Here is a 288,358-nt window from a genome sequence, read left to right on the forward strand (position 1 = left end):
ACTTAGAAAGAAAAACTAATCTCAAAATACCACGTAATGCAACAGTGTCCCGTTGAAAACACAGGAACAGAAACACTCGCAATTCCTCTACTGGTGCCTTCACATTTGTAGCTGTACTGAGAATTTGATAAGAAACACTTAAAAAAGAGGCCGACATTGCTTACCTAGTTTATAAGCCAGTGCCTGATGGATCCAATTTCCAGAATTACCAAGGGTCAGTCGCATTTGCAAATTTTCAACAAAAATGTGATGTTTCTCCTCCACCAGGGTACGACCATCTGCTCTTTTCCGGAGGCATCAGACACGATGGAAGGATCTTAGAACAGTCGTTTCCGTGCTGAAAACCAAGTAGGCACTGGCTTCCTGAAACCTTAAAACCACAATTAATGCTGTGTGAAGCTGAGACCTAAAATGCAGTTCCAGATACGCCACCCTTTGAACACTTTTTCCCCCTGTACCTTTTTCTGTCCATGTGTTAATGAACCTAAATACATTATATTTTAGCTTGAGCATCTCAGGTGTGTTTCGGGTATATGCAACATTCCACCAATGGGCTAACTCGTGAGCTTCCGGGGCGGGAGGGGGCGTGCCCTGCCTTCTTTGGGAGATAATCGTTACGTAGGTTACTTGAACGTACCATCGCAATAATTTTGTATCACGTTAAAACCTTGTCAACTTTGCAGCACTTATTAGATTTATCAGATGAACTCAGCTGCTTATTTCCGCTTGTGGGCTGTCTGTGAAAATCATATTCGTGTTGATATGAATTTGAATTTTTTTTTCTGGGTGTCTTTGAAGGTGGAAATGCCCAATTTTAATATTGGTAGCTGTTAAATAGAATATACTCCTAACACATGAATTCTGCTTGGAGTAGCTTGTATTCTACACTAAATTGAACCTCATTCTTGATGACATCACCCCAAGTTGCTCCGCAAAGTCTGCTGACTTAGGAATTTGCTTCCGCGTTCTAAAGGATGTGGATGGTTGGAAGTAAGCCTTGCCATATAGCGATAGCAATAGAAGACCACAGTTTACGTTTGTGAGACGTTTTGTGCCAGATACTGTCTCATCACCCCTCAGTGCCGCTTCCCATTCGTCTCCATCCTGTGCCGTGCCTTCAGCTCCAATTTGACTTGGCTAACCAAAAGCACAAGCAGATGATGGGACCGGAGCTGGAGGCGAGTGAAGCCTAGTCTGCAGGCTTCTTTGAGAACAGCCTCAAGCAGATTGCACTTCTCAGCCAAAGGACACAGTTTTAATTAAACTCCTCTCTCCTACAGTCCCTCGTTCTGTGACTTTCTTCCAGAGTGGTCCCGAGACTTTGCAGCATTTATTTGACTGTCCACTCTGTTTTTGTTAGACCCTAAGAACATCCTCTTGTTTATAACTGTCCATGGTTTTAGAAGGAATACCTTCAGTTACTCTATTTTTGTGTACTTTGTTTTCTGTCAAACTATTAAACGATACGAAGGATTAGCTTTTGAATTTGTCTTAGAAGTTATCTTAGAAATGAAAAATAGTTCAGTATGAATGTGATCGACTTATTTCTTTACTCTCATTTTTGCATTAGATATTCCACTAAACATAAACAGTGTCCCCTATTTGTTTATACATCCATAAAAATACACTCAGGTATTTTTCAAAAGGAAGCAAAAGATGGGTAGTAGGGATAGATGAGAAAGCATAACCCAAATGATCAAAAGGCAGGAATATAAACAGATGCTAACACATTGTCTCTGAAAAAACCCAGTAAGCATGACGGACAGTCACCAGCATTTAGCAGAAAGCCTGCTATATGCTAGTCTCTGTTGTGAACAACTGATGTATTCCATGCTGCTCCCGTCTTAGACACAGGACAGGGCTGCTCTCCTTGCTTACATGACGAATCCAGCACAGAACAGGGACGCAAACCCCACTGGCCATGGATAGCCCACTTGCCTAGCCAGCTGTGCTGTTCCAGAAGTGGTTTTGCAAATAAGACTTCCATTATAATAGACACAAATCATGTGAATGGATAAGCTTGCATAGTGACGTAATAGAAAACATTGGGTTTGGGTGTGTTAGATTTGATCCCTAAAAGTCAGTTTAAATTACCCCCCCCCCATATGCCTGGTTTTCTTCTTGATACATTCTATAAGTTTTGCACATGATTTGTTAATTTGTATTATATTGTATTTTAATTGAGAATGTGCATTTTTCTACAGGTTTCTGATCTGTAACTATGCCGGTTCACAAGTCACCTGTGATCAATAAGTTTGGAGTAATATCTTCCACTTATCATGAAGAACTCTTGAAATCTAATTCTGAAAGTGCTAACAGAAAGAAGAGTCACAAGCCAAGGTAAGTTTGAGATTTTATGCTATTTTATGTTGGGCTTCTAATTTATTATAGATAACTTTGAAAGTTTAAAAACTGTGAAATTTGCCCCCCCCCCCTTTTTTTCTTTTCTGGTCTTGTTTGGTTCTATCCCAGGTCTCTGGGCCATCAGTCTCTGGTTCCTGATGCTCCCGGCAGTGTCAGGAGTGATATTTATGAACATGAAGCTTGGTCGTCTTGTGAGACTCCTAATAGTGGGAGCAGGGGCTGTCTCTGACTCTTTGGCCTGCTTTTGAGACTCTTTTCCTCCTGCTGGGCTGCCTCATCTAGCCTTAATACATTGAGAGGTACCTATTTTTTATTTTTTTATTATTTTTATTGAGCTGTCTATTTTTCTCTGCTCCCCTTCCTTCCCCCCCACTCCCTTTCTACTCTTTCTCGTGATCTCCATGCTTCCAATTTACTCAGGAGATCTTGTCTTTTTCTACTTCCCATGTAGATTAGATGGAGAGGTACTTCTTCTTCTTCTTCTTCTTCTTCTTCTTCTTCTTCTTCTTCTTCTTCTTCTTCTTCTTCTTCTTCTTCTTCTTCTTCTTCTTCTTCTTCTTCTCTTCCTCCTCCTCCTCCTCCTCCTCCTCCTCCTCCTCCTCCTCGTCGTCGTCATCATCATCATCATCATTATTATATCTTGAGATGCCTTGCTTGGCTGATATCCCCTGGAGGCCTGCCTTTTTCTGAAGGGAAGTGGAGAAGGACTGGATGTTGGAGGAGGAGGTATGGGGAAGGGACTGGCAGGAGAGGAGGAAGAGAAACCTTCAGTCAGGATGTGATAGATGAGAAGAGAATAATTAAAAAATTGTGAAATTATAAAAAAACCAAACCCCACAGATTTGTAACTTGAGATAAAAATGTGAAAGATTAATATTTTCCAATTAGTTTCATGTATTAAGCTAGCATATATTGCAAAAAGTTATGAATTATACATATTTTATTTGAAATAAACATTTTCTGCATTTTCATATAATTTAAATTGCTGCCAGATTCATGAAATGCTCGAGCAAAAACTTTTAATAATGACAATTTTAGTTACCTTTAGTCTTTTGCTTTTAAATTTAGACAGAATAGAATTTTCCAATTTAAAAAATTATTGGGATAACGTTTCTGAAGTGAATGCAAGTGCAGTCTAGGAAAGAGCTGTTGCTAAGACTTTATAATCATAAGAAGTGACTTTTTCCTATGTTTATTTAATTTTTTTCAGTTGTTGTGGTTCTGGTTTTGTTCTAAAATCATACTAATCTGTATAAAAATGAGGGGAGGTTTATCTATCAAAACACCATAGTGATATAGTCAATATTGTACCAATACACCAGATAAGTAAGTAAAAATGATTGGTGTATCTCAACCATCAAAGGCACTGGAAACGGAAACAATAGGCCCGAGTGATGCTGACTTAGCAATCTTTTTACTCTTAGAAACCCAGCCAGCAGAGGAAAAGTCATTTGTATGAAGATGATTACATTTAAAACTGCAAGTTTTCCAGAGCTTAATATAGTAATGGCCAAATAAATAAAGTACATATAACAACAGAATATATTGGAAATAGTTGTAAGACAAAAAATAAATTTATTTTGTCATATTTAAAGGAGGTTCACAAGAGACTGGATGTTTCTAACTTAATATGTATCTCACTAACTTGTTTTTATACATCTCATGCATGTCTAGTTTACTGGTGACTATAATTAACTTCAGATAACGTAAGGTCTCAGTAAGTGTGCAGCACCAATCGTACCTAGTTAATACAATTTGAAACGGCTATTCTTTAGCTTTTCTCCAGATCTGAGATACTCTCTTGTAGTCTCATCTTCTCACAAATCCATATCCCCAACACATTCAGAAAATCATTAAACTTTTCAGCTGTAGAAGCAAGCACATTGTGTCCCAGTTTTCCCTTTCTACTCTTACCAAATTGACATCGTCAAGATCACAGAGGCGTGCTAGGGGAGGGTCTAACATCTGCCTTGATGGTGATACAGTTGGAAATTAGCCTTACGTAGCAAAAACGATAATCTGAGAACGGATCATGCTGGTGACAAAATGGCAGGATCTCCTACTCAACTTATGCTAGTGGCTCCTCACCGAGACCCGTTTCCCCATTTGCTCACATTAATAAAATTTTCGTAGGATACACAGTGAAGCATTAAAGCACGCATCTCTCAGATCTCCTTGCTGTTAACGTGACTGTGGATGTGATCCCCAGAAGTGCCATGTTAGGAGGAGTTTTGTTATCGTTTAAGTAGAAACTTTTTTTGTCACTTCCTTTAAGTGGAAATTAGAACGTGACTGGGGCAGCTAGAGCCACAGAACGGAAAATGTGTATTGAGGACAACAAAGTGTGGACCTCCTGCACAGACACTCCGACCTAGATGGCATAGCTGGGGTCTCCTATCTGAAAAATGAATGTTTGTCTTGATTACAATAGTTTTGCCTCTTTCTATCAGTTAAACTCCTGCCTTTGCAAATGTGTTTCTAGGTTGTTTGCAACATTAATGTCTCTGTAACAAAGCCCCTAGCAACGCTTTACAGTCTCAGTTCATCTTTCTTCTCTTTCCAGATGACTTACTGATTACTTGACTGAATAAGACATTCACTTTTGGGCTTTGCACCAGTTGAATTAGTAGAGAATATTTACCTCTTACAGCCTTTTTTTTTCTGGGTTCTTACACATTCAAATGTATAGAAAAGAGACGTTTATATGCATTACTGACAAATAGTATACTCTGACTTATCCCCTGTTCCTAACACCTGGTTTTCTATTTGAACGGTCTAAATTTTGGTGTTCTCTAGCATAATGCCTTCTGATAGAAAGAAAATTAGAAAGCCCCTTGTCTTATTGCATTTTCTCCTTGGATGTTATTTCCATTATGCTTCTGTGAGTTTATTCCTGAGAAGTGATATTCTTGATCTCATCAGATAGTTCCTTGTGGCATCAGATTACCTCATGTGCAATGGAAAAGTCACATGTATTTAATATTTAAATTTTGCTTTAATTGATATTTTATACATATTACATATTGTGATAGTTTTATACTTGTGAAGCGCAAGTAATGTTCAAATCTGAATTCTCATCTTTGTTTTGTGCAGAAAGCTCTTAAATCCTTCATGATAGTTCTGAGGTACATAATTTTTAAAGCTATACTTACCTTACTATCCCGTAATGCATTAGAATTTATTCCTATCTCTGTGTTGATTGGTACCTGATAGTATCTTTCCCTATTCCCTTCCTTTCCCCCATTATAGACTTGATGGTCACTCTCAAATTCAAGGAGACAAACTATGTTAGCGTCTACATATAGCTGAAAATATACTTCAAAGTATATTTATAAAGCATATAAATTTATAAAGTATAAAATATTACTCCAATTAGCAGAATGTCCCTTAGCTACATCGTGTTGCTGAAAACAACAGGATTTTATTCTTTTAATGGCAGATTAACATTCCACTGTGTGCTTATATCACATTTCCTTTATTCAGTTATTCTAAAGTGGGTCTTCCTTTGGCTCCTGAAACTGCTGAGTTACTGGATAGTTCTGGATAGTTCTATTTTTAGCTTAGTTCTCTCTTGTTTCTTTGTTTCTAAGAATATTGACACTATTTCAATAATGACTATTCCAGTTTCTACTTTCACCCACAGTGAAAACAGTTTACTTTTCTTCATATTTCACTGATTTTTTATTTTGCCCCCCAAATCCCCTTTTTGTCAGGCTAAAGTGGCATATTGTTATGGTTGGGATTTCTGTTTCCCTGATTATTAGTGATGCTGAGAATTCTTTCTTCAAATTTGTTGGCTATTTATGTTTCTTCTTTTATTAAAAAATGAATATCTATCCAGATTATCTCTCCATCTTGTTGTTATGTTGCCTATACATATTGAAAAATATATTGAAGTATATTTTTCAACTATTGTTGAGCTGTTTGTGTTCCTTACACATTGCACATATCCGCTCTGGTCAAATGTCTCTTTTGCAAATATCTTATCCCTGTCTCCTGGCTCTGTTTTCAGCTTCTAATTCTTTTCTTTGTTGTTTCAAGTTGTAATCACTTCACCTCTATTGCTTTTGTTGTCTGTGTTTTGGGGATGTTATCCAAAAAAGTCTTTGTGTATACCAGTGTTTCCTTCGTATTTTCTCCCAGTATCTCATAAAGTACTACATTTAGTTCTTTGATCTATTTTGATTTTAGTTCTGTGTTTGTAGTCAACTTTTATCTTTGGCATATGGGTGTCCAGTTTCCCCAGTACTATTTATGGAGATTCTGTCTTTCCTTCAATATATGTTTTGGTATCTTTGTGAAAAATCATTTGACTGTAAGCACATGAAGATATTTCTGGGTTCTCTGTCCTGTGGATATGTGTATCAGTAGTTTTGAAAAATCATATGCATATGAATCTGTCATGTCATTTTGCTTTCAGTGAATAATGGGAGAAATGAAAAGGATGAAATATATGGGTGTCTTTTCTTTTTTAATTAAATATATCATTATTTATATATGTATATAATATATTTAGATCCAGCCTACCCCCCAATCCCTCTCCTCAATTCCTTCCCTATCCCTGATTCCTCTACTTTTCCCTGAAGGTCTGTCCTTTCTTAAGCAAAACATTTCAAGCAAAGTTTGTCTTTGTTATTTAAATACAGTTAATGAATTCAAATACAGTTACCCATTTAACTAAATCTCTTTGAGATCAATAGTAACATTTGAGGATAGATGATATTAAACTTCAGAAGTTTGGGTGTTTTAAACTGTGCTTTAGAGGAACAACCTTGAGAATCCTGTACTGTTACTAAAGTCAGAGGAGAAAGTTTGTAAATTCAAGAGCAAACATTTGAAAAGGAAAGCATTCTGAATATTCTTCTAAATGTCTTTTTGCTCAAAATTCAGTTTGTATTAACAACCTTTCCTTCCCATGTCGGCTTAGAATTCCATTTACTAGTCGCTGTTAAGTTGGAGGACCTACACTGTTAAAATGTTTACTAAGACTGCATTGTGATGTGGGAGGGTCTCCTATCTGATGATTTCATTGGTTAATTAATAAAGAAACTGCTTGGCCTGATAGGTCAGAACATAGGTGGGTGGAGTAGACAGAACAGGATGCTGGGAGTGAGGCAGATACCTCGGGCCATCACCATGCCTCTCCTCTCTGGGACAGTCTCCATGAAGCCAGCCACCAGGTCAGACGTGCTGAATCCTTCCTGGTAAGACACCACCACCTTGTGGTGCTACACAGATTATTAGAAATGGGTTGATCAAAATGTGAGAGTTAGCCAGTAAGGAGGCTAGAAACTAATGGGCCAGACAGTGTTTAAAAGAATACAATTGGTGTGTTGTTATTTCGGGGTATAAGCTAGCCAGACGGCCGGGAGCCGGATGGGAATGCAGTCTGCTGCTCCCCTCACTACAGCATTGTGAATTTAAAATCTAAAGACATGTCAAAATGGAATTAAAGGCGAGTCCTTTTTGTTCTGGTTTTGTACCATAAAGCCCGTTGGACACACACAGTGTGAAGATGCTGCAGTCACTTGCACAAGTCAAGTGTGACAGAAGGTATTTCCAGTGTCTGATTTCAGAAGTCCAGGCTAAGATCAGTGAGTCAAGCGTGACCAATTCAGGGGAGTTCTGTGTTCACACTGCTGTGCACTCCATATCACTGACTCGACTACTTATTTATCCTCTTCAAGTTAATCAATCTGTCCCAGAGATCCTGCTGCACCTACATGCATCATGGCTGCAGCAAGGGGCAGACCTCTTTTATCCCATGGGCACTTATGATTTTTAGGAGAAGCAGTATTCAATAATTTGAAATTGCTATCTGAGGTAGTTTGCATGTAATTGCCCCCATTGTTGATGTGGGATGCCCCTCTGTGTGTTGTGAATATATTTTATTACCATTGGTTAATACAGAAGCTGCTTTGGCCTGTGGCAGGGTAGAATATAGCTAGGTAGGAAATCCAAGCAGAGAAACGGGGAGGGGAGGGAAACTAGCAGCTGCTGGAGGAGTAAGCGCCAGAGCATTACCAGTAAGCCATGGGGCACATGGTGATGTGCAGACTATTAGAAATGTGTTGATTGATATATAGAGCTAGCCAGTAAGAAGCCTGAGCCATTGGTCAAATAATTATAATTAATATTAAGCCTCCAAATGATTATTTTATAAGTGGCTGTGAGAACTGGTGGGCAGGAGAGAAATCAGTTCAGCAAAACCAGACAGGACAGAATGAAAGTCTCCAGCTACATTTGGTGCCCAGTGTGGTACATGAACCCATGACCCTGAGATTAAGAGTCTCATGCTATACAGACTGAGCATGGTCTCCATGTTTAAAGTTTCTTCTTCCCAGAGATGGTCCTTCAGGGTTCCTGCTTCATGATAAAGTCCATCAGACCATCTTACCTTTAGGAAAGTTCAGCAGTCATTTTTCTGTGGGTCCTGAATATCCAGTTCACACACACACACACACAAAAACTCAAAAAGTCCAGGCAAGAGCAGTTTCTTGCCCAAATGGCTAGTAAACTCCATAAGGTACCTCTTTGATGCCCATCTTCCTCTTGAAGTAATTGATGCTGCTAGAAGCAGACATGTCTCATTGTTGAGAAAAGTCTAAGTTCTTAAAACATTTTAAGTGCCATATTCTATAGGTCTTTGAAAGGTTTGAAGAATATTTATCTATCTGAAATATATCTCTGTATATCTAGAAAGCCTAACAAGCATGACTATAAGTTTGACTATTATAGATGGATATCTATTAATATGTAATTTTAATTATACATTACATTTTTAAATGAGCTATATAAACATAATACCTTAAACAAGAGTAGAAATATACATATAAGAAAATTGACCTTAAATTTGTATCAATGAACCAAAGTCCATACCAATGTAATGTTGCGGGAGCTCCTTCTGCTCCTTTAGCCAATAGCTGCTGAGATACCAGCCCATTGAGGTGTGGTCTCTCCTTTAAAAAAGCAGCAACTGCCCTCTGCTTGCTCTCTGGCTTCTGGCTCCGCTTCAGGTGACTAGGCTCCCTTCCTGATTGCACAGAGGGCTGTTGTCTGGGATGGTGATCTGTAAGTTTTTCCCTTTTAAATAAATAACCATTCTATTAATCCTAATTCTAAACTGGTGTGGGATTGTTTATGATTTATGCCTTCATACCCAAATGTTTGATTTTAGGATACCCCCCCTTGGCTGCCTGCCGCCAGCTCAGCTTGGCACCAGCCCTCCCTCAGCTGCGGCCTGTGCCTTGTGCGTGGAGATAGAGTTTAATATAAATTATCATGCAGTGGCTTTTCTTGCTGTAATTATATATATATATTTTTTTTTAAAATATATTTAATTATATATATATATGTTTTTTCGAGACAGGGTTTCCCTGTAGTTTCTAGAGCCTGTCCTGGAACTAGCTCTTGTAGACCAGGCTGGCCTCGAACTCAGAGATCCGCCTGCCTCTGCCTCCCGAGTGCTGGGATTAAAGGCGTGCGCCACCACCACCCGGCTTTCTGAGTCATTTTTAAATCTCTTTTGCAAGCACGGTGCTTGGAGAAACTCTGTCACGTGGTGGCCATACAGGGCTTCTGGGTTGCTCTTCACTACCCCTGAATTCTGGGTTTCTGGTTCCACGTATGGAATTGATTTAATTACATTTACTTTGTTGAGCAACTCACATTTCCCAGTTTTTAACAAATACTAAGGCGGACACTGAAACAGGACCCCGTTTTCGTCACCTTTGCAGCCGTTCTAGTCGCAACTTGGCAACAGCGCCACCTGCTGGATAATAGGTAATATATCCGTTTTTGTTTCCAATGTAAATTTTACTGCTTTGTTTACTAATACAACGGATTATATCATGCAAGGTTTATATGATTATGGGGATACCTTAATTTACTTGTTACTAGGTTTAAGTTTTATTTTCCATATTCTATCATTAGGGAAGAATATGGCACTTGTAAGAACGATACAATCTCTACGGACTAATAATGAACAACTAGTTGAAAGGATTAAAATTATTGAAAATCAGAGGTTATTTGAACAAGTGGATCCTATGATAGACAAAATTGACTCCATATCCAAGGGTACTAGGAAGTTACCTGAAAGTGTTCAGGCTGTTGAATTTGAGGTTCAGACGTTATCACAAAGTTTTGATAAAGTAACAGTCAGAATGTACCTCCAAGATAGGAATTGTACATGAATATACAAGAAAAGTTTAAGGACATGTTATCTTTGAAGGAAAAAATTAAAACTTTGGAAACACAGGTACAGAATGGGGACCAAAAATTGATACCTTAGTGAAATCACTAGAAACACACACAGGTCAGGAGATTCAGGATTTAAGAGAGACAATGATAAAAAGATTTGAAAAGATGGAAGAAATTATTGGAGCTGGTGAACAGAGTAAGGAGGCACAAGGACAGGATACAATGCCACCACCAGCTATTAGAACTGGCTTACCCAGGGTTTTAGTGACATACCCTGTAATTTATTCTGACAAAGTGTTAACTTCTAAAGGCTCAAAGGGAGTCAAAGAAGCTAGATGGAAGCCAATAGAACTGAATGATCTAAAAGAAATTAAGCAAGCTGTCATTAATTATGGCTTACACTCTGCATTTGTTAAGGAAATGATAAGGACTTGGGCTTCTAATGTCAGAGCTACTCCCATGATTTCTTTCAGTTAATGTCTGCAGTTTTAGATGATGGACCTTCCTTGATGTTTGGAATTTATTTCAGAGAAGAATCCAAACATATGGAACAGCAAGGAAGAGCAAAAGGTGTGGAGGTTTCCCAAGATCAAACTCTTGGTATAGGAGCATATGCTGATCCACAGGTCCAAGCTCTTTACGATGAAGAAGTATTATGTCTATGTCACCAAGCAGCCTTAAATGCTTGGAATAGGATACAAGATCCAGCAAAAAGGATCGAATCATATACGAGGATTAGGCAGGTACAGAGATAACCCTTTATTGACTTTTTGCAAAGATTAATTAAGGCTCTGGACATAGGGGTAACAGACCCAGAAGCTAGACAAATACTTTTTGAATCTCTAGCTGTTGAAAATGCAAACATAGATTGCAAAAAGATAATTGGGCCTTTAAAGTCTAGATCAGCACCTATGGATGAATGGATTCAGCATATGATGAATGTTGAGACATTTAGCTATAATGATGAATCTTGGGTAGGAGAAGCAATTTCCAAAGCAATGAGGAGACATCAAACTGCCAGGTGTTTTAATTGTGGTAAATTATGACATCTGAAAAGGGATTGCAGGCAATGAACTTCTAGCAATAATATCTCCTCTGGGAATGACAAAAATAGGAGACCTTGGCCTTCGGGTATATGTAGGAGATGCAGTAAAGGCTGACATTGGTCCAATGAATGCAGGTCAACAACAGACAGACAAGGCAATCAAATACCATCGGGAAACCCCTTGAGGGGCCTCTCAAAGGCCACCAAGCCAACAGTGGCCCAGTCATTCCCAGTCACAATGAAGAACATGCCTCACCAAGAAAATTAAAAGCTCCAATTTCTGCTGTAAAAAGTAATACTGGTCTAAATGATGAATTACATGTGGAGGACGAGTCAAAAAATCCAGTAGGACAGAGTAAACTTATATTTTGGCAGACTTCTATTAATGATCAAAGACCAAAGGTAAGAGTTTGTATAAATGGCATTTTTATTGAAGGCTTATTAGACACAGGTGTGGATGTAAGTATCATTACTCCAGAATCTTGGCATCTGAATTGGCCTCTTCAAGAGGTAGATGTTCACTTCCTGGGAATTGGAACCCTATCTCATGTAAAACAAAGCACAAGATGGGTTGGATGCATAGGGACTGAAGGGCAAATAGGAAGACTAAGGCCATTTATAACCAATATTGTAATAAATTTATGGGGCTGTGACCTGCTACAGCAATGGAATACCCAGATTAACATTCCTGTACTTCCAGGAACTCATAATTCTGGGAAGGATATGATGAGGTATTATGCAAAAAGGTCACCAGCCATTCAGGCTGTACAAGAACATACAGCAAATAGCAAACCTCTAGAGGTACCAACAGCCCTACCTTTAAAATGGCTAACTGAGAAGCCAATATGGATCAAACAGTGGCCGCTAGCTGAAGATAAATTACAGGCTTTAGAACAGCTGGTACAAGAGCAACTAGATGCTCACCATATTGAGGAATCAACCAGCCCTTGGAATTCTCCTGTGTTTGTTGTAAAAAAGAAATCTGGTAAATGGAGAATGGTGACAGATCTAAGAGCTGTCAACAAGGTAATTCAACCTGTGGGCCCACTACAATATGGAATTCCTTTGCCTTCTCTATTACCAGAAGGATGGCTTCTTATAGTTATTGTTTGAAAGACTGTTTTTTCACTATACCTTTACAAGAAAAGAATAGAGAAAAATTTGCCTTTACAGTGCCTACTTATAATAATTCTCAGCCTACTAGGAGATACCAATGGACTGTCCTTCCACAGGGGATGCTTAATAGTCCCACATTGTGCCAATATTTTGTAAGCCATTGGAAATAATTCGTAAGCAATTTCCAAAGTCCATAATTTATTATTACATGGAGGACATTTTGTTATCTGATTCAAATAAAGATACTTTAGAAAGGATATTTGAAGAAGTAAAGAAAGTCTTGCCTAAATGGGGATTACAAATTGCCCCTGAAAAAATTCAAAGAGGAAATTCTATTAATTACCTAGGTTACAGAATAGGGTTAGAGAAAATTAAACGCAAAAGGCACAAATTAGGAGAGACTGGTTATAGACTCTTAATGACTTCCAAAGATTGTTAGGAGACATTTCCAGTCTAGATGGTGATAAAGATTTGAATAGTCCCAGAAAACTGACAGCTAAAGCAGAAAAGGAACTGACAATGATTGAGGAAAAATTACAGGAGGCACATGTGGATAGGGTGAACCCAAATCTTAGCTGCATCCTAGTCATATTGCCTTCCAGAATTTCTCCTACAGGGATTTTAATGCAGAGGGAAGATATTATTTTAGAGTGGATATTTATACCTAATAAACCAAGTAAAAAATTAAAAACTTATGTGGAAAAAGTCTCTGAATTAATTATAAAAGGTAAGCTGAGACTTCGTCAACTAACAGGTATAGACCTAGCAGAAATTATAGTGCCTTTTACTACTGAGGAAATAAAAAAGTTATGGGAAGAAAATGAACCATGGCAAAGAGCTTGTGCTATTTTTTTTGGAGAAATTAATAGCAACTATCCCAAAAGTGATAGATTTAACTTCATAAAGAGAACTTCTTGGATTCTTCCTAGAACTGTACATGATGCTCCAATAACTGGAGCCCATATGTTTTATACTGATGCAAATAAATCAGGGAAAGCAGGTTACAAATTGGAAGAATTGAGTAAGGTGGAACAAAGCCCTTATAATTCTGTCCAGAAGGCAGAATTATATGCCATTCTTATGGTGCTAAGGGACTTTAAAGAACCTCTTAATATAGTTACAGATTCACATTATGCAGAAAGAGTTATCTTGCATATTGAAACTGCTGAATTTATTCCAGATGACACAGAGTTGACTTCATTGTTTATCCAGGTACAAGACATAATTAGGAATAGGCTTTGTCCAATGTACATAACACACATCCGGTCCCATACGGGTCTGCCTGTTCCTCTAGCACAAAGTAACGCTGAAATTGACCAATTATTGATTGGAAGTGTGTTGCAGGCCTCAGAATTTCATAAAAAACATCACGTCAATAGAAAAGGCTTAAAGAAAGAGTTTTTCATTACATGGCAACAAGCTAAGGACGTTATAAAGAGATGTCCTACTTGTTCTTTCTATAATCAAACACCATTGCCTGCAGGAAGTAACCCAAAGGGTACTCAAAGGAATGAAATTTGGCAGATGGATGTGTTTCACTTTATGGAATTTGGTAAATTAAAATATGTACACCCCACCACAGACACATATTCAGGTTTTCGATGGGCTACTGCCCTGAGCTCAGAAAAGGCTGATTCAGTAATCACACATTTATTGGAAGTTATGGCCATCATGGGTATACCTGCACAAATAAAGACAATGGTTCAGCATATGTATCTAAGAAAATGAAACGCTTTTTTTATTATTATATAAAACACATTACAGGTATACCAAATAACCCTACAGGTCATGCAGTCATAGAAAGATCAAATTGTACTATAAAGGATATGCTGAACAAACAGAAAGGTACAGAAAATACCCTCAGAAATAGATTGCATAATTTTTTATTAACCTTGAATTTTCTTAATGCTAATGAGAAAGGAACAACAGTGGCAGAAAGACATTGGATAATGGAAAAGTCTGCTGAACTAAATCAACCGATTTATTTCAAAGATGTGCTGACCTCTCAATGGAAGCCAGGAGATGTGCTACGTTGGGGAAGGGGTTTTGCTCTTGTTTCCACAGGAGAAGAGAAATTGTGGATACCATCCAAATTAATGAAGGTTCGATTTGAAGAGGAGAAACCTCTTGGAAAGGTGAAATGACAGCTCATCCACAATAATGCTATTCATACAGGTGGTAAGAAAAACATATAAAATGGGGGCAGGGTTCTGTTCTTATCTCCACAGGAAAACATTCATCTTTGAAAAATTCAAGGGATCCTGGATGTTTGAATACTGACAGATGGAAAAATAACTGCCCAATAGGGACTATCAAGAAAACTGAATAGGTTCCGTAAGTAAAATATACTAAATCATATTTCTAAATTTATAGAGCTGGTTTTGGAGTTGGACTCTGGCTCAGTCCCTCTCTAATTCCAAGCCTGTTGTTAAGAGAAAAACCCAGAGTTTCTGGAGTTTCTGTCTCATGTCAAGAGCCATGATATGGAACAGAAAGAAATATGAGTTTAGAAAACATCTTTGCTTTTCTTCATATCTCTCATACTTTTCATTGAATATATCTATCATGCCTTTCATTGAATATATGTATGTCTGTATATGCCTATATGATTAATGTTTAAGTTTTCCACAATGAACAATGAGTTTTTCCTGCAGTGACATTTGAAGTTTCCAGGAAGAAGATGGGGCCCCATAACAACAACTCCACCTGGTTGATATGACGTCATGATACTGATAGCGCTACTACAAGACCTGTTTTGGGTACCAGCTGCACAAGACGGTTCCAACTTGGTTAGCTGAAATGGTGTACATCTTGTACAACATTCTGGCCAGACCTGCACAAAATACTCAGAGACTATTTTCAATTTTAAAAGACATTGATCTTGAAATTTAACTGTTGCGGGAGCTCCTTCCGCTCCTTCAGCCAATAGCTGCTGAGATACCAGCCCATTGAGGCGTGGTCTCTCCTTCTTTAAAAAAGCAGCAACTGCCCTCCGCTTGCTCTCTGGCTTCCGCTCCGCTTCTGGCGACTAGGCTCCCTTCCTGATTGTGCAGAGAGGGCTGTTGTCTGGGACGGTGATCTGTAAGTTTTTCCCCTTTAAATAAATAACCATTCTATTAATCGTAATTCCAAACTGGTGTAGGATTGTTTGTGATTTATGCCTTCATTTAACCATCATTTTACTTTCACAGGATCCCCCAGAAAGAACGTCGCCCCCATGACAGCTGGAAGTAATTCTAGAGAATGATGTCCCCTCTCCCAGTAAAGTTTGTCCTTGGGTTTAGGGACATTATTTAAGGGTTGATTATAATTAGTATACGGTTGAGGGCAGGGGCGTTGGGGGAGGAATTTTATAAGCTCAGGGATCTTTTCGAAAAAAAAAAGAATAAAAGGGATAATTGGATGATGGGATAATAGATTTATAATTGTGAGTTACTGTTTTTAGACAAATATATTGGTATCGATTCTTGTATATTGATACAAAGTTAAATTATATTGACTATTGTATGCATGCATGCTTCTTTCTACCTCTGTTTAAAAATTTTTTAATGTATTGATATATATATGTATATATATAGTATTGATATATGTATATTTACCATATTGCAGTATACACTTCTACCTCTGATTAAGATACTTAGATATTGTTTATGTATTGCTATATATTTACCATATTGCAATGCATATTTGTACATTGTTTATATTTGGAGGGTATATTGTCCTCATTTACTGCACAGTTGTTTATTGTCTTAGTCTTTAAGTTAGATAGGTATTGAGAATTATACAGATCAATAGTCATCTATGTTTGTCATTTATAATTAGACTAATCAGGCTCATTAGATACATAGAGATTATATTCAGTATAGATAGATAATCTTCAACCTCTTCAAAGAGCTGTAGAAAATGGCCTTTAATTTAACTCAGGGTTCCGTGGTAGTGAGACACAATTGCTCCTGGCAACACTGATCTATTCCTGAGAGAATGTTGAGCACCAAAGACACTCCATGTGGAATCTTTCTTCTTGGCAGAACTGGCCTTTGGGCAAAGAAATGCCCATACCTCAACCACTGACAGATACAGAGTATCCATAAATGGATAAAACAGGAGTGTCATATCCTGCGAAGACAGGGTAAGATAGTTTTGAAAAGTTTCTTGCCCTTGAAAATGGTATGTCAGTTACGATAGGCCTTAGCCAAAGTTGGTTGCTTCAACGCTGCAAATGTGACTTTGGGTGATTGTCCAGGTAGCTAGTTGTCTCTGTAATTTGTTGCATGTTTTGGAAGTTGTTTGAGTGCACTTCCTAATTACTCAGGTAACATTATTTCCCTTCTGAGATCTTCGATGGGGTTGAAGACTATATAAATGTAGTTACTTTCCTCTCATGACTTGGCCAAGTTATTTATTATACAAGACTTAAGCTAGTTAGAATAGGGTATTTGCACTTATTGTATATAATTTCGTAGTAGGTTTATAACTCTCTTACTTAAACAAAAGGGGGAGGTGTTGCGGGAGCTCCTTCTGCTCCTTCAGCCAATAGCTGCTGAGATACCAGCCCTTTGAGGCATGGTCTCTCCTTCTTTAAAAAAGCAGCAACTGCCCTCTGCTCACTCTCTGGCTTCTGGCTTCTGGCGACTAGGCTCCCTTCCTGATTGCACAGAGGGCTGTTGTCTGGGACGGTGATCTGTAAGTTTTTCCCCTTTAAATAAATAACCATTCTATTAATCATAATTCCAAACTGGTGTGGGATTGTTTATGATTTACGCCTTCAATGTAAAGTATTCATTTCCATATCATATCCCCCCTGCTTTTTTAGAAAGAGATTTAGTGTGACTATTAACCACTTCTAGTTAACCCCCTTTATGTTTAAAAACCACCTATGAGTGACTATATGTGATAATTGTCTTTCTGGGTCTGGGTTACCTCACTCAAAATAATGTTTTCTAGATCCATCCATTAGTCTGCACAATTCAAGATGTCATTTTTTCTGCTATGTAGTACTCCATTGTGTAAATGTACCACATTTTTTTTCCCATTCTTAGATCAAGGGGCATTTAGGTTGTTTCCAGGTTCTGGCTATGACAAACAAAGCTGCTATGAACATAGTTGAGCACATGTCCTTGTGGCACGATTGAGCATCCTTTGGATATATACCCAAAAGTGGTATTACTGGGTCTTGAGGAAGGGTGTTTCCTAATTTTCTGGGAAATCGCCACACTGACATCCAAAGGGGCTGTACCAGCTTGCATTCCCACCAGCAATATAGAAGTGTTCCCTTTCCCCCAGAACCTCTGCAGCATAAGTTGTCATCAGTGTTTTTGATCTTGGCCATTCTTACAGGTGTAAAATGGAGTCTCAGAGTTGCTTTAATTTGTATTTCTCTGATGACTAAGGATATTGAATATTTCCTTAAGTTTCTTTCAGCCATTTTAGATTCCTAAATCTCTGTTTAGGTCTGTACTCCATTTTTTTTTATTGGTTTATGTGTTCTTTTGGTGACCAATTTCTTGAGTTCTTTGTATATTCTGGAGATCAGCCCTCTGTCTGATGTGGGGTTAGTGAAGATCTTTTCCCATTCTGTAGGCTGTTGTTTTGTCTTGTTGACCATATCCTTTGCTTTCTAGAAGCTTTTCAGTTTCAGGAGGTCCCATTTATTAATTGTTTCTCTCAGTGTCTGGCTGCTGGGGTTATATTTAGGAAGTGGTCTCCTGTGCCAATGCATTCAAGTGTACTTCCCACTTTCTCTCCTCTGAGGTTCAGTGTGGCTGGCTTTATGTTGAGGTCTTTGATCCATTTGGACTTGAGTTTTGTGCATGGTGATAGATATGAGTCTATTTTCATTCTTCTACATGTTGATATCCAGTTATACCAGCACCATTTGTTAAATATGCTCTCTTTTTTTCCATTTGATATTTTTTGAAGAAGCTGTATCTTTTTATAGATGATGGACTGACTAGAATTCCAGTTCTGAGTAGGGGTCGGAATGTTGCAGGTGTGAAGGCTACTTACTGTATCTTAGCCTAGTTCTTGCCTCACGACAGCTGTGCTTGGTTCACCTCTGTGTCACAGTCTCCTGTGACTAGAAGAATGGTGGAATCTTAGAACTCAGCAGACCCTTAGCTTCTACCAACCCCAAAGCTCAGAGAACATCTTGGGCCCATAGAAAAGCTCCCCCATCTCCCTCTACTTGTTAGTGCACCACCAATGTATTTTAAATTTGTCTTGATTAATATGCTTTCTCACTTTTGTAAAACTATCAAACTTCATATGAAACTATTTCCACATCAGAACATGGGATTTGGGGTAACCTAAATCTGTGTTCATCCACGCATTTAAAATTGCTGGAGAAAGGATTTGACTGGGCCAGTTCAAGTCAGATTTATTCAGCAGTGGCCAGAGGGCACAGACATATGGGCCAAATATGGAACACCAGTCAGCAGGCATTTTGAATAACAGTTTTCTCTGTCAATTTACATATGCCTTGAATCCTACTTGTTAGTCTCCTAGATAGCTTTTTGTCATTTTTATTCTATTTTTTTTCCTCTCTTGGATTCATTCACACATCTCCTCTTGGCTTTTGTTTTCCTCTTAGGAATTTTCTACTTGAAACGTCTTGGCTTTAACTATCACTGACGCAGAGGGGAAATTAGATTTTTACTCGCGGGTTTTATCTCCTTTTCAATGCCTGCCTCATGAATATAATGTATGGCTGTCTCATAGGAACAAAACAAACCAGGCACATCTTGAGTAGTATAAATAACCTGCCTAAGTTCTTCCTGCCTGGTTCTCATGATGTTCTCATCCCATGCAGGCTTAAAATCTCGAGCCCATCTGCGTGCGCAGCTCACAATCTCCTTTCCCCCATTAGTCCTCAAGGCTTTTGGGTTTAGCTTTCTAGATTTTAGCTTGATTTCGCATGGCTTTCATTGGCTTCTGCCCAATCCCTCAACGCTGTGTGACTCTGAACCAAAAGTAGCAGAGAAAGGGCCGGGACTGGATAGTGTCCACTCTGCTGCCCTCCAGATCCCGTCCCTCTACTGTGGGTGTGCAAGTTCAAGCACCAGGCTTTTCCTGAATTGTCGATGGAAAACAGTCAGGTTTATAACTTACCCAGCACCAGGTTTATGCCAGCAAACAGGCAGGTGTTCTGGGCGACTGCGTTTTAAATTCCCGAGAGAGACGGTCTCTGTTTCAATAGATGGGAAACTGCAGCTCACCTATAGTGGGTCACTAGAGGGTGATAAATTCTCCACGGCATTTCGCTTCTCTTTCCTAGTATATCTCGTTAAGTGAAATGTTGCGGTGCGGTGCCGTGGTTCGAATGCTAACGGCCCGCACCGGCGCGCAGATCTGAGTGCTTGGTCCCTGGTTGGTAGAATTATTTTGTGAAGGGTTAGGTGTAGCCCCGTGGAAGGAGGGGTGTCGTTCGGGGTGCGCTTTAGATTTCAAAAGCCCACACTGTTCTCTGTTAACCTTCTGTCATGCGCCTGTGGGTCAGCACCATGCCTGCCGGCCTGCCGCCACATTCCCTGCCATGACGGTCACGGAGTCCAGCCCTCTGACACTGTAAACAAGCCCTCAAATAAATGATTTTTCTTATAAGAGTTGCCACGGTCATGGTGTCTCGTCCAGCGACAGAACAGTTAGAGCATATCAAGCACCATGTTTCTTTCCCAGACTGCCAGCTTCCCGACGCTGGTTCTCATTCTTCAGCTAGCTCTCCTTGGAGCTAGCATAATCTTCATTACGTTCTTATGAATGAACTGAATTGCTGTTGATATAAATAGTCAGCTTGGATTAGGTATCCATGCAACCAGGAGACTTTAGTGTGTTTGCTTTCTGTGTAAAATTTAAACGATGGTCTTTGTGGGCTGCCTGTTAAACAAGATTGTACGTTTCATTCCTGGAATAGATTGTGAAATCCTTCGATATTTTGAAGAAATTGGGATGTAGGAAGCTAAATTATATTTTATTTTTTAAATGCCTGTACTAATCTTTTACCATTCCTCTTGTGGCTTATTATATGTTATATTGCTTATATGATATATTACAAGTAGAAGGGTTAATTTGTTCTATTTTCAATGGGAAAGAAATAGTTAAAAATAGCTGTATTTATCACCTGTTTAATATTTATTAACATGATCTGTGGGAGATCAATTAAGGCATTCAATATCTGTACTGAAAGTAAGAAATTATTAACTTTGCATATTCCCAATGGAGCATTACAGGCCACAACCTGCACTGAAAAATAATGGACAAAAATAAAATTGTTTATAAGATGTTCTAAGCTCATGAATTTGAATTAGCTGTTATTTTAATCCCAGGCCTTCCTTTTGCTTTAGAAAGAAATGCATCTCTGAGTTTATGAGGAAGTCAAGGTAACATATTTAATTTCAGAAAATAAAATTTAAATTTATATTTAAAACCCTGGATAGTATGTTTATAGGTATACTTAGGGGTGCCCATGTTTGTTATGAGGGAAATCTTTTCAAGTTCATTAATATTGTTTTATTATGAGGAGATATATGTTGCAAACTTGTACAGATGATTCTGACTGATACTACAAAAAGAGCTTCAGGATCTTGAGGTGCAACTTATTTATTTATTTAATTAATACATTGACTAACTAATTAATTTTTTGGTTTTTTGAGACAGGGTTTCACTGTGTTGTGTAGCCCTGGCCTGTCTTGAAACTCTTTCTGTAGACCAGGCTGGCCTCGAATTCATTCATAGAGATCTTCCTGCCTCTGCCTTCTGAGTGCTGGGATTAAAGGCGTGCACCACCACTGCCTGGCTGAGTTGCAGCTTGTTTTAAATATTGGTTTTTTTTTTTTTTACTTTGAAACATATGCACTTCAGTGTGATATTTAAGCCTTCTTTTTCTTTTTATAATACAATGTACACTCTGCACATTTTAATCAGCATATATAAAGTAAATACCAGATGTTCATTAGGCAAATTTATATATGTTAATCTATGTTTAATTAATGACAATGGATAATATATATTAATAACGTACACATCCATCCATCCATCCATCCATCCATCCATAACAATATAGAGAAACTCAAGCTACAGCCATGAATGTTAGATAGCTGCATCAATATTAAAACACGGAGCATATTTCTGTGGTCTTACAGCTAGACCTTCGATGAGTTCTTGGGGCTTTGTAATTACACATTTCCAAGTACATTCTCGTCGTCTCTGCTGCTGTCATCACTTGTCCCTTCGAGTTGGCCTCATCTAATTCCTGTCGTTGTGCCCAGCCTCCCACTGCTCCCTGTTTCTACACTCACCCACTTGTTCTCTGAACAGCAGCCTCAGAGTTCCTTTTAGGCAGATGTCATCTTTTCACGCTCTAATTTAAACTCCGTACTCCCTTCCAATCACATCAGAAATAAAATTCTAACACTGCCTCACAATCTAAACACCTCCCAAGATTCCAGGCTACCTTCTGTCTAAGAGAAAATTCTTAAACAATAAAAAAAAACCATAATCGTGTATACACAGGAAAATTTAATGTGTGTCCACACTCAGTATAGCAGTGAAAAAAAATGTTACGTTAAGACAAACATACCTGCAAAGAATGTATAGATATTCAGTGTGTATGTTCCCCTCCTTACCTTTTTAAGAAGGATTGGTTTATGTATCAGAGCATCCATGTTTTATTTATTCTCATTTTTATTAGCTCTTTGAGAATTTCCTACAGTGTGCTTGGAGCATACTCACCCTCCTCGAACTCTCCCCAGGACCAGTCTTTCTCACCACCCACCCAACTTCGTGCTCTCTCTCTTTCTTCAGACTCATTAGATCCCGCTGGTGCTGCCCATCTATTCTCGGCTGTGTGGTCTTCTAGTGCAGCACAGGGAGCCTGCCAGGGGCTGCTTGCTCACAGAAACCCGACTTTCCCTCTTCCAGCAGCCACCCTTGTTAGTGACTCCTCACTAGCGCTGGGACTTCATGCCCACTCCTCTTCTCTGAGCTGGGGTTTGGTGTGGCGTGAGTTTGCACAGATCTTGTGGGTGTTGTCACTGTCATTGTGTTTGACTGTCTTGCTCTGTCCAGAAAACATCATTCCCCCGCAGTCACCCACTACCCCGACCCCCTCTTACACAGTGATCCCTGAGCCTTTGATGGGGTTGTGATATTGATGGTTCACTGAGGGCTGAACATTCTGCAATCATTTATTCCCTACACCTTGATGGGTTGTGGGACTTTGTATTCATCACCATCTACTGCTAAAAGAAGCCTTTCTGATGATGGCTGAGAAAATAAATGCATTATCATGTAGGTATAGTGGTACAACATCAGTTGGCTTAATAGCAGTAGCATCACCCCTAGATCCTATGGCCTGTCCAGCTACAGGCCCTTGACCCAACAATAGTGTAAGATCTGGTTTTTATCTTATGGATTAGTGATTAAATCTGACTAGGAAGTGGTGGACTTCTCCTATGATGTTCATGCAACTATTGCACCAGTGGGCGTGCCTTGCCAGGCTGTCATTGTTACAGCTGGATGGGTTCACAGTTGGGTAAGAGTCATAGTGAGCTCACCCCCCTAGGAGCCTGCAGTGCACCTGCCAGCACCGTGAAAGCTCGCCAAGAGGGCTAAAACTTTCAGGCGAGCACCAGCTTGGTTTCTCCATGTTCTGTGACTTTGGCACATGGTGCTTTCAGTAACAGTGCTTGCCAGACTTTTTCTTTTTCTTTCTTTTTGATGATTAAATTAATTCTTGATAATTTCTTACATGTATATAATGCATTCTGTTTTCTCTGCCCCCAAAGCCTTCTCTTATTACCCTCTCATCCCTACAACCTCCTCCCTGTCCTTTTCCCAGATTCATGGTTTCTGGTTTTGTTGTGTGACTCATTGGCTTTCAATGGGGTCATTTCTGTCATGATTTGATTGAAATTATACACTGGAGCTGGGAGGAATCACTAGTCAATACACAACTGCATACAATGACTCTTCCTTGCCCTGAATCTATCCGTAGAAAATAGGTTAGCAGCAAAGGATAGCCCTCTTCCTAATATCTAGGCTGCTTCCAATTCCTGGCTTATGAAAAGATCGTCAGTGAACACAGATGAGGAAGTATCTCTGGTAGTTGGGTAAATGTTCAAGAGTGGTGTAGCTGGATCTTGAGGTAGATCCATTGAATTGCTACACTGATTTCCACTGTGGCTATACAGTTTGGACTCTCATAACTTATGAAATGTGTTTCTCTTTTCCTACATCAACACTAGTGTTAGCTCTCATTTTTTAAAAAATATTTATTTTTTATTTTGACCATTCTGACTGGAGTAAGATGAAATCGCAAAGTAGTTTTAATTTACATTTCCTTGAAGGCTAAGGATATTGACCATTTCTTTGTCAGCTATTTGTATTTCATCGTTTGAGAACTTTCTTAGTTTTGTACTCCCCTTTTAAAACTGGGTTATTCGTTTAATTGATAGTACGTGTTTTAGCTCTTTGTATATTTTAGATAACTGTCTATTGGAGGTATAATTAGTTAGGATCTTTTCTCATTCTGTGATCTGCTGCTTTGCTGGAATAATAGTGTCCTTTCCCATGCAGAAGCCCGTCAGCTTCATGAGGTCCCAGTTATTAATTGTTGGTGTTAGCACTGTGGTCTATTCAGAAAGTCCTTTCCTGTGCCAGTGAGTTCAAGGCTATTCCCCACTTTCACGTCTATCAGGTTCAGAATATCTAGTTTTATGTTGAAGTCCTCAATCCATTTGAAGTTGAGTTTTGCGCAAGGTGACAAGTATGGATCTATTTGCATTTTTCTATGCCTAGCCATTCTATTTGTCTAATATAATTTTTTTGAAGGTGGAGTGCAATCTTCTGTAGTGTGATTTGAGATTAGGGATGGTGATACCTCCAGCAATTCTTTTATTATTCAAGATTGTTTTAGCTATACTTTTTTTGTATTTTTATATGAAGTTGAGATAGTTTTTTTCCCCAATATCTTGAAGAACTATGTTAGAATTGCATTGAACCTGTAGATTGCTTTTGTTAGAATGGCCATTTTCACTATATTAATGCTTCTACCGAGACCACCATCCAAAGACTTAGAGAATGCCTTATCTACCATTAGGGTAGTCCACACAGTATTGCTTCTGACCAAGGGAAGTCACTTCACAGCCAGAAAAGTGCGACTCAGGGCCCCCAATCATAGCTTCATTCATTTTACTATTACCACATTCTCCACCATCCTGAAGCAGCTAGCCGGACAGAACAATAATTCCAGTACCTATCAAGTGACAGTAGCCTGGAGGGTTGGGACAGGGTTTTCCAGAAGACAATATGTTCTCTGAATCAAAATCTAATATATGGTATGGTTTCTCCTATAACTAGATTCACAGGTTGGGTAGGAAAGGGACTAGTTCCACTCACTATCACCCACAGCCTCCTTCAGTTCCCTAGACTTCATCAGTGAGGCACTCATTGTCTTTTACACGACCTCAACTTTTTCCTCCTACTTCTCTTTAAAACAATTCTTATCTTTCTGTACGAGCCTGGGCATTGACATGTAGTAGGCCTTTCTTGTCAGGCTTTCTTTGGCTCACCAGCACCCACATAATGACATGGAGACTTAACTACAAAAGCTTGGCCTTTAGCTTTAGGCTTGCTCCCACTAGCTTTTATAACTTAAACAAACCTGTTTCTAGTCATCTGCATCCTGCCGTGTGGCTCTTCACCTGTCCTCCATTCTGTATGTCCCACATCTCCTTGGTGAAATCCTGCTCTGTAGGATTCTAACCCTCAGTTCCCCTCTCTGCCCGGAAGTCCCGCCTACTCTCTCCTGCCCAGCTATTGGCCATTCAGCTCTTTATTAAACCAATCAGAAGGTATCTTAGGCAGGTGAGGCAAAACACTTCTTCACACAGGGTAAACAAATATCCCACCACGTTGATGTGTATTGACAATGTAAAATAGACACATCTGACTTGAGTCTTCATCCTGTAACTGAAGTTTCTATACCCAGATGCTTACTCTCCCATCTCCATTTGTCTGACTGCTGTCATCTTAACAACTGTCCTATTCTGAACTTATTCTCTACCCTTATGTCAAATATGTACTCCTAGCAGATTTCATCACTTCAGTAAATATTAATTCTGTCCTTTCAGTGAGTCAGTTTAATCATGACTCCTTTCTTAAGCTGTAGTGGGGAGCAGCGGGCCGCTTCCCGCAGCCCGGCTCCTGGCCTCCTGGCTAGCTTTACCCGAAATAACAACACACAAATTGTATTCTTTTAAATACTGCCTGGCCCATTATTTTCAGCCTCTTACTCACATCTTGACTAACCCATATCTAATAATGTATGTAATACCATGAGTGGTGTCTTACCGGGAAAGATTCAGCATGTCTGACCATGTGGCTGGCTTCATCGCATCTCGCTCACTGAGGAGAGGCAGGGCAGTCTGACTAACTTAGGAGAGGTGTGGCATCTGACTGAGCCATCTACCTCACTTCCTTCTTCCTGTTCTGTCTACTCCACCCACCTAAGGGCTGGCCAAGGCAGTTACTTTATTAATTAACCAATGAAGTCATCAGATAGATAGAAGACACACCTACATCATTAAGCCTAGAGGGTAACTCTTTGGTCAGCCCAAAGTTAGGTGTTTACATTATACAATCTGTTCTCTTTCCTTCCATCACTGCGGTCCTGGTCGGAACCATCATTATCTCTTGTCTAACCACATGGGTGACTATCGCTGTAGATGTGCCCCACTTCCTCCTCTCCAGCTCTCAGCTGGTCATGAGAGCAGCCTTGGGAAGGGCCCTAAGGCCTGCCGTTCTCTTGAAGAAGCCCTGCGATGGTATCTCCCTCATACATCGTCACTGTGGTTACTCCAGCTGGTTTTGCTCCATGTACCTTTTCTCCCTTCACACTTCCCTGTAGCCACAGTTGTAATGAACCCACATGGAGGGAATACAGAGTTAGCTTAAATGGGACCAACACTGATTGATGTGAGGATATAAATCAGCCTTCAGCATAACTGAAGCTGTGCTCGACTTTACCAGTGAAGAGGAAATATCCAAAAGATTGCTGGCAACCATTTCAGAAATGTTGTTTTTTATTTTTTTCACAAGACAAATGCCTTCGAAAATGAGAATTTGTTTCTCAGTAAATCTGGGGGATGTGCTCGGGGATCTTTGATGTTACTGATCTTGTTTGTATGTGAAACATTATAATTAAAAATGGTAAAGTACTTTTCCTAGAACAGCTTACCCGCTAGAGGATGATTAATTAAAATTTGAAAACAGCAGCTATAATTATTGCTTTTCTGCCCAGACCATCATTTTCAATCACCAAAGAGTTCATATTGAAATTCAACCACACACGGAATCCAGTAGAGCAGGAAGAATTGCTGGAACAAGCTAGAAGACTCCTTGTCAGGTGTAAGGTAAGGGTCGGTCTCATGGTTTCTCCGCAAGTAAACTTTGTTTTGTAGTTGGTCCATGTTACGTAATTCTGTGTAATATTGAAAGAAAAAATAAGGCTGTGGGTACAGACAGCTACCTTTGACTGTATATAGGCAAAGCTAAAATATTAATGTCAATTAAATTTAAAGTTTTTAACCCAAATAGTTTTGATGAGGAGGTTCTCCTTAAGAGAAAAATACAGAGCTTTCTCTAATTGCAGTCACAAGATATTGGTGTGGAAGAATGGCTTTCAGAGTATAAAAAAGAGACAATAAAGCAAACCAACAAAGGAATACACATTTTCATTTATTGTTTTCTTCATTTGCTTTTCCATCACAGAGGAAGTTGGGTCTCAAGACGCTGGGCACCGGGAAGCATGTGCACCTTCCGACTGCTTGGGCAGAGGTCATCTACCTGGCTCAGTGCAAAGGGGAGATCCAGGATGGTATGTGCGTGTGCCGACCCAATTGCAGATGCTCCCCAAGTGTTTGTAGAGCCACAAAGAGAAAAGGAGATGATTTGAGAATCTGAAGAAATTTTTTAGTAAATTTGAAGCATGTTTTCTAAATTCTCCATCAGAATATCTCATGATGTGTCATTATGAAAGTTCCTCGGAATTCTGAACATATGACTTTGACTGTTAAACTTTTAAATTACAAAATGGCTTTTAAAAGCTCGTTCTCAGTATAGTCTTTATATCTTTCCCCTAAAATTGGCAATTCACTTAAAAGTCACTGTACACTATCTTTGAATAAGTCCACCAAGGCCTGGCGCCTAGATAAGGGAGTTTTTGCACTTTATATTCTTACTTATGAAACATAAATCAAATGGCATTGACTTGGCTTTATTTCTTTCTGCTTTAGAGCAGGAAGTGTTGCTCATAACCTTTTCATTTGTTACTCCTCACTTATATGGCTCCTTTCGAGCAACCTCTACCCAATCTAAAAAGGAAATTAAGTAGCATTACTTTTAAGGGGATATAATTCCTTCTGTCGTTAAACTAAATGCTATGTGTACGCCTTCTAAAATGAGCTTGGGGATGTTAACTGCTAAGGTCAGAGGATATTTCCCATGGAAATGGGGATTTGTAATGCTGCCTGAGAGCTCACTTAGCTTGTTTTTATGGTCCCGCATTCCGGCACTGCCACCTCTGTTGGACGTTTACCAGATTTTGTGGGAGGGAGGTCTTGTGGTCTACCACAGCCAGCAGCCTCATGGGTGTCTGTGAGAAAGGGAAGGGCAGAGAGGGGAAGAGGAAGGTGGGGGAGGGGTGGGGGGTGGAGGGTTAGGTAGAGGCTATGTTTCTTTTGGGGCTTTGGCCTTGGAAGTCACCCATTGCCATTTCTTCTGGGTTCTATTGATTGACGCAGTCACTAGGCCTGTTGAGGTTTGGGGTTCCTCTCCTTGGGAAGGGTGTAAAGCATTTATGGGGGCAGCAGAATCCCAGAATCTGAAGGACAAAGAATGAATTGTAAGCTGTAAGTATAATGAACAGGAAGGGACGATTAACTTTTCCGTGACAAAATTTCACGTTGTTGACTTTCCAGAAGCTTTAAATATGCTCCACGCCTCCTTGGACCACGTTCCTTTCGATTACGATCAGCTTCCTGCCCTGTTTTTCCTGGCAGAATCAGTTCTATATCGACTCTGTTGTGATGCATTCATGAAGGGATTTTTATATTCCGTTGAAATAAAGCTGGTGAAGGTATGTTTTTAATTTGAGAAAGTGTTTTAATTGTTCTAAACGCAAGCAGTAGGAAACTATGGTGCTATCTGCCTCTGGAGCAGTCAGGGCACTGGCATATCCGAGGATAACATCCTATCTTTGAGAGGGGCCGGTAAAGTGCTGTTGACAGCCTAGCTGAAATAGAGAAAACAGAATTTCACTAATTGTATAAGAATATAATTAGTTAAAAATCGTCGTGCTGTTCTTCTAAGTATGTATAGATTTTTAAGGGTTAAAAAGAAAAGATTTATTTACTTTTATTTTAAGTATATAGGTCTTTTGCTTGTACATACGTGTGTGCCTGCATATGTGTGTGTGTGTGTGTGTGTGTGTGTGTGTGTGTATGTGTGTAGACTCTAGTTGTGAGCTTCCATGTAGGTGATGGGAACTGAACCCAACTCCTCTACAAGAGCAACATAAGCTCAGCCACTGAACTATCTCTCTAGCCCTTTCTTTCAGGGATTTTCAATGCTATGTCCTTTATTTAAAACTTCTGAGAAATAACCTTGATCTTTCGGTTTGAGGTGAGTGATCTTGTCAGCAGAGCCACCATCATATGGGTTATGCTTTGTAAAGCCCCTCATCAAATGCTTCCAGTGTTTGTAATAGCTACAGTTTACCTGGGAAAAATTTATTATAGAAATAAATTTAAGAATAACTAGTGATTTTATTGCAAGGTGGTCAGATTAGCAGGTAGTAATAGAAATCTTCGGGGGAGACAGTCTGTGTACAAATAAAAAAAGGTTGCTTTAATTAATTGCTGAAATTAATTTGGTCATGATGGTTTGGGTCAGTGTTTTTTTCCTTGAATCTTTGGTATTAACAGACATACACATTATCCCATAGGGTTAATTGTTCCTCCGATTTCTTCAACATGACTTACGGTGAGCTTGCCTTCCTGAGGGGTTGTCCCTTCCTTGACCAAATGATTGGGCATCCCAATGACACCAGATCTTAAGGGACGAGGCAGTGGCCTGCCACCACTCAGAGGCAGATTCTTTTGACTGGAAAGCAGCTTTCCCAAGTTGGTCTTCAATGCTACTGCAGTAGTATCGCTGGAAGCAGGTCCTATCTCCATCCTTTCCATTTTGTTCCTCATTTAGTGGAATAATTAAAGCTTGATTAAATAAGTAATATATGATTCCAGAACATTGCCTCAATTTCAAATTGTGTGCATAGTCTTTCCTTTTTTCTATTTCCTAAATGTGGTGTCTTAATTTTTGAAGCACTCCTCTGAAATTGTAGAGAATAATATGTAAAAAAAAACCCTACTAGTTCAACATATGTGAGCTACAAATAAAAATTTTGTTTTAAGCTTCCATATAAATATGAAAATACAAAACAAGATAGCCTTGGTGTTGGGTTTATCTCACAGTCAGATAGAGGTGTCCAGGAAAAGAGAGGATAGGTAGAAAGAAGAGCGGGGAAGAATCAAGGGTTAAGGAAGGAGAGACAAAGACATTTTGGGGGCAGAGCCTGAGTTGTCAGACTACAGAGAGGAAGTGTATAGTATGTAGAGGAGTCCCCAGAATCCTGGGAGATAGGGAAAGGGACAATTTTCAATAAAAAAGGCCTTTAGAGCATTAGAAATGTGTTTTTTTTTTTCCTCCAGCTGCTGTAGTAACTAGGGACACCTTCTGGTCAGGCAACACTGACTATGAAATTAAAGTATAATACAGCATGAGTATACTTTATTAATTTTTTCAATATAGTCGTCAATCCTTTTAAAAATCCTAAGCAATTTCCCCCTGACTAGCATTTTAGCTTCCATCTATAATTATGGGAGCTTGTGCCTGTGAGAGCTTCATTGGACATACCGCTGTATGTCACGTGGCCTGCGAGAGCTTCATTGGACATACCGCTGTATGTCACGTGACCCTGCGAGAGCTTCATTGGACATACTGCTGTATGTCACGTGACCCATGAGAGCTTCATTGGACATACTGCTGTATGTCACGTGGCCTGTGAGAAGTCCATTGGACACACTGCTGTATGTCACGTGACCTGCGAGAGCTTCATTGGACATACTCCTGTATGTCACCTGACCTGTGAGAGTTCATTGGACATACTCCTGTATGTCACATGACCTGTGAGAGTTCATTGGACATACCGCTGTATGTCACGTGACCCATGAGAGCTTCATTGGGCATACTGCTGTATGTCACGTGACCTGCGAGAGCTTCATTGGACACACTCCTGTATGTCACCTGACCTGTGAGAGTTCATTGGACACACTGCTATATGTCATGTGGCCCCTAGGTTTTCACTTCTTGTCCTTTAACCTTATGTTCTTAGAGTCAGCTGCACAAAGAGACCACGGTGCACACCGCAGACACTTTGTTTTCATGTGTGAGTCTAAAAGGCTGGTGTTCATAAATTTTAGAAGAAATTTTAAATACCAAGCGCTGTTTATCAAATTAATTTTAGTAATAAAGGCTTCTGGTAAAAATAAAAGAGCTAGCTGAGATTCAGTGATTTCTTGAGAGTGAAGTGGATTTTGGGAAAGAGCATCCTAGCTTCACATTCCTGTAATAGCCTTTATTTTTCTTATTTCCTTAACAGTGATGGGTGAAGCGTTTGGGACTTGGCCAGACTCACCTATTTGGCTGTATTTTAATGTATATCAAGTTAATATTTGGCATCACCGTTAAAGAATTTGGCTTCTCTCACATGCAAACTGGATAGTGGATTGTTTTACAGGGCTCTGTGATTTAGTAACTCACACGGAATGCAGTCTATTTGTTTTGAAAATTTATGTTTTTTTCATATTATTATATGAAATATCATGTATAGTATGTTTCTACAGATAGTTCACTTTCTGTAGCTTATGTAAAACTGCCCATTTTTAGCTATAGATGCAGTTTTTTGGTCATAGAAGTGTTTGCAATGTTTACTGTGTGACATGATAAAGTTTTTTTTTCTTTATTGGAGATGGGAGCGGTATACTATGAAGGGCAGAATATTTCTCAGCATTTTCCAAGTCTGTATTTCAAACTGTTTCACTGAAGAGTAGGAAGAAATATATAACCCACTGTGATCTATACATACACAATGTACGGACTCCAATATACTGAAATAAAGGGAACTGGGAAATACATCATGATACTTTCTCTTATCATGGATTTTATTTTTATATAAAACCCTGTAAATTCATTTCATGAGCTACTTAAGGACTATGATCTACAATTTGGAAAAGCAATGTTGCTCTGAAGGATAGAGTATGGATCTGCACCCAATGCGGGCCATTCGAGAAAGTGTGGAGATGATCCATCCAAGTTCTTTTGGTTGAACCAGCATTGCAATCTTGACATAAACGTTTTAAAGTTATTTCAAAAGCACATAATATCAACTGAGTTTGAAATTGTTTTATCCAAAAGTAAATGTAATAATAAAGTGGTTCATCTTTCTCTATGGTTTTTAAGCATTTATTGGGGCGATACAAACAATGTTTTTCTCTTTTTCTCTCTTGACAGATTGGCTATTTGATCTTCTTACGGCTTTTTGTATTTTTCCTGCATGGCCACTTAGAAAGTTTTAAACAACATTTACTTAGGCTGCAGCCATATTTATACGGTAGAATATCTTTTATTTTATACTTATAAATGTTTTACGCTACATTTTAAGATGACTGTCACTATAAAGAGCAGAGCTGTTTTATGTTTCATGAAGAGTAACACCTGCAATGATGGCCCCTGGGCCAGGCAGCCTTTCTTCCGTGTTTGTTTTCCCTTAGAAACTTAGAATTTCTTGTGGCGAGAACATTTAAAAATCCAGCATCTTCGGAATCCGAATGAACTCAGAATTCTTATGAAACTGTCGTCACGGCCCGGGCCACAGATGTCCAGGATCTAACCTCATGTTCTTTGGCCACCACCTTGCTTTTCCCATTCTTCTCCTCACCCTCCTCCAGCCTCCTGGGAGCAGCTCTTTTGTTTTCTTCCCAAGTGTATGGTTATGACCGAGACTCAGTTTTCTCACTTGTGATCACAGCTGTCAAACCAAACTAGAAAGCAACGAAGATAAATTCTAAAGTGCGTCTGTTGGCGCTGCTGATGCTGAACTGGAATAGGGAGAGAAGAGGGTTCTGGACCATCTGAGTAAGGTTGCACGACGGAATATTTTAGCCGTACATAAAGCAGAGCAGTGTCTTTTCAATTGTTTTGATTGACACTCAAAGGAAGAAATGCCCTTTGCCCTGCAATTCAACACATTATGACCTGCATCCACTTACACGCTGGAAAGAAGGAACTGTGGAGGAGTGGATATTGAAAATGGAAATGATTCCAATGGGGATATCATGGGGCAAAGTGGCTAATTTTAGTTAACTGGTTCTAGGTTGCGTCTGTAGGAAAGTGTGGAATCAGGAAGAAGTGATGCTTTTATATTGACTAATGTGGTCAAGATTTGGAAAAATGCAACAGTGAACTTGACCATCACAAACAGGAGAGGAGTAAGATTTAGGTGACCTACAAAGCTAAGAACACCCGAGGGTGTGCTGGGGTGTCACAACCCACCTAAAATCCCAATGTTGCTCATATCTAAATATGTTTAGGGCTGACCACCTGAGACTGGATAATCTATCAGAGAGCTCATCCCTGGAGAAAACTGAGTAGTAGCCATATGTATGCATTAATATATACCACATGCAACAAATAGTTGTATGTTATAATATGTAACATGCATAATATGTTAAATCATATACATGTTTTAATTAAACATTTTTAAGAATTTTGTAGATGAGAACTATACTTATACCATTTCACCCCTTTCCTCCCCTCCAATACTCTAGACCCCTTTTCAAATTAATGACCTCTTCTCCTTTAATTACATCCGTGTGCCTATGGATCAGTAGAGAATGATGAACCCATTTAGTGTTGCTCAAGTGTGTATGTTTTGGGCTGACCACTGGGGAAATCTCACAAAGTTCTACTCCTCAATGAGGAGATACTATAATTAATGGCTGCCGAGAGAGGGCGAATATGTTATTTAATTGTACATTGAAGAGCCATCACACAAAACTGCTCTGAATTACAAAACCTCTGATGTGATTTATTTAAGGTGTAGTTTTCTCCCTCACCACCAGGGGACACATACCATTAGAAATTTTAACTAGTTAGGGCAAAGAGTAGTGGCTCAGAAGTACTGACTTTGATTGCACCTTAATAGCTAAAAGACAAACGGAACACAATGCAAGGTAGTAATAAGATATTTCTCACGAATGTTTTTTCTTCCAACAGCACTTTATTTCTCTGAAGCATCCTACTCTAAGTATCCAAACATCTTCTCAAATGTGCAGTTCATTCTGAAAACGTCAGAAATCATCTGTAAAAGAGAACTCCATTCTGAAACAGTTTTGGGAGATAAAGGTGGCGTGAAGTGCGCAGATTCTGATTTGGTAGGTAACCAAACATGGGGGGTCTTCCCTGTCATATAGCTATAAGATAAAGTTGTTATGATTATATACTTACTCTCATCAATCAAGCAGGCACTGTTGAAGCTGAGCTCAGCAGGGCGGAGGGATGGGGAGGGGAGAGTGACTAGCATATACTTCTTTTTTTTCGCTTATGCACAAATCTTGGATCAAAGACTGCTAGATGAGGAATGGACCATCAACATGATCCGTTATTTCTTTGAGAGGCACAATGACATAACACCTCTTCCACATGGGTCCCAATCTCAAATTATGCTTAACAAATAATAGCATAACTTAGATTCATAAGTTAACATTTTAGCATATTCTATTTCATTAAGGGGAAGGATATAAAGTATAGACTGGCCATCAAACAAATGTAGTATGTCATGTTCTTCATGTTTTATGTGAAATAACATTTAATATGCCATTGAAGCCAACCAAAGGCTTCCTGAAGCCCTCAAATTGTCCAGGCATGGTGGTGCATGCCTTTAATCACAAGGGAAGCAGAAACTGGCAGATCTCTGTGAGTTCAAGACCAGCCTTGTCTAGTGAGTTTAAGGCCAGTCAAAGCTACACAGTGAGACCCTTCCCCCCAAAAAAAGTTCAAATTGAGAGATTAAAGTAATTCTAGTACATGAATTTAAATCTTTCTTACTTATGTTATTAATAATCAATTTACCCAATAAACAATAATTACACAGACACAAGTTCAATGAGTCACATAATTGTGTATATGACACATGTTTTTCAAAGGACAAACTTCAGTGTCTTTAATAATAATCTCTCTATTTCCTTTACTCATATATTTTCTAAAAAATAATGTGAGCACTGTGAAGCAGGGATTTTTTTCATTATTTTAATTTTTGATAGCTTATCAATGGAAAATTTATCCTTTTTAGTTTCTCAAGAAGGAAAAAAAATTCATGTCTTTTGCTTGTTTGTGTGGTGTACATGTACATGTTTATTCATGTCTGCATGTATGTGGGAATGCGTATGTGCAATGTGCATGCATGTGCATTTATGTGGATGGGGAGGCCACAGGCAGATGTTGGAAACTTCTTTGATTGCTCTGAACTCTCTTGACCTACACAGTCTTTCCTTGGGCCTGGAGATGGTCCATTCCCCTGGCTAGACTATCTAGCCAGCTGCTCTGAGACCCCGTGCCCAGTTCCAGAGAGCTGGGGTTACAGGTGGGATACCCGAGCAGCCCTGATTTTGTGTGTGTCCTGTGGAGTCACACACTGCTTCTTACACTCACATTCATGCATGGAGCTCTTCGTCCACTGAGTCCTCTCTCTAGTCTAGGGAAAATATTTTAACCTAATGTAAATTATAATGATAAGGACACTTGTAAAAACTCCTTTAAAAACTACCTTTATTTACATGTGACCTCATACTCTTCCCATATTCCCTTTAGTGCCTTTAAAACATTAACTAAATTTAACAGATGAGAAAATACACTTTATTATGTACGTTTGTAATTTTTAGGCCTTAAGTATTTGTCTCTTGGCTCATTAGTGATAAACCATCTATATAAAGAGCGGTGTTTGCTAAGTCATTTAAACCATTTGGTTGTAATTGGTAATGAATGCAAATTGTGTCATGCAAAAAAGGCACTTGTTTCAAAGTTTGAAATGTGTTTTGTAAACTGAAACATTAAAAACCACATGATCATCTCATTAGATGCTGAAAAAAGCTTTCAATAAAATACAACATCCCTTCATGATAAAGTCTTGGAGAGAGCAGGGATACAAAGAACATACCTAAACATAATAAAGGCAATATACAGCAAGCCAACAACCAACATCAGAGAGAAATTCCCAGCGATCCCACTAAAATCAGGAACAAGACAAGGTTATCCACTCTTTCCATATCTATTCAATATAGTTCTTGTGGTCCTAGCTAGAGCAATCAGACACCAAAAGGAGATCAAGGGGATACAAATTGGAAAAGAAGAAGTCAAACTGTTACTATTTGCTGAGGATGTGATAGTTTACATAAGAGATCCAAAAAATTCTACCAAGGAAATTCTACAACTCATAAACACTTACAGTAATGTAGCAGGATACAAGATTAATTCAAAAAAATCAGTAGCCCTCCTGTACACAGATAATAAAAGGGCTGGGGAAGAAATCAGAGAAACAACACCATTCACAATAGCTACACATTGCATAAAATATCTCGGAGTAACTCTAACTAAACAAGTATAACAAGAACTTTAAATCTTTGAAGAAAGAAATTGAAGAAGACACCAGAAAGTGGAAAGATCTCCCATGCTCTTGGGTAGGCAGAATTAACATAGGAAAAATGGCAATCTTACCAAAAGCAGTCTACAAATTTAACACAATGCCCAGCAAAATTCTTCAAAGACCTCTAAAGAATGGTACTCAACTTCATATGGAAAAGCAAAAAACCCAGGATAGTCAAAACAATCCTATACAATAAAAGAACTTCTGGAGGCATCACAATCCCTGACTTCAAATTCTACTACAGAGCCACAATACTGAGAATAGCCTGGTATTGGCATAAGAACAGACAGGAGGACCAATGGAACCAAACAGAGAACCTGGATATTTATCCACACATCTTTAAACACCTGATGTTTGGCAAAGAAGGAAAAAATATCAAATGGAAAAAGAAAGCATATTTAACAAGTGGTACTGGCATAACTGGATAGCAACATGTAGAAGAATGAAAATAGACTCATATCTATCACCATGCACAAAACTCAAGTCCAAATGGATCAAAGACCTCAACATAAAGTCAGCCACACTGAACCTCAGAGAAGAGAAAGTTGGAAGTATACTTGAATGCATTGGCACAGGAGACCACTTCTTAAATATAACCCCAGCAGGACAGACACTGAGAGAAACAATTAATAAATGGGACCTCCTGAAACTGAAAAGCTTCTGTAAAGCAAAGGACACGGTCAACATAAAAATGACAGCCTACAGAATGGGAAAAGATCTTCACTAACTCCACATCAGACAGATGTCTGATCTCCAAAATATACAAAGAACTCAAGAAATTGGTTATCAAAAGAACAAATAAACCAATAAAAAATGGAGTACAGACCTAAACAGAACTCTCAATAGAGGAATCTAAAATGGCTGAAAGACACTTAAGGAAATGTTTAATATCCTTAGTCATCAGAGAAATGCAAATCAAAACAACTCTGAGATTCCAACTTACACCTGTAAGAATGGCCAAGATCAAAAACACTGATGATAACTTATGCTGGAGAGGTTGTGGGGGAAAAGGGAACACTTCTGCATTGCTGGTGGGAATGCAAGATGGTACAACCCCTTTTGGATGTCAGTGTGGTGATTTCTTAGAAAATTATGAAATGGCCTTCCTCAAGACCCAGTAATACCACTTTTGGGTATATATCCAAAGGATGCTCAATCGTGCCACAAGGACATGTGCTCAACTATGTTCATAGCAGCTTTGTTTGTCATATCCAGAACCTGGAAACAACCTAAATGTCCCTCGACCAAAGAATGGATAAGGAAAATGTGGTACATTTACACAGTGGAGTACTACACAGCGGAAAAAACCGACATCTTGAATTTTGCAGGAAAATGGATGGAGCTAGAAAACATTATTTTGAGTGAGGTAACTCAGACTCAGAAAGACAATTATCACATGTACTCACTCATAGGAGGTTTTTAAACATAAATCAAAGAAAGCAATCTTACAAACCACAATCCCAGAGAACTTAGACAACAATGAGGACACTAAGAGAGACTTACATGGATCTAATCCACATGGGAAGTAGAAAAAGACAAGATCTCCTGAGTAAATTGGGAGCATGGCGACCTTGGGGGAGGGTTGAAGGGGTGGGCAAAGGCATGGAGGGGAGAAGAGAAAAATGTAGAGCTCAATAAAAATCAATGAAAAAAAAACAAAAGAAAAAAAGAAATGTGTTTTGATGACAAACATACTTAAAATAAGATATTAATCTGCAAAAAGAACATTGCTCCTGAAGAGTATTGACCTGCTTGCCCACTGCCCATGTAATGGAGAGGTCTGTTTAGCTTCTCCAGGTCACTGTTTGCTCATTTGTAAAAGATGCTCTGCTCATTTTCATGATCACGATGGGCATCACCACCGTTTTCATTGCCATCAGAGCTTACTTAACTGAGTAAACAAAATCATACTTTGTGAATGAAAAAGACATGAAAGCCCAGGCATCAATGACTGAAAATGTATTCAAGTATTCGCTTTGACCTAGGCAGTTCACAATGACTATTCAGTTTGACTATGTTCACAATGACTAGTTCACAATGACTAGTTCAGCTGAGACTATGACTACACTGAACGTATGCAGTGATCTGAGTGTTGCATCTTCATATACAGTGCTTTGTGATCTACATGCCACACACATGCTCTGGCTCTGGCGAGGCCTCCGTTAGTTTCCATGCTCTTGAAGAACAAATCTATTTCCACCCTTGGAAGCGGTGGGAGTGTGCTACCAGAAGGGGGGCAACGCTGAGAGCTCACAGAATGAACACATCTGCTGAGAGAGACATGCGCCGTCACTGGGTCTTTCTGTACCATTTGCACTTTGTAGAACAAAGGACCTCAGTTCTATTTCAGCTCTATCCGTGTGATTCTCAGAGGGGACTATAACACATTTGGGGCTGTCAGGTTTATTGCCTTTCTTTTTCTTCTCCAATTACTTCATAATATAAAGACTATAAAGGATAGTGGAGCCACTGCGCTCCTAAATCACGGCCCGTCTAATCAGCACTGATTCATGGTGCGATTGCAAGCCCTAAAGTTCCCTCGTTTCCACCCGATTTCTCCACTGTGGTGTTCCTAAGCCAGCCTCTCCAGTTCAGCTGAGCATCTGCCCATTCAATACCCATTTCATTCCTTACTTTGGGGGAATGAAAGAGGAAAGAGAAGAGCAATAGAATGTAAAAGCTACAGCAATGGCCATTTTCCGTCCTGTCCTTATTGGTGCTATATTACAGTGCAGGATTTATAGATCTATCTATCATTCCTTATCTTTCGATTATACTAAAAGGTCCATTCACAGCCTATGTTGGCCATTGTAAAATATTTTATGTTTAATGCTTATAGAAATGGAGCAAAAGCGGTTGCTGGATTTGTTGCACAACCAACGCTAGAATTGCTTTAAAAATCCTGTAGAATTTGCATATTATAAGATACACAATATGGATTTTGGTTTTGCCTACAGATAGAAAAACTCCCTTTCCTCGCTCCTGAACACAGTTTCTTCTTTAAGTGGACTTTTAAGTGATCCAGACCCATAGTTTCCGCCAACTTTGACAAGCGGTGCACTTTTATTAGCTTTGCAAATGCAGATTTCCATCCTCTGCTCAGTGGCAGAGGTGAATTTTCTAAGCATAGAGGTCGCATCATAATAATAACATAGTTCTTTGGGCCTTAAACTCAACTCAAATGGAGTAGACATTTTATTAAACAGTATTATCTAAAGTACAAACAGTTCCCTGAAAAATAGCAGATGCACCGATTTTATATTCCAATGTGACCTGCAATCTTGTCTTCTCACACCCCACCTACTTGGTAAACAAAAAGTCGTGATCAAAATCTGGGACACTCTGCCATAATGTGGCGCTAGCGGCAGCTTCATAACTAGACAGACCCACGCTTTTGAAAATTAGGAGCATTATCCAGTGATTCATCTCATTATTTGGCTGACACATTTGTATTGAGAGGTCTTTTCATGGTGGCCCCTAAAATGACTGCCAACAGGAAGAAACTCAAAACATTTCATCTGAGCCGCTACAGCAGAGCCTAGACCTCCAAGCTCGTCTCTGCTGTAAAGACTCGGTCAGTCGCTTAGGGTCTCATAAACGCCAAGGTGCTGGAGTTCTCTGGATGCCCAGGAAATCAATGGGGCTTCTCATGGCAGGCACTACTCAAGCTGCAGATGACAGTCCGAAGCTGAGCAGCAGTCCACCGAGTTGTAGAAATCACAGGAAGTGGTCAAGAAAAGAAAAAGAACAAAGAAAGAAGGTAGGCAGGCAAGCAGAAAGGAATGGGCAAGTGTTGTCTGAAGCCACCGAATCCTGGGCCTACCAAAGCATCATGTGGCAAAGTGTCACCCTCCCCCCACCTTTTTTGGGGCATGCATTTGTATACATGCTCACGCGTGTGTCCATGTGTTCGTGGAAGCCAAAGATGGGTGTACCTGGTGTCTTCTTGCCTCGGTCTACTCCATTACTGTGGTTATTGATGAGCACCATTATGCCTAACTCTGTTGATTGCTGGGGACCTGAACTCAGACCTCACTCCTGTGTAGAAGTCATTTCACTGGCTGAACGGCCTCCCAGTCCCACCCCTTTTCCATTTCAAAGCCATCACAGCCTGAGAATTTGCACAATAAGGAATTATAGAAAAGAATAAAGTCTGTCTTAATTTTTATTCGATTGAATGTGTATATAATCATTCTGCCAGGATGCTGCAATGCTTTAAAATGCTCGTTAATCTCCATGCAGCATTTATCTCCCAACCATATCAGACAGATTCAGTGGAACTGACAACAGACTTTGTGGCATCTGATAACTGTCAGGGCTGCTCTTTCCTGGTCTGTTCTGGGTCGAATCATGTGATTGTCGTTATTACATTATGTCTTTTCTTTTGATAATGCCAAGGCCATTAAGCCAAAGGTCAAGAAGAGGAGCACACATTTGTCAGGAACAATGGGTTTTACTCCTTGGTGGAGAGAGAGAGAGAGAGAGAGAGAGAGAGAGAGAGAGAGAGAGAGAGAGAGAGAGAGAGAGAGAGAGAGAGAGAGAGAGCGCGAGCAAGTGAGCCAGAGCTTCCAGGAGGAGCTGGATGCATTTTTTTTTTTAAAAATAGCATTTAGACCTTGAAAGATGGAGGGGACTCTGAGGAAGCAGCAGTTCCTTTAGATTCTATTGAAAAGTAGGGTCGACATTATGACTGGGTAGTTCATATGGAACACTGTGGCTTTGTTTTGTCCGTGCTTAAGAAGAGACATTGTTAAATGGCTTTTTAAAAATCATGGTCTTGAAGTATTGTCTGAGGCATGAAGTCTGTGCTCACATCAGGCAGAGCAAAATGACACCCAATCGTGTCGGGTCCGACTGTAGTAAGTGGTGTCAGATGAGTCGTAGACAGCAGAGGCTACCTTTTTCTCATTGTCTATGGTGTGTGAAAATAATCCCAAATGTTACCTTTCTATTATCTTTCTTTTCTGAGACAGTATCTCCCTAAATTTCCCAAAGGTAGCCTCAAGTTTGTCATCCTCCTGCTTCAGCCTCTCTGTTCTGGGATCACAGGCTTTGGTCACGCAGCATACCTCCTAACGTATTTTTTTTTATCATGTGTTAGCACAAATACACACACACATACACACAAATATGTATGTATATATGTACACACACACATATATATCTTAATAGTCTTTGCAGCCATATAGTATCTATGATCTAGAAAAGTATTGTTTTAACTTAATTGATCAAACCATCTCAAAGTTTCAAAGCTGATCTCTGTCCCTGTTTATGTGGACTAACTCTGTCTGAAACCTGAGGACTGTCAGACATGCAGGCTGAGACACCTGGGGCTACAGAGACAATTTCACTTATATAGCTTTTACTTTTTGAATGGGCTCCACCACAAAGCAGAAAATTGAGTTATATGTGCATTTGCCGAAGTCAGCATGTCTCAGCCCGATGCCTTACATTAGCTCCGAAGACAGCTTCCCTGTGGAACACTGTAACCCTCCAAACACGGCTTCTTCGGTTAGGGTTTCTTTTCTGAATTAGTGCTCCCAGGGCCAACAAGCTTCTGCAGACCTTGGCTCTAGCTGTTCTCTCCAGTATCTCGCTATCCCTAACACAAAAAGACTCAATACACTTCCAAAGAACTTAACTAAACAGCCCACTGGAAACTTGAGAGGTTTTATTTGAAATTTTATAGGAACCTCCAGCTTTTTAAGAGGACTCAACATGGAAACCATCTTTGAATTTAGCTATTATATTTTATATAATAACCGAAGACAATGGAGCCCTTTATGTTTAAAGTGTTTCTTAACAGTGTGGAATAGGAACTGCTGCTGATCTGAGTACGTAGAACAGGGTGTGTACCTTTGGCCAAAAGGAAAATAAAATGACGGGAGTGCTATGTTGTCATGGAATTCTGATCACTGTAGCAGATCAATTATTTAATGAAGTTGGCAGGGATCACTTGGAGAGAGTATACAAATGCTTCGTCGTGTCTGAATTTGTAGTCTTTTAAGAATAGTTGCCTAAGTCATGTATTTGGTTGTTAATGTAGAGAAATCTGCATCTCAGAGCCCAGGCTGTTACTAGATCATTGTTCAAATTTTCCTTGTTGCCTTTTGAAATTTCAGCTGTTGCAAAGAAGGGAGACACACAGGGTCTTGGAATCATGTATCCAATAGTGGCCTTTCAGAAGATCTGGGAACTGTGTCTTACTGTAGACTAATTCACTGAGCACATGGATTTGTGTAAAAAATATAAACTTATATAATAAATACACATAATTATTATAAAAATATAAAGCTTATATCAGCTATACATACCTCATAAAATACTTACAAATTACCTCACTTACTAACATATAAAATATAAGTGAATATTCGTTTTGATTTTTATATTTAACATGTATTTTTCAAGTCTTTGCAAGTTAAGGAACCCTTTGGCAAATCTGTCTCCATGTTGTAATTTCAGATGCATTTGAAGTTGAATGAGAAGGGTTATGAAGTCAACCACCTGCTCTGGCATTGTGTGGCTGCCTGGTCCTGCGTTCAGAACAATAGTCCTCAGCTGAATACAGTGCTCGAGCATCTCCTCTTCCACAGAACGCAGCTTCAGACGAAATGCTGGTAAGGGCAACTCTATAAATCCAGGGTGACTCTGAGAGACCTTTGTACTGAAATGTTAATCACGGCTCAGTTGACTATGCATGCGCTTTATAGTCTCAACTCCAAAGACAAAGGCAATGTGCATATTTTATACTGCTTGTATCAGTGAATTGTTGCACTGTCTGCTGTCTTGTTTTGCTGGATGCTCTGTGTAGTTGTCTCTATTAAATGAAATGTGTTACTGATAAGAAATTCATTCCTGTGTTGAAAACATTTTCTTACTTCTCATGTTGTTAGATCCCGGCAATGAAGTCATCTGTTATATACTTGAAAGGAATCCACTGATCCTATTTCTTTGTGCTTTTCAAAGAGATGTACAAGGACATTGAACCTCAGTGAGGGTTAGCTTCTTCTAGTCCATGTCTTAATTTAAGAAGGACATAGATGTCATACAAAAGCAGGATGGATACAGAGGAAGGAAGATTGTAGTTTTTAATGGATCGACTGGGAATAATTATATTTGTGAAGTTCAGTGTGTGTGTGTGTGTGTGTGTGTGTGTGTGTGTGTGTGTGTGAATAGTATTTCATGTGTACACACACCACATTTAAAATATATTCATCTGTAGGGCAATGAAGGCACACATCTTTAATCCAAGCTCAGGAGGCAGAGGCAGGTATATCTCTGAGTTTAAGGCCAGCCTAGTCTACAGAATGCCCTAGTTAGGGCTGCACAGAGAAGCCCTGTCTCCAAAACAAAACAAAACAAAACAAAACAAAACAAAAGCAACGACAACTAAACAAGCCAAAAAAAAATCTGTTTATCTATTGATTCTTATGTTGAATTTTTATCTTTCTCCTGAGAGGAAAGCTGACATCTCCTCAACATTCTGATCTCAGTTCCTCTGGATGCTCAATCAGGAGTGAGATTGCTGGGCCATAGGGCATCCTATTTATAATTTTTGAGATGTTTTCATATTCTTTCTTAAGTTAGCTTTACTTACATTCCAACCTACCCCAGGGTTCTCTTGTCTCATCCTCAGGGCACCGTTCCATCTTGCTGCATACATACCCACAGTAACAGGTGTGAGGTGAGATTTCACTGTGGCTTCAGTTTTCCTTGCTTTTACTATGAGTAAAGTGGAACATTGTTCATATAACTGTTAGCCATGTGGCTTCTTTTAAGAACTGTTGAGTCAGTTGGGCAGTGGTGGCACCCCTTTAATCCCAGCACACGAGAGGCAGAGGCGAGGGGATCTCTGAGTTAAAGGCAACCTGGTCTATAGAGTGAGTTTCAGAATAGCCAGGGCTACACAGAGAAGCCCTGTCTCAAGAACTCAAAACCAAATCAAACCAAATGAAACTAAACAAAAACACCACTCTCTCCCAAATATAAATCCCCAGAAAAACCAAAGAACTGTTAAGTCAGGGCCTTCGTTTTTAAAATTGGGTTATTTGTTTGCTTGATCTTGAATTATTGCGTTCCTTATTTACTTTAGATATCAATTCACTAGATACATACTTTTCCTCCACATATGAGTTCTCATTCTCTTCCTCCATTTTTCTTCCTCTCTCCTTCTTCCTTTCCTTTTTTCTTCTGTCTTTCTTTGACAGAGTCCCATGTAGCTCAGTTTAGACTTGAACTTACTGTGCAGTCTGGGCTGGCCTTGAATCTGTGGTTTTCTCTTCTGCCTCAGCCTTCTATTAATTGTTTAACTGTTTTAAATGTTATTATATCAACACATATTTAATTAATTTTCTGACTATTTATGGTTAAAGTTGTCAACAGACCTTTAAGGACTGCTATTGTAGATCATACTTCACAGTTTTGGGGTTAAAGATAATATTATTATTTTTTAAAATGAAACTGAAGTCAGTTTAGTGTGTTTGCTAGAGACTGGAGCAAGATTCTAAGTGTCCTTGAAAAGGACATTCCTCAGGATATCAGTGTCAACTGATAACAGCCTGGGCCACCTGAATCTTTCTTTCTGTTTTCTGGGTGGATGTGAGAATGATCACATAAGGTGGGAAAAGTAATGCATAGTATTGAAGAATAGAGGGGTAAACTGATCAAGTGGTCATCAATGACTACACATAATAGAAGGGACGCAGCAATTGTCTGAATTGCCAAATCGTTTTGATACCGTTTCTTGAATCTTTCGTTTTAAGAAGGCAATCTTTCTTTAAAAAGCTAAAAACATGATTTTAGTTAACAACAACAACAACAAAAAACCATTGACGATTAAAGACTTGCTAGGACCCTTGAGATGGCTCCTTACTTGCTGCTAAGCCTGAGTACCTGAGTTTAATCCCTGGAACATGCATGGTGGAAGATGAGAACTAACTGTCACCTACACAAATGTGCCTTGGCATGTGCTTGTATATGCACATACGTAAGCACACACAACTAAATAAATGTAAAGGTATCTCTAAGAGTTTAAAAAGTTTTTTAAAGCTTGTGTTAAGTCTGTTCACAGTAGCATCACATTAAATATAAAATATCTTTTCTTAATATAGTGTTTAGAGTATGTATATAACAATATATGCACAGATGCCATGAGGTCATCACTCCAGATAAGACAAAACACTGATCTAATGATCAGAACTAAACCCAAATGCCTTCCTGCCTTCAAGGGAATCTTTTCTGATATTCTCACCATTTACTCTCTGATATCATTGAGGGTAAGGAGAAAACTGAGGAAGTGAGCTCTATTTTGAATAAATAAAGATAGTGAAGGGTGAGAAGTGGGCCCTGTCATGATTTTCTCAATTGTGACACTTGAGGGAAGACACCGTTCAGCCCCCAAAATATGACACCAGTGAGAATTAAGAGGAGAAACCCAAGAAATGTTAATTCCTGTGTGTCAGAGACAACACAATGATGAGTAACATGGAAATAGTTAAAGCAATGAAAGACAACATGACCAAGATATCCAATGAGATTTTATTTATGGTGGCCAAATCTGTCCATACAAATTGCTTCTCTTCTGTTCATTCTAATTGGTTGGTCTGTAGCTAACTCATATATCTCCCTGTGTGATTTCTTGTAATCCCATTTTTAGACTATATATAATACAAAAGGAATGAAAAACAATCAGGAGTTTTTAAGTCTGAAAATGGACAAGGCCAGGATCCATGAGAGGACTCTCTCTCTCTCTCTCTCTCTCTCTCTCTTTCTCTCTCTCATAGAATTAGAGCAGTCTTTCTGAGGTCTATGATGTCCCAAGAGGAAGGGTTGTTCTAAAACCAACCAGAGGACTGGAGACTGTAGGAGCCCCCCTGCTGCCACTCGTGGCCTTTGTCTACTCAGAGCTAGAGACAAGCACCTTGCTGGGAGGCAAGTCTCTTAATCTGGCTGAATTTCTTGTATCTCAGACTCTCAGTGCTCCACCCAGTAGTAGGTTGACCTTTCACAAAATGACCCACTTGCTTTGGAGAGACATCTCAAACCAAAGACTTTCCAATCTAACATGGAATATTGTATTTCTAATTGAACTGCTGGCCAACAGGGACTGCTGAGAAATGTAGCAAGGCATTTCAGCAGAACACCATCACAAAATCCCATCACCCAAAGCAAACTAATCAGTGTATTCTATCTCTTGCAAGTATTAAAAAAAAAAACCTTGACGATTTAAAACTATATCAACGTGGCAACTATTTAGCCATGTTTGTGTTTGTATCAAAATGAAGACAGAATCAGGTGCTTAAGGACAGTAGACCCTGAACATTCCAGCTAGATTACTGCCAACCATTGTCTGCATCTTCAGCCCTGGTAATGCCAGTGTTCATGGGGAGGTCTCACTGGAAGCATTTAAACAAAAGTTACAGTATAGTCTCCCTTCAGTCTCCATGAGTTGAGGTGGCTGTGTGTGAGACTCAAGTGATGTGAGATTCCCCTCTGTATGCTGTGAATATGTTTTATTACCACTGATTAATAAAGAAGCTGCTTTGGACTATGGCAGGGCAGAATATAGGTAGGTGGGAAAACTAAACTGAATGCAGGGAGGAAGAGTCAGGCAGACACCATGTAGCTGTTGTGGGAGAAAGATGCCAGGACCTTACTGGTAAGCCACGGCCTCGTGGCGATACAGATTCATAGAAGTGGGTTAATTTAAGATATAAGAGCTAGTTAGGAGTATGGCTGAGCTGTTGGCCAAACAGAGTTGTAATTAGTTTCTGTGTGATTATTTGGGTCTGGGTTGCTGGGAAACGGAAGTGTAGTCTCCCTTTACACTTGGGTTTCTATTTTCTTGGTTCTTCTCCATTCATATCCTATTCTTCATAGATCTATAGATCCTCCCCATTGTTTGTGAGCATTTAATCTGCTCATGGGAGAAATGCAAGTTTATGTGCAACTGCATCATCACTCAGTGAAGAACACATTCACCTTCAGGTCTGGAGACCTATGCTTTGGACTTCTTTCTACCTGTCCCATTTTCAATGAGTCACTTAACAATGATGAATCATTTTTTGAACATTTAGAGGAAAAGGAACCATCCTTTTATCATAATTTCTCCCTTCTTTTTCTTTCCTCTACATCCTCCCTTATAAACCCCTTCTCTCTTTTGAACCTGGACTTCTTTAATTGTTGTTACATGTGTGTGTGTGTATATACATCAAACATATAATATGTGTATATGTGTGTGTGTGCATCCTGTTCAGTCTGTATACTGTTACTTATATGTATATTGTTTTCTTAAAAAAGTTTCTGAGAGGTTTAAATAAGATAATTCTCCCCTACTTTATATTCTTCTAACTCAAAGTTGAACCAATTTTCCTCAGTTAGCCTCTGGCTGGCTGAGATTTTACTTCAGTTCACCCCCTCATAAGTTGATGAAATTGGCTTCTATTTTCTCTCTCCTCTCCTCTCCTCTCCTCTCCTCTCCTCTCCTCTCCTCTCCTCTCCTCTCCTCTCTCTCCTCTCCCCTCCCCTCCCCTCCCCTCCCCTCCCCTCCCCTCCTCTCCTCTCCTCACCTCTCCTGGCTGGCTGAGATTTTACTTCAGTTCACCCCCTCATAAGTTAATGAAATTGGCTTCTATTTTCTCTCTCCTCTCCTCTCCTCTCCTCTCCTCTCCTCTCCTCTCCTCTCCTCTCCTCTCCTCTCCTCTCCTCTCCTCTCCCCTCCCCTCCCCTCCTTCCCTCCCCTCCCCTTCCCTCTTCCCCTCCCCTCCCCTCTCCTCCTCTCCCCTCCACTCTCCTCCCCTCTCCTCCCCTCTCCTCCCCTCTCCTCCTCTTTCTCCTCCCTCCCCCTCTTCCTGGCTCTCTCCCTCCCTCTCTCCCTCCCTCTCTCCCTCCCTCCCTTCTTTCCTTCCTTCCTTTCTTCGATAGAGTCCCACTACATAGCTGTGTCTAGCTTGAGGTTCACTATGTAGACCAAGCTGGCTTTGAACTCATAGAATTCTGCCTGCCTCAGCCTCTACCTCACCTCCCTTTCCTAACCTGATGTCTGAGTGGCTGCAATACATCTGTTGTCATCACACTCGTTCCCTAGAATCTAGTCCCACTTTCATAGCTTTGCTGTAATGTTTTAGCATCTGTTACTACTGTCATTTCCTAACTGGTCTCTTGGATGTGAATCTTTCCCTCAATCATGTGTCACATGCGATATACTGCCAGGATTACAACATCAATGTGATTGTATCCCTCTTCAGCTTGACAGTATTTACTAAGGAATGGCTTTCCATGACACGGGAGCCCCAGTCAGTGTTGTACAACTTACATGATATTGGAAAACCAGTAAGAGCAGGCATAAAAGATCCTGTGGATTCACTGCCGTTAGCCATACAGACAGCCAAGAGTGGCTGTGAGGATTGACAGAAGGGACGCGGTGGTGGTGTGCCTGAGAAACAGTATTCACGGCTCCCTGACAGTGCCTTCATCTGCTCCAATGGCTTCCTTGCCACCACAGTAATGAAGGAACTCCTGCCACCCAATGGAGGGACCTTCTCAGACAGGATCAAGATCAGAATTTTCATGTAGTCATCTCTTTCAAATATAAAACAAATCAATCAGTGAAAGAGAAAAGAATTCTTTTAACTGTGTGTCTGGAAGGATGGCATCAGCAATATCCCTTACACAATGAAGACTGGACTAATAGATTTCTACCAACCCTACACTACTTGTCTGTTAATACACTCTTTATGAAATTAGATTAATTATTTAAAAGTTGCTAATTTCTACTTAGAGGATGAGTGGTATGTTTATATTTAATTCTGTATGCTTTGGGGGAATCCTTGCATCCCGCCTCCCATCTTGTCAGGGAAACCCTGGCATGGCAGGTATATTCCACGCTGCATCCAGCTTTACATGGATTTGGGGGATTAGAACTCAGGTATTTGTACTTGTGTGGCTGGTACCTTTTCCACCAAGCCGTGTCCTTGGCCCCTTGTAATATGTATTTTTAAAGAGTTATGGCCTTCTCCAAGAATCAGACTGGTACTTTTCCCTAGTGCTTGTCATATATTTTTACTGGTCCTGAGGGAATCTGCTTGTCCAGTTTTTTTTTTTTTTTTTACTTATCCCAGAATGAGAAGAAACCCATGAAATAGACGTTTTGAACCAAGATTTTGGTGTTCACAGACGTTAGCATCGTGTTTTAGCACAGTGGCTTTAAGTAGTTGAAGACTGACCCTGCTGCTGCAATCATCACGGTCCTCCATGTGTCCTCGCTCCTGTAGGAAAGCCCACTCCTGCACCCTGATGGCATCACTTCTCCTTGTGCCCCCCCCCCCATACCTCTAAGGATCTATCATTTAAATCTTGCTAACTCTGAAGAAAAACAAAGAGATAAAGGAAAAAATGAACTACAGAATGGAGACTCTGGATACATTTTTAAAAATGCCAGTATCCTAAGGAAAAAGGATTATCTGTATTTTCCCCCTGATTCTGTGACTCACGGGACAAATTGAAGATGAATCTGATTATTTTCCCCTGCACTTTTTCTATGGGACACAGGCTGCAGCATTTCCCAGGCCATTTTATAGTGCGCCTCCTCATCCAGGTCCGCCAATTTCATGGCTTGAGCTGTCCCTTTAATCTGCTGTGTGTCACCTGTCACTTTTTCTCATTACCTGTTTTCAAGGTTCTGTGGATTTTGACACAGTCAGTGTTTTCTGAAACACGTGTAGCAAGGTTGGAATAACCTCTATGAATGTAACTAATTGGAGACAGTTTAATCTCATTTTTTCCCCCAAAATGGCCACCCGCTCATGAAGAACACAGTTTAGAGACAAAAAGAAAACCTAGAACTCTTTCAGATGCTGCTGGTCTCACTTCCGTACAGATGCGTGTGGGTGTAAAGAATTGCGAAGTCTGGGTCAGCCTCTTTGTTTACACGATTAGGGGAAATGCGCAATACCTACTACACCTTTCTTGCCACTTCTTTAGTTTCAAAGCTCTGGGACATCAAGTTGCTGATAACTGAGCTTTTCCTGCATTTTCATGAGCTTGAGAAAGAGGCAGAGGTGCCTCAGCCCGTTCCTGCTCTAGCCCTTCCCTCTGCGTGCATTGATTTTTCAACTTTGACTTTTAACAAATTTCAGCTCCCACGTATCGATGCATCTGTTCTCTTTTTGGCAGAAGCAGTTTTGCTTATAGACGGTATTGCAGTTTGCAGCATTGATTGGAAGTAGTGCCTTTCTGGTGAGGCAGCATTTTTTTTTTCTTCTGCCGCAAGCGGCTGGCACGGAGATGGTTTTCAAGCCATAGCACAGTGAGTGCGCTCTAGTTTGGATACAGCTTTCCAGACATTAAAAAAAGACAAAAGAGAGAAAGGCTACGCAGGGGCGGGGTGGGGTGGGGGAAGCTTCTGAACTCAGTCTTCCCTGAGACCTGACCCTCCTATGGAGCATGCGTGGTGAGTGTGAGGACTGACTAGGAGGTCACTGGGCTCTTCTCAGCGACTCTGAGACTTTACAGAGAAAGCTAACAAGCTCATTTTAGCATAGCAGATTTAGAGTTCCATGCCGTATTTCTGACTCCGAAGTTCTCTTTCGTACATCCTGTGTTAGGTGTATCGGTTGGGATTCGTTCTTCTTTGTGTTAGAGAAATCTAGCTACACTTGGGTGACCCAGTAGCGCTTCTGTCTTTTACAGGACAAAGATGCATTCTGATGCAGATGCTTAGGTCCTTCTGATTTGTGTTCTGCCATCCCTAGCACTGACTTTCACTATTGTCTCTATAATGTGGAAGTTCACATTCTGGTATTAGTGTGTATTCCCCGCAGGAGGAAAAGGGTGTATGAAGAAGATGAAAGTTTTCTTTTTCTAAATATGCTATTTTTTTATTAACCAGAAAAATGATAGTTTACCTAAGAGTCTGTCTTTGTATGTCTCCTTTTGTATTTTGTCTTGAAACAGTCTTGAAGTGTAGCCTAGGCTGACTTTTGGCCTTAAAGCCCTCCCACCTGAGCCTGTCAAGTGGTGGGATTACAGGTGTGCATCGCCACACCTGGTGATCTGATTTCGTTTCTATCTCATTGGTCAATCAACATCGCATGGTACTTTCAATAGTCAAGGACATAAAGAGTTAGTTCTAAGTCAAATGTACTGAGATATATCTAAGTTATATCTTAGTGCATTTTGATATAGATCTGTCATTTTTGACAAATTGACTCATATATTCCATCTAAAACACACAACATTCCGTGTTGAGGGGACAGTCTGTGACGAGAATTATGTTGTCTTGAATGAAGCTCCTTTAAGCAGGCAACTGTCAGCACCCGCCATCGTGAGGTTTAGTGTTGAAACACTTAAGGCATGACTTAGAAAAGGAGAGATTGCAAAAACAATACGATATGCCGGGGAAGATCACAGTCACAGTCAAGCGAGCATTAAAGGGAATGTGTGCATGTTTCTCAGGCTTATCAGTGTCTACAATCCATAATGTTAAAAAGGAAGGTATTTGAAAAGTCTGAAACGAGTCTGAAGCTGTCAAATTTAAATCAAGTAGGATAATTGGCATGGAAGTACTTTTAAGAACTTGAAAATCTCTCTGTATTTAGAATTGTCTTTGTCTCATAAAAGGCATTTCCTTTTTGTGCTTTTTTTTATAACCTATTTTATTAGCATTTACTGATTGTAGAAAATAATGGCTTTGATTATGTAATTTTCATACAGGCACAGAAAGTACTTTGATCATATCTACCACCCCACGGCTCTCCCTCAGTCCTTTACCCCCATCCTGCAGGCTCCCAGCCCTTCCCACAGAGGATCTGCTCTATGCCTTTTTATCTCATGACTGCTTTGGGGTTCTAGGTTCCAAATTAAAGGGAAATATAGGTACTTGTTTTTCTGAACTTGGCTTAATTCACTTAACAAATTGAGTATATTCATAGAGAAAGAATGAAGACCTCACCTTATGACCTGAATAGAGCAGTAGTGAAATTCAAACATACTTGTTAAATACCCTGGGAGATAGGTTTATTAGCTGCCTAAAGCCGAGGCAGTAAGCAGCTCTATTGGCAGGCAGTTTTACAGTTGCTATCTCTTAATTCTCTTTCAGTCTGTTTCTCTTCCAGTTGGTGAACTGCAAACAAGGGCATGAAATGTAAAATTCCTTGAAAACCTCGTTACATATGGACATCAGTAGCTAATGACTTTAATTTATAAATTCCCACTCACATAGCATTAAAAAAACTAGCCTATGATCTCAGTCATTTTTGTGAAGTATACATTTTATTTTGAGGCATGTCACTTTTCAAAAAATAACATAATACCCAATTTTTAGAATACTTGCTTAGATAGTTTGTCACTTGTTCTGTAAGTTTGGAAAGAAACCATCCTTCAAATTGATCCCACTGAATCAGTCACAAGCAAGTGAAGCTAGAGGCCCTTGTGAGGGCCCGAGGGTTCTCTGGAGAGCTATAGCCTTCCAGTACCACATCACACAGGGTCTATGAACAGATGGGAAAGATGCTTACACTTATTATGCCAACCCTGTCAATCCAGCATCTTAAATTCATAATCCTTCCAAAATGTCACTCTTTTTTTATAATCCATGCCAACCAAAATCTTTCAGTATAGAAAACAAATATATCTGATAATGTAAACCTTCATTCCCTTTGTCTTCAGCGCTTTTTCATTGAAATTGGTTGCTATTATTTTTTTTTTTTTATTAAGGTCTTTGTCACTTGTTCACAATCCAGGTTGGATTCAGCACTCGCTTTGCTGGTCCTGGGGGAGGCTGCTAAGTTGAACATGGCCTGTTTGAAAGCACTGATGGATCTTGTGAGAGATTTCCTTTGGAGCATCGTGTCTGTTCAGAACCAGGTACCACCTTGCAGTTTATTTGTGAAGAAGACCTTACTGCAAGCATGCTTTATTCTTATCATTATGTAAACTGAATATCACATTTGAGCATGTGATGTGTATAAGTCTGTAGTAATTCTAATTAAATATAAAAGTGAATACTCACTCACTGTAACTTCAGGATTTATCATAAACATTTTTCTTTATTATCAAGTCTGTTACACTTTGTGTTTTGCTCTTTCACTCTTAAATCTCTTCGTATGCACTTATCCATCACTAGAAAAGACACACACCGTGACAGAGTTAGAGTTAGAAAAGCAATTAGCTTCATATGCTCTTTTGTGACTGTGTTCGTCACCTGAGTTCAGTCCTTACTTAGCTCCCAAAAGTCTTTCTTGTTCTCTTTTCTGTATGTCATACTGTAACCACGTGTGCATTTGTTTACACAAAACATAAATTATTGACTAGATTCCACACATGAGGGGGAAAGTGTACAATTCATTGTGAAATTCTAAATGCCTGTTCTAACAATATAGAAGTCCACTAAGATGTATAAAGTTCAGGTCTGGCTAATTTTAGCAAGTGGTTTCTTTTATTTGAAAATTCTTTATAATAATATTTATAAAAGTTTTGAAAATTTTATACTGGAAAGGGGATCATTTCATTTTTTTATTGTCAAATGTTGAGTTTGTTTTACATTTTTAACAGTTAAGAAACAGTATTGAACTAAAGTCTTTTAAATTTATTTTTGAATTCTTTGACAATTTCATATATGAATACAATGTATTGTGATAATATCGATCCTAATTATCCTCTCTTGCCTCTTCCAATTCTGCTGACCCCCCCCTACTATTTTATGTCATTTCCCCTCTTCTTTGTGGTTGATTTTTATTTTTGTTTTAATTAATTTTTTATACAATATATTCTGATTATGGTTTCTCCTTCCCCAACTCCTCCCAATCCCTCCCACCTCTCTACCGACCCATCTCCATACCATTTCTCACTCTCTCTTTAGAAAACAAATAAACTAAAACCAACCAACCAGTCAACCAACCAACCAACCAGTCAACCAACCAACCAACCAGTCAACCAACCAACCAACCAGTCAACCAACCAACCAACAAGCATACAAAAGAAAGTACACAGGAAATACACACACACACACACACACACACACACACACAAACACACACACACACTCATTAAAACACATAATCGGAAACCATAATATATAAGCAAAACATGTAGAAGCTTTTTGAAATATATATGTACATGAAGGAAATATAAATGAAGCCACCAAAAATGGGGAGGCAATTCCCGAACTCGACATGTTTTTCCTTCCAAGCAAAACCTTTATTGCCAGGAATGGGTTACATCTGATTGAATTGTTGGCCAAAGGGGTCCCACTGAAACCCCTAAACATCTCAGGCTGTTGTCACGGCTATTGGTTGCTCTCCACAAACTGAATGTAAGGCCCTGTAGCTGAAGACAACACTTAGATATCTTATTGAATGTGGAGAAGCCAAGCTGGTGCCTAACTGGAGCCTTGACCCCCAATGACTAGTGTTCACGTAACTGGAAGGTACTCTGCATGCTACCAGAGGAGAAAGATAGCCACCAACGAAGCTACAAACCCTGTGATCTACCAAGCTAAGCTACCTGCAAGAGCTTCTCATGCAGCAGTGGCATGAACATTGAGGAATCTTCTTTTTGACATTCTGAGTTTAGTTAGAGTTGCTTGGAAGAGGGTGAGTAGGGGATTGTTCACTAGATTTGAGTTACTTTTCCAGGGCTCTGCAACTGAAGAAAATCACTAGTTGCTAAGAGATTCTCTGGTGGGGGTTGGAGTCCCTCCACCAGCAATGAGAGAATGTGGGCTCAGGATCTTGTGGGCACGAGGAAGGTACCCACCCATGGCTTCTGTGCTTTTGTGATTGCAGCAGCTATGTGCTGCCCTGAACAGTGTTTTTACAACAGTCTGCCCATTCTCTGGCTCTTCCATTCTTTTCACCGTCTTTTCTACAATGTTCTCTGGGCCATCAAGAGGGAAACACAGATACACATCCTGTTTAGGGCTCAGCACTCAACTCTCAGTCTTATGGGACCAGATATGAAACTCTATTAATTGCCATCCAGAGTTAAGACAAACCTCTCTGTCTGCCTCACTCAGTGTTCTGTTTTCTGTGAAGAGACACCACGACCATGGCAACTCTTAAAAAGGAAAACATTTCATTGGGGCTGGCTTACAGTTTAGAGGTTTAGTCCATTGTCATCTCGTGGGGAGCGTGGCTGTATGCAGGCAGACATGGTGCTGGAGAAGTAGCTGAGAGATTTGCAGGAAGCAGGAAGAGAAAGCCAGTGGGCCAGGTTTGAACTTCTGAAGCCTCACAGCCCATCCCCAGAGACATACTTCCTCCAACAAGGCCACACCTACACTGACAAGGCCACACCTCCTAATCCTTCCAAATAGTGCCATTCCCTGATGACTAAGCATTCTGCTATATGAGTCTGTAGGTGCCATTCTTATTCGAACCACGGCACTGTCCGAGGTTCAGGATAGCATAGTACTAGCCTATGGGTTTAAACATGAAAATTAGAAGGCTCTTTGACTTCCTGTCCATTTCGTAAAAATCACTAGTGTGATTCCCACTTAAGGCCAGTGATCACCACAGCCATAGACTTTTGACCATATTTACAGTATCAGGCATCTGGTTCTGTGGACTAGACCTCAGATGACATAAGCAAGTGGCTGATTACTCACTAAGAGTCCTGCGGCTATTGCACCAGTGGGCTTGCGTTGCCTGGCACATTAGTGTTGTAGCTCTCAGGTCTCCAGCTGGGCAATGCTTGTTTGTTCATCTTGTCTCGCAGCAGTCTGCATAGGACACTGGAACTAGGAACTCTAGCCATCGTGAGGAAGCTTCTAGGTTCATTCCCACTTGCTTTCCCTTATCTGTAACCAAAGTATGTAGTATCATCGACAATAGGATTTTTACGTCTAGAACCGGCATTCTTAGGAATGCAATTTTAACTGCATTTCACCGTTGCTTTTAAATAAATTGGTGAGATAATATGATCGCTTTCTCTTTCTGCCCCCCCCCCCTTCCCGCGTGTGATGCTTGTGGCTGTCTGTGCTTGCGTATGTGTGTCTGTAGTCCACAGGCCAATGTCTAATATGCTTTATCTTGTATTTTGAGACAGTCTCTCATTGAACCTGGAGCTCACAGAACGGGCAAGCTGACTGGTCAGTGAGCCCCTGAGATACTCTGTTTCCCTGTCACAACGCTAAGATTCGGGGCCTGTGTTACCACCTTTGGGTGTTTTCTGTGAGTGCTAGGGATCTGAACTCAGGTCGTCAGGCTCATAGAGCAGGCGTTTATGCATGGAGCCACCTCTCCTCTCGTTGTCTCCTCTTTTACCCTATGAACTTTCCTATGAGCTGTTCCTATGAACGGGTTCTTGGGGCACATTCTTAAATTCTGTCCTGGAAGTTGTAATATTTTTGTATGTATGAATATTGAAGTTATATACACTAGAAAAAGACTATTTTCCAACATAAATGTGGAGAGTAATATTTCTTTTAATTTATTATTTGAGCACGTCATGCGTGTAAATAGTCTATTTTGATCAAATCCATCTCCCACTTCCATACCGCTTTTGCCTACTTTTCCTCCCAACTTCTTATAGTTTTTGTTTCCAGTCCTCTGAGAACACTTAATGCTGCTGGCATGTGGATTGGTATAAGGCTATCCACTGGACGACCCCTTGGGCAGCACATCCCTCAATGAAACAGACTCACCCCCAATGAATTAATTTATCTTCCGTTGATTACAAAAGAAACTGTCTTTTTTTTTTTTTTGTTTTTGTTTTTCGAGACAGGATTTCTCTGCAGCTTTAGAGCCTGTCCTGGAGCTAGCTCTTGTAGACCAGGCTGGTCTCGAACTCACAGAGATCCGCCTGCCTCTGCCTCCCGAGTGCTGGGATTAAAGGCGTTACAAAAGAAACTGAATACTTGTTGCTTAACATATATATCTGTTACTTAAATTTCTGAGCCCTTTAAAAATAAAGCATACCTCTTCCAAAGTAAGTTTTAATGAGTACATTTTCGAAATTTTAATTTGTTTTATAACAACTGTATAACATTTGAGTACTTTTTTTTGTTACAATCCTACCACACATACGGTGTCTAAGTCTGATGGGATGTACTTCGATTTTCTAAAGCGCACTTTTAACTTTCCTGTTTCAGGAAGAGAACAGTAACGTATATGATCTTTCCTGGGCATCAGACATTATCTTCATATACACAACAATTCTTTCGGAAGTGTGTTTGTACGCAGCTACCTCCTATTTGAGGAAAACAGCTTTGATTGGGTTCTGTGACTGCACAAGTCCACAGAAGGAGGTTTTGCTCATGGACAAGTCGGAAGAGCAGCCCGAATTAGAGGGAACAAACATTATAAGTCTTTTGAAATATTTTTCTTCTAAGATCTCTGCTAATTGTAAGTAATGTGCTTTCATTTTAGTGAATAATACTTCCTCAGTGTCCCTGTCTTCTATGTATAATAACAACGTTTCACAAAATGCTTACATCTAAATGTGAAAAATAGCTTTCAAGTCAGCAAGACTTCCTAGGGTCAGTATTTTATAAAATAGATTTTTTTTAAAAAAATCAATAATTGTGAGACATAATATGTAAGACAAGCTCAGTGGGTTTCTGGTTTCCATGATGTAAGTTGCGTAGTTAAGGTGGCTGGGGAGATTGTGGGATGTGCCTGCACAGCTCTTTCCTCTTCACGCTGCTCCTCACTAAGGAGTTTTCTTCTCCATTTCTGCAAGTGCCCTCCTTTTCTCTCCTTCTCTCCTGCTCTTTTTATATTAAGACACTTCTCTTTAATTATTCTATCATTATCATCGTCGTCAACATTATCTTCATCACCACCATCATCATCACCACCATCATTACCATCATCATCACCATCACCATCATCACCATCACCATCACCATCATCACCATCATCACCACCACCATCATCATCACCATCATCACCATCATCATCACCATCAATTACTATGACTTTAACATTTTGCTACAGGGCTTCAGTTGGCCAGATATTAACCACCTTCCTGCCTCAGCCCCCCAATACTGGGGTCAGGCTGCTCCCACACAGTCGACACCTGCTCCTTTCTGCTCATGGTACCTCTGACTGTGGTTTATCACTCATCCCTGACTCCATACCTGCCTTGAATGCCAAATCTAAAATTTATCTTAGTGCCATGATTCTTGAGACAAGCAGAAGCATTGATATTACTTTTGAAAGAGGGATCCTAATTTGAGAAGACCTTTCAGGCTGATTGGACCTCACGGGTCTAACAAGCATTGCTGCAGCTCTTTGTTTTAGGCTGTGGTTGGATGACATTTTCTTCTATGACTGAGTCTAGAGAACCACCTCTGAGATATACATCTTTACTCAATACCATAATTTCCTGGTGCAGCATGAACTATGTTTAATGTAATTTGTGATAGATTTCAGTGGCAGATTTTAAGATTTAGCTCTTAAAATCTGTAAAATCTGGCTGATATGTTTTTTCCTACTTTTATTTTATTGAAAACAAGTATTTTTCACACAATATATTCTAATTATGATTTCAGTTCCCCATTTCCTCCAGGATCTGCCCCACATTCCCTTCTGTTTTAAAATCATTTTCAGTATACATTGTTTTAATTAACAGATTGTGTTCTATAACTTCTGAGTCAATATACTTCACCTTTTCTTGTTTTTCAAAATCGTTTCTGTTATAGGTATCAGTTTTAAACAGGCCTTTATCCTTCAGTGCACGATTCTGTTTCCCTAGTGTTAGCAATATTGATAAGGGGTGATCACACCTCTATTTACTCATCTCCTATAGCAGCTCAATATGTGTTATTGGAATGGGCCATGAAGAAAGTGTAAATCGTAGGCTTTGATTCTTGTCTTGTGGAACCTGGCATGTCTGAGCTCCTTGGTAGTTGAGTTCAGACACGGTGTCTCCAAGGGGGACTTTTCCTCACAGGATGACGCTTAACCCCCCTAAGCTGGGACCTCTTTAAAATTGGTCATTTACCCCCTCTTCTGCAGTCTATTTCCCCCAGAGATTTGATAATCCATCAAGTTAATTTGTTCATTGTTAATATTTTCTTACATTTTAGATGCTTTCATTTTTCTAGGAGATTTTATGTTGCTCCAGAATTTGGTTGAGTCCTTGGACGAGGCACTGTGCTTCTCCTATCATCTACCAGGCAAACGCACCCCCAAAGTTGTCTTTCCTTTGCAGTGGTGTCTTCAGCGGACCTATTGGGCACCTTCTTGATATATGTGTGCATTTCTTTCCTCCCTCCGCACTGCCACTTCCCGAAGACAGCTCTGTGAACTCACCTTTGCCAAGCACAGTTGCCTATAGACGTTTTCTTTACATTTCTATAAATCCTAGTGCACACACTTATTTCCGTCTGGTATGGATTTAATATAAAAGAAAAGTATGATAACCTCAAATTCCAAAAATTCTGATTATTTTTTTTGCTAACTTTCTCAAACATAGATACTAACAAAAGAAACAATAGTTTTATTAGTGTTAGTACCATTCCATAGCTCTTTGCCATTAGGTAAACCTTCTAGGGATTTCTGAATGTTATTGTACCAGTCATCAGGCAATGCTATGGATTGAAGAGACATGTCTACAGATGACTAAATACCACTGTTTTAGTCTTTAAATGAATAATAGTAGAGGGTAGGTGGCAGCAGTCTCTAACAAATTGGGTTCTAGAAGGCGCTCTTGGTATATTCACATGTCATGTAGAGACAACGAATAACTTTTTCTTCATTGATATAAATTTTTCTTCATTCATGATTGCTTTTTATTGCATAAGTTCTAATTGGTACATCTTAGCAATAAAAACCTGGAGTCAGATGTTAGGGGGTAAAAGCTGAAAGATCAGAGAAGCAGAACAGTCAGTCACTAGAGATCTTACCTCTGAGACTCTCAGCTTGAGAAAAGACAGAGCTCCTCTCTCCACCCTGCCTCATTGCTTGCTCTCTCTGCCCAGTCATGCCACTTTCTGTCTGTCTGTCTGTCCAGACCTCCAGACCTCTACTGTTAACTAATGGCTAGCTCTGCCTCTGATCTTTAGGCAAGCTTTACTTATAGAGTACAAACAAAAATATCACCATATTTCCTCCTTTTAGTCTAAAATAAAAAAAAGGTTTTAACTAATAAAAAGGATATACAATAAATACAATAACTATATACAAAATGTACAGGCAATAAATACATAAAAATGTCTAGTCCATTAGCAATTGGCAAATTCAGAAAATATACTCCACATCTATCCTATCTTGGTGAGTCTAAAAGGTTGTATCTAATTCACGTTCTATTCTAACTTATATTACAAAAACTATCTTTTAATGTCTCCCAACCTTATTCACTTTATACCTCTGTAGTGAATTCTTTTCCTGAATCTGGTAAGAAAGAAAACTATAGCTATAAAGTCTATCAGAGACCCAAGAAAGAAATAATATTACCTGAGTAAGCAGGAAGTGTAAGCAAGTGACTTCCAAAAAGTGTGAGAAATGACAGAAACAGCTGGCTGTCTGGACAGTCACCCAAGGTTCCTCTGCAACTTTGGGGCATCCATCTTTGGCACACAGGCATAGCATATCTGATAGCCTTTTCTGTGATGCAGGATATTCTGTAGGGCTTATCATAGCTTGTCTTGGCAAAGTTTGGCAGTCCTTTCTTTTGTATCTTGTTTGTTCAGTTTGTGTTCTGTTTGTCCAAATAGGACAGCATCTGTCAGCAGTCAAGGCACAAGGGCACTTTCTTGCCCAGTGGCTTACTTTTGCTATACAGAAAGTAAACTTCATAAACTCCATATTGAGTTACTTTGACACCTATCACCTTCTCTGAAATAGATTGGTATTGCCATGAACAGATATGTCTCACTGTCATAAAAAGATAAGAACCTATGTTATTAAACATCTTAAATACCATATTCTGTAGATCTCTGAAGTGTTTGAATATGATCTGTCTATCTAAAATATATCTGTTTGACCTTGAAACATACTTAATATGACTACAAGTTTGGTTGTAATAACTACTAACTTGCATTTCTTTATGTCCTAAATAGTTGGTAATAATAACTTTCAAGGACTAGAAATTTGCGTTACATTGTTAAATGAGCTGTATAGGTATAATAACTTGAACAAGATTAGAAATGTATGTAGAGTATGTTCTAAAAACTAATCTCAAATTAGTATTAATATACATAGATTCATATCAATATAAGATACTTTGACTAGTAGTTGCTTTCTTTTGTTTAAAAGTAGTCCAATAATCTATCTGTTAATCCTATTCTTATATCCTTCCTTTTTCTTTTCAGGATAGACTCAATAATCTACCTTTATATTCTATTATATGCCCCTTTTTTTCTTTTCAAAATAAGAACCTTGAATCTAATTTCCTTTGTTTATCTTTTTATCCTGACCATTGCCAATAATAACATGTAAACAACCCCCCTAAACAATGACAAATATCCATAATCCATTGAATGACCCAAACCACCCACCCCATCTCTTGGGAATGTGGATTTCATAGTCTTAAATTTACTTCGTGCTGTCTGGAAGTGATGGTATCTTAAGGGGACCCTGAAAAGAAAAGTTTGGTTGGTTGTCAATCCCTCGGAGAGGAAGCTGTATCATTTGTTGTCTAGTATCTGTGTAATGGGAAAGTGCAGGGCTTGTCTCAGTAGGAAGTAGTCTAGAAAACAATGCCCACATTCCCAAAAAATGCATGGTGGATGTTTGTCTTTGTTTAGCATGTTGGTTACAAGTTGTTATGGATAATGGTTAGGAAAAAGCTAAACAAAGAAAATTAGATTCTGGGCTCTTGTTTTGAAAAGAGAAAAAGGGGGAAATTCTGTGGGAAAATGCTCTTGTACACTGCAAAGATTTGTCACTCAAATTGGTTTAATAAAATGCTGATTGGTCAGTAGCCAGAAAGGAAGTTATGAGTGGGGTACCGAGACTAGGAGAATTCTGGGAAGAGGAAAGACAGAGACACAGTCTCTTGCTTTATCTCTGAACATAGGATATTGGCTCCCCAACTCTCATGTTTCTGTGGGGTGCATGGCTTCTTGTTTCCATAGCTGTCATGAAATTCTATTACTTGATAAGTTAATTGCCCAACATTTCCTCAGTTGAACAGTAAGGGTTAGGAACTGCCCTGATGCAGTTTGCTACAGTTTGCTGCTCTGTAGCATTGTGAATACTTTTTCTGCAAAGAGAAAATGATTTATTTGTCCTGTATGCATTATTGTTCGTTTGTAGGGAACATCAGCACCACACAGCCATGGGTAACAGTGCCCTCAGTGTAGGCTTTTTGAAAATGATTGCTGGGAAGGGTAGGCCCACTATTCTAAAAAGTGATTGATAAAAATTATAAAACCAGCTCTTCTGTACATAAACTTGTGCCTTTTTAATTTTCTCTCTTTTTTAAAATTAAAAATGAGTTTTTTCATACACTATATCTGATCACTGTTTTCTCTTCCTCAAATGCTCTCTTTTCTTTCTACCTTCTCTCTCTCTCTCTCTCTCTCTCTCTCTCTCTCTCTCTCTCAAACAGGAAAATGAAAACAAACCAGAATAAAAAAATAAATAAAAATAGAGGCACAAGAAACACACCCACAGTCACCTCCTCCACACAGCCACCCAATAAAACAAAAACCATCAAAACACAAAATCAGAAACCATAGCATAAAAGTAAAAGATCAATAAGGAAAAAAAAATCACAGAACAAAGAAATATGAAATAAAAAATTTATAAAACTACCATAGAGTTTGTTTGGGTCATCTGCTGCCTTTATCATTTTTGAGTCTTTCCCAACTCTTTAACTCTTTTATTCCCATCCTACAATTCCTTTTTTCACATTCATATATATAATATATATATGTGTGTGTGTGTGTGTGTGTGTGTGTGCGTGTGCGTGTGCGTGTGCATGTGCGTGCGTGTGCGTGTGTGTGTGTCTTGCTGAGTTTAAGCATGGCCATCTATGGGACCATGAGTTTGGAATTATTCCTTGGAGCCTGATGGGCCGACTCATCAGTGTCTGTGTGACTAAAGACAGTATCTTTCTATCTCCCAGAATATCTCCATTAGTAGCCTATAATAGCGGGAAGGGGCAGGGCCTTGTGTTAACTGCTGATAGGCCCCATCTTGTGCGTGTCGCAGGCAGCTGCAGATGCGTCAGTTATTTCATGTCACAGGATAGAACTTTGTAGGCTGCCCTAGCTAGGTGTCTATCACTGTGATAAACATCATGACCAAAAGAGACTTGGGGAGAAAAGGGCTTTTTTCCAATTACATTTTAACGTCCATCACAAAATGAAGTCAGGAACTCAAGACAGGAACCTGCAGGCAAAACCTGAAATAGAGGTCATGGAGGAAAGCTGCTTGTGTGTGTGTGTGTGTGTAGATTATGAAATATATTTTTAGTACATTCTTAAAGTAGTGTAACTGTAATACCTACCTAATTTTTAAACTATTGTCATCATTTTTTAATAGCATAGTCATTGCAACTTTTTACTTTTATACTAAATGTATGTCTAAATATTTCTGATAAATTATAAAGGGAATTATTTTCTTGTATTTCATTTTCTGATTGCAGTCTTCTGGCATATGAATACACCTTAGAATTTTTATACTCTTTGGCCTTGCTGAATTCATTTACTAGTTTCAGGCAGATTTCAACAGACTCATTCAGATTTTCTATATCTATCACTATGCCTTCTATAAATAGAATCTATTTCTTGTTTTTCAGTATGGACATTTCTATTTCCTTGACATTATGCTTCCATAGAACCTTTGAATAGTGTTGAACAGATGTGAGAGCAGACACTGTTGGGGTAAAGCATTTGATCTCTCACAGCTAAATAATTTATTAGCAGTGGGTTTTTCATAGGTGGCTTTTTATCCATTTTCAGAAACTCTCTTCTATTAATAGGTTTTTAAATTAAAATTATTAAGATTGTTCTTATTTTTGGCTCATTTGGTTAACTCACACTGGTCTCAAATTCAACCCATAACCTAGGCTAGTCTTGAATTTACTGCAATCTGGTAGCTACCGCCACTGGCAACTGGAGTGAAATTGGTGTGATCGGTTTACACAATTTAGTATTTCTTTCCTGGGCTCTCCTAAAATTTATAACCTTCAAATTTGAACAGGAGTAGAATTCTATCATGGACAGAGAGAAAAGAGAATGTTTGTGGGTAGAGCACTAAGTTATAACTTTAATCATGTATGGCAAATTTTTATTATTAGGTGCAAAATTATTATTAAGCACTTTCTTTATATGATGTGTGTTTACACACTCCATTTACATTATTCATTTAAAAATATCTAGCATCAGTTCTGTTGATCCAGAGGGGAAGAACTGCCTATTATTTAATGCATCATAAATATTAGTATGTGAGTTTGAATAATCTTCACCTTATATAAATAACTTATAGAGAACAAAAGCTGTTTTTTTTTAAAAGTTTGCACATATATGGAATGGTTTAGTTATAGAGAATAGGGATTGAGTTACAGTTTGATATATTTGTTTTCTTACACTAGACTTTGGACAAGGAGACTAAGCGTTGGTAAGGAGAGGATGGTAGGCACCAAATGAACTTGAGAATTCAAGTGGTTATTGTGGCAGCTAGGCTGGCTGGGGTAAGTGCTGGCTCTGGCACCTCAAACCTGGTATACAAAACTGGATTATCTGAGGGGTCAGGATGAATATTCATTTACTCTTAATCATTAGATACCTCTAGTAGCTTTTTAAAATACATACATTGCCATGTGAGAAAGACTCATTTAGACCCTGGAAAACCTAGGTTTGCTCAGTTCTTACTTTGAATTTTTGGGATTCCATTGGCCTGTTGAAGGGAGAGCACTGTGTGATCATAGATCCCTATCTTCAGATGCTGTCAGTTTATCTGTACAAAACTTTTGTGTACAAACCCCACATAATGAAATTTATTTACAGAAACGTTAGTACACTTGACTCTTAGGTTTATTATCCTAAGGTTGTTTTCAAAGAAACAAGGAATATCTCTTCACTGAAAATATATCCTTTGAAATTTTGCAGAGTAAAGCATTTTAATAGATGGAGAGGACACAAAATTGAATAAGCTTTATTCCATATGGAAGCCAAGTGTGCCTAATACATAGGTTGAAAAACTGAAGTGCTAGCAAATCATAACAGAATTATTTATTAGCAATATTCTCTCACTCAGTAAGCATTATGTGATATTTGGGGTAAAGTAAACCAAATATCTTCTAAGCTACTAGTAGCTGAGAAATGTGTGTGTATACATGTGTTATATGTATGCACGTGAACATGTATGTTATATGTGTACATGAGCACGTGTTATGTGTGTACACGTGTGTTATATGTGTATGTACACGTGTGTTATGGGTGTGTACATGTGCTATGTGTGTGTAGTTGGATGTTATATTTGCATGTACTTGTGTGCTACATCTATGTGTATGTGTGTGCATACATGTGGAGAACAAGGTTGACTTCAGGTATCTTCGTTTCACTCTCTGCTTTTCTCTGAGTCAGAGTCTCTTCCTAGAGCTCACTGACTTGTTGGACTCACTGGCCTGCAAGCTCTGATGACCCACTGATCCCCACCATCCCAGGACTAGAGTTAGATATGTATCCAGTGACGCCCAGCCAGGGATTTGAACTCTAGTCTTCTTGATTGCCCTGGAGCCACTTCACTGACTGAACCATCTGTCCAGGGCTGAGGAAGGCTTTTAATATGTGAGGGTAGCTGTAGTTGTCGAGGATAGTTCTAATGGATTTGAAGAGTAATGATAACAAGTGCTGGAGAGGTGACTTAGCGGTTAAGAGCACTAGCTGCTTTTTCAAAAGACGAAAGTTCAATTCCCAGCACCCACAAGGCAGCTCATAACTGTCTGCAACATCTCCAGGTGATTCAACACTTTCGTATAAACACACATGCAGATAAAGCACCAATACACATAAAATTTAAAAATAAATAAATCATTAAACAACAAACAAAATATAGTTCTCTCAACTAGGTGATTTTATCTGATTACTCACATAGAACATTTTCAAATAGTTTTAGTAAAACATATGTTAATGGAAAAATATGCTTGTTTTTTTATATAATTTTTTGCTTTCAATGATAACATGGAAGAACTCTTGACCTTCGACCCCAAGCTAATGTCGTTTTTATGTACCAGCATGCTCATTCACAAATATGCACATATAAACCCACCCTAACATATCAAGCAATGTAGTAGCAGAAGTAGTAGTTGAAGTAGTAGTAGTAGTAGAAGTAGAATACTATGAAAATTTAATTTTGGGAATAGTTCCTATAATATGAAACTTATTTACTCTTATTTCTCTAACTTGATATGAAACAACAGACTACATCTTCTGAAAGATATAAATGTATAAATCCTAGTTAAAATACTGGTATATCAAATCTAGCAGTGTGTTAAACTGATAATGTACCATCATCAGAGCATTTCCCCTAAGGTTTCAAGAAGAGTCAAATGAGGAAGTCTCACCTCCTGTAGCTCAGTAAGGATAAAGGACTTATTTGTTAAAGCTTACCAAAATGGCACTAATTAAACTGAAAACAAGTGTGTGCTCAAAACAAACACAAAAAACAACAGAAGTTGGAAGTACAAACTTATTTTCTTAGTTCACTGGGGTTTAATTATATGTTATAAGAAAATAAAAATCCATCAGTCCCATTCCAACTGGACTTGGTGGTCTCCCGTTAGATCTGTCCCACCGTCTCAATGGGTAAACGCACTCCTCACGGTCCTGACTTCCTTGCTCATGATCTCTCTCCTTTTGCTCCTCATCGGGACCTTGGGAGCTCAGTCCGGTGCTCCTATGTGGGGCTCTGTCATTTTCTCCATCCAATGCCAGGTGAAGGTTCTATGGTGATATGCAAGACAACGGCAATGAACATGAACTCTACAGCATGGACAGGCTCACTGTGAGCCTTGTGAGTTTGGTTAAAAATCCATAAACTTTATTTGAAAAAGATAATTCAAATAGATAATTTTGAACTTTGTCATACAAAGACTTACGTTCTTTTAAAGTTTGTCTACAAATCAGGGGTAATTACAATAGAATTTTCAAAATAAATATGCAAGATAATTTTATGAACCCTCTAAAACACAGTATTCAAGGAAACTTATAAAGTTTTGTAAACATAGAACTACTGTAATTATGTGCACATATATTAGTGGAAGAATGAACCATATATTTTCACAAACAAAAATGAAGCTATTTGTGTATATTTGCATCTGTACACACATAGTTACTTTTCTGTAGTTTGAATATTACATATAAGGTACACGTCCGGTTCTATTTATGTAATTTTGGAAATTTTGAGTACTTTATTTCATGCAGACATACATGTAAAATAATTTTAAAGTATCTTTGAATATTCATACTTTATATTTATAATTAGAATAGACTCAGTAGGGAATTACAGGTGGAGACAGGCACATTCTACTGTAAAGTACAAAGTACATCAAAGACTAAATAGTGACTGTACAACAGAAAAAACTAGCAAAAAAACCTTCAGACAAAATAAATGTGACTCAGTCCCTTCACAAGAAACACTGTGCAAGGCATAAAGCAGATGGAGGATCTGTTAATGGAAGCTCAGTATATCATATGTACTTCAAAGTTTGGAGATAATATCTGTTCTTCTTACCCCTCCTTTAGAAACTTTACTGGCTGATGTGTAATGTGGCGATTTTTCTAGTTAGTTTTGTGGGTTACTAATTCTCTTCCTGATTGTTTCTTTTATATGATGCCAAGATGCTTTTCTAGCCCAATGGTTAGCATTTGCATTATAATTCTGTTCCTTCCTCATTCAAACAATTTTCACTAGACTAGGGTAAACGCATCACACAAATAGATGAATATGAGGGACAATGAGACTTTTTCACAGATGTCCCATGGTCTTTCCTTTTACATTTTTCTACTTCTAAGGATTCTGGATTTTCATACCTGTGTTTGTTGTTGTCTTATTACTGAACACACACACACACACACACACACACACACACACACACACACACACACACACTTCCAGGAACAATGCAGAAGACTGTTTTTCTCTCTCTCTTTTTGTAAAATTGGAGGGATTGGTTACATGAGTGGCCATTAGCAGCAAGGAAGCTAGAGAAAGTGACTCTTAGCATCTCAGTGCAAGCAAATTTTACGTGGAGTGTAGATGCGAGTGGGCACCTGAATGGCTGTTGTCATGGGTTTTCCTTGATAGAAAAGATTTCAGGATTGTGTCTTCAGTACAGAGTACTGAATAACTTAGTCACATATGTTATTATCTTCCCAGTCTAATAGTCATAGCATTAGAAATGTAAATAGTCAAGGGATTTTTGTATTTTGAGTTTACTACCAGAGGGCTTCGTTTATGCTTGGTATACGAAGATCTAGCATCACCTTGTTTCATAACCTTAAGCAGCTAGCTTTGCTGTGTTGTCCTACTTTGCTTTAGTGGCCAACTCGCCACAGTCTAGAGCCGTCTGAGAGGGAAGCTGTGATGGGCTGTGGTCATGTCTGTGGAGCTTGTCTTGATCATTAACTGCTATAGGAGGGACAGTCCACCGTGGGCAGCACCATCCCTAGACAGGTGGTCCTGGGCTGTAGAAGAACGCTAATGAAGGAGCCAGCCAGCCAGCCTAGTTCCTCCATGGTTTTTGCTTCATGTCTTTCCCTGCCTTGAGTTCCTACTCCATCTTGCCTCCATGCTGGACAGTGACCTGGAAATGTGGGAGGAAAGAAACTCTTTTTTTTTTTTCTTTCAATCTAAGTTGCTTTTGGCCAGAATCATCTATCACCGCAGAAGAAAGGAAATAGAATAGGCATATTACTTTATTTTCACAGACACCTGAGGCAGGTCATGCTTGTCTCAGTCACTGCCCTATTGCTGTGAAGAGACAGCATAACCAAGTCAATTCTTATAAAAGAAAGCGTTTCACTAGGGGCTTTGTTTATGGAGGTTTAGTCCATTAGCATCACTGCAGGCAGACAGGGTGCTACAGTAGTTCAGAATTCTACATCCTGATTTCCAGGCAACAGGAAGAGAGAGAAACTGGGTCTCTTTCTGAAACCTTTTGAAACTTTTGAAACCTCAAAGCCCACCCTCAGTGACACACTTCTTCCAACAAGGCCACACCTCCTAATCCTACTCCTATCACACAGTTCCACTCCCTGGTGATGAAGCATTCAAATATATGAGCTTATGAGGCCATTCTTATTCAAACCACCAGAATGCTATTTTATCTTATTCACATATGACCCATATGTGTAAACAGTTTTTTTTTTGTGTTGACAACTTCTGTTCTTATTTAAAATGTATCATTGTTTAGATACTGATAATTTTGTTACATTTGTCAAATACCACCTTTTCAATTTTTTAAATGTTATAATTTTCTGGTTTTCTCACTTAGTTTATATTGCCATTCCATCTACTTCCATTTGTCTTGTTTTAAAAAAGAAATACTCAGTAACTCAAACACTGAGCTCCTACGAGAATATTACATATGCCTTGGCAGCTACATATAACTTGACCGAATGCACCTGAGGCTTGGTCTAATCTACTGTCTTTGAGGAGTGACCTAAACTTGACCCAGGCCTGTCTGTGTGGTTTATGTATTTGGTGAAAAGTCTATCCTGGAAAGAAACAGCTCTGCTGCTGTGTTACCACGCAGCCTCTGCGAGACAAGCCATACTAAACAGCTTGGCTTTGGCTCTGTGTGTGTCTCTTGTTCTAAGACTAGGAGTTGGGAGATAGTCTGCCTTCAAGCAGTATGCTTCCCCATGCATCATCACACATATACATATGCATGCACACAGAATTACATGCATGAATGTGTGCCACAAATACTTGTTTACCTGCTGTCCATGGTGGCATTTGAAAATGTAGCACTCACCTAGGGGGAGAAAAGAATTATCAGTAAGTTGAGCTTATACAATTAATTATCCACTTGACATTTAAAATTTTAATGATCATGCATCGTAACTGTACATAATAAGTTTATAGTTCCTTATGGAATAGTCCATTAGATAACTAAAGGAAAATATAATACAGTCTTTTTATGTCTGCTAAGGAAAGAATCCGTAAAACAGAAATCACAATGTTAAAAGATATGGTTAGACAATTTGCAACAAAATTTTATAAAATCTGCGCATTGAAGTTGGTTAACATTAAAATGCAGATGAAGACTGGAGAATGTGTGCATGTCATGATGTGGAGGGCATGATCAAAGAAATTCCCTTCTTGCTGCTTTGCCATCCCCACTCCCTTTCTAAGCTTGATGGTGGCTATTGCTGGACCAACAGCTTATCCGAACTCAACTGCCCCTGTAGTGTGATTTTGTTTATGTTTTAACAAATAAACCTTGCCTGAAGATAGAAGTGCAGAGCCAAGCCACGAGAGGCCAGGGAGTGGTGGTACACACTTCAATTCCAGGACTCGGGAGACAGAGGCAGAGGGATCTCTGTTAGTTCAGGGTCACCCTGGTCTACAAGAGACTGAATCTGTCTAAAAGAGAAACACAGTTCACATAAAGTTGATTCCAGTATTTGGGATCCCACGCCTTTAATCCCAGCACTAAGGAGGTAGAAACAGGAGTGATATGGCTGGGTGGAGAGATGAACAGAAGGCAGAAGGAGACAGGAGCTCAGCGCAGCCTGAGGTTTGGTGGATGCAGATGGAGTCTGGAGATACAGTCTGAGGACAGGATCGCCCCTTCGGTCTAAACTCTCTAGTGGTTGGCCTATCTGCTTCTCTGATCATCAGCATTAACCCCGATATCCGACTCTGGATTTTTATTACTAAGACCAGCTAGAATCTGTGCTATGTGTTCCCTTCCATGAGATGAAGCTGTGTGGTGTAATATGACCTGCAAGTCAGGTTTTGGAACATTAACCACATTCCCTCTCCTTGTGAATTTCTCTTGAGAGAGTACCTGTAGCATCCAGTGTGAGACGAGCTCCCCAGCTTTGCAGGCTGCAGCAGGATGCTTTCTGTTTCCAAGGTGGGGCTAGGGTTCTGGACCAACCTCACAGTGAGGAAAATGGCCTTGGGCTTGGGCCCCTGGAGCACAGGAGCAGCTTGGTAGGAACTGACATGGGTTCTCTTTCTTCTCCCATGTATTGCAGCCTTGAGCTGGGCTGAGAGTTCAGGAGACTGCAGGGGAGGCAGAAGCAAGTGTTTTCAGTAGAGAATGGGTGAGAATGACTGGAAATAGCAAGTGTAAAGGGAGAAAAGACTCCATGGCCCATTTGTTCTTCCATCTCCCAAGGCGAAGTTAACAGCTGCATTCGGTGGCCTATGACGATGCTGTGCTCAGCAAACCTGAGAGCAGGCATTCCCCCCTCAACACTGCTTCAGCGAAATGTAATCTGTTACGTCGGTAGCAAGTAATTATAGATTTTAAAGCTGAAACTGTCTGTCTACATTTATTTTAAGATTTTCATAAATCCAAAGTCACTCGGAAAAGGGCTACTGGGATAATTCAGAGTTTAAGAATATTTCCGTTTTTCCCAGGAAGTTTTGTCTTCATTCCTATCCATCTCTGTGTATGTTTAAATGAAAGGGTCCCTACCATTTTGTTCTGCTTATCTCTGGTGGGTGGAGACCCCTTTGCGGGGGTGAGTGACCCTTTCACAGGGGTTGCCTAAGACCATTGGAAAACACAGATGTTTACATTATAATTCATAACAGTAGCAAAGTTACAGTTATGAAGAAGCAAGGAGAATCATCTATGGCTGGGGGTGGCTAGGACATGAGGCACTGTATTACATGGCCGCAGCATCAGGAAGGCTGAGAACCACTGCTCTAGGGTGAAATAACAAATGGAAATTTTCAGGCCGTTTGTCTACATGAAGATTTCAACCGTCTTATGAATGAGCAGTTTGGAAGCACAGACAAAACAAAGTATTTCATTTGGCTCAGTCACCTAAAATCCATCTCTAGCTGAACACAGAGGGAAAAGAGCAATGACCTAAAGCTAACACACTGTTTCTTCAGCACTTGGATACATTGTAACCTGTCACTTCATAACAGTGTTTCAGCAATGAAAGGCAAGAGGTTTAGGCTTCCTGTCCAGATTAATTAAGGAGTTGATATATATGCATTAATAGAAAGCAACTCATTATGTAGTTGTAAATTCTGTGTTCATGTGTCAGAATGAAGGTCACCGGTGTGTTTTGGAATGATTTATTCTCTTATTTTACCTAGCCTGGAAATTAATAATTTTCTTTCCAGTGCTTCCATCTATCAAAAGTAACCCAATTGCCTGGTGGTGGCAGTGGACGCCTTTAATCCTAGTACTCAGGAGGCAGAGGCAAGTGGATCTCTGAGTTCGAGGCTAGCCTGGTCTATTTAGAGAGTTCCAGGACAGCCAGGACTACACAGAAAAACTTTATCTCAAAAAACCAAAAGAACCAAAAAACAAACAACAACAACAACGACAGAGAGTGACCTGCTAGTGCTCAGGTAGGGAAATCACTAATCGTGCACATTATTTTGTCTGATGCTTGTAGAGGTTTTGAGTGGATAGTCTTTTCAGTATTTTGATGTGATTAACATTAAATTTTAATATTAAGTTTGTATAGAGGCACACACATGTGTAGATGTAAGCAAGCACACACACACACATGTGTAACTCCACATCGCCACATTTGGGACACGTGTCCTTTAGTATTCATTGGGTTCTTTATAAATTAAGGAATATTTTACAGCATAGTATCTGTGCTCATGTTCCTATACAGACCTCAGGACGTGTAAGTCTGTACAGCGCATCACGCCTGGACCTGGAAGAGCTATTCTGCCCTCCCATTCTGAGTTTGACTATTTTCCCTTGCCATTCATTTCCTTCTTTAACATTCACAGAAAAAAATGATTCATTACATCATATTTTTTTAAAAGGTCTATTTATTTATTCATTTATTCATTTATTCGTTTCTTTAATTACGTATGTATAACATGTTGTTCTGCCTCCAGGCCAGAAGAGGGCACCAGATCTTATTACAGATGGTTGTGAGCCACCATGTTGTTGCTGGGAATTGAATTCAGGACCCCTGGAAGAGCAGCCAGTGCTCTTAACCTCTGAGCCACCTCTCCAGCCCTCATTATGATATTTTCATCCAAAAACATCTCTGTACCTCCGCACTATTCATTCCTGTACCCACCTTTGTCCTCGCTCCCTACCACTGTCCATTCCCTCCCTTCAAATTGTCATTTTTCTTTCATATATATACATATATGATAGATATAAACATATATGAATTCACATATAAATATATGTGAAGTATAAAAATATATGAAAAGAGTAATGAATCAGAAATAAAACAGTATTTCAAGCATTTAGAGGGCCAAAGCAGCTTCTAACCTGCCACTTCACAAAAGTATATCAACAAAGAAAAGAGAGGAGAGGTTTAGGCTTCCTGTCCAAATTATACATGACTTATATAACTATATTATATGTAGTTATATATGTACATTTGTGCATACATACATGTTGCTTTTACATGTCTATGAAACATGTATGACACTACTGCTTCAGGAATTTGCATGTCACCCTTGTCCAGAGTCTGGCCAACCATCTGTGCATCAGGCCAGCTTTGATGCATTCAATACCTGACCGTAACCATTCTTATTACCTGCCATACACATAATTGAAGTACTTTCCCTTCTGTGACTGGCTTGGTTCACTTGCCACAATTTCATTAAAGTTCATATATACTGTTGCAGGTAACAGATCTAATGAACACAGGAATGCTAATATGCGTTTAGATCTTCATTTTAATTCTTTTGGATAAATCCCTCGAAGTAGAACAGCCGGCAATTTGCCCTTGAAGCTTTCAGAGAAGTTGCTAACCACATTTCATTGTGGCTGCATCATGTTACATTCTCAACAAAAGCATAAAAATGTTCCAGATTCTTCCCAATCTTGATGATTACACCCAGCATCGTTCCTATCCCTTTAGACATTTGTATACCTTCTTTAGAGAACTGACTTTTCAAGTCCTTTCTTTCTTCTTCTTCTTCTTCTTCTTCTTCTTCTTCTTCTTCTTCTTCTTCTTCTTCTTCTTCTTCTTCTTCTTCTTCTTCTTCTTCTTCTTTCTTCTTCGTGGGAGCGAGGTAATTGCTGTTTTATTTTCTGAGAAAATTGGTAAATTTATATTTTGGTTTTGTTTGTTTGTCTCTTTGAGATAGTGTCTTGTCACGAAGCCACTCCTTGCCTGGAACTCACTGCGAGGCTCTGAAGTCTTGTTTTTCCACCGTATCCTCCTGCCTGGAACTGTGGGTATGCACCACCCTCCTGTGGTCATGCACCATGCTCCTGTGGGTTTTCAATTGGGTTGTGGAGAGAGATGTGGATACAAAGTCATCCTGTAACTCTGGAGAGTCACTGTCTCCTCAGGAAGGACACTCATGGCACACATCCCCGTTGGAGACAGCTAGTAAATGCTATTACAAAATGTAATCAAACATCTGCCTGTCCAAGATCAATAGCCCAGCATCTCTCTTCACAGTATATATTTTTAACTTTTGAAAGTATAATATATTTTCTCTTCCTTTTCCTCCCTCCAAATCCTCTTGTATACTTTCTCTATTTCAAGTTACTTGGCTGCAATTATTCTAAAATTTATTTCTTATTAATGTGCGTGTGTATGGTGTGGGCGTACACATGTCATATTGCGAATGTGAGGGGTCAGAGGACAACTTTGGGGTTGTTTCTCACCCTCAGGTGACCTCAGGTCACCAGACTTGTACAGAGGATGCCTTTACCCTCTGGACAATCTTGCCAGTCCTCTTGTTTTTTATTCACTGAGTTTATAACTCACTTATATATTTTGAATATTAATCATTAGCATAATATAATTTGCAAGTATATTTTCTCATCATTTTTCTTTAACAACATCTTAAGCAAATGTGGTTTTGTTTCTGCTATTCTTGACTATTCTTCATGGCTGCAGAGGTCCAGGCATGTTGTCTCTCAACAAGTATAAAGAGACCTTTACATTCTTTTGTGTAGTTTTTAATACCCTGTCTGCTTCTTTTAATTGAGAACAACCAGGCATCAACTTAAATTATTATTATCATGTGGGAGTTTGTCCTTCAGTGTTTCCATATGTACATAATATTAAATGATTTACCCTATAAAACTATGTTTATTATTCCTGGGATCATGTTTTGCTCACAGTGCGTGATTTTTTTTTTAATGCGTTGTTAAATTTGGTTTGAATATGAAATGTCCCCACAGGGCCATGGCTGGAATGCCTGATCCCCAGATGATGGTATCATTTGGGAGGTTGAGCTCAGCTGGAGGAAATGTGTCACTGGGGCCTTTGAAGATTGCGCGGGGTCACAGTCATCTACTTGCTTCCTTTCCTGGAAGCCACAGGATGAAAACACTCCTGCGCCACAGGCTCCTGCCACCATAAATGATGCCTCTGGAACATGAGCTGAAATATAGGAAACAATTCCTCCCTTTGAGTTGTTAGTCACGGATATTTGGCACTGGAGTGAAAAGCTGTCACCCACACTAGCATTTTTTTTGTTAGGAGTTTTACATCTGAGTTTATCAGGATATTGATATATATCTTTTATTTCTCGTGGTATCATATTTTTATCTGGTGGTATAACACATTTATCTTTTCTTGTGGTATCATATTTCATTTCATAAAATGAGTTTGAAAGTGCTCTGTGCTCTGCAGTTTATCATTTGGAAAGGTTTGAGAAGTGATAACATTGCCATCTCTATTATTTTTTATTTTAATATTTTAACCCCCCTGCCTCAAATTTTTTCTCATCCATCCTCCAATCCTTTCTGTGTTCTCCTCTTCCAGCATCTCCTGTATCTCCTTCCTTAATTTCTCTTGAGTTTATGACCTCTTTTCTATGGTTATTATAACACACACACACACACATTCTCTCTCTCTCTCTCTCTCTCTCTCTCTCTCTCACACACACACACACACACACACACACCCACACACACACACACACACCCACACACCCACACACACACCCACCCACCCACACCCACACCCACAACACCCCTATATAAATAGAACTGCTAAGCCCATTTAATGTTGCTCATATATACAGTATATACATGAAATTCTAATTCGGGGGTCCACCCCTGGGGAAGACTAGCTCTTCCTCTCTCAGCATCCCTTAGTTGCCTGTAGTTCTTTGTCTAGAAATTTGTCCCAGTGAGATTTGCCCCCTTCTACATTCGCGTGTCTATTGGTGTTGGCATTGTTCTGGCCTTGGTTAGGCAATCACACGATGTGGTATTATGGGTGTGACTCTCCTGACATTTCCAGGAGACTTTCTCCCAGGGAACTTTCTGCTCTTCTGACTCTCATAATCTTCCGGCCTCCCTTTCTGTGTTTGTTCCCTGAGCCTGTGCAGGAACTGTGTTGTAGGTGTATAAATTGGGGTGGGTCACTCCCATGATCAAGTCTTTGAATTCATGCTAGAGTGTGCTATTGAAGTCATCTGGCTCTGTGCTTGTCCTATGTGTGACGTTTTTGGTTACTGATTTAACCATTTTACTAGATGCAGGTGGACTCATCTTCTCTTTATAATTAACCCTTGGTAGGATGCACTTTTCTAGAAACATTTATTTATACTGGGTTGTGTAACTACAGTCGCTTATAGTTTTTGATAGTAGTCTCACTGTCCTTTGTATGTCTTACATCGTTGTGATATTGCTATCATTTGTAATTTTATCAGTTTCTTATCATTGGTGTAGCTAAACTAATATTGTACTTTTTCCCATTATTTAAAAACTCTTAAATTTTAATTTTCCTATTCTCGATTCCTTTATTTCTATTAAATCCTTTCATTGCTTTTTGCTAGCTTTGGGTTCAGTTTGCCTCTTTCTGTTACTTTGATTGTAAAATAATTTGAGAATATTTGTCACAATAAGCATCCCCCTTTGTACTGCTGTGGCACCGTTCTGGAGTTTCAGCATGTTGTGTTCTTGTTTGTCTTAGGCTGTTTTCCACTCTCTCTTTTGATTCCTTATACTGTCTAGTTTTCTCCAAGATTGTACCTAATTACACATTCAATGTTCTGTCCATGCCTGTTAGGAAATCTCAACAATGTGGTTACCTAAACAATATAGGAAAATGACACCAGGTGCCAAGCCAACATGGGTGGCCCCACCCCTAGATGAGGAGCTAGAGGCAGCCAATGACTGCTGAGAGAGGAAGAATGGTTTCTCTGGGGACGAGTCTCTGACAGGTTATCCTACACATATGTATGCATGAACAACACTAAATGAACTCAGTAGGTCGTATGTATGTATGTATGTATGTATGTAACAATAATAATTAAAGAAGACAGGTCATGAGTTGGAGAGGGAGTGGAGAAGCCACGGGAAGAACTGAGAAGATGGGAAGGTGAAGAGTATGCAAATACAGTACTCACAATTAAAATTCTCAAAAAATAAAATATTTAAATAAAATAACAGAGAAATGTATATAAAATAAATATTCATTTTTCAAATTATGTATATGCATTGTGTGGGTCTGTGTATTTGCTATTGATGTGAGAACAGGTGCCCACAGAAGCCAGAGGAGCCCTGGAGCTGGAGTCACAGGCAGTTTTGAACATCTCACACGTGTGCTAGGAACTGGACTTGTGTCTGCTGCAAGAGAAATATCAAAAGCCGGGCGGTGGTGGTGCACGCCTTTAATCCCAGCACTCAGGAGGCAGAGGCAGGCAGATCTCTGAGTTCAAGGCCAGCCTGGTCTACAAGAGCTAGTTCCAGGACAGGCTCTAGAAACTACAGGGAAACCCTGTCTAGAAAAAAACCAAAAAAAAAAAAAGAGAGAAATATCAATTCAGTCTTGCAGCTACCTCTTCAGCCTCCATTGCTTTTATATTAGAAAGAACAACTTAAAATTAGACACCAATTAGAAGGAACAGACTTAAGGAACAATGGAGACTGACTAGGCCTAACAGGCATGGACAGAACATTGAATGTGTAATTAGGTACAATCTTGGAGAAAACTAGACAGTATAAGGAATCAAAAGAGAGAGTGGAAAACAGCCTAAGACAAACAAGAACACAACATGCTGAAACTCCAGAACGGTGCCATAGCAGTACAAAGGGGGATGATTATTGTGACAAATATTCTCAAATTATTTTACGATCAAAGTAACAGAAAGAGACAAACTGAACCCAAAGCTAGCAAAAAGCAATGAAAGGATTTAATAGAATAAAGGAATCGAGAATAGGAAAATTAAAATTTAAGAGTTTTTAAATAATGGGAAAAAGTACAATATTAGTTTAGCTACACCAATGATATAACTTTCAAGGGTATAACTTTTCTGTCATATCTAGAGGACACTGTTTAGCAGCAAATGTCCTGGTCCTCCGGCTCTTATGATGTTTGCACCCTATCTTAGTCAGGGTATAGTCAGGGTATCTATTTCTGTAAAGAGACAGCATGACCATGGCAACTCTTATAAAGGAAACATTTAATTGGGGTGGCTGGCTTACAGTTTCAGAGGTTCAGTTCATTATTATCATGACGAGGAGCATGGTGGCATGCAGGCAGATGTGCTGGAGCTGAGAGTCCTACATCTTAGAGGCAACAGGAAGTCAACTGCCCATCACACTGAGTGAAACATGAGCCAAAGAAACCTCAAAGCCCATCCTCACAGTGACACACTTCCTCCAGCAAGGCCACACCTCCTAAACCTACACAAACAGCCCTACCCACCGGGGATCAAGTATTTAAATGCCTGAGACACTGGGGGATACATTTATCATTCAAACCACCACACAGGCTGTGAGGGTCCTTAAAAATATAATGTGACCTTTTTTTGTAGAGAGCATACATTGTATTCTTTCCTCTCATATTGTTCTTTTCCTTCCTGTTGTTTCTAGTTTAGAATTTTCCATTCACATTTCTTGTAAGACATTGTAGGGATTATGTATAATTCGTGTGACAAAGTCTCTCATTTAAAAACTTTATTTTTATTATTTTAAAATTATAAGTGGGTATGTGCATATGAATGCACCATGACTGTGTAGTCCAGAATACTCTGGATCTCTTGGTACCAGAGTTACAGATGGCCGCGAGCTACCGGATGTGGTTGCTGGGAAACATTCAGGTCTTCTGGAAGAGCAGCAATTGTTTTTAACTACTAAATCCTTTTCTAGCCCTCTGTTTCTCATTTTTGGGAGTCCAATTTTGTAGATATAATGGTAGTGATTAACAGTTATTTTTCTAGTACATGGAACATAGCATTCTTCTCCTTTCTCCTCAGGATGGTGTCTGAAAATTCTGCTTCTAGTCTCCTGGCATTCACTAGTCTCCGGGTACTCACTCACTAGTCTCTCTCTTGGTACTCACTCACTAGTCCCCTCGTACTCACTCACTAGTCTAGTCTCTGGGCACTCACTCACTAGTGTCTCTCTTGGCACTCACTCACTAGTCTCCTGGCACTCACTCTCTAGTCTTCTGGCACTCACTAGTCTCCTGGTATCCACCTTGTACATGACAAGGAATTTTTCTCTTGTTGCCATTCAAATGTAGTGTGCCATGGTGTGCATTTATTTGTACAAATTTTTGAATCCTGTGGGCTTCCTGGATTTAGATGTCCTTTTCCTTCTCCTGGGGATGCTTTAGCTGACTATTGCATTCCAGTTTTATAATGCTGTGCTTGGGGGAGAGATTGCAATGTAAATGGTTCCATCCTTCCTTCTGGTGTTGGTGTGGTTAAATTCCCACTTCCCAGCATGCAGAAACCTTTCTCTCAGTATCTGTGTTTCTTCCAGCATAAACCAGAGGATGCAGGCTTTCCTGTTGTGCGCTTGCTCTAATGTCACCATCTTTTGTTTGTGAGATCCCAAAGTATCTGCTGATCAGAAAGAATGATAAATAAGACAGTTGGTGAGAGATTTATGTAAGAATGGGAGAGGGATGCATAGCAAGGACAGATGCAGATAAAAAACAAGACAACAAACAAACAAACAAAAACACCAGTTTGTTGGACATGACTTGGTATCAGAAAATTTGCATGCCTGAAACTCAAGATGAACATTCTCTGTCATCAAGTTCTGAATTTTAGGAAACTTATCTTTCAGAATCTCAGTCTATTCAGGATTATAGATTTTTGAAAGAGAGAAGTGGAGGGGGGGATGTGTGTGAACTCGTTAGTGTGGACATGTGCATCTATATATACAGGGACAAAGGCTGACTGGATATTGTTCTCCAATCATTCTCTGCTTAGGTTTTGGGACAGTGTTTCTCACTGAATGGAGTTTGAGCCTTACCTGGACTGTCTGGCCAGTGACTCCATCTGTCTCCGCTGCCCTCAGTGCTGGGAGGGGGTTACAAGCTGTGCTGGGGGCTCATGGGATCTAACCCCGGGTGTTCATGTTTGCACAGCAAGTACATTACCAACTGAGCCATTTCCCAGTCCATGAAAGACTTTTTTTTATTGTTGTTTTATGTAACATACCTATAACCATTACATTTTTATTACTTTGCTTTACTTCCCAAGGTTGTCTTAAAATATTCTCCTTTTTTTCCTTTTTTATCTTGGGATATAACAGGTAATTGTGAAATTACCTGTTTCTGTTGAGATAATCTCATGGTAGCATTTAAAGGAAATCAAGGAATTAGGATAGGAGTCTGGTATTTTTAAGTTTATTTGTAAGAATCACAGTTGGTCCTGATAAAAAATAAACCATTCTTGTCCTTCTCAATTGCAATTTCAGAAAATAATTATTTTTAATTAACAGATTTCCATAATTTATAGTTGGAAAAGATTATGAAATTTAAGTAAGGCATGTTCTACTCACTTTCTTAATTATTCATGAACATTTTGGCTCAGTACTTGGTATCTTATTCCAGTCAACTATCACATTCTAATAAAAGAATCTGCTGATTTTTTGTCTTTGGCATCTAGCATTACCTGCAAAAATGATGAGTATATTTATAAGGATGGTTCTCTTTAATTTATTTTGTAGACAGAGACTGCACTTTCATTTCCTGGCCTCCCAGACACGAATAATCACATGGAAACTATATTAATTATAACAATGTTTGGTCAACGGTTCAGGCGTATTTCTAGCTAGCTCTTACATCTTAAATTAAGCCATTTCTATTAGTCAATGCATTGCCACATGGCCATGGCATTACCTCATTTTCCACATGTTTTGTTTTCTAAGCAGCTGGCTGGTGTCTCCTTGACTCTGCCTAATCTCTCTCTATATCTCTGTTCATATTTATGATTGGCTTTACTCTGCTAAGCCATTGGCCAAAGCAGCTTTATTCATCAACCAATAAAAGCAACACATATACAGAAGGACATCCCACATCATTACAGTGTTGCATACTTGCTTAAGATGTGTAGTAGTAATCAAACGTGATTATATATGGAAAATAACTTTTGATACTATTACGTTAAATGTATTATATATGTATAATATCATTGTTCTAGTGTAATAATATTCTGGAGTGATTATATTATGCAACCAAAAGAGCAACCTTCTTTTACATACTCTTGTCTGTCCCTGTTCATACCTACATGAAGTTTGGGAGTCCCCAAGAATATCTCAACTCTTGCACTTATTATTTTGCTGTGGAATAATCTCTTTGCATACCATAAAGTTGTATCATTCTGATTGGTTTAGTAAGAAGCCGAATGGCCAATAGCAAGGCAGGATTTTCAGGCACACAGGATACTGGGAAGAAGAAGGAAGGACTTGCCAGACAGAGAGGAAGCAGCATGGACAGTACAGAGTAAACTAATAAAGTCACAAGACCAAACAAAATAGATTGATAAAATGGGTTAATTTAATTTGTAAGAGCTAGTTGGCAACAAGCTGAAGCTATGGGTCAATAATTACTAATAAGTCTCTGTGTCATTATTGGGGAATTGGTGGTCTCAATGAAAAGGTCTGACTACAGTATTTTGTTAAAGGACTCAAAAAATTAACAAAACCACCCATCCTTCATTACGGAAGGATACAAGTTATAACTGGCGGTCTCCCCCCCAAAAGGGTGCATAAAGCAGAGCCAGGGAGTGTACTAAGCTCTCCATCCCTCCTGTCTTCTGAGGGTGGGGTTGTATGGGTGCATTTTCCTCTAGTAACAATGAGTGATGGGCACTAAGAGTACACGCAGCTTCGGGGGTTCCCCAGGCTTTATTATTCACAGTTCTTACTGTGCCTCTTAGACAGCTAGCAGAATGGCTTGGCCTCCTCTCCGGCATTTCCAGAGGTTGAACTGATTTTATGTGGCTCAGTTCACCCATGGGAAATCACATTTTCAAATCATGGATTACCTTTACAAAGCAAGCAGATCCTTTTGAAAAAATTGTTTATCTATCTGTATGTGTGTGCGCAGGCATGCGTGTTCACGAGTGTATCATGGTGTGCTAGTGGAGGTTGGAGAACAATTTGGGGGAATTGGTTTCCTCCTTCCATCCTATGAGTTGTTGGGCTCAAAGTCACCGCATCTAGCTTAGCAGCCAGCACCTTTGCCCACTGAGCTACCTCCACGGCCCCTCCAAGTAAGAAGACATTTTTTTTTCAAACCAGAAAATCCTTTCCTCTATTTCTCTTAACGCGTAAGCTGCCTCAGAACCAAAGCCTCTGCGCTCTCCATCTCCTGCTGGGCAGACTTTTCTGGGGTTCTTGGACAGTTAGCTGAGCAGCTTTCTCTTCGAGTCATTGTCACGCTATCATCTGCGACTCTTGTCGCACCGCTGCAAACTGATGCAGCTTTGCTTACTTTCTTCATACCCGCTTTTCCCACTAGAATATGTTCCAAAGGCTCTGATGTAATTTTCATTGGCGCAGAGAGCAGTGGCTGGCAGAACGCCTCGGCTCTGCATTTGTCAGTGCGGAGCTTGCTGGTGAGCCTTGTTCCGTTTTCTCACATCTTAGTTTGCTCTCATCGGTTTCAGACTTCATGGCATTTAATAAAGGCGGCACTCTGAACTTCATCACACGTTTGAGTTGCCTTTCAGCCATGCTTCGATTGCACAATGTAGAGTTTATTGTCAAAACCATAAAGACTGTACTCAAACACATAGAAACATTTGTGTTCCCCGGTTGCTGACTGTTTGGGGTCCATATATCCAGAATGTCAATTAAAGACCATGATGAATCCAGTCACTAAAACAAAACATTATTATAAAAGAGCGCTCCTAATACTGGCTTCCAAATGGCATGGATTCTTAATAAATTCTGAGAACTCACAGTTTGGTTCCGTTTTCTCCCTTCTCCTGAGGCACTGCCTGCTTAGTTGCACACGCAGACACTGCTTCTCTCTGTTTATTCAAAGTGGTGCAGTTGATAGCTGCCCTAGAGTCTCCTATAGCAGGACGGAAGTCTGCCTCATGTTGTGCTTGGTCCCTGGATTAGGAGTTTTGTGGCGGGCATGCTTCACGGGAAGTGTCTAGATGTGCAGATGAGAAGGCTTTCTGCGACAGCTCCAGTGCACGCCATCTGTCTCCAAAAGGTCAACCCCATCGTTAGCTGTCGGTACACTAGACATAATAGATTCTTCTCATTGATGTTGTCTATCAGCAATACTCTAGTGGAGATTACACAGCTTACTTTAAAAAAGTAAGGAATTTTTTTTAAAAGAATTTTGAGTTTGAGAACACAATTATCAGAATCAATTTTATAGATTTGTTTTTGAGATTGAGGACTATAAAACCAAATCATACTCAATTTGATGTGAACTACTGCAATCTTATAAAATATTTTGTCTTCAATTAATAACTTAAATGTGTAGAAAAAAGTGGTCTGTACATATTTTAGCCATTCTTTTATAAGGTCAAAAGGTTAGGACGTGGGTATGGGAGCATATCAGCTCTTTGGGAGACTGAGGCAGGAGGAGGATCAAAGGAGTAGGGACAAGAGAAAAGAAGCTGAAGAACCACATGCAGGTATGATCGATTAGAATCTCCAGGTAATAAACTGGAATATTGGATAACAGCTATAAGAAGAGATGGGTAAAAGCTAAATATCACTGTCTTAAGTAGCAAAATAAAATGGGAAATTATAAATCAGGTGTCCATCTCTGAGGGGTCAGTGCATATGAAAACTCTTCCCTCTTAGGGAAGCAGAAATGCAACACCAGAAGGCAGGAGTCATGATGGAGAACTTCAGAAAATGAGCACTACACATTCATTAACAGACACTTTAAAGACAAAAGAAAGAGGAAGGACACAGAAGTTGTCTAAGGCACTGGCCGAGGGAGGAGGGGCCCTGGCCTAAGAGGAAGAACCTCCCTTCTAGGCTGAAGAAAGGATGAGAAGTCATTTTAAAAAAAAGACCCTCCTCCAGGAGGCAGTGTGTTTTTCCTAGACCCTCTGTGGATTACAACCAGGCAAACCCAGAGTGAAAGTAGATAGTAAAACCTGGACACCAGGACTTCTAGATTATAGAAAAGAAGCAGAATCAGAACCACATAGTATTTGGTGAGGTGGAAGTCCAGTTAGATCCAGAGTCAGCAGGAGGATTGAGACACAGTCTACAATCACATATGATAGACACTGAGAACCTCCTGGGGGGAGGAGTCAGTATTCCAAGCCCTCCCTGTAGAAAACTTCTCATTGATGGGCCCAGGTAGAATCTGTGATCTGCCCTCCCACAGGCGTGACAGCATCTGGAAGCCCAGGAAGAACACTGGGAATCTGGATGCTAAGCAGGCAAGAGACTTCATTAGGAGTCTGAGTCCACATTCATCTCTCTCCTGCTGTGGGATTAAAGATGTATCACTCATATTGGTTTAATAAAATCCTGATTGGCCAGTAGCTAGGCAGGAAGTATAGGTGGGGGCAACCAGAATTAGTCACCAGCCAGACACAGAAAAAGCCAGATGAGAATGCCGTAATGACTTACTGAGAAAAGATATCAAGCCACATGACAAAGAATTATGGGTAAATTTAGATCATAATTACTAGTTAATAATAAGCCTGAACAGTAGGCCAAACAGTTTATAATTAATATAAGCCTCTGTTTTTTTTGACTGAATAGCTGCAGGACCAGGCAGGAGAGAAACTTCTGTCTACACTCTGCCCTTCTCTTCTATTTGTGTGCTTTATTCAGTAACCAATGTCAAGTTACCAGAACACTTGCTTATTTTTATTTTTTTCCTTTCTGTTTTTTTCTTTTCCTTTGTTTACATGATGGTGATGATGATGGTGATGATGATGGCTATGGTGTTGATGTTGATGGTAATGACAATGGTGCTAATGTTGATGGTGATGATGATGGTGATGATGATGGTGATGATGATGAAGATGATGATGATGAAAGCCGGGCGGTGGTGGTGCACGCCTTTAATCCCAGCACTTGGGAGGCAGAGGCAGGCGGATCTCTGAGTTCGAGGCCAGCCTGGTCTACAAGAGCTAGTTCCAGGACAGGCTCTAGAAACTACAGGGAAACCCTGTCTCGAAGAAAAAAAACCAAAAAAAGATGATGATGATGATGATGATGATGACGATGATGATAAGCTTATCCAAGGAACACAGAACGGCCTAATCTGCGATTCTTCATATCTCAGACTCCTGAAAGCTGGGATTGTTTTAGGTTATCAGCTTGTATTTTTTCTCCAGCTCCTTTAAGCTCCCATTAGTGAGAGACACCTCTTCTCCCTCCCTTGTCCCTGCTGTTTCCCACTTTTGGTTGTGAATCTTAACCTTGGTGGCAGAACCGGCTCCTCGGTCCTGTTTTCCATGTCTATCTATCATTCTCTTTTCTTTGTTTCTCTACTGTTCCAGTCCTAACTACTAGTCTTCCTCTCTTTTCCCTCCACTCACACACAATAGTTAATACCTCAGTGTACACAGTACTACAAGTGCTCCTCTACTTCCTAAAATGATTTGAGATAAGGAGGTGATCATTTTTTTTATTTGATGGTTACTGCCTTTTCATGGTAGCACTCTCCTTTGATAGTTGTTCTTATAGAAACTATTCTTTTCTCCTGGGAATATTAGATATTGATCCTGGTGCTGATGATCTAACTAGTGACTTAGATTCCCAGTTTAGCAAAGAAAAATGAAAACCTAATTTTACTCAAACCAAGCCCCTCCTAAACATTTTGAATGTTGTAAACACTTCCACTGAGTGAACGAGGGTGGTTAAAAGACATAGCCAACCAACAATCCAACTCCATATCTGAAAATATCAATGTATTGTTGCAAGGAGGTTGCTTGTTCATCCCGGCTGCCCAGAACTGAAATAATCACACAGAAACTATATTAATTAAAACACTGCTTGGCCCATTAGTTCTAACTTCCTATTGACTAACTCTCACATCTTAGTTTAACTCATTTCTATTATTCTGTGTATCGCCATGTGGCAGTGGCTTACTGGCTAAGTTTCGGCAACATGTCTTACTGGCAGACATGGTGGCAGATCCATGGCGTCTCTCTGACTCTGCTTTCTTCCTCCCAGAATTCAGTTCTGTCTTCTCCACCTATCTAAATTCTGCCCTATCAGGCCAAGGCAGTTTCTTTATTCATTAACCAATACAAGCAACACAGAGGGGACTCCCACATCAATGTATGAATATGAGAAACATGAAAAACCAAAGCAATGTGACTCCTCCGAGACTTACAGAAGTGCACTCTAATGAGAGTAAATTAGTTGGTGTCCCAGGCAAGAATTTAAAATAATAATTTTATGTTTGCTCAAATAAATCTATGAAGTCACAAATGCACCCTTGAATGAATTTCAAGAGAACCTCAACAACAGAAAGAAAAGAAGAAATTAATATAAAAGTTGAATTGAATCATCATACAGAAATAGTGAAAAATCAGTATAAATGACTGGAAATAAAAAGTACAGGATGTTGAATAAAAAAGATAAGAAAGCCTCTGCAACAAAATGGATCAAGGGACTTAAGACAAGAGAGATGAATTGAGTATTCAGATAATGACAAAGTTAGATTAATAAGGAAGTACACACAGATCATGAGATTTGTAGGGCACTAAGATCAAACCAAGTCTATGAATTGTGGACACAGAAATAGAAAAAGAATTTTATGTAAAAGACATAGAAGACATTTTTTAAAAAGCCATAAGAGAAAATTTCTCAAGTCTATGCATGGAGGTACACACCTGGGCACAACAGGCAAAACGAGAATTCCCAAACAGACAAAATGAAAATAGAACCAGCCCATGGCATCTTATAGTTAAAGCACTAAATATATACTACAAGAACGGATATTGACAACTGCAAGAGAAACACCAGATCACAAAGGCAAACCTATCAGAATAGCAGTAGATGTCCTAACAGGAACTTTAAATTCCAGAAGGATTTAAAATATTGTATTTCAGTCCCTGAACGACAATACATACCAATCCAGACTATCTGGCAAAGCTGTCATAATCGAAGGATCACGAAAAGATTTCATAGCAAAAACAAACAAGGGATCTATGAACACTAAGCCAGTTTTACAGATGACATTGAAGGAATCTTTTGGACTAAAGAGAAAGGTGAGCCTGTTTATGGGGCAATAGGAAAGTGTGAACCACTCTTAAAGACTGAAGAACAGTTAATAAATGACAAACAGAGAAACACTAGGCACTAAAAAAGCCGACAGGATGACAAGAATGGGCACACACCCTTCAATAACCCTAAGTATCAGTGATCCCCATTCCACAGTCAAAAGACACAGACTAGCAGGTTGAATTGAAAGCAACAACAGAAAGCAGGGTCTATTTGCACACGTCAAGGAATGCACCTCACCTAACTGAAGACATTCAAACAGCGTGAAATATGGGAAGAGGTACTGCAGGCAGATGGAACAATGAAGCAAGCTCACACCACTCAAAAGCCTTCGTAAGAAATCAAACAAGTCAATAAATGCTGTGAAATAAAGTAGGCTAGTTCAAAGGAATGGGCAGTTCTGAAAAGCCGTACAAATGAAGAATCAAGTTCAGCCATCAAAGAGATGCAAAGTCAAGCTTTGTTGGAGTTTTCTCATCCAGTCAGGAAGGTGGTCAGGTCAATCAGGAAGATGATAGGAGAGAATCTGCATAGACTGATGGTGGGACTGTAAATACTCCAGCCAGAAAGGAAAAGGGTATAGAGGTTCCATAAAGACAGATTTAGCGTGAGACCTAGTTAAACCTCTGAAGAACTCCAAGTGAACGTGTATAGAACACACGGCACCCGCGTTCATGACAACACTGCTCTCAGTAGCTGCCTTCCACAGCCAACCTAGATGTTCACCGGCAGAGGGTTGGATACAGAAAATATATAGATAAAAAACATGGAAACCTTTTCATATAAATGTCTACAGGAGAATGGTTGCAACTGTGGATGATTGTATTAAATGAGATAAGTCCCTCTGAGAAAGTCAAATGCCACCTATGACTTTTCATTTGTTCTTCCTAGATTTTGATATGGAGTCATAAAATCACATATGCATCGATGATATGAAATTAAATGTAAAACTATCTGGAAGAGCAAAGGGAAGGAAGTTAAATGACCAGGTAGACAGTGTGGGAGGGAATAAGCCCAAAGCATATCAAATACTTGTCTGAAAATATCCTTCTGTAACACGAGACCATGTACAATGAATATACAGCAAGGAGATAAAAAACCCCAAAGCTAAGTGATTTTTTCAATGATTCAGACATCCTCCTCTTCTGCTGCAATGCTTGGATCTGGCATGTACCAGAGGCCTGTGTGGTGGAGGCTCAGTCCTCAGCCTGCACAGCACTGGGAGATGTTGAATCCTAGGAAGCTGGAGCTAACTGAATGGAGCTGGATGCTTGGGGCTTTTCCCGCAGTAGACTCTCAGGATTCCAGGCCTTTCCTGCATCTCTCTCTGCCTTGCTCTTTCCTGGCTGCCTTGTGGTGAGCAGCTTTGCTCCAGGACACAGTCCTTGCTGTGATCAAAGGACAGCAGGCTAACTAACCACAGGTGTGAAGGACAGCAGGCTAACTAACCACAGGTGTGAAGGACAGCAGGCTAACTAACCGCAGGTGTGAGCAGCTGAGGCCATGCGCCAAAGCATTTTTCCTCTCGAGAGCAACAGTGTTAGGGTATGCTGGGTGATCTGGTGAGATCTCCTCTCAGAGTTTGAACATAGCTATGGGTCACCCAAAAAAAAAACCCATGGAAATTGGGAGTCTGTAAGTAAATAAGATAGGAGTTAAACTCAAGCATAGTGGCACCTACCTGTAATCCCAAGAGAATATCAATCAAATTTTCAAGGCCAGTCTTGGTTATATAGTGTATTCAAGGCCAATCTAGGCTATATGAGACTCTGTCCAAACAAACAAACACAAAACAAACAAACAACAATGAAATCAAAAAACCCCAAACTGAAGCAAAGCAAAACAAAAAACCCAGAACAAAAAAACCAGAAAACGATTTAACAGTTAAAAATGAGTTAGGATCTATGGCAAATGATAGTTACTTTATAATTCAAAGCATTTTTTTTTTCACAGCTGGGGAGAACTTGCTGTTCTGTTGCCTCAGGTTTGGGCAGCTCACAAATGGCTGTATGTTCAGCTCTGAGGGGTCTGACACCTTTCTCTGCTCTTCACATGCATGTGCACACACACATACACTCACAACACATGCTTAAGTAAAGCATCTGCATACACACACACACACATGAATAGCACATGCTTAAATGAAGCATCTGCATGCACACACACATGCACAATATATACTTAGATAAAGCGTCTGCATGCACACACACATGCACAGCACATTCTTAAATAAAGCATCTGCATGCGCACAAACATACATAGACAAAAACAAAGTAAAACTGTTTCTCATCTGAGTCTCAGTTTTTAAAATAACTTAAATATTAAAAATTGGGACAAATGAGCTGCCTCAGGTGATGTAGGCATTTGCCACCAGGCCTAATGGCCTGAGTTTAACACCTTTGACCCACATGGTAGAAAGAGAAAATTGATTGCTTCAAGTTGTTTCTGACTCCACATGCTCACCATGACATGCATGTGCCTACACACACACACACACACACACACACATACACACACACACACTAAATGAATAAATAAATTCAGATGGAATTTAAACAAAACAAAACAAACCCCGAAACCCCAAGCCCCTCAAAATTGCACTTTACCTGTAATGAATCCCACAGACTCTCTGCAGGTGTGTGAAGCAGCTCCGCTCATGTCTCCCTTCCTGCGTTTCCATCAGCCGTGTCTTAGGAGCTGTGTGCCACTGGAAGCCTGACTCCTCCTTCATCCTTCCACATTTTGCTAAGGTTCTTCACCTCATCTCCCACACTGGCTCTTCCAAACAACAGTGTCAGTTTTGCAAGTGATTTCATTACTGTTTTTCTCTTCTAAATTTCAAAGTGTGCTTCTTCTTTGACCCTCATACCCTCCACTCAAAGCGAAGACTTTATTGGGTGCCTTCCCTGATATATCCAGTGTCTTCCTCTCACCTCCTTCTGCCTACCACAGTAAGGACCCAGCTTACTTTATACAACTCCCATTGAGGCTACCCAGCTCACTGATTGATGTGGAATTACTCTTTTGCTGAAACATCACCCGTTACATAGGACACCATTTGCGGTTAGCTACTCGACAGCACCTCTATGGATATGAACGCTCTTCTTCAGCCCTGTGTGAAATCCTCTCAGTCTTCTTCACTCTTCTCTCTCCTCATAACTACATCTCCACAGGAGTCCTATTATTGGTGCAACTAGCCTACTTTTTTTTTTTTAGCACAATTTCGATTTTGCCCTCAAAAGCACTCTGTTTTAAGCAACACCTTCATCCTAGACAAATGGAGGTAGTTTTCACCCTGCCTCCTCTTATATATTGTGCTGTCGTGATGCTAGGTGCTAGGCATGTCAGAGTGACTCCGATAATCCCTATCTTCCTAGAACTATGACAATTCCAATATGTTATAAGTATAATTTTGTAAGGTCAAGGCAAGACACTCACCATGAGGAGAGAGAGTTTCTGAATAGAAAGAGAGCAGAAGAATGGATCGGAGGCAGCTAAAGTGTGGATGTACTGTTGGATGGACGGACTTACAGTTAAACAAAAGGAATAATTTGCATTATCCTTAGAAGATAGAATTAAGTATTTACTCAGAATGCCAGTGTTTGCGCTTACTTTTCATTTTGTGGTCTATTTGAAAGCGGGATGGGGATGGATGAGGAGTGATGTATTGTAAAATGATGTCTTAAATAACATCGGAGAGAGCCATGGTTGCCTGGCACTCCAATTTGGGAGATGACATACAGGTGACATACAGAGACAGATAACATGCCATGGCTTAGTAATGGTGACTCAGTCTGCAACAAACATGAATGCACAGCAAGCAGGAATCTAGTGTAACGTTTATTTGCAGTGCTGACCTTTATGTCGGGTTACCTTCCTACATGCAGTCATTCTCCAACATCCTTCCCTATCCTTTCTCCAAATTGCCTGATTTGACAAGGTCATGGAAGGTCTTTCCTTCCCCAGCTCCCTTCCTTCCTCTGCCAGTCCTCACCGAGAATCTTGCTCTGACAGTCCCAGTACATCATCTTTTCAACGATTTATTGCTCTCCAAATTCTCTTGTGAGTCACTGTAGCTCCCCAGACTGGTCCACTGCTTGAAGGACACAGTGGGTTGTTTATCTCCCAAGAAAGAAAACATATAATTAAATTTGTTTTCCTTGATTAAATTCTGTTTTTGTAGTGAGGAACATTACTATTCATTACTAGAGCCATCTTTTTCCAGTTACAGAATTTTGAACACCAGAGTCCCTTAATTGCACATAATTTAGTTGACAAAGGGAGGAGAGAAGCTCTGTAAACGCCTTGTTAGCTGCAGCCTCCTGTTTGCACTTCTTACCTAAGCACCAGTGATTTAGGGAGTGAAACATCTCCGGGAGAGGAATCAGAAAGGTTCTTTTCTCCAACTTCTGTCACAAATTTCTGAAATGTGTACACTCTTTCTCTTTCCAACTCCTAGTCTCTCACTTAACTTTTTGTACCTTATAGTCTTTTCTTCCCCTGTGACTGAACCATGCGATGTAGAAAAAAAATTCCTTGTCTGAAATGGGGCATGTATGGGGATTCACCTATCGACAGTAGGGAACCTTCTAAACAAGTTGACATCATGCGTTTCCTTTTATGTGATGAAATAGGAAAGCCTACATAGCAGAATTAGAATCCAGGCATAGTTAGTGCTCCAGTTTATGCCAATTAAATAATAATTCTTTTTCTTTTTGATATAGGATTTTACTATGTAGCCCTGGCTGTCCCAGAACTCACTCTGTAGATCAGTCTGGCCTCAAACTCACAGAGATCTGCCTGCTTCTGCCTGAGTGATGGAATTAAGGGTGTGTTCCATTATGGCTGACTTTTTAAAATTGTAATTATTCTTATTGAAATATTGGGTTTTTTTTAAAAAAAACTTTCGTGGTTTTTGTGAAAGTTCATTCTTTTTCTTTTGAGAATTTAAGTTCTTCACATAAGCTCAGAATTTTTATATTGTTCTTTTATGAAATTTAGTTTATCTCCCCTCTGAGCACTGTATTATTATTTTATTATTGAAATTTATTTGTCCTGTTTCTACCTAAGTCAGAATTATCTATGTTAAGCACCACCACATAGAAATATATTATAACCAGGTAAAAAGAGTAATTTAAAAATAAATGAAATTATTTCACTCTAAGGATAATCTTGAGAGTAGAACTTAATATAGTTCAATTCCTAACTGTTTTGATATTTTTGAGTTGGGGAGTATTCTTAATTTCAATTTCCCTACATTAATTAACATTAATTATTATCAATGTGAATAAAATAGAATTTGTCTTTTTCTTCATGCAACTATAAGACAGTATATTCTCAAAGTATTATTCTCCTCCTCCTCACTTTTCCAGGTGCCAAGGTGGTCTGGATTGGATACTATGGCATAGTGTATAACTTGGTGAAGATGTCATGGGAGCTTCAGGGTGATGAGGAACAGGATGGACTTAGAAACTTGATATGGCAAACATTGCAAAAGATCAAGGATTATGAGCAAGACCCACGAATCCAAAGTGCATTAACAATAGTCCAGGTAAATTCACATACTTTTCCTTCTATTAGCAGGAATCATGTTTGTCAGTTCTCTATGTAAAGCAGAATGAAGTGTTGTCCTGATTAGTTATTGCTGTTGCCTTTGGTCACTTCCCAGAGATTAAAGGTAAGTCCCTATTGCTGAAGACAGGGTGAACTTTGGATACAGGACTCTGAGGACCTTACTTGAAAGTCTTCTCCCTGGGGGTAACTTTTATTGTCCTCAAAGGTGCTATGAAACCTGTCAAGGGAATGCAATCAATAGTCCCACACAGCTGTGAAGCCTTAGGACCACAACTATGATTGGCAAGGCAAGATTTCCTTAAGGGTGCAATAGTGGCATTCATATCTTGGTCCTAACCAACAACTCTCTTAACTGGACTTAAAGCTAGCTCAACAGAAGCAAAATCATTCCTGATGCTGGAAACATAGCCGACTAGTTGAGGCTAGTGAAATAATGGATCTAGAAGAGAACACACTACCATTAATTTATTAACCAGCACACTTCCTAACTGTATTCTAAATACTTATCCCACTGTTAGCATAGCTCCCAACTCTCACCAAAGTAGCTTCTCTTTGCAATAGACAGAGATCATCAGAGTAAACCATAACTGGTCAATATACAGAGAACAGGTGATAATGTGATGGCAAGGTCCACTGGAAACCTTTACAACACAATTCCTGTACCTATGGCTCAGGGAGCATCAAAGATGAGGGGAAGAAAGATTGTAAGGGCCAGAGGACCAGGAAGTCTGCTATAAGATTGCTTCTCTTAGAAATGACAGGGAAGATTTAAAAATATGGCCATCTAAATAAGACCTAGATAATGATAATACCAACAGACATGCTAATATGTAAAGAGGAAATCTCCAGAGGTGACCCCTAGATAACAAAACAACAACAAAACCCTACAAGCCACTAAAGGATGATGACAGCTAGGGATGAGCCCCTTAATTGGCTGTCTAATACCAGTAGCCAGTTCTGAAATCATATACATACAGACAACACCAAATGGAATCAACAGGTTGTGTCTATATATTTATGAACACACACACACACACACACACACACACATATATATATACATTTACATATATCTATATCTACTATATCTATATCTATATCTATTTGATAGGGAGTGAGGAGAAAAGAACACAGTAGGAGTTGAAGGTAGCAAAAAGAACAAGAGGGAATGATTTATGTTTTAGTAATATAAAAAATCCATCCTCCAAAGCTATAGATACATTTCTGAATTCTTAGACCATTCCAGAAACAATCAATTTACTATATATAAATGATAGGAGGAAAGGGTAGATTATTGAATTTACTCTGAAAAGAAAAAAAGGGAGGATATAGATATGATAAGATAAAAAGGTAGATTACTGAATCTACTTTTCAAAAACAACTACTAATTTTAAATGTTTTACATTGGATTGGACTTTTGCATATTGTAAACAAATTTTGTATATTGAAATTAATTTTGTTGGAACATATTTTATATACATTTCTACTCTTGTTCAAAATGTTGTGTGTTTATAACTCATTTAACAATGTAATGCAAATTTCTAGTCCTTGAAAATTATTATTACCAACTATTTGGAATAATAAGGAAATGCACGTTAGCAGTTAGTCACCTAGTATAATTGAAATTGTAGACACATTAAGTATGTTTTCAAGGTCAAACAAAGATATATTTTAGATAGGTCATCTTCAAACACTTCAGAGATCTACAAAATATGGCATTTGAGATGTTTTAATAACTTAGGTTTCTTTTTATGACAACGAGACATGTCTGCTTTTGGCAGTACCAATTTATTTCATCAAAGATAATGGGCATCAAAGAAACTCCACATGGCATTTATTTTCTTTGTGGCAAAAGTAAACCGCTGGGCAAGAAAATGCCCCTTGCCTCGACTGCTGGCAGTATGCTGTCCTAATTGGACAAGCAGCACACAAAAGAAAGTGACTGCCAACATTGTCAAGACAAGGAGGGACAGCCCTTCAGAATATTCTTTACAAAAAAGTCTGTTGGATATGCTAGGCCTATCAGCTAAAAATGGATGCCCCAATGTTGCATAAGAACTGTGGGTGACTGTCCAGGCAGTCAGCTGTTTCTGTTATCACTCAGGTTTGTTTGGCAGTTGCTTTTTTGCACTTTCTGCTTACTCAATATTATTTCTTTCTTGGGTTTCTGAGGTAGTTAAAGACTAGATAGTTATAGTTTTTCTTGTTTGCCAGACACAGAAAGATAGGAAGTGAATTAAGTACAAAAATTTGGACTCACCAAGATAGGATAGATATGGAGTATTTTCTCTTAATTTGTCAAATGTTAATGGACTAGACATTGTTGGTGTATTTATTGCCTGTATATGTTGTATATAGTCAATTGAACTTATTTTATATAATTTTTCTTATACTATTTATAGTCTTTTTATTTTAGACAATAAGGAGAAATATAGTGGTATATTATTTGTATTTTAATAAATAAATCTTGCCTGAAGACCAGAGACAAAGCTAAAGCCACTAGAGGTCAGGTAATAGTGGCACACACCTTTAATCCCAGGATTTGGGAGACAGAGGCGTATGTATCTCTCTGAGTTCAAGATCAATGCAGAAACTAATCCAGGTCATGGTGGCCTACACCTTTAATACCAGTATTAGGAAGTCATACCTTTAATCCCAGAATTAGAGGGAATATAAAATGGGAGGTGGTAGAGGCTTAGTCTGTTTAGTTTGTGGTCACCCAGCCTTGGTAGAGGTCAGATTTCTTTCTCTAGTGGCTTGGCTGCTTTGTTTTCTGGTTTTCTGGTTGAACCCCAATTTCTGTCTCTGTGTTTTTATTATTCGTTCTACATATAAATAATATAATAAATAATGGTTTAGATTTAGTTGAGCAATAATTGTTAATGATTAAAGTTAAATACACAATTAAAAAAGAAATGAAAGCCCTGATTGCTATAATTGATATGGGATGGTGTGGGTGGCACCTTCTGATAGGAGCCCAGATCAAAAGGGCATGACAGAAAGATCATCTCTCAGATTTGCTGGCTCAGCCTTCCCCTTTGCTCTGAGTTGATTCATGTTGCACGTTGCTGCTGCTGCTGCTGCTGCTGCTGCTGCTGCTGCTGCTGCTGCTGACTGCTTTGCTGTTCTCAGACCCAGAGTCTCCAGGCCTCCATCCTTGCCTAAGGACTTGCAGCTCTCCAGGAACTTCCCAGGTTTTTGACACCAGGTGGTGACTTCTAACACCCAGCATCATGGACTGAGCAACTCCTGGGCTTCTCCAATGTGAGGCATTCACAGTGGGTCTCCTCCTACTGAAGAGACACCCATCCCCAGTGGCCAACCACTGATGGTTCTCAGCTTCCCAAGTGTGAAACAATTGTTACTATTTTAATATAAGCCGATACTAACACATTCTTTTAATATATGTTCATCCTATTGGTTATATTCTTCTAGAGAACCCCACCTAATACAGTGAGAATGAATGATTTCCTGAGAAAATAAAAAAAATGATAGAATTGATTTAGTGTATACAGGCGACCAAGAGGAAAGTATTCGTCATCACCTTATTCCACGTGGTACTTAGTCGTGACTACCTGTACTCTTATGTGTGCCTATTTGCCCTTGAAAATGTGTTAGGATAATAAATGAAAAGCATGAAGAAGTTTGTCAGACTTCAGCACTGGAATGACTCCAAACAGAAATGAAGCAATAGAGTTTAAATTCCAACTTCATATAGTCGCCTGAACTTGGAGCAAATTACACCCCACAACCCCGGTTGTCTTACGTTGGGAAGCCAGGTGCTCAAAAAAAGTTACTTGCTCTCAGGCAGAGCTGCAGCAGGACCACATAGAGGAGAGGGAAAGCCCTATGACAGGGCACAGAAACCCCATGTACAGACACAACGTCCTTGGGTGACCTTGAGTGCATTTCTATCTCAGTCCTTCTCAGGAAAGGAGGCCAATGGCTTTCAGTGCATTGGCTTCCTGTGGTGATTGAGTTAATGTTATAAGGTAAATAGAACTTTTGCTAAACAAATAAATTAAAAAGATAAAAAGTTGCGTTTTGAAGCTTTTGGCTCCTTAATATTTCTATAATGGAACTTTGGGAGAAGGGAACACTGGCATTCAATATAAAAACATAACGTCAAATGTTGATAAACTTCACATGAAGAAATTAGAATAAAATTGAAGAATATTTTGAGGGAATACAAGATACCACACAAAGGAAACCAATTAAGGAAATGTTTTCTTTTGTAGTATCTTCAAAGGCTTCCCAGAATTGCTGGAGTTCCTTTGGTTTTAAGAATGACTACCAATGTTACTCACAAGGCTCCAAAACAAGGGGTGGAAGTTGAGCTGGTATTGATGGGTCTCTCCTGGGGATGAGTTACTCTTGCCCGTGGACATGACCGTGAATAAAATTGTGCACATGAGCAAGCGTCCTGGTGGTCCCTCAGGTTTCTATCTTTGGGTGGTGAGGATAAGCAGCCATGTTGACTGGCATGTTGGTCGAGGCTCCACTTAAACTGCTTGGAGAAATTCACTGCAAGGGGCAAAGTGTTCTGTCTAGATTTGTTTTCTTTAGAGGCATTTATAAACAGACTGACTAAACACTACGACTTGCTCCCTTTTCATGGCTGTTTTTCAGCTTGCTTGCAGCAGTGAATAAGCACCTGAGACATCTCACTTAAAGTTTCCTTTTCTCTGGACTTATCGGCACTCCAGTTTTTCCTTAAATTGAAATTACCTTTTCCATTTTCTGGTGGCTTTCACTGGATGACCATGCATTTCTTTCCAAGAAAGCTGTTTTGAAGTGGCTGAGTCATTCTCCTGAAACTGCAGATAGGGTGTGGCAGTGATGCTTCATCTGCATGGCACCATGGGAGTTTCCAGAATGCTGCCATTTCTTCTTTCTGTCTCATGTCAGTCTTTCTAATATTTCATCACCTTAAAGTGTCGACAGAGGTTTCTGTCCTATCTAGTCCCTCAGCCATTCAGTCCCAAAGAAACACACAGAGACCTATATTAATCATAAACTGGTTGGCCTATTAGCTCAGGCTTCTTATTAACTCTTACATCTTAAATTAGCTCATATTTCTTGTCTGTTTTAGCCATGTGGCTTGGTACCTTTTATCAGTGAGGCATTCTCATCTTGTGTCCTCTGCGTCTGGGTGACAACTGCAGACTGAGCCTTTCCTTTTCCCAGAATTCTCCTGTTCTGGTTGCCCCACCTGTATTTCCTGCCTGGCTACAGGCCAATCAGCATTTTATTAAAGCAATACAAGTGACAAATCTTTACAGGTTATGGGTTTAATAAGTGTTAATAAGTAGGTCAGTTGATTGACTCCACTGTATACAGTGTATTCTCAAAGCATGTAAATAGTTCCTGCTGATTTGGAGTCTGCAATCCACATTCTGAGTACAAAATGAAACTTGGTTGTCTAGCTTTTTAAACTTCAGTATACTGTGAGTGAGGATCCTTAGGTCTATGTGAGATTAGGAGGCTCTTTTTCTTTCTCCCTTGGAAGAAAACAGAAAATTGATTGCCCACTGGAACTAAAATACTTAGTTTCACCAGTTTGCCATTTTGCTCCACGTAAATTTTATCTTTATTTTTTTTCTGTTGAGAACTTAGAATGAAACAACAATAACAAGAAAATATCAAATCATTTGTAGTGCCTGCCAGCATATTACTTAATAATCCCTCTACTGGGACTTGGGACTGGAGTTCTCCACAGTCTAATATTCTCTGCTACCCTCATTGCTGACTACGGACCCTTTGGAAGCATAACGGGAATGGTACTCAGAGTTCTGGACAACATTTTACAGAGCAGCAGAGACACTTCTGCTACAGAGCCATATTTTCTGTTTGTATCTATGACTCCTTTAAATTATGTCTGCCATTCTCTGATCTTTTATCAACTTTCTGCACCACCTCAAATCTCAAGTGGATGATACTGTGACTCAATAAGCCAGTTATTATTTGTGTCTTCTATAATTAGAGTTCTGTTTATATGCCTGTATTCTGGGCCAATCATTTGATAAAGGCTGTTCTTCTGTTTTCAGAGTTTTAGTAAATATCTATAGATAATTACATTTGAAATTCATAAGTCAATCAGACATAGCAAATATATGAGATGCTAGATGATGCTGGCAACACTACGGTATGCAGCTGGTTAGTAGACAGGCTAGACAAGAGTTCAGCCACTACACATGATGAGTCATTTTCAATGCTCAGAAGACTTTCCAGGGGTATCAGTTGCTTAAACTAGGAAATGACTGGGAGGCAAGTTTTCTTCAGAGAAAACTCTAAGTTAGAAATTTCTGAAAGCAATTATATTAATTTCATATTAAATTAAGTTAGTATTAAATTAATATTATATAATATGACATAAGTATATGTATATGAGGAAGAGCAAAAGACAATCAGTTTAGGCCTGCCTTCTATCAGGGCTACTTAGGATTAGATAGAGACAATTAAGTTACTGAACATCAAAAATATGATTTCTAGACACAAACCCTAAGGATCTACCATGACTTTGAAGTGTCATTTAATTCATTTTGCATTTGCTTACTATTAAGTTAGTACAAATGAAGGAAAAGTTGTATGCTTGCTATAGGCTAATATAGTTTTCAAGATAGCAAAAACAATCCCCCAGCTTTCTCCTCAGGCTGCTGTTGCCTATGTGTACTGGCTGACTCTTTGGGGACCCAGAATACAATGTTCATGCAGAAAGCATGACTAAGCAGGCGGCCACAGAACCAGAACACTTGATAATGTGTAACGTCAATAGGAGGCCTCAGATTTCCAGACTCAACTCTTACCACAATCTCTACACTTGGCTTTTCCGGTTTCACTAGTGACACCAAGGTGATTCAAATCCCTGAAATTCTCATTATAGTCAAGGGTACATGCAACAACAAAGTGGTCTGGAATTTCAAATCCAACAAAGTCTTGCCTGTGTCCAACCCTTCGAGAGGTCATTCTCACTAACAAGCTTGTGATTAGGGCTGATTCTGGACAGGACTGAAAGACTTGCTGAAGATTTCATAAAGGCGATGGGAGGCTGTTGCATGTGACCCTCTGTGTGCTCAAGGCAAGCCACCTGTTCTTTGCTGAACTGTGGGATCACATTACTCACAAATAGAAATAATTATGATGACTAGGCGATTGGGAGGAATTACTGTGGTGATCAGACAACAGGGGACATAGAAGTTATTGGAGATTACTTCTCAATTTCACCTGGATAGAATATCTTGACGAGAATATAATTGACACAGGTAAAGCAATGTGAACCCTGCCTTCCTCGGTCAAGCAGTAACCTTCCCAAGTGTCCCATGTCACAAGCTTGTTAGTGAGAATGACCTCTCGAAGGGTTGGACACAGGCAAGACTTTGTTGGATTTGAAATTCCAGACCACTTTGTTGTTGCATGTACCCTTGACTATAATGAGAATTTCAGGGATTTGAATCACCTTGGTGTCACTAGTGAAACCGGAAAAGCCAAGTGTAGAGATTGTGGTAAGAGTTGAGTCTGGAAATCTGAGGCCTCCTATTGACGTTACACATTATCAAGTGTTCTGGTTCTGTGGCCGCCTGCTTAGTCATGCTTTCTGCATGAACATTGTATGAATTTTATGTTTGGGAATTTTAGAGATGTCAGTTGCTACATCCCCAAACTTTTGATTTGCGCTATGAGCCTGTAGGCAGACTATGTGTGCCCTTAGATTGTTGCTTAACTTGTGAGTAAAACACATCTCTTAATTAACCAGTATTAAATAATAATACTGAGATTGTATCAGTAACATTTGGGGAGAAGATACATTTGCTTTACATATGCAGGAAAGAACAGATGTGATTGAATATTGTCAATTCTACCGCTGTGCATTCAGAACAGTCTAAAGCCGTCAGTCTGATGTCAGCAACAGCATCTATGAGGTTTTGCTCATTTGGATAAACCTGTGCTTCATCAGGGTATTGGCTGTATTTTCCCACTTAGATTCTTTCAGGGAATTGTTTTTAACTGTTCCTTTTTAAAGTACAAATAAATAAATTCTAAAAATTAAAACTATAAAAATGTACTTATTGAGCCCGCTAAGTCTATTTTTACTTAATATAAAAACTCAAAGAAGTCTAAAACAATAGTCTTGACATATGACTTTTAGTATGTTGCCCAGGAGACATATTCTCCAAAAATACATCAATAATTTAAATGGGATATGAAACATATGGGTAGCCCCATCAAAACACATTGCACATTCTAGACACTCACATGTTGCTATGTTATATTACTGAGAAATAAACCATTCCTAAATTCGAGTTGTATTTGGACTGCAAACATAATCATTGATGGAAGGTGGCTGGGTAAGAGACCATTTCTTAGATGATGAACTATTATCAGTAAGTCTTTGGCTGACGTGTCTAGTGGGGAAAATAGTTTGGATTGTGCAGTAGTAGGCATTAATTTAAAAGGTATATTTAGAATAGCAAAGCGTGGATATTTGCTTGGTTTTGTATATATTATATATATTTTATATAAAGACTCTAAATAGAGCAATTTGTTTGGAGAGAAAGCTATCTTCACTGAATTTTAGTTGTTTGGTAATTTTGTAGCATAAAATTCATACACAAAATCCCCTGTATGTATTCAAAATAATGAGCTACTGCTTTGGAACTTGTAGTATGTAGCAATTGCTCACATTTTGTTTGAGACTATTTTCTTGACGTTTTTATAACTTTCCCTATTCCAAGTCTAGATTTGGATAATGGCAAATTTTACACAAGGCAAAGTTTGAAAGATGCTTACACATGAACGTCTTTTGTGTCTTTTCCTGGAACCTCTTAGCTATCTAGTCCCAAAGTCATCCCCTAGAAGATGAAATAAAACATGGTGCCAAGCAGAGCCCTCCTAGCTCATGCCCTTCCTTCCCTAAGACTGGTAAGTCTCCAGTGGACCCAGCAGCACAGAAATGAGTCCAATAAAACCATGACCATCTTTCTGCTGTTCCCAGCTCAGCACTGACCTTGCAGCTGTGGGCTAAGTAAATGGCAGTGTTGTTAAGATGACGAGTTTAGAAGTGATACTCCTACCTAGTCAGTTTGGGGTCTGAGAACTATAAAAATGGAATTTTATCCCACTACGTTGTATTTATTATTTTTGTTTTGTTTGAGGTTTTGAGATGAGGATTCATTATGCTAAGACTGGTCTCAAATTTGCTATGTAATAGAGGCCAGCCTTGAATTCCTGACAGCCTCCACCTTCTAAGGAACAAAATTATATGCATGTAACACCTTCTGTTTCACTCCTGCCATTTAAAAAAGACAGTAATAGTATTATTAAAATTTATAAAGTGTTTACTATGTGTCCTATATTTGGTTGTTCAATTACCATAAGATTATGATATATGTTGCTCTTCCCTTTGTTTTGCAGATGTGGAAATTGAAAATATAAATTTCATATTTTCTCCAGCATTAACTCTCTTTTAGATATACAGCTGCCCGAACTGCTTTGAAATCAAACCCCGTATTATATTTTGGTTCCCCCTTCCTCTGCTGAATTCCTTTAAAAAAGCGTGAGTGTATTGCTTGTGCACATTTGTGCGTGAGTGTGGCACATGCATGCTGAAAAAGCCACGAAGAGCAAGTCCTGCCCTGTTGGAGTTCCTGCCCTGATTTCTTTTAGTGGTGAACAATGCTGTGGATGTGTAAGCCAAAGAAACCCCTTCCTCTCCCAGTTAGCTGCTTTGTGTTATGGTATTTCACCACAGAAATAGTAACCCTAACTGAGACGGGCGGAAGTTGACAGAGGATCACGGGAAACTGTTGTGACAGAGCTGACTGTGTTGCTTTTGGGAAGACTGTAGAAGAACTTCAGAATTTTATAGAAGCTATTGTATATTGAGAAATCAGCAGGAGCTCGGAAGATGAAAACCGCTGAGAGTTAGGCAGACAATGGGAGGCCTGGATTGTGAAGTTTCGGAGGGAAGTCTGAGAGTCCCTTATGGATTCTATCGGGGCCCTTTTGCAATTTTGCATCAATAATCTCTGGTTCTGATCAACTGGAGCTGGGGAAACAGCCGTGATTAATGAGAGACAGAATCACCTAAGGGAAACCTTTGCTTTGATGGGACGACTGATGGTGGTCATCTGGAGTGAGGAATTAGCAGGCATGAAGAGAAGACCAGCATCACTGAGGTGAAATCTGGGAGGTGGTTCCTGAGTCTCAGCGCACAGAAGCTGTCCATGTCCCAGGGTAGTCAAGGTTGTACCTCATGCTAGAACTTGCTCATGTATGAGAACCACCCGGGTGGTACTGGTTTTGAAGGCATGAAGGGATCATGGACAGCTAAAATTTGGTACTGTGAGAGGCAAGGAGAAGCCATTGGTGAAGGTATAGTTTCAATAGCAACAGAAGCCTCGGAATTGAAAGGGGCATGAAGAGAATTGAGACTTGGTATCATGAAGGGGGCCCAGGAGAGGCTAGGTCAAAGTGCAGGCCAGTTCAAACAAGAAACCCCAGCATTTTGGAGATGCCAGTGCTATGGGACAGCCAGCACAGCAACAGATGTGGAGTGGGGTCTTCCTACTGGTCAAGCTGTTGTGTGCTGCAGCAAGCCCGCAGGAGGAGCCCAGACTGTGGTAAGTGGATCCCAGAAGTCTGACCCCGAGCTTTGGGTGTTGGAGCTGGTTTTATTTTATTATTATTTATTTATTTTTGTTTTTTTGAGACTGGGTTTCTCTGTGGCTTTTTTTGGAGCCTGTCCTGGAACTAGCTCTTGTAGACCAGGCTGGCCTCGAATTCACAGAGACCCACATCTGTCTCCTGAGTGCTGGGATTAAAGGTATGCACCACCACTTCGCTGCTTTGGTTTTATTTTCTTTAGATTGTACCTGTGCCTGGCTTTTTCCCTCTTGGAATAAGAAAACATTTAACTTGTGTTGATTTTACATGAGTCTACAGTTGACAGACTTTGAACTTTTAGAGAGATTTTGGAGTTTTACAGAGACTTTGGATTTTAAAAATGATTTTGAATTTTTTTAAAAGATCAAATTTCAAAGTGTTGGAATTTGTAAAGTTTTTTACTTTTATGTTTGTAATATAGTTTATATTGTGATATTTATTAATGTGAGATCTTTATGTGAGATGAACAGAATATGAAAAATTATTGTTAAATAATATTGTATTAGTTTGTTACGTTGACAAGAGGTCAATAACCCTGGCTAGAGTTTTATGTCAACTTTATACAAGCTAGAGTCATTTTGGAAGAACTGAAAAAAGACCCCATTAGATTGTCATATGGATAAGGCTGTGGTGCGTTTTCTTGATTGGTGATTGATTGGGAGAGGGCCACGCTCACTGTAGGTTGTGTCACATCCGGGCTGGTGGTCTTGGATGCTATAAGAAAGTAGGCTGAGCAAGTCATAAGGAGCAAGTCTGTTAATAGCACTCCTCCGTGGCCTCTGTATCAGTTCCTGACTCCATGTTCTTGTCCTGTTTGAGTTCTTGCCTGACTTCCTTTGATGATGAAGAGTGATGTGGAAGTGTGAGCAAAATAAACCCTTTCCTCCACAAGCTGCTTTTGGTTATGATGTATCACAGCAATAGTAACCGTAAGCCTGGGGGAAATCTGGTCCTCTTTGTGATGGAGGGATGCTGGTCCTCTGTGTGGACGGAGGGATGCTGGTCCTCTGTGTGGATGGAGGGATGCTGGTTCTCTGTGTGGATGGAGGGATAGCAGGTCCTCTGTGTGGACGGAGGGATGCTGGTTCTCTGTGTGGATGGAGGGATAGCTGGTCCTCTGTGTGGATGGAGAGATAGCTGGTCCTCTGTGTGGATGGAGGGATGCTGGTTCTCTGTGTGGACGGAGGGATGCTGGTCCTCTGTGTGGACGGAGGGATGCTGGTTCTCTGTGTGGATGGAGGGATAGCAGGTCCTCTGTGTGGATGGAGGGATGCTGGTCCTCTGTGTGGATGGAGGGATGCTGGTTCTCTGTGTGGATGGAGGGATAGCAGGTCCTCTGTGTGGACGGAGGGATGCTGGTCCTCTGTGTGGATGGAGGGATAGCTGGTCCTCTGTGTGGATGGAGGGATAGCTGGTCCTCTTTGTGATGGAGGGATTCTGGTCCTCTGTGTGGATGGAGAGATAGCTGGTCCTCTGTGTGGACGGAGGGATAGCTGGTCCTCTGTGTGGATGGAGGGATGCTGGTTCTCTGTGTGGATGGAGGGATAGCAGGTCCTCTGTGTGGGTAGAGGAATAACACTGGTATGTTGGGATAGATTTGTGGTATAAATGTTTTCTTTTTAATATAAATAATGTTATTTTTTCGCACCTCTTCACAGTTTGGATCTCCTTCATTTATGAGTTGGAAAACCAAAAGTCTTTTTGTCTTATGTTGTCTATGTATTCTTCAGCCATCTTTATAAACTTGAGATGTAACTTTTTTTCTGAATGTTATCCAACACTATTTTTTATTTTTCACATAGTTTCTGCTGTGGCTCTTGCAATCTATTTCAATTCATCCCTCTGTGATTCCCACACACCTCCACTCATTGTGGGGTTTATTTTTTGTTTTTGCTCTTCTTCTTCCATCTCCTGTTCCTTTTCTCATTTGGCACTTCCTTATTCTCTGGTATTAAACAATGTTGCAGTGTATGGTTTAATTTTTTCATTCATTGTACTTTCTGACACTCTATAGCTTTGTATCTAGCATTAATTTTTATTGAAATAGAAACAAAGATACATAGATTAAAAACGTTTAGCTCTGAGAGATCAAAGGTGAACACTTAAGAAGTAAAGAGTTAATGAAAATTTTTAAAAGATGAAGACTTCACACATTTATCCTTTCTAATCACCGGGTTCTCCCTATAGTAAGGCATTTATCCTGACCTCTAGGTTTTGTTTATGTGAGTAGATTCAGATATGACATAATTAGTATTTTTCTGTGGCAGCTAATATATTTATAAGATTTATCAGTATTCTGTGTAACAGTTTTAATCAGGGCTCAGCATCATCATATTAATATATAATTTATCTATCATATTTCCTGTTGATTCAATACGTGATATTTTCCATCAGAATATTCTACCACAAGCAGTCTTGTATATTTTGGTGCAAATTTTCTCATTGTCTCATATAAAATAGCCGATACTGATTTAACTTTTATTTAAAAAAATAACATAGATGTCATGACCTATTCTTATGGTGTTTTCCAAGTTTGTTTTAGTGGATGCCTCTACCTGCTCATATCTCCACCACCTTCCACTTCAACCCTTGTTTGTAACTTCACCTTCAGTCTCCTTTTGCTTTTGGGTCATATATGTTCTATTGTCTCTGCCTCTTCCTTGGCACCTAGTTTTATTTTCTTTTTGGTTTCCTTTCTAGTTTTATAGGCTGCACACACACTTACACCCATCTATACACATACATGTATACATTACAAACTAGGATCTGCATATAAGAGAGAAATTGTGCTTTTTATCTTCCTGAATTTGGGTCACTTCATTGAACATTATACTTTCCAGATTCATCTATTTTCCCCAAGAAATTTCATAAATCTGATTTTCCTTTGTAGAAACACTGATAGTTAAATAGTTTTTGTTACGCAGAAACTGGAATTTTACATGGGTTGACTAGAACCGGGTATTGAAAATTGAAACGATTGGGTCATAAGAAAGGCTTTCGTGAATAACCCAAAAAGCCTCCCAAACTGTATGACACCTCTGGCTGCTTTATCTTTTCATAGGTTAAGATTTGAGCTGCACGTGTGCATATCAGGATGTGTCTGGGTGGCGCACATCTGGAGGTAGTGTGATTCAGGTGGTAGGGAATTTCGTAAGATTCCATTTATTTCAGGTTTAATCTTACAATTTAAATTTTCAGTGGCATCTTAGTTGCCTTGACTGTTTTTGTGATAAAATACTTTGATGAAAACAAGAAGGGAAAGGGTTCATTTTGTCTCATGAGTCCTTGTTTCAGCCCATCTCAGTAAGGAAAGCCAAATGGCAGGAGTGTGAGAGAACTGGCCACGTGACACCAAAGAACGGAGAGGAATGGACAAGTACGTGCAGACTAGTATTCCTGTTTTTACAAATTTCAGAACCCAAATTCAGAGAATGGAGCTACTCACTTTCAGGTTGGGTTTTTAATCTCAATAACACAATCAGGGCAGTCCCTCCACAGGCCAATGAAATCTAGACAATCTGCCACCGAGACTCTTCTCAGCTGATTCTAGGTTATGTAAAACTGACATTAAAACTAACCACCACAGGTAGTTTTATAAGCCAAGATTTTTTTTAAAGTGGGACACATAAGATGCAAATTTAAGTGTACAATCAATTGCTTTATTATTAATTATTTCAATGGTTTTTTTTTCTGCCTCATTCTTACATCTTTGGCCATAAAAGATTTTTCTAAGTTTATTATTTGATGGCATAGATGCTATCGGCTTTATGAGAAATGATCTCTAAAATATGTCCTTAAGAATTTCCATACTCAACCTAACAAAGTAGCTTACTGAAGGCCTCTCTCTCAACACCACTGTCAGCCTCAGTCTTTGCCTCTATGCTCCTGGTGTTGCTATGTAGAATTTGAATATCTTTAGTTCCAAAACCAAAACTTTTACCCTTCTGTGCCTCTTTCCAAGTTAAGCACACACATCTCCATTATATTTTTGCATCTCGCCTTTTAAGACACTTAATACTGTCATAGTAAGACAGCTAAACAAATGTCACATCAGATAAGTAAGGCAGACCAAAGTCGGTGTTTAGAAAATGAGCACATTTGACCCACAGGTTACTGGGATGAATGCTTTGACTCCATTAAAATTGTGTTTTTAATTTAGAAGGAATGGGAAAATTTTCTAAACAAGTGACCTTTATTTTACAGTCAAGCATGAAGGATGAACCTCTCTCTTTTATTTCTTCCTTTGGGCACCCTGTTGATAGCATTTGCAATACAAAACTGCAAAACGTTTATTTGTTTACTCCTCCACATCCTTCTGCTTCTTTAATAACTTACTTATTCAGAAGTCCTACAGGACCGTCTTAAGTGTCTTCTCTGATGCTTCTTTGGAAGACTCTGTGATAGAAACTGTTGAGAAGATGCCCTTCACGAGTGACTAAAGCATTCCTATTTTTAGCTGTTCTCTTAATACTCCACGTGAGTAGGGAACATTAAAAACAACACCTGTACAGTGATGGCTTGTGACTTAAGAAATCTGGCCTAAGTTAAAAATGTACTATTACACTCTTATTTTTGGTACTGCCAATAACTATGTCATAACAAAAGCTTTGCTTTTTCCTGTCCTAATTCCTTGCTATCCCAACTGGTCTTCATGTCAGACAATACTGTAACTTACCAAGAATGACATGCAAGCTTGTATTATAATCTACTGTATATGGTATGAGAAAGATACATTTTATTGCCTGGACCAAAGTTCTTCTGTATCATGGGGCATCCTTCTTCAGCCTACAGGCCCATAGTATCCAGCAGACGTTTCCATGAAGCAGAACATTTGAAGATCTGTTCTGCCTTGTAATGGCAAAGTTCATCGGTTGCTTTCTTCTGTGTCCTGCAGAATGTCTGGCAGTTTCTTCTGTGAGGCAGGAACCCTGAAGGGCCATCTCTCATCTTTTGTAAACAGTTCAGCAGTCACTTTTCTGTGGGTCCTGCATATTCAGTTCATACAGCATACCATAAAGCAGTTTCTTGCCCAAATGGCTAGCCTTGTAATATTGAAGGCAAATTCCGTAACAAGGTTTTTCAATGCCCATAAGCCTCTCTGAAGTAATTGCTGCTGCCAGAAGCAGATATTTCTCATTGTTGAGGAAAGTACAAGTTCTCAAAACATTTTAAATGCCATATTCTGTAGGTCTTTGAAGTGCGAAGAATGCCTACCCTTCTGAAATATTTTTCTGTACATCTAGAAAACCTAACATGTCTACAAGTTTGACTATTATAGATGACTATCTATTCATCTGTATAAATTTAAACAGTAAATTTATAAATGAACTGCACAAACACAATACCTTAAACAAGAGCAGAAATACATATATACAATGTAACAAACCTACCTCAAATTTTTATCAATGATCAAGATCCATACCTATGCAAAGTATTGAGTACATATACACAATGTAACAAATCTACCTCAAATTTTTATCAATGATCAAGATCTGCACCAATGCAAAGTATTTATCTCTATATCATATCCTTGTTATTTTTATAGAAATTGACTATGATGATAAATCACTTGCAATCAATCCCCTTTAAATGAAAACAAACATTTATAAACAGTATTTGGGAATTTGGGTGTAATTTTTTAAATTACATTTTGTTGATTGATTGGGGCACTCTCAATCAGGTCTTTTAAACAGTATCCTGTGTAGTTAGTACATCCCAGCCATCAGTCCTGAAGCTGTTGTGGATGTTAGACCACCTAGGCCTTCACTTCAAGGGATCTGTTTGATCAAACCATATTATCCTAAAAGGAATCCCCAGGCTTTCATCTTCTGTGAAAACAAAAAGCAGAATCTCTTTTCAAAAGCAACATATCACTAGACTTAAATTTTGAAGTCAAGATACCTTTAAAATATATATGTTGATTTAGCTTAGCAGCCCCCACAATCAAATGTCTCTCTGCAGTAAAAAAAAATTAAAGAAAACATAATAGTATACACAATCCAGACTCTGTGTATTTTTCATCTTTACATGACTTTTATAAATATTTTTACCTCTTTAATCTATGTCTGCCTATACTCTTTTATATTACTTTTACTTTCTCTTTAGATACTTTGTTTTATTTTTTTTAATGTCTTTACTCTGTTTCTATCTCCCAAGCCTATGTACATTTTTTAAAAAATGGTTTTTATTGGGCTATATATTTTTCTCTGCTCCCTTCCTTCCTCTCCCCTCCTACCCTCTCCCATATTCCTGATGCTCCCAATTTACTCAGGAGATCCTGTTTTTTTCTACTTCCTATGTAGATTAGATCCATGTTTGTCTCTCTTAGGGTCTTCTTTATTGTCTAGGTTCTCTGGGATTGTGAATTGTAGGCTGGTTTTTCTTCGCTTTATGTCTAAAAGCCACTTATGAGTTAGTACATACTATATTTGTCATTTTGGGTCTAGGTTACCTCACTCAATATGGTGTTACATTTTTTGAACACACTGTGTCTTGTTTAGAGGTCTTTTATGTCTAAATCTGTCCTATTGTGTATCTGAAAGCCTTTTCTGACAAGGAGCATTTTAAAATGGTATGCAGTGTGGTCACCTTGGCCCTGGATGTTGGCTCTGCCTCTCTCAGCCTAACAATATGGTGGAGGTAACTTACTGCCAGCTCTGGGACCAACAAGTAGGAGTCGTGCTCACCACTTCATTTCAGGAAGGAGTGTGGAGCACATAAAACCTTTTTATCTGAGTAAAAGCTAAATCTGCCGTGCAGCGCACTTCATGACCTGCAAATATTTCTGTGTATGGTGGCAGGAATCCACCATACTTTCCTGCCTGTGCATGCCTAGCAGACCCGATCCAGCTGCTTTCCCAGGTAGGGGTGCTGAGCAGCAGGCATGCTCTCAGCTACTTTCCTCCTAACCCTGAGTGGGAGTACAAGCACTCAGACCCAAAGTGTATGGCAGGCCATGCACGTTAGTCCCAGTCATTTAGGTGCCATTTTGTAGACAGAGACTGTAGTGGTGAGCTGCAGGCAGGCCTGCTTTTCATCCCGCTGGGATCCCACACAGCTAGCTTTACACCCGAAATAACAACACACAAACTGTATTCATTTAAACACTGCTTGGCCCATTAGCTCTAGCCTCTTATTGACAAATTCTCACATTTTGCTTTAACCAATATTTAGTAATCTGTGTAGCACCACAAGGGGTGGCTTACCAGGAGAGATCTTAACCTGCATCCATCTTGGAGAGGAGAGGCATGGCGACTGCTTGAGGCATCTGCCTCACTTTCTTTCTTCCCAGCATTCTGTTCTGTCTACTCCACCCACCTATGTTCTAACCTATCAGGCCAAGCAGTTTCTTTATTAATTAACCAATGAAATCATCAGATAGATAGAAGACACACCTACATCAAGAGACTGCTTGTTTGTTTCCTGACCTCTCAGACCCAGATAATCACACAGAAACTGTATTAATTACAACACTTCTTGGCCTATTATCTCGAGCTTCTTATTAACTAACTCTTACATCTTAAATTAACCTATTTCTATTCATCGTTGTATCACCACCACAAGGCTGTGGCTTACTGGTAAGGTTCTGGGGCATCTGTTTCCTTTGGCAGCTACAAGGCATCTCCCTGACTCTGCCTCCTCCCCCCCCCCCCCCCGTATCTCTGTTCAGATTTCCCGCCTGGCTTTATTCTGCCCTGCCATTGGCCAAAGCAGCTTTATTCATCAACCATTAAAGCAACACATCAAATGAATATTTTTTTTAATTTAAAACTTCAATTCATCTTCATTACTGATAAACCCATTGCTGACTACATTATGTACTACCATGCATTGTATACTTTTTAATCTGTAATAACATTCTGCCATCATTAATCTTGTTATATCTGTTCATAATATTTGATGCTTTGGGAGGTTTGGGGAGAGGTGAAAAATGTAACAAGAATATTTAAAGTGAAAATCAATTCTGAATAGATCCCTAAACATGAGTCCTTTGTGCAACAAAGTGAATATAAACCCAATATAGAGAAAAAAACCTGTCATCTACATAGAGTGGCATAATAAACAAATGGTAATTAATGTGTTTTGTCTGAAATGTTTCCAGAAAGACTTGTATTGAGCAAGGCTCTGTGCTGGGGCTTCAGTGGCATATGTTGACACATGCAGGAGAAGCCATCACGTATAAAGGCTCTCTGCCATCTGGTACATGACCTGGAATATCAAAGAGAGATATACATAGTTCAAATGAATGTGTGACTTTATTCAGAGTATCTTTGACTCATCAGGTAAAGCCCTTTGTGGTTTTAATTTCATGGCGAGATTATTAAGGTGGTTTTTGATACATAATAATTTTTCCATAGTCTCAGTGCAGTCTGTTGAGCAGACAAGATGGTTGTCAGTCTTCATCAGTGTCTCTGTGCCTGGCTTTCTACTCCTTCATGTCTGACTTTCCTTTTGGAGAACTGTGTCTCAGTAACAAAATGCTGAAGTAGTGGAACCATGTTGAAGACCACAGTGGTGCTCAGAGAGCCTTGCAGTACATAGGCGAGGCAAAGCACTAACTGACACATTAGCCCCACTTAAGGCCACAGCCCTCCTACTGTTGTGGCCAATGTGGCTTAGGGTGCAACAAGTGGCAGGTGGTTCATGCCCTGTCAGCGAATGGTACTCAAAGACTCTGTTGCTTGGACTACATCCTGCTCTTTCTGAAAACAAATGCCAAGGAGGCGCTGGCATTGAAAGAGGTAGGGTCACAAAGAGCTGGGAAACACAGTCAACTTCCACGTTCAATGTTTACATTGAACAATTTACTCTTGGGCAGGTTGTTATGTCTTCAACTCAGCTGTCGGGAAAAATGTACAGCCAGATTGAATGACTTATAGAAAAACCACATAACTTGTGAGTGGGAAACATGATATTCTCATTCAATCCTTACTTTAATCCTGATTGTCATTTTGCTTTAGACTTTAATGTCCCTACAAGGGTAGAGACTGTGACTCGGCATTTATAAAACTCTCCACAGTGATGAGAAATGATGCCCTCATAACCAGAATTTCAATGACTAAGAATACTCATGCTGCTCTCCTTTGTGGGGTTAGAATTCTTATAAAAAGCAACAATTAGACCCTTAACCTTGCAAAAATGTTCACCAAAGGAAGTAAAACAACTTCATTTCTAATATTGCTTAAGAAACTGTGGAGACATCTCTCATCACTAGCAATATGAGGTAGCTCAGATTTTGTTGCATTTTCTACATTTCCTTAATTATTGATTCAAAATTTGGGACTCTGGAGAGCTTTTGCCTTTTGAATCGCTAGTGTATCCTGTTTCCCTGGGAGAGTTTCTGCTTTGCTGATTTACCATCTACCCACCAACCTGCATTCATGCTGGCTTCCACATCTTTATTTCCACTATGAAATCAAAGGGCAAACATATGCTCTTGCCTGTGGTTAGAATATGTATGTAGGAGAACTCACCATCAGGAATTCCACTCATGCAATTTTAATTCTAAGCTTCATAGACATTAAAAATTGTGATTTTTTTACCCCAAACAAAATTAAAGGTCAACTTTTAACAATCCAACAATAAATACAACCCTGACTTACTAAAGCCTACATAGACATCAATGGAAAAAAAAGGACATTCAGTGAAAAAGTAGGAAGTCTATTTTGGTGGAAAGTTTTTATAAATAAGGAAAATATGTGTTAGATTGAGATATGAGAAGGCCTTGGACATCAGTGAAGGGTGGGATTTCTCTGAGCTTCCAACATGGAACCAGAGGAGAGGTGAAGGAATGTCTTCATCTTGATAAGCCAGCTGACACATCAGCCAATACAGCCAGTTCTACCTTGAATAGAAAAAAAGTGAGGAACAGTCAAAGGAGACATGATGAAAACAGCATCAAAAGTGTAGGGTTAGAGGAATGCAGCCTTCCATACAATGTGGTGTTTCCATATATGATGCTTTGAGACATTATTTTTGCTAGTCTAGATACTCGTTCATTCTTTTATTCATTTATTGTATCTTAGTAGTTTGTATGCTCATAGTAATGTCTTACATGTTTGCTGTAGTGTATGTTACTATATATTTTAAAGTGTCTTTTCTAATGAGAATTAAGACAACTGGTAAGTTGAAGACACAGTCAGGTGTGACTGACATCTTACAGAGAAAGCTTTAGACTCCAAAGTGTTAAATAATGTCCTGTATATCACGGTGTTCTGTTTTGCGTGAGTCCATCAAAGAAAAGATGAATTGTAGGCTCTCTGTAGAGGAAGTCCAGCCTCTGATGGACAGAGTGCTCATGGCTTTGCAAAACCCTCTTTTTGTTGTTACACATACCACACTTTTGACAAACCAATCTCTGTACACCAAAATCTCTTAGCTGGAGTTGTTTGAAAAAACCACTCGCTTAAGCAATCCTCAGCCACGAGACCTCCTGGTTTGCCAGGTCCTCTCATGATGGAGTTTTGCAAAGGCTCTGAAATCCTTCAGGAAGAACTCAGCTAAGAAACACTGACTTTAAACAAAACATAGGTGCTCTCTCTCTAAAATTCAAGGCACATGCAGTGGCTCTGTGGGCTCTCTTGCTACACATCACGACAGCCATCACGTCTCAGACACAGTTGGACTTCGTGTCTCAAGAATACTCTGTCCAGGATTTCTCGTCAGTAGGCAGCAGATTCAGCTCAGCTGTAAATAGTCTGAATGTAATTGTATACTGAATACAGTGTCTAGACATAATTGAACTTAAATGCTTTAAGAGTGGATATATTTCAATGAGAACTATTGATAATTTTTTTTTCTGAAACAGCACAATAAGGCTCCCTGTTTTGATGTCACTTACTAACATTTAATTTCTCTTTTTAGTTGGCAAAATTGTATATACTTTTAAGTACAGTAAGGTTAATTGAAATTTATATATACTATGGAATAACTAAATCAAGCCAACCAACGTGTCTCATGTGACTAACACTAAGTCTTCCCTTGGCATTTTTGAAGAAAAATGACACAATATTATCAACTGCGTTCACCATGCTGTAACTAGATCTTTTGATGTCACTGCCTCCTTTACACCCAAAATTTCATGTTCTTTTTAAACACATAAAGCATATTTATTTATGTTCACACATACATGAAATAAAACCTTAGATCAGTAATTCAATATGCTCATAATAGTTCATTTGAGTGGTAAACTTGTGGGAGCTTTTAAATTTGAACTTTATTTTTGTAGACTTTTTCTTTGGCAATTTCATACGTGCACAGAGTACATCCAGGTTCTTCCCAATGACACACCCCTATTTCCCTCCTATCCCGGACAACTCCTCACCCATCACTGACGAATGACATGCTCAGTCTCATGCAGGTGTAGTGCGGACAACCAAATCTGTAAGATCATTATTGCTGTGGTTGTGTCACGCTGAGGACGTAGCAGTTTGTGGATCCCTTCCCTAGCTGTTAGCTCTTAAATTCATTTTGCCCTTTCTGTCACAATGTTCCCTTCACGAAGATGATCCAAATGGCCTTTTTAGGGATGAGTTCTCAACTGTCATGTATTCTCAACACTTGAACATCCAGCAGTCTCTGTATTCACTGCAGTTCATGACAAAGGGAAGGTTATTGTTATTATTATTATTAATTATTATCATTATTTGGCATGGATCCTGGAGGTCAAAGTTCAGTCCTGATGCTTGCTGGGGAGGTAACTCTATTGATGAAAGTGTCTGCTCAGCTCCAACTGCTCGCATAGATGTTATAACAGGGACCTCAGTCGTCTAACATGAACTCCGTGTGATGGTGAAGGGCTCTGTAAAGACCAATGCTATTCAGAAAAAATTTACACTGTAAATAAAAAACAAACAGCACCCAACTTATAAAATGCACATCTGTAAACCATAACGTGTGAGGTTTTAGTAAATCTCCATTCGCTATTACCAAGTCAGGCCAAAGAAAATAAGCCTCTGAATTTTTAAAAAGTGTTTAGAGTTAGTCTTAGCATCTAATACATATTGGAGATTCCAAACAGTATCTCAGTTTGGATAGAATTTGATGAAACATTTTGGAATGTTCCCACTCTGTCATGACTTTGGCATACGGCACCAATTAGCATCTACTGCTTTGAAATATAATATTGTACTTGATTAATATGCATATTATCTTAGGTGGGATTTCTATTGCTTTGTTGAAACACTGGGACCAAAAAGCAAGTTGGGGAGGAAAGGCTTTATTCTGCTTACACATTGATATCACTATTCATCATTGGAAGAAGTCAGAATATGAACTCAAGCAGGGTAAGACCTGGAGGCAGGAGCCATTGCAGAGGCCATGGAGGAGTGCTGCTTACTGGCTTGCTCCTCATCTTACTCAACCTGTTTTCTTGTAGAACCCAGTACCACCAGCCTAGGGACAGCCCCACACACCATAGACTGGGGCCTCCCCCATTAAGAAAATGCTCTACAGGCTTGCCTACAGTCATATTCTATGAAGGAATTTGTTAATTGATGTTCCCTCCTCTCAGATGATGACAGAGTTGTCAAGTTGTCACAAATCTAGCCAGCACAACAATTTTCATGTTTTGTGTGTCTGTAATAAATAAAATATCAATAAAAATGATAAATAAAAAATAAAAACAATGAATAAAAATCCAAAAACATAAAAAAACTAAAAACATTTTCAACTGTTGCTAAATGCAAAACTATTGCTTCTACAGTTCTTTTGCTTTTAAAATCCTTTCTCTGGAAATGTTCTGCTCACTTTAGTGGGGTTCTAAGCTATAAGCAGAGTAAAGAAAATGTCATATAATAAAGTATACAGCACTTTAAATGCTTGTTTTTTTATGAAACTCTGTATGTCAACTGTATCATATTTAAAATGTTCATTTTATTATTACATTAAAGAATTACCTAATGTGAACCAATACACAATTGTTCTCTTTACTGAATATTGAATATTGCTTTGTTCCTTTTTTTAATTGGGGGAACTCTTTTATTGCAAAGATTGTTTTTACACAATTTGAATTACATTTATTTATTTATTTTGTGTTGCGTACGCCCTGTGTGTACAGAGGTGTGTTATGGAGGTGTGAGGACAGCTTGCAGAAGTCTGTTCTCTCCTTCCATTGTGTGGGACTTGTGGGTCAAGCTCAGGTCATCAGAGTTTGGGTCAAGAACCTTTACCACCGAGCCCTTTAAATGACCTTATGAAGGTACTGTTATTCAAAGAAAATGAGCATACACTTGATCTTTTATTAAATGGCTTGGATTTTCCTTTCATTCAAACATATTCAAACTGCTCTTCTTTTCATTTCAACAGGCTGAATTAAACGTCCCAATCGACCCCTTTACTAGATACAGCACAAAAGTTACACCAAGCCTAGGCGAGGAAGTTTTCTCTAAGTACATTGGGTGGAGAATCGCCAACACCCTCTCCAGGCTCTTCTTTCCTTCTCTTGATGCCCGTGCCCTCCCTTCAAAGAAGTCAGCAGAAATTGATCTGCAAAGAAAATACGTGGTCAAAACACAGCAACCCGCAAAGCAGAGAGTTCTACATTTTGTTGTAAAGTAAGTGAACAGTGTTTTATTCCTCTAACTCATGACAGGTCACAGGGACAGACATTATAATCAGGTGACATATTACTAACTCAGTTTCTCCTTTAGAGTTCTTGGCACAGCCACCTCTTAAGTGTTTTATACTGAGGAGGCTCTTCAGAAAGCTGCAGCCTTCTCAGGAATGATCTCTTCATGTTTAGAACGGAGATCAGCACACAATGTAAATCCATGTTAATGTAATTTTTGTGTAGGAAGAATACAAGTAAAAACAAAAAATCATACCCAATGTTCAAAAGTTTTAAGGTTTCTATATACAATGTGTATTAAATACGAGGAACCTAATAGTCTTAAACAGTAATCATCTCATAAGTTGCAAGTATGAGGGTAATTATTATGGTTTATGCTTTAAATACTTGTGAATGTCTTTAAGTTTACTTCTAATGTTTTAGGAAAGTGAAGAATTAGGATACATCAATTTAGGTAATTAATTTTCAATATGTATTTGCCATATCTTCAATGATAGCTCTCTTCAGGGTCTTATGATAATTATACATGTACTTAGATATTTTCCCTACTTCTAAACTTCTGATATATTAAAAAAAAACCATGAAGAATCCCATTGTGGGTTTATACTATGGGCTATGATTTGCATTGTTAAATATTTCTGTAAAGTTTTATTCAAAACAGAAAGACTTTATTTATTCTTCAACCCAGCTCATTTAAAGAATATATTATATATATTATATATATATTTGCTATTAATTTTGACAATATCACAGAGAACTCATATGTATTCATTTTTAAAACAATTCTCTTTTATTGTTTTAGATTTTAGTTGAGCAGGATATTTGCAGAAGACTGATGATGCTTAGATTGTACTTTAAACTTTTATACCTTATACACCCGATTATTTTAATATTGCATTTGCCATTTCTCCGTAGTTTAGAAATTATTCTTGATCAGCTTTATTTTGCATCATTTTCCTGTGTGCTCTGAATCTTTTATTTCTTGCCTGATCTGAATACAGTGAATAAATTTAGCTGGTCTAAATCACTGCTGATAATGTATCTATAAATTTAGTTTTAATTATGCATTTTATTCCCATTACTGCAAATGACTTTCCTTAAGTATTTATCTTTATTTATTACTTGACTAAAATATTATTGATTTTTAAATGTCTACTGAATATTTTACAAATACTGCCTCACTTCCACAAATACAAAGTATTTGAATGTCTATAGGCTTACGGATTGAAAATTGTTTTCTTTTGTGTTCTTTACTAGTATTTGAACTTATATATAGTACTCTAAATAAGTTCATTGCTAAATATTTCATCACTGTTCTTAATATAGTCTTTTCTTGATATTTAGCCTCTTTAGTTGTTTCTCATGTGTTTTAGGCTGTGATGTTTTGTAGAGTAATTGGCAGAGACTTAGTAAATTCCCTTGGAGATTGGTTTTCTAGCTACACAGTTTTACCACGTACAAAGGTTAGCTTTTCTTTCTTAGTTCTTACACTTTTGCCTTCTTTCCTTTCTCTTACATGCATATTGTTTCAGCATCTCTCTGAAAATAAACTAGCACCCTGAGTGTAAACCTTTCTTTCTCCCTATTTCTACTCAAATTTTTTCTTTGTTTTTAATGTTACTTGTGATGCTGTCTTTAAGATTGTATTTTTCCACACTGATTAAGTTGTATTTGTAAAAATCTGTTTGTCCTGTTTATTTAAGTAGCGTTGGTGGGATAGAAAAGGACCTGTTGTGCAAGGAGTCAGAAAAAGTTATCTACCTACCTACCCATCCATCCATCCATCCATCCATCCATCCATCCATCCATCCATCCACTTACCTACCTATATATATATACATATATGTATATATATACATACCTATGTGTATATATATATGCACATATATAAAATCTGTATCTATCTAACAGAATAGTTAAGTAACAAACTGTCACACAAAGCAAAATGCATAATACTAAAATGACAAACAAATGAGAGAAATCTAGCCATTATAAATGCATATACACTCAATATTAGAACTCCTAAATATATGAAACAAATATTGATGAACCTGATAACAGAAAAAGACAAAAACACAATAATAATGGATATTTTGATATCCAACATTCGGTAATGGACAGAAGAACCCAATAGGTCAATAACAAAAGATTGGGTTTGAATAATACTTGATCAAATATATCCTACAGATACATAAATAACACTGCCCCAACAGTAGTATAACTTAATTTCTTTTCAAGTGCCATTGACACTTTTTTGAGTTAATCATATTAGGTCACAAATAATCTTTAAAAAAAAATCTAAGAAGTTTACAAAAATACCAAGTGCCCCCCACAACCAACATAGTGAATCTAAAAGCCAAAGTACACATATTTTACGTTTTCTAAAAGTTTGGGAATTAACACACACACACTTTTGAGCCAAAATTTAAATGCTTCAAAATATAAAAAAAATGGGATTAATGCTTAGATGGAAATAAAATGAAAATACAACATACTGCAGGTTAGAAATAGAGCTGGGGGAAGAGAAGTTCAGGGAAGCCACAGGGCTAGAAAGGTTGAGAAGAGGGGGCTGGGGTGAGCAGAACAGAGAGGAGCAGTAGGGGCCCAGTGACCCTGGCCAGGATGCCAGCATGAACTTTGGTATGCTAATAGGCACCTCAGCCATCTGTCCTCAGTTTCTTGGGGACCAGACAGGAAGTAAAGATGATAAGTTTCTCTGTTGCTTCAGCACAAGTGAGCACTCTGATTTCAGTGTGGAAATCTAGAAACACACTTGCGAGGGACAATTGGGAACCTCCATGCTAAAGGATCCTTTGCTGTGGGTAATGTTTTGACAGATAGTTCCCCTTTTATTTTTAGCACAAAAATTGGAGACAGAATCGTGGTTTTGGCTTATAATTTATTCAAAATTGTTGTCTTTTATACACTTGTAAGCACATATTTTTATTTCAGTGATTTATAGAACTCCTTTCTCACGTGAGGAGGGGAGGTATGGGTGGAGGGGAGGGGAGGGAAGGGGGAGAAGGAGGGGAGGGAAGGGGGAGGAGGAGGGGAGGGAGGGGGGAGGAGGAGGGAAGGAGATGGAAATTTTTAAATATTAAAAAAAATAAACCATGAGAAAAAAAAAAAAAGGAAATTGATTATTTTGGTTCTGTGTGTTAAACTGGGAGTGGCGGTGGTACTTCTAAGTTAGTGGAACATGTCCGTGCCAGTGTTTGTATTTCTTGCTTTGTTTGCCCCTTAGCATTCTTTTTAAAATGGAAAAATATTATTATGGCTCTTTGCTGTTTCATACAAGCTGCAACTAGGAACCAAGGCACATAATGCTTCCACTTGAAAGCACAGCGTTTTCCCTTTTCTCTCCTTGTCAATAAAAGTATCTGAAGTTTACCTTAAGGCTGAACATTTATAACCCCCAAAACCAAGTGAAAAAAAGTTTTCATTTCCTGTTTGTGTTTGAGTTTCTAAAATGCACATCTTCTGAGCTCACACCTTGAACCTGGAAATTCATTATATTTCCATATAAATAAAAGAGTAGGAGAACATTAAAACTTTATCGCTAATAATGCTTAGCTGCTCAAAGCTTTGTTTGAAGACTTCATTTATTAGCAAGCAAACAGAAAGACCAAATCGACGATTGTCCCATTAAAGCAAATTTTACTTAATATTGGCCAGGACAGTGGGCACTGGCTAGGTTCATACCCAGGATTCCCAGAGAATGTTCTATTTGGTTAGTCAGGCGCTTATAAAGGAAAAGCCCACAAGATTACATACTTCCCACCTTCGTCCAGTCGGAAGCAAGCATACATCCTGCCGTACTTCCTGCCGACTCACCTCCCACCTATGACCTCATGCCTACTTGTGGTCAAGCATATCCTGTGCAGTTGGGGCAACCAACCTTGTTCACCTATGTGAAAACATGCGGCTTGTTATTTTACATGAGAAATAGCCCACAACCTTTCAGGAAGTTATCCATCCTTGGACAAGTGGGGCTTACAGGTTAGGGGCACTTTTATTTTATAGATCTCTTCAGTATAGTAATTTAAACTTAAAATATAACTTTAGCCTTTGTAATGAGATCAGGCTGATGGAGAGAATATAGATTGCCAGTTTCTGCTGCCGTTTGTGCAGATGTTGCAAACCTTCTTGCATGGCTGAATGATCAAAGACAAACCTAATTTCTCCTTTGAAGACTCCTTCGTAAAGGTATCCTGTTCTACAGTGTCATTTAACCAATAGTGAGAAGGTAGAAAGGTAAGTTCTGCATTTCATCTACACGAGTGTCCAGTGTGAAAATTTACTATAGGAGGGGGAAAAAAGATTTAAATGGAAGACCTAGAGCAAAAGGAGTATCATGTTCTCTTTTTATCCCACTGATAAAAATGTAGAGTTCTGTAGGTGCAATTGGTTGTATTTGGACTTGGATTTCAGGAATAAACATGGCCTCATTGCTGTTCCAATTTTTGGTAAACATGAAAACGTTTTTTTGGTGCATAAATAATGTTCTTAGTTTCTAAATCACTGTATGGTCAAGGCTGGTCGCATGAGCTAACATCATCCTCTCCCCTCAGCTTTCTGGTGCTGGGATGTGAATATGTACCACCATACCCATCTAGTGGTCAAACCATCTGAAGTTTGGTATTGGCCGCATAAGGAATGTTGGAAATGTCAGAAATGCAGAGTCTTGAGTCTTTCAGACATGCCCATTTCCATGGTAAAAGGGGACCATTTACACTTTTGGGAGATTCAGTTTAAAAGAACCTTCATCAAGGGAGAGACCCTTAAGTCTTTTCTTTAGTCCTTGGTAGCCAGCTGCTAGATGATTGAAGATAAATTCTGTTTCCCACTGGACACTCGTGGCTTTGTTAGAATATTGCTGTGTCAAGCGTTCTCTTGGGTGTGTTTTCCTCCAACGAGGACACTGGGACTTAGGAATCTGATTAGTCCAGAGACCAGACGGATGTCCGTGGTCTGTGCTGCAGCTGGAAACCACGTGGAGTTCACGATCTGTGCAGCTGGAAACCACGTGGAGTTCATGATCTGTGCAGCTGGAAACCACGTGGAGTTCACGATCTGTGCAGCTGGAAACCACGTGGAGTTCACGATCTGTGCAGCTGCAGACTTTGCAGACTTCTATGGACAAGGAAGTTTCTTTTGAGATGGTATCGATGACTGCAGACTCATAACTGAGAACGAGAGACATTGACAGCTTCTCTGGCAAGCCCCCACTCCAAAGAAAATCCAGACAGGAGCCCATTGTAGAGAGTCCTTAAAAATTGGGATAAAGATGCTAAAGCGTAGCTCTTCGCAGTTGGTGGATGCTGATGGGGGTTGGAGGGAAGGACTTAGTTTTCTTTAAGGGACTGGGCCACTGGCAGTTCGACCAGGCCCCAATGAGTATATGGGCAACACAAATTGTATTTGGTGGATTTTTATTTGGTGGGGGGAAGTACAAGGGTGGGAGGATGGACCTGGGAAGAGTGGAAATCTAGTGTGATTGGGGTGCGTTGTATGAAAATTGCAAACAATTAATAAAAATACTATGTTGGGGAAAATGTCATTCACCGTAGAGTTTGGATTAAAATGCAGACATTTTGACTCCTGTCCACCTTGCTCTTTTTCTTCTCCTTCCTGGGGATGTCATTTGTTTTCAAAGACTTGAGCAATTGTTAGAAAGTTTGTATTGAACCCATAATAAATGAAGCCCTTTTGTAGGTTTGTTTTCAGTTTCTGCCTTTTGCTTTTGAAAGCATTATGTTGTCTAGGATGCATATCTTTAGTAGGTTCTGAACCTCTCTAGTTTATTAATAGGGAGTTTATGCCAAGCAGGAAGCACTTTCTAATTACCATGACTTTTCCAAAGCCAATGGGAAAAACAATATATGTATAGAGAGTTAAAAAGAGTCCTAAGGATTGAATTGGTCTTTTATTTGGTATATTCTGGGCTTGATTCTACTTCTGGGGCTCCTAAACAAATTCCTTCAGATAAAGCTGTTTATTTATGTTTCATGCAGGGAACAAGGCAAGAGACACACTTTGTTTTGCTCTTGGTTGACTTGTAATATTTGTGCACAGTGAGTGTGACAGCTGTTGGTTGCTCTTGGTTGACTTGTAATATTTGTGCACAGTGAGTGTGACAGCCAGACCGAGGCAGCAATTCTCTTGCCACAGCTTCCTGTCTGGAACTAAGGGGTCGCTTCTCTTTTTAAGTGTTCTTAAAAACGCCACAGGTGATTATAAACTGTCATCATCCCCTTGTGCTGAGGACTGTCAAAACTCTTTCCTTCTGTCTGCCTTTGTTTGGGTGTCCATTAGGCAAGTTCCCTTCACCCTTCTCCTATGTTTTCTCACCTTAAATCACCACCATTCTGCACCCAGACAAAATAAAGTCAGTTTGACACAATGTATGTATCCCTTCTCATTCATCCATTTCCTTGCGAATGAGCTCATTCTTCATGGTAAAATCATCTTCTACTGTACAGAGGCCCCCCCCTTCTTTTATCATCCATTCATGTGTGAACACCCGAGTTGATGCTATATCTTTGATAATGTGAATAGTACGGTAAGCACATGCATGGAGATATATCATTGGTATGCTGACTTCGCATTTTGGATTCACATCTGGAAGTGATAGAGTTGGATCTGACCGTACATCTGTTCTTAAGTGTTTGAAGCACTTCCACACTGTTCTCCATGGCTGTAACATCTGCATTTCTACAAATGGTAAATGAGTTTGCTTTTCTCCACACCCGTGTCAGAACTTAGTATTCTTTTTCTTCATGACAGCTACTGTAGTATAGTAAGATGACATCTTATATGGATTTGCTTCAATTTCCCCATGGCTAATACACCATGTGTGTTTAGAAACCTGTTGTCCATTTGAGTCTCATCTCCTGCACAGTGTCTATTCAGGTTATCAGTACATTTTAGTTAGATTGCTTACTTCTTTGTGAAAAAGTTTTTAGTCCTTTCTGTAGTTCTAAACATTAATACCTTATCAGGTGAATAGTCTATGAATATCCTTGTGGTGATATCTTGTTTGTACAAATAAAGCTTGCCTGAAGACCAGAGGGCAGAGCTAGCCACTAGCTAACCATAGAGGTCTGGAGGTCTGTGCAGACAGACAGGAAGTGGTATGACTGGGTGGAGAGAGGAAGTGATAAGGCAGGAGGAGACAGGAGCTCAGTCTCTTTTTGGCTGGGAATTTGAGTAGGGTAAGGGGTTGTGATTTGCTCCTTTGTTTCTCTCATCTCTCAGCATTTCCCCTTATATTCGGCTCTGGGCTTTTACTATTAAGACCTCTTAGAACTAGTGCTACAATTTCCTGCTTCTGTCTTCTGATCGCTGCCCTTGACACATGCATGCTGCATGTGCGTATTTGTAGACCAAACACTCATACACAGAAAATGCATAAATATTTAAAGAGTGATTACTGAAAACTTGAAAAATGTTTATGGTCACACATATCAGTTCTGTTTTCTGGCAGCTTCCTTCTGAGTGATGCCAGTCAGCTAACATCTCTAAGCCTTGGGAGTTTAGCCTATAAAAGAGCTGAATATGATTCAGCCAGGTTCTTCTGAAGAGAAGAATGTACGTAAAGTGCCCAGACATGTTAGTTCCTTATCTTCTTGTTCAATCATTAGATTTTCTTAAATATTTATTTTCTTCATAAAGTTAATTTATACTAAGACTTGATAAAGAGTAAATAAAAATTTTTTATGTTTTTACCTGTATTTTTTTCAAGATACCACCTGCTAGGAACCTCCAGAGAACACACAGTGTTATGATTGTTTTTAAAAATATATTATTGCATATATTAATATTTAATATATTTCTTCTTCTTGCTTATAATGTTTAACATATTTCTTCTTCTCTTGCTTGTATCAGTTAGAAAGCAGTTTCTGTCCAGTTTTCATGACATCATATGTGCATGTATGTGTATGCTTCACAGCTGCATTAGATAGGCGTCTCTATAGGAACAGGACCAATAGACTACATGCTTATTATAAAAGGCAACTCAGTAGCATGACTTGCATGCTAAGGGCTGGGCAGTTCAACGACTGATGTCTGTATCCTGGAGAGGCTGAAAACTCTAAATCCATGGAACCAAATGCTTCAACAGTTCCAGCCTGTCACTGAAAACATGGAAGATTCATGAAGAGTTACTTGTTTTCAGTCTACTGTGGAGCTGAAGAATCTAGAAGCTGGTGCCAGCAGAGGATGGAAACATCATCATCATCACCATCGTCATCATCATCACCATCATCACCGTCATCATCGTCATCATCGTCACCATCGTCATCATCGTCATCATCGTCATCATCGTCATCATCATCATCATCATCATCATCATCATCATCATCAGCAGCAGCAGCAGCAGCAGTAGCAGCAGCAGCAGCAGCAGCATCAGGAGCAGGAGGATAAAATACACTCCCAGAAGCCAATGCAGACAAACAAGCAGCATGGCTTTTTGCGCCAACCTCTATACCCGAGCCATGTACTGATAGGAACGTACACACTGATAGGGGCTCTTCCACGTTCAGGTAGTCCCTTCTGGAAATGTTCACTGACCCACCCAGGCACATTCTCTTAGTCTATCCCAGATCCAACCAAATGAATCAATAGTAACCACTGTGGTTATGCTGAGCGGACTTATGAAGGAAAAGTAAAGTGGAGATGTCACTACTAGTCACCATTGTGGCTTGCAGTCATTATCTGGAGAAAAATAAAGAGCATGCAATGGCTCTTCAGGGGAGGGGTTTTTACATCTTTATCCCCCATGAAATATTTGATTAATAAGAAACCAATTACTACTTTATATTAATCTTTCAAAAAGTTAAAACTTCTGGAGATTTGGAGTACAAATAATTCTTCAACATACCCCCCCCCCTTTTTTTAGCCCCTCTTTGGATACATCCCTGTAACTAGGATCTGGAGTCAGGTCATAGTTCTAGTTTCATCTTTTTGCTGAAGTTTTCGTATTTTTTCTCTTGTGGAGGCCAGAAGAGGGCACCAAATCTCCTGGAGCTGGAGCTGCAGGTGCCTGAGAGCCACCCAACAGGACTGCTGAAAGCTGAACCCTGGGTTATCTGTAAGAGCAGCGTGTGTGCTGAACCCCTGAGCCGTTTCTCTAGTCTATGAATGTTCCCTTTTATCTATGCCTCACACACTTGTCTTCAGACTTACTGCATACAGCCACCTTCCCCGGTCTGAGGTGATAGGCCATTGTGGTTTGGACTGTTGGCTTGATTAGTAATGTTGAAGATCTGTCCATACACATGTTGGTCATTTGAATGACTTCTTAGAAAAATGTCCTTAGATTGTCCTTGCCAATAATCAAGTTATATGTGGATTTTAAATAAAAAAATGTTTTGTTGTTGGATTGTATGAGTACATATTTTGGACAGTAACCCTTTACTTTTTTGTTCATTTTTTAGATTATAATTTCTTTTCTTTTGTTGTTGCCTACAATACTTATTGAAGTTATACAAAAGAATCCCCAAAAGTGAAAATATACATTATTTATAAAACCACTTTCCCTTGGGAGAAAGGTTCTGTTCCCTCTTAACATGCAGTGCCTTCAGCTGTAGCTGCAGACTCCACAGTCCCCTCTGCTGTTGCCGGGCTCTTAGCCTGATTCTCAGCCTCAAACTCCATGTTTTCTGAAACTTCGGGTTCGCTGGGGGACAGTATCCCTACTGCCTCCATTTGGTTCTGGCGCTTGCCTGGCTTTCTTTGCATCATCTTTCTTGGGCTCTCTTGCTCTGGTTTCCTCTTCTTTCTGACAAGATGGGAAATATTAATTTGATGAGGAAGTACCGTCTGTTGGTTTTCTACTGGCAATCATAGAGACTGAGGTGCCTGCTCCACCAGTAGTGAAACCTGACAAAGAACTCTACCCGAGGAGATTTCAAGGCCAGTTCAGCTCCATTCCCACTGCACTGAGACTCCTTTGCATCTTCTATCTTTTCTCTAATTTCAGGTAGCAGTTCTTTCTGCTCCTCAACTCCTTTCTCATCTTCATCTGCTCACTTAGTTCAGCCGTTCTCTTCTCAATGATTTCAATAGACCTGCCAAACTGTGCCACTGCCTCATCATACTGAGAGTCGTAACCGTGGACCAAACCCAACTGGTAGTGAGCCTCTGCAAGGAGATGATCATGGGCTTCCAAATATTGTTCCTGGAGGCTCAGACAAGCCTGGAACTCCTCCACAGCTTGGCTATAATTCTCAGATTCAACACTGACTTCTCCCAGTTTAAGATGGGTTTGTGCAGCATAAAGCTGGGCTTCTTTTGTTTCTTGCCTTTTACAAATGATCTTTGCTAAATCCAGCACATCCCAGACAAGCTCTAGGTTCCCAATCTCCTCCTCTTTGCTTTCTTAAAGAGACTTGTTTTCAAGAACTGATTCATTTGTGTTTCCTTCAGCCTTGTCATTTTCTTTGTCCTCTTTCTCTGAGCCTCAGTATCTTCACCCTCTTTAATCTGTTCGTCTCTCTCTTGTGTCTCTTCATTAGCAGCTATCTTAAATTTGTCTTCAGGTGCCTTCTCCGTGGCCCTTTGGGCCACCTTGGTCTCAGCCCCATCTCCAGCTGCCTCAGACTCTTCTACAGGTAGCATAGCTTCCTCCTGTTCAGGAACCAGCTCTGCCTTGACCTCCTCTACACTTGAACCATCTTTAGTCTCTGTCAGTCTTTCTGCAGGAGTCTGCGGTTCCCTAGGAGTCTGATCTCCTGTGGCTGATGGCCCATCAACTGAACCATTGTTGAGAAGAACTATAATCTCCTGCCCTGACTTCTCAGAGACTTCTGACCCAGCCTCTGCAGCCACCGCTGGTGACACTTCATCATCTTGCCCTGACAGTTGCTCAAGAACAGCCTTTCCCAGTTCACTCTCAGAGGCAGACACCTGATCCTTTAGTTCCTCCCCACCCACGTCCACCAATTTGACTGTGGCATCTACTGTTTCAGCTTCTCCCTTCGTGGCAATGCCCAGCTTTTCTGGAGCCCCAACAGGCCGATCTTCTGAAGTTTCTTTTGGCTTTTTTTTCTATGCTTATTATCTCTTCTCCTTCTCCCGATGCACCATTTCTCCGCATTCTTTATTTTTAACATAAGCCTCAGAAACTGATTTTCCTTCCTCAGCACACAATGATGCCTGCTCTGTCTTCCCAGAAGCAACCTCAGCTTCCTTCAGTGCTGGTATTGCTGCTTCTTTTGCCTCTCCAGAGGATTCAGTTAACTGCTCTGAAGTCGATTCAACTTTTCCCTGAAGCTTCTCTGCAGGCTCACTTATATCCAAATCTTCTCTTCCACCCTTCTCCATCTCACTTTTTTGCTCTGTGCCACTTTCAGGCTTTGGCAGAGACTTGCCTTTGCCTTTTTGGCTTCTTCTTCTCCCATGGCATCGTAAACCTGTTCTCTCAACTCTTCCCTTGCTTCCTCAGATCCATTATCATTATTTTCAACCAAAGCCTCATCTTCTGTCTTTTCTTCTTCCTTCCTGCATGCACTCCTCCCGAGGCATTCCCCAACACTCCATTCTCCATTCTGGCCAACCCCAAAAATGACTTCCCATAAAAAGAGAAGGCTTCTCCACATTCATTAGCTGTTTCTCCATACTTCTTACCTAAAAGACTAGCTGCTTCCTGGAATGCATTAACCGCCAATGGAATGGTCCCCATTACCAGATGTTTCTGCTCTAATCCCAACATTTTCTTAGCTTCACTATCCATATCCAGACTCTCCATTTTATCTGCAGAGGCAGAAAGAGGTGGGGCTTCTTCAATTTTGTCAGAAGAAACCAGCTCCCCAGCGATGGCAGCAGTGGCTGTAGACTCTGTGGCCATCGTTCCCCTGAGGTGGTGAGCAGTGGGCAGAATACAGCCTGTGAAGAGAACAGAGCATTCAGGAGAGCAAAGATTTACTCAGGTACAGAAAATGGCATATTGGTGAGATTATAATTTCATTACAACATTTATCTCCTCTGTTTTCCTCCTCCAAGCCTCCCACAACTCCCTCCCGACTCTCCTTCAAATTTATGTTCTCTCTTTCATTACTGCATGCATATGTATTTGTATGTATGTATAGTTTCTTAAATATAACCTGTTGAATCCATATAATGTTACTTGTATGCATATTTCAAAGGCTGACGTTTGGGCACTGGATGAACTATTGGTGTGTTCTTTCCTGGAAGGGCACCTCAACTAGTCCCAGCTTTCCTCACTTGTCTATGGTTCTTTGTGTAAGATGCTAATTCTTTATTATACGTATAGTTTTCTACCACCATTTGGGTTGACTTTTTTATGCTTTTTGTTTGCTATATAGTTTTGCAGATTTATGTATTCCCACTTCTTTATTTTATTCTGTTAATATGGAAGAACCATGAGGTAAAATCCAGTGGCCAGTAATTGAAAACATGCTTCATTTGTCTATTTCCACCATACGTCTCAGCATTACCCACAATCTTGTCTTGAAGGTGACCCTCCCCGTCTTTGCTATAGATACTATTCTCCCCTGTTTCCATTGCCAGAATAGAGCCTTGATCTCATCAGGAGCTTCTGTTTTGCATCAGTGGGACCTTGCTGTAGCTTTAGTTCCCCCTTTTTAGCACCAATATTTGCCTTCAAAACAACCATGAACTCACCATTAAAGGTGGCATGGCATGTAGAATTTTCAGCATGACATAGGTACTAAAACTATATCAGTGAGATAGAAAATGTTGAATATTTCAAATACAGATGAACTGGAATCAAAATGACAACCTTATGGGACAAAAAAATTATGCAACAGAAAACAAAATCTACATGCTTTGTTTTGTGTTTCATTTTTCATATGCTCTTTGGTCTGTCAAAGAAAAGGGCAGTATTCAGCTTGTTGTAAAATGTTTTTACAGTAGTTGACAAGCATTTATTACCTGCTTGGTTAGAATGAAAGCTTGGGTATGACATTAATCACATTTTTACAATTGTTCTGCTTTCTGAGCTCTCAGAAAACATGGAGCTAACAATTTACATGACTTAATCTTTTCCTCTTTTAAATGCTTGATAGAGTCATGTATTTAATATGAGCATGAACTGAGTGAGCACCTGTCACCTCTCAGGGTAAACGAGACTCACAGCTAACCTAGCTTTACCGCCGAAGACACTTTCTACAGATTTAAATGGAAAGCAGAAAACAGACCATAAGTTGTATTCCTTCACAAACAAATAACTGAACACCTCTGTATGTAGGCATTGTGTGAGGTACCCCACAATAAAGAGATGTAAGGTGCCACAGAACAAAGAAAAAATAAGCCACAGCCTGAGATATGTCTGCTAGCTTCTCATCTAGACCAGCATTTGTGTTTCCAGCATATCTTCCCAGTAGAATTCATCCAAACGCTGTGCACTCAAATAGCTTACTTTGTGCATACTTCTTCAATTGTCATTTGCTGGATACCCTGGATAAAATATATAATAACATAGCTATATTTCTTTCCCAGGGGATTTTAAAATTAAGTTTATAAGATAGATATTGATTAAAACCAGATGTGTAAAACCAAACATATATGTTCAATATCTGTAATAATGAGTGTGAAGAACTGGAGTTTATGGTACGATTGTGATGTTCCAGAGGGATGGGTGTGTTTATGAAGGCACAGGAAAGCATTCACTGGGGTGGTGAGGGGAGTTTTAGGATGCAGTTAGAATGCCAAGCAGAGGAAAGAGAATAGGGAAGTTCCAATGTTGAAAAGGGCAATAAAACAAATAAGGCAAGAAATGATAATGTTGATTCATGCATCACTGGGTAAAGAGGTTCAAGAAGTGGTCAGGATTTCCAGTTTCATCTTAGGACAAATACTTAATGTGTTTTATGTGGTTGAGTGATGGGTTTGTGTGTGTGTGTGTGTGAGAGAGAGAGAGAAAGAGAGAGAGAGAGAGAGAGAGAGAGAGAGAGAGAGAGAGAGAGAGAGAGAGAGAGAGAGAGAGAAAGAGAGAGGTCAGTTCAACAGGGACTTCAGTCAAAGATGGGATGGAAGACAGCGAGGTGTGATTGGGGCGAAGACGTAAGTTTGCTTTGGAACATGCTGAAGGTGGTGTTTTTACATTCTCTCAGCAGAAGTGTCAAGTGGGCAGTGAGTTTCGCAGTTCTGCAGCTCAGGAAGAAGTGTAGGCTGTGAAAGAAGGCGGTGACTGAAGGCATGGGAGGAAGGAATGTTGCCTTGGCAAGAAGCCTCGAGTAGGATGGAGAGCAGGGTAGGGAGGACTTTGAGGAATGCTACCTTTCAGTGTCTGGAGGAAGGGAAATGATATAACATGGTAAAAAAAAAAACACCCTAGAAAGAGCCAAGGGACTGGGAGAAAAAAGATCCATGGAAACTTATAAAAATCTGCAGGAAAAAGCGTAGAAGCCCTTGATATCCTTAAACCGTAGTGCTGCTTTTAAAAAAATATCCAAGACTGTCCAGGAAGTGACAGAATCTTTGTCTTTCAACACTTCTGGGCAGCACATTCTGTTCAGTGAGTGCAGGAGGCATCATGGAGTCATTCAAATAGCAGGTGTATAGAAGCTGCATGTCTGTGTAATGAAAAGATTTACACAGTGAAAATATTGAGAGGGAAGCAGGTAGACTAATTGCAGATCTTCACTACTCCCTAAACTTCTCTAAATCCATCCCCCAGTCTCATCCACAGGTCTGCATCCACCACCTGCTGAGGCCACACTTGTCCCCCTGTCCCCATCTCCACTGGACCACACAGATCTTCCCTTCCAAACTTCCCTCTTTTCTGCCATTGCTCTGTCCCATCTCCCCACCTCAGAGGCACTCCCTGGGATCCACAGGCTAGTGAAGCAGGGTAAATACAGATCTGTCCATCTTTATCCATATCTCCAAATCCAATCCCCTAGTCTCATTCCCAGCTGCACTCTCTCTTCATTCTCTGCTCCCAGTCTCAGGGGACTAAGCAGATCCTGATGGAACACCCTGCGTTCTGAGGGTGAAATCCATCAGAGATTCTACCTCCTAGCCCATTCCCCTTCCTAAGTGTCAGCTCTCAGTACCTAAAAATACATTTTACCTTGAATACCCAATGGCCACACCTATCAGAATGCCAGAAAAATTTCCCTCCAGGCACCACACAACCAACATACTTTCTTAAGAACTAGAGAGGACAACAGAAACCACAGAGCAAAACATTCCCCCAACAAAGATAGGGCCAGATATTAAGACCTAGAATTACAATCTTTCCAAACCTAGGTACTTAGATGCAAGTGTGAAAACAATAAATAACAGTCAGGACAATATGTCTCTACTAGCGTCCAGAAACCCTACCACAACAGGCCCTGAGTATTCCAACATGATAAAGCACAAGAAAAAGACCTTAAAATAGACTTTATGAATATTATAGACATCCTTAAAGAGGAAATTAATAAATCCCTTAAAGAAATATATGAAAACACAAAGAAGTAGTATGAAATGAATAAAACAGTTCAAGACCTGAATGTAGAAATAGAATCTATAAAGAAAACTTGAACTGAGGGAAATTAGAAATAAAAAATTTAGGAACTTGAACAGGAACCTCAGTGGGCAAGCCTCACCAACAGATAGAAGAGGAACTCAGGCACTGAAGACATGCTAGAAAAAAAATGGATGCCTTAGTCAAAGAAAACATTAAATCCAAAAGACTCCAGGAATAAAACATCCAGGAAATCCAGGACACTGTGAAAAGATCAAATGTAAGAATAATAGAAATATAGGAAGGAGAAGAAACTAATGTCAAAGACACAGAAAATATCTTCAACAGAATCATAGAAAAAAACTTTCCCTAACTCAAAGAAAGGATATGACTATCAAGGTTACAAGAAGCATTCAGCATACCAAATAGACTGATGCATTAATGGAAATCCCCTTAACACATAATAATAAAAACACTAAATGCACAGAACAAAGAAATAATATATACTATATATATATGCATATATAATAACATATAAAGGATGACCTATTAGAATAACATTTGATTTTTCAATGGAGATTATAAAAGCCAGAAGGGCTTGGACAGATGCTCTATAAACTCTAAGAGGCCACAGATGCCACCCCAACTATACCCAGTAAAACTTTCAAGCACAATAAATGTAGACAATAGGATATCACATGATATAAACTAAATTTAATCTCTGTATTTCCGCTGTGCAGTCTGAGGTAGTTGATGTGTGAGGACTGGGTGCCTGTGGAAAGGAACCACATGGTATGATCTGAGGAAACCAGAGGAAGACAGCAGAAGCCGAGCTTCTGCTGCACTACACAGACTTACAGGTACTTGAATGTCAACCCAAGTTGGAGGGAGGGCTGCTTGTTCTTCCCAGCCACCCGGCTAGCTTAGACCTGAAATAATCACACAGAAACTGTATTAATTAAATCACTGCTTGGCCCATTAGCTCTAGCTTCTTATTGGCTAACTCTTACATATGAATTTAACCCATTTCTATTAATCTGTGTATCACCATGTGGCAGTGGCTTACCATCAAAGTTTTGGCATTGACTCTGGCTGTGACTCCATGGCATCTCTCTGCCTTTCTTCTCCCAGCTTTCAGTCCAGTTCCCACCCTCCCCCACCTAAGTTCTGCCCTATCAACAGGCCAAGGCAGTTTTTCAATTCATTAACCAATAAAAACAGCACATAGACAGAAGGACCTCCCACATCAGAATGTCCTAGGTCAAATACATAGAACTGGAAAACATCTCATTGGAAGAGGTTGTTGAACTAGAAAATGAGGAAAAATGGACCACACCCCAGGCAGAGAAATTCATGTTCCATGATGACTGGATCAGCTCAGTCAAAGGGGCAGAAGAATAGACCCTATTTGGTTCTTATGATAAGACTTTTCAGATCTGATCCTTTGAAGGAAAGTCAATAATGACCATTGTGGGACATACAAATGTTGTGAAAGATGTGACTTGGGTGAAAAAGGACAGCTTGTCCTGGTTACTAGTGAGTGCCCCAGTGGACCAGACTGTTCTCTTATAGGACCAGAAGTCATGTTGGGGTTGTGGAGTCTATAGCATGGGTAGCTCAGGAACTAAATCTTGCAGTGCCCCTTAGGATAAGATGCTGAAGATCTGGTTTGCAGTCACTGCAGATGAAGAAGATGAAATGGAAGAATCAACAAATCAGCCAAGAAAGAAACAGAAATCAGCAATTGGGGCTAACAAGGACTTCCTTGGTGACCTTCGCTGGCCACACAGAAACAATTTGCTCACTACTTTGGTCAGATGCTGAAGAAGTTTGCAGTGCATCTTGGGATCATGCAGTTAGAGTGTGGGACATTGAACATGGTGGTCTTAAGTCAACTTTGACAGGAAATAAAGTGTTTAATTGTAGTCCTCCTTCTCCTCTTTGTAAATGTTTGGCACTGGGAAGCACAGATAGTCATGTAAGACTGTCCCTGAGCTAATGATGGATCTTTGGCGTTGCTATCCTTCACCTCACCTACAGGCTGGGTAACATCAGTGGTCTCCTATCCATGAACATCAGCTGAATTCAGGCTCTTTAGATAACACTGTAAAACTGTGGGATACAAGAAGCTGTAAGGCTATGAAGAGACACCATGACCATGGCAACTCATAGAAAGAAAAGCATTTCATTGGGACTGGCTTACAGTTTCAGAGATTTGACTCTTTATCAGTATGGCAGGAAGCATGGTGGCATGCAGGCTGACTTGGTGCTGGAGAAGGCACTGGCAATTCTACATCCATTTGCAGGGAGCAGGAAAAGAGAGACACTGAGTGTGTTAGTCAGGGTTTCTGTCGCTGTGAAAAGACACCATGACCGTGGCAGCTCTTAGAAAGGAAAGCATTTAATTGAGGTGATGGCTTACAGTTTCAGCGGCTTAGTTCATTATCATGGTGGGGAGCATGGCAGCATGTAGGCAGACATGGTGCTGGCTACATCTTGGTCAGAAGACAACAGGAAATGGAAGAGACATCAAAGCCTGCCCCCTTAGGGACACACCTCCTTCAATAAGACCATACCTTCCAATAGCGCCACTCCCTGGGCTTATGGGGCCCAGTTACATTCAAATTACCACACTGGGCCTGCTTTGAGCTTTTGAAACCCCAAAGCCCACCCTGTAAAGAGACACTTCCTCCAACAAGGTCATACCTACTCCAACAAGGTCGCACCTCCTAATCCTTCTCAATTAGCACCACTCCCTAATGACCAACTATTCAAATATTCTTATTCAAACTACCTGATGTTTTCAGTAACTGGGACTTTCAACACTGGGGGTCAACCAAGAGCACAGCAACATCCTATAATATATTGGGAATCTCTTGTACATTCCTGACTGATGACTCAAAAGAGGGCTTTCATACCCAGTGTTGGGAGTTTTTTTTAGATTGTCCTTGGGTCATGGGGAGAGCATAGTCAGCCCAGATGGGAAATTTGTATTCGAAGTGTATGTGTATGTTTATTCACAAACCTATGTATGTTTTTGTAGTTTTAGGTAGTTAATATTATGATTCTTCATGACTTTTTCAAACATTCTTACTGTTATCTACCCCATCCCTTCTTAGTCTGTATTTATTTTCCTACATCTCCCTAACTAGAGCCCCCATTTTTCCCATTTCCCCTTTCAGATCCCATGTGCTCTGCTATTCCTGTCTCTATTGCTCTCCCATCCCTGTGATGGTCCCTTTTATTTCGCTGCTTTCTGTAGTTACTGCAGGCTATGGATGTGCATAGAAAGCTTTGGAGTCAGGAATCTCATATGAGAGAGAACATGTGATCTTTGTCTTTCTGGGTTACCTTACTCGGTACCTTACTTACTTACATAGTATGATCGTTTCTAGTTCCATTCATTCCAGGCAGGTTCATGATTCTCTCTCTCTCTCTCTCTCTCTCTCTCTCTCTCTCTCTCTCTCTCTCTCTCTCTCTCTCTCTCTCTTTCTCTCTCTCTCAGTCTCTCTCTCTCTCTCTCTTTCTCTCTCCCTCTTTCTCTCTCTCTCTCTCTCTCTCTCTCTCTCTCTCTCTCTCTCTCCTCTCTCTTCTTTCCTCCCTCCCTCCCTCCCCCTCCCTGCTGTAGAAATTCCTACAGCCAGTAGCCTTTAAGTTACCCGCCCACTTGGGCGTGGCCTCTTTTACTATTTATGCTGATGTAAAGCAGGCCCCTAGTCTATTTTTGGGCTGCAGGATTTGGTTGCTGTTCTCTGTTCCAGCAGAGGATATTGATTTATGAGTCTGTCCCTAAATAAATAACCCTCTATTAGTCTCAATTCTGAGCTAGTGTGGGATTTCTTTTAAGCGTCCTTCTTCACTTCCCTCCCTTTTTCTCTCTCCCTCCTCCCCCTGTCTCTCTGAGACAGTATCCTATTATATATCCCTGACTATCCTTACTCTGTAGATCAGGATGTTCATGAATGTTCATGAGCTAATAGAGACCCACCTACCTCACCCCTGAGTGCTGGGATTAAAGGCAGGCATTGCCACCCCTGGCCTGGTTTCATTTTTCTTTCCAGTTTAATAGTATTCTATTCTGTATCCATATAAGATTTGTTAATTATATGTGTCATTAAGAATATCAGTGAGTCCCATCTACTAATTGTTTCAGCAGACATGCCACAGATTCATGTAATTGAGGGAAATTGCTTTGTCCCATAGCTTTTTCAGTTCTAGTACTTCATGTCTTCCATTTCCATTTGAGAAAGGGGAACTCGGCGCTGAAATTAACCAGACCATGGCAAGGACTGTAGTCAAACCAGAGGCCTTAAGCCATGGTAGTGCATGCCCATGACCAGAAGAGGAGAAAGGGATGACTCGATCAGGAGATGGGTAGATGAGGTCATGAAAGTGTTAGAACCACATTTCACGTATGCCTCCCTTACCTCTAAGGTACACTGCTGCTACATGTCCAGAATTTCTGTGTGTACTACAGGTATGCCTTTCATTTCTAAGTTTAAATTCCTACATTTTAAATCCTCTTGATCTTTGTTTTTGTTTTCCTTCTCCTATGTTCTTTCTAAATGGATACATCTGTACCCAATGCTAATCGTGCCTTTGATCTTTAATAAATTGTCATATCCATTTATCATTCCGAACAGCTTCCACTTCCAGTGCCAAGACTGTCAGTGCAATATGAGATCAGTAATTGCTAAGCATCCATCATTTCTGAAGTGGTATGTCACTAAGTTCTTGGCAATCCACAATAGTTCACTAACCTGAGTCTTGTTGAGTCAGAATTAATGTCAAGTGTTTTTCTTTGTTTTTTTTTTTTAATGTAAAACTATTCAAAGGGAAAAAAAAGCCTACTTTAAGCATTGAAATTTTACTAAGCCGTTTATGTAAGCAAGCTGGTGTTGTCAGACATAATTCTAAGCACTCTGAGCCTGACTGGCTGACAAATCAACGACCTATTATGGTACTGTCATTAAGATGGAGCGATAGTGATAGGTGAGCCACGAGGGAACAGCCACATGGTAATTATTCTAGCTTCTCTTCTTTCTGGGCTAGAAATAGCTTGGGATGTAGCCAGCGGAGACCTGTTAAGAACCTCTTCCTAAAGGCCAGGCATTCATAAAATATATCTGCTATTCCCTCACAGAATGCGTTTTGGTCCCCTTCTAATAATGGGCACTTTCTACCAACCTATAAAATACAGGAGAAAAGGAACTTAAATGGTGGGGTTCAAGTTGCACCCAACTTTCAAAATAGAATTCTATTTGGCCTGGAGTAACAAGAGTGCTGAGTCAGTGAAGAAGCATATGCCATTACCTTGGTGGGTCAACTAGCCTTTCTCTGAGAACTTGAGGCCCTACTTCTGTGCTTTTTGTATTGGCGTTCTATGAGGTGGCCCCTGAGACACTCTAGTTGAGTGTGAGTTGATTTGCACAGGTTTAAGACTGCCCTTGTTTTGACTTGGAAAGGCAGAAGCAGAAGAAACAGTTGAATAACTGGGTTTCCGAAAGCTATTAGCAAATTCCCTTTTTAAAATTTTTAAATTTTTAAAATTGCTTTTAGAAGTACTTCCCAACCTGCATCCTTGCTGTTCCCAGTTACCACATCGCATTTGCTGTTGTGCAGAACTCTCAACACAGCTGGCTAAATAATCAACACAAGCTAAGCTTAGAACCTGAAGTAAGGGGGCTGTGACAAGTGCATGCATCAAAAGAGAGCCACATAAAAGAACTCTCAAGCTGCCTTTTACTTCTCTTGTTCAGTTCATGTACTGTCTATGGATCAGCCCAATGGAAAAACAGCAAAAATCTCTTAAGTTCTGGTGACTAGGTACTTGTTAATATTGCACCTAAGTCAAGATAGACTCAGGGAAGAGTTTTACTATAAATTTGCCCAATCCTCTCCCAGAAATCAGTAAGGATGGCCCCATAGTTCAGTTTTATTACTTGGTATGATATGTTCAGAGGATGATAAATTAATAAGCCCAAGACAATGGTCATTTGGCTGGAAGATACGATAGAAAAAAAATACAATTACTTTTTGAAAAGGATGTAAAGGCAGAACATTCTATTTTAGGAAAGACTATAGTTATATAAATGGAAGCACACAGAGTGCTCAGGGCATTTTAGTCTCTTTCTTTCCCATAGTTAAAGATTCTTGTAATCCACCAGACCCGAGAGGGCTTCCAATCTTCAGAAATTCAATTTGCTCAGTGTCCACATGTTCAGTGGCTGTGCAGGTCTCACTGTCAGTGAAACACCACGACCCTCACCTTTAATTGTAGCTGCATATATCCTGATGAATGAGAATTGGAAGAGGAGGACAGCTAATTTAGTCAATGTAGATTCAGACCCCTGACTTGAGCCATCTTATCTGGCTCTCTTCATCAGTAGCCACAGTGGGATAATTGTCGTGTTTTTCAATTAATGTCTGACAACTACCTACAACACTGCTTACGCAGTGGACACGCATTTAGATTTTTCTTTTTTTGGGGGGGGGAATTAGCTGATAAGGGGTAAAATTAACTCTAAAGGAATCTGTGTTTTTCACTAGGAACTTTCTCCTGAACCTCAAATACAATTTTATTTTTTTTTTAAAAATCTCTACCTTTAACAGTAACATGACGTGGCTGGGAAGTTGACCTAGCCATTAAATGTAAAAGCTTACATGCTGGGTGGGCATTGGTGGCCGTCTATAATTCCAGGTTTATATGACAGGCGGTTCCCGGAACAAGTCCGCTAAAGTTGCTATCCATATCCAGGAGCTCTCGTTTGATGGAGAGCCCCTGCCTCAAACAGTTTATCTAGAAGAGAATCACTGAGGAAGATTCTTGGCAACAACCTCAGGTTTTCACATGCATGCATCTTTATGTGCATGCGCACTTTCTTCAAAATGCATATAAGCATGCACACCACATGTACACACATAACAAAGAAAAGCAAAAAATAACCTGGGGTAACTTACTAAAAATATGCATAAATGTATATACATACAAGTGATAAAAGTTAAGAACTATAATACAAGGTTGGTAGGACAATTATTCAATTTAGTATTGGCTTTGATCTATAGTATACAATAGAAAGTGGTTTGTGTGACTGGAACCACAGAGGGGTGCTGTAACTATTGTTAGCCTTGCAAGCAAGCAGACAGTAAGGACTCACTGATAGTGAAACTAGCTCAAAACAATGAACCTGTATATTTATCATGAAGAAATGGAAGGAATTAGATGCTTAACTCTGGTTTTCCCATCCTGGCAGAAAGAGCTGTTAAATTATTTAGCCCCCTTCACCACTCGTATTTTCTCCCCTCAGCTCAAACTAAATTAAAAACATCTTGGCATAGTTTTGCATAAATATGAATGTGACGGTACCTATTGGCAGACAGCATGGATATGATGAACTTATTGTTCTTTTCTACTGGGTCAATAAACAGTTTAGGTTAGTCATGCTTGCCTGGTTCTTCGGCCACACTAACCACCGCAATTACTACAAAAGACTTCCTCTTGTATTGAAAGCTGGTAGTTAGTTCATCTCCACTCATGAGGAATCCACACAGCTAGGGCAGTAAAGAACTGTCTCCAGTTTCAAAGCCATTCCTAGAAGAGGTCCACAGGCATTGCCGGGTCCAGTGCGCTTCTTGTATTCAAGAGGAGTAGAATTTTGTAACACTAATTGAATTTACCAAGATAAGAAGCAGTACAGTAGACATGGAACCAGAAGCTAAGATTTTCTTAGTCTCATTTGGGGAAAACGCTCCCCAAATTATAGAATTATAGTAGTATTCTAAGACTTGAAGTAAGTGTTCAGGGAAAGAAACGGTACATATGAAAAAGAACTAGCATGAGTTTTGTTGATCTCTTGAGTCATTTCTTTGGGACACATGAATAAAAATAAATATGTCATCATAATTCTTTGGCAATGAGATGGCTGATTTAATGTGCCATCTTGTTTGAGCCATCAATTTCTAGCTATTTTATCAAATACTCTTTATGCGAGTGTCTATGACAATGCTGTTGGCTGATGTGAATCTTGAATTGGTAGACTGATGAAGGGATTGCCTTCCTTGCTTGAGAGGTTCAAATCCAGTGAACCCAAGACTTGTCTAGAACAAAGACTGGCCTTCATGTGGTAGGAACATCCTGCTTCCCATCTGTTTGAGCGCGGGCAGCCATTCCTTCAGGCTTCTTGATTCAAACTGAAAGTGAAATATACACCTATTTCCTTTGACACCCTCCCCATCCACTTGTAGACTGGAATTTAAATGGTAGGTCTCTTGTGTCTTAATCCTTCAGATGAAAACAAGAGATTCGAGGTCTCACCTGCATTGCCATTTTGCTTCCTGCATGTCTTGTGAGCCTCATAACCACCTCAAGTAGCCTCTCTCATTCCCTTCTCCCTCCAGGCAGAACTCTGGACTGATACAGTTAGATTCGAGAATATTGTAATGCTTCAGTCTTGCGCATGTCTGCCCCAGCATTAGCTTCTTTTTCTGAAAGCTCAACAATAAAGACTTACAAGGAAGCCATTTGCTAAGTGTGTGTCTGGAACACTCTGCTCAGGCAACTGTGTTAAACTGTTCTGTCCGTATTTATTTTTTTTATAATTGGTACTCCATAGACCTACCTCTTAAAAAGGCAGTTTTAATACAGGATTTTTATAAATTCTACCACATGTGAGACGAAAATTGTGCAGAAACTCACAGTAACGGATTAAAATGATACTAATATGACTGCTGTATCTATCAATAGACATTTATAGCTGAACGCAGACGTGCTGGGCTGTGTTTGCCAATGACCTGATTGGTTCAGGATAATAAATTGCTAAGATATCCAAAGGAACATGTTCTTTGCCTTGCAAACACCTAATAGGAGGAAGGTAACAAGAACGGAACCCGCAGAACATCAATTATCCTCCGATAGAATACAATCTTAAGGGTCACCTCCTTAGGTACAGAAAAGCCAAGGGCATCACTTTTCTTTAAGGAAGTCGCTCAGCTCCATTTAATGCTCAGTCGTTTGGCAAACACACAGGTTAATGTCTTTAAAGCGAAAAAGTAAGGCGAAGGAGAAAGAGCTGCTGTGAATTCAGCAGTGAAATTTCAGGCCTTGTCTCCATTACAGAGCTAGGGTAGTGGATACATGGAAACCAAGATAAAGAATGGAGGAGAAACGGAAGGGCCGAGCAGATGAATTGCGTAGGGTTTCTGCACACACTCGAGTGCACGGCCGTCTGGACTCAGAGAGCCTAAGTGTGTGTCTGGAATAGAAGAAACGTGGAGTACGTCACTCAGGTCAACCGTGGGGAAGGTCTACAGCAATGGCGATTTTCATTCCTGCTCCAGTGGTCCCCTAGCCTGATTTTGCCATCAGCTTTATATTCAGCTACATGACCACCATTTCATCATCATTTAAATAAATATATAAACACTTAGGGTTTAACAGACACAAAACTGAAAGCGTCTCCCATCTCCCTCATGCCCACTCATTCCCATGATTTTTCCAACAGCTAGCAAATTTACGTCTCCGTTTCCACGGGTGTGGAAACGAGCTTTCACTAATTCGCTCACGTCCCATACTCGGTCTATTGCATAGTTTTGTTTCCAGAGGTTTCTAAAATGTAGTCACTGTTCCATCCATTTCTACCTGATTCTAAAGGAAAACAAACTGACACGTCAGCCAGGACAACCCAGCGGTCACGGTGATTCTTGTTAAGCTTTTGACTATTGGTGAAAGTAAGAGAAAACTCAATAGAACTGAAATCCACCTGCATCACACACAGGGCTGTGTGCCAGCGCGGGGTGGCAAGCAATCTCAGAGTTTAGAACTAACTGCCCAGGTTCACCTAGACGGTAGTCTAAAATGCATGAGAGATAACCCAGTAAGCAAATGAGGCACAGATTGTTTGAAGTCCCGCAAGTGGAATTAACAGGGCAATGAAACTGAAAATGCTTAATTCTACTTTAGTTACCCAGAAAAGATCTCTTTGAGGAGGTGGCAGTAGGGTGGGGGCCTGCCTGGTAGACTGTGTGGAGAGAGACTGTTGACTAAGTACGGGCAAACGCAAGGCCCAGAAGGAGAAAGATCACCACCGTGTGTGGTGGTGACCGCTGTGGTTGGTGTGCCTGTGGGAAGCAAGGCACATGACGTTGCCACTGACCCAGGCTAGGCGGGGTTCATAAATCTGAACTAGCTCTTCAGTTTTACTCAGATGGCAGAGGGAAGTGATTTTAACCAGGGGGGTGACAAAGCTAATTCACCAGTAGAAGCAAGGATTATTGCCTGAGCTGAACAGACATTTCTCTGATGCCATTTCCCTTTCAAAATTAAAACTAGTCTTCGAATTGACCTGGGTTTATACTAATTGTCTGTAGAATTTTCTTTGCTGGAGCTCTTCCTTTCAGTGAGTGGCAAGTTCAGCCCATGCCAGCTGAAATTCAGTGGTAAACTACGTCCGGCCTGATGAGGGTAACATTTGACCAAGTCATTGGAATAATAAGAAATACAGGGAATACTTAAAAAGAATTACTCTTCTTGGTTTATAATAACCTGAAAAGGTCAGACTGTTTAATTGGCCTCTACTTTTGGGTAGTTTATTCACTGAAGGTATTTGTAGCATTTAATTTGTTTGGATTCAAAACCATACAAGTTAATGGAGTTTATAGTGAAAATGAAATCCACAGAACTATCAATAATCTCAAAATATTTTACATCTTAGTAATTATCTACGTCTGAACAATTACCTTCACTATCTTAATGACAATAATAAAGTTCATCTGTTTCTGTGGCAGTCATGTATTTTCTTATCATGAAATTTCTAATGATAAACTGGAAACATTTGTATTTTGACAGTGATCAAATGTATTTTAATTTGCATATACTTCTTATACTTGAGTATCTCAATCTACTGTACTCTTGCAGACTAACACAGATGAAACTCAGTAGGAGTAAACCACAGCTCCTTCCTAGACGGTTATCTGATTCCATTTACTCAAGCAAAGTCCTGGTATTGGGTGATTTCTCCTCCAGTGGTGATATTTCCCACAAGTCAGCCCTTTTCATACTCCGCCACACTCCGCTGATGGCTTTGGGAGAATTTGCACACAATATCTTCATGACCCTCCCCCCCTCCCCTTTTTTGCAGTTACTTGAATTTTTAAAGAGGATCTTGGTAGTCCATTTTCTACCTCCCTATAGAATGAGGTTTTAATGGGGGGGGGGGAATTCTTCATCCAGGGCTATTTGGAATGAAATCATTTCTCCTTTCCCTAAATCATAACTCACGAAGCACCTTTAAAGGGATGACCTACACTGCTTCAGATGGAAATCGGAAGCTATACGTCTGTGAAATAAATCTGTCTCACGAAAAGTTACGCTATAACTTTCGAATATGGGCACTCCAAAGTTTTAATCCCTGATTATACTTAAAATGTCACTCCAGCTCCCTCTTAAGGGTTATCTGACATGGTCTCCAGGTCAAAGTATACTGATTCGTTGTGATCAGACTAATTACTATTGACATATTCTGCTTTCCTCTTACAGCTCCTTTAGAAGGAGAAGCTAATAAGTAGATGGGAGGCTGATATATTATATTCAGAGGATTCAGTGCACCGAGGGTTGTTCTCCACGTTTACAGTGCTTCTTCAGTGTTTCTGATAGGACAACGAGCAGGTACTTACCGCATCTCTTCCAGTACAAGCATGGAGACGGTGTTTTCACGTTGCAAGTTTTTGCTCCAGCCTGTAAAGAATGCGGAATAAAAAGCCGCCGTCTTTAGTCGAGGCCATTTGCTACCTCGGATAAATGCATTGTCAAAGTAAAACAAACACTTGTGAAAAAAAATGTAGAATGCATTTGCAAAAACAGGCACACGACTTTAGGGCTTACGTTTTTACCAGTTCATGAGGGGGTTTAAGAAAGTGGCGGGAAATTCTTTACATAAGGAAAGGACTATTTCTAGGGCCAGATGGAAACTTTTCAATTTCATAATTCATTTATTATATTGAATATTATTATTATGATTATCTGGTTATTTCTTCTTTCTAATTGGCCATTCCATGACACTTTAATGAGATTGCTGTTCCCAACTTTAGGGAGAGCACAATACTAGCCTAATCCTTGGATCTCAGAAGTATCTATTGTGACCAACTTTTTGGTCTTATTATCCCATATTTGTAGTGTCTTAAAAATATTTTCTATGTTTCAGAAGGTCCCACTTATTGTCACTCTCAGTGTCTGTGCTACTGGGGTTCTATTTAGGAAGTGGTCTCCTGTACCAATGCGTCCAAGTGTATTTCCTACTTTCTCTTCTATAAAGTTCAGTGTGGTTGGTTTTATGTTGAGGTCTTTGATCCATTTGGACTTGAGCTTTGTGCATGGCTATAGAGATAGATCTATTTGCATTCTTTTACATGTTAATATCCTGAAACTGAAAAGTTTCTGTAAAGCAAAGGACATGGTTAACAAGACAAAATGGCAGCCTACAGAATGGGAAAAATAACGACACCTTGAAATTTGCAGGCAAATGGATGGATCTAGAAAGAATCATATTGAGTGAGGTAGCCCAGACCCAGTAGACAAATTTAATATGTACTCATTCATAAGTAGCTTTTAGATATAATGCCAAGAAAAACCAGAGAACCTAGATGACAAAGAGGACCCTAAGAGAGACATACACGGATCTATATAGGAAGGTGATAAAGACAAGATCTCCTGAGTAAATTAGGATTGTGGGGGTCATGGGAGAGGGTAGAAGAGGAGAAAGGTGGAAGAAGTGGAGTGGAGAAAAATGTATAGCTCAATAAAACAATAGAAAATATTTTACATTTTTTATTTTCCTATTTCCTTGTACTTTGGGTAAACATTGTCTAGTTCTTTAATTTTAGCATCTTAAAGTTGAACCTTAGATCCTTGATTCTAAAATTATTATTATTTTCTCAAATATTTATTTTAACTAAACATTCCCTTCTAAGCAGAGGCTTTGAGATCTGGTATTTTCAAGAGAACTGAGTGCAAAATTAGTTTCCTATTATCCTTGTGATTATATATTTGGCCCACGGTTATTTAGAATTATTAATGTTTTTCAATTTTCAAATATTGAGAAACTTTATGATTATCATTATATTCATAACAAATTTAGCTCTATTCTGATCAGAGCAAATGTAAAATACAAAATATCAATTTTAACAAGTATAATGGGCCCCTTTTATGATCCACTGTTTGCTGTGCCCCAGAGGCAAGGCGCTGCCCACACTCTCCCACTGTGTGGTGCTCTAGTGCACCAGTTTAGGACAAAGAGACCACAAATGTAATTGGAAGTTTCTCAATTACTAATCTCTTGGATTCTGTTTGTTAGTGGGTAAAAGGTATGGCAATCTCCAGCTACAGATGTAGGTTCCATGGAATCACATCTTCCATCTGAATCAGCTCTCTGTTTATGGAGGCTCTCTTGTTATGTGTATGCACATCCATTATATTAATATTTTCGAGGAACCAATCCTTTGAATGTTGAGAAACATCCTTCTTTGTTGCTAAAAGGCTTCTTCTTTCTTCCATGACATTTTACTTCCATTTGAGTTCCTCTGCATTATATTTAATTCTGACCTTTTCCTCACATATCCATGTCTTAACTGTATTACATACGTGCATATGTAGGTAGGCGTGTCCTTGTTGGAGGAAGTATATGACTGTTGGGACAAGCTTTGAGGTATATTATGTGCTCAAGCTGTGCCCAGCATGGTCCATAGTAGTTTTTCCTTCTGCTGCCTCCAGGCCAAGATGTAGCACTCTCAGCCCCTTCACTAGCGCCATGTCTGCCTGCACGTCTCCATACGTCTTGCCACGATGATAATGGACTAAACCTCTCAAACTGTAAGCCAGCCCCAATTAAATGTTTTCCTTTGTAAGAGTTTCGTGGTCATGGTGTCTCTTCACAGAAGCAGAAACCCTAACTAAGGTAGTCTTTTTGGTGGAGTTTTATTTTTTTCCCTTAGATGAGTATGTAGTGTCCTTCCTATTCTTTTTTGATAGGTTTGGTTTGATGTTTGTTTTGTCACATAACACCAGTTTATTTCTTGGGCCCATTTTCTTGGACTCTCAGTATAATCCTCTTATACTGAGGTGATGTCTAGCCTTGTTAAGGGGTGCTTCTTGGTTGCAACAGAAGGATGGACCCTGCTATTGTGTCCATCCTAATAGTGCCTTTTTATTGGTGAATCGACACCACCGGCATTGAGAGTTGTTAATGAACAGTGTTTGTTGGTTTCTGATATTTTGTTGTGGTAGTATGGTTTTCTCCCTGTCTTTTGATTTTCTGGTCTAAGATTAGTTATTCTTTGTGTTTCTTTGGTGTCATTAACCTCTTTAGGCTCAAGTTTCCCTTCTACCACCTTCTGTAGAGTTGGATTTGTAGACAGATACTTCTTAAATTTGGTTCATTGTGGAGTGTTTTTCTTCCTGCATCCATGGTTATGAATGCCTTGAGTACAGGAGTGTGGGCTGGCATCTGTGGCCTCTTAGAGTCCGTAGAACATCTACCCAGGCCCTTCTGGCTTTTAAAGTCTCCATTGAGAAATCAGGTGTCATTCTAATAGGTCTGCCTTTTTTAAAATCTTAGTTGGTCTTTTTCCTCTTTAGCATTTAATATCCCTTCTTTAGTATGGACACTTAGTTTTTTGATTGTTATGTGTCATCATAATGAATCTATTTTTAGGTGGTGGTAGTGCATACCTTTAATTTCAGCTGTTGGGTGGCAGAGGCAGGTGGATCTCTGTGATTTTTTTCTCATTTTTTATTAAAAATTTCCATCTCCTCCCCTCCTCCTCCCCTTTCCCTCCCCTCCCTTCCACCCATACCCCCACTCCCTCCCTCTCCAAGCCAAAGAGCCATCAGGGTTCCCTTCACTATAGAGAAGCTAAATAAGAAGGTGAATCCAAAGAAAAACATATAGTTATCCTCCTGGATATTGGAAGTAGACAAGATTGCCGGATCTCTGTGATTTTGAGGCTAGCCTGGCCTATAGAGTGAGTTCCAGGACAGTCAGGGCTATACAGAGAAACCCCCAATCCCCAAAACCCAAACATCCCCTCCCAACACCCAGACTACTGTAGTTAACTTTTAAAATATTTTAGCCATTTTATTATCAGCTTCTTTATTTTTAAATTATTTTATTACTTAGTACTTATTTTGTTATTTATGCACACGCAACATGTGTGATATGTGTGGGCACCTACACTGCCAGAAAATGACTCAGGAGCTCCCAGAGCTGGAGCCACAGGTGGATGCCTGCCAGCTGACGTGTGTTCTGTGAGCTGAACTGGGTCTTCTGTAAGAGCAGGACACACCCTTAAATGTTGAGCCACCTCTGCCGTCCACATCCCTTCATTCTTAGCTTGAATTAAATGTTGTTGCTATGGGAAAGTTTCAATAAAGCAGGCATGCTTTCTTCTTGCTTTAATTTGAAGTTTGTGTCAAAATATTAGTGCATATAAAGCCTTCCAGATTTGGGAATGCCTTATTTTACATGTACTCTACATAATTTCCCATGCATATTTCATGAGTGTTTAACTTATGATTCATAAAATGGATGTATTTAAAGTATGAGACATTGAAATTACCAACTCTCTTTTGTTGTTCCTTTGCTTCATATTTTTAAGTGTGTCTTATTTTCGTGTGTGTTTGTACACATACCTTGTTGCACCTGTGCAAGTCAAAGGACAACTTTCGGGAGCTGGTGCACTCCTTCTTCCATAGGTCCTAGGATGTCAGTCAGGGCATCAGGCATGCACAGCAAGGGCTTTTGTCAGCTGACTTATCTCACTGACCCTTAGTCATCTGTAAAATGACAAAATTCAGCGTTTTATTTTAATTTGTTATGTCAACAAAGAAAAGGAAATTAAAATTTTTCCTGAGATAAAGGACAATGAAAATGTGTCATGTGAAAGCCAGTGGGAAGGAGGCAGGGCAGCTGCAAGGAGACCCTTTATGTCAGTGAGTGCTACGTCAAAGAAGAAGGAAAGAGAACCCAACAAAGACCTACTGCTGTAGTTTGAGGATCTAAGAAAACAAAGAACGGAAACATAGGAGAGTGGCTCTGATAGTCCTGAGAGTGAGCCCTGGGGATGACGTGATGTGGGTGATGTGAGTGAGTGTGAGCTGACCTAAAGAGGCTGGTGCTCCTGAGGGTGAGCCCCAGTGTGTGTGTGTGTGTGTGTGTGTGTGTGTGTGTATGTGTGTGTGTGTGTGTGTGTGTGTGTGTGAGAGAGAGAGAGAGAGAGAGAGAGAGAGAGAGAGAGAGAGAGAGAGAGAGAGAGAGAGAAATGATACCATCAGAGGCCAGAGGAGAGAGAGAGATGTGGGTGAGTGTGAGCCAGCAGAGCCTGATGCTCCTGAGGGTGAGCCCTGGGGTGTGTGATGTGTGTGTGTGTGTGTGTGTGTATGTGTGAAAGAGAGAGAGAGAGAAGTGAGTGAGTATGAGCCAGCAGAGGTTGATGCTCCTGAGCGTGAGCTCCAGAGGGTGATGTTCATGCCCCGACATAAGGAGCACATTAGAAATTCATTCTTGTGAGCCGTTGGTTCTGTGAGCGCCTCATGGGTCCTTCAGCAATTCCAGCATTCTTCTCCAGCCTGGCTTCTTCCATGATAACCTGTATTTCTCTTCTGCCTTACAATCTATGACATGAATCAAGACATTCATGTCTCAAATCTGCCCCTAATTTCACAACAATTAGAAAAAAAATAAGAATGACAACAGATAAAATAGAGGAAACCATTGCAAAGATTGCAGAGAGAAAGAACTGTGCTTTTGGAATGAAAAGAAATCTCCACTCCCCAACATGTTAAATAGACTGAGCAGAAAAAAAAATCTCGTGATTCATAAATGCAAAGCAGAGATGTTACATGACCCAGCAGAAATGCAGAGCAACATACGATGCTATTATCAACAGCTATGTGCTAAACTAGGAGAATCCGGATGAGCAAATAAATTCCTAGACAATGCACTATGCAAAGATCGATTTAGGAATAAACGGGAGAACTGAACAGATCATTGATAAAGAGGGGTGTGGGGAGATGGACGTGTGGGTAAGGTACTGGCCTCAGACGTATATGGACCAAGTTCAGATTCTGAAAATTCATGTAAAAAGTGCTGGTTTCTGTACGGACATGCACGCGCATGCGTGCACGCGCGCGCGTACACCCACGTGCATACTCCCAAATAAATTAATAAAAATAATATATGTAAAGAGATGGGAACATTAACAATGTTTCCAAAAAACAAAAATCTGTGTTCTTACTGTTCCATCATTGAATTCCAGCAACTGTTTTAAGAAGTCAATGTCAATTCTCAAACTTCCAATAAAACTGAACTTACATTTTATAACGCATTCTATAAAACCATCATTACACCAATATCAAAATCAAAGATACCAATCAAAGGCACTCAAACAACAATGACAAAACCAAAGAACGCAAAGAAGCAAAAACCTCAGCAAAGTACTATCACACAAACCAAGAGCAGTGTGTGTGTTTTGTGTGTGTGTGTGTGTGTGTGTGTGTGTATGTGTGTATGTGTGTATGTGTATGTGTGTGTGTTGTTGTTGGGATCAAACCCTGTCCCGTGCATATAGTAGGCAAATGTTATACCACCGACCTATATCCCCATTCCTATAAAGCATGTTAAAGACCATAATCATTCACCATGATCAAGTAGGGTTAATCCCAATGATGAAAAGGTTGTTCAATATATGCAAGTCAATAAATTAACAGAATAAAGGCAGGCAGCCTGGCTCATTTCAATTGATAACCAAAAAATCTTTGACAAGATTCAGTATTCCTTCATAAAAAACTCTTAGGTCGTTAGGATAGTGTGGATGTGAGAACACAGGCTGAGCCTTCTATGGCAGAGACACTCCCAATGTCTCACAGAGTAGGGGAAAGTTTGAAAGCTTTTCCTTTGAGATCAGAAGAAGACAGCGGTACTCACTATCTCTACTTCCATTCCGCATAGTCAGAGCACCTAGGCAAGAAAGACATGAAGGCGCCTGTGACAAAAGGGAACAAATTCTATTGTTTGCAGCTAACACAATCTTAGGTGTAGAAAACCATAAAAGCACCAACGAAGGGATGCAAGAAATTTCAGTAATTTGCATGATACAATATCAATAAGCCAAATCAGCACTGTTTCTATATACTAGCAGTAAGATGTATGAATGAGAGTCTATTCATATTGGCTACATTGACTAAGCAAGCAAACAAACGACTGGAGTGGAAGATGTTTAAGGTGAACTCCTTACTCATTACTGATTCATTCCTTTCACCTGGACCTTGTTAAGGGGTAGACTATTGAGGTTAAGTATGGTAGACACTGACAAAATTAGCGTGTATAGCCTTACAGGTTGGAGAAACATTGGAATATTCTAGAGGGTGGGCCTTGTTGAGGAAGCATGCATTCATTATGTACAGAGCTGGTCTTGGTAGCCTTCGCCACTGGTTAAATCGTGGACCATTATGTCAAATCTGCATTTTCAAGAAAAGGTGAAATTAGGGCTTTGTGTGTGTGTGTGTGTGTGTGTGTGTGTGTGTGTGTTTGAAAGTTCCTTACAATTAAAGGACCCATAAAGTTACATAAAACATGCTTAAATTAATGCATGGAGACCCATTTGCTTGTTTGTCTGTTTCTGGTCTTTGTTCTTTTTCCATTTGTTAATTTATTCTTGCTCATGTAAAATGTGTTTTCGTAAGAATCTACTGATAAGAATAAAAGCAGCTTCCCCGGTGCAAGAAATCCAATTAGGTCAAATCAAACTAAATCAAAATGCCCATCGTAAGATGATCTCGGGTGGCCGAGCACATGGCGGGGAAACAGGACAGCAAGGAGCCCATGCAGACCTGAAAACCATGTGTTCTTCCTCTAGGATTCCCCTTAATTACCCTGTGGGACTGGTCCTGACCCCCCCCTCCCCAAGGAGGGGTCAGGGCCTGGCATGCTGGGATTTGGAGTCTAGAGCAAAGCAACTCCCAGGTCAGGGGCTGGGGCTATGCCCCCAACTTAACATCTACTAAGACCCCCACTTTTATGTTTTTGACCCACATTTCACATTTACCACAGACCTGTTAGAATTCTCCTGCATATCTTTGGCATCTGTGAAATCTACATTTATGGTTTATAGACCACCACATAGCTTATTTTTATTGTCCTTGTGCAATAATAATTGAGCTTCAGTCCCTAGGATCCTTTAGTTATCTCTTCTATAGATTTTTCAGTACTTATTCACTAATGTATGGTTGATGTTCATTATGAGTTTTCTTAAAATATGTCACCTTAGGAATGCTTAGAGGGAGAAAAATAGTCTTCCCCAAGGAAGAGCACACTAACTGGTTACCCAGTACCAAATGGTCAGCCCTGAAAACATATAAGTAACATTATACAGAGACATCAGGTTGTATATATGAGTATATATGTATATGCATATATGTACATGGATGTAAAAACAATTAGAGAAAAAAGTCATGAGTTTGAAAGAGAACGAGGAGAAGTATATGAGGGAGTTTTAATGGATGGAACAGAAGACAAAATTTATATAGATTATAATTTTGAAAATAAAAAAATAATTTGAAAAACAACAAAAGGTAAAACTAAAGGAAATGTCTTGATTTGGGGGAGATCACAAATATAATCTCACCCAGGCCCTTCATTTGATTGTCAAGAAACCTAAGGCCTACTCAGTTAATTGACTTAAATATCCATAGGGATTAAAACACTTAGCTTTTCCTTTCAAAGACACTCAGTAAATTCAGAGAAAAGGTATTTCCTCACCTATAGCACAGCATCGCTTTATCTGGTTTCTTCCACTATGCCATCTCTTTGTATTAGTGTGGCAGAAAGACCTGGGATTGTTGTTCTCTCTCTCTCTCTCCCCCTCTCTCTCCCTCTCTCTGTTTTATGTATGTTGTTGTACCTGCAATTCCAGCAGAAGCAAGAAGAGGGCATCTGATTTCCTGGAACTGAAGTTACTGAGGGTTGTGAGCTGCCATGTGGGTGCTGAGACTAGAACCTGGATCCTCTGGAAGAGCAGCCAGTACTTTTAACCACTGAGCTAGCTCCAGCCCTTGGGATTGGATTCTTTACAGCCAAAGTCTTAGGTTCAATATTTTTATTCTTAAAATTGAGAGTCTCTGACACTTTGTCTAATCGCTTTAATTTGGCAATGGAGAGGCGGTGAGTCAGCCTAATTTAGTTATTCCAACATTTGATTTTGTCCACCTATTCCCCCTTATGATCCTTGCAGTCTGGAAGGAATTACAGTTATGGAAGGACAGACGGCATGTGCTCACCTATCCAAACCAGTTTTCACCCCTTAAAGTCTTTAGCATAACTAAATTTTATTAACCAAACGGCAGCCTGGCTACAGTAGAGATAAGTTCTCTGCTGCTATGTGCTTACCTGTGGAATACAGTCATTGCACCAGAGGATGGCATCTTAAATGCGTTTCTACAAATGCCACATTGAGAGGCAAAACCAGAAATCTTTACAGATAAGAAAATTATGTGCTCCTATTCCAGAACATCCAGATGAGTGACGTTTCTCAGGATCTTAGCTCATTTAAATTATTTGTAGCTTCTTTGTCCAGAGCTTACTATAAAAACTTATTTATTTCCCCCATTAATATTTAGTCACAGAGTCAAGAATAGACAAGATCTCTGTCATTTTGGTTCCAGTTAAGATAAAGGATATAAATGTGTTACTAACTTAATGTCATACATTTTTATCATTGTCATAAAGGGTCAGGAAGCAAAACATTGTATCCGACTTATCTTACATCGATCACCACCACAGTTCTCTCACTGTGTATTCTCGACTCGTTACATCCCCGGGTTATGACATCTGGCGTTTTCTATCTCAAAAGCCTTCTGTTTTCACGTTAGCACCGCTTTCCTCTAAAGGAAGACACTGGACCAAGCATAATGTTTTATTTAACCAGCAAGTACATTTTCCTTTTGTTCTGCTCACTACGAGGGCTGGTCTCTGAAACACGATTATTTTAGAATAGATCTGCGGCTATTGTACTTTGGTGCACATTAGAATCACCTGAGAGGGTTTTCACAAAGCCCGAAGTGAAGGCATAGTCAAATTAAATCTGGAAGTGGAATTTAGACACTGTTATTGTTTAAAAAAACTCAATGTGCAACCAAGTTTGGAAACAAAATGGAATAAATGGAAGGAGAGTGTGAAATGTTAGGATAAAGGCTGGCCCAATTTCTAAGATAATAATAATTATCTTATTATGCAGTGGGAGTCTCACATTATTGTCCAGGTTGGCATCAAACTGCTGGGCCCAGGCAGCTCTGTATCCTTCACACTCCTACCTGAGCCTCTGCTCCAGCGATTCTCAGCCTTCCTATGCTGCAACCCATAACATAGTCACCCATACAGCACCTCATGTTGTGGTGACTCCCAACTGTAACATTTGTTTCATTGTTACTTCATAAATGCAATTTTGCTACTGCTGTGAATGGTAGTGTAAATATTTTTAGAGACAGAGGTTGCCAAAGGGGTTGCTACTCACAGATGAGAACAATTGCTCTAGCATGTACCTGCAGTACCCCTAGTCAATTATTATTTTAACTGTACAAATTTATAGGGTACTATATGACATCTTGATAGATGTGTATAGTGTTTAATTATTAAATCAGTAGCATTACCATTCATATTTCCACGAACAATTGAACAGTTAATGCTTAATGATTGTATATGTGTACAGATTCCCCTTTGATATTTTAATACACGTATATAGTATGTATAGACCAGAGGAGCTGATTTTGCTGTCTCCTTGTTCGCACATCGTTGGTCTTGACTCCTGTGCTACCAGCGTTCTCTTCAGAGTGTCCTTCCCTTCAACTGATTTAGTGTTTCTGACAGTAGACTAAATCAAAACAGGAGAAATATTTCCTGATGTTGGTTTGGCAAAATTTTCTGGAGGACATCCCAAAGCAGAGGAAATAAAAAAAATACGCAAATGTGACTACAACAAAGTCCTCCCCTGCCAGCAAATAAACCCATGGAACAAGAGACACTATCAACCCTGGGGATGCTGATTTTATAAAGGATTGGCAGAGTACATAAAAATCTCAAAAGTATCATCGACATTTAAAAAATAATCCGGTTAACATAGGAGAGAAAGATATAATATGACCGAGTGGGAAAAGGCAGCTAGGACATGACACATGCCTCCAAACCTAGAGTTCTAGGTGCTGAAGCAGGAGGATTGTGAGGTTGAGAATATCCTAGGCTACAAAGAAACCATATCAACAAATTACAACAGAAGGACAAAGGATGACGAGTACTGACAAAGATATGAGAAGGGAACATTTGCTAATTGTTGGAATTGTATAATATTTTCAAAGGCAAAATACAAAATACTATGAATAGGCTCAAAAGAGCAGTTACGACTGCTATGTGACCTGACGTCCTAAGTACTGGGCACATACCCAAGAGAAGTGTAACCAGCATGCCAAAGAACTACAGGCCCTACTGTGTGTGTTCACATGTGCGGGCACATGCATGCTTGTATGTGTGTGTTATGGCCTTGGTCACAATAGTTAAAAGTAGAAATTATCTAGCTTTTTTATTTTTAATGAATAGATAAGAAAGTGTGGTCTGTCTATCATCTACCTATCTATCTACCTATCTATCTATCTATCTATCTATCTATCTATCTATCTATCTATCTATCTATCTATCTATCTATCTATTTAGAAATACTATGCAGCCATGAAAAGAATCTTACCATATGCAATATTAAGAGAACTGAAGATAACTATGTTATATGAAAAAGTCAACAATAGATAGACTGTGTAATTGCTGTGACATGCACAACCTAAAGCAGTTGCCTCCATACCACATGAAAATAGGATTATAGTTAGTGTAGTATGGTAACCTTTGCACTTTTCTCAGAAAGCAAGGGCAGAAGAGGTATGGTGGATTTGATTAACAGGTACTAAGTGAACTACAGTTACCCAGGACTCAGATAAGCTATAGCCTTTAAAGTGACAGAAGGAAGGAAGGATTTAGAGTTTGTACCAAAATGAAATGGTCAGTATTTGAGGAAGCAAAATGTTGTACCCAACTTAATCACTGCACAATTCGATGTGTATCAAAGAATCACATGCCACTGCACAAATGTATTCAAGTTTTATGTCGGTTTGTACCAGTAAAGTCAATTAATGGAGAAAAGAGAACTAGAACGGTTAGGTCATTTTATATCCATATGTTTGGGGGATAAGTTGTTCGTGGTACTGTTTCCATCCTTATGACCATGGCATAACTTATCACTAATTCTGGATTTCACCACAACTTTAGCTGATATATAAAGATTAGCTTACTTATTTTATTATGGCATTTTGATTAGTGCTTTGCTCTTATGAATGTTCCCTTATTATGTGGAAACTCCACAGCATGTAGAAAAGCAGAAAGGATGGTGTTACACTTACCCTCTTCTATACAAACCCCATTTTCACCAGTGAACCCCATGTGGATCTTGCTTTGTTTATCTTAATACCCCCTTGCTCATCAAATCCAGGTTATTTCTGGCCCATCGTTGGTGTCACTTAAGTTTATTTATAAGTAATGAACTATGGTCTCAACTTTTTTTTCCCCAAATAATATTACATCTCCCAAAGTAACAAAGTACATTTATCTGCAGTCCAACTTTTAAAACTCTCCCCTTAGTGATACTCCTTGCATTTTTCTCAGTGAAATTTGTACCTGATAATCTTTCAGCTCTTGGACCTTGTCCTCGGGTCATGCCATGTTCTTCCCTTGCCTGGCTGCTGCACTGAACTTTCATTTAGTGATGATATCAGCCTCAGTGTCTAGCACAGTCTGTCATTTACCCTCCCGTGGACTTAGCACATGACTTCTAGATAATGCTCTGAAGTTTGCTCAATATTGACTTTAAAATTGTATTGAGTTAATTGCATTTAACATAATATTTTAGAGTACTCCTTGAAGCTTTAAAATGTGCCTGTTCTGTTAACATTTTAAGATATATTTCTAGGTCATAATCACAGTAATCTTTCACTATAATTTTAATCTGCTACTTTGTTCTTTTTTAAGATTGCTGACATTTCTTATATTTCAAGTTTATTTATTTTGGAAATATCACCCAAATAATGTTTATCTTTTAAAAATTTTCCCTAATTATTCTTCTCATGTTACTGTACCCATCTAATTCAGATTAATGGAGGGTTTTATCTTAAATTGAAATGTAATTCGTAGTCTAGAAAATGAACCTTTTAGGCTTGTCAGATTCAATACTTTCTCATATTAGTAAGTGTGTAATCACTAACACATCTAATTCTCAAATAATTGAATCAATCTAAAATGAAGCCTGTGTTCACAATTAGACATTCTCTATCTTTAACGTTTAAGGATCCTTTGAATAAATCATTTGCCCACTTCTTAATCTTGTTATTTGTTGGTTATCATGCAAATGCATCTCTTGTCAGATCTATAATTTAAAAATATTTTCCCCATTGCAAATAGTTTTACTTTTTGTATAGTTTAACATTAATCCTAATATATTACATTAATTGTATTTTACGATGTGCAGTTCCCCCTTCTGCTTCCGATGCTTTGGAATATGATGCCATAGCTAGGCCACTATCACCCAGTTTACAGTAACGGAGTTGTATGTTTTCCTTCTAGCTGTCTATTCTACCCATTTATCTCTTATGCCAAAGCCTTCAGCCTAGTTTAGCTAATTCCTTTCTATGGATTGGGAGACGTCGGAGTTCACCCTGCAGTGTGTGACTAACACGTTGCCCCCACATTGTTTACTCTGAGAACTGTTTGCTGCTTTGAAATGTCTGGACAGGCATCACAAATGAATTTCGTGGACTTCCAAGTCGGCTCTCTTAATATTACATTTGTTTGTTCTCACACCACCAGTTGGAAATGAGGGAATCATGAAAACTTGCAGATTTTCAATCATTTTATGACGTTGTTTTGATGATTTTGTTCTGCTACATTTCCACAAATTAGAATTAAGTTAATTTTGGCAAAAAAGATTTGATTGGGTTTTAAGTACTATGTTATATATATTCGAAAATTATTAAAATTTTAGTAATACTGAATGGTCCAATCCATGAAAATGGGATGGCTTTGTGTATGTTACTGGTTTAATTTCTATATGTAATTCATCGCAATGAGGTTTTCAATTTTATTTTTATTGAAAATAAATTCTTTTCTCATATAATACATACTGATTATAGTTTTTCTCTCTCTGGGTTATAATTCCTCCCCACCTCCCCTCCCCTCTGGACTGATTTCCTTTTTATCTTTCATTAGAAGAGAGCAGACTTCTAAGATATTAATAACCAAACACGACACAATAAAGAATAATAAAATGAAGCAAAAACTTTCTTATCAAAGTTGGACACAGCAGCCCAACAGGAGCAAGAATCCCAGGAACAGGGAATAGAGTCAGAGACCCACTTGTTCTCACAGTCAGGAGTCCCACAAAAATACTAAGCTAATAGCTATAACATGTCTGCAGAGGACTTGGTGCAGACCTATGTAGGCCCTGTCCTTGCCACTTCAGTCTCTGTGAGTCTGAATACGTGCATTGCTTAGTTGATTTAGAGGGCTTTGTTTCCCTGATGTCCTCTATCCCCTGTGGTGTTTATAATCTTTCTGCCTCCTCTTCTGCAGGACTTCCTGAGTTCTGAGTGAGGGGATGGAGATCTCCGATTTAGGCCTTTTCTCTATGTAATGTCTGGTTGTGAGTCTCTGCATCTGTTTCCATCTGCTGCCAGAGGAAGCCTCTCTGATGATGACTAGATAAGGCACTGATCTATGAGCATACTAGAATATCTGTATACGAGTCGTTTTACCTCCTCTTCTCTTCTCTTCTCTTCTCTTCTCTTCTCTTCTCTTCTCTTCTCTTCTCTTCTCTTCTCTTCTCTTCTCTTCTCTTCTCTTCCCTTCCCTTCCCTTCTCTTCCCTTCCCTTCCCTTCCCTTCCCTTCCCTTCCCTTCACTTCTCCTCTCCTCTCCTCTCCTCTCCTCTCCTCTCCTCTCCTCTCCTCTCCTCTCCTCTTTTCTTCTATTAATACAAACAGTATTTGGTTTTCCCCTAGGTCTCTTGGCTATCTGGTCTCTGGTTCTTGATCACTCATGAAGTAGCAGGTATGGGTTCCATCTTGTGGAGTGGGCCTTAAATCAGACATTAGCTGGTTACTTCCACAAGTTTTATGCTACCATTGCCCATTTTGCAAGCAGGAGAGCATTGTAGATTAAAGGTTTTGTAGCTGGGTCGGAATTTACAGGTATCCATTGGTAGTCTGAACATGTAGAACCTTCTGGTGAAGGCTCTGTATAGGTACCAGCTTGACTTCTCCACGTTTAGTGAGTTGTGTGGGTGTTATCTTCAGCAATGGGGCCTTGCTGTCAGTTTGTGAAGAGCAACCTATTATCTTGACAACAGCTTAGTTAGTTTGGGGTCTACGGACTCCTTTGGCCAACCTGTTTCATCAACTGGATGAAGCCCAGTCCTGGTACTGGGAGCTTCATTTAGTGACAAGTGATTTCTAGTTGGGACTCTATCTCCCTAATTATTTGGAGATTTTATTAGGATTGTCTTAATGTATTTTAGGATGTTTCCAGTGTACTAGGTTTCCATACCACCCCTCAAGTATCCCTCAATACTGTTACTCTCTGGATTTCCTTCCTCAACTCCATCTCCACACCTACCTGATGTCCCTGTTCCAGTTTCCCCCTGACCCCAGTCCACCCCTAAAATCTATTCTATTTTCTCCTTATAAGGAGATCTATGTGTTTTCCCTAGTCTCTTCTCTGGGTCTACCAATTATAACTTGGTTATCATTTATTTACCAGCTTGAGACACAACTGCTATGCAGAGAAAGAGCTCACTGAGAGTGGCATGGGTTTTTGAAACCTTAAAGTCCACCTCCTGTGACATGGCTCCTTCAACAAGGGCATGCTTCCCGATCTTTCTCAGACAGTTCTATCAACTGGGAATCAAGTATTTGACCAAATAAGACCATGGGGCCATTCTCATTCAAACCACCACACTGAGTCACACATTCCAAAGAGACTTGAGTCCAGAGGAGAGAGGATGGTTTGCCGGGAAGTGAGCATTGTGGTGACAGTAGATGAAGATCTGAGAAGGATTCACTGTGGGGCAGAATAGTCCATGTGATTCTACAGGGGACAATGGGAATCAGAATGTAGAGCTGGTTAGAGTGATATAAGCAACAAACATGGGAAAACTAATGTGAAGAACTCCAAACTAATATATTGATCAGATTTCATTTGGGGATATTGAAATATCCCGGGAGTTTCCTTTCTTTGGGTTCTTCCCTAAGTATTTCTCTTTACAACCATCTTTTTTTCCTCTCTGCCCCCTTCTACCATCTCATTGCTTTTCCTGTTTCTCACTATGACTTATTCTTTCATAATAGTAGAGTTATTATGTGGATAATTTGTCACTAAATCTCCCTTAAAATGTATTTATTTTTACTTTACATGGAATGAGTGTTTTTCTTGCATGTTTGTCGGTATACCACATGTGTGCAGTGCTTGTGGAGGCCAGGGGTGAGCATCCTCGAACTTCAGTCAGTTGTGAGCTACCATGTGACTGCTGGGAATTGAACCAGGGTTCCCTGAAAAAGCAGCCAGTATGCTTAACCACCAAGATATTATCTCTTTAACCCTGTGTTTTGAATTTTTTAACTTCAAATATATAGAGATGAAAATGGACTCTATATAGTAATCTTATACCAGCTTAGAATTGAGTATAATAAAAGGTTATTTATTTAGGGGTAGACTCACAGATCACAGTCCTCTGCACAAACAAGGAACAGGAACTGAATCCAGCAGCTGAAGAGTGTGCAAACTTTATGGCTGCATTTATAGTAGAAGAGATCACCCCCAAGTAGGTTGGTATCTTAAAGGCTATTGGCTGAAGGAGTTCCCACAGCATAGAGGTATATAGAAATTCTCCTTATCATTATCTTCACCCTAGTTTTTCTTTAATTATGAATTTGCTATGGAAAAACATTTTTAATTTTTCAGAATGGTAATTACTAGTGTGTAATTACTAGTTGAGTTTGGGATAATGCCCTTATTTCCTTAAACCTTGGCAAATTCATTTGTTAGTGACTTTATTTTTGTTTTTGTTCATGTATGTGTTGTGTATTCATAGCATTTAACATCCAAGGTTATATCATTTTCCAACAACTTTTGTTTTCTCCTCCCAACCTGAGTGTTGTTACTTTCCTTACATCACTGGCCATGTTAGAACATCTGGTACAATACTGAACATGTGTGACATTAAAGGTATCTCTTCATATCCCTGGACACAAGCATGATGTCATCTGTGGGCTCAACACTGCAGCCTTTTACCCGACTGGAGAAGTGCATTGTGGTGCTTCTTCATTGTGTGTGGTATGAAGTGTGACTCGTTTCGTTTCATTTTATTTTTGTGAGATTCTCTCCTGTGTGTGTGTGTGTTTGTCTGATGAGATGATTGTGTAGTTTTGTTCATTATTAAGATGATAACCATGTAAGGCATCAACACATTTCCAGATGTTCAGATAAACCTTTTCTCCTTAGGAGAAAAATATTGTTAATTATATTGATGATTACTCCAATTTCAGAGGTAATTTTTTCACGTTACTAGATTTAGTTGTCTACGATTTGTGCATTTTTTTGTTGTTAGCGGCTATTAATTTATTTCTTTTGTTATTTACCTATTTTCCTAGATTGAGGTGAAAGTTATCGACTTTCAGTGGAGAAGATGTGAGCATCAGTTAAGTCTATAAATAGCAATAGAATTCACCAATGTTGACTTTTGAACAGGAGTCTTGTTTGATACATTTTTCAGGTTATAATTTAATTACCTTACGTTTTTATAAGACTAATTGTGTTTCCAATTCGTTTTTGTGACATATTTTTCTATTGTGTTTGGTTTATTGGCAGTTTTTTCATTTGTCAATTTATCATGTGGGATTTGTGTGTGTGTGTGTGTGTGTGTTTGTGCGCACATGCGTGCACGCGCATATGTGAATCTCTGTGTTCCCATGGCTTCGTATGATGTAGTTGACAGAGAACAACCTTTAAGTATTGGGTTTTGCCTTTCTACCTTGTTTGAGATACAGTCTCTTTCATGGCATACACCTGGCTAGCTGGCCCAGGAGCTTCCAGCAATACTTTGTCTCTGCCTCCCACCACTGGTGGAAGCATGATGGAATTACAGGCTCCCTCCCCCCATCATATCTGGTTTTTTTAAGGGGGGGATTCTTCTTCTGTTTTATTTTGAGGAGTTATTTTTTAAAATATGGATTTAAAATTTTTACGCAATATATTTATTTTTTATCCTATTCTTTCCCCTCTCTCAATTCCTCCAAGATCCTCCCCACCTCCCTACTCACCCAACTTCATGTTCTGTCTATATCTCTCTTTCTCTTCTTCATCCTCTCTTTCTTAGAAAAGGAAGAACAGACCTCCATGAAGATCAATACAAACCAAGACAAACAAAACAATAAGACCAACAAATAACAAACCAAAACCAAAAGTAAACAAACATCATGGAGTCCATCTTGTGTTGTCCAACTACTTCTGGGCATGAAAGCTGCTCTGAAGTGTCCTTGTGACTCTCTACTGCGGAACACTTATTTTTCCACTCCCAGAAGGTACATCTTGGCGAGTGGTGGGACTTGGTGTTCACTTCTGCTTGGTGCTGGGGTTTGTTTGGTTTGACTCTGTGCAGGTCTTGTGCCTGTTGACATGGTCTCTGTGTTCCTATATCTTTCATCTCTATTGGCAGATGCTGTTTCTGTGAAATCCTCTTCCTCCTCTGGCCCTTGCGATCTTTTTGCCTCCTCTTCTGCATAGATCCCTGAGCCTTGAGTAGAGGTATTTGGTGAAGACATCCCAATTATGACTAAGTGTTCTAAAGTCTCTCATTCTCTGCACATCGTCCAGTTGTGGGTCTCTGTATTGATTGCCGTTTGCTGCAAGAATAAGCGTCTTCAACGAGGGTAGAACAATGGGTATAGCCCTAGGTCATTAGGAGTCATTTTATTGTCATGGTAGCAGAATTTCTGCTAGGGACCATGACCTGTTTTGTTTCAGGTTTTTTGGCCACTTTAGCAGTGCCTGGTAAGGTTTCTATCTCATGGAGCAGTACTTAAATCAAATAAGAAACTGATTATTTATTCCATAATATTTGTGCTACTATTGAATCAGTATATCTTGCAGGCAGGTCACTGTTTAAGTTGCAGAGTCTATAGCCAGGTAATACTAATGATTGTTTATAGCTCTATCCCTTTGCCTGAAAACTTCAGAATTTCATTTTTTTCTTAATGGCTGAATAATATCCCACTGTGTAAATGTATTGGATTTTATCTAGTCATCAGCTGTTGGCAGTTTCCAATTTCTTGTTATTATGAATAGACCAGCAATGAACATCATGAGCAAGTGTCTCTGTAGTAGGATTTAGAGTTCCATGGAGCATATGCCCAAGAATGGTGTAGCTGGACCTTGTGGTAGATCGATTATTTTTTGGATGAAGGTTGCCAGGCCTGTATCACAAGTGATTCACCTGCTGAATCATCAGCCAGCCAAGGTTTCCTATTCTATTGTAATATGACCAGTATTTCTTTAGAGAAACCATTTGATTTCTGAGACACTTATAACAATAGCTCATCTTTCACTCTGATTTTAGAAATTGAAGTTCTCTTTCTGCACCTCTGTCTTCCATCTGTCTCCTGCTCTCTTTGATCACACTAACTAAAACTTACCATTTCTGTTGATCTCTCAAAGGAAAATGTGTGGTTCTCATTTCCTCAAATGCTTTTCTATACTCTGTCATGTATTTGCACTATAATCTTTTTATATCCAACTCTTAGGTCTGGCTTGAGTTAGGTCTGCTTTTCCTAGTTTCATAGAAGTTAGAAAGTTAGGTTAATGATTTGGATCTCTCTCTTTCAATTTCTTGATATGTTGTGTTTTAGTATTAATTCATTTCAAAGTATTTTCCAACTTCTTACATTTTTGTTGGACCGATAGATTAATATTTAGGAATATAGTTTATTTTCATGTGTATAAATAATTAAACTTTATTTTTTATTTCTCATCTCATCCTGTTGTGCAACGAGTTGATTTAAACTATTGGAAATACACTGAGATCTGCTTGTGGGCCAACATTTGGGTGATCCTAGCAGACACAGCAGCTTCGTTTGTGGAAGAAGTCTATTCAGCTGTTAATGGGATGGTGAAGTTGCTGACTGTTTAGCTTGCAGCTTGTTTGCGTTGTCTGTTTCCTCTGTGTTTTATGACTGTGAGTTTCACACGTTATGGACGGTGATTTTGTGAAGACCCTGCTGTTGCTTTGCGGTCTAGTAGTCCTCCACAGCATGCAGTATTTTAAGGCTTTTATTAAGTCATTTCCCTTTATAATTGTTGGATCTTCCTGACAGGCTGATCTTTTGTTATTATTAAAGCTCCTTCATCCTGTTATAAGCTCAGTCTTTAAGGCCTGATGGGGAACCTCCTTCAGCCAATGGCCTTTGAAAGGCTGGACCAGGTTGGGCAGCTGTTGGCTGAAGCAGGTTCCTCATCAAAGTCCGTTTCTTCCATGCAAGCAAGGACAGGCCCGCCCTCCCTTTAGCACTGTTTGCGTTATAAATTTCTTAAATCTTTTAACCTTCAACCCGTCTGTGCTTTTGAAGAACAAGTATGTTTTTTACTAATAATATATGTGTGTGCTATGTTTTAATTTCATCCTTCCAATTTCTATCTTACATTGGATTATTTGGCCCATTTATACTTGATACAGTCACTGATGTCGGGCATTATTCAACATTCTATGTAAGTCACACGCATTATTATTGTTTTCTCCTTTTCTGTCTCCTTTTGTCCAAGCTGTTTTTCTAATGGAATATTTCAATTCAGTTGTATTTTGTTGTTTAAAAAAGTTATTTTGTTATTTTTTATATTTTCTCTGCAATCTGTAATTAAAATAATTACTATTTAAATGTTCTTTTTTCCTGAGACAGGGTTTTTCTGTAGCTTTGGTGTCTGTCCTAGAACTACCTCTTGTAGACCAGGCTGGCCTCAAACTCACAGAGATCCGCCTACCTCTGCCTCCCAAGTGCTGGGATTAAAGGCGTGCACCACCACTGCCCGGCTTTATTTAAATCTTTGTTCACATTGGTGTCAACTTAATTTCAAGAATACATAAATAATACATACATAAATAAATAATAAATACATAAATAAAGAACATTATTCTTCCTGTCTAATTATTCTTGCACAAATTTATATTTACAGATTGTACCACAAATTTATATTTACAGGTTTATAATTTTTGATTTTTGAAGTAATTTAAAATATAGAAGACAAAAGGGCTTAAAACAAGCAAAGATACCCTTTCTCTTTCTTTGACACTTACCGATGTTACTGCTTTTACCAGTGCACTGTGTTCTTGTATTGATTTGACTTAGCTCTGCATGACATACATTTCCATCATAAGAAATTCCTGTGGGTGGCGGGCTATGGAAAGAGTCAATACTTGAGGGAAAGCATTTTTTCCTGCACATAGAACTTTTGTTTGATGCCTTTTGGCTTCAGCCCTTGAAATGCACCCTGCCACCGGCTTCCACCTACTCTGTTACTCCCTTTCAGATGACAGAGCTATGTGCTTGTTTAATTTACTTTTGCTCATTTAAATTTATGGTTTTAATTATAAAAGTCTTCTTAACTGTGCTAAATCCATTTGCTGCCTCTGCTTTCTATCATTTCCGCTCATCATTAATTAAAAGACTATTTTAAATGTTTCAACAAATTTTCTTATGTGACGGCAATCTCTGCCAGAAACTTGGTTATAAATGCCTGCCCCTCTTCTGTAGATGGGGTGTCGTCTTCCAGTGTTCTGTTCTACTAATTATAATTTCCATGATGGCAATTTGTTGTGGTTTAGGGGTCTTTCTACCTAAATAGTTAATGACTCTTGATTTGAAATGCTTGATTTTTCCATTTAAAAGTTTCTTTTACCTATCGGTATTGCTGGGTCTATGTAATTACCTTGCTTCTTCTTATTTTAGGGATAGACAGGGAAATATTACCAGTTAGCATGTGCCAAGACTCCATATTCTCACTTTTTACCGTTTCTTTCAGTTTTCTTATTGGGTTTCTGTAGCTGCTGATGCATAGGGGAGAATGTTGTATGGCTAAAAAGAGGGAGTTTGTTCAATCAAAATATATTGGTCAATGTCTTTAATTCAAGTGTAAAATATATCTCAAAACAAGTTTTCCATATATATTTTTCATCACTTCAACAGTTCTGTGATGAACATTTGATTTTCTGAGCTCTGTTTCTGTCTTCTGGTCACACTTTTCATATAAGATATACTGAGGTTTTTGTGTTTGTTTGTTTGTTTGTGTTTTGTCTCCATGTATACATCATGTGTGCCTGTGGTGGCCACCAGAGGGTGTCAGGTCCCCTTGACATGAAGTTAGAAGAGGTGTGGGCCATCATGTTGGTGCTAGAAACAGAACCCAGGGGTCCTGAATGAAAAGCAAATACTCTTAATCACTGAGCCATCTATCCAGTCCCACACTAAGCTTTTGAAATGAAATTATAGTCTTAGAAGTAATTTCATCACCCACCTACATAACTGCAGAATTTGTCTTTGAAATATTATGAATAAAATTATCAGGAAGAGATAATAGCATGACAGAAAAAGCAGCACGTGAAATAACATGATGGTGGAGATAATATTATTGCGTGGAATAATGTGTTCCAAGATGATTACTGGTGTTCATTCAGTTATCATGTACATGCAAATAATTACAAATATTGATGGCTAACAAATAAGTAAGTAAATAGCAAATGCATACTGACTAGGTACATAAGGTTAAATTAAGCACAGCAATCTTTTAGTTTAATGTATTGAGCAAACTATAAAGTAATGAAGTGATTATTTTGATCAAAAACAATCTTTTCATTTACATGAGAAATACTGGCTTGTCTTCGGTTTGAGGAAAAATACTTCTTAGTGTATTACTCTTGTAGATTAGCGAATTGCTTTTTATTACACAAAACAATTACAAAGAATTTATTTTGATGTTACCTTATTGGCTGAACTTCTGACTTTTTCCCATTCTTCCTATCTTTTTTTTTCTTAAGACAGGGTTTCTCTGTGTAACAGCATTAAGTGTCGTGGAACTAGCTTTTGTAGATCAGGCTGACCTTGAAATCACAGAGATCTGCCTACCTCTGCCTCCCAAGTGCTTGGAATAAAGGCTTGTGCCACCACTGCCCGGCTTTTCCTATCTATTCTTATGGCACAGAATGGAAACTCCTTGGTTACTGTGGATAGGGTCATAATAAGCAGGGATATGGAGGTGATTTCTGTTGTGTGCTCAGTGATACTCTTCACTGCAGCCACGTTACAGGATAGGTAGGCATCACCTAAGTGCCCATCAACAGATGAATAGATAAAGAAAGCATCACATGTACACACACAGACAGACACACACACAGTCACACACACACGTTGACACTCACGACAGAGTCACATATACAGAGTTACACACATAGATACTCATACAGATACATAGACATAGATACAGACAGATACACACAGGGTCATGCACATAGAGTCACACATACATAGACACCCACATACACACACAGACACAGACAGATATACACAGAGTCACACACACATAGATACCCACACAGACACACACACACATGTAGTGTGATTTCTAATTGGTCTCAATAATAAAAACCTGGAGTCAGATATTAGGGGGTAAAAACTGAAAGATCAGAGAAGCAGAACAGTCAGTCACTAGTTCTCACCTCTATGAAATCCTCAGACCAAATAGGGGTATTCTGTCTCTATAGGTTCTTTGAATGCCATCTCTAAGAATCCTCAGACTGAATCCTAAGCTCCTGTCTCTTCCTGCCTTATACTCCTCTCTCTTCCCAGCCTTATCACTTCCTGTCTCCACCTCCCTAGTGCTGGGATTAAAGGTGTGAGCGACAACCACTTGGCTCTGTTTCTCTTTTAGACTGATTCAATCTCATGTAGCTCAGGGTGGCCTAGAACTCAAGATCCATTTGCTTGGCTTCTGTTAACTAGTGGTTTAACTCCTCACTCTGATCTTCATGCAAGCTTTAATTGTTAAAGTACAAACAAAATATCACCACCTACACACACACAGAGACAAACGTATAGGCACACAGAGTCGCGTACACCTAGTCACACAACATAGCCACCCACAGAGATACTATCACACACACACACACACACACACACACACACACGCACGCACGCACGCACGCACGCACGCCCGCACATGCACAAACAATCACATAGTTTGCAGGAAATTGAAAGAATAGAATACCATTGTGTTCAGCAAAATTAGACTTAAAGAAAAATACAATATTTCTCACTCAAAAGCAGAACCTACAGTTCTGTTTTTTTATGATATAAAAAGTTTAATAGAGAATATTTTGGAAGAGGAGACCCAAGGGAAAAGGAGGGGAACAATAGAAGACAATGAAAGTAAATATAATTAATAGACATGAGAGGCATATATTGAAATGCTCTAATGAAGCCCATTGCTTTGTATAATATGTGCATCTTTACCTGGTGTGGGAAGTCCTTCTGCATATGTGTTGCTTTTATTGGTTAATGAATAAAGTTGCTTTTGGCCAATGGCTTAACAGAGTAAAGCCAAGCAGGAAATCCAAATAGAGATATAGCGAGAGAGTAGGTGGAGTCAGGGAGAAGCCATGTAGCTGCCACAGAAGACAAGATGCCTCCACTGGAATCCTCTGAAACTTTGCCTGTAGGCCACGACCTCGTGGTGATACACAGATTAATGGAGATGGGTTAGTTTAGCATGTAAGAGCTAGTTAGAAATATGCTTAAGCTATTGGCCAAATAGTATTGCAAATAATAGAGTTTCTGTGTGATTATTTTGGGTCTGAGCAGCTGGGAACGAACAAAGAGCCTCTGCCAACATTTACCATTTTTCTATTCCACACCATACTCTCCAGAGCCAGGCCAGCAACAATTCCCCATCAATATCAAAGAAGTTAGTAAGAAAATTTGGTTACAAGAAAGTTGTGATGGGCCCTGTGGAATGGAGCAATTTTTCCACATGTTATCTTAGAAACAACCAAATGAAAAAAAATTAGATGTGGCTAGTAATTTAACTCACTAATTGTCATCATCTTATTTATTAACTGTCTCCAGATTCTTTGGAGAGTACTTTAAATTCTGTATCTCAGTATGGTGGCTTCTTAAAGACTTGCATTTGCATATCAAATGACAGCTACAAAACCAACACACTCAGACTAGTCCAGCAAGACATGAAATAGAATCTTCAGTGGTAAGACTTGACTTCTGCAAATCATTTGTTTTATAGAGAAAACAGGAGGTTGATTTTTATCCTGTGCAATTCCTAAGGGACACTGAGACCACTCAACATGAACTCCTGTCTTCTTCTATAAGATATGAAATAAGATTTAAATATCATTAAATTTTGAAGGAAATAAAGCGGAAAGAAATAGCCAAGAGAAAGAAGTTACATATGAAAGGCAATTAATATAAATATTATTAAATGATCTGACTGATGGGGATAACTTAAAATGTTATATATTTTTCTCTCTACAGAAAAAGTATTACATTAAAATTTATATTGAATTTTGATAGCTGTAAATATATACCTGGTAGATGTGAATTTGAACTCAAGTGAATTCTTTAAGAAAGCCTCTACCGTGGGCTTCCTGGACTTGGGAACAGAACTGACTTTTTCTGGCCATCATTTGCATTCAAGAGTGCCTTACTAAACATTAGCACAGCTCTACTTGGAAAACGATACATTTAGTTAACAACTGCTACAAAAAAAAGTAAAAACAAGATTATTAAGTAGATAACTTTAAGAATTCAAAGTGTGCATTGACAATAGGATAAATGAGTTATGGAAAGCTAATTAACTATTATAAAAGAAGAACAGACAGACTGTTTTTCCATGTAATTAATAGTGACCTCAAGAATCAAGATATAAAATATGTGCTTTATGATGCCATTTTTATCAGGTTGAAAAATCACAAACAGGCTACAGAGTTTTAAGGCTGAATAGAGGTCATATTCGGAGAATGGCTAATGACTAGAAATGGAGCATGAAGGGTATTGGGTTATCTGGGTAATTTATTTTTATTTCTTGACCTGAGTTTTATTTAACAAAATCCATTGACTTGGTTATATTTCAAATTGTACACTTCTGCCCTAAAATCTATATATGCATGCTATAAAACAACTGTGCCTATAAACAGAAAACTAAGGTTAAAATGATTTAAAAGTTTTCTTTACCTGTGTGCAAATTACATCATATTTTTAACAGGAACAAGGCAAAAACTGGCCAATTAATATCGGATGTCTGAAAGACATTGTTCATGATTTCTATTTGAACATTTCAGGAAAAAATGATTGTTGTAAAACCACAGAGACTGGCTATGTTGGAATGAATTCCCTACTTTCTCAGGAATTTCTAAGTCTACCAGGAACACGTTGATCTACCTATAGACACAACGACAGTTTAAATGTTATATGTCCTCACCAAGGATACATCCATGAAGCTTTTGCTTCCTTATTCATGTTTTTCAAACAGAGGGGTAGTTTAATGCGATATTTTTTTTCATATATTGCTGTGAGATGTTTTTGCTCTTTTGGCTTTTTGGGGGGCCCACCACCAGCTCCCAGATAGCTCACACATGGAGGTTTATGATTAATTACGAGTGCCTAGCCTTAGCTAGTTTTTTTTTTTTTAACTTAAATTATCCTGTCCATCTTTTGCCTCAGGCCTTTTCCTTTTCTTACTTCCGTATAACTTACTTTCACTGTTACTCCAAGGCTGGCTGCATGGCTGGCTAGCTGGCCCCTAGCCCTCTGTCTCTTCCTTCTTTTGCTCCTCCTTTAAAACCCTTCTCCACCTTCCTCCTCCCTACCACTTCCTGACAGCTAGTTACTGATGCAGCCTCCTGAGTGCAGGTGAATTTTATTTAATGAAATGTGGGGACCCACAGTTGTGAGCCTGTTCCACCTTGACTGGAGGTCAAGAGAGTGTGAGGTTATTTTGTGCTCTCAAAGTTGTGGACAACAGGTGTGGCTACAAATGAGCAATACTGACCTAGGGTGTGGCTAATTAGTATTTGGGGTATAGAGGTGGATCAGCTCCACCTGGACCAAAGGTCGGAGAATTCAAGTTTATGCCTTATATCATGTTAATGAAGGCTGTTGTCCCCCCCCCCCCCCTTTTGGAGTGAAGTATAGAAGTGTATGGAAAACTAGCTAGGTGGATTCTGTATTCATTGACTGTCCTTCTTGATGCTGTTCTGTGTTTCCGTCTCTTATTTCTCTTATATCTCTGTTTCATTCTCACGCTCCTACCCTGGAAGGTACAAGTTTTGTCGAAGCTGGTCTTCGACAATGAAACACATCTTTGCAGCATTAAACAAATGTTTCAGAGCATAAACAAAAGTAACGCACCTTAAAATAATATTCTACAACATATGAATACTTTATTTGCATTACTCCTTATTCCACCCCTCTCCCAAACTCCTCCCACACCTCCTCCCACACCTCCTCCATCCACTCCTCAGATTCACGGGCTCTTTTGCTTTAATTATTGTCATTACTACACATATAAGTATAAATATATAAAAACAACCTGCTGGCTCCATTAAGTGTCACTAATGTATATATTTCTAGGCCTGACTTATAATTTTTTTTCAGGAAAACATCCTTTATTTATACCAGTTTTAGCAGCTATCATGATCTTAGTTGCCTTTTTTCCTCCCTCTGCATCTGACAAAACATTTACATATGACATATTTTTAATCTACTTTTGTTTATTTTATTGAGCTATACATTTTCTTCTGCTCCCCTTCAATCCTCTCCCATGGTCCCCATGCTCCCAATTTACTCAGGAAATCTTGTATTTTTCTACTTCCCATATAGATTAGATCCACATATGTCTCTCTTAGGGTCCTCATCATTGTCTAGGTTCTCACCGATTGTGATTTATAGGGTGCTTTTCTTTGCTTTATGTCTAAAACCACTTATGAGTGAGTACATATATTTGTCTTTCCGGGTCTGGGTTACTTCACTCAATATGATGTTTTCTAGTTCTACCCATTTGCCTACAGATTTCAAGATGTCATTTTTTTCCTGCTCTGTAGAACTCCATTGTGTAAATGTACCACATTTTTCTCATCTATTCTTCAGTTGAGGGGCATTTAGGTAGTTTCCAGGTTCTGGCTATGACAAACAATCTGCTATGAACACAGTTCAGCACATGTCCTTGTGACATGACTGAATATGCTTTGGATATGTACGCAAAAGTGGTATTGCTAGGTCTTGAGGAAGATTGTTTCCTAATTTTCTGAGAAATCGCCATACTGATATCCAAAGGGGCTGTACCAGTACCAGCTTGCACTCCCACCAGCAATGCAGGAGTGTTCCCTTTACCACAACTTTTCCAGCATAAGTTATCATCAGTGGTTTGTTTGTATTTATTTATTTATTTATTTATTTATTTATTTATTTATTTATTTATTATCTATCTATCATCTATCTATCTGTCATCTATCTATCTATCTATCTATCTATCTATCTATCTATCTATCTATCTATCTATTAATTTATTGGGTTTTTCGAGACAGGGTTTCTCTGTAGATTTTGGAACTTGTCCTGGAACTAGCTCTTGTAGATCAGGCTGGCCTCGAACTCACAGAAAACTGCCTGCCTCTGCCTCCTGAGTGCAGGGATTAAAGGCATATGCTACCACCACCCGGCTGTCATCAGTGTTTTTGATCTTGGCCATTCTTACAGGTGTAAAGTGTAATCTCAGAGTTGTTTTGATTTGCATTTCTCTGATGACTAAGGATATTGAACATTTCCTTAAGTGTCTTTCAGCAGTTTTAGATTCCTCTGTTGAGAGTTCTCTGTTTAGGTCTGTACTCTTTTTTTATTATTAGGTTATTTGTTCTTTTGATAACCAATTTCTTGAGTTCTTTATATATTTTGGAGATCAGACCTCTGTCTGACGTGGGTTGGTGAAGATCTTATCCCCTTCTGTAGGCTGTTGTTTTGTCTTGTTGACCATGTCCTTTGCTTTACAGAAGCTTTTCAGTTTCAGGAGGTCTCGTTTATTAATTGTTTCTCTCAGTGTCTGTGCTGCTGGGGTTCTATTTAGGAAGTGGGCTCCTGTGCCAATGTGTTCAAGTGTACTTCCCACTTTCTCTTCTCTGAGGTTCAGTGTGGTTGGCTTTATGTTGAAGACTTTGATCCATTTGGACTTGAGTTTTGTGCGTGGTGATAGATATGGGCCTATTTTCATTCTTCTACATGTTGATATCCAGTTGTGCCAGCATCATTTGTTAAATATGCTTTCTTTTTTCCATTTTATATTTTTTGATTCTTTGGGCTGATTTACTCTTAATCCACCAAGAGAGATTCCCTTCCCCAGGCCTCATTATCTCCATCTGCTCTTATTCAACACACTTCTTTTGTAACAATCAGCAGACCAAACAGTGCTTTCCATTCTATTAGCCAGTGCCAAGGAAGTCATATCCCCGGCCTAGCACAAACAAGGAAAATTTAGTACATTAAAATCTCTGGAAACTCAAAACATTGCCTCATTCTGGAAACTTCTTGAAAATCGTGCCTATTCCTTTTCCCTCATATACAGACTTTCAACATCTACGATTGCAGAAGAATTTTCATAGTTTCTTTATCCCATCATTCATTTCAAGTTTAGCACCCCGAATCTTAAGTTGAATAGTTTCCAGTGTCTGTTTCTCCGTACACACGTGGAGAATGTGGTGGGGATTTGGAGCTCTTTTCTGGATAATCCAAACCCACCTCCAAATTGCATGAGTTGCTGAAATTTCCAGTGAAGTTATGTTTCTTCTAGTTTGAATTATAAAGACAATTACTGCACATCTCTATTTTACAGACATCTGCAAGCTTCAGCATTTGGATAGATGAGGATAGTGATTTCAAAATGAACGGAAAGCAATCTATTTCATGATTATTATTTTGGCTTAAAATTAAAAAAAAAAAAACAACCCAGAAATAATTGACTGCCGCTTTGGTGAGCCGATTGATTTTCAGTGTATAAGGTAAAGTCGGAAGCAGAGTGTAGTGAAAGGGGGTGAATGTGGATGATTAACACAGGGAAAGGTCGTGGTTGAGACAGTTTCGCTGTGACTGCGCAAAAGTAAAAGGCGCGGTGTGAACCACGAGATGCTTAGGGCTGAGCCGCGGCACACGCTAATGCTATCCCGAATGGGATAATGAGCGCCTGTCTGCCGTAATAACACCTATTCTAATCCTCTCACTCTAAGCTGCACATAAATATAAAGGATATTAAGAATATATTTGAGATGTCAATGAAATAAAATGTTGTCACAAGATAATGGTCTCCTGCTGCTTCAGAAAATGCCAAGCCAAAGGCAAGACTTTCATTTCCCGAGTAGAGACGTTGATCCCCCGACAGTGCTCTATGGCAGTGATTGTATTTCCATTACACAAAATGAGCATGTGGATTTAATTAGTTCATCTGATGGACGCTGATATAGTGAATTGACAATATTTATCATCATTACAAACCGTTGTCTTCTCATAGGCAGCTCATCAAAGGAAACGTAGATATGTCAGGGAACCGTGTTTGGTGGTCTGGGGGGAATGGCGTTTTCTGAATAGTTTGTAGGTTGGTTTTGCTTAAGAGAGCAATAGTTAATATAACAATCAAGGACCGGTGTGATTGACACGCACAGACTGCTTTATATAATGTTCTTGTTAATATTATAGTTCTGCATTTCAACTTTCTGACAGGCAAAACATAATAATTAAATATAATTACTCGAGCAAAATGCACAGTGACACAAAGTTGGATTCCTTCTCTGAATGATTTACTAAGACATTTACAAAACCATCTTTGTTCTTTTGAATAACAACTGCCGAATAATGGCTGATATCATCCGCCAAGAACATTATTTCCCACTTCTAGTACTAGTATATAACACAGCAAGGGTGGATTGTGAAAGATATTCTTATGGAAGCTCAGCAGTCTGATCCAAAGCAAGCTTTGCTGCAGTGAATTGGGAGTCATTTCTCTTTTCTTTCTGTCATCCTGGGGGTGACATTCATGCCAAAAATATCGGACTTTCAATCAATGTGTTAGAACAATTTCTATTTAGAAATACTTGTTAACACCTAAATGGGTGTTGGGTTTGATTTAAGATACTCCTGATATTTTTAAATAGAACTAGAAGAAAAGTTAATTTCTTATTCTCAAAGGCAGATTTGATTTCACATTCTATGGTGGTTTAAATGAGAAGGTCAGCCTTAGGCTCCAGATGTTTGAATACTTGACCCCCATTTACAGAGCTCTTTAGGTTAGGGTTAGGAGGTGTGGCCTTCCTAGGTACCTGATGTTCAAAGCTAATGTCCTTCCAACTTTGCTCTCCATTTCCTTCTTGTGGGTCAAGATGTGAGCCCTTTGTCTCTGCTCCACCATCAAGAACTGTAAGCTCAGATAATTGCTTTCTTCTGTAGGCTGTCTGGGTCATGGTGCTTTATCACAGTGACAGAATAGTAAACAATCTACAGACTTTCATCATATTTGTTGGTTACCTTACATAAGTGATTTTCATAACTCCAATTTCCACCTATTAAAAAACATTTGTGTTATCCTGTGTGTATTGGTGTTATATAGCCAACAAGCCTGAAAGTTAAATTCTTTCATTAAAAACACAGAGAACCAGGTAACTGGAAAAAACTCCTTTGCCCTTAAAAGCTCAGCTTATCAGGCACATTGTGCATACAGGGAAATAAACAGCATCAAAAGTGCAGCAAGAATGCCATGTAGGTAATGCCTGCAGTCCCAAGACACCGCTGGCCACCATGCTGGCTGTGGCTCAGCTTGAGATCTAGAACCTTCGAGAGCCTTTTGATGCTAATTTCAAATCTATTTCACAGAAGGTATCCATTCTGATTTTCAATGAGCATGTATCTTACCAGCATTCTATGAATGCCGCAGCGAAATAGGACATCCCGCACTGGTTAACAGCAGAAAGTCATTTTCTCATGGTTCTGATACACAAGGTCCTAAATCAAACTATCAGGCAGCGTGGCTTCTTTCGAAGCCATTGTCTTTAATGTGCAAGACAGCTGTCTTCTTACTATGTCCTCTACCTAAGTTTGTTTTTGTCTGTGTTATGTCTTTGTGTTAAAACTTCCTTTTGGATGAGAACTTAAGACAAGATGGTTGTAGGCTCATGCACGTGACCCCGTTTTACTGTTATCATCCTTGGAGGGCTCCGTTTCCAGAGAGAGTCACATCCCAAAGTGCTGTGACTTACAGCTTCAGTATAAGAATTTGTGGGCAACGAAATTCATCTCCCATAATATATGGAAGCAAGATTATATATATATATATATATATATATATATATATATATATATATATATATACAAAAGAATTACAAAGCCAGAATTATATATTACCCATTTAAACAAACAAACAAAACACAGCATCTTTGTTAACAGGACTTTCATCGCTTTTCTTCTTCTAACCAACTATTCATCATAACTCAAGAGCACTGTGATGTCATCTCCCACTGTTAAAACATGTCTGTGTGTGTGCCAGGTTCCATCTGACCTGGGAAGAAGAAGAAGACGAAATTCTATCTATGGTATCTCTTTCCTACAAAGAACGAGTTTCTTGAGAAAAGAGACTGTGTTTTCATACTGTGCATAGCCCAGATCTTGAGCACTAGACATGTATTTTGAAAATTAATGGATGAATGCATAGGTGTAAGTCACTTGTCAGTTTAGAACTACAATTTAGATACATTTCATCTGAACTCCATTAGGACTTAGGACACCATTCTTCTATGTACATAAAAATGTACTTCAAAATATATTATCACTAAACAGATTTATGAAAGAGCTCATCACATGTCTACAAGCCCAAACCATTTAACAAAAATTAGAAAGGAAATAAAATTATAGTCTTCTTGGAATCCTGATAGATTCTCTACATATTTCCCCATTATGCCATTAAATATTGTCTGTATCTTGTTACTTATATGCGTGCCTCTTTGTATTGCATACTAACGGGGAGCTCTTCCTCAGGGAAGATCATTTCTCCCACGCTCAGCATTCTCTAGTTGCTGCAGTTCTTTGTCTCGGGTTGAGACCCCACCGCCTAACCTCCTTCCTTGTTAGCATGTCCACTGGCGTTGTTCTTGTTAGCATGTTCATTGGTGTTGTCCTTGTTGGGTCCTCTTTAGGCAGCTATGAGATCTCATGGATGTAGCCTCTTTGACATCTCTGGGAGATCCTCTTCCCCTGGCTCATCTTTCTGCCATATTTTTTGTCAATGATTCTTGAGCCTCAAGTGCAGGGATTGTATTGTAGATGTATTAGTTTGGCCTGGGTACCATACAACCTCTTGTTCTCTGCATTTTGATTGGGTGTTGCTTTCTGTAGTGTATTTTATATCACTGAGATAAATAATACAGGTAACGTAATGGAGGTTTAAAAGGTTGTATTTATGTATTTAGGAGCATGTGTATGTGTAAGTGTGTGTGTGTATGTATGCACATAACAATAATTAAAGAAAAAGGAGGCCATGCATTTGAGAGAGTGCAAGAGGCATACATTTGGGGAGTTGGAGGAGGGAAAGGGAATGGGGAAATGATGTAGTTATATTATAATTAAAGGTATTATAAAAATGTGTCTTGTCTGGATTCCATAGGCAAAAAGAGATGCCATTGAACAATTGTTATATACATAACTTCAACTAGACTGAGTTCTCAGTAGCTTGAGCTGATAGGCTAAGATTTGTATTTGTATTAGTGACTTTGTATTTCATTGTTCTTTGAGCACACATTGGTCTGAGTGCAAATGTGTATCTTGTTCTTTTCAATGGTTTGCTGCCTCTGTATTTTAAGTTTAACAAGAAAAATTTAACATTTAGAACTTAAAAATTTTAAAAATTTAAATTTAAAAATTAAAAATTTAAGACAAGGATATTGTAAGGGAAAATAGAAACTGTAGACACGGAAAAGGAGAAGGAGCTGCCATGACCTATTTGTCATGGATGAATATTGTTAACCTCTGTTAAATTAATACCTCAGAAATATGTGCACATAAGTGTGTGTGCTCACAGAATCCATGCAAATGTGGTTATTAGGCTTAGCTCAGATTCAGCTGAGGTTCAAAAGAACATGCAACACTGTTGTGTACCAGGGTCTCACCTGCTAACATGTGCTGTTAGTGTCTCCAGGCAAGACACCTCACAGCCCATTTGAAGAAGAGGCTTAGTTACTAGGATCCACCAAACATGCACAAACATGCATTGTACAGAAAGTTTCTTTTAATTTTGCGGGGAAATCCAAGGGAGGAAATTTCCTTAGAGGTGAATGTGTCTTCTGAGGGCAGAATCACCCTCGTATCCGAGCAGAGAAGACAGACATTTCTCAGCCCTTTCTGGGCTTTGATGTCAGAATGAGCAGTGTCTCATGTGAAGCTGCAGTTACATGAAACGTGTCAGGCTGGAGGAATGCACGGATGCTTCCCATGGACAAAGTATGGACTCTAGGGAAGAGGGACCTTCATACTTGTAAAGCTCAAATAAGGTGTGAACGACTCTAGGGAAGAGGGACTTTCACACTTGTGAATCTCAAATAAGGTGTGAGCTTGTTTGGAATTTCAGCTTGCACAGATTCATTCCTCTCATATTATTTGAACACACACACACACACACACACACACACACACACACACACACGCACGCACACACACCCTTTTCTTATGTTACTATCCTTTGTGCTCTTGTCTTCAGAAATGAATACTACTTTGAAATCTGAGGGGTTTGCTTCATTCATACACGGTGATCTATACTTATTTTGGATGATAGAGTATCAGTAAGTCATCTACCTTGTTATAGTATTTGACATGGCTGCCTAAACAAGGAGGATGCCAGTAGATTTGCTAAAATGGGCTAGAGAAAGCCCATAAGCCTCAGTCCTACAAACAACTATGGGAGATGAGGGAAAGCTGAGAATGGGAGAGGTAGCCTTCTCCAGGGAAAAGCGTGTCAGCTGGCTATCCAATACCAAATGGTCAGCTCTAATAACATACATATGAGTAACATTATACAGACTGAGTAGGTTATATTTACAAATATATATGTGTATACATATGCACATGTACATGCAACAACCGTTAATGAACAAGGAGGCTACGAATTTGAAGGAGAGGAAGGAGGGGTATGTGGGAGGGTTTGGAGGGAGAAAAAGGACAGGGAAATTATATGATCTCCAAATGCCAACCAATGTTATGTGTGTATTTTAGCTCAGGTTTCCTTGGGAACGTAAGTGAGGCATTTAGGGAGACAGGCCTGGGGGAAGTGCTGAGTTCAGGAAGCAGATGCTCATGTGCAGCTTCTGCCTGGGGTGAGATCTCTCTGCATGGAGGTTGTGTAATCTGCGCAGTAATGTGTAAGGGGATTCCTGTTATTCTTAGTTTTGATGCTAATTTATTTTAGAGCCTTGTTTTTTCCCACTTGGTGACATATTTTGATTTGCATCCCGCTATTCCTCTCATGGCTGTGATACTTCAAGTGGCTGAATGGCCATTCCTCAGTGATTTCTGATTCAAATCTTGTGTTACATTTTCTATTCTTTTGTTTGACACGTTTGATCCCAATTTTAAGTCTTAAGTTAAATTAAAATTCTCGCCCCATATTTCTCCAAAGTTTATTTTTGCTGTTCATTTTCCTTAGGATTTGTTTTTATGTTTTTCTTTTTAAGTTTAGTATAGTCAACTCCCTATTTTTTCAGTGTTCTGAACACTTGTGTCTTGTTTAAAAGATATCTTTATTTTTCTTACCTAAACACATTGTGACCTGTCTTTAACAGATCACCACAGTTTTGATCTCACACTTAGGGGTTTAACCTGTCTGAAGTATTTATTTTAGTGTGCAGTACCTTGTAGTGATTTTTATCATCTTCCCATATGCAGTATGATTTATCTTGCACCCCATTATGTAACTATTTTGCACAAGGTGTATACAGCTATGCTTGACATATGCCATACACACCCAGTGTCATCTGAGTTCTGTGTTTTGCCTGTGTCTGTGCCAGTACCTCGGCTTTAATGGTTGTGGTTCTACCACAAGTCTTTGTGTCAGAGCTAATCCTCTCCAGTTCTCACGAGCAACTTGATCATATATATATATATATATATATATATATATATATATATCCCTCTACTTCTCTGTAGGTTTAAAGATCAATTCAATAATTCCACAAGGAAATTTACTTGAATTTTAATTTGAATTATTGGGAAATAATAATTCCATCTCATTAAGATGTTTTGCCTATGAACGAGATTATGTACATTTCTCCATATAATTTGAAATGGCTGCTCAACATCATGACTGTTGATTTGTTGAACTCGCTCACTTGTTCAACTGCCTATCTATGTTGTAATCCTGTCACCCATAATGTCTGTCTGTGTTGTGTATTCTCTCACCTATGATGACATGATTGCTCACATGTATGTTTCCCTCCCTTTAATTTTTGTAGACTAGGGTGTCCAGGCAATCTTGTAGACATATGCTGGCTAATGAGTGCCTTTGAGTCACCCATGAAAAGGCAGAGGTTTCCTGCTGTGGAGGGAATGGGCATTCTGGTTAGGAGTTTAACATGTGCTTGTTGGGACTTAGCGCATGTTTGTTTGTTTGTTTTTTAGACAGGGTTTCTCTGTGTAGCCTTGACTGCACTGGAACTCACTCGTATGTAGATCAGGCTGGCCTCAAAAACAGAGATTCACCTGCCCAGCACCACTCGGCAAGTTAGCAGTTCTTACTCACTTGTTGAGCACATTTTTTTTCCTGTCTAACCAGTTACTGTGATACATTATGTTCATAATATTTAAACACGGAAGTATTCTTATCCAATTGTTAAATATAGTATTTGGTAATTATTTATTTTTCCTTAAATTACTGGCATGCACTCTACATTTGCAAGTGTCTGGAGAGTATATAAAAGCAGCACTGATTGTCCTTATGTTTTTATGTGGAATTTACATCTCACTGACATAAGATTCCATCCTCGTCAGTTTAACGTTTTGTTTAATAGGTGGCTTTTTGTATGAACTCATCTTCATCAGTTCTGCCAATGCTATCTTATAGGAGGCATTTAAATTTTCATTATACGTTAGCGTCTTCTCAATATTATGTGATTTTTTTAAATATATTTAAAAAGTAGCTTGTTTGGGCTTTTTGTTTTATATTTTTACAATCTCATGTATGTCCTTTATAGAAGAATAAAATATGATTCCTTCCTTCTGATTATCTTTAAAAATCATATTATTTGTGCTCCCTAATGAATTTGTTTTATTTTGTGTGTGGTATGTGTGTGTGTGTGCTGATGTGCCTGCCTTTGTGTATGTGTGTGTGTACAATGCATGTATGCTGATGTGCTTGCCCATGTGTGTATGTGTGTGTTTATGATGCATGTGTGCTAATGTGCTTGTCCATGGTGTGTGTGTGTGTGTGTGTGTGTGTGTGTGTGTGTGTATGGAGATCAGAGAGCAACACTATGTACCTGCCTCTGTTGCTTTGCACACCACCTTAATTTTTGAGACAAGGTTTCTGGCTAAAACTGGTTGTCATTTTGTTTGGGAAATCTTGGGTCCCCTTGTAATCTCTGACCCCATCCCGGCAACAGGGTTGAAGCCATGAGCCACCATGCCTAGCTTCTTATGTGGGTACCACAAACTGAGGTTCCCATTCTTGCACAGCAAACATTTCACCCACTGAACCATCTCCCCACTCCTAGCTTTACTATTCCCAACAATTCTTTAAATTTGGGGAGAGTATTCTTAAAATTATGAGTTATTGTAAAGGTTAAGTATTTAACAGTCTGTGGTCAATCAACCCTCCCACCTTTTTCTCTCCCTCCCTCCTTTCCCTTTTCTTTCCTTATTTTCCCCTTCTCTCTTTGACATCGTCTCACATAGTCCAGGCTGACCTTTACCTTGTCATCCTCCTGCCTCAGTTTCTCAGTAGTTGGGATTTAAGGGGGTGGCAAGATGCTCAGACTGTTACTCAGTCTATGAACTTTTTGTAAAATGTTTTAAGTAATTTTTTTATATTTTCTCCTCTGTATTCACTATATCTTGTTAAAATAATCCCGTTCTTTCTACTAAAGTAATCTTGTTAACATCTAACAATTTTAATCTTCTTTATAAGTACTCATTTTTACATCTATATATTGATTTTTACAAGCACAATAAAATTTTTAAAATCAGTTTCAGATTTTGTGATTTTTTTTGCTTATTCACCGCACTAAAATCTCACTATGATTATTGTTATTCCATAGATAATTTTTTTCCTTTTTATTCTCAGATACTTTTTTTTCTTTTTATTCTCCAAAGCTTTGAAAGAAAAAATTAAAATCCCGACTGATTACTCTCTGGCTTCTTTAGTGACAAGAAATTTACCGCATTGCTGTATGGACGGTGGATGGAAACGGGGCATTTTCTTCTTCATTTATGAAGCAGGAAAAGACAAAAGACAAGGGAATCAAAGTGGGGCTTTTGTGGTCAGTGTTACGAAGCTTATGTTTCTCAGATGGCTTTGAATATAGCGTTCTCCTCCCAGGGCTCCTGAGTACTGTCTTGGATTTAGTTACAACGGCACTCTTCCCAGAAAACCCACTTGGGTTCCCCTTTCCCCTCTGCACTGTGTGGCTCTAGGTCACGCCGCCTTCATTTGTCACCTTGACAACTACAGCAGCTGGAAGCGCTGTCTCCACTTTGTGCTTTGCGTCTCTCCCATCTCATCCTTTCCACCACTGGACCGGTATTTCCCCTTACTGCACCCAGGGAAGTCTTACTCGGGAGTGTACCTTTTGTTCTTAGAGAAGTGGAGGGGCTTCTGACAGGACTTCAGTCGCTCCAAGGACGCAAAGAAAACAAGGACGCAAGGGCGTGGGATCCTTACTGCCTCGTCTTGCTTATGACCGCCGGAGTGGGTATCTTTAGTATTCGTGGAAACTTCTGGGGCCCCAGCCGCCACCATTCTGCTAACTCAGAAACCTTCCAGCACTCCGACTGTGCTGTAATAGGATGATGCATTTTGTTTCTGTTTTCGTCTCTGACTGGGTATTAGATCTTCTACATTCTATTTGATTAATAGGAAAAGGATGGAATGGAAAACTGAGTTAAACGATTCTTTTAAGGATAAAAATAATTATAACTTGAAGAAACACATTACTTTCCGATAGGGAACCTATCAGGGTAAAGCAAATGTGTTTGCAACAGTGAGCCGCTGACTTGTTGTTTTTCACAGAAGTGAATACTCACCCAGTGTTTTGATTGAGTGTAATAGATGACACCAAAACAACTCAATTAGGTTAATTTGCCAGGAAAAAATGAAATAGTCAATTTGCTAGTTAAATATAGACTTCAGTGCTGACAGTAAAATCAATATTAAACAAAGCAGTATTTTTTTCATTCTTTCTCCTCCAAAGAAAGAAGAGTATGCTTTTAAATATAATTTTCACCTGGGCCAATTGTCCAGGTTTAATTCATTAGCCACAAACAGCCGAGGGAACAGTGCTATGGCTGTATCTGCTGTCTAAAGACTTCAGCTCTTTGATTCCATCCGGTCAGCCCTCAGAGCTTGTTTCTTATGTCAAATGGGAATTACCGCGTCTGCCCATGGGCTCTGTCCGAGGATTAAAGGAAGCAGTGGCCATGTGACTGTTTATACACTCAGCAGCCTTTCCAGAGTGGGGAGACATAATTTCACGGGACAATTGCATTTTAGTAATTGCAGTATTTTATTTATTTATTTATTTATTTTTTACTACGTAATAGATGGTTGTTTTTCTGAAACATAGTTTCTAATTCAGAAGCATTTTTCTTTGAGCTAAAAAACTTGTTTTCGTGTACTCTTTTATCTGCTAGCCAGGTCATTCTAACGGTCAATGATATAAAATGATTCACTTATAATAAAAGCTAAGAAAATAGTCCCTCTACTCAAAGGAGCATAACAGCTTGCAGTAGACTTTCTGTGCACGCGGTGGATTTGGGAAAGGTCTGGGTGCTCTTCCATTTCATGAGTGTTCCGCAGAACCTGGAGTAGGCGCTTCCGGACTAGATATGGCCCCGAAGACAAGGAACTCCTGTACTTCTGTCCAGGTCCTTGTTTAATCATTTTGCCAGTGGTGGCGCCCTACACAAACGATTCCCCAAGTGTTTGATGGGACAGAAGACATGAACACAGTCTCCAGGTCTCAGCTGTGCCTTTGCTTCTTGCTGTAGCCCAGCCACAGAGCAGGAAGATGGAGGGAGGAGGATGAAGGATGCCATCAATTCTTCCCCTGCCTTGTCTCACTCAGGTCTTTGCCTAAGCCCTAGGATCACTCATGAGCATTATGATACACCACAGGCAGCCTTTCTGTGGCTTTTCCTCACAAATGGACATTTTCATAGACATGAAATATTTTCTCAGGCAATGTTAACACATGATCGTTGTACAGCTCAATGGCTTTCCTGATGTGTCCATGTGTTTATCATCCTTTGATTCTGTTCCCCCATGTTCATCACCATCATCCTCCTCGCCTACTCCTGCCCCTTGCTAGCCCCTAGCACTCTTTTTTAAAGTTCATTTTTAAAATTTATCATTTCATTCCAGTGTATGAGATAAAACACCCGACACTTTGGTCTTTCTGTCTGAAACGTTTAAGGTAAATCGGATGGCCTCTGGTTCCACTCATTTTTGTCCAAATACAGGACTTCCCTTCACTTTGTGATTTAATAATATACCACTGTGCATCTGTGCATATACACCAATTTTTCTTATTTTTCTTTTGTTTTTCTAAGACAGGTCTTACTGTGTTCTCCTGCCTGGAACTCGCTCAGTATTCACAGAGTCTCCAGTTCTCTTACTCACAACCCCTTTGCAGAACACAGAGTTATCTGAAGCCGTTTTCCTATTGCCTGAAGGGCTTTTGTAAATATATTTTCACAGTGCAAAACATATGAGCCCACTGGTGATGGATTCTTTAAGTCTGTCTGAAAATTGCTTATTGAACCTTAGTATCTGAGGGAGACTATTATAGGGAATGAGTTCTGCATTGGGAGTGTTGTTTCTTTAAACACAGTTTGACTATTTCTTTCTTGTGTGATTTTCTATCTTGTGCTAGCTATACACATAAAAACCCGCTGTTGTCTTTATCTTTGTTTTTGTGTACACATATTTTTTTCCTGAGGTTGCTTTTAATATCTTTCTCTTATTCTTGGTGTTTTGTAGTTTGATTTAATAGTTTGGTTAGAATTTAGGTGCCTATGGTATCTAGCTCAGGTTCATGTTTGGAAGAAGTTAATTTTGATGTCATACACTTGTAATACCTACATGGGAGGGGTGGGGGGATCATGATGTCAGGGTGAGTCTGGGCAGCATGTCTGCGTCCTGGTTCTTAAAGAAAAACCAAAATTGAAAGACGTTTGGCTATTATTTCTTCAGTTTATCCCCCTGTTTCCCAGACCAGATATGCCAGTCATTCACAGTTGTTTTGCAGTGTTATTGGGGATGTGCTCACTCTACATGGTCTTTTTCATCCCTCTTTGACTTCAATTTCTATGTTCAATCACTATATCTTTTGAAATTAAAAATATTTTTCTTTTGGAGTTTTTTCCTTTTATTGAGAATAGATTTTTTCCCCTCATATATCCTGATTATGGTTTCCCCTCCCTCTACTCCTCCCAATTCCCCCCTCCCCTCCCATCCTGATACACTCCCTTTCTGTCTCTCATTAGAAAACAGTCTTCTAAGGGGTAATCACAAAATAAAATATAATGAGATAAAACAAAAACGGGCACATTAGAATTGTACAAAATAAATAAAAAAAGAAGGAAAAGAGAAGCCCAAGAGAAGGCACAATAAGAAACCCACTCATTCGCTCACTCAGGAATCCCATAAAAACGCTAAAGTCAAAGCATACATAATATATGTGTAGACCCAGGCAGGCTCTGTGCATGCTGCTTCAGTCTCTGTGACTTCGTATGAACTTTGCTCATGCTGATGTAGAGGGCCTTGTTTTCTCGTGTCCTCCATCCCCCTCTGACTCTGACAATCTGCCTGCTTTGTCTCCTGCTGAGTTCCCTGAGCCTTGAGGGGAAGGATTTAATGTAGACATTCCAGTTAGGTCTGAGTGTTCCAAGATCTCTCACACTCTCTGCATAGTGTCTGGCTCTTGGTCTCTCTAATTGATGGCGAGGAGATGAGAGCAAGGCACTGATCTATCAGCATAGCAGAAAGTCACTGGGAGTTAGTTTTTCTGTGTTTGCTATTGTTGTTGCTTTTGCTTATTTGTTTAGAACAGTAGCATTTAGTTTTTCCTAGGTGTCTGAGTTATCTAATCTCAGGTTTGTGGTTACCACGCAGTGTTGGGTATGGGTTCATCTCCTGGAGTGGCCTTAAGTCAAGGCAGATATTGGTTGGTTACTCCCACATGCTTTGTGCTGTAGTGATGAGGCAGCGGGCCGCATCCTTCCACCCGGCTAGCTTTACATCCGAAATAATTACACGGACACTGTATTCATTTAAACACTGCCTGGCCCATTAGTTTCAGCCTCTTATTGGCTAATTCTCACATCTTGCTAAAACACATATTTAGTAATCTGTGTAGCACCACGAGGTGGTCGCTTACCAGGAGAGATCTTAACCTGCATCTGTCTGGGAGAGGAGAGGCATGGCGACTGACTATGGCGACTGCCTGAAGCATCTGCCTTCTCTCTCCCAGCATCCTGCTCTGTCTACTCCACCCACTTATGTTCTGACCTATTGGGCCAAGCAGTTTCTTTATTAATTAACCAATGAAAGTCCTCCATCACTGTGCCACTATTGCACAAGCATATCTGCAAGTGGGATACTGCTGTTGACTCAAAGGTTTGTGGCTGGACTGGTGATTATATTTCTCTTTTGGTAGCACACTCCTGGCATTGACTCTTCTTTGACATTTTGGTAGAATGTGGTGCTAAACCATCTTGCTCTGGGTTTTTGTTTGGAAGACTTTTAATGACTATTTCATGAGTGTGTATAAGCCTACTTAAGTTACTTATCTCAACTTGATTTAACTTTGGTAAGTGGTATGTATCAAGAAAATGATCCATTTTTTTTTAAATTTCCAATTTTGTAGAGTACAAGTATTTAAAATATTTCCTTATGACTTTGGATTTCTTTGGTGTCTGTTGTTATGTTCCCCATTTTCCTTCCTTCTTTCTTTCCTTTTCTTTTTTTTTTTTTTTTGAGATAGGGTTTCTCTGTGTATCCTTGACTGTCCTGAAACTCACTTTGTAGACCAGGCTGGCCTCAAACTCACAGAGATCCACCTGCCTCTGCCTCCTAAGTGCTGAGATTAAAGGTGTGCCCCACCACCACCTATCCCCATTTTATTTCTGATTTTGTTAATTTGGATATTCTCTCTCTGCTTTTTAGTTGATCTGGATAAGGGTATGTCAATCTTATTGAATCTTCCAAATAATCAACTTGTTTTCTCCCCCCCCCCCATGGATTCATTGTATTGCTTTCCGTTTTTGTTGTTTTATTTTATTTTATTGATTTCAGTCTGGATTTAATGTTTTCTTGCAGTATGTTACTTTTGGCTGTGATGATTTTTTTTGTTGTAGCCTTTTCAGGTGTGCTAATAAATTACCTGTATGAGACCTCTCCCTTTTTAAAATATAGGCCTTCATGCTATGAACCTGCCTTTCAGAAGCACCTTTATTGTGTCCTATAAGTTTAGGTATGTTGTTTATTCATTTTCATTTAATTCTAGAAGGATTTTCATTTCTTTTTGACCCATTTTTTAAATGCAGAACAACTGAATTGTTTAGTTTCTCTGAGTTTGTAAGCTTTCTGTTTTTGTTGATATTCAGCTTTCATCTGTGGTGGTCAGAGAGGATGCAAGGGATTATTTCAATTTTCTTGTATCTATTGAGACTTGCTTTGTGACCAAGTATGTGGTCAGTTTTGGGTGAAGTTCCATGATTTACAAAGAAGGAGGTATATTGTTTTGTGTTTGTGTGAAATGCTCTGAAAATATGTTTGGTCCATTTTGCTTATAACAGCAGTCAGCTCCTGTGTTTTTGTTTTGCTTTTGTCTGGATGACTTGTCTATTGGTGAGAGTGGGATATTGGAGTCTTTCATTATCACTGTGTGAGGGTCAATATGTGATTTATGCTGTAGTAGTGTTTCTTTTATGGACATGGGTGCCTTTGTGTTTGGTAAATAGATGTTTAGATTTATAATGTCTTCTTGTTGGATTTTTCCTTTGATGAGCATCTAAATGTCCTTCCCTATTTGTTTGGTTTGAAGTCTGTTGTGTCAGGTAACACCAGGTTGTTCCTTAGGCCCATTTGCTTGGTATATCTTTTTCAGTCTTTTTATAATGAACTGATGTCTAGCCTTGGTGTTAAGGTAAATGTCTTGGATGCAGCAGAAGGATGGGAGCTGTTTCTGTATTCATTCTCTAGCACCATTTTATTGGGAAACTGAGATCATAGATGTTGAGAATCATCACTGAACAGTGTTTGTTAACTCCTGCTATTTTGTTGCTATTTTGTGTGTGTGTGTGTGTGTGTGTGTGTGTTTCTGTTCTTTTGATTTGTTGATTTGGGATTATTTATTCCTTGTGTTTTCTTGTGTATTGTTAAACTCTTTAGGTTGGAGTTTTCCTTCTTCTGTAGGGCTGGATTTGTAATAGATATTATTTACATTTGGTCTTTCCATGGAATGTCTTATTTTGTCCATCTATTGTGATTGAATTTTTTGCTGGCTATATTAGTCTGAGCTGACATCTATGGTCTCTTAAGAGTCTGTAGCAGATCTGTCCAGGTCCTTTTGACTTTTAGGATCTCTATTAGGGTCAGGTGTAATTCTCATAGTTCTACCTTTAAATGCTACTTGGTCTTTTCCCTTAGAGGTTTTAAAATTCTTTCTTTGTTCTGTATGTTTAGTATTTTAATTATTATGTGGTGAGGGGACTTTCTTTTCTGGTCTGATATATTTGGTGTTATGTATGCTTCTTGTACTTTGGTAGACAGCTTCTTATTTAGGTTAGGGAAATTTTCTTGTATGATTTTGTTGAAAATATTTTCTGTGCCTTTGATCTGGGTTTCCTTCTCCCTCCTTTATTCCTATTGTTCTTAGGTTTGGTCTTTTCATGGTGTCCCCAGATTCCTGAATGTTTTCTGCTATGTGTTTTTAAATATGTAATATTTTTTTGACCAAGGCATCTATTTATTCTATTATGTCGTCAATGCTTGAGATTCTTTCTTACATCTCTTGTGTTCTGTTGGTGAAGGGTGAGGCTTGCCTATGACTTTCCTGTTTGAATTCCTAAATCTTTCCTTTCCAGATTTCCCTCAGTTTGGGTTTTCCTTATTGATTCTATTTCTACTTTTAGGTCTTGAACTGTTTTATTCATTTTCCTCCAGTTTTGGTTTCTGTTTTCATAGATTTCTTTAAAGAATTTATTAATCTCCTCTTTAAAGCCCTATCTATATCCTTGTCATAAAGGCTGTTTTAAGACCTTTTCTTGTATTTCAACTGTGCTGCATTTCTCAGGGCCCACTGTGGCAGGGTTGCTGGGCCCTAGTGGAGACATCGTGTGCTGGCTGTTACTGATTTGTGTTTCTACACTGGTGTTTAAGTAACTGGATTTGGGAAGGTTGTAATTTAGATGCTGATATCTGATCATGTCTCTGTGAGTTCATGTGAGCCCTGCTTAGCTAATTCAGTGGGCTATGTCCTTCTAATGTCTTCCATTCCATCTGACTTCTATAGTTTTTCTGCCCCCTCTTCCTGGGCGTTCCCTGATCTCCAAGGGGATAGACCTAATGGAGACCTCCAACTTTCTGTCTCTGTCTCTGTCTCCCCCCCCCCAACTCTCTCCTCATACGTCTGGCTGTATGTCTCTGTACCATTCCCTTCTGTGGTTGGAGAGAGCCTGTCTTATGATAAGGGCACATGGGTTCACAGAGAGTGAGACGGCAAGCAGGGCACCTGCATGGGTCTTCACACATATGATATGGCTGTTAGCTTGGTGTGTTTTTGTGGGACTCCTAACTGTGTCAGCTGGAAGGGGATTATTACAGCCCTTTGCGCACAGGAAGAGACTCTTCTCTAACATTTTCTTGGGGCTCTTTCTCAACTTCCAAACTGCATCAACTGTGTGTATTTGTTTCTTCCAGCAGAGGCCATTCCTCCTTTCTTTGATGTCCAGTGTGTCAAGAATAGTTATGTATATTTTCATTTAAAATGCCCCCTTTTCAGATGATCATAAATATGAAACCATTATTTCATCCCATATGTTAGTGTACATTCATAATTCAAACCAGAATTTGCAAGAGGTGGATTTTGTAAGTGGCATGCCTTAGGAATCAACTCTCTCCTTCCCTGTGCAGAGCCAATAATTCAAGCCCCAGTTACTCTAAAAAATTACTCCTCTGAACAGCCTTAGTGCATTGTATTTCACATTCTCATTTCTGGAATTCAGTTTTGATGTTTTTCTCATAATTTTAAAAGCATAAGTTGAAGAGTATTATATTATTATTCTATGATCTTTAAAATTTAGAAATTAATTCACCTTAATAAAAAGAGAATATATATATACATATATATATATACATATATATATTTCTTTTGAATGAAAGTCCCCATTAATTTAAGTTACTTGACTTATTGAAACATACTTATTTAAAGAGAGAATGTTTGATTAGAGGAGACAACAAAACCAAAAAGTGAACATTGCAAATATTAAAAGAAAGTTTATTACAAGTAACAAACTATGTGAATCTATCATCAGCTCATAGTTGAGGCATTTTCTTCTTGTACTTGATTTCATCTCATACTCTTTTCTTCTTAATGGCCCTAGAAACAATAGGTTATATAGCAATACACATATGTGTGTACATATATATACTTATATATTTGCATATATTACTATATTTATTTGTTATATAATATATAAAATATAAACATATTTATGGTAATATATATGCACATATATAACTTATGCTCTATATTTGTCGAACATAATAAACATATGTATTGTTCTATATTATATATGCCATGTCTTTGTTTGCCAGCATTTATGTCATATAGATTAGATGTGCAACAAACTGACTGTCTAAGCTGATGTAGGCATCCTCTGTGAAAGTTGCACCATGTAAAGGCACATTTTCCAGAATGCACCTCTGCCATTAAGGGATATGTCACTTTACAATTTTTCTAGTGCTGACTCCCAGATTCCTGCATATATGCATATTTTTGAATTGTCAAGTTGTTAAAACACCTTTAATATCTTTATTTATATATGAAAATGAGATGAGGTGATCATCTACATAGAAAATTAAAATCTTCATTAAACCAACTGGACACTAAAAATAAGGTAGTGTTTTGCTACATTCAGACTGTAGTTCTGAGTCTTGATCCAGTTAAAATGTTAAAGTACTTAAGGCCAGTAAAGTGACTACCCTTCTGATAGCCCTGCCTTATCATAGGATGCTAGCCATCAATCACAGACAGCAGTGATGAAGTGGCTTCAGGAGTTGGATGTGACGTTTGCGTCAGGGAAAGGTCTCAGTGACAAAGAGAAAGTTGGACATGACCACAGCTCTAAGGAACTTCGAGTTTGATGCCTCACTGAGAGCATGCCACCAAGACAGCTTTCCAAGAAGGGCGCTCCTCTTGATCCTGTTCTTCCTGTCTTCGTTCATCAGCATCTTCGTTTGACAGAGTGCTAATGCAGTCGCAACGAGTGAAGACAACCTCCGCCTCTCTCTCCACAGTGGAGATGCTGCTTTCTTGGTGTGGTTTCTGATTGCTTCTACTGCTTTAGGAAGAAATCGTCAATTCATATGAATGTACTAACTTCAGGAAACCAGTCATAGGCTCGTGTGGGCTTCCTCTGTGAACTTAGCAGGAGTAACATCGGTATGCTTCCCTTCTGAGTTGCTGTATTAAGGTCCTTTGAAATGCATGTAATTTAGTGACTGGAAGCATAGAATTTTATGATAAGTTCATAAAAGATGATCTATATGTATTATGTAAATATGATAGAGAGGTGATAGATTTGGAACTAATGGGTAGATAGATGATAACTAGATTGATAGATAGATAAGTAGATAGATGATACATAAAACAGATAAAGATTCTTGGTATATGTAGGTCTTTCCGAGTGCTATATTAAGTGCTATATTAATATTATCCCAGTTATCTTTTGTTAAAAATGGACAGCTCTCTCTAGATGTTTTAAAATACAGAATACTTTTCCTACTTAATGTATGCCAAATTTTCCTTATTACATAAAGATGATGCTTTTAAATATGAGAGTCATCCGAATAAATTTGAACTTAAAGGTCACACCATATGCAGCAAGGCAGAGATCCCAGGCTTCCGTTTGTATTTCTGGCAGTTTTCCAGTTGACGACGCTTAGCAATTAGCGGTGTTCTTAGAGAACTTTCAGCATCCATCAGTCTAGATTCAAGACTTAGTTTGTCTCGAGGAATGATTTGTCTAGACTTGAAGAGAGATGTTTGCTTTCTTTAACTCAGAAACATCTCTGTTTACCCAGAAACAACATGGTCCCAAATTGCTGGCGAGAACACTGCACAGTGAGATGCTGTTGTTCTGAGGAAATATTACAAGGCAGTGATTCTAATGTAGTACTTGTTTTCCATTTATTTGATGAATAATTTTCTGGTTTCACTCATTGATAGCCATTTATTGATCATATACAATTTACTCAGCCAATAAATATTAAAAGGATAGAAAAGTTCTTTTCTCTTATGGCCTCTTTAATGGAAAAGACAAATCACTAGAATATTAATATCAGTATTCCAGACTTTTTCTTTTGGAACACGCACCAGTTCCCAAATCATGACATGGAGACTTCTTACTAGTTATGAATGCTTGGCCTAGTTTAGACTTGTTTCTGGCTAGCTCTTTAACTTAAATTAACCGATTTCTCTGTATCTTTTGCCTTGGGGCTTTGTTTTTTAAACCTACATTCTTTCTGTATATCTTACTTTCCTGCTTCCTCCAGTGTCTGTCTGTCTGTCTCTCTGGCAGCTGTCTGATTTCTGGCCCCAGGAGTAGCCCTCTTTTTCTCCCTTGTTCTTCTCTCCCGAACCTAAATTTCTTCTCCTATTTATTCTCTCTGCCAGCCAGCCCTGCCTATTCTTTCTTTGCCTAGCTACTGGCCATTCGGCTCTTTATTAGACAGCTCTTTATTAGACAGGTAAGGTGAAACAAATTCAACACACTTTCTCATCATTAAACAAATGCAGCATAAATAGATGTAACACATCTTTGCTCAATTAAAATAATATTCCACAACAGATCAGTGTGTGGAAATTGCCAGTAAAATGTTCAGGTAATGGCATGGAAAATTTGAGTGTGGCTCTTTTTAAAAATGTGAACAGGAAAAGCTTCCCTGAGCAGGTGACAGCTGAGCTAAGGTCTACATGTTACAAACAAGACAGCCCTGAAAACCTGGAGTCTCAGGATTTCAGAGAGCAATCACAAAGGCTCCAAGGTAGGAATCACTCAGCTTAGTGGAGTAAGGGACAGAAGAAAGGCCAGTGTGGCCAAAAACCATGTGTGACCAGGTAGGAATGCTAGTGTAACACTGGTGAGATGCACTAGTGGACTTGAACTAGCAAATGAGCAATGGGGTTAGAGGAGAGTGATTTGGAAGTAGGACTATCAATACAGCCGAGCCATGGAAAAGGCTGCCTAAAAGCACAGGAATAGCTTCTACAGGTTTGGGCTCTGCAGCAGAGAGAATATTACAAAAATATAATGAAGAATGCCTTACAGAGACAAGGGAAAGCAGGGCTGAATGAATACAATTAATAGATTTAGTGGTTGGATCATATAAAGCTTAATATAGCTAGTAAATATCCAAAAGATACACACACACAGTACTATGTGCATGATAAACATAATACAATGTGTGATATACACAGTACTGTTTGTGTGTATGTGTGAAGTAGCACTGTTTTCTTTAAGATAACTTTTTAAAAAATGTTTCAGGGGAGGAAGAGGGGAGGAGTTGGAAATTTTTAATAAAAAATAAAAAATAAAAAAACAACAATTAAAAAAAAAAAGCCCAATACAAAAGCAAGACCGGAAAATGACTCAGTCATTTTCGTATTGAATATAAGCTGATTTGATAATATTTTTGTATAATGGGTTTAATGAATGCATTAGTAAATTAAAAAAATGTTTCGACAAATGATTGAGGAAATGTGACAAATGTCTTGCAATGTTTTGTAATAAGTAAACATTTGGCATTCTGCTGTTAGCATTTTTGGTACCCCTAACCCCCTTTTTCTGAGTTTCAAACATAAAAAAGAAGAGCAATCTCCTATATAAACACACAGCAATTATCAAAACCAGGAAATAGACGTTAATACAGTGCTATCATGAAATCAGTGATGACCTGTTGTTTCCACCCAGCTTATTGTCTCTGTAGTTAGTGTTCCTCAGGGTCTGGCCTCTGCTGCCAGAACCCACATTGCTGCTTCTCCTTTTTTCTTCTCATTTGAAGCATTCTCCAACCTTTCTTTGTGTTTCTTGATCTTAACATTTCTAGGGACCACAGGAGATTGCTTTGTAGAGCGAGGCTTACCTGACTGCTTTTCATCATGGTTGGTTTCAGGTTATCCATCTTCAGCATGAAGAGTGGAGCCATAAACGTCCTTGCGGGTGCATTGTAGCCGGGGTGTATTATTAGCCTGTTCTTTTGCTGCTAACTTTTACTTTCAGCTCCTGGTTAAGGGCTGTCCCATAGATCTTTGTACTGGAAAGCTACTTTTCATTCCTTTCCTAATTAACAAATTTGAAGGAAAACATTTTACTATTTTTAAATATCCTGTTTCTTGCTAACTGTTTACCTACTAGTTTTAATAGTCATGGTTTTCTTGCATTGTGTAAGTTGAAAAATTATGACATTTTTCTTCCAAAATTTTAATTTTAACTGTAGTGATGAGTTAGCATTTTCCCGGAATAGCTTTTCAGTTCTTAATTAGTGACCTTTGAAGTCAACTATTTCTATTTTTAACTTCAATGGATAGTATAAATGCTTTGGCAACGTTTTAAATCCACTAGCTTTAAGTAAAAAGGTAGGGCTTACTCATAAGATTAAAGAAGTGGGCCTTTGATTTTTGTATTTTCAAGATCCAGTCTTTATGTTCAGTGTCTTCGAAGCTTTGTGAGCCCTTTGACACTGAGAGACACCCACCTGCTGGTGCATCAAAGAGCAAAACCTTCAGCGAAAAGAAGAGTTGGTCCACATAGCCTAGAGATATTTCTATCATGCCTAATATCATCAGGGGCTAGGGACTGCTGCCAGTGCAGATGGAAATAGCAAAAATCTGGTGTTTCTAATACAGTAGAATAAAATGTAACCTTTAATGTTTGCTGCAGAAAGTATGTAAGCAAAGTGAATGTCGAAAGGGCTGGTAAATATACTTGGAACTACCCTTGTCTCCTCAAAGATACCTGAAAAGCACCCATGCTAAGGAACTAATTTTCGTTACCCTGGAAGTATTCAATTTTATTTGATATGCTATAGTAGATTGAAAGTAAGAACAAGAAAAAGGATTTTAGTAGAATATAGGTATATTGTTTCATCTTAGAACTTAAACAAGATTGTTTGATAAGTATTTATTTGGAGATTTTTCCACACTGGAACTTCTAACCAAGAAGAAAAACAGACTCATGTTTAACTCTGGAACATTTCATCTTCTCTGATTGCTCCAGACACCTAGAGAGATCAAACAATCTTCTTTAAGTGGAACATCCGCAGAACTAGAAGAAAATAAGGAAAAATAATCCTAACAAAACCAGAAAAGAAAGGGGCAGTAGAGAATGGAGCTGAGGCTAGTGGACATGAACTCATGAGTTCATGTGCTAGGCATAGAGCAGCGGATGACATACCCTGCAGAGTAGAAGATGGTAGTCATGCACACGGCTGTCGTTCAGTTGGCTCCATCTCTCCTGTAAAGGGTATTGAATATGCTTCCTGTTATGGCTGCCTAGGGTTGGGCCTTACACCTGGCTATGTTCCTGGAAACTAAGAGCTATAACTTCTGAAGGAGGGACTGAGCTTAGCCTCCAGGTGGCTCAGTGACCGGCATTATCCCTTTCTTCCTCAACAGGAGCTCCACGAAGCCCACACATCACCTTTGAATTTTTTTTTTCCAAAACAATGAGCCACTCTGGGGAAAAAAAAATTAAATTCCAGAACCGAGACATGGAGGAAAGAGACAAAGAGGAAAATAGCAAGTGAAAGGTGGAGAAATGGGAGAGAAGACAAAATGTTTAAAAGCACTCTGTAGCATTGTAGGAGGAGGAGCAGAAAAGCTAGAACAAGCTAATGGGGGTACGCTGAACAAAGACACTGTCTGGACATGACCTGGCCATTGCACACTCGTAAACGCATAGCAGTGGGGTTAGCAGTACAAACCCACAGTAGATTTGGCCTCTGGACATTTCACCAAGGAAGTGGGAAGAGTTAATTAAGCCTAGCTAACTAAGAGTTAATTATTAACTTAATTAAGAATTAATTTAATTAGGAGTTAATTAATCCTTCTCAGGGGGCCCATTGACAGGTAGTTGTGGCTGGGGAAAGGGCGTCACCTTCTTCAGTGGTGTATCCACTAATAAGTTGTTTGTTCTCTGATACCTGAGCTCCCACCTGCACTCATGAAAGCAGCCCTGACCACACTCAGTGTGTTACACACACAAAAGACCTGAGTGTGCGATCGAGATGGGTTGGGTAGAGGATGGGTTTCAGTATGCGGCGTAGGGGATATGCAGCGTAAGGATGAGGGAGGGTAACTGAGGTGAGGATGACAAAGAAGCATCACATATAGGCACAGAACTGCCAAGGAATAAAGAGCAAATTAAAAAAAAAAACCTGCAAAAGATGAGCTTCATAAAAACTGATTAAAATACCCAGCACATTTGGGTCAGTGACAAGCATCTTAAATCTCTCAGCTGAACATCCACGTGCAGTGTAGGTCTTATCAGATCTAAGGCATCAAGAATGAGAGGTCAGGGAGATCAGGTCACGGAGCCTTGCAACCCCACACCCCTAACATCTCCGTCTCCATTGGAAAGTGCTCTTAGGACTTCAAAGCAAAGCAAAAGCAAAGCCGAAAACCTGTAGCCCAAATTCTCACCATCGCATAACAAAAGAGAATCAAGCAAACAAATCAAGATTTGAAACATGGCTTCGTTTAAGTTGAAGTAAAAGAAAATAGTTCTTAAAGGTTTATAATAAACATGTATAAGACATTGAAGATGTAGTTGATGGGAAATGCCTGATTTATAAGTTTAAACATTGAGAGAAGAGATACAATTTTTATCCTCAACATAATAAAACACTATGTATTTATTCATATAGACATATATGACTATTTTGTTGCCTTAAAATTATATTAGAATTATAATGCATGTCTTTTATAATTATCTAATTTTCAGTTATTTTTTTATTGGGGTCATTTTTTCTAATATGAGCGGTTTGAGTAGTTTTTCTAATATATACCATTATTTCTGCGACACATTCTTACTTCTTTAATCCAAAATTGCCTACAACCTCTCCTAAACGGCTTCCTTCGTTTACAGCAGTGCCTTTGAGAATTTCCCATGTCACTGTGTCATGTGTGGTAGTAGCTACACTATTATACTGCCGAACATTTCATCGTGTGGACGTGCCAAGTGTTTACTTCTATGCCATTTCAAGGGATTTCTTTTCCAGAATTTTTTTTTGTGACCATAAATATTCCATTACTTAAATCAACATATTTTTATTTTCTTTTACCTGGTTAAATCCCTGCAGGTGGGGTTCTGGGTTATGTGGTAGATGCTTGTCCAGTACACTGATAAAGCAGGTACGACTGAGTCTAGAGATGCGGTTCCCACTTCATCTTCCCATCAGGAATTTATGCGAGTTCCCATTGGCAGCACTTGCCATTAGTGTTTTGGTTTTCTGTTTATTGCTGATAGTTGTTCTCATGGGCGTGCTGTGGCTCGAAGCTGCCTTTGCTGAGTGATTCGGTACATACAGTGAAATTTGTGTCCTACTTAGACATCCGTACGCTATCCTTTATCCCATATCATCTTTTGTAAAACCATTTGCCCACCATTTCTATTCAAGTAATGGCATTTAAGCAATAATTTTTCATAGTATAGACACTTTGGCACACAGTTATTTAGCAAACATTTTGTCCTTGCCTAGTGTTTATTTTAGTTCTTGGCATTCTAAATAACAGGGAAATATTTTTTTAAAAAAACTGATGAAATCCAGTCTTTAAGTTTTAGTCGGTTTTGTTTTTGGAACAGAAAATCAGAAGCCTTGCCTAATTTATGGAAGTTTTCTCCTTCCTCTTCTTTTATTGTAAGATTTTCTTATTTTTTATTTATATCTTATTATATTTAAGTTTATGGCCTATTTTGATTCCACTTTTATGTCATGGAAGATACAGACAAATGTTACCTTTATTACACATGGGAGTTCAGCCCATCTAGCACTCTTTGTCTGGCAGACACTTTCCCTGTTGCAAGTGCAGCTTCTCCTTCATAAAAACAACATTGGTTCTGTGTATAGGAATATACTTCTTAGTATATTCTTTCCTTGCAAAAAATATTTGTCAGTTTTAATATCAAAGCCATACCTTCTCATTTATGTGTAGCTCTTTAGGTCTTGAAACCAGGTAGTTTTCTTAGTTTTCAGTACCATTTTCATTATATCAGAGTTTTAAAATTTGCTACTCCTTGTAAATTCTGAAGTTTGTCTATGACTAAAATCTTCCAAGAATTTTCAGGGAGATTATATTCTACTTCAAGGTCCAGTTGTAAAATGGAATCACTTCGGTGTCTACTACCCCAGCTCAAAAACACTCTGCACTCCTTCCTTCCTTCCTTCCTTCCTTCCTTCCTTCCTTCCTTCCTTCCTTCCTTCCTTCCTTCCTTCCTTCCTTCGTCCCTCCCTCTCTCCCTCCGTCCCTTTCTCCTCCCTCCCTCCCTCCCTTTCTCCTCCCTCCCTCCTCTCTCCCTCCCTCCCTTCTTCCCTATCCCCTTCCTTCCTCACTTACCCTCTTCCTCCCTCCTTTCCTTCCTTCCTTTCCTTTTTGCCTCCAATCCAATGGAAAAGTTTATTTTACTTTATTGAAAGTAGATTGTTTTTCATACAATATATTGTGACTGTGGCTTCCCCTTTCCCAGCTCCTCCCAGTTCCTCCCCATTCACTACTAATCCAAGGCTACACTCTTTCTTTTTCTCTCTCATTAAGATACAAACAGGTATTTAAAAATAATAATAAGACAAAATTAGATTAAAAATAAACAAACCAGAATAGGATAAAAACAAAACAACCAACAAGCAGAAGAAAAAAAGCAAAAGCTCAAGAAACACTATAGAAACAGAGATACACAGGTTCTCACAAAGAAATCCCATAAAAACAGAAAACTGAAACCATAATATATACACAGAGAGCCTGGAAGGAAAACAAAAGTCTTGTCAAAGCACCAGGAGGAAAGGAACCTACAAAAGTGTGACTGAGTTTGTTTTGTGTTGTTACCTACTGCAGGCATGGAGCCCGTCTTTAAGAGCCGTCTGCTTCCCCAGTGAGACGGTTGGAGAAAACTAACGTTACATTTGGGAGTGGCTATCAATTGGGGATACTTCTGGGTTAGGGATGTGGGCTTGTGTCCACTTCTGCTCTCAGTGCTGGAATCCCATCAGGCCTAGACCTGTGCAGGCCTATGCATGCTGCCTCAGTCCCTGAGTTCACAGGTGTGGCACGGCACTTCTGCGTATTCGAAAGGTCTTCTTCCCTGGGTGTCCTCCATCCCCTCTGGCTCTTACAATCTATCTGTCTCTGAGTCCTGAGGGAAGGGACTTAATGGAGACATTCTCATTTAGGCCCGAGTGTTTCCAGGTCTCTCACCCACTGCATATTTTCTAGTTGTGGGTTTGTGTATTTCTTTCCACCTAGTGCAGGAGGAAGCTTCTCTGGTGATGACCGGGGAAGATAAGTATGAGCATTAGAGTGTCACTAGTAATCATTTTATTGCCATGTGCCTTTGGTAGAACAGTAGTATTTGGTTTTACCTACATAAATTTGGGTGCTTTTTTTTAAACCAGTGTTTTTAAATTTGTAGTACATAAATATTACACATAATTTCTCAATATTATTACACATAATATCCAGTTATTACACTTTTGATGTAAGTAAAGATTTTTGTTGTAATTTCTTTTTTTTCCAGTTTATTTATTTTTTATTAAAAATTGCCATCTCCTCCCCTCCTCCTCCCCCTTCCCTCCCCTCCCCTCCACCCACACCCCCACTCCCTCCCTCTTGAGGCCAACAGCCATCAGGGTTCTCTACACTATGTTGAGTCCAAGGTCCTCCCAACTCCCCCCAGGTCCAGGAAGGTGAGCAACCAAACTGACAAGGCTCACACAGAGCCCGTCCATGTCGTAGAGACCAAGCCCATCGCCATTGTCCTTGGCTCCTCGGTCAGCCTCCACCATCAGCCACCCTCAGAGAGTCCGATTTGGTCGCATGTTCCATCAGTCCCATTCCAAGTGGACTTGGTGGTCTCCCATTAGTTCTGTCCTGCCGTCTCAGTGGGTGAACGCGTCCCTCATGGTTCTGACTTTCTTTCTCATGATCTCTCTCCATCCGCTCCTCATCAGAACTTGGGAGCTCAGTCCGGTGCTCCAATGTGGGGCTCTGTCTCTATCTCCATCCATCGCCAGGTGAAGGTTAAGGCTCACAGTGAGCCCGTCCATGCTGTAGAGTTCACATTCATTGCCGTTGTCCTTGGTTTCTCAGTCCTCCTCCACCGTCAGCCACATTCAGAGAGCCCGGTTTGGTCCCCTGTTCCATCAGTTCCATTCCAATTGGACTTGGTGGTCTCCCGTTAGATCTGTCCCACCGTCTCAATGGGTAAACGCACTCCTCATGGTCCTGACTTCCTTGCTCATGATCTCCCTCCTTTTGCTCCTCATCGGGACCTTGGGAGCTCAGTCCGGTGCTCCTATGTGGGGCTCTGTCATTTTCTCCATCCAATGCCAGGTGAAGGTTCTATGGTGATATGCAAGATATTCATGAGTATGGCAATAGGATCTGGACATTTCTGGCACCCTCTCCTCAGCTGCCCAAGGACCTAGCTGGGGGCGTCTTCCTGGACACCTGGGAACCCCTCTAGAGTCAAGCCTCTGCCAACCCTAGAATGGCTCCCTTAAGTAAGATATATAATTCCTTGTTCCCATATCCACCCTTCCTATATCCCAACCATCCTATTCCCCAATTAGTTTTCTAGCATATAAAAATCACAACACTTTTATGTTTACTAATGTCTTGTCACATAAGTTTATTAAACTTGGTGATAAATTTAACGACTCTTAAAATGTTCAAAAACTTTCTAGATAGTCCTATCAACTAACATTTGGACGAATTGTAGAACTTTGTACCTATTAGTTTCATATTTCTTTAAAAAAATTAAGAATTCTAGTTACCACCCTGTCCTAGTTTCTTTACTGTTGCTGTGACGAACATTCCGACCAAAAGCATCTTACGGGAGGAAAGAATCCATTTGTCTTCTAATTCCACATCATAGTCCATCTTGGAGGGCAGGAAATCAAGCTGGAGTATGAAGCAGAGACCGTAGAGGCAGTGTACTTGCTGGCCAGCCTATGGGACCACGCTTAGCTAGTGCTCCTATTGCACCCAGGTCCTGTGGGATGATGATGCTGACGGGGCCTGGGCCCTCGCCCATCAACTCACAATCAAGATAATCCCTATAGGCAGGCCCAAAGGCCAGTTTGACCTGGGCAGTGTCTCATCTGAATTCCTTGCTCAGGTGGCTCTAGGCTGTGTCAAGTTGACAGCTGAGGCTAGCTTGAACAACAGCTCAATGCTGAAGGGAAGCCATAGAGAAAATTTCTGACTTGGGCAACTAAGCGTTCAACTGTCATCATCTTGTGGCAAAGGGCATGGGCTGTCACATTCTTTAAGGTTGGAGGAGTTATTTTGTATTCTTAGTTTTCAATATAACTGAATAACTTACATTGAGTTTTGATATAAGGTTTTATGTTATTTGTTGGAGTAAACCTATGAAGATTTTCCGTTTTGTGTCTAGTGATATTGGTAATTACACTGTTTGGTTTTTCAGTGCTAAAATAGTTCTTCATTCCTGAGGTAACCCTTCGATGCCTATCTCTTGTTGCCTCTTTTTATGTTTTACTTGAGTTTTTGCTCCCATTCTGTTTGATTGCTTAAGTATCTCCAGCTGTGTTAATTGGAGATATTATCATCAGCGACTGTTGGCAACATCTTTTATTGTTTTAGAGTCAGGATAGCACTGGCCTCGAAAAATGGAGTGGGACTTGTGGCTTTAGTGAAATGGCTTTAATGAAATTGTGGTTTTGCTATCCACTGAGTTGGCATTGTTTCTTCCTTCAAGAGTCACAGTGTTCAACGGACACAGCACAGCATCTTTTCTCATGGACGCGTTTTAACTCTGAGCTCAACTCCTTAATGCACTTCATAGTCATGTCAGATTCATTTCTTCTTGAGCAAATGTCTACTATTTTTCATGGTTTTCAGGACATTTGCCCATTGTATCTCTTTTGATAAAGTGACGAGAATTAATTTGCTTGTGGTATTAAATTTTTAAATATTTGAGTTTCTAAAATGAGATTTCTACTTCTAGTCAAATTTTGACCATTTTTATTAGTCTCCTATATAATTCATATTTACAGAGAGCAGAGATTTGGTTTCCCCTTTCAATTTCGTTTGTTAATCTTGTCATATTTGTTATGCCCTTTACTTCTGAGGGCAGAGTTTGTTTTTCTTTTTTAGTTAAAGACCATGGCTTTAAGAGTTTGTAAAATTTCCTAACATAGCGAGCACTCTGCATTTCCTTCTCCGGACTGATGGCTATTTTAACTACATTCAACATGTTGTTGCTTTCAGCTTCTTTCTCTTTAAAACACTTTATAACCTTTATGTGACTTCATCTTTGAATCCCGGGACATCTAGAAATAGATAGTGTTATTCTGAGTACTTGGGGATGTCCTAGATTCCTTTCTGTTACTTTTAACTCGGTTTAAGATTTTCATGGTCTTATGCTTCATTTGAGTTTTTAAAATTTAACGTAATTTTTTTATTGAACATTTGGGAAGTTTCCATCAGGCACCCTAATTCCACTCACCTCCAAGTCCTTCCATATCCTCCCCTCACTCCTGCAGTGCCCTCCCCCAAAAAAGTCAGACCAATCTAACATAAAACAAGCAAACAACCAAACAAACTAAAACAAAAAGAAAAACAAAAAATAAAAAAAAACAAAAAATCAAACCAAACCAAGACAACAAAACACTAAGAAAACCTCCCCCCAAACACCCCTCTTTGCTCCTCCACTTTTCTCACCTTTCCAACACCTCTTCATTCATCCTGGTAGGACTGGGACTCACCATGTGTCAGACAGTGTACCATTTGGTCCAATCAGCTTTTCTTGCAAATGCTCACTGCAGTGGAGTCACTGGACCTTCACTGAAAACCCCCCTTGGCTAGCTCCGTGGTACTCTTGGAGATCCATGGGTATCTTTTCACAGGACCGTACTTGCATGAGCTTCAGGAGGGGCTAGATGGGGTAGATGTTAGGGTGGGCCAACCCCAGCCCCATTATGGGCCTGGGTGGTAGTTGAGCTGGCCAGTCCAGCCCCCCCCCCCCCCCCGGGGTTGCTCATCTCAGGCAAGGGGCGAAGCCAGCTCCCCCATGCCCATGTTGTCAGCTCCCCCCCCCTCCATGGTGATGGGTGGGCCATCTCTCCAAGAGCTGGGAGTGGGGTGGGGTGGGGAGAGCTCACCCATGAGGGCCCGTACCAGCTCTCTTGCTGCAGTGTCCAGGGAGGGGCAGGGCAATGAAGAGCTGAGCCAGCTCTATATGACCCTGTGATTTCATCACACATGGTTCCTGTGGTCCCCTGTTTATATGACTTTTTATTCTCTTTTATTTGTTGTGATTTGATTTGTGATCCTGAATACTATCCAGTTTTGTGAGTGTTTCTCGTGTATATTCTGCTGTTAGTTCTGTTCTATTAGTGTTAATTAATTACATAAAGTCATTTGTTAGGGTTATTTCAGTCTCCTATGACTTTATTGATTTTTTCTACATTCTATATTGAGAGAGAATTGTTGAAGTGCTCAAGTATAATTATAGATTTGTTTGTTTTTAATTCCATTATTCTCACTTTTTATATTCTCAGACATGGATTTCAGAAGCAGATACATTTAGGATTGTTCTTTATTCTTATTTGATATTTTTTCCATCATTATTAATATTCTTTCTAGCCTGGCACTGTTCCTTATTCAGGTGATGCTGACTAAGGTGGTTATGATTTATAGATGTGGCCACTGGACTTTCATTTCTTGGCATATGAAACTGAAAATTGGAGCCTTTGCCGATCAAAAAGTAAATACTAGAAGAAGCTAACAGACCAGCTGAGGTGGAAAGCTCCAAAAACCAGCAACCCAGGCTCAGAGAGTCTGGCCAGGGGAGGTGGCGGCTCCGAGGAGAGGCCAAACGATGAAGTTAAAGCTCCACAAGGTGATATACCCAGCCAGCCAGTGACAGGCAGAGCTGAGAGGTCCTTGCACTAACGGATCTGGAGTCCCCTGCCCAACCTGAGATGCGTCTATAGAAGGCCTTTTCTGAGTTCTTGTTACTGAGTTCTAAAGCTGAGGGTTAGGGTGTAGAGATTGAAATCAGCGGCTTTTACCCGGGCGCTCAGCACAGTTCTGCTCACAGATCCAAGGGAGACCTCACGTGCTGTAGAGAAGCGGAACAAAAGAAGCTATAAGGTCATTTACAGGAGATCAGATAAATGGATTACGGAGCGGGAGCACAGAAGCGATCTTCATATCATCAAGCAGTTACTGCTAAGTAGTGTGATTCCGATAACGCATGTTTCCCTTCAGGTTGGTGACTTTGCCGAAGAGTTGACATCTTTAGTTCCGTGGTGCTTCACCCAAAAGCTTCATGTTAAGCAAACTTACACGGCTAAAGCGTATTTGCCGCGCATAGCGTGTGGAGTGCCTGCAAGTGGCGCTGGGAATAGAAGACGGCCTTGTTTTCATTTGTCAAGAGAAGTGGTCAGTGCAACACACATTGGTGTGAAGTCTGTAGTAGTTTTCCTCTCTGTTGTCCTCCTATGGGGCTTTGCTCCTAAGCTGGTCAACACAGTATGAAGACAAAGGCTATTCACCTGGCCCGTCCTTTTGCTTGGCTCTCTATCTCTAACATGCTTGTCCCTGTCATTGCCTCTCAGGTCACACTGCTATAGTATAATTGGGGTTAGCAGGGGCCGCCCTCCTTACCATGACTTGCAGTTCTGCACAGAGAGCGTTGGCGAGAAACCCACTTTTGGTCTCAGTTTACGGAATCCAATTTGGCATCTCCTCATAGGTCACCACGGCCTACATTGATCTGCACTGACCTGGCTCATTTGAAATCACTCAGGGGTTTGTCCATGTGCACACAGAACGAACTCCTGTATCTCATAGGTTCTAAAATCAACCACAAGGAACTTAGAGCGATCTGATTAGTTCTTCAAGTACAAGTGTGCCCTGTTGCTTGGTTCAAACTTGAGTGTCAAAATAAAAGAACTAAAACAGCGTAAGATACTAATCAAACCAGTTAGGCAATGTTTGCAACCAGTCACGAGTGACACAAAGCACATTTTCCTTGCATAATATGTTATGAATATTTTATTATGTGACTGAAATGAATTCGATAAAATTAATCCCATCGTCTTTTATTTTACTTCTATGAGCATATGTATCAAAATTTTTGGCACAAGGGAAAATTCTATTTCATTCTAGTTCGTCAAAGTTGAGCTGCTTTACTTTTCTCTCGTCACCCTTCCTTTCTGAGGGGACTTGTGAAGAAGTGACCCAAACTGACCAAGTTCATTACTCGTGAACAGAACAGTAATTGAAGCCTCTTTGAGCCTTTCAGCCTTATTTATAAATAAAATTTGTCTTTAAATAAACTGCTGAGCTATTAAAAAATGAAATCTTATGACTTATGTGTATTTGCAAAAAAGGATCTTATACCTGGAAATAGTCATACATTCACTGAGATTTTAAAATGACTGTTATGAGGCCACTCTGGGGCCCATACTGGCTGTCTGGAAGCCTAACAAAGCAGGCTTGGCACCCAGAGCCCTGAGGGCTCTAGGGACTGGTCCATAGGAAGGGGTGGCACCAGGACCACCCCCCTCCCTAGTCCCTGTGCTGCAGCCTCCTGAACCAGCTCACCACACTGGGTGCAAAGGTATTGGATTCCTGTCCCTCCCCAGGGCTTCACAAGACATGTCTCCAGGAATAGACATGTCACCGGCCCGGACGAGCCCTGGACAGAGGGACAAAGAGAGCCGTATTTGTAATGAGCTGCAGGGCTGTTTGTCCCGCATTTTAAACTTTTTGTTAAATTGTGAAATTATGGAGGAGTTTTATAGAAAATAAAGTGAGATGGGAGTAAAAAAAAAATAAAAAAATAAAATGCCTGTTATATACATAATAGTTTTATAAATAGCTATTCTAATTATACATAATAAAAACCATAAGGAAGATAACGGGCTAGAAGGATTTCAGAAAGGAAACGCAGTGAAAGAGATTAGGAAATGTTCAGTTTATAGGTAATTAAGTTAGCTAAGCCTTGAAGGAGGAAGCAACTGAGGGCACTGAAGGAGGAGAGCTGCTCTAAGTGAAAGGAGCAGTATTAAAAAAAAAAAAAAACCATGAAGGCAAAAGGGTTACGAGAGTTTATTGAAAATAATGACAAGAGGAATAAGCAACTAAATGAAGAAGTGAATAGTGAGGTGACCCACTCCAGGCTGTGCCTGAAGAACGGAAGAGTGACCCTTCAAGCCACAAAGATCCGGAGCTGCTGAAATGCAGCATAAAATGCAGTTCTCATTTATAAATGTGATTACCTAAAGGGTGCTTCAGGAAGCACACACACACACACACACACACACACACACACAACGCACATGCAAACACGAGCACACATGCGCACACACACACGCAAACTTCTAGAAATAAAATTATTGTCTGGGCATTTTCATTTTAAAGATAAATGTTCAAACAAAAGCATGTGAATCATACTCTGAATTCTTCTCTAACAGACTCTGAAGAATAGAATAGGGCAGCAACCTGCCCAAAAGTTTGCTCCCAACACAGACCCTAAACTGACCGTGGTCTAGTATAATGGGCATTTATTTTCATCCCACTATAGTCTGTGGTGCGTGTGCCTTGTCTGTTGTCCTAATATGTGGTCATCCAGTAACGTGTATTCTTTGATTTTCATGGCTCCACCCTTTCCTGGGTGCCTCATGCCGTTTTACGGATAAGGATAATCAAGAGAGGTGTGTGTTTTTAACTGATGCGGCTGCGGTTACTGCTCTGTCCCTTGGACTGATAAAACTGTAAGTGTGGTCCTACTGTGTGCAAAAGACGGGCACTTTAAGAGGTCTGATGTGTATACTGCAGTTTTGGCCCGACGATCACATCTATAGACGAGAGCACACACATCCAAAGGTTGACACGGAGGCACTGGCGCAGCTGCCTTTGGCTGTCGGCATCTGAATCAGGTTGTTTGCCCGGCACCTCTATGTCACCTATTCTGGTTAGTTGGTGAAAACACTGAAGCTAATTTCCTTGCTTTCTCTGCTTCTGTGGAAGCATTGCAGAGTGAGGGTTAGCTTTAGCATGACAGAACTTGCACTAGTTGAAGAGGCGAATAAAAACTGTAGGTATTTGTAAAGAATGAGAAAACTTCCAAGGTTAAAAAATAATCCAAAAAGGGGAGAACCTCGAACACACTATGTAATGAAGGCTGCCTCATTTTTATAATCCTACTTCCTCAAGTACCTGAGTACAGCAGGGGTTAGAGTCAGGTACTAGTTTGGATACAGTCGTGTATGTAGTTTATCGTCTCTATTTTTAATTCATACCAGAGATTTATTTTCATGACATCTTTCCTGTTTTGTATTAATCTCTTCTGTGACCCCTTTTCATCTCACACCATTCTTTTCCATTCCGTAGTGCTCTGTGCTCTCCTCCGCTCCAGTTTTATAAATGTCTCCTATTCTAGAGATATTACACTGCACATTTTGTCAGAAGTACCAACTGCCACTTTCTGTTGCCTTCCCCTCTTCTCGCTGGAAACAGTTTTTTAGAATTATATATTCGTCTTCATCTTGGACATGATGGATCAATATTCTTTCCTCGCAATGATTTTGAGACTTTCACAGTGTTCTTTTATTTGTTGTGTATGAAACTGAACTCTGGAGAGGGCTGGCAGTTGCCAGTAGACATTTTTATAGATTGTCTTTTGTGTCCCTGCCTTCATGTTTATGTGACAGTGGGGGACCATTTAGATCCACATCTGTGTGGCATGGTGATAATCAAAATGTCTGACCTGCTCCTGAGCTCTAAAAGGCATTTAGGTACTATAGCTGTGCTGGTGTCAAGTAGATTTTCCTGAGATGTAACCAAAACCAAACACATCACCTATTGACCCCATATAGAGAGGACACCTGCAGATCAAATGAAGAATTCCATTCAAATCCAGCTGGATGAGGCACTGAATTTATTGGGGTGACTTACAGGAATGTGGATGACTGAAAGGCATCTACACCACCAGGAAGGACCCTTGGTTACTAACATGTACCCGAATAGTCCCACTCATCCACCATACAAGTGGCTTGTGAAAATCTGTGCCTTGAAGAGCCTCCTGTGTACACTGGGCACCTATCCCACCAAAGTGAATTGTTTCACCCTTACATAACCTCAGGGAAAGGGGGAGCCTCATAAGTGCTCTTGAACCTTGGGATCCTCATGAGCCCCTCGAGTCCTGGAATCCCTTTAGGTCCAAGATTCTCGTGAACCTGTATCACCTAGGAAGAATGAGTAGGCCTGACCTCGCGAGTGTCCCATTTGGGTATTCACCACAGCTTAGCAGCTCTGATTCAAGATGGCCATGGTCATGTAAAACAGAAGAACGAACTCATGAGAATTGAATGTGACAGTCTCTTATCTATTCTTCCTGGATCTCATTTATTCCAGTGATGACAATTCTTACTCTATCTGAAAATGTGGTCCTTCCCGGTTTCCCCTCTTCCTTTCTTTTCTTCTTCAGCAGACTCTATTTGTGATAAGTATTCTTTCTAGAATACACTACAAACTCTACCCCTTGATTTTCTTCTACTTGCTGTTAATTATTCTTCTATCTTGTGGAGGGTAATTGTAGGCAATCTGATGTGGGGAGGGTAAGGCGCTTCATTGTGCTAGTATCAGTCCCTGTGGTGTTTCTACCTGTGTTGTCCTAAAAAACAAATGGGTTGCATCTACTTTCAGACTAGAATCTGAAAAGCACTTTCTCCACTTCTATTTAAATGGTTCTCATCTTCAATACAGTTCCCGTGGCTCCTAGATCATTGCATGGCCTCATAGAAAATAATAGCTTCCAGGTTGTGCTCACTTTTCAGGCATGGCGGGCTCGCACTAATCAAATTCTATCCAAGGGCCATACTGTAATTGAACGGGAGTGAGAAGCCAAGCCCAGGGGTATTCCTATTTTAATAAATAATAATTTGGGAACTGTGAGGATGTAGCTCGGTGGAAGAGTGTTTGTGGCTGGCATGCTTGGGACCCTGGAGTCAGTCTACAGCTCTGGAAATAAAAAGGGAATAACAGCCAGACTTGGTGCTAGTTACCATTACTAACAATGGTAGTGTAATCTTATAATTATAGAAAACATGCTCCGTTAAAACCAGTACATCATAATTGAAAGCTTCTAGAGTAAAAAACAGCCTGGGACACTCGAGTTTGGCATCCCTAGTAGTTCATTCTGAAAAACTGAAAGTTACATACCAGTGAGTATGCTATCCAGCAGCAAGGAAGTCACTTAGAGGCAGGAAAGAGAGGGGGAAGCATACCCTTGACATCCTCCTCTTTCCTCCTCCAAGTCTGTATAGTTGCTATGGCAATCAATTGCTCTTCTGCTAAGATCGCTCCTCCAATCTTTCATAATTACCACCGCCATTCTACTTCAATTGGTTCAGAAATGGTCCCACACCGCTAAGTATTTCTTGTTCAATCTGCCCAATCGTCAGAGCAATGATTTTGAAACAGGATTCTGATCATTCTGTTTTCCTTCTTAGAAGGAAAGACTTCAAGGCTGTACTCCCGAATAAAGGTAAAGACGGCATCTAAAATTGTGGTTGGATTTGGAGCCCCTGCTTTATCTGTAACTCCCACCTTCCCTTCCCTCCTCACCTTACAACTTAGAGTGACACACCCAGACACGGGACTATCTGATGTCCCTTTCTCAGTGCAGTAGGAAAGGCCCACACATGCTGATATTAGGGGATTTTTTTTTTAAAAAAAGGGTTTGACTCCAGAGAGGGCAGCTGCACAATGGTCCCCAGTAACCCTTAACTCTTGAGTGTACGCGTCAGTGGCTAATAGGTTTCATGTTGTGGTAGGAACTTAATTCTTAACTTCTAAGGGATTAGAGTGGGTCATTTATGATGAGAAGCCACTTCCAAGGTTAGGTAGAAAAAAATGTGCCACATTTTGAGCTGCTCTAAGGACAGACCGAAGTAGCAAGAAATTGATGTGTCTGACCAACAGCCAATCAGTGCACGAGGTTTGCCAAAGTCATGTGAGTAAAAGTCGTAAGTGGTTGCTCACTTGACTGAGCTTTGAGATGTCTGGAGGTACTTGGTGACAGTGTCTTTCTGTGTGGGGCACTGCCCAAATCCCTGACCCAGGAGAAATCTGAGAAGAATAACGTCTGTTATTTTAGCCTGCTAATTTGGGGGGTGATTTGTTAATGTAGCATTATGTAACTAATAGAATCGCTACCCCCAGTCACTCCTTAATGAGAGTCGTGTTTTTTTCACCAAGCCGGGAAACCCACCGGAGCTTCCAATGTCTTTGGCTTCCAAATGTCTTTGCGTTTCTTTGTTCGTAAGGCACAACAATTGACAAGTGGTGCGTGAACATAGAGCAGAGCCATGGTTAACATCATTTTCCTGAGATGAGGATGATGGTACCATGCACCAGAGGGCAAGAGAGGATCGTGAAACATTTCTTCAGGGTATTGAAAACTAATTACAACCAACTCTAGAACTGGACTATTCTGGAATGTATTTGGCTGATAATATTTGGTCAGTTAGAAAGATTTTATGTAAGCTTAATTCTGTTTGGGTAAAATTAAGATAACAAATGGCCCTAAATCTATCCCAACATAGTCTAGTTTATTGAATCTGATAATGCAATGCAGGGTGTCACACTCCTGACTTCTGCTCTCTAGTTATATACTTTAAGTAACTTCTTATTGTTCTCCCTCAAAATGAGGAACTGGGTCAGGAAACAGGAAGCAGGGCTTGGTTCCAAGAGACACAGACTTGGAAGAATGTCTCAATAAGTATACCCAGGATGAAAATATACTGTCCTAACAGGCCGAAGAGAGCAGCCAATTTCAATCAAGGCAAAAACAAAACAGCAAACAAAAGAAAATCACAAAAGAAAACAAAAAACACCAAACAACAAACAAAATAAAACCCAAACCAGAACCAAACCAGCAATCGACACGCACTCCTCTGCAACAATGAAGAAGAATCAACCAACCAAGAAAGCCACTAAAATCAAGCTGGAAAGCATTCCTTGTTCTCTCCACTAGTCTTGCCTTTCAGGATGCATTGCTTCATCCTCCTTGCATCAGACTCAGAGCCACGTATGTCATGCATGGAGCCATTTGCAGCACAGGGAGCGCAATTCTCAGTAACTTCTGCGCTACCGCTCCTCACTCTGCAGATTTGTTTCATGAGGTGCAGCTAGAAGCTGCGCTGTTGGAGGAGCCCTGCCCGTGTCACCTGCTGTGTGAAACCACTTGCATATCATCGTCAACACCGAATCTTCTACAGTAAAAGAAAGTTTTTTACATCAAAACATATCACCAACCCTGTTGTGAAAATCACATAGATTAGTGTCTACACTTCACGTAATGAAAAGGGCCCAGACCTCTGATCTATAAAATTGATTTAGGAGATTGTCGACAAGCTGCAGGAGGACATTCAGCGAGTGGGCAATGTATGAGTGTCTGCCGATTTTGTTTGGCTCCAACTGGAGCATTTTATGTCTAGAGATACAGGAAAGAGAATTGCTTCCATGGAGCATGTATACAAGGTATTTAAAACCATCAATTGAAAAAAAAAACCACTTTAAAAGTCACGTTATCATGTGTTGCTTGTTGCTTCTGTAGCATCAACGTGGCGAAGATGCTCGAAACTCTCCAGCGAGGAATGTATCTGGAAACCAGTAGATCAGCAGTCTGCCTGGCAGGGAATGTTGAGACTCATTTGTAGAAAACCAATGCCTTAGACAGAGCCCCTGAGACTATTTATTGAGAGTGTCAGAAGTCCAATGACCCCAGAGTCTCCCTCTGACTGTTCCGCCCCATTAAGTAGTTATGAGAACTTTGCTCATGCTAGCCCAGAGGGGAGAGTGAGCACAGCATGCTCGCTTTGTTTGTGATCTACCAACAGTCTAAAATATAGGAACAGCACAAGGGATTTTAAGTGTGGGACCAGGGTAGCGGTGGGAGAAAACAAAACCCTCACTATATCTGCCTTTTAGACGTAGGAGAGAAAATGTACTTTGATTAGGGTGGTATGTTTTTGTGGTTTCTTTAGAGAACACCGTTCCATGAAAAGTAACTTTAAAATCTTATCCTTCTAAGCAGCTGCATATAAACTTAAGACTGTGCTTGGGTGAGTCAATTAAGGTAAATAAAAATAAAATATTCAAAGTATGATCAGATATAATTTATAATCTGCATCACTCAGAAATCCCAATAGAAAATATAAAAATATTTAATTGGGAAAAAAAGATCTTTTCTTCAAATGCTCAGAAAATCACCTACTTTTAAACCCCGTCTTTGAGAATGCATGAAAAATTAATCTCACAGGTTAGGCTATTGAGAATGAAAGTTAGAGTTGAATACATCGCTAAGATTTGAAATCCTTAGTTTCTAGGCATTGGCGCTTAAGAAAAATGAAATGAGAGAAATGTAACTGAAAAATTAACAGATGGTATAGGTTTCCATTTTCTTAAAGCTAGCTGACCTTCAGCATTGGAGTTGTGGGTAAGGCATTGTAGACATAACTAAGGGGACTTTCGGGGCCATTGAGAAAGTTAGAATCTGTTTGAAGTCTGACTTTCTGGTCTTATTTTGTGCAAACTATGTTGAGGAAAAACAAATACATATTTGCATTTCTTTTCCTCAACCTGATACCAACAGTAGGTAAAATCCAATAGAAAAGGAAACTGTAAGCCGGGCGGTGGTGCGCACGCCTTTAATCCCAGCACTCGGGAGGGCAGAGCAGGCGGATCTCTGTGAGTTTGAGGCCAGCCTGGTCTACAAGAGCTAGTTCCAGGACAGGCTCTAAAAATGCTGCAGAGAAACCCTGCAACGAAAAACCAAAAAAGAAAAAAAAAAAAAAAAGAAAAGGAAACTGTATTACCAAACATGATGGTGTGGGAGAATGGTCTGTAGTCTGTCAATTATATTTTAAATAGATGCTGATTGGCCAGTAGCCAGGCAGGAAGTATAGGCAAGACAACCAGACAGGAAGTAGAGGCGGGTCAATGAGAACAGGGGAATTCTGGGAAGGAGGAAGCCCATTCCTTTGCAGTCCCAGCCCAGACACAGAGAAGCAAGATGTGACTGCCTCACTGAAAAAGGTACTGAACCATGTGACTAACACAGATAAGAATAATGGGCTAATATAAGTTGTAAGAGTTAATAAGAAGCCTGAGCTAATGGGTCAATCAGTTTATAGTTAATGTAGACCTCTATGTGATTTCTTGGGGACTTAACAATTGCAGGAACTGGGCAGGACAGAAACCCCGACAACAACATGATACAATCTTAAGTGAGTCCCATTAAGTACAGAGCAAATACGTACTAGAGAAAAAAGACTTATGATTTTTGGGACCAAGAAATGGGACATAAAGCTCACAGTACATGTTATAGAGGACTTCCCTGAGACCTCACTAAGCAAACTGAGATCTTGGATCTAAATAGAGGATGTACTCCAGTGTCTGGGGACAAGTATGATCTACACTGAACAATATACTCAGAGGACAATTGTATGGTATCAAATAGACCTGGAGAAACAGGTTATCCATGGACACAAGAAAAGAGCCTGAGAAAGGTGGATAGAGAATACTCAGTACTGGGTGCACCAAGTTGGACAACAGAGCCTTCTGGTGAAGCAGACTGAGACCAGTCCCTGGTATCTCTAGCACACGAGCCTAGGGATCTTAAACACACATTATTGGAAAGCCTGGCATGGTAATGTGCACTTTCAGATGGTTGTTCCACAGCTGTGTGGAGAAGTCACACTGTCCGCTGAGCACCTACCGGGCTGTAAGTGTTCTAGGAAACAACCTACTGCATTTTGGGGGATGGATGCTCTGAGTGGAAGCATATGAAATACTCCTTGTAATTTGTGTTGGACCTAGCCAGGGCAGAGGCAAGCATGGGCAGCCTGTTTAGTTCCATCACAACTGTATTTTACATTTCAAAACCATATGTTTCATACCCGTCCAGTTATCAATACAAAGATTGCTTTGTATCTCATTTTGATTGTGCAGGAAAATGTACACCAGAAATGATTCATGTATGTGAAAATGTACTTTTTACTTGACCTTTATGTATGTATGTGTAAATTTAATAGTACCATTAGTAATGATAGTCATCAATAAGACTAAGAGAAAAATCCCCATGATCTAGATAAAGTAATAAAGATTCCTGAAATTGGAAACTCTCGAGGAATTTGTCTTTAATTGATTGGCTTTCTTTTCATTGCAAAAAGTAAAACTATTATTGATGTGGGATTCCCCTCTGTATACTGTGAATACCATTGGTGAATAAAGAAACTGCCTTGGCTTGATAGGTCAGAGTAGAGCTAGGCAGGGAAAACTAAACTGAATGCTGGGAGAAAGAAGGCAGAGTCAGGGAGAAGCCATGTAGCCCCACCAGAGACAGATGCTGGAACTTTACCCAATAAGCCAAAGCCACACGTGTAATACACAGATTAATAGAAATGGGTTAAATTAGTATATAAGAGCTAGCCAATAAGAAGCTAAAGCTAATGGCCAAACAGTATTGCAAATAATATGGTTTCTGTGTGATTATTTCTTGAGTCTGGGTGGCTGGGAAATAAACAAGCTGTCTCCTACAACATATTATAAATTTTATGTCATTCTTTTGCTTTTTTGAAATTATTTTCTTCCACTCTATATATTCTTAAAATTTCATTATTTAGTTTTATTTGATTTGAGTATTTGTAGTAAAATTATACTATGTATTTTCTTATATAATTTTTTGCTTTTCCTCTTTTATGTGGTTTCCTATTTTATGTGGTTTACTCATTTAGTATATTTAAAATAAAAGCACATACTTTTTGGCAAAATCTGGGTAATTTCCAGCTTTCCATTATTATAAGAATGCAATGTTGAGCATTCCCATGTTCATCTCTTGCCTTCTTTTGCTTTCTGTGTCCTTACTTGAGCAGAGACATTTCTCCTTTTTAAAAATCTTCCCACTCATTCTTCTTTTCTGCCCATAGTTATATCATTCTGAAAACATCTTACATTTCATGTGTTGATCTTTTTAATTCTAGCAGTAATATGTAGATTATTAGAATATAATCTATATAACTCCAATTTTTTGGTGTTTTCCACTATTTTGTTTGGACATTCTTATCATTTTATTTTCTTCTGTTTTGGGGTGGTAGAAGGCGAACAAACCCAGCCCCTTATGCCCGCTGGACAAGCGCTCTACTGCTGTGGCCACCCTCAGCCTGGCTATCATAGCCATTTAGAAACCTATGCTCACAATTTCAGTATGTTTTCTAAGTATGTGTTGTCACTTTAAATGAACGGTGAGACATATTTGTGAAAAATTATAAATCACTGTGGTTGGAGAGATGGCTCGGCATTTAGGAGTGTTTGTTATTCTCACAGAGGCCCCAGGCTCACTTCCCTTGCCTGGCCCAGCACTACTCACACATGGGACTCAGACATTAATACAGCAAAACACCCACACGTATGAAGCAAAGGTACACATTTAAAAGTAATATATAAATCTGGTTAATACTCAGTGTGTCCAAATACAATTGCTGCCTTCTGTTTTGTAACTCGATTATTGCAAAGGTGTCTGTCTAACCAATGGCTCATCTGACTCAAGCAGAACCAAGTATTAGTTTAAATCTATTTATGATTCATAAATAATCCCAAATAATAGATTTTCACAAGATCCAAATGAGAGCCTGAGGTAATTATGAAAGGTCTCTCCAAATTTGCTGGTTCAGGACTTCAAAGTTTGCAATCTGTGCTGCTCTAGAAATTCTGAAAACACACACTGGGCTTGTCATTGACTCCTAGTAGGTCTTTCACCTTTCTCCAAGTATTAAGCCAACCCTTTGAGGGCAAACTTGGCTATGAAAGTGGCACTTACCTATTTTGAAGCTCTTTTCCTCAATTCTGTGTTGTTGATTGCTTTGCATCTAATTTTGTATCACCATTTCTTGTTAGGTTTCCAACATTTCTATTAACTTCTTCCTCTCTGAGAAACCCTCTTTCCTTGAGCTTTTCCTGTAGTGTGGAGCTGCAGGCGGCTTCCCGCCGCCCCAGCTCCCGGCCACCGGCTAGCTTTACCCGAAATAATTACACGGAAACTGTATTCTTTTAAATACTGCCTGGCCCATTATTTTCAGCCTCTTACTCACATCTTGACTAACCCATATCTAATAATCTGTGTAGCACCACAAAGTGGTGCCTTACCAGGTAGATTCTAGCATACGTCCATCTTGGGCTGGAGCTTCATTGCGTCTGGCTTCTCTCTGAGGAGAGGCACGGCGGTCTGTCTAACTTAGGAGAGGCGTAGCATCTGACTGAGTCATCTACCTCACTTCCTTCTTCCTGTTCTGTCTACTCCGCCCACCTAAAGGCTGGCCAATCAAATGGGCCAGGCAGTTTCTTTATTAGCCAATGGGAGTCCTCCATCATTTTCCCCTTTGCTTCAATATGTAAAACTCCTATGGAGATGCATGGCTTATCTCCAGTGATTCATTTCCCTGAGGTTTTGGCAATTCTTGTTCTGACTGCTTCCATGGGTCATTAACATTTAATATTGCTTTCAAAACAATTTTATTAAGTAATTTTTGGCCTTTGTCTACAGAGGCCTTGCTTTACTTTGCGTCCCAGTTCTATAGTGACAGACAGGAATCACGATGTTTTCTTGAGTCTCACGTCAAGGTGTGTAATGCTGTGCTTTATGTTAACTCAAAGTCTGGCCGTTCATTTGTTAAAATAAGGATGAGTTTCGATGGTCTGCATTGCCGATAGAGTATCTTCCATTAGTTATTGCATTTGCCTCTCATGCTGAATCTGAGGTCAGAGTGTGAGATACAGGACCATAGAGGCCTTGGTCTGTGCATGCCCCTTGGCCTTGTGTCCTGCCTGACCCAGGAACAACATTGCATCAGGAAGCACCCTAACATCACTCATGCCTTTTGGAAAGCATCCGTGTGTAGTTCTCATCCTTGACGTATAAATGAAACTGAGCAAGCCACAAATGCGATGTTTCATCTAGCTCAACAGGTCATAATCCACTCAAAAACTGTATTATACCATCTTGCAACAGTTTTCCAGGGTCCTATAGAAGCCTCCTTGTGTATCTCTCCATGTGAACATTGAAACTTCAGATGACAGTATCGGATGCTTTCTTTTTCGTATAGTTTGTCAGTCCCTATGACAGCATTCTCTTGGCAGTAAGTATTGGTTTAGTGAAAGGGAGTGAGGCACTTCCTCCTCGCTGCATTATAGGCTCCACCCACAATGGGTTTCCACACTTCTCCCCAGATAAACCTTCTCTGTTTCCTCCTATTTTTTTGTCCCTATATTTTGCAGTCACTATATATTCCAGTGTGAATTCTCCAAAAGATGCTTCCTCACCCCAACTCTCTGCGCCTTTGAATGTGTCTTTACTTGGAAATAAAAGAAGTCTTTCCAAATGTAATTAACATGAGGATCTGAGGATAAGATCTTTCTTGGTTAGGCAGCAGCATCAAAGAAATATTTATCCCAGGCTGCCAGACTTCCCACCGAGACTGGTGGATTTCGGTGGTTCACTTTATTGATGGTTATACTTAAAGGAACAGCTCCAGGTCCGTGAGAAAAACACCCTGGGTTGTAAAACTAGGGAGAGGCTAGGAGCCTGTAGCCTAAAAGACACCCACCTACAGCTTAGCTAGACTGGGACAACACTAGAGCTGTTTTGGTCACGTGGCTCTAAAATCTGGTGACAATACGCCTATGTTCCTAAAAGAGCTGCCATTGTGAACCAGTAAAGAAGACACATGGAGGCACGAAAGGCGGTGCCCCCGGGAAGATTTACATGAGGATAATGTATTCCCCCAGTCAGAGGGTCACAAGGATAGTCAATCCTTCCAGAAGCTGGGGGAGAAGCCAGAGGCATGCCTCCCCCAACACTGCACGACCATTGGAGCTGCCACTGCCTGCATTCCAGAACTCTGAAACAAGGACTCGCAGGAAAAGTGTCTCTCCACTTCTCACTATAAAACACCAAAATACTACATCTCATTAAAAACATCAAAATTGGCATGCCTTTCTTTTATTCATCCCCTTGTCCTGTAACTGATGGTCTGAGCTAAAAGCCGTGGCTTCCTCCTTTATATGAGGCTGACAGTGACAACTGTAATGATGTTACACCGAGACCTGTGCAGTGTTTGATGCATGCTTCACCTCCTTGATGTGGGAAGTGTTGTTTTTCCAAATTAAGGATACAGTAAAGCTATATGAGGGAGTAAAATCATGTGCTTAACATGATTGTCTTTATTTCCCGGAATACAGTCATTGTTATTCGTGCATTTTGGGGTGCAAATGCATCAACAGATAGAGCTAGACACCACAGATATATAAATACACTCATGTAAGTTTTCCCTTTAAGATTTCCTTTTAAGCCGGGCGGTGGTGGCGCACGCCTTTAATCCCAGCACTCGGGAGGCAGAGGCAGGTGGATCTCTGTGAGTTCGAGGCCAGCCTGGTCTACAAGAGCTAGTTCCAGGACAGGCTCCAAAGCTACAGAGAAACCCTGTCTCGAAAAACCAAAAAAAAAAAAAAAAAAGATTTCCTTTTAGCCTTATGTAATTTACTGCTTAAAATTTGCATATATTATTTAAGAAGGAATTTGAAAGAACTCAGTTAAATGCTTCTAACCTTTAAATAATTTTTAGGATTCTATTTTGCTCTTCACAGTACTTAGCAATTTCTTTAAACTTTGGCTATGCCCATCTTTTGTGGAACGAATATAGTTAACCCAAGTGTCAGCCCCTGACTGTCCTCCAAGTCCCAGCTTCCTAGAGTCACGTATCTCTTGAATGTCTTAATAGAGTGCTGAGGGGAGAGAGCAATGCTCTCTGGTCTGCATTGCTTCTCAGTAGTACTGGGCGAACCCCATGTTCCCCGATGGCATGCTGCTGCCTTTGAACCAAGTATCTGCTTCAGTCTGCAGCCTGTGTCCTGAGAATGTGATCCTCTTGCATCCTTGGGTACTGCTCCTCTGAGCAGTTATGGGATAGGCTTCTAGAAAATGGAGAGGGTTAAAGCATATTAAATGTTTCACTTGCTCCCCAATCATTCAGGAAGCATGCAAACATCATGGGGTGTTGAGAGTGATAAGAAAAGAGACAAAAATCCCCTTGGTCAGGTAGCTACTACTCAGGAAAACCCTAAATTCACATAGGCTCAGGATAAATGTAAAGTCACAATGGAGGTTAAGTGTACCAAAGAGTATCAGCATGGAAGAAGAGCAGAAGAAGAGGCTAGGGAAATGACTGACAGCATCGGCAGGCTAACAACAACGAGGGGAACAGGTGTGCTGAAGCAGTTGCAAGTGAACCTGTGAGCTAGGGGCAGGTAAACCGAGGGAAATAAGACAACTGGGAGCCATATTATTAAACTGCTTTCACCAGTACATAGTCCATGTCAGGATTCCCTCATGGTGGTTAACGGGGAGATAGAGGACAGTTGGAAAGACCAAAGTCTCTTCTGTGACTCAGGGCAACTCCTTAATAGTAACCTTTTAAAAACAAAAGAGCAAACCACTTCCAACACAGTGGCGCAGAATATGTTGGCATTCTGTAAAACGCAGAGTCTGTTCTACATGCTATGGTACGAGAGCCGGGAACAAGGCTGGAGACTTAAAAACACACACACCCAGATAGACAAGGACACGGGTCATCCTTGATACAAGACTGCCAACTTTACTGTGCTCCAGGGAAGCTTATATAGGGATCCTTAACTGATAGCCACGCCCCAGCTCTCGGGATCTTTCAGTTGCAGGCCTCACCAAAACCCTCTCCCCTGCCATTAGGGTCTCGTGTGCTCAGAGCAGCTGCAGGCACAGATAAACAAGTTGTATTGTTCAGTTCACTCCAGCAGGTAAAAAGGGTCTGAGGCAGGCAAAGAAAGTCAAGGGGCCAGGGGCCTGCAGCCCCCAACACCATTCCAAAAGGAAGAATGGAGGATGGTGATAAGATATTGGACCAAAGCAAGGCGGACACCCAGCAGGGAAAAGTCCAAATCCTGTAGTTCTGTCAGGTGATCAAAGGGCTTAGATGGCACCTCTGTTCCAGTTTTTCTAAACGCAACACATTTCTCTTTCGTAGGTTGGTTCTATTTCCTGTCTTCAGGTCTTCAGGTCACAGCCTCACACAATGTCCTGTCAGGGCCTGCATGCAGGGAACTCTCCTCCACACTCCTGTCCTCAGCAGCTTTCCTTAACATGGAGGAAGAGTCCACAACCCCCTTTACTGCTGTATCCATGACTCTAAAGCTGGAACCAGATGCTTGATGCTGCCTACTTCTCTTGCCTGCTTGGTTGGAATCTGGCCCTTCCCTTGGATTGCATTTACACAAGCTTTGATGTGTTGCTTTCCTTTATTGAATAAGCTTTCCTCTGTTTAGGAAGAGGAAACATTTTTTTAGACATTTCCTTCTTACAAGTTGGAAACTTAGCTGGGTGAGGTCTTGCTCCGAGGGAACTGCTCCCTTTATTCCACATTATTAAGCTACTTTGTTCCCTTTATTCCACTCCCCATGAGCCCTTTCTTTAAACTTCTCATCTTTTTGAGCATAAGACTCGGCTCTAGCATTAAATGTCATCTTGCTCTTTTTCAAACTGTACGATTTTTTTCTTGCTCTGCTTGCTCTTTTTCATTATAGATCCATATAAGAGTAATTGCTGATAGCCAGGCAACAGAGTCAATATTAGGCTGTAATTAGTTCAAAACTTTTCAAATTAGCCTCCGGTATATTCCTAGGACAAGTGCAAAAAGAGCCATGCTATTTGCTGAAATATCACAAAAATGGCTCTAGCCCAGTTGCTAATTTTGTTTCCCTCTGGAACCACTTGAGCTGGGCCTCCATAGCTCATATTGCCTTTAGCTGTCTTCCAAGTTCCTACTAGGATGGTTCATTAAGCCCTGCTTACAGTCTTCAGCTGTTTTTCTAGTCCAAAATCTCAAAATCTTCCATATATATATTATTTAAAAAAATAGTGTGGTCAGGCCCATCACAGCAACCACTCCCGGGTATCAACTTCTGTCTTACTTTTCTACTGCTGTGATGAGACTTCATGACCAAGGACTCTTAGAGAGAAAAGAGTTTTTTGTGTCTTATAGTTTCAGAGGGTGAGTCCATAGCCACCACTACCCGAGAGCTCACATATTTCCCCTTTTTACTGAAAACAGATTCTTTTCTCATACAATATGTCCTGATTACAGTTTCCCCTTCCTCTACTCGCCCAAGAATGTGCCCACCTCCCCTCCCATTCAGATCCAGTCTTTTTCTCTTCATCAGAGAAGAACATAACAACAAAACACAATACAACACAATAAAACACATCACAATGAAGTTGGACAAAGTAAACTGCACTAAGAGCAGTCTCAAGAATCAGAGACCCGTCATTCATACACTTAGGAGTCCTATAGAAATATTAAACTGAAAGCTAATATGTACACACACACATAGATGTGTGTGTGTGTGTGTGTGTGTATGTGTGTGTGTGTATATGAGAAACCTTAGGAAAATGTGATGTGTGTAAGCCTTGTGCTTGCTACTTCAGTCTCTGTGAGCTCATATGAGCTTCACTTGGTTGACTCATAAAGCCTTGCTCTCCTGGTGCCCCCCACACCCTTTTGGTGCTTGCTTTCTCTTCTTTCTAGTGCTTCCTGAGCTCTGAGAGGAGGGATTTTATGACGACATCCCTTTTAGAGCTGTGTGTCTGAAGGTTTCCCTCTCTCTGTGTAATGTTTGCATATGCGTCTCTGTATTTATTTCCATCTGGAGAAGGAAGCTTCTCTGACAGTGATAATCAGCATAGTCTAAATAACTTGGATTTAGATATAACAATGTCTGAACATGGCACTAATCCAGGAGTGTAGCGGAATATCAATTCAAGCCATTTTATTACTCCTTTTTTTTTAGACCAGTAGTATTGGGTTTTACCCTAGGTCTCTGAGCTATCTAGTTTCTGTTTCTTGGTTGCCCAAACAGTATCAGGTATGGGTTCCATCTTGTGGAGTGGGCTTTAAGTCAAACCAGAAATTTGTTGGTTATTCTCACAAGTTTTGTGCTGCCATTGCCTGAGCATAGTTGTAGGCAGGACATCATTGTAGATCATAGGTTTTGTGGCTCGGTTGGTGTTTAGGATTCCTTTGTGGTAGCATTCAGAGTATCTTTCCATACCAAAGACTCTAGGACATAGGGGTAAAGATTCTATGTAGGCACCAACTCAGCCTCTCTATATGCACTGAGTTGTGTGGGTGTCGTCTTCAACAATAGTGCACTGCTGTCAGGTTGTGGAGAGCTACCTATAGTCTTGGAAGTAGCCTGGGTTGTGTATTTTTCCCTCCCAGGGAGATCCATGTGTACCTGCTAGTCCCTTCCACTTTATATAACCTCTCTTGGTCTACTGACTGTAGCATGACAATCATTTATTTAACAGCTTGAGACACAATCACTATGCAGAGATAGAGAGAGCTCACTGGGAATGGCATGGGGCTTTGAAACCTTAAAGCCCACCTCCAGTAACATGACTCCTCTAACAAGGGCATGCCTCTTAATCCTTCTTAAACAGTTCTATCAACTGGGATTCAAGTACTTGACCAAATAAGCCCATGGGGCCATTCTCATTCAAACCACCACACATTCCAAAGAGACTTGAGTCCAGAGGAGAGAGGATGGTTTGCAGGGACATGAGCACTGTGGTGAAGGTAGACGGAGATCTGAGAAGGGTTCACCGTGGGACAGAATAGTCCATGTGGTTCTACAGGAGCAATGGAAATCAAGAATGTAGAGCTGGTTAGAGTGATATAGGCAACAAACATGGGAAAATTAATGTGAAGAACTCCAAACTAATATATTGATCAGATTTCATTTGGGGTTATTGAAATTTCTCAGGATTCCCCTCCCCCCTGCTTCTTCCCTAAGCCTTTCTCTTTAAAACTCTATTTTCTCTCTCAACCCTCCCCCCTTTCTTACCATTTCATTTCTCTACATGTTTTTCAGTATAACCTATTCTCTCTTAGTATCTGTAATAGTAGAATTATTATGTGGACAATTTTGCTCTAAATTTGCCTTAATTGGGGGCCTAGGTTTATAATGGCAGCAAATTTACAAGCTCTTGCTGAAATACCACAGTTATATGACAACATAAATAAACATTAAACTCTCATCATGTTTTCTGATGTGGGATTCCCCTCTGTATGCTGTGAATATCATTGGTTAATAAAGGAACTGCTTTGGGCCTATAGCAGAGCTATAGGGAAACAGAGTGAGGTGGGGAAAACTAAACTGAATGCTGGGAGAAAGAAGGGCAGAGTCAGAGAGAAGCCATGGAGGCCCTGCCAGAGACAGACGCCGGAACATTATCTGGTAAACCACAGCCTCGTGATGATACACAGGTTACTAAAACTGGGTTAAATTAAGATGTAAGTGTTAGGCAATAAGAAGCTAGAGCTAATGGGCCAAGCAATGACTTAAATAATATAGTTTCTATGTGATTATTTCAGGTCTGAGCTGCTAGAAGTGGCCTTCCAACAATAGTTTTCATAATTTTTTTAGGTCAAATTTGTAGGCTTAGGCATCCCGTAGAGCTTTCAAGGTGGCGGGGTTATATGAGGGAAGGATGGGCATGTTCACCTCCACATCAAGTAGAGTGATATTCTAATATCCTAACTCTACCCTTTGCGTCCTTCTGTCTCATTTGCTGCATATCAGCCAGCTGTTGAGTTTGTATCTGGCAAAAGTGAATTACCTTTTAAAATGATCGTTTTCTAGATTTTTATTATATATGTCATATCTTATCCCCCCCCCCACAAATGTTAGTTTTGGTTATCCAAAATGACTTTGACAAACTAAAAGCTAGCATACTGGTAATTTAGTCAGAATAAGCTCTTTAGGTTTGTAAGGTAGCATCAAGATGCTTAATAGCAAATTATGACTTAAACATGTTTTAATGAAGGATAGTGCCTAAATCTAATGCTAGATGTATTTTTTGTGTGTTCTTTTGTAGGGACCATTCTTCTGTACTAGAAGTTTCCATGTTTCCATATCCAGATTTCTTCACCAAGGCAGATAAGAAATTGGCAGAAATCGTTGACCATCACGTAAGACTTTCTTTTTTATTAAATTAAAGAATTAAATATAATTACATTATTTTCACCCTTCCTTACTTCTCCCCAAACCTTCCATACTCACCTTCAATTCTATAGCTTGAAACTATTTAATTGTTTATATATATAATATGTATTATATATAAATATATATTCCTTTTTATGTTCTTTTCTTTTTTAAAAACAATCTTTTTTATTTTACATGCTAATCCCAGTTTCCTCTCCCTCCCCTCTTCCCGCTTCCCCCACCTTCCTCTCATCTAACCCCCATTCATTCCTCAGAGAAGGTGAGACCTCTCATGAGGAATCAACAAAGTCTGTCACATCACTGGTGCAGGACCAAGTCTTTCCCCCTCCCCTCGCATCTAGGCTCCATAAGGAATGGGCTCTGAAACCCAGTTCATGCACTAGAGATGAATACTGGTTCTATTGCCAGTGGCCCCACAAACTGCCCAAGACATACACCTGTCACCCCCATTCACAGGGACTAGTTTGGTCCTATGCAGATTCCCCAGTTGTCTGTTTGGAGCTGAGCTCACCCTAGTTCATGTCAGCTGTTTCTGTGGGTATCCCCATCATGGTCTGGACCCCTTTGCTCATATTATCACTCCTCCCTCTCTTCGACTGGACTCTGTGGGTTTGGCCCAGTGCTTAGCTGTGGATCTCTGCATCTGCTCCCATCAGTTGCTGAATGAAGTTTCTATGATGACAGTTAAGGCAGTTATCAATCTGATTATAGGGGAAGGTCAGTTAAGACAATCTCTCCACTATTACTTAGATTCTTAGCAGGGGTCATCCTTGTGGATGCCTGGGGAATTCCCTAGTGCCAGGTTTTCTCACTAACCCATAATGCTGCCTCTTTGAAGGTATCTCTTCCCTTGCTCTCCCTCTCTGTCCTTCCCCCCAACTTGACCTTCCCAATCCCTCATGTTCTCCTCCCCACTCCTCTTAGTCCTTCCCCCACTCCTCTTTCCTATCTATCTATCTATCTATCTATCTATCTATCTATCTATCTATATTCCTAATATATAATACAACGTGCTCTGTCCTGTATAATGGTAAGTGTATGTACATGATTTCAGGGCTAAACACTTGGTATCGGATAAACAATTTTGAAACTCTTCCCTGGGGAAGTCTATCTCTCCCATTCTTAGCATTTGTTAATTATCTGTAACTTTCTTTTGTCTAGGGTTGAAGCTCTATGATATTTCCCCCCTTTATGTTAGCATGTCTAGGGGTGTCATCCTTGTTCAGATCTTGTTTAGGGAGCCATGCTGATGAGACTTCATGGATGTAGCCTTCCTGACATTTCTTGGAAATGTCTTTCTTAAGCTAGCATAAAAACTATAATTCTTCAGAAGCCAATTGACTTATCTAATAATGTCTTTCTGATACTGAAGCATGAATGGGTGATATTTAAGAACTGGTTCATGATTTCCATTGCCAGGTTTGACTATGAAGCACCACAGTGCTTATAGAATGGTACTTCACACCCAATGCTTTAACTTTGCCTAGTCCTGTTTTCAGAATTAATTCTGATATCTCACAACAAAAGTCTGGTGTCAAGTCATGAGCACTAGTTACTTCTGCAGTATAGTTCTAAAACTGGAACAAAAATTGTTCTATGCCCTTTCCAATGGCCTTACTCTTAACAGTTAAGAAAGACCTGTAATTAATTTGTCCTTAGTAGAGTTAAACAAGCAATGGCAATATAAAACAATTCACCAAAACATGTTAATCCATTTTCTTGATACTTTCTTACCTGAAGGGGAAGCCCAGCCAATCACCTTGTTTGTAAGGCACGTCCCCCTTAGGCTAATATTTACTTATAAAATCTTGCGGGTGTGCGCCCGCCCTCTCTGTTTTCCTACGCTCCTCACTGGAACCTTGGATTTGTAAGTTCCCTTTTATTTCCTTTATTAAAGCTGAATATTATATATATTAAAGCTAGTCTGGTTAATCATAACTGCTGATCAACCACGCCCCTTCACTTACCTAATAAGCATCACTTTATTTCTACATTTTAAAGCAACAGAAGTAGGAGAGATGTTATTTTCTCATCAAATACCAAATGGAATCCATAGCATATAGTTTATGTTTAAATTAATTTTTAACACTTGATTGCTAGTAGTTTGATATGATCTATCATATTTTTGGTTATATTTTAGATTGTGTTGCATTCTAACTAAATTGGTGATTTCGTTAAAAATATTAGAAAGGCATGATTTCAATTACTGACCACAATTGAATGGTTAATTATCACACAGTATTAAGCGACTATAATAATAGGCCGAGAAGTATTGGTGTTTTAGAGATTGATTGAATATATTTGCATCACAAATTCAGAGGTATACTACTGTTTCATAGCACCATGACAAAACGCAAAGGATTTTGTTTGACGCAATCAATATATTATATATCAGTCTTCTCAAGACGTTAATTATTCACAAATTTTAACATATTAGTCTTAATACTCAAATTCCCTAAGCATTTCATAAAGAAACTTATCATGAGATATATTACATTAGATAACAACTTAGTCAGAGATAACACAGATAATATACATATATGTACTAAATACACACCATCTTGTTATATAATATAATACACACATGAGGTGCATGTTAATTCAAGTGGATTGGAATCCTTAAGGCTAACAAGATGGAGAGATAGTAGTCTGATAGACAGAAAAAGTCTGTGAGATAGTCTTCTATGACCCATCGTCCTTTGCTTTTCCAGAGCTGTGGTTTGCTTGTGTTATAAGGCGAATAGTATGAAAATAATCCTCTCAGAAAAACAAATGGAAAAATTAAATCCAATTGTTTGATAGATTGGCCTAATAAAACTGCTAATAGTTTGTAGTTTTAATCTGGGAAAGGTTATGGATGTGCTTTGGGGTATTATGTTATTAAAGCTTTCTTGCATATGCCATTTCCTTTGAGATGAATAAGACAATAGTGATTTGTCCTTATACTTCTCACCCTAAACCCCCTCTGACATCAGTTAACTCGATCACCACAGCAGCCCTGTTCAACACTTACCAACAGGAACAATGAATTATGAATTGCGGTTCAATTGCTTGCCCTAAGTTTTAAAGCAAGTACATCCCTGAGTGTGTGCACAAAATGGAAGTTCCAGAGCTCTTGCTCCACCTTCCTCCTCACCTCATCGCAGCTGATTTCAGTGCTTAGATTATAGCCATTAAGCAGAATTGTCAGCTTGTAGGACCTGCAATGTTGAGAAGAAACAAAAACATATGCTTGTAGCTTCCAGGCACCATTCTCCTCTCAAGTCAACTTATTTTGTTGAGTGGTTCTAACATGCAAGGAATAGGGGAGTTAGTTTGTTACTCAAAACAAATTGTTACTTTGTACATTGCAGTAGCCCATAGCAGGACACCTGTACTGTTGAGTGCAGAGGTTGAATTAACTAGTTCCTGGTGTTTCCATTTCCCACCAACTTCAAGGTAGCACAATGAAAATAATAATGGCAATTAAGAGTCCAAACAATACACTATGTCATCCAAATTGCAACAATCATAGTTCGCTAAGACAAACTGGCATTGTATTTATGGTGGGGAAGCCAGTGAAAAGGATTGTGTCCATACCAAGTTTGAAGAGTGGGAAAAGGAGAAAATCTATTCTCTGGACAATAATGATATGAATAGAACCTATGAACTGGTCTCATACATTGGAAATATTTATATATGCTAGTTGAGGAATTTTTAAAAAAATCTTATTTTACTTGCAAATCTTAAAAGTTAATCATCACATGGGGAAAAGGGAAAAGGAGGGCTCTTTAGGGAAGGGGAGGGAGATAAAAGAGGTTGGTGAATAACAGTAAGGAAATCTGAAAAGCCCACAAGGAATCACACTATTAACTAATTATTTTTTTTTAAAAAAAAACCTGTACAATGCATGTAATTCTGTGCATAAATATACATATGCAATTTTAATAAACTTTTCTCATCTGGATTCACAATGCTCTCTCCAAGGGCCAAAGACCACCTAACAAAAACCCTACTACCAGCCATGAACAGTTGTTTTTTTCAGCTAGGTCTGTCAAAGAGACTCCTTCAACACAGTCTGTTGTTCTCTTGGTTACACGACAAGATGTAGAAGATTAAGGCCCTACTGCTGAAGACATTATTTGCTTCAGAAATAGAGCTCAGAGACCTGGAACTGACCTGAATTCCCCCTCTTTGAAGAATTAGTTGTCATGATATCAGAAGATATTATACAAGTTTCCAGAGGGAGGCAGCCAAAATTCCCACCCAGCTGTGACAACAACCAGCATGACACATGATGCTAAGGGTACAGTAGTGGCCGGCATACTTTGGTAGTAGCCAACAGCTCTCTAATTGGACTTGAGACCTGGTTAACAAGAGGGAGACCATGTTTGGTACTAGAAAACCTACCTAACTACTCATTGCTAGTGAAGTCATGGTTACTGGAGGAGAATCTACAACTTCTATTTTACGAAACCAGCATCATCCCTAAAAGCAGACTATAAACACTTGTCCTTACACCCACAGAGAGTGTATATTCACTCTTTTTTTGTAAGTATAGTCATTTTATTTAATTTTTTTCTTACAATGTTTCATCATCTTTTAAAAATTTTTCCATTCAAAAAATTTACACTTCCTCCCCACGTCCCATTCCCCTCCCGCTCCCCCATTCATCCTCCTACCTCCTCCTCCCTCCTTAAGAGAGGGCAGGGAACCCTGCCCTGTGGGAAGTCCAAGGCCTTCATCAAGGAAACTTCTCTTTGCAACAGACAGAGACCACTACAGAAAACCACATTCAATCAAAGTGCAGAGTTGTGTTGCCCAGTCCCAATGGATACATCTATAAAATAACTACTTATGCGCCTTCAGCTCTGGAAATAGTTCAAAAGCAGAGGCAGAAGGGTTGCAAGAACCAGAGAACCAGGGAGTGTGCTATGAGATTGTGTCTTCTCATAACATCAGGAGCTACACCCATAAAGTTTCATCTGTATGACTGTCTAAATGTGAGTGGAACAAGGATGACACCAACAGACGTGGCGAACTGAATGGGGGAAGTCCACAAGATCTCAATCCTACTCAAAGAGCAACAGGCAATTGAGGAAATCTGGGAGCAGGAGAGGTGCACCAATCAGCTGTCAAATGGCCAGCCTTGAAAATATACATACAAGTTACATCATATGGATTAAACAGGTTATATTTAGGAATATGTATTTATATGTGTGTGTATGCATGCGCATATATATATAGTACATTTATCTACAGATAGATAGATAGATAGATAGATAGATAGATAGATAGATGTGCATTTGATAATCATTTGTAAGAAAGAGGCCATTAGATGGCAGGGAAGCAGGGAGGGAATACATGGTAAAGTTTAGAGGGAGAAAAAGGAAAGAAGAAATGCTGTTATTCATCTTATCATAAAAACCTTTTAATTGTTTTAAATGAAGAAAATAAAAAAGAAGAGGTAATTAACACTTTTGAAATTACAAAACCTGCCTGTACTTTGGCCTCAACTTTGGTTTACCATTTCTAGTTCTAGTTAGTGAACCCACCTATACTTCCACCCCAATCCCAAGGTCTGCCTAGTGTGTCAAGAAGTCAGTTGAGAATCAAGCCCCATACCAAGCCTCCATTCAGCTCCTATTCTCCTCTAGGCTGTTCATTATTTATATATTGTGCAAGGTCAGCCTTTGAGGCCACCTGTGTCATTGTTCATATCTTTGTTTTCTTCTTTGTTTATCATTCCTTCACATCTCCCAAAGGACATAAGCTTACCCAGTTTACATCTTTGATCCAACCTTCTGAGAAATACACTGTTCTACATTGAGTACATAACCTTACCTCTCTCTTTCTAGAGTACTTTTAGGGAAAATTTCACATTGTCAACCCATCTTTTTTTCTTTGCTTCTCTGACTCCTTCTGCGATGCATGTTCCTTTTCTCTGCCTCTCATATATTTACTCCTCTTTATTCTCTATACTCACACCCACAATAATTAACATACCAGTGCATACCATAGTATTGGTGTCTCTGTACTCCCCATAAAAATGGGTATTCATGAATGACTGTTTTGCAATCAATTGATATTCCATTTTCATGGTGGGTTTTTGATGCTCTGCAACTATTGTAGCAGAATAGTATTCAACACACAGTGAGGTTGAGGATAGAGCCTGTTCCCTAAGAAACAGACTAAAAGAAAAAAAAATTCATCTCAACTAACTAAAACCTAGTATCTCCTAAAATCTGCAAGTGTCTCCACTGAACGTGGAAAAGCCATCTAGCAACAGCAGCAATGGCAAATGTTAACCATTGAGCTAACCATGATGGGCAGGTCCCACTGTGAAAATGGAAGGAAAATGAAAAACCATGACAAATTATCACCAGCACATACCAATCCCATAGTAATGTCCATCAATGAAGACGACCAGATTTCAAATTCCAAGCAGTTAAAAAAGAACAATTATAAACATCTTTTTAAAAACAGCTTGTAGAGGGCACAGAAGTATTTTAAGAGAACACAAACAGCTGGGTTAAATAAAGAGGTCAATTCAAGAGAGAAAAATTGAACTCAGTAAAGAGACAGGACCACTGAAGATGAGCCAAATGAAAACAACGATGGAAATGAAGAATACAATAAATAAATTAAGGCATTTAGTGGGAAGCCTCAGTGACAGAATTAATCATGCGGAGGACAGAATTTCAGGGCTCAAACACAAACCAGAGAGATCAGACTATTCTGTCAGGGTTAACGACAATTTTTTTTTAAGTGTGTGAATGGGAGTTACAAGATATTTAAGCTACCATAGAAAGGCAAAGTTTATGTATTATCACCATAAAATGAGACTAAATTCATGCTAAAAGAATAGAATTTTTTGGACAAAATCGTAGAAGAAAATTCCTCAAATCTAGAAGAAGCCCATCCAGAGACAAGAGGCTCACAGAATGCTGAATCTATAGAATCAAAAAGTAAAACTCCCATTGTCATATCATCCTTATAGCACTAACTATGCAGAATAAATATGTATTGAAAGCTGCAAGAAAAAAATATCGGTCACATGGAAAGGAAGGTCCATCCGAATAACTGTTGGCCATTCACTGGGGACCTTGGCAGTCAGAATGGATTGGAAGATGTATTTCAAATTATGTAAGTTTACAGCTGTCAACCCAACCTAATATACAAGGTAAAACCATCATACTTGAAGGAGAAACAAAAATTTCCATGGCAAGAACAGATTAAAGGAATTTATGGTCACCAAAAAAGCTCTACAAAGGATAATAGAACGAATGTTGAATATTAAAGAGAAAGCTAAACATACCCAAGGAGCTACAAAAAATGCCAAGACAGTCATTAAACTAAAGAGCACCAAGTAAACAGAAAAAGGCCATTCTCTGAGGTGCCGCCAGGAGCTATGTAGTGGTGGCCCTGGGACTTAGGCAGGAAACCACAGTGGCAGACCTGTCCCAGTGGCTCTGGAACATTCCGGGTAAGAGGAACTGTGTGGCTGGGAACAGGCACCAGGAGCAGGACTGAGGTGTGATCAGTTCCTCTGTTGCTGCTTATGAGAACTCTGCCCTCACATTTATATTACAGAGGTTCAGTCACCGTTCCTGAGGCAAAATCCCAGAGAAGAGCAACAGGAAGGAATGGCTGCTTCTCCAGAGAAGGACTCCCAGAGAACCATCGTACCAAATGTGTGATAAACGTCAGAAATTCTTGGATTAAGACTCAAAACATGTTGTCCATCAGCCCATGGCTACCTAAGAGAAGTCTTATAAATGTAATGAGCTTAGCAAAATGATTCCTGGATCCTTCCCACTTACACCTTATAACACGAGTGATATTACAGGAAAGCACAGCAGCTCTGCCTTTCTTAACCACAGTGATGCCTGTGTTGAATCAACAAACAGAAACAGATGTAAAAGTGGGCACACCAGAGGAGAACTTTGCAAACTAAAGACTGTGTAAAAATTTGTGTTCCAGCATTAGTCAAAGTCTGAGAATCCACCCGGGAAATAAATGTAAAGGAAATGATAAGAATTTTGACGTTACATGCAAACATCAGATAATTCATAGCACGGGGAATGTGGCAACTTCTATAACACATTGTCATACTTTCAGATCCATTTCAGAATCCATACGGGAGAAACATTTTACAAATGTCAGGGATGTGATGAATCCTTTACCAATTACTCAAGTCTTAAATCACATTAGAGAATCAAGACTGTCGAGAAACATAAAGAATGTGCTAAGTCATTTCATTAATGGTTGGACCTTAAAAAGCATTAGAGAACCCATCCTGGAGAGAGACCTTGCAAATGCAGTGAATGTGACATATCATTTACCAGTGGGTCAGAGGTCACACAGGAGAGAAATCACACAGATGTAAAGAATGCAACAAATGCTTTTCTCCGTTGTTTCTCATTAAAGACCACTACAGAATCCATCCTGTAGACAGAGCTTACAAATGTAGCAAGTGTAGAAAATGCTTTGCCAGGTCCTCAGATCTTAATGCATATTAGTGGACTCAGGAGGAAAACTTTACAAGTATTGTGATTGTGACAAATGCTTTAAAATATTCTCAAAACAGTGCACACCAGACAATCCATGCAGGTGTAAAATCTTACACTTGTAGTGAATGTGTCAAAGCTTGTACCCAGCACCCAGTCTTAGAAAACATCAGGAAAACACATTGGAGAGAAAAGTTTCCATAATGAGTATTGTGGCATATGCTTTATCCAGAGCTCTGTCCGTACAGACCTCTGTAGGCTACACGCTGCAGACTCATTGTGAACATGAGAAACCTCTGCAAGACTTACAGAAACGTTTGAATCTTAGAAAACATCAAGAGTTTATATTGGAAAAAATCTGAATATGTGACAATGTGAGAAAAAGTATTTCTTTAAAACATTTTACTTTTCAACCTCAAAAAAATCATTTTGAAGACAAAATGGGGGAAGCCTGAAGGATGTGCTATTACATGGCAGTGTCCAGGAGACTGAAACATTCCCTCATGATAGTAGTGGATTAAGACAATAAATAAGCACCTAAACATAGCTACAGGAGGTCCCTGAACCTGACAGATCCCCTGCTCAAGAGTAAACCAACAGAAGAGGATGTAGAGAGCCTCTCTCAGACAAGACCTGATGCCAGGAAGAAGCAACCAGGCTACCTCCCTAGAAGACACCTTGGCTAGCAATGCTGCCTGAACAAGGCTGAAACCAACAGTCACCAGGAAAGGACACTCTCCAGCCTCCCGTGATGCTTGCAGGTGTACAGTGTGCCAGGTTTCAGGTATTCTTGACCTGAGTTCCATTCGGGGTAGGCTCTTATGATGCAGCTGTCTTTGAGTCCCTTCTGCACCGGTGTGTAACACCTTACCCACTTTCCTGTAAGTAACTGCCCAACAGTGCTTTGGTTCACCAAGTGGGACTTTCTTGGCATCCATACTTTGGTTTGCTGTCAGTTCCCTTTTCAGTGTGAGCAGATAGATGTACCTGATACCTCTCCCCAGGAAACGTCTGTCACATAATGTACTGAAACCTTCCTTCCAAACTTGTTGTGTGTTAGAAAATTCATATTACAGAGAAAGCATTTAAATATTTACCATTGTGTTGGGTTTGTGCCTCATTCCACGTTAGAAAGTCAATGCCAGAGATCCCCAAGAAATGCGTTGAAGTTGTCAAGCCTTTACCTAGTGCTAAAAGCATAGATACTTCTGTAATCTGATTTTGAGAGAAAACCCACTGAATGCTTTAATAATGCTTCATTCTTCTTTTAAGAAATAAAATAAGAAAAACTACAAAAACAACAAAATGACAGGACCAGTGCACATGTATTATTGAAAACACAGGGTAGTATTAATTCTCCTATCAGATGACATAGACTAGCTGATTGGATTAGAAACAGGTTCCTTTCTTTTGCTGCTTCCATGAAGTATGCATTGTTGTCAAAGATGGACACCGCCATCGGAGTGAAAAGGTGAGCCAAGATCTTCCTAGCAATGAAAACCAAGAAGTAAACAGATATCACTATTCTAATATTTGAGAAAACAGACTTCAACCTGAGTCTAGTCGGAAGAGATAGTCACTGATAACTGTGGAGAAAGCAATCAAGAGGAATTACAGTTCTAGATATATACACACTAAAGACAGGCTCAACTAATTTTATGAAACAATGCAGCTAGATCTACGCTTACATATTAATCACAGGATGAGCGGTCAGTGGCTTCACTCCCTCTATTTCTCCACTAGAAAGGTCAACAGACAAACACTGGAATTAAAGGACACCATAGATCAGGCAGACATAATAGATATTAAACATAACAAAGTAATATTCAGGGACTTTAATGCTCTGCTCTCAATACTACACAGCAGAGGAACACTGGAGATCAATTGACCCTAAGAGACTTCTACCGAACATTATACTAAAACTCTATGTAATACATATTCTCCTCAGTAGCACATGCATAGAACGTTATCTAAAATAGGTCACATGTTAGGACACAAAAAAAAATCTCAAAAAAATACAGGAAAGTAAAAATGATTCCTTATATTCCATTTGATCACAGTGTAATAAGTCTACAAATCAGTATCAAAGACAGAAATCATACGATCATTTAATAGGTACGGAAATGTCTTTAACAAATCCCTTCAAAATAAAAGCTCCGGAGAGACTATGGATGGGCAGAGTCACGTGTCTACTAAGAAAAGGCTTCATTTGGCACACCTCTAGCCAACATCATGCTTAAATGGAGAAAAACTTGAAGCCTCCCATTAGTACCAGGGAGAAGGCGAGGGTGTTCATTTTTTCATGTTTATTTAATATAGCATTTGGATCAATCATTTCCAAAAGGATCAAAGACCTCAATGTCATATTTGAAATTCTGAAATTACTAGAAATAATGTATACAGGTCTTAAAGACCAGTGTGATGAATTAAATTGATTGATTTTCATATGCTGAAACATTCTAGCATGTTTGGAGTGAATTCAACTTGACCAAGGTAAATAATTCTTTTTTATGTTCTTGAATTTAGTTTGCAGGTATTTTTCCTCAGAATTTTGGGGTCTGTGTTCATCACAGAGATTGGCCTGTAATTTTCTTTTCTTGGTATGTCTTTGTCGGGTTTTAGAATTAGGATGATACTAATTCTGTAAGAGGAGTTTGGAAGTATTCCTTCATTTTCTATTTTGCAGAATTATCTGAGAAATATTCGTCCTATATTTGAATATATAGGCAGGCCAATCACGTAGGACTCCAGCCGTGAAATAGGGCTCACGGCCAACAAGTGGAAATTCATGACATTAGGAAGGATTGACACCGCAACGGAAGCCTATGTCAGCTGCACACACGACAGAAAGTTAGACTCTAGAATATAGAAAGAGCTTAAAATCTAAATATCGGGACAAATAATCTATTTATAATTCTTAGTCTATGGAACTGAAGATAGAGTTCTCCAAAGAAAAAAACACAAATGACTAATAAATACTTTTTTTAAAATGTTCACCATCCATAACCTCTAGAAAATTGGAAATTCCAAGTAGTTTGATATTTTAGTGTGCATCAGTCAGAATGGCTGTTATTAACAAAATAAGTAACCATGAATGTTGGTGAGGGTGAATGAAAATGAGACACTCTCATCACTGTTGGTGGGTGTGTAAACTGGTGCAGTCCCTATGATAATCAATGTTTATGTTCTTCAGAAAGCTTAAAATCATGCAGCTGCATTGCTCAGCTCTATCACTCTCAGACATACACTTAAAGAACGCCATATCCCGCAATGGACATTCCTGCACTTTCATATTGGCATGGATGAACAGTAGACTCTGGTTCAGTGGGAAAGAAGAATAGAAATATGAAATTTTCTGGAAAATTGGTAGATCTAGAAAATGTTATACCCAATAAGGTAATACAGGCCATAAAGACAAATGCCTCATGCTCTCCCTTATGTAGCATGAATAGTAAAATCCCAGAGACAGAAATTGGAGTTCAACTTGAAGGTCAGAGAAACAAAACAGCCAAGCCACTAGAGAAGTCTTACCCCTACCAAGGCTGGGTGACTACAAACTAAAACAGCCTAAGCCTCTCTCTCTCTCTCTCTCTCTCTCTCTCTCTCTCTCTCTCTCTCTCTCTCTCTCTCTCTCTCTCTCTCTCTCTCTCTCTCTTCCAATTTTATATTCCCTATAGTGCTAGGATTGATTAAAGGTGTGAGCCATCAGCACCTGGATTTGTTTCTGCATTGATCTTGTACAGCCCACAGTGGCCTTGAGTTCACAAAGATCCATCTGCCATCTGCCTCTGTCTCCCAAGTCCTGGTATTAAAGGTGTGTGTCACCATTACCTGACCTCTAGTGGATTTAGCTTTGCCTCTGGTCTTCTGGCAAGATTTACTTATTAAAACACAAATAATATACCACCATACTCTTATGTGCAGATTTTAGCTATGGAGTTTTAGAAGGTGTGCTTAAATTTTAGTGTCCATAAGGCCCAGAAAGATAGGAGTCATTTGAAGGAAGGTAGGAGGAGGCCTACCTTAGGGCAGGGGGAATAGTATAACATGTTGGAAATGAAAGTAGAAAGGGGTGATACTGGGAATAAAAAAAGTCATAGGAAGGAGAGGGGAAGCACAGGGAAGAGGAGGGCAGTTATACAAAAAACTGATATGGAAATGTGCTATATGATGCTTCTTAAAGCAGAGAATGACTAGGAAGGGCTGGAGGTATGAAATGGAGGGGGTAAGTGATATAATTCTTTTACTTAAAAATAATATAAAATGTACACACACATGTGTGTATGTACTAGAGGATCAGGAGATACACAGCAAAACGATGTCTTCTGGTTACGTCATAGCCATTGAACTCATGTTGTCATGGTTACCTGCACAAGGCTTACACAAGATTGGGCACTTGCACATTTCATTATATATAAGTCCTCACATGTCCTTGAGAGACTATTGGCCATAGGCAGTTATTGAGGCTGGAGTCATTTTCTTTAGTGGGATAACCTCTATAAATTGCTCTAGTAAATAAGCTCTGATCTACGTTTGGGTATGAACTTGATTAAACTACAAAAAGTAGACATGAGAATCTGGTAGGGGAGGACTTGCTGCTAAGAAGGGTTCCAGCTGGAGAGGGAAAGGAATGAGATGGGAATGGGTGCATGCAACAATGACTGAAATTCATGGTACAATTTTATGAGACAGGCAAACAATAGAAAAAAATTTAAAAGGCCAACTATAAAGTATAAGACTTTATATATGAGAAAACGTATCTGTTGCCATTGAATATCACAGATTTAGAAACTAAATGAATTTCAGGTTGTGCCTGAATATTATAGATGGTTTTGCCACAGGTTTCTGAGTATTTCATCCAAAAAATTATTTTACGAGAAACTGAATATGTAATAATGATGTGCAGCGAACATCTCAAGAACCACGATAGTAACTTATTTCTTGTATCATTAAAATTTAAACAGGTCATATGCTATAAGCATGTAGCTTGTTATGCTTTAGATTTAATGTTTACTCATACGAGTATTTCGACATTCTGCAAGACTGTTACTGTCAGTGAGTCTGAATGGCAGGCTGTGAGCTGAGCTGAGGGGATACAAAGAACAATACAGGCAGGATTCTTAGGAGTGTCTAGCGTGTCATGCCAGGAGTGACTCCACTCTGAATTGTTGACTCTGTCTGAAGAGGGCTTACTACTCCTTTTAACCATTTCCCCTGCCAGCTGTGTGAGAAGAAGGTGAGGTCCTCGAGGTGTTTCTCCTCTCTCATTAGTTCCAACACTGGTCACACCTTCCTAATTCTCAGCATGGTCGTTACCAGTGGAGAGGTTGCCTGACTATTAATTCCACCTTAAACCTTATTAGGAATAATATAAGATTGCAACCCTTTAATATATTTCTTCTATCCTTTGGTGGTTTGTTTCGCTTCAGCTAGATCTTTCATTTTATAATCGATGCTGTCATGGAAATATCAGCAAAATTCTCTGGGCTGTAGAAACAAATGCTACCTTCAGGAGGAAATTCTGTTTCTGCGGGGCATGTATGTGTTTGTGCAGTTTTCATATGTTAAGGTATGAGAAACCCGAGAAATGCTTCTGCAAAGCAGGGAAAGGAGAGTGGCAGGTAACAATGCGCGTTTGAAAAGCTCTGTTGATGTGTGCTTTTCCATGGGAAATAATATGTAAATGAATTATTATTTCCATCACAGTGGCAAAAAGAAATGGAGATTCGAAAGCGAGAAGAAGTGGCATGTGAGGTCCAGAAAAAGAGAGACGAGGAGAAAAAGGAGCAAAATCGCTTTCAAGAAATTATGAAGCAAAGAGAGAAGAAACTGAACAAGCAGACTAAACCCTATGAAATCACTTCATTAGACAAAAAAGATGACCCGGGAAAGGAAAGTGGGTTCTGTAGGCCGGAAACGACAACAACCCACCAAGCTAAGTGAGCTAAGAGGTTGGAAAGCATTCTTGGAATTAACATGAGGTTGTTTTTTAAAAAGGCATTGTTATCTCAGTAGCAGTTAGTAGTCTTAGTAGTCATGGTGTAGTCTCACATTCAACAGTCAACTCTTCGTCACACTTAGGTGAGGTGGTTTCACCAGCTGTCCCTGTTTCCCCTTGCTCTGGTGTAGCTCTTCCTGCCACTCTCAGCGTCGATATTCACTCTACTGTAAGAAAGTGAACTGAAGACTGATGAGTGAAGGCGTAAGGGGGATGAGAATTATTCTCGAAAGCATGAGTGAACATGGGCTTGAACCCCTTTGATTGCTTTTATTTCAATAAAGAAATTACAATAATTCTAGGGTCTGTATTTTATCATCAATTTTTGAAGACCGACGCCCCGCGCTAATGACTAGAATCTTATAAATTACTGTGCAGAAGCAAGTCTGGAAAGGGCGCTTCCCCAAGATCAGCTTGATATTTAATGGACGGCCAAAGAGACCCATGAGTGACCCATGAGTGACAGTTGTTTGAGCTTGCTACATGAGTTTATGAGAACGGGTGTGCAGGGATTGGGAAAGCTTAGTACCAAATACCGGAAGCACTCGTCCAATTGGGAACTATTTATAAATAGTATTCACTTCATCTGAGACTCAGTCTATGGGCAAGTGTAGAAAGATGGGGTTCCTGTGGGGCTTAATAGTTTTCTTTTTTTATATGGTTTATTTTTTTATATTTAAAAATTTCCATCTCCTCCCCCCCTTCTCCCCCTTCCCTCCCCTCCCCTCCATCCATACCCCCCTCCCTCCCTCTCCAGGCCAAGGAGCCATCGGGGTTCCCTACTCTATGTTAAGACTAAGGTCCTCCCAACTTCCCCCAGGTCCAGGAAGGTGATCAACCAAGCTGAGAAGGCTCCCACAGAGCTCATCCATGCAGAAGAATCATAGCCCAACGCCATTGTCCTTGGCTTCTCAGTCAGCCTCCACCATCGGCCACATTCAGAGAGTCTGGTTTGGTCTCATGTTCCATCAGTCCCATTCCAACTGGAGTTGGTGATCTCCCGTTAGTTCTGTCCAACTGTCTCCATGGGTGAACGCACCCCTCACGGTCCTGGCTTTCTTTCTCATGTTCTCTCTCCTTCTGCTCCTCATCAGGACCTTGGGAGCTCAGTCCGGTGCTTCAATGTGGGGCTCAGTCATTTTCTTCATCTATCGCCAGGTGGAGGTTCTATGGTGATATGCAAGAAATTCATCAGTATGGCTATAGGAACTGGCCTTTTCAGGCTCCCTCTCCTCAGTTGTCCAAGGAACTAGCTGGGGGCGTCTCCCTGGAAACCTGGGAACCCCTCTAGAGTCAAGTCTCTTGACAACCCTCAGATGGCTCCCTTAATTAAGATATATGCTTCCCTGCTCCCACATCCACCCTTCCTGTATCCCAAGCATCCCATTCCTCCGAGCTCCCCCCATTCTCCCCTTCACGCTTTTCTCTCCCCATCTTCCCTTGGCCCCGTCTCACCCAACCCTCAAGTTCCCAATTTTTGCCCGGCGATCGTGTCTACTTCCAATATCCAGGAGGATTACTATATGTTTTTCTTTGGGTTCACCTTCTTATTATCTTCTCAAGGATCCTGAATTATAGGCTCGATGTCCTTTAATTATGGCTAGAAACCAATTATGAGTGAGTACATCCCATGTTCATCTTTTGGGGTCTGGGTTACCTCACTCAGAATAGTGTTTTCTATTTCTATCCATTTGCCTGCAAAATTCAAGATGTCATTGTTTTTTTACCACTGAGTAGTATTCTAACGTATATATTCCACAGTTTCTTCATCCATTCTTCTACTGAAGGGTATCTAGGTTGTTTCCAAGATCTGGCTATTACAAATAATGCTGCTATGAACATAGTTGAACAAATGCTTTTGTAGTATGATTGGGCATCTCTTGGGTAAATTCCCAAGAGTGGAATTGCTGGGTCCTGGGGTAGGTTGATCCCGAATTTCCTGAGAAACCACCACACTGCTTTCCAAAGTGGTTGCACAAGTGTGCATTCCGACCAGCAATGGATGAGTGTACCCCTTACCCCACAACCTCTCCAGCAAAGGTTATCATTGGTGTTTTGGATTTTAGCCAATCTGACAGGTGTAAGATGGTATCCCTTAGCCAAACTAATCAAACGGCAGAGAGAGAACAAGCAAATTAATAAGATCAGAAATGAAAAGGGGGACATAATCACAGACACAGAGGAAATTCAGAGAATCATTAGATCTTACTACAAAAGCCTGTATGCCACAAAATTCGAAAATGTAAAAGAAATGGACAGTTTTTTAGATAAATACCATATACCAAAGTTAAACCAGGACCAGGTAAATGCTTTACATAGTCCTGTTAGTCGTGAAGAATTAGAAACTGTTATCAAAAACCTCCCTACCAAAAAGAGCCCAGGACCAGATGGTTTCAATGCAGAATTCTACCAGAACTTCCAAGAAGACCTAATACCTATACTCCTTAAGGTATTTCATAATATGGAAACACAAGAGTCACTGCCAAATCCTTTTATGAAGCTACAGTTACCCTGATACCTAAACCACACAAAGACTCAACCGAGAAAGAGAATTACAGGCCAATCTCACTCATGAACATCGGTGCAAAAATTCTCAATAAAATACTGGCAAACCAAATCCAAGAACACATTAGAAAAATTATCCACTACGATCAAGTAGGCTTCATCCCAGAGATGCAGGGCTGGTTCAACATACGAAAATCTATCAATGTAATCCATCATATAAATAAACTGAAAGAAAAAAAACTATATGGTCATCTCATTAGATGCTGAAAAAGCATTTGACAAAATTCAGCACCCCTTTATGATAAAGGTCTTGGAGAGATTAGGGATACAAGGGTCATTCCTAAATATAATAAAGGCTATTTACAGCAAGCCGACAGCTAACATCAAATTAAACGGAGAGAAACTCAAGGCCATTCCACTAAATTCAGGAACACGACAAGGCTGTCCACTCTCTCCTTATCTCTTCAATATAGTGCTTGAAATTCTAGCAATAGCAATAAGACAATATAAGGGAATCAGGGGGATTCGATTTGGAAAGGAAGAAGTTAAACTTTCGTTATTTGCAGATGATATGATAGTGTACATAAGCGACCCCAAAAACTCCACCAAAGAACTCCTACAGCTGATAAACTCCTTCAGTAACGTGGCAGGATACAAGATCAACTCCAAAAAATCAGTTTCCCTCCTATACACAAAGGATAAGGAAGCAGAGAGGGAAATCAGAGAAGTATCACCTTTCACAATAGCCACCAATAGCATAAGATATCTGGGAATAGTTTTCCTTTAGAAAACATAGATAATATGGTTTTCAGTTTCATACAAGTGGTTTGGTGATACTCAAGAGGCAAGTTCTTTGCCAGGGATGTCCACTCCGGACACAGGTCAGGAGGTACCCTAAGTTAGCAAAGGAGCCTAGGGAAAATCCACTCCGTCTAGAGAAATTTCCCTCCACTCTGCCACACTTGAATGCATCTCACTGTGGTTTCTTTTGGTCTTTCAAGAAGGCTTTAGATAGGATTTCATTTTAAAGGGCAGTTATCGCTTTACAGAACTCACAGTTGGACAATGGACTATACGTTTGTGGTCCGCATAATGTGATGTTGAGGTATCACTTTTCTTTTTTGGTGCTGTTGTTGCTCAGGATAACAGTAACTAATGGTAGAAAAATATTATGAGCAGGTTTCTGTTTTCATTCCTCATTTAGCTGGTTCATATTCAGGTTTCTTCTATCAACTTGTTGCTTCTTCCCCTCCATCCTATAGAAAATCTCACAATGCATCCTTCCCATGTACCTGTATCATCTTTGCTTTCTATTCATATGCAAGATGAAACACTTTTACAGAAGACCAGTTAATTCCATGTCTTATGAGATACTCTCCACATCCTTAGATGCTTCCCACCACTGGGAAGTTCCTCATAAGACATGGAATTAATTGGTCCAGATTCCCTACCATCCTTCTATTCACACCAGAGTCTCATTAAGGCCACCATTGACATGAACTTTACCAAACTCTGGCTGTTCCTTAATGTCATCTACTGGTTTATTGGTACCTGTTAGCACTGAGCTATAAAATGTAGGAAAGGGATTTGGGTAGTTTATCTGCTGTTGATAAGAACTCCCATTAATCCTGTTTCTATATCACCTTTGTAGAAAGGAACTGGTCCCTACTCTTCTTAATCTTTCTGGCATCTGAGGTCTATTCTGATCCCCTTGGAGACTTTATCTTTCTCTGTAATAGGCTTGATCCTTCTTATTCAAATACCCTCACAGTGCCATAATTTTCTCAGTATTTCCAACATGCTATCATATTTTATCCTTGCACATTCATAGCTTTATTTTTATAACCTTTTTGCTGTCATAGTCATGATTTGGAAGGAAGCAGAAAAAAAATCTATCCATTTATAGGTAGATAATGATACAGGGAACTATCAGAGGAGAGGGAGATTATTATGATTTTTATACATTTCTTCTTAAATTATATTTTAAAATACGAGAACACATATTTCTTATAGTTGTCCTTCTCTGTCTCTGATTCCTCCTGAAATATATTAGCAACTTTATGCTCATAGATCTGGATCCATATTCTAGTTTTGATTTGTGGTTGTTCTGAAATAGTAGACAAGTTAATCAGGCCCTTGTACTTTAATCCATTTACCTTTAAGGTTGACATAATTAGGTAAAGATTGCCACAGACAAAATCTAATTAGAAAAACAAGGTTGTCAATAATTTTAACAGAGAGCATTCAATATAAAGAATTGATTTTAAAGTTTTTATGTGTGTATGAGTGAGTGTGTGCATGTGTGGGCCTGAACAAGCTCACGGGCACCATATTCATGCAGGTGTTCTTGGAGACCAGATACCATGCTGGATCCCTGGAACTACAGTCATAAGCAGGTGTGAGCCACCACATGCATCCTGGGAACTGAAGTCAGGTTCCTTCCAGGAGCAGTAAGTGCTCTTAACTGATGAGTCATCTCTCCATTTCCAAGGGATTGCTTTTAAAAAGATGGTTTAGAGCTGAAATTAATGAAAGGAGAATACAGAAATAACTCAGAACTGCAGGAGAACGCTCACCCTTTATATCCATGGCCTCAAAAACACTACGCCAATTGGGGTTCTGGAGCTGGGAGGAGGCAGCTCAGGGGAAAGACTCGGACCTTTGTTGGGGAGACCACCCTCCTGTTGCTGTTGCCTCTTAGGGACACGATACATCTGGCTTAAGGAGCACAGAGAAAGAAATCATCAAAAGAAGAACAAGATGCAATGCTGCTGGGAAAAAGCAAAAATCCACAAACATTCAGATCTTCTCTTCTTCTCAGTTATCCTTCAACCGTTGGCTCCCAGCATCACGAAAAAGGAGAGAGATGGATGTAGAACTGACATTACTAAATGACTAGCAAAAATGTGTAGCACAATGCCTGGAACACTCTAGACTATGCAGTGTAAGGAATTCTACCTTCATTTATTTTGCTAAAATACATCTCTAGTGTAATTTACCTTCTATATTTGCTTCCAGTTTGAAAGACTAAGCCAAGGGTTTCTGGAATTCATTGGTTATGGATTTTCTGTAGGTTTGCCCTAGTATTATCAAAATAAAAGAATAGAGTTTCCACACAAACTAGGTCATGGCCTTTCACATGGTTAAGAATGAGAGATACTCACTCACAAGACTCTGGGTTAGTTTTCCAGGAGGACTAGAAGTAGAAGGTGTGTGTCGTTGAGGAACGAAATAGAGGAAGCAGTAGTTTATTCTGAATCAGAGCATAAAAAGAGTATTTCTTCTGTACTAATTATAAAAGCACAGGTCAATTGACCTGTGAAGGTTTGGCAGAACTCAAGAGATAAGTTTAAAGAAGGCATGACCACCAAACATACAGCATCCCAGGCTTGGCTAAGTGGTTGCTAATGGAATTGCTATGCAGATGTAGGTAAGCTTCAGAAGTAACTGACGTTATTAATCTGGAAACTCCGTGGAAACATATGGATGTTATCGTTTAAGTAACTGATTCTTCTCTCTCAGTGATGCTATGCCACTCTTTTCTAGCTTGGTAATCCTGAGTGTTCGTTCTCATACTTTTAAGTTTATCATATCAACAAATTCAAAGGAAGTTTCAATATGTCATCTATAAGTTGGACCATCTGGCTTAGGACCCATAAAGAAATGGGGAGATTGCCTTCCCCTAACATGCCACCATAATGATTATATTCACATCTGTAGTGCTTTCAGAGGTTTTTGTCTGCTGTTACGGCTGGGTCATTGTTTAATATGGGGGATTTTCTGTGTGTCTGAAGTGTTCACCTGCACTTTTCACTTCCTTGCGGTAGAGTCCGTGCAGATATCCACAGCTGCTGGGAATTCACAAGTGTACTAACGGTGCTGTATCAAGAAGAGAGTGTTTCATGGCACTCTTCCCCGACTTCTGGCATTTGCATCCTTCACAGACATTCTTCTGCAGTGTTGCCTGAATCCTGGAAGGGGTGCTGTGAAGGTCCCACTTGAGCTGAGTATGAAATAGTCACTTGATCTCAGGAATTTGACCAGTTCTGAGTCTGCCTTGACTTTCATCTGCTGCAAGTCCAGTCAGGCTATGCGAATGAACATGAATATTTAGAAGGCAGTTTGACAACATGTCCATTTATCAGAAGAACAGTAGTAAGCTCCAACCTATGCCTTTTGGTTTTGACGAAGTTGGTAATACATTTATATTTTTCCATGTGGAATGAGCCTCAAATCTACTCAGAAATCAGTTAGTCACGCCCTAGTCCCAGTCCTTCATTCTGTTCTTGCGCCAATGGAGGCAACTTGCCCAATAGGTTGGTATTCTAGCATTCAGAGACCACAGATGGTTCAAAATGTTGACTTTACCTCTCCAGCAGCCAGAATAGCTCCTTGTAACACTATGAACACTAGTCAGCAGGGCAAGAGCTTCCAGATAGGTCCCAGCTTGACTTCTTTGCACATTATGTCCAAAATTTATCTTATGCAATAAGGTATTAAAATCTAGTTTTCACGGCAGCTCGGAACACTGGCAGTAGCCTGTATTGTTTTGGAATCTCCTAGCCCTCCATGGAGAAAAACCTCATAGGAGGGCTTCTGTGCTTGGCATTGGAATTAAAAAAAACAAACAAATATAAAACAAACAAAAACCCCAAGAGCCTCAGTTCTAACTCTCTTTCAAAAGTTATACTATTATTATTTAATTATATTATCTAGTAGTAGGTTTTCATATGGATTTTTCCTGCATCTTTAGTTCTGGGTAGCTCTCTCCCCACATGCCTTTCCCCCATCCTGTTCTCACAGAAAACCTTTCAAATCCAGCATCTTGCCCTTCTTTCATGTCAAACGTGTCTTACTGCCTCACTCCCGCTGCTGAAGCACACCCCAAAAATCATTTCTTGCTTCCTGGCTGCTATAGACACTCACACACAGGCTTGACAATAAAAATATAAAAATTCAAAGCTAGGATCTTCATAAAAAAGAGAGAGCAGATGGCGTTTTTCTTTCTGGGCCTGGGTTACTTCACCGAGCTTGGTATTTTCCAGTCCAACCTATTTTCTTGCAAATTTCATGGTTTCATTTTTCTTAAGTGCAGAATAAAATCCCATTGTCTATACATACCACATTTTCATTATCCATTCTTCAGCTGACGGATGTCTAGTCTGGTTCCATTTCCTAAATCTAGTCATTAGAGAGAGCGGCAATGAATATGGATGAGCAGGTATCTATGTTGTGGGATGTAGAGTTCTTTGGGTGTATTCCCAGGAGCGGTGTATCTGAATCATATGGAAGGTCTATTCTTACATTGTTGAGACGCATCCAGACTAATTTCTATAGTAGCTGCCACCAGTTTGCACTCCCACCAACAGTATAATAAATTCCCTTTGGCCACATTGTTGCCAGCACTTGTTGACATTTATATTCTTGATGGTGGCTGTTCTGACTGGAGTGAGATGAAATCTCAAAGTAGTCATAATTTGCATTCCCCTGACAGATAATGACTTTGAACACCTTTAAACATATTTATTAGTCATGGGTATTTCTTTGATAGTTCTCCATTTAGTTCCATAGATGTTTTCTTGTTTTTAGTTGGGTGGATTTTAGGTTTTCTTTTTTATGCTTAGTTCTTTGTGTAATCTATCCACTAGTCTTACGTCAGATGTATAGCTAACACAGACTTTCTATTTCTTCACTAACTTTACAGCTTTCTTTGCTGTATGGAGATCTTTGAATCCCCCGAGGTCCCACTTGACAAATTATTGGCCTTAGTTTTCAAGCAACCAAAGTCCCATGGAGCATGTCCTTATCTGTGTCTATATTGTGTAGTGTACTCCCTAATTATCCCTCTAGCAATCTTAGACTTTCAGGTCTTATGTTGAGATCCTTGATCCTCTTATAATTTGATTTATATACAGGATGAGAGACAAGAATAAGGTTTTCTTCTATCTGTCTGTCTGTCTGTCTGTCTGTCTGTCTGTCTGTCTGTCTCTGTCCGTCCATCCATCCATCCATCCATCCATCTATCTATCTATCTATCTATCTATCTATCTATCTATCTATCCATTTGTATATATGTATATTTTTTCACACACCATTTGTTAAAATGCTATTTCTTTTTCCTCCACTGTATTTTTGCTCTCTTTGAGAAAAAAAATCAGGTGACTATCATTACATGGGCCGACCTCTGTGTCCTCTGCTCTATTGTGCTGATGTACATGTCTGTTTTTGTGTCAGAACCATGCTGACTCTTTTGAGGGTTGGTACTGAGGTTTTTAGTTTGTAGAGCTACAAGGAATGAGGCCTGTGACCACCCTGGAGGCCCCAAGGCTCCAGACACTAGGTGGGGAGTGAGGTGACAGCAATAACTTGCACTAATCATACGATTATAGGGCTGGGATGTCCAGTTCTGGCAAAGCTTTGGGTCAAAAGCAGGAAAGGGTGTTAACCCTGGGCCAGCCTAGGGTTGCTGGATGACATCAGGGATTGGGTCTAAGCAGCTGGTGGTGACTGCTGGCTCCAAGAATATGCCCAAGAGTTTGAACCAGTCTAAACTGGTCTAAACTGGTTTGAGCTGATTTGAACCGGTCTGGTCTGGCTTGAACCTATCTGAACCGGTTTGAACCAGCCTTAACCGGTCTAAACTGGTTTGAATCAGTCTAAACCAGTTGGAACCAGTTGGAACCAGTCTAAACCGGTTTTAACCAATCTTATTCGGTTAGAGCTGGCTTGAACCTATCTGATCCGGCTTGAACCGGCCTGAACCGGTCAGAACCGGTCTGAACTGGTCTAAACCGCTTTGAACCGGTCTGAACCGATTAGAGCTAAATTGAACCTGTCAGAACCGGTTTGAACCAGTCTAAACCAGTTAGAACTGGTCTGAACCAGCTTAAACCAGTTGGAACAGGTGTAAACCAGTTGGAACCAGTTTGAACCGGTCTAAACAGGTTTGAACCAGTCTGAAAACTGGCCTAAACTGGTTTGAACCTGTCTAAACTGGTTGGAACCAGCTGGAACCAGTTTGAGCTGGTCTAAACCGGCTTAAACCTGCTCAAACCGCTCTGAACCAGTTAGAGCTGGTTTGAACCTGTCTGAACCGATCTAAACAGCTTAGAACCGGTTTGAACTGGTCTGGTCCAGTTTGAACCAGTCTGAACCAGCCTGAACCGGTCTGAACCAGTCAATACCGGTTTAAACCGGTCTGAACCGGTTGGAACTGGAAGTAACCGGTGTAACCGGCTGGAACCAGTTTGAACCTGTCCTCAACAGTTTGAGCTGGTTTGAACCGGTCTGAACCGTTTTGAACCAGCCTGAACCAGTGTGAACTGGTTTGAACCAGTCTGAACTGGTTGAAACCGGTTTGAAATGATCTGAACCGGACAAAACCAGTCAGAACTGTTTTGAACCGGTCTGGTCTGGTTGGAACTAGTTTGAACTAGTCTAAACCGGTTTGAGCTAGTTTGAGCTGGTCTGGTCCAGTTTGAACTGGCCTGAACCAGTCTGAACTGGTTTGAACCAGTTAGAGACAGTTTGAATTGGTCTAATCCGGTCTGAACTAATTGGAACCGGTTTGAACAGGTCAGAACCGGTCTGAATCAACCTGAACCGATCAGCAAACTGAACTATTCCACCTTCAGGTTGACTTCTGAGACCTGTGCTTTTGTCTTTCTTTGTGCTAACTCTATTTTCTCTGGCACAGAATGTGTATGCAATCAGGGGGAAGTGCATTTTAAATTATTATCTTGTATAAAATAAAATTCATAGGTTTGTGCAGTCTTGAAAATTCTGTTGATGATTTGGTTGCTTCTGGGCTCCATGAATTTTTCATGGTGACACAGATTTCAAGGATAATTTGGCTCTAATGTTACTCTAGCTCATTCTTTCCTACAGTCACTTTAGCCAAGGGACATATTTACATAATACCTAATGCCTTGTTTCTTTAAACTGCTTCATTGAGAAGCCTAAACTAAACAAAAAGAAACGTATCCTAAGGTGGTTTCGTGGTGGTGAACATTTTGGCAACTAAGTTTTCAATCTAATGTCCCAAACTGAGTCTATTTGGGGCAAAGGGATCCTCTTATGAACTGACTAAGTAAAAGGTCATGCATCTCAGGATTCAGTGTAATTTTAATAAGATCTAGATACTCGTGTCGCAGTAATGTATTCAATGGTGTTTCAAATTGACAAAATTTGGAGAAGGAAATCTGTTTGTCTCTAGACCTTATTTTTTCTTGCCTTCCCAATGAAAAGTTTCATACTCAAAAAATAATGAATAAGAAAAGGAAAGTAGAGTTTCTTCCAGCTGATTATGAGAAGAGAAATTGTGAAACATCAAATAAAGATAGATTTAAGGGTCCTTGCAACCACAGCCTTTCCCTCAAGGGAAGCAGGCAGGATATGAGGGAGACATGGTTTAGAAACATTCAGAGAGCCAAGGATTAGCAGGCTGCTACCATCAACCCCTGCATTGTTGAGGACCGGGTGAGTCAGCAGGACAAATATTGAACACAACCATTTCCTAAGATATGACTGTTGAGGGGAAGTGAGTAGCAAATTAACAGTAGGCAACACTTCGTCTTTCAGTACATCAAATACACACAGCTGAGAGAATTAATTCACCTCTGGGCATGTCAGTAGAGAGAGCACTCAGTTCATTCTCTGTGCAGTGAAAACCAGGGAGGAACCAGAGGACACAAGGAATGGTTCAGAACCCAGGCTCCCATCTCCCGCCTCACCCAGACTCTATTCTACCCTATGTACTCCAATATGGTCTTGGAAAGGATAATAACGGGAAAGGGAATCTGAAGGGTGAGTCAACTTTCCAAAGAGGAAAGGTTCCCATTTAAAGAGTCTCTCCATCTCCTGGATTTGGTTAGCTGTAAATCTGAACTCCTGAGCCTAATATTTGCCCTGCTCTGAGAGTACCACCAGAAGAGGGAACCTCATGAGGAAAATCAGAATGTTCTCACAGCACTTCAAAAACTACAGGTTTTCTTTTGGTATTTAAAATGCAACATGCGATTAAATTTGTTTACTTGCAATAGATTTATGAAACTGACGTTGATGCATATATCATGAATAGATAGATGCCTGTGTCTAGACAGCTGTACATCGATTGGTCTGCTGCTTTCATTCATTTCTTTATTCAAAAGTATTAATTGATTGCTAAATTCTAGATACTCTCTCAGTCCCTCGAGATATAGCAGTGAATCAATGTATATTGCAGAAAGCACGACAGTCTATATATTTAATGTGTGTGTAAATTTAATGTGTATGTAAAACAAGTAACAAACAAAATATTATTTCACAGAGACACGGGTGAGGAACAGATAAAGTAGGGTTGTGAATGAGGAGGACAGGAAGGTTTCTTTCAGTAGGGCCAATGGGAGTGACCCCTGCAAGAGTTTTGACAAAGATCAAAATGTGGTGGCCATGAGAGTTATCTACAGTCCAGAATTTGAGAAAGGAAAATAGAATTAATACTCCCTAAAATAGGGGTTAGAAGATGGCTCAGTTGGTAGATACTTGTTGGACAAGCTTGAGAAGCTGAGTTCAGGATCCCAGAAGTTACCTAGCAAGGCAGGCATGACAGTGTAAGCCTGTAATCCCTGCACTGTGGAGACAGAAGCAAGAGGCACTGAAGAGCTTAGGACTCAGTCAGCCTCAGCAAACCATTGTGCTCCAGGTTTAGTGAGAGGCTCTGTCTCAGAAAACAGGGAGTGATGGAGAAAGACACTTGATGACCTTCAACTTCCATATAAGCTCCACATGAACACTCACATACACTACACACAAAAGCGGGTGGAAGTTCTGTGGGGTCAAGACTGCTGCTTCTTGTTAAATGTCACCATTCTCCTTATGCAATAGTATTTTATGTCCCTACTGTGATGTTGTGGGTCATGTGACTCATCCTGTGTTTGCAACTAGAAGGGATAGGTGTCACCTTGAGCTAAAACACTTAAGTGTTGGATTGAGACTTTACAAGCTTTTTACCCTTCTTCAAAATAATAATTTTCAAAACTGATTCTTTCTCTTAGCTCCTAAACAAAAATGACAGACCTGAAAAGACAAAGTCTTCTGCTATACGAGCCTGAGAATTTTTTAAGAGTTATGTTACTATAGAACAGCCCAGTCTAGCATGATGTGATTTTTTTTTTTTTGAGTTTAACATCCTCAAAGAAAAGCAAAGGACACTGCAGAACTCTTGATGAGGTTCCAGACCAAGGGAAGAAGGTCAAACCCAAGAGGTGAGTTTGGCACAGATCACGTAACCACGGAGGCTGAGGTTTCTGATAGGCATTTTTTTTCTAAGTGCTGGGAAATTCTTCAATGGGAACAGAGAAGCTAATTCACCGGGTAAATAATTTTAGCCAAATATGCAATGCTTTGAATTTTATGTTGAAAAGTGAAATGATTCTTTTTAAATTTGAAGTTTGTATTTTTTTCTTTCTCGTGAGGTTCTGGGATCTAAATCTGGGCATTCCAGACCCTGGGCATTCCAGAAAAACACACTACCACTGAGCCACATCATTATGCCCTGAAATGTGGATCTAATATGCCTAAATCCTCATTTACTTTCCTAAAAACTAAACAAATTAATTTAAAAATCTTTAAACAACAGATTTCAGCTGAAATTTCTGACTTAAAGTTTCAGCTTTCAATTTTTTTATGTTATCAGGCAAAATAAGGGAGAATCTAAATATCTTTCTTCTGTAAACATCTTGAAATTTATGAAGCAAAAAATGCTAACATGGTAAATATAAAAACACGCAAGTGCAAACACTAAATTTTTATCAGCTGTCTTGAGCTGTGTTGGGGAAAGGTGTGTCACAAGAAAACACGGGCACAACTTTATGTCAGGCAGGTTTATTCCTGCCATTGTAGCTGTGGGAAAAGGAAGTGGAGCAAATTTAATGTGATCTATCTAACTTTTTTCACTCAGAAACATCGTGTATTTGGTAAATCAATGGTCATGATTATTTCAGCCTGAGCCAGAGAGGTAGCAATTGAAGTAAAGACAGGTTGGTGCTCTCCGTGCGGATGTGCAGGTGTGCTGGCGTTCTCATTCACTGTGTACCTGCCATATCAATGGAAGGGAAAATAGATTTGATTACATTTGGCAGTTGCTTTCCACTAACAGGATTTGTGAAAGACAGGCTTGTTCAAGGTTGAATTCCCAATTATTTTCTGCTGTAAGAAGCAAGATAAAACAAAGTCTCCAGTATCCAACGCAATTAGCTTTTATATTGACTTATTTCTAATGTGAAAATCATATTCCCTTTGGAGGAAGAAAGAGCAGGTGCTGTTCTGGAGAAGTGGATGAGTGTGTTTGTTTGGCTGTTTGTTTCCGTGTCTCTGAGATCAAAGCTCTAAAATGATGCGATGCAGATACAGCAGGAATTATATGGTGAAAACATTTAATTAATATATATTACATATTTTATTTTTCTTTCCATAAGTTATAGTCTCCCTTCATCGTTAAATGTTACTTTATCCATCCAGATATAGGGGCTCATGCCTATAATTCCTGATCCAAGAGTCTGAGGCAGGAGGATTAGTACCAGTTTGAGGCCAATGTCATCTATACAGTGAATTCAAGGCCTGAAAGGGTTATGGAGTGAGGCTCTGTCTCAAAAAAAAAAAAAAAACTGTATTACTCAAAGAAAAGAGGGGAAGTAAAAAGTAGCATTATTTATCCTAACCAAAAGGTGGAAGCCACATGTGTGCATTGAGAGGTGAATGGGCAGACAAAATGAAACATACGCATACCATGTTTCTGCTTTAACAGTTAAATAAATTTAAGTGCATTGTATAGCATGGACAATCCTCAAGCATCTCATTCTATGAGAAGACAAATACTGCATGATTCTACTGATATGAGATACCCAAAGTGACCAATGCATTGAAACAGAAAACACAATGACAGTTGTCAGGGTCTAGGGGAAAGAGAAGTGGAGTCACTGTCTGGGAAAGGAGGACAGCAACATTGAAAACATTGTGGACTCCCTGGCTCAACTCTCTGACATTCATTCCTGACTCCTTCAACTTCAAGCTTTGTAACCTTGCCCAAGTTGACTCACTACCCATCCCTGAATTTTACTGTTTAAATGTGCCAATAATAAAACTTGTCTGGTACAGGGGATAGCTCAGTCTAAGAGTATGTATTTAGCACAGCACCCAGCTCAATTGGGTGAAAGAAAATAAATGAGATACTAATATAAAATTGAAAAAAAATCTCATTTTGCAGCTTGCGGATTAAATGAGTTTATTTTGCATGTGAAAAAAAATCCTACTGCAGTATTGGCACACAATCCTCAAAATGTGTCATTATCTTTTATTATCATTGAAAAGAAATATGAGAATTAGCAAATGTGAATTTCTCAGTATTGCTTGTAGAAATAACAGTCAGCTTCAAATAAGAAGCCTAAGTCTTCCACTCTTTACCACTAAATTGAATATGGAATAGGGAAAACAGATCAGTTCTATAAAAACAGAAAAACCATTTCTTTTTGTACAAATGCACGGAAGCAAATTTCTCATTCCATTTTCTAGACTCCTCCCGAATTCCCAAGCTGTGTGCTTGTCCTTAACACTAGTGACATCAGGGTCTAGAAATCAATCAGAACTCAGTTACTAAGTGCACAGATATTTAATAGATAGAAGTCAAGTCAATAAACTGTTGAATGCAATCTGTCCTTTTACTTTGTAAACCATACTTTCTTGAAGGCTAGAGTAGATTTTAGAGTCAGCGTAATGCTCCTAGTTGGAACCTAGTGACCACAGGAGGCAAGCCTGTGGCTCTATTCTTCCTTCTCTCCCACAGGAACATAACTTTGCAACCTAGCCCACATGCCAAGTTTGTGAGCGGATACCTTGTGCTGTCAGGTCAAGGGTTGCTGACATTGACAATAGGTACCAACTACAGGTCAAGGGATGTTGACACAACAGGTACCAACCTCAGGTTAAGGGATGCTGACATGGACAACAGGCACCAACCTTTCTGATACTCCAACCATGAGCTGGAAGGTCATTAAACGCCTACAATTCAACCGCAGAGTGAATCCAAATTCCAACAGTAACAATTCAGGCTGTGAATGCAGTGCACAATGAATTACTTTCTCTTTATTAAAAAAATCCGATTCTAAGGAGCACATTTATCTTACATTTCATCATTTTGAAAGAGGGATGGCTTTCTAATTGAGGATACTTCACAACGGCTGTCACACAGTGGCAGTTGTGACAAGGCTGTTAGTGCCCGTGCCTGCATGAATGTGATCACAGCTGTTTACAGCTAACCTCATGTCACGAGAGCTGTGTGCATTGTTGGCCCTTCATGAACTGAGTCAAATGTCTGCTTGAAATGTCTCCAAAAGGATTACACTGTGACTTGGCACTGAAGCAAGTCAGTTGTGTGCAAGAAGACAGAAACAGTAGGCATCAGTTGAATGTTAGAGGGAAATAACGCTTATCATTAGAATATTTGCAACCAACTTTAAATTTGATTTCAAAGTAGCAACAAATAAAATTTAAAATATGGGTACCCCCCAAAAGTGAAGTTGTGGACATTTTCTTGCTTAGTTTATTGGTTATCTTTTGATACAGTAGCATCCCCTAACCCCATCCACAAAGTTCTAGGTTTAAAATGACTGATCTATAGTCATGAAAGTATCTGGTCAAGGCAAACAGCACCTAGATGGCTTGACTTCTCAGGCCTTTACTTCACATGGTTCCTAGACACCTCCTAGGACTAGCAGGCTAGTGGAGTATGCTTTTCTCTTTCTTGTGATTAAAGACAAAATGAATGAGTAGAAAAAAAGAAGACATGAACTCAGGAACTCATATTGGGAGATCTGGGAGCAATTAAAGTGGAGAGATGGTGTTTGCTATGATATTAATACACTGTATACATGTATGAAATTCTCAGAGAATGAGTAAGAACAAGTGAAACATCCGTGGTCTCCTAAGGACCTCGTTTGACTGGTACACTGTTGATCACGCTCAGCCTAAAGGACACAACACAGTAGTATAGCCAGGAGACCATAAGAGAAATAGCCATCATTGTCATTTCCTGGCTTATACAGTTGTAAGGGGTGTCTAATGAGGCAAGTCTGAAATCCATATGTTGGGGATTATATTTTCAGGTGGGTTGCTTTTGTTTATGGTTCATTTGATTAACTACAGCTGTGTTTCCTTGCCTGTCTAAAATACCTGATGGTCCTAATAAAGAGATGAATGGTCAATAACGAGGCAGAAGCGAGGATAGGTGGGCCTGGCAGGTAGAGAGAATAAAGGGTGAAGGAGGAGCAAGAGAACAAGGAAAGGAGGACATAAGGGGCCAGTTCAGCCACAGAGTAAGAAGGAAAGAAAGGTACACAGAAATAGAGAATGATAAAGCCCAGAGGCAAAAGGTAGTCAGGGTAATTTGTTAAGAAAAACTGGCAAGGAACAAGCAAGCTAAGGCCAGGCATTCAGAACTAAGAACAAATCTACATTTGATTTGGTAACTGGGTGGTGGGCCCTCAAAGAAGCAAAAGAGTAAAATATTACACACTACCCAAAGCCCGGCTCTAGAAAGGGTTAGAACTCAACAGAGGGCACAATTGATATCATAGATGGAGATTCTCTTATACTTTTAATATTTTTTAATATTTTAATAATTTTCATATACTTTTAAAGCCTTCCAACCAGTAAGACCGGTCTCACATGGATTACCCAGGATAATATTCTGATTATGAACTTGACTCATTTCTACAGAGCATCTTCACAGTGTCAGCATCAGTGCTTATTAGGTATCTGGGGACAGACGCCAAGGCAGTCTTGACTAAAGCTATGGGCTGATGATGGTCTCTGCTCTTTGGTGAATGAAATTACCAGTTTACATAAGAAAAGGCATGAGTATCAGGGATCCCAGTGTGAGGCAGAGATTCCTACACTGACAGATCTGAGAAGACTGTCACATATCAGTGCAAATCACTGAACATGAGAAAAGTCAGAAAATACTTTAGAAATGAAAAAACAAAACCAAAGCAAGAACAGGCTAACGTGGACAAATAATGGATCATGTAGATCTATCACTAAAGAATGATTGAACAATATTGTAGATGTTATTTGGTCAGTACTATACAAGTAGTACCTCTTTCAAAAGATAATACCTTAAAATGGTAATTATTTTGTTTGTGAAGGCCAGGGTCTATAGGAAATTATTAGGCTTTTAAACGCAAGCTAGATAGTAGTATAGAAGCCAAGGCCAGCGTGGGAGGTCACAGGAATCGGGAGCTGGAAAGGGCAGTGACCATGTATACATATGTTTTACATGACACAGCAGCTGCACTTCGGCTGGGGTGAGAAACACGGGAGAGGATTTGAACCAAGGGTCAGCGCTTGCTTCCTGCAGTAGTCTTCAGCAGAGGCGTCTCCTCCCTCCATAGCTTTCTCATGCTGGAAGAGATACACTGGTTTCACCCCGAGTGGGAAGGGTGGGCTGATGATGTTGGGCTGCCTCTAAAAAGCAAACCTTCCAGGAGAAAAAAAGATGCATTTCTAACAGTGGGAGCTGAGACTTTCATAAAGATTCCAGAATCTGATTAAAAATTGAATTGTTAACACATTCATTGTATAAATTGATGGGTTTCACCGAGCCGACTATATACACACTTCCATGCCCAATCCATCCTCTGCTGATCGTGATCATTTGCTCTTCTGAGTCCCTGAGCCTCCTCTTCCCCGTCAGTAGTAATCATTTTCTCCTGTCAGTCCCCAGCTCCTCTTCTCTCTCTCTTGTACCTATTTTGCTGAACATGATATTTAGTTCCAGCTGCATTCATTTTTGGTAAATGATGGATTCCTTTCTTCTTTATGGCTTAGTAAGATTCTGCTGTGTATATACTAGATAGTCTTCATCCAGATATCTGTTGATGAGCGACTCAACTGATTCCATAGCGTGGGTGTTGGAATAGTGCTATAATAAATATGGGGATGTAGTTATCTCTTTTGGGTGGTGACTTTATTGGCCTTGGATGTATATCCAAGAGTATATGGGTAGATCATAAAGTGGTTCTAATGTAGTGGTTCTAATTAGAGGACCCTCCATACTTTTTCCATAGTGACTAGACTCATTTGCCTGGTGCAAATACTCTGCTCTTCAGACCTCTGACAGCATCTGTTACTATCTGCTTTCACAAACTAGCCATTCTAACTGGGGTGTGATGAAAATCAGTGTAGTTTTGAGTTGCCAATGGTATTAAGCTTTTCCCCACATAGTGATGACTATTTGTGTTTCTTTTCTGGGAAGAATCTGTTTTATCTGCCCAGTTCAAGCTGGAAAATGGAGGGATTAGACAGATAACCAGGCCCAGAAATAACTGTCATCATTTAAGAATGGCAGAGACACCGAGGTTATAATGAATAACATTTGTGATGGTTTGGAAATGCACTAGAGGAAAAATATTATGGTAGCATTTTCAAAAGGAATTAATGATTCTTTAATTTCAGTCTTGCAGAACTCATCTCCATGGCAACAATGCCATCCATATATGCTCAAGGAACAGGGGAAACTGAAATTACAACTAAAGAAAGAATTTATACAGCATCGTATATCACATAACTGTTTGAATTATTTTCCCATCGGTGAAATATGGGGAGTAAATAAAAGTGAGGGATGAACATAGAGGGTGGTTCTTGCCTGTCTGAATGGGAACATGGTAGAATACATAAATCAAACACCATTTAGAATAAAAAGTCAGAGAACACAGGATTGTTGAGGAGTATGCCTTCCCAGATGTAATTTTGGTAAATTATGGGTACTCATGAACTCTTTAGAATAATCTTAATTGCATAAAGTAAAATAAGATTATAAGGAAAACCAAATATAGGTTGAAATAAGACAACTGTCAAGATAACAAAAAAGGCATCTGAGTATAGTAATCTAAATGATTTGCGTTTTTGCATTACCTAAGATTTAGCGAAGGGTCTGATAATTATAAGTTTAAATGACATTCTCAAATAGCTTCAAGATCTGTAAAATTATATGAAAACTTCTTATTTCTGTTGGCAGCAAAATCACCTGTAATTATTCTATTGTAACTCATAGAAAAATATAAAATGAAATCTGAAGTTAATGAAAGTCTGATACGGTACTTCTTACATCCAAATTTACCAGTAGGGGCTATAGAGATGGTCTAGCACTTAAGAATACTTGCCGTTCTTGCAGAAGACCCGAGTTCAGTTCCCAGCACCTACATGACTGCTGACCACTGGCTGTTACTCAGTTCTAGAGGATCTGAAACCCTCGCTTGGCCCAAGGGGCTGTTTCATACATGGGGTGCACACGTACTCACACAGGTTCATATATTTACACACGAATTAAAAAATGGCTAAAGGGAAAAAAAGCTAAATTCGTCAACATTCTTAATCTAGTACAGAGACTTGGTTGCCTGTGGTTTCTAGTCCAACTCTGAGTCATGTGTAGTTGTATACTTGGTGTAAGTGAAGGGGTCTATCTAGGCAAGAGAATTCTGAAACATACTCCGACTCACCATGCCCGTAACAGTAGAAAGAGGCCAGAAGTTCCTCATGGCTTATTGAAAGTGAAGAAGGAGTATTTTTTTTTTTTATTTGTACAAGTGAAGTTGCAGGGTCGGTGCCCTAATGTCTGGCCACAACCTGTCGTATCTAGTACACCCCAAACAAGCTGTATAAGTACAGGCGTTTGTTGAAAGATGAAGAACATTCTGACGATCTGGACTCATCTTTTTATTTCTACCACAAGTCTTACCCTATATATTCAGCCATAGCCTTGATTATTAACAGAAAAATTAGAAAGCTAAATAACTTAATTTTTATGTTAAGCCACTCAAACTAATCAAGCTATAATTAGCAGTGATGTTACAAATTATCGAATGTAAGGGTTTTTATTTTTATGGTTTGACATAGGATCGCAGTAGGTGTCCCGACTTTGAACTTTCAATCCTCTTTCCTCATTTTCCAAATGTTAATTATTCATTTGTTCTTCCATTTACTGAGTAACATGGTTATTACTGAATAAAGATAAGTATTGTAGGTAATATATGACCTATCTTCATTTGGTATATATAAGCCTCATGTGAGTAAAGTTTCCTCTCTATGAATGTGGATACATATCATCACCCTTTCGCAGGTACCCATGGAAACTGCACATTCTGTAAATAACTATTTTATTTCTTTCCAGAAAGCACTGTACTCATACCTTGGAGCAGCCACAAACAAAATCATAGATTTAAGGCCCAATTCATGGTTTCTTTCTTTTGTTAATTGTTGTTTCATGCATGTGTGTTGTATACATAAATATTCCTAAATACAACATGCTCAGTCTGTATAATGTTACTTGTGTGTATTTTTCAGAGATGACCATTTAGAATCCAATAATTAATTGGTATGCTCTTCCCTGGAGAAGACTATTTCTCCTGTCCCAGAATTCCTTAGTTGCCTGTAGCTCTGTGTGTAGGGTCGAGGCCTCATAGGCTTTCCCTGTTTACGTTAGCATGTCTATTGTTGTCCTTGCTCAGCTCGTGTTTGGGCAGCCATGTTGGTGAGACTTTATGGGTGTGGCTTCTGACATTACTAGGAGACACAATCTCACAGCAGACTCTCTGATCCTCTGGCTCTTGCAATCTTTCTGCCCTCTCTTTTGCAATGTTCCCTGAACTTTAGGTCAAGTGATTTTATAATTGCCACAGCATTCAGGTTCTTATACTCATTTGGAAGTTTGTACTTGGTTAAAAATGTAATCATATTGTCTAATTTTCAAATCTTTTTTTATAAAATTCCCCATTGTGGTTTCTTTTTTTACCTTGTAGGTCTTGATGTATTGAAGAATAATTTCTATACTCAATAGAATTTTATTTTGATGATTATTGTTAGTTGTATATTGAAGGATACAGAGTAAATTTAAGGTATATATTGCATAGAACATTTGCAGTGCTCTTAAAGCTCTGTTGTCTCTATGTCTGGGCAGACTATCCCCTTACAGAGAGGAAAGACAATTCTCGTTTCTATAATCATTGATTACTTTTGCCTATTGTACAACTTTTTTCCCTATGTTCTTCATTTTATTCTTTCCCTCCCCCTTCCTCACTTTTTCTCACGTGTGCATGTGTGTGTTTGTTCATGTGTGTTTGTGCATGTCAATAAATAACATTATTATGTAGCCCAGGCTAGTCTTGAACTCATGACCTTCCTGCTTCAGCCATGTGTCAGCACACCTGACCCAAGAAGTTCATGTAAACCGATTCATGTTGTATGTGTTCTTTTGCATCTGAAACTGTCACCCAGTGCCATTTTTAAGGTTTGTTCACAATGTGTGCAGCTTCATTCTTTGGTTTCGTAAGCTCTTACTGCATAGCAGGAGCTTACTGAAGACTTTGTGCTTTATCCTGTTGATGGTTGCTTCCAGTTTGGGCAATAAAGATGCTGACATGGTTTGTGTCATGAAAAAATACTTTTATTTTTCCAGATAGATACCTACAACACAGCATCTAAGTTGTAGGTGTATGAAAGCCAAGCTATATGAGAAAAACTAAACTATGTTTTAAAGTTGCGTACTATGTTACAGTACCCCATAAATGTATGAGGGCTCTACTCATTCTGTGCCGTCACATCTCACTTCTCCCTTGTATCTGCTCTCATCAGGGTTTGCTCTGACTTGCAGAGCGGTGCGCGTGTGGAGGTTCAAGGAAAGCTTATAGAAATCACTCTCCTTCTTCCAAGTGAGTTGAGCTCCAAGGGTTGAATTTAAGTGGTCAGGCTTGATGGCAGCAAGGACCTTTATGACTCGAGCTAGTTCTCTGACCCAAAATTTCCAGCAGTAGAATTTGTGGTTTTTTTTCAGCAGGCATTGCTGTATCACATAGGCTGTTCTCTAGTTATATGTGAATTTTTTTTGTCTCAGCCCCCAAAGTAACTGGGCTTAGAGAAATGCTCCAGTGCCTCCTTCTTATTAGGATTTTAGTTGTTTTTCGTGTATAAAATCGTGGACTATCATAGCATTTTCTTACATCATGTCATGTATTTTGTTCATCCAGACGTCCTCAATGTCTTCTCTCTTTTTTTAATGATTCTGAGCCTCCGTTTTCTTTTTTTCTTAATATTTATTTATTTATTTATTTATTTATTTATTTATTATGTGTACAGCATTCCTTCCATGTGTGCCTGCAAGCCAGAAGAGGGTGCCATGTCTCATTATAAGTGGCTGTGAGCCACCATGTGGTTGCTGGGAATTGAACTCAGGACCTCTGGAAGAGCAGCCAGTGCTCTTAACCACTGAGCCATCTCTCCAGCCCCACCTCAATGTCCTCTTATACATCTTTATTCTTCTTAATGCTCTCTCTTATGCTTTCCTTATAAAGATACAAATTATATATTTATATTTAACTAAGTATATACTTAAAATTATATTCTGCATATGAGAGAGAAGATGAAATATTTGTTTTCTTGATCCAGCTTATCTCATTTAACACGATGATCTCTAGTTTCATCCATTTTTCCACAAATGACAGGATTTTGTTTTTCTTTATGTTTGAATAAAACTTTGTACATACACCATAGTTTCTTTATGCATTCATGTATTGATAGACATATAGGCTGATTTTACAGTTTGGATGCTGTGAATAGTGTCCTAATAAATGTAATATAGGCTGAGGGAGATGGCTCAGTGGGGGCAAGGCACTTGCTGGCATGCTTGATGACCTGAGTCTGATGTCACCAGAATCTACAAAGCTGAAGAGGAAAACCGACTCCTTCAAGTTGTCCTCTGACTTTCACACGTGCATCATGTCATTGTGCCTCATCCCCAAAAAATGTAAGTAGAAAAGAAACTTAAGAAGCGTATACACATGGATGTGTCATTTTCTTTGTAGTATACTGACATAGATTCATCCAGGTGTGTACCCAGCAGCTCCCCAGGCCAAGCATACAGTAGCTCCCTCTTTCATTTTGTGAGACACCATACTAATCTGTATAGTCGCTGCATTAGTGATATGTCTGCAGCCATGTATAAGAGATCCTTATTCTCTACATCCTGACCAGCTTTCGTTCTTTTTTTTTAATTGCATAATGCTTTATTAACTTTACTTTTTTGGTTTTTTTTTTCAAGACAAGGTTTCTCTGTAGCTTTGGTTCCTGTCATGGAACTAGCTCTTGTAGATCAGGCTGGCCTCAAACTCACAGAGATCCACCTGCTTCTGCCTCCTGATTACTGGGATTAAAGGCATGTGTCACCAACGCCCAGCTAATTTTAATTTTTTAAAGAAATTATTTTTCATTTTCCATACAAAACCCAATTCCCTCTCCTTCCCCTTCTCCTGCCCTCCCATCCCCCCTTCCTATCCTCCAATAACTCCTCAGAAGGGAGTTGACAAAGTATGTCATGTCAAGTTGAGGCAAGACCAAGGCTCTCCCCACCCCGTATCAATGCTGAGCAAGGTATCCTACCACAGGGAATGGGCTCCACAAAGCTGGTTCATGCCCCTGGGATAGGTCCTGTTGCCACTGCCAGGGCTCCCAAACAGATCAAGCCACATAATTGGGAATCAGTACTCAGCAATACCACTCTTGGGCATATACCCAGAGGATGCTCACTCACACCACAATGACACTTGCTAAACTATGTTCATAGCAGCATTACTTGTAATAGCCAGAACCTGGGTACAAACTAGACGACCATCAACTAAAGAATGGATAAGGAAAATGTGGTACATTTACATGATGGAATACTACTCAGTGATAAAAAACAATGACACCTTAAAATTTGCAAGCAAATGGATGGAACTAGAAAGAAACATCCCGAGTGAGGTAAGCCAGGTCCAGATAGACAAGCATGGTATGTATTCCCTCATAAGTGGATCTTAGACGTAAAGCAAAGGATAACTAGGCTACAGTCTGTAGCAGGAAAAAAAGGTGTTTTGTAGCAGGACCTCTTAAAAGAGCTGCAACAGTCCACAACCCCAGAGAATCTAGGTAAAGGGGAACCCTAAGAGGAACATTCATGGAGAGCCCCAGAAACAGAAAATAGTTAAGATCTCATGGGTAAACTGGGAGGGGGTGTAGAAGGGAAGTAATGGGGGATGGGAACATGAGAGATCAAGAAGACCAAGTTGGGGGAGGGACAGAATGGGAGAGCAATGACAGAGATGTATGTATGTATGTATGTATGTATGTATGTATGTATTTGCTTTATTTTTCCAGACAGAGTTTTTCTGTGTAGCGTTGGAGCCTCTGTAGACCAGGCTGTTCTTGAACTCACATAGATTCACCCACCTCTGCCTCCCAAGTGCTGTGATTAAAGGTGTGTGCCACCACCACACAGCTGAAAGAGACATCTTGAGGGAGCCATTATGGGGTGTTATGGAGAAACCTGGTGTTAGAGAAATTCTTATGAATCTGCAAAGATGACCCCATCTAAGACTTGTAGAAATAATAGAGAGGGTGTCTGAACTGGCCTACCCCAGTAATCAGATTAGTGACTACCCTAATTGTCGTCTTAGAACCTTTATCCCATTACTGATGGAAACAGATGCAGTGACCCACAGCCATGTACTGTGCTGTGCTCCTGAAGTTCAGCTGAAGAGAGGAAGAAGGGATCATATGAGCAAGGGGATCAAGAGCATGATTGGGAAAACCAGAGACAGCTGACCCGAGCTAGTGAGAGTTCACGGACTGTGGACTGACAGCTGGGGCCAAACTGGACCCTCTGAGTGTGGGTGACAGCTATGTGACTTGTTCTTTGTTTTCTTGATGACAGTCAATATGCCTGGGTAAATTAGAATCTAATGGAAGACTTGATTTTCACTTCTTTGCTGACTAAGGCTATTAATATTTCTCCCACAATCTTATTGACATTTGTGTTTCTTCTTTTGCTGTCAATTCGATTAATTTCTCCCTTTGTTGATTAGATGGCTTGGATTGTGTGTGTGTGTGTGTGTGTGTGTGTGTGTGTGTTTGTATATGTGCTTTACTTTTCTAGTTTGTTCTATATTCTAGATATTAATCTCTGTCACAAAAAAGCAGCCAAAATTCTTTATACTGTACTGTATTGAAGCTTTCAAGTGTTATACGATCCTACTTGTCAAGTGTGAGTATTATTAGAATTATGGTTTGATGATTTTTCATTTTATGACTGTTGTTAATATCTATGCATTTCATCTCTTTATTCATTTTAAACTATCTTTTACTGTAAATAGCACCTCGACAGATAGATTTAACCTTGGATCTCTTAAATAAAATATTTGTTCTTTTGTAGTTCCACTTACATGGCCTGTTTTCCTCTTGGTAATGGAAAATATTTTTCTGTTTCTTCATGCCTTCTGATGTCCTGTTATATTTTAGATATTACTATAAATTATGATGTAATTTTTTTGTGAGTTTTACTCTTTTGTCTGGGAGCAGAATTCTAGACCCCTCTTTGGCTGTAAGATGATCACACCATGGTTTGAGGTGTTCATAGTGAAGGCCAGCTTTTGCTATTCATAGCACTGAGTACCATGTGCTTAGCCCTCCTCCAATTGCCTGAATCACCATTTCTGTATTGCCTATCTTTGAGATGAGAGAGGGTAGAGTGTAAAATTATATTCATATATGACTTTTCTGTACTATTTTCAATATATCAAGGAGGTGGTAAGATGAGAAAGAAACTTCATGACAGCCTTACCTGCTAGTATTAGGAATCTCAACTCATATTTCCTCCTCTACTCTCCGCTCCATTCCCTACTTCAATTTAACCCTTCTTGTTCCATTATTCCCCTTTAAACCTTTATGCTACCGCATTCTATCTTCATTGTGTAGAAATGCACATTTTTACCATCCATTTTCACTTCCTGGCTCTCATGAATAGAGCAGAGATGAGAAGGTATCAATTAGGATGTAGAGACATTTGGGGCACATAGCTGGATCACAGGGTAGATCTACTTCTTGTAGAGAGCATCCACACTGGTTTCCATAGAGACTACACCACTTTGCACTCCCACCAGCAGTGAATGTTTCTCTTTCACCACTTCCATGCCAGCATTTATTGTAATTTTTCTCTTTTTGATCTTAGCCATTCTGGCTGTATTAAGCTAAAGCTTCAAGGTAGATTTTTTTTCCTAATGGCTAAAAAAAAAATATAATGTGGGAATTCCCTCTGTATGCTGTGAATACCATTGGTAAATAAACAAACTGCCTTGGCTTGTTGATCATTGGAGGGAATGACTGCCTTTTAGTCCTGGCCGCCCTCCTACCTTAGACCTGAAATAATCACACAGAAACAATATTAATTAAATCACTGCTTGGCACAGTAGCTCTAACTTCTCATTGGCTAGCTCTTATATATTAATGTAACCCATTTCTATTAATCTGTATATCACCATGAGGTAGTGGCCTACCAACAAAGTTTCAGCATGTCTATCTCTGGCGGTGGCTCCTTAGCATCTCTGACTCCACCCTTCTTTCTCTCAACATACAGCCTAGGGTTTTTTTGCCTACGTAATTTCTGCCTTGCTATAGGTCCAACGTAGTTTCTTTATTCATTAATGGTAATCACAACACACAGAGGGAGCTCCCACATCAGTTGATAAGGCAGAACTTAGGTGGGCAGGGAAAACTAAACTGAATGCTGGGAGAAGGAAGGTGTAGTCAAAAGAAGCCATGTAGCTTCACCAGAGACAGACACTGGAACTTTAGCTGGTAAACCATAGTCATGTGGTAATACACAGATTAATAGAAATGGGTTAAATTAAGATGTAAGAGTTAGCCACTAAGAAGCTAGAGCTAATGGGCTAAGCAGTGATTTAAATAATATAGTTTTGTGTGATTATTTTGGGGCTAAACAGCTGGGAACTAACCAGAAACCTCCTTCAATAAAAATACAAATAAGCTACCAAATAGTCCTACTCTTAACACAATTTGCTGTTGGAATTTGTAACCAATTCTTTTTTGCTTATTCTATTTCTTCACTCAGAGGACTTGCAAACATTACAGGCAGCTCTTGCTTAAAATAAAGTCTTCCTTCCACACTTTCCTTCCATACTCCCTGTCTTTCTCCTTCAACTGCAATAATTTCAGAGATCTTGCTGAGATGCCCACACTACCTACTGACCGTTTTCAGCTTGCTGGGCTTCAAAGTCTGTTGGATTATATTAACAAACAAAAGATAAATTCACCTCAGTTCTGAATTCATCAACCCAAATCCCCACATGTTTCTATTGTGATTCTTCCCTCTGGCATAAATAATCCCTCTTCTTTCCATGAGTTTTTGCATCATGTCTACTATATCATAAACTCCACATATTTTCTGATATTCTGGCTGAATCTCCTGAGCGCTGACTGGTCCTTGGCAGCTCTCAGCCATGCTGTTGTCTCACCTCCTGAAAAATCTATGGATTAAAAAAGCTGAACAGAGCAAAATAGGATTGGGGCATTCTTTGTTTTTCTAACAAATTCTAAAAGGGAAGGTGAGTTCTATCCTGAGGCACCACTGTGGATTAATGTTATCTAACTGACAGTGTTGGTAATTAGGGCTATTCTTGCTAGAGAAAACTCAAATGCTGGTTAGCTCTTAGATCTATTTTTCTGTCTTATAGAAGCTTAAATACAGTTATACATTTTCTAATTCTGCTCTCTTAGTGTTTCTATAGAGTTGAAATGCCAAGACTGAGACATTTCCATTTATGTGGGAACCTTGGATATTTATTTACACAGGGGTTCAGGCTGCCAATACATGGCCCTCCATCCATGGGAAGCAATCTGTAGCTGGAGTGCAGAGTAAGCCCTTCCATTTTCATTCTGTCACATCTTTATGGAATTTAAAGACATTTGGAATCTCCTGATAGACTCTAGTAAACAAAAGAAAGGGACGTTTGCTCTGGTTTAGCATCCTTCCTCTTTTGATCTGCTCCTAAATGTCTGATTTTTTTTTTAGAAAATGATTATTCTTTCCATGGTGAGATTGGCAATCAAGGTACATTGATTTCTTCTTGGGGAAAATGTCATTTCCTCTGGGGATGCTGGTTGTGTGGACTTTGAGTCTGAAGTTAAGAAATGGGAGAATAAGAAAGAAAACAAACAACAGAAACAAAGCAGAAAAAATAAAACCATGCTTCTTTGGCAGTGTTACCTGTCATCAGAAGCATGTTAACAAAACTGTCATTTTAAGAAAACAGGCACAAAAAAATTGGAATAACCCCATGTATCTTATCGGATCATCATGGTTTAAAGTTAGAACTCAACAGCAAAACTAATTTCAGAAAGACCACAAACACATGGAAATTTAACAGTGCTCACCTGAACCACCAATGGGTCAAGGAAGAAATAAAGAAAGAAATTAAATACTTCCTAAAATTCAATGAAAATGACTGTGCAACGTTAACTGAATTTACATGCTACAATGAAAGCAGTGTTAAGAGGAGAAAGCTCAAAGCACTAAATATCTATATAAAGAAGCTGGAAAAATCCCACACCAGTGAGTTAACAGACCACCTGAAAGCTCTAGAACTAAAAGAAGCCAACTCACCCAGGAGGACTAGACAGCAGGAAATAGTCAAATTTGAGAGCTGAAATCAACAAAATAGAAACAAAGAAAACAACACAAATAATCAATGAGAGAGCTGGTTCTTTGAGAAAAATCAACAAAACAATCAAACTTTTATCCAAACTAACCAAAAGACAGAGAGAGAATATCCAAATTAACAAAATCAGAAAAAAAGGGGGACATAACAACAGACACGGAGGAAATACAGAAAATCATAGTGTCATACTTCAAAAACCTGTACTCCACAAAACTGGAAAGCTTAAATGAAATGGACAATTTTCTGGATAAATATCACTTACAAAAATTAAATTAAGACTACATAAGCAAATTAACTATACCTGTAAGTGCTAAAGAAATAGAAACAGTTATCAAAAGTCTCCCAAACAACAGCAACAACAGCTCAGGCCCAGAAGGTTTTAGTGCAGAATACTACTAGATTTTCAAAGAACTAATACCAATACCCCTTAAATTGTTCCACACAACAGAAGTTGAAGGAACATTGCCAAACTCTTTTACTAAGGCTACAGTTACACTGATGCCCAAACCACACAAAGACACTAGTAAGAAAAAGAATTACAGACCAATCTCACTCATAAACATTGATGCAAAATAACTCAATAAAATACTGGCAAAGTGAATTCATCTAGATAGATGAATAATAGAAAAAAAATCATCTATCATGACCAAGTAGGCTTTATTCCAGAAATGCAGGGATGGTTCAACATACAAAAACCTATCAATTTAATTCACTACATAAACCAACTGAAAAAAAAAAGGATCATCTCATTAAATGCTGAAAAAGTCTTTAACAAAATTCAATTCCCCTTCACGATAAAAGTAGTGGGAAGAGCAGGGATACAATGAACATACCTAAACATAATAAAGGCAGTATACAGCAAGCCAACAGCCAACATCAAACTGAATGAAGAGAAATTCAAAGTGATCCCACTAAAATCAGAAACAAGACAAGGTGTCCACTCTCTCTGTATCTGTTCAATACAGTACTTGAAGTTCTATCAAGAGCAATAAGACAACTAAAGGAAATCAAGGGGATCCAAATCAGAAAAGAAAAAGACAAACTCTCACTAATTGCTGACAATATGATAGTATACATAAGTGACCCCAAGAATTTACCACGGAAGTCCTACATCCCATAAATACCTTTAGTAATGTAGCAAATGATAAATGGGCTGAGAAAGAAATCAAAGAAATATCATCCTTCACAATAGCCACAAACAACATAAAATATCTTGGAGTAACATTAACCAAGCAAGTGAAAGACCTGTATGACAAGAGCTTTAAAATGTTGAAGAAAGAAATTGAAGAAGACACCAGAAAATGGAAAGATCTCCCATGCTCTTAAGTAGGTAGACTTACCATAATAAAAATGGCAATCTTACCAAAAGCAATCTACAGATTCAGTGCAATACACACATTAAAATCCTAGCAAAATTTTTCACAGACTTTGAAAGAACAATACTCAACTTTGTATGAAAAAACAAAAACAAAAACAAAAAACAGATAATCAAAGCAATCATGTACAATGAAGGAACTTCTGGGTGCATCACCATCCCTGGCTTCAAACTCTACTACAGAGTTATAGTACTGAAAACAGCCTGGTATTGGTATAAAAACAGACAGGAGGACCAATGGAATCAAATCAAAGACCAGGATACCATCCATACACCTACAAACATCTGATTTTTTTTTAAAAAGCTAAAAATATAAAGTGGAAAAAGGAAAGCATATTCAAAAATGGTGCTGGAATAACTGGATACAACATGTAGGAAAACGCAAATAGATATATATCCATTGCCATGCACAAAACTCGAGTCCAAATGGATCAAAGACCTCAACATAAAAGCAACCACACTGAACCTTATAGAAGAGAAAGTTGGAAGTATGCTTGAATGCATTGACATAGGAGACCACTTCCTAAATATAACTCAGTAGCACAGACACTGAGAGCAACAATAAATAAATGGGACCTCTTGAAACTGAGAAGCTTCTGTAAAGCAAAGGACATGGTCAATAAGACAAAACAGCAGCTTAAAGATTGGGAAATGATCTTCACCAACCCCACATCAGACAGAGGTCTGATCTCCAAAGTATGCAAAGAACTCAAGACACTTGACATCAAAGAACAAATAATCCAAAAAAATTGGGTACAAATCTAAACAGAAACCTCTCAACAAATGAATCTCAAATGGCTGAAAGACACTTAAAGAAAGGCTCAACATCCTTAGCCATCAGAGAAATGCAAATCGAAAACTCTAAGATTCTGCTTACACCTGTCAGAATGGCTGAGATAAGAAATACTGATGACAGCTTATGCTAGACAGGATGTGGGTAATGGGAACACTCCTTAATTGCTGGTAGAAGTGCAAATTTGTGCGACAGCTTTGGAAATTAGTATGGTGATTTCTCAGAAAATCTACCTCAAGATCTAACAATACTGCTGTTGGGTATTATACCACAAGGACATGTGCTCAACTATGTTTATTGCAGCATTATTCATAATAGCCAGAATCTGGAAACAATCTACATGACCCTCAACCAAAAAATAGATAAAGGAAATGTGGTACATTTACTCTATAGAGTAGTATACAGTGGTAAAAATTAATGACACCTTGAAATTTGTGGGCAAATGGATGGATCTAAAAAAGCATACTGAGTGAGGTAATCTAGAACCAGAAAGACAAATATAATATGTACTCACTCATAAGTGACTTCGAGACATAAAGCAAAGAAAAATCCACCTATAGTCCATGACCCTAGACAAGCTAGACAACAAAGAAGACCTGAAGAGAGACATATACATTGCTCTACATAGAAAGGAGAAAAATAAAAGATCTCTTGAGTAATTGGTAGTGTGGGTGGTCACAAGTGAGGGTAGAAGGGGTTGGAAAGGGGAATGAGCAGAGAAAAATGTATAGTTCAATAAAAACAATAAAAAGACTCTAAATGAACAACATGGAGAATATCAGAGAGAATAAGACTTAATACCTATAACATCTATATTTGAAAATTTCTCTAATTAAAATACCCATATCAATTTGAAAGGGCAAGTCATTTATAATGAAAAATTTTCAATGCATACAACATAAAAAAGACCTAGTAAAACTATCCTAAAAAACCAATTCAAAACAAAAAACTGCCTCTTAGGTGCTGTGAGCTCAGCTCTGTCCGCCTCACTGAGCATCTCCCTCTCCAGGGCCATTACTGGTTGTGGAACCTTCCTAAACCCTAATGACATTTTGTTAAATTGCCTAGGACTTTCTTGTATTATTTATATAGAAATATGACTTATAAAGATGTCTCCCATTCGATGATAGGGTGATTTTAATAGCGCTTACTTACTTTATAATCTATCTGCAATTTTGATTTCTTTTGTGTGTGTGTATATGCATATAAAATTATTATTAAAAATCAAAACTGTCTTTTCTCATTTTACATGCCAATGCCTAAATAACTCCTTCAGAATTCTACTCTAAATATTAAAATAAATATTTGTGTGTTAAGGAATCAAAATTAGGGAATGGGAACTGATTTTGATTTCATAACACACAAATAATTATTTTAATATTCAGAGTAGAATTCTGAAGGAGCTCTTTAAGCATAGGTCAGTACTCTGAGGGAAGATGTAGAAGTTTTAGTCAGAACGGTCTCCAGCAGCAAGAGCAACAGGACCTGGTATCCAGCTGCCCCTAGAGACAACAAGCTTTAGAACTGGAATTTCAAACTGAAGCATCTATTGGGAGTAAGCGATGTAGATGGGTGGGTCATAGGCAGGGCTTCCCGCTTCCATGAGGAATGATGAGCTGGTCTGGTCTTCCTCCTTGTTTCCTCTGCTGAGGGAAGGACATGTTTAGATTGTTCACTCCAAAAAAAAAAAAAAAAACAAAAAACAAAAAACAAAAAACAAACAAACAAACAAAAAAAACAATGCCCATGTAAGAACTAAAGTGGCTGAAACTCAACCCTGTTCTCTGGAAAGTCATAGGGGTCGTTGTTATTCAGGAATTGAACCATCCCCTTTAAATTAGACAGCACCCCCCAGTTCTAACCAGTTACTTCTGTCAGGAAGATTTATTCAATATTGCTATAGCTTCTGATGTTTCCAAAAGTCATTAGAAAAAATGTTTTCAATTAAGTGTATAATAATATCTTTATTATATATTAAAATTAATTAAAAAAACAAACCAATTCACCTTTTGCTCTTAGGCTACAGAGAAACAAAGTCATGATATTTGATACAAAACTGAGGCATTTAAAAGTTTTAGGAGCAGAGGATTTCTATTTATTTTTAACACATCAAATGCATCAACCCTAACAGGACACCTCAGTTATGAGATAAACATCCAGAGATACCAGACAATGTCCTTGAGGGCCTAACTGTGCTGGAGGACACATAAGGGCAGTGTGAAAAGCTTCCCTGTTCCTGGTAACTTAGGAGCCAAGGTACACTTTGCTACGTTAGGAAGGTGAATCGCTCTGTGGGGTTGTATAGTCAGTCAGTCTGTTCTGTGTAGGAACAGGTTAACACTCGTTGTTGATACAAGTTTATGAAGCTTACTCATTTCAGGTCTTGCAGTCCCCAGAGCTTAGCAATGAATGTTATACCCATGTCACATTACTTTGGGGTTACTGTGGTTCACTGCTGGATTCCTGAGGAAAGCAACCCACTGTCTTGTCACAGGGGATCTTTGAGCCTAGAAGAGAATAAGATTGGCACCACTTTCCAGATGCATTAGGCAAACTATAGTGGCTTCAGACAGGCAGTTTCCAAAATATATCAGTCTTTTCCACTATGCCATCTGTCTTAGTGTAGCTTAGTAAAACCTGAGATTGTTGTTCTCTCTCCCCACACAGTGGAAATACATATAGTGAATTCATCTATTTCTCTCTCTCTCTCTCTCTCTCTCTCTCTCTCTCTCTCTCTCTCTCTCTGTGTGTGTGTGTGTGTGTCTGTCTGTCTGTCTGTCTCTCTACATCTATTAAAAGAGGCATTTCTTTTCTCTGCAACACAAGACTCCCAAATACAAGCAGAAGGTGGTTTCTGACACACATTGCTTTTAAGGACTGGAAATAGAAGGGGAAACCACAGAAAACGCCTGTTTCCTAATGCCTATACACAAGAAGGAACTCAGTTGTGTTGCAAGGAGGGACTGCTTGTTCGTCCCAGCAGCTCAGATAACTTAACCCCGACATAACCACACAGAAACTGTACTAATTAAATCACTGCTTGACCCATTAGCCCTAGTTTCTTATTGGCTAATTCTTACATCTTAATTTAACCAATTTCTATTAATCTGTGTATTGCCACGTGGCAGTGGCTTACCAGGTAAAATTCCCAGCATCTGTCGTTGGGGTTTCTGTCCTGCCTAGTTTCTGTCCTCTCACCATGTCCCACAGCCGTTTAGCCCCAAAGAAATCACACAAAGATCTATATTAATGATGAACTGATTGGTCCATTAGCTCAGGCTTCTTATTAACTCTTATAACGTATATTAACCCATTATTCTTATCTATGTTAGCCACATGGCTCGGTACCTTTTTCAGCAGGGTAGGTCACATCTTCCTTCTTCAGTGTCTCTCCAGAGGAAGCTTCCCTCTTCCCAGAATTCTCCTGTTCTCATTGACCTGCCTCTACTTCCTGTCTGGTTGTCCCACCTGTACTTACTGCCTAGCCAGGAAACAATGACTTCCATAAGCAAACAGATGCTTCTACTTTTCACAGATACACTTGGACCTCTCTGTCCTGTGTTTTTACACTATCACTAGCCAATCAGCATTTATTTAAAACATAATTGACAGAATATAGACAATTGTCACGCACCAAGTATCTGTCTCTGGTGGATCCATGGTGCCTCTCTTTGACTCTGCTGTCTTCCTCCCAGAATTCAGTTCTCTCTTCTCTGCCTCCCTAAATTCTGCCCTGTCAGGCCAAGGCAGTTTCTTTATTCATTAACCAATACAAGCAACACACAGAGGGGACTCCCACATCACAATTGCGTTAGGAGCAAGATTAAAATAATCATGGAAATGCGAGAATACATCACAAAATCACATAGTGTGGCCACAGTGATAGTGTCAAAACACAGGACAGAGAGGTCTAAGTGTGTCTGTGAAAAGTAGAAACATCTGTTTGCTCATGGAAGTCATTGTTTCAATAGACGCTAGCATGTTATTCCTGAACTTCCTAGTAAATGTAAGCAGGAGGAAGAGAAAGGTGCAAGGGCTTGCTCAGTAAGCACTGTTGGAACTAGATAGGAATAAGTCATGGTATGATGCTGCAGTAGAGTGACGGTGGGTAACAGTGGTCTGCTTTGTGTCCCGTGCCAGAAGAAAGGACTTTGGTGTCTTTACTGTAAGTAAATGAAAAATATTTAAGGGTCTAGATGTGTTTAACATGGTCCAAATGGCATACAAAGGGTTAAAATGATATCTAGTACCCTATAAATAGAGGCAAATATTATGATTTTTGTGTTGTTAGTTAAAAATAAATTTTAAATACAAACAAAATTATTATGCCCAAATCCACAAAGTCACCCAAAAGCCAACAAAGAGACCGAGTCCCATATGTAAAAGCAAAGAGTTTTTTTTTTTTAAATGCGAGTTTGCAAACTCTCCACATGTCCAGCGTACTGGAATAAATGGAGAGCCAAAAGCTCAGTTAGAGTTGGGTTTTTATATTAGTAAAGGTGGGGGTGAGGGGTTTCTGAGGTTCAAAACCCCTGATTGGCTGACCTTTGTTTAGGGGTGTCCTGGTGAGTGTGCTGGCAGGTGATCCTATCTACAGCAGTTGGAACGTTAGGCATTTCCTTTGGATGGTCTGTTCTTGGGTGGTGCTCAGGTAATCTTAGTTTGTGGTCCTTTCTGCAACCAGGTATTGCTTCAGGATAAACTACTGAGACTCAGGCCTCCATTAAACTTATTCATGGCTGAGTCCTACTCTGGCAGGTGATAATGGTTGGAAGTAAAGAACTTCCTTTTGGTGATCTGTTTCTGTTTAGCTTACTATGGCTGGCTCCTACAAAAATAAACATAGTTTGATTTCTGGAACTGCCCAAGCAGGAAGTGAAAGAATAGGATTATTTGATTACTACCTTCCATTGATAGACCCAAATGGTATAATATGCATATGGAATCTAATGTGCTTTTAAATCCAGATTGTTTTAAATCCAGATTGTTTCTGTTTGTTCAGGCTTCTACTATTGTGGCAAAATATTCTGTTTCTTTTAAAATAAATCTGGCTTCTTACCGATGCTGAATTTATATAAGTTATTTGAGTACATAATGATAATGAAGAAATTATTATGTTTCTTGTTTCACTTCAATTTTAATCAAAATACCAGCTAACTTGTGGATACCACTTATTTATTTGTTTGTTTATTTTTACAGAAAACTGAGATTATTATTATTTTAAATTGGCTTCATGTCCTATATTTTGTAGGTGAAGCAGTCAGAACTTTAAACTTTATTGCAAGTTCTGCATTTTTGCCACCTAGAGGGACTGCCTTGTTTTACTGCTGCCTCTGACAGCAATAGAGAGGAGTCAGCATGCATTGGAGAGGAATGGAAACTAGAGGATGAGGAGGGACTGGAGACTGACTGTCAATGAATAAAGAAATCTGGTGAGGGAGAAAGACAGGACCTAACAAGGCCCAAACACACCCACCGTTAGACTTTTTTTCAGGGCTGGATAGGAAAGCAACAGCAATAGACCATACTGTTCAGCAGTGGTAAATAAGCCACTTGGGGATTGCCCTCAGTGGCCCGTCCCACCAGGGTCCTCATGGTTACCAGTGGCTGGATCCCCTGAGCAGAGACAACCAAAAAGGGGTCAGTGTGTGAACCTGTCAGAAATGAATGAAGCACAACTATAAAAAATTGCCCTGCTGTACTGCTTTTCTTTGTGGTAACGCTTAGATAGACAGCGTATTTAAAGAATAATTCAATTCAATTCTCTCCTCTCCCTCTGTCCTCCTCCCCCCTCATCTTTATATAATCCTCATTCCCTTCAAACATGAAAATAGAAATCAATAAATAGAAATATCTCAGCTTTCCTGCAGACTTCTTGTCTCCCAAAGAGATTAAGTATCTTATTTCTAGGTCTAAAGCAAAAGAGTTTATTTTACCAAAGATTTGATAGGGGTCTGTGGCAGAGTGAGTAAGCAGGGGGAGGGAGGCTCTGAGGGCTTACTGGCATTTAGATGCTATTGTGGCTGGGTACTGGGCTCAGCTCTTCACACCTTCTTTAGGAAGTACCTTTATTCCTCCTGACAGCAGGATTAATGACTGTGCTTGGAAGAAAGCCAAGTGTCAAAAAAGTTTTCTTCTTGAAGCTCCCTTCCCCCACCCTTTTGTTCCACGTAAGCCTTTCCCTCCCCTAGGTTAGATGGGATGTACTTTGGAGTTCTTTGTGGCTTTTTTTGAAAGCCAAAGCACAAAGGGACCATAGGGCATGTGCCATCCATCCTTGGATGCTGTGGGAAGAGATTCTAGTCTGAATGTCAGCAACACTGTCCCCATGGGTAACAGGTCACCAGGGTCCTGCCGCTTTTGACACATAGGAAGCCACCTCTAGCGCTGTCCAAAGGAACTCCTTTGCTGACATTTTCATCACCTGTTTATTTACTTTTGGTCAGCAAACTAGGTAGTGTCGGTTTTTGCTGTTACCCCAAATCATAACCCTAGTAATTATCGATCCTATTCAGTGAAGAACATCTGTGATGTAAAAGAAGTCTGAGAGCGGAGAAAGTCTGAAGGGTCATTGTCCATCTCTTTGATTAAGCAGTCATGTTTTGGTCAGGTTGGATTTTTTTTTTTCAGCATCATCTGCATGCTTCAGGACTCTCTTATCTCCCGTAGAACCTTCGTGGGCACACAGTCAATGAACACAGTAAGTCAGAGTAAATAGGGTGCAGTACCAAGGCTCACGGATTATAGGGCTGCACCTTTTGCCTGGAGGAGAAGCAAGGAACACCATGGTTTTGCACACAACCACGCCTCCCTCTCAGCCTCTTTTGTACATCTGCACAACCTGAAGGCACCTGTTCACAGACTTTAAGTCTGACTCAGGATCCATGGTCTAGAAGAGGGGCTTAGAAACCGAGAGACCCTTTCTCTGCACAACGGCAGGGAGATGAGGCTTGAGCACAACAGTGCAGGTCCATTCATTTCAAAAGCAAGTAGGAGTTGATGGGAGAATTAGGAATCATTCAATAGAATGGAGTTATACAAGGGAAAATTCTTTAGCATAAATACAAAATAAAAAAAATCCTATGTGAAATAAAATCCCAACGATGTCATTCATTCCAGATACTTAACATAAATATTAGAATGGAGGATGAATGAAAAGCCTGGTGTCTAAGCCCTGGGGCTGGAGGATGGCTCCGTCAGGAGAGTGCTGGCTGTACAGTTGTACAAGCAGGAGGACTGACATTTGGATCTTCAGTACCCAAGTGAAATGTTGGGCATAGTTGCACGAACCCCTAATCCCAGCACTAGTGAAGCAGAGGCAGGCTGCTCCATGGGACTCATTGGCCAACAAATGAAGTGTAATTGGGAAGCTCTTGATTCAAAGACAGACCCTTCCTGGAAATGAAGTTGGGGAATGACTGAGGAAGACCTATGATATTTACCTCTGTCCTCCACACACTTGAACATACATTCCTGGGCATCTACACATACATGTGCACCCCCACACATGAACATGTGCACGCAAAGATGCTATACATACAAATAAATATTGTCTACCATTAACGGTAGTTTTTGAAGGTCTCAGATAAACATGGTTCACAAAATTAAGGAACTTTTTCTTTCTTAGTAATAAAAATAACACACATAAGACAATTAGCAGAGGACACATGAAATAAACTGAGGTTCGTTCCGTGAGAGATGGAGTGACAACAGCCGGGGAAAAGCTGAAATGATGTGTAAAGTTCAGACTATAAATTAGGATAACATGAGCTGCACTTGCTTTGTAAATGATTAACACAGTCACACAGGAATGCATTTGCCAAGACAGAGTCATTGAGAAAAGAATGGGTGAATATTTAGGCACGAGCATAAATACTTTCTAAAATTAAGAATCAAAGGGTACAAAGAAGGGAGTTCATAGATCATCTCAAATATCAGAAGAGAGGTGCCAGACTTCTTTAATCAAATGGGTGACACCAGACTTCTTTAATCAAATGGGTGAAGGGACACACTCCATAGGAAAGCCCATTTCCTGGTCAGAATGATGGTTTCTACCCAAACATTCACACTTGACACTTAATCCCCACAGAACATTATGAAGAGCTGTGGCTTTTAGGGGCCGATGAAGACAAAGGTGGTCCCCAAATGAGTTGGCATAGCTCCCGTGTGAAAGGACGGATGTCGAAGAGAGAGCGATCTTGCTTTTTCTACTTTCTGCTCAATAGGGACACAGTGACATGATTCTACACCGTCTCTTTTGCAAAGAGGCAGCATGAGATTCAACTACTGGTACCTCGGTCTTGGATTCCTCAGTGTCTGGAACAGTAAAACCCAATTTCTGTCGTTCACAAATCGGCCAATCCATAACATTGTGTTACAATAGCACTAGGTGTGTTCTTCTTCCTGAAGGCTGTGTATATTCTCAGGCCAACAACTCAACTGTCTGTTTAATTCTGATCTGACAGTCTCCTTCCTATAAGGATAATAGGACTGCATTGGTACTTCCTGGGAAAATGCAAACCTTCTTCCTATGTCTTCCTAAGACAACAGTCGAGAACCTTTGCCAGGTTGTCTAACATACTCATGAGTTTCTGAAATTAGGTATGGATTTCTTAAAGGATGGGCATTGTGAAGATACTACATGAACTCCCCAAACATTTAAATGTAAATCCTCTGCAGAAGATTTTCTTCTCTGCAATCGTAAACAATAATGCTGACTTCAGTTTTTTTCCGTGTCAGCAGAATGCTGTGAATCCATTTTACTTATACATGTATTTGTACGTGAACATTTAACAGGCTATCTTAGAGCATACCCTGAAAATAACTGCCTTACTCCTAGAATAGTGGCAACATAATACTGATGAAATCTTTGGACTATGGTAATGAATAATTTCTGCATATATTTGGGTTCGTTTGCCTTGTTTTGTCTTTGAAATAGGTTCTCACTCTGTTGTTCACTTTGCCTTTAAACTCCCAATCCTGTCCTGGTCTCCAGTGTACTGGGACTGTACACCACACCCAAATGAAAATGGCCTAAATAAAATACTTATGATTTGTGAACTTCATTTATTGTGCTTCCCATGTCCATTTCTCTGTGAATGATTACGAGTAGTGAGTCTTTAGAAACCCACAGCCTCCCATGGGGTGAACTGTGTATACCTGGGGTGACAAGTCACTGACTGTCAATAATAGCTTTATGTTTTTGAAATAATCATTTCCTTTTACTTCAGACTGAAGCAGCATGCTGTGCAAAATTATACGTCATGTAGCAGCAGCTGGAAAGTCAACATACATCACTATCAATACTGCCGCTATGAGAGCCCAAAAAATTACCATATCTAACAATAATTTTTACTTGAACAGCGAGAATAGAAGACATAAAAAGCAACCAACTTATTCGTACAAATGGTTGGTTTAACACACAGTGAACAAATTGATGTGTAAATTGGTTTTGATGAATGCTTGTGTTAAGTGTGGTTATTTATTATGAGTCCATTACATAAATTGGTTGCAAAGTTATAATAAATGTTCTTTATTAATCTTACCTTCTCTGTGGCTAGGAAATGACTCAAGGCAATTATCCTTCAAGGGCTGATGTGTTAAGGGAGGCAGATAAGCCTCAGAACACGGAGAGAATAGATGCGTGCATTTGCTTAGCCTTTTACACGGAGAAAGGATATTTTTCATAAAGCCTCCTTTATCTCCAATTAAATCCTTCGAGTTACTGGCTTCTGATGTTTTGGTAGTAACAGCTGTTATAGGTGTAAAAAATATCTTACATATTATGTTTTTTTGTGGCATGACATTTGAAACTTAAATGGATGGCAGAGATTTTAATCTTGAGGAATTGACAGTTTAGCCGAGGTGGCCCTGGCATTCTTGGCTGCAGTGTTAACATTTTCTCTGTGGCCTAGTGACAGATTGGAGCCCCATTTTAAGTGTTATCCTCTTCAGCATGTGACATAAATAACTGGAAGATACTGTCTTTCTGGGAAGGAAAATGAAATATTTCTTCCAAGAATCCTATCATGACCCAACTTTCAGTCAAAAAACCAAGGAGGGAAGAGTCGTCTGCAGCGATAGCCTGGAGCCAGCTCTCAGTGAGGAGAGGATATCATTTGTAGTTACCAGTTTTCAGACCTTGACTTCTCCCCTGTCTGTCTCTGTCTCTCTCCCTTCTGAACTTATGCTTTTCTTTTCTTCAACTCTCTTTACATCTCAAAGAGAGGGAAGTATCAACAGCAGCGAAAAATAATTCATCTTTTCATTATTTCTGACAAAGGGGCAGCTTAAAGGAACAGGTGCACCAAGTCCTTAGAAATCAGTATATAAAACAATATAATAATGTTTACAGTCTGGAAAAGCCTTAGCTGTGTGCTAACTGTAGACATTTCAGCACTGAATATTGGTAGAATGCTGCTGGTTGTGAGCTCTGGCCCAGACAACGGGTGATGAAGGCAGATATGGGAGGGAGAAAGTCTACTGTATTGGAAAGGCCAACTAGCAGCCCGATGCCGCAAAGTGCTCTCATCTTGATGATGCCAACAGTTCATCGCAACATGCTATAAGTTTATTATTGAAGATTTAATTGACAATAAAAGAGATTATCCCACATGACACAAAACAGTCAAGGTAGTTGTTTCGCACTCAGGTAACACAGCGGTTTGTGGCATTTCTCCTACTCTTCATTTCTGGGCATGCGCTCTATTCTTAGATCCACTTCACATTGTAAAGTGCTGACACGAGCTTCAAATCTCCCATAGGCTGCTGAGTCAGCAGGGCAAGAAAAGAAATGGAAAGAAAACGCATCCATTTTCCTTTTAAGGACGTTTGTTGGAAGTCGCACAACTTCCGCGAACATATAATTGGGAAGATGGAGTCATGAGGGACCAGGAAATGGAGTCCTGATTCCAGCTGGCTTTCTTCCCAGTTAAATATTGTATATGCCAGGACTTCCTGTTACTGCTCAAAATACAGAATGCTATAAAGAGCACCATCATTCCTGCTGTTATAGCAACAACCACCACAGCAGCAACCCCAACCCTATGAAATTTTGTGGCCATTCTTGAACTTAGTACAAAACGTATGACTACTTACTAATCTGAAATGTAAGGAAAGACATGGACATACAGCATAGAAGACAGCACTGACACCTGAACATCTAATCCCCTGAAATAGATTCCACTATAGGTAAGACATATTAGCTTAATGCCCACATACACGGACAAAATCCTAGTATAGGTTATATGGAAGCCTGTGGAGGGAGAATCTCATCAATTTCAGTTTCTGTTTTTGCAAAGAATCAGATGTTCACAGGAAATACCAGCAAGAGCCCTTGGAAAGTGTTTCTGGTGATACAGACCCGGAGTACAGGGCTTTGATGAAAGCCCAGATCATCGTTCCCCATCTTTTCTGTGACTCAAAAGTTCCATTTTGGAGAAAAATCAATGCGATGCGATCTTATTAGGACATTGATTAAAATTCATTAATATTGGGCAAAACAATAAATAACAAGAAAACGCCAACAACAAAATCTTTGCTTCCTGAAAAAGGATTAAAATGTATTGGTGTCTAATTAGGTAATGAAATCACAGCCTGATTCCCTCAGATTAATCGATCAAAAGTGAACCCAGGCTTGAACTCTTCACTTCCCATTCTTTGTCCTCTGTCTATCTCTAACAATGGGCTTTGTTCTCTATTAATTAGACAGTGTAGAAAGCACGGCAAGGGAAAGGAATGCAGGATTCTTCATAGAAATTGTTAACCAAGTTTCACCATGGAAATATTTTACTGACCCCACAGCTCTTGGAAAAGCAACTGCCAACAGATGTTCTTATACTATACCTATGTTGCTTCCAACATTTATTGTAGATATTTGTTTTAAGATTGCTTTCAACCTGTCCAGTTTTTTTCAACAAATGATTGCAATAACATGCATACAAGCATACATACATTTTCCTGGGCCAGGGCCCATAGTATATAACAAGATTAAAGCTATACACTTAGCTTAGGATATAAAAGTTGATTACATGAGAAGTTCAAGGCATTAAATTATTTTTTTAAAGGCAGTTTAAACCTAAGCAAACTAAGTACAGAGTAGAATGGCAGACCGATTATACAGTGTTAAAAGATCTGGAGGTATATTAACATGGCTGTGTGGTACAGCAAAAGTCTAGTCTCTTTGAATGCTAGAGATATTTTCATAAAATCGTATCCTACATACTTAGCTGGTATTTCTAGTACATTCCACCAAATTGTAGCAGAGCTTACATAAATTATAAGTATGCAAGAAACATCACCCCACATAAATTATACAATGTACGGTAAAACAATTATCAACACATTTAAGTAATCGAAATTATTTAAAGTATGTTCATGGACAATTGCAGAATTAAAATAGAATCAGTAAGAGAAACTGACCTGTACCATGGGATTTCATGAAATTGGAATGCTTTTGCTTAGCACAAAAAGAAAAAAAAGGAAAACAATTTTAACCAGTAAGCGTGAAAAGTACACAGCCCTCTTTTAAATAAAAGGTAATGTGTTGCTGCTAATAAAGCAAAATTAAAATATTAAAAAAGTCAAGTCATTTCTAAATTCAGTCAGCCCCTAAATTCAGTCAGCCCCCTAAAAGTGTCTAACAGGGACTAACAAAATGTCTCTGTGAGTTAAGACTTGGCAAGCCTGACAATCTAAGTTTGATGTTTGAAACTCCAAACCTACATGGTGGAAGGAGAGTGCAAGATCCCACATTTATTTTTTGACTGTCACACATGCACACTGTGGCATGAACACAAACACCACACACTTACACATGCACACACAAATAAAAACAAACATTATTTTAAAGATGAATGGTTAAAAGAGCGACTCCATGTTAGGTCATTGGAACGAACACAATTCAGTCTGTATTGGTAGATTATTTGTGGCCCCTCCAATTCATACATGGAAGCCTCACCTCTCCAATAAGATGATGTGGTATGAGAAAACCTCATACTAAGAATGCCATGCGTATTATTAAATTGGATGGAGCTACAACTTCTCTATCCCCCCTTTCAGTACATTAAATCACAGATATTTGTTTATCTTATAGTGGACTTGTTAAAGTTGCTTCCTCATTCTGCTTAGCATTTCCTTTTATAAAGATTTTTGCTTCTTAATCTGCATGTTCCATGGGTGAAGTGCTTGACTTTCAAGCATGAAGACCATGTTCAAGCCCCGAAATCCCAATAAAATAGACAGATGTAATGGTATACACTTATAATTCCAACACTGGGGAAGCAAAGACAGGCATATCTCCAGAGCTCGTTGGTCAGCCAGCCTAACCTACTTGGCAAATTCTAGGTCACTGAAAGGCTGCGGCTTAAAAGCAGACAAACAAGTAAATAAGTAAACAGACAAAAGAAAGTTAAATGGCTTCAAAAGATTGTTCACTGTCCTCCACGTTCACCTGCGTGCACGCGTGCTTGCCCGCACGCGCGCACGCGCGCGCACACACACACACACACACACACACAGATTCTAGAAAAAATAGAACTAACTGGTAGAATAGAGAGGGCAATAAGAGCTTGTTTCTACTTCCCTGGGTAAGCTAATGACGCATATGATGTATTGGCAGGAGCCGCAATGGCACGCACCAAGCTCAATATATCATTAGGCAAGCAAGCTCTGCATGTTCCTTTCCTCCACAAACCAACTCCTTCAGCAGTTGATTTATTACTGCTGTCTTGCCCAAACTTCTGTATAGTTCACCCCAGTAATTTTCATTCCCTAGTGGATACAAGTGCAGTGCCATTTGTACACTTTTATCTTGATTTAGCCTCTAAATATCTGGATGATCAAGACAAGTTATTCCTCTGACAAGAGCAATTACATTTAATTTTATTGGATCAAAAGACACAATTTTAACAAGAAAATGTAATATGTACAATGTACTCTTTTTTTTTTTTTTTTTTTTTGGTTTTTCGAGACAGGGTTTCTCTGTGGCTTTGGAGCCTGTCCTGGAACTAGCTCTTGTAGACCAGGCTGGTCTCGAACTCACAGAGATCCGCCTGCCTCTGCCTCCGGAGTGCTGGGATTAAAGGCGTGTGCCACCACCGCCTGGCTACAATGTACTCTTGAACACATAATTATAACATTTCTCTCCCCAACCTTTGACCAAGTTCATTTAATTCTTACTAGTTAGCGCAAATCTGAGCATATTCTAGAACACTGTTTCCATTTTCCTGTCCAGTCAACACTGCACATGGCTTAATTTTTGAGAATTTGAAAAAACACCTTTCTTCTGAATATTTTTCTCACTTTATCCTCGGCACTTGTGCTATTAGCTTAAGTGTTTGCTGAATGAATGAATGCACTGATTGCCCCTTTCTTACACACACACACACACATACACACACACACACACGCTCATATACTCACACATACATAAACACGTGCTTACACACGTAAACTCATGTGCACACACATGTATGCACACTTATTCTTAGGAGACCTTTAGAGTTCATAACTAATTGATCTGTACCAATATTTCTCAAGCGAGATTTGACAGTTATCTCATTGTGTCTATCAGAGATGCCATGCTTATTAGCCACAGGACAAATTACAAGCATTACAGCGAAAGACCATCCCTGCCACGGCAGTTCATTTCAAAACAGGGAGAATAAGGGAAAGTGAATATCTTGTGCCACGCATACACGGGTCAAGGCACAAATCCAAGATATGAAGCACTGTGATGTCATCATGACAGTAGTCCCTTGAAGGAACGACTGGTCCTCATTCCTGTCAGAGCCAGTGGGTGCCTGGAGGGTGTATGTTGTGATGTCACTGGGAAGAATGAGTTGCTAGAATCTGGAATTTTCAGTGGAAAAATAGTAGATGAGTCTACTGAAAGGTGTATATGCCCACTGTAAAAACATCTGTTTTAATTGTAGCTTTTTGCTCTATCCATGTTTGTACCATCACATAGTAATTATCACTAAACTATAATGTTCAAAATCATGTACCTTTAGCAGGAACGGTCTGAAACTGAAGACTATTGACACGTATGTCACCCCACATCCCACCCCTCACTCCCACAGCTTGCATAGCATCCTCCACATAGGAAAGAGAGCCAGCAGAGAGAGAGAGAGAATTTCCCAGTCTGTTCAAGATTAATTTCTTTATGTCTTGTAGCCAAAGTGTGTGATGTTTTCAGCTATAGGATCTTACCGTCTAGTTATAGTGACTAACCAAGAGTCATGGCAATAGCCTGTGCTGTTTTGTGTGTTTCTCTGAGTCATCCTTGACTAATAACACATAGAAAAAATAAGTCATGCCTAGCACTGAAATTTTCATTTAATAACCCATGTATTCTGGGGGCAACATTGTTGAACCAAGCAGGTACTTCATATATCTATTATCTTACAAATTAGTAGCTTCTCATAAGGCTCCTTAATTCAGATTTACTTTTGAGCATGACAGCCCTACACCTATGCTCCCGTGGGCAGCACTAATGAGCTACAACAATGCATAATAAACAAACAAAAATAGACATGGAATTTGGAAGGGGATGTGTTGTGTGTTTGAGGCAGGGTCTGAAGCAAGTTGGAACAATGGAACAGGGATAGATGTGATCATAATGCATTGTATACATATACGAAACTTTTGAAGAATAAATAAAAAGATTATTTTAAAAGAATCATGTTTTTTGAACTCCTAACCAGTAGTATATAAGTGTCCTTTTTGCCCACATTCATGCCAACATTTCTCTTGTCATTTGTTTTTATGACTTTTGACATTCTAATTAAGGTAAGATGAAATCTTAAGGTAGTATTAATTTGCATTTCACTGATAGCTAGGGAAATCTTAAACATTTTTAAAATTAAAATATAATCGCATCATTTCCCCCTTTCCTCTTTCCAACTCTTATATCGCCCACCACTTTTCAAATTTATGGCGTTTTTTTTCTTTGATTATTATTGGTACATATCAATAATACATATAAACATGTACACACCTAACCTAGCCTAACCTAACCTAACATATAAACATTACACACACCATACACAAAAGAAGTCTGTTTGTGTGTATATGATTTCAGAACTGATTACTTGGTATTGGGTGACCAATTAGGGTTCTCATGCCCTGGGAAGGCTAATTCTCCCTCTCTCAGCTGTCATTACTTGGCTGGTAGTTATTTGAAATAATTATTTCAACGTTTGCATGTATATATATATGGGGGGAAGAGAAAGAGTGATGCTTATATATGTGATATATGTTATATATGTATATGTTTGTGTGTATATATGTTTACATACGCATATATGTTTATATTTATATATTTATATGCATATGTATGTGTGTATGTATATGTGTATATGTTTATACGTGTAAGTATAATATAAACATATTAGACATATATAATCTCACCTAAAATATTTTGATAATTTCTAAGTGAACAAAATGACTCAATCAACAAATACAAAATTGCTGTACTCATTGATTGATAAATAAACTGGATGGCTTCTTTACTAAACATTATCTTAGCACAAATGATTTATCTGGTTAGAAAAGGACGATGGATACTAACTCAGGCTGACAGATAGAAATAGACATGGAATCCACAACACTAGATTTGTAACTGAACTATGAATCATGATGACTTTAAGCATAGTGGGAATATGTCTTCATTTTAGGTCTATATCAGCATGCTATAGTTACCACTTTTTAAAAAGGTCTCAAGTTTTCCAAACCCAGAGATTTGAGCTAACGAAAGCATTATATTCTATATTACTTAATGTCTTTCATCTCTTGGATATGAATAAATTAAACAGAAATGTAGACACAAATAAACGTGATCATGAGTAAGTTAAAAATCTTTATTTTATTTGAAGTGGTTTTATACCATAAATAATTATTTCAAAGTTTGCAGCATGGAAACAAACATTTCTACCAAGCTGAAGTATCTATAAGTCAGAACAATGACCAGAGTGCCAAGATATCCACAGAGGTGCAATAAACGTCACTCACATGGGGAATCACAAAGGAATTGAGGTGAGCTAGAGAATGGTTAAAAGGGGCATCAGGGAAGAGCTGGGGGTATCCTGAGTCTGCATCACAAGGCCCAGTCTCAAGGGGATGGAGGTGGACTTAGAGAAGGCGCTGGGGTAGGCAGGTAGCCTACAGTCTAGCAGCAGTCTGGAGAGACCAGAATGGAGGAAAGAAAGAGAATACCCAGGACCCAGCTAAGCATAATGGCTGTGGGTCCCTGGTGGAGAGAGGTTATGTCGGTCAGTGGGGAGCCACCAAAGAATCTATTTTTGTTTT

The 288,358-nt window shown here is 39.5% G+C and overlaps 1 protein-coding gene and 2 pseudogenes across 1 annotated transcript; 2 read left to right on the forward strand and 1 right to left on the reverse strand.

Annotated features, from left to right (window-relative positions):
• Window positions 1–2,221: 2,221 nt before the first annotated feature.
• Window positions 2,222–239,989, forward strand: Tmem232 (transmembrane protein 232). Its single transcript, XM_038341007.2, has 14 exons — window positions 2,222–2,340; window positions 27,021–27,132; window positions 27,491–27,596; window positions 28,699–28,856; window positions 32,351–32,450; window positions 34,115–34,272; window positions 43,002–43,156; window positions 53,279–53,402; window positions 57,628–57,880; window positions 93,371–93,549; window positions 117,540–117,787; window positions 225,194–225,287; window positions 239,517–239,706; window positions 239,808–239,989. The coding sequence occupies exons 1-14, from the start codon at window positions 2,222–2,224 to the stop codon at window positions 239,987–239,989; spliced, it is 2,178 nt and encodes a 725-aa protein (XP_038196935.2).
• On the reverse strand, window positions 127,366–129,649 carry LOC119820780 (annotated as a pseudogene).
• Window positions 134,598–140,054, forward strand: LOC119820657 (annotated as a pseudogene).
• Window positions 239,990–288,358: the final 48,369 nt, after the last annotated feature.

This window comes from Arvicola amphibius, chromosome 8 (assembly GCF_903992535.2).
Source record: "Arvicola amphibius chromosome 8, mArvAmp1.2, whole genome shotgun sequence".
Classification (NCBI taxonomy): Eukaryota; Metazoa; Chordata; class Mammalia; order Rodentia; family Cricetidae; genus Arvicola; species Arvicola amphibius.

Coding starts and splice junctions, on each gene's coding strand:
- Tmem232 (XM_038341007.2), top strand. CDS start 2,222: ATGCCGGTTCACAAGTCACCTGTGATCAATAAGTTTGGAGTAATATCT. Junction 117,788..225,193: donor GTTCTACATTTTGTTGTAAA/GTAAGTGAACAG, acceptor GTTCTTTTGTAG/GGACCATTCTTCTGTACTAG. Junction 225,288..239,516: donor CAGAAATCGTTGACCATCAC/GTAAGACTTTCT, acceptor TTTCCATCACAG/TGGCAAAAAGAAATGGAGAT.